The sequence below is a fragment of the Oncorhynchus keta genome, chromosome 3 (assembly GCF_023373465.1).
Source record: "Oncorhynchus keta strain PuntledgeMale-10-30-2019 chromosome 3, Oket_V2, whole genome shotgun sequence".
Taxonomy (NCBI): domain Eukaryota; kingdom Metazoa; phylum Chordata; class Actinopteri; order Salmoniformes; family Salmonidae; genus Oncorhynchus; species Oncorhynchus keta.
The window spans coordinates 25,621,766-25,876,315 of record NC_068423.1 but is presented as its reverse complement, the minus strand read 5'-3'; the positions used below and the strand labels follow the sequence as shown (position 1 = coordinate 25,876,315).

At 43.7% G+C, this 254,550-nt stretch overlaps 10 protein-coding genes and 3 long non-coding RNA genes across 70 annotated transcripts; 8 read left to right on the top strand and 5 right to left on the bottom strand.

Annotated features, from left to right (window-relative positions):
* Positions 1 to 52,898: 52,898 nt before the first annotated feature.
* LOC118363505 (5-hydroxytryptamine receptor 7-like) lies at positions 52,899 to 58,740 on the bottom strand. The gene is made up of 2 exons (XM_052494191.1): positions 57,414 to 58,740; positions 52,899 to 54,618 (listed from the first exon to the last, which is right to left on the bottom strand). Exons 1-2 carry the CDS (start codon positions 57,857 to 57,859, stop codon positions 53,811 to 53,813), a joined length of 1,254 nt encoding a protein of 417 aa, XP_052350151.1. The 5' UTR covers positions 57,860 to 58,740; the 3' UTR covers positions 52,899 to 53,810.
* Positions 58,741 to 72,750: 14,010 nt separating this feature from the next.
* Positions 72,751 to 76,942, top strand: zgc:65997 (uncharacterized protein LOC794398 homolog). 2 transcript variants are annotated; one of them, XM_035753307.2, is made up of 4 exons: positions 72,751 to 72,896; positions 73,444 to 73,805; positions 74,232 to 74,409; positions 76,264 to 76,942. In XM_035753307.2, exons 2-4 carry the CDS (start codon positions 73,482 to 73,484, stop codon positions 76,548 to 76,550), a joined length of 789 nt encoding a protein of 262 aa, XP_035609200.1. In that variant the 5' UTR covers positions 72,751 to 72,896; positions 73,444 to 73,481; the 3' UTR covers positions 76,551 to 76,942. The 2 variants fall into 2 exon arrangements, with proteins under 2 accessions (XP_035609200.1, XP_052350140.1); XM_052494180.1 differs by having other exon boundaries at positions 72,839 to 73,805.
* A 4,661-nt stretch (positions 76,943 to 81,603) lies between these two features.
* Positions 81,604 to 117,147, top strand: LOC118368841 (pantothenate kinase 1-like). The gene is made up of 7 exons (XM_052494167.1): positions 81,604 to 81,837; positions 91,312 to 91,664; positions 92,036 to 92,289; positions 99,221 to 99,397; positions 109,503 to 109,626; positions 112,090 to 112,215; positions 112,412 to 117,147. The coding sequence occupies exons 1-7, from the start codon at positions 81,810 to 81,812 to the stop codon at positions 112,469 to 112,471; spliced, it is 1,122 nt and encodes a 373-aa protein (XP_052350127.1). The 5' UTR covers positions 81,604 to 81,809; the 3' UTR covers positions 112,472 to 117,147.
* Positions 95,558 to 95,980, top strand: LOC127915155 (uncharacterized). The gene is made up of 3 exons (XR_008090386.1): positions 95,558 to 95,689; positions 95,722 to 95,789; positions 95,958 to 95,980. It is a non-coding gene; the product is annotated as an uncharacterized LOC127915155 (long non-coding RNA).
* Positions 95,783 to 99,214, bottom strand: LOC127915154 (uncharacterized). 3 transcript variants are annotated; one of them, XR_008090385.1, is made up of 4 exons: positions 99,028 to 99,213; positions 98,869 to 98,974; positions 98,763 to 98,815; positions 95,783 to 98,709 (listed from the first exon to the last, which is right to left on the bottom strand). It is a non-coding gene; the product is annotated as an uncharacterized LOC127915154 (long non-coding RNA). The 3 variants fall into 3 exon arrangements; XR_008090383.1 differs by having other exon boundaries at positions 98,763 to 98,974; positions 99,028 to 99,214; XR_008090384.1 differs by having other exon boundaries at positions 95,783 to 98,656; positions 98,763 to 98,974.
* A 2,297-nt stretch (positions 117,148 to 119,444) lies between the features above and the next one.
* Positions 119,445 to 126,814, top strand: LOC118368835 (CDGSH iron-sulfur domain-containing protein 1-like). Its single transcript, XM_052494162.1, has 3 exons — positions 119,445 to 119,672; positions 122,159 to 122,358; positions 123,282 to 126,814. Exons 1-3 carry the CDS (start codon positions 119,642 to 119,644, stop codon positions 123,369 to 123,371), a joined length of 321 nt encoding a protein of 106 aa, XP_052350122.1. The 5' UTR covers positions 119,445 to 119,641; the 3' UTR covers positions 123,372 to 126,814.
* A 1,914-nt stretch (positions 126,815 to 128,728) lies between these two features.
* Positions 128,729 to 135,781, bottom strand: LOC118369436 (adenosine kinase-like). Of its 2 annotated transcripts, none has more exons than XM_035753817.2 (2): positions 135,555 to 135,781; positions 128,729 to 131,125 (listed from the first exon to the last, which is right to left on the bottom strand). In XM_035753817.2, the coding sequence occupies exon 2, from the start codon at positions 131,096 to 131,098 to the stop codon at positions 129,866 to 129,868; it is 1,233 nt and encodes a 410-aa protein (XP_035609710.1). In that variant the 5' UTR covers positions 131,099 to 131,125; positions 135,555 to 135,781; the 3' UTR covers positions 128,729 to 129,865. The 2 variants fall into 2 exon arrangements, with proteins under 2 accessions (XP_035609710.1, XP_052350116.1); XM_052494156.1 differs by lacking the exon at positions 135,555 to 135,781 and adding an exon at positions 131,916 to 132,148 and having other exon boundaries at positions 128,729 to 131,753.
* A 9,785-nt stretch (positions 135,782 to 145,566) lies between these two features.
* Positions 145,567 to 155,539, top strand: cnrip1b (cannabinoid receptor interacting protein 1b). Its single transcript, XM_035753808.2, has 3 exons — positions 145,567 to 145,870; positions 147,828 to 147,972; positions 154,000 to 155,539. The coding sequence occupies exons 1-3, from the start codon at positions 145,698 to 145,700 to the stop codon at positions 154,162 to 154,164; spliced, it is 483 nt and encodes a 160-aa protein (XP_035609701.1). The 5' UTR covers positions 145,567 to 145,697; the 3' UTR covers positions 154,165 to 155,539.
* Positions 155,540 to 157,841: 2,302 nt separating this feature from the next.
* Positions 157,842 to 210,547, top strand: ppp3r1a (protein phosphatase 3, regulatory subunit B, alpha a). 50 transcript variants are annotated; one of them, XR_008090331.1, is made up of 9 exons: positions 157,842 to 158,035; positions 178,794 to 178,833; positions 199,010 to 199,186; positions 200,733 to 200,792; positions 201,038 to 201,222; positions 207,569 to 208,292; positions 208,409 to 208,447; positions 208,487 to 208,525; positions 208,565 to 210,547. XR_008090331.1 is itself a non-coding variant. In XM_052494067.1 (6 exons), exons 1-6 carry the CDS (start codon positions 158,033 to 158,035, stop codon positions 207,614 to 207,616), a joined length of 513 nt encoding a protein of 170 aa, XP_052350027.1. In that variant the 5' UTR covers positions 157,842 to 158,032; the 3' UTR covers positions 207,617 to 210,547. The 50 variants fall into 50 exon arrangements, 1 of the variants encoding a protein (XP_052350027.1); XR_008090326.1 differs by having other exon boundaries at positions 207,569 to 208,371; XR_008090369.1 differs by lacking the exon at positions 208,487 to 208,525 and having other exon boundaries at positions 208,799 to 210,547.
* Positions 177,359 to 178,703, bottom strand: LOC127915148 (uncharacterized). Of its 4 annotated transcripts, none has more exons than XR_008090370.1 (4): positions 178,341 to 178,703; positions 177,945 to 178,010; positions 177,652 to 177,717; positions 177,359 to 177,571 (listed from the first exon to the last, which is right to left on the bottom strand). It is a non-coding gene; the product is annotated as an uncharacterized LOC127915148 (long non-coding RNA). The 4 variants fall into 4 exon arrangements; XR_008090372.1 differs by lacking the exon at positions 178,341 to 178,703 and adding an exon at positions 178,057 to 178,102; XR_008090373.1 differs by having other exon boundaries at positions 177,359 to 177,717; positions 177,978 to 178,010.
* A 49-nt stretch (positions 210,548 to 210,596) lies between the features above and the next one.
* Positions 210,597 to 216,826, bottom strand: pno1 (partner of NOB1 homolog). The gene is made up of 7 exons (XM_035753247.2): positions 216,537 to 216,826; positions 216,041 to 216,190; positions 215,870 to 215,953; positions 215,270 to 215,330; positions 214,591 to 214,708; positions 214,398 to 214,468; positions 210,597 to 211,078 (listed from the first exon to the last, which is right to left on the bottom strand). The coding sequence occupies exons 1-7, from the start codon at positions 216,735 to 216,737 to the stop codon at positions 211,011 to 211,013; spliced, it is 753 nt and encodes a 250-aa protein (XP_035609140.1). The 5' UTR covers positions 216,738 to 216,826; the 3' UTR covers positions 210,597 to 211,010.
* dnaaf10 (dynein axonemal assembly factor 10) lies at positions 216,809 to 233,384 on the top strand. Its single transcript, XM_035753236.2, has 8 exons — positions 216,809 to 217,386; positions 217,805 to 217,905; positions 220,678 to 220,808; positions 225,047 to 225,148; positions 225,391 to 225,506; positions 228,251 to 228,385; positions 231,871 to 231,968; positions 232,391 to 233,384. The coding sequence occupies exons 1-8, from the start codon at positions 217,201 to 217,203 to the stop codon at positions 232,596 to 232,598; spliced, it is 1,077 nt and encodes a 358-aa protein (XP_035609129.2). The 5' UTR covers positions 216,809 to 217,200; the 3' UTR covers positions 232,599 to 233,384.
* Positions 233,385 to 241,179: 7,795 nt separating this feature from the next.
* c1d (C1D nuclear receptor corepressor) lies at positions 241,180 to 246,011 on the top strand. 2 transcript variants are annotated; one of them, XM_052494053.1, is made up of 6 exons: positions 241,180 to 241,283; positions 241,966 to 242,108; positions 243,495 to 243,561; positions 243,708 to 243,763; positions 244,913 to 245,168; positions 245,274 to 246,011. In XM_052494053.1, exons 2-6 carry the CDS (start codon positions 241,971 to 241,973, stop codon positions 245,330 to 245,332), a joined length of 576 nt encoding a protein of 191 aa, XP_052350013.1. In that variant the 5' UTR covers positions 241,180 to 241,283; positions 241,966 to 241,970; the 3' UTR covers positions 245,333 to 246,011. The 2 variants fall into 2 exon arrangements, with proteins under 2 accessions (XP_052350013.1, XP_035609118.1); XM_035753225.2 differs by having other exon boundaries at positions 244,913 to 246,011.
* The last annotated feature ends 8,539 nt before the right edge of the window (positions 246,012 to 254,550 follow it).

The following is a 254,550-nucleotide window of genomic DNA, read 5'->3' as shown; positions in this document are numbered from 1 at the left end:
AATTTATGCGTATCTAATATTCAGAAGGCTTTTCAGGACTTACAGTACAGACTTACAGGCTTTTATGTTATTCAAAGGCAGCTTTTCCAATTGAATCTTAATGCAAGGAAAACAAAAATGCATGGTTTTCTCTTCCCTGAAAGTTAACACATTGAGTCAACTATACAATTCCAGCAAATTGATAGGTTCACCTCCTATAAGTATCTTGGGATTTAGTACTTTATTGTGATCATCTCAGATGTTCATGTAAAAACACAGTATAGTACTTTGTAAAAACACAGTGTAGTACTTTATAAAAACACAGTGTAGTACTTTATAAAAACACAGTGTAGTACTTTATAAAAACAGTTTAGTACTTTATAAAAACACAGTGTAGTACTTTATAAAAACACAGTGTAGTACTTTATAAAAACACAGTGTAGTACTTTATGAAAACACAGTGTAGTACTTTATAAAAACACATTATAGTACTATATAAAAACAGTGTCGTACTTTATAAAAACACAGTATAGTACTTTATGAAAACATAGTATAGTACTTTATAAGAGCACAGTGTAGTAGTTTACTGTGATCATCTCAGATGTTCATGTAAAAACACAGTATAGTACTTTGTAAAAACACAGTATGGTACTTTATAAAAACACAGTATAGTACCTTATAAAAACACAGTGTAGTACCTTATAAAAACAGTGTAGTACTTTATAAAAGCACAGTGTAGTACTTTATAAAAGCACAGTGTAGTACTTTATAAAAGCACAGTGTAGTACTTTATAAAAACACAGTGTAGTACTTTATAAAAACACAGTATAGTACTTTATAAAAACACAGTATAGTACTTTATAAAAACACAGTATAGTACTTTATAAAAACACAGTGTAGTACTTTATTTAAAAAACAGTGTAGTACTTTATAAAAACACAGTATAGTACTTTATGAAAACACAGTGTAGTAGTTTACTGTGACCATCTCAGATGTTCATGTAAAAACACAGTGTAGTGCCTTATAAAAACACAGTATAGTGTCTTATAAAAACACAGTATAGTACTTTACTGTGATCATCTCAGATGTTCATGTGAAAAAAAACCCATCTGTATGCTGGCTGATGACACAGTTATTAATTTATGCGTATCTAATATTCAGAAGGCTTTTCAGGACTTACAGTACAGACTTACAGGCTTTTGCTGTTATTCAAAGGCAGCTTTTCCAATTGAAACTTAATGCAAGGAAAACAAAAATGCATGGTTTTCTCTTCCCTGAAAGTTAACACATTGAGTCAACTATACAATTCCAGCAAATTGATAGGTTCACCTCCTATAAGTATCTTGGGATTTAGTACTTTATTGTGATCATCTCAACAATGTTCATGTAAAAAAAAAAAAAAAAACACTAGTTTCTTTTTGTAGAGCAGAATGAATATCTCACTAGGGACAACCACTACCAAGTTCTATTTTTGTTGATAAGGCATGGTGCAACGTAGATATAGGGCCCTATTCAATCAGATCTGCTAATCAGCGTAGTATCTGGGATAAGACGGAACACCATCACAAACTGCTCTTTTTTTTTTTTTTTTTTTTTTTACTAAATTAATCTAAATGTCTTTCCCAGTCTCCTTTTCAATACCACTGCTAACATATACCAAGTTGGTTGAATAAAACACTACGATTCTTTTAATAGTTAAACACTACTATTCCTTTGTAATACTGTACTGCTAACATATACCAAAATGGTTGAATATAAAACACTACTATTCCTTTGTAATACTGTACTGCTAACATATACCAAGATGGTTGAATAAAACACTACTATTCCTTTGTAATACTGTACTGCTAACATATACCCAGGTGGTTTAATAAAACACTATAACCTGGTTGAGCCATCCATTGTTTTAAGTGTTGTGCATACAAACCCTTGCCTACTAAAATCTAACTTTCTAGTTTGCTGAATTATTGCAGTGACTGAGGCTAGCTACAGTAACTAAGTATATACTGAGTGGTGTAAAGTACTTAAGTAAAAAATACTTTAAAGTACTATTTAAGTAGTTATGGGTATCATCACTTTACTATTTATATTTTTTGACAACTTACTTCACTACATTCCTAAATAAATAATGTACTTATTACTCCATACATTTTCCCTGACACCTAAAAGTACTTACTACATTTTGAATGCTTAGCAGGACAGGAAAATTCACGCACTTATCAAGAGAACATCCCTGGTCATCCCTACTGCCTCTGATCTGGAGGACTCACTAAACAGAACATCCCTGGTCATCCCTACTGCCTCTGATCTGGAGGACTCACTAAACAGAACATCCCTGGTCATCTCTACTGCCTCTGATCTGGAGGACTCACTAAACAGAACATCCCTGGTCATCCCTACTGCCTCTGATCTGGAGGACTCACTAAACAGAACATCCCTGGTCATCCCTACTGCCTCTGATCTGGAGGACTCACTAAACAGAACATCCCTGGTCATCCCTACTGCCTCTGATCTGGAGGACTCACTAAACAGAACATCCCTGGTCATCCCTACTGCCTCTGATCTGGAGGACTCACTAAACAGAACATCCCTGGTCATCCCTACTGCCTCTGATCTGGAGGACTCACTAAACAGAACATCCCTGGTCATCCCTACTGCCTCTGATCTGGCGGACTCACTAAACAGAGAACATCCCTGGTTATCCCTACTGCCTCTGATCTGGAGGACTCACTAAACAGAGAACATCCCTGGTCATCCCTACTGCCTCTGATCTGGAGGACTCACTAAACACATGCACTGAGTTTTGCCCCTGGCTCTCCGTAAAGAAAAAGGTTTCCGTCTGGTTTACTTAATATAAGGAATTTGAAATTATTTTTTACTTTTGATACTTAAGTATATTTTAGCTATTGCATTTACTTTTGATACTTAAGTTATTTAAAAAAAAAAACAAATTTTATTGAAGTAGAATTTTACTGGGTGATTTTTACCAGAGTCATTTTCTATGAAAGTACTTTTGCTCATGTATGACAATTGGGTACTTTTTCCTTCACTGTATTGCATCCAAACCACTCCAAGTATTGTGACCATCTGTTTGTGTACTCTGAAATCAGCTCAGCAATCACTGTTTTTGGGACATAATGGATGTTTCTTTAAAAAAAAAAAAATTATTCATAGAATATTTGAATTGCATCCGAATACGCTAAATGATTAAGTGACACATCAAGACAAGGCAGCTGCCTGGGCTGGCAGTATTGAAACGGTTTTGTTCTGGGACGGATGTCACAGTTATGGCCGTTCATCTAGCATGGGGGGGGTTCTTGTGCTTTTTCTTTCTCTGCTAAGCTGTAAATGTGTGGAAGTGATATAATGAGCCTGATTCTCATTCATAGCACAATCGTGTTTTGAAATGAGATAGCTATGAGGAAGATAATCATCTGGCAAGAGTTCTGGGTTTGGCAGTTGATATCAGCTCAGACCCAGAGACGGGCCTTATAGTCAGCTAATTATATATTACAGCACCATCGAAATCCAGCTAAAAGATTTTCAGAGTGCTTAGTGCTTTGTGAACCAGGAGAGAAGGGAAGGAGCCTTCATCCAAAGGCCTCATCGGGAAACTTTTGGTATTTTATTAGGATCCCCCTTAGCGGTTGCAAAAGCTGCAGCTAATCTTCCTGTGGTCCACACAAAACATGAACCATAATACAGAACATGAATAGACAAGAACAGCTCAGACAGAACTACATCAATTGAAATACCTTTTTTTTTTTTAAAGGCACATGTAGCCTACATATCAATACCAATACATACAAACATACTATCTAGGTCACATGGGGAAGAGGCGTTGTGGTGTGAGGTATTGCTTTATTTATTTTTTAAACCAAGTTTGCTGTTTATTTGAGCAATGTGAGATGGAACGGAGTTCCATGCAATAATGGCTCTATATAATACTGTACGCTTCCTTGAATTTGTTCTGGATTTGGAGACTGTGAAAAGACCCCTGATGGCATGTCTGGTGGGATAACTGTGTGTCAGTTGACTATACAAACAATTTGGGATTTAACACATTAATGTTTCTTATAAAAAGAAGTGATGCAGTCAGTCTCTCCTCAACTCTTAACCAACAGAGACTGGCATGAATAGTATTTATATCAGCCCTCTGATTATGGTTCATCTTGCATTTTTACAGAGATTGAGCTTTCAGAAGTTTTAAAGACACTCAAATCTATTGATATTAAGAAAGTGTCTGGTCCGGATGAATTGAACCCTTATTTTCTATGAATTGGCACAGAGATCATTGCTGTCCCTCACTCGTATATCAACCCTTTCATTGGCGAGGAATACCATTCCAGAAGTCTGGAAAGCAGCCTACATAAGGGTGGCGACCATATCTGAACGATCTGCACTGGCAAAAGTTTTGGAAAACCTGGTGAACTCACCAGTTGAAAGACTTTCTTTATAATAACTCAGTTTTATCTCGATTTTAGAACCAAGCATAGTACAATTACTGCAATAAGTAAGGTTATAGGTCATATTCTAGATGCTCAGGACAAGAAAACTCAGTGTTTCACTTTTTATTGACTTATCGAAGGCCTTTGACACGGTTGACCATGCCCCGTGGTTGTATAGACAACAAAAAAAAGTTGGTTTAAGTGTTGATGCATAGGATTGGTTCCAAAACTGCCTTTCTGACAGAACACAGTGTGTAGCTCAGGAGGGTATGGAATCTGAGTTTACAAGGCTTAGAAAAGGAGTTCCCCAGGGCTCAATTTTAGGTCTGATAATTTTTACACTTATGTAAATGATATAGGAAAGACTGACTCTGCAAATCTCCATCTGTATGCTGATGACACATTTATTTATGCGTATCTAATATTGAGAAGGCTTTTCAAGACTTACATTTGGCTTTTGATGTTATTCAAAGGCAGCCTTTCGAATTGAAACTTGTGCTTAAAATGCAAGGAAAACAAAATGTATGGTTTGAAAGAAAAGCGATGGGAGTCACTTACAGATTTGATCAATAAAATGCCAGAAAATGAATAGGGTCACCTCCTATAACTATCTTGGGATTTGGACAAATATGTTTTTTTTTTTTCCAACAACAGGTCAATAATATCAAAGGCTACACTGAAATCTAACAGTACAGCTCCCACAATCTTATTATTATCAATTTCTTTCAACCAATCGTCAGTCATTTGTGTCAGTGCAGTACATGTTGAGTGCCCTTCTCTATAAGCATGCTGAAAATCTGTTGTTCATTTACGACATGGCATAAACATGTGCTTAAAATGCAAGGAAAACAACATGTATGGTTTGAAAGAAACCCGATGGAGTCTCTTACAGATTTTATCTATAAAATGCCAGAAAATTAATAGGTTCACCTCCTATAACTATCTTGGGATTTGGTAAGATGAAAAGATTACTTTTAAACAGCACATTTATAAGTGACATTGCGTTTCTATTTTAGGCACAAATCTTGTTTTTCAATGTTAGTCAGAAAGGATAATGTTCAAGGCACTTTTGTGTACAAAGCATTGATGGGACAACTCCCTTTGTATCTCTGTTCTTTACTGACCAGATCAGTCACTCAATACAGTCTTCGTTCACAGTCGCTGCTGTCCTTGTTTGTTCTTAAGGCTAGAACTGAGATGGAGAAACAAATCATTTTCCCATAATGCCCCTTCATCCAGGAACATGTTTCAAAAGATATTAACGTTTGGTGAGTTGGTGTCCTCGCCTGTTTTTAAGACTCTGATCGAAACAACACTGTTTGTGACAGCTGCGGTTTCGAATCTTCAATTGTATCTTTAACTTGTGACATGTTGTCTTTTGCGTGTATTCTGTGTTTTCTATAATGTTTTATGGACACGCTGCTATTTCCCCGTTTTGCCTTCTTGCCAGGTCGCAATCACAAAAGACTGTTTTAACCTCAATGGGTTTTTACCTGGTTAAATAAAGTTTTTTTTTTTTTTTTTTAAACAATGAAGAGCAAAACTTGCCGCTCTGTTCTGGGCCAGCTGGGGTTTAACTGGGTCTTTCCTTGCAGCACTGGACCATATGACTGGCCAATAATCAAGATAAGACAACTGGAGCCTGCAGGACTTGCTTTTTGGGATGTGGTGTCAAAAAAGCACTAGGTCAAAGCACTAGGTCAAAGCACTAGGTCAAAGCACTAGGTCAAAGCACTAGGTCAAAGCACTAGGTCAAAGCACTAGGTCAAAGCACTAGGTCAAAGCACTAGGTCAAAGCACTAGGTCAAAGCACTAGGTCAAAGCACTAGGTCAAAGCAGGGTATCTCAATCTCTTTATTACTGCCAGACCTCTCCCCATATTTAATCAATTTAATCCAGATTCAGCTGAGCTCTAGAATTTAGGGAATGATTTGTACCAAATCCAATGCTCTTAGTTTTAGAGATGTTCAGGACCAGTTTATTACTGGCCACCCATTCCAAAACAGACTGCAACTCTTTGTTAAGGGTTTCTGTGACTTCATTAGCAGTGGTTGCTGATGCTTATATTGTTGAATCATCAGTATACATGGACACATGCCTTGTTTAATCCAAGTGGCAGGTCATTGGTAAAAATAGAAAAGAGTAGATGGCCTAGAGAGCTACCCTGTGGTACACCACACTTTACATGTTTGACATGAGAGAAGCTTCCATTAAAGAAAAGTTATTTGAGTTCTATTAGATAGATAGTTGTGAATCTATGACATGGCAGAGGTTGAAAAGCCATAACACTTTAACAAAATTCAACAACAGGTTATGGTCAATAATATCAAAGGCTACACTGAAATCTAATAGTACAGCTCCCACAATCTTCTTCTTATCAATTTCTTTCAACCAATCATCAGTCATTTGTGTCAGTGCAGTACATGTTGAGTGCCCTTCTCTATAAGCATGCTGAAAATCTGTTGTTAATTTGTTTACAGCTAAATAGCATTGTATTTGGCCAAACACAATTATTTCCAACAGTTTGCTAAGAGCTGGCAGCTGATTGCTATATATAATATAAATCGAAGTGAGGGCGACGGAAATGCATTTGGCGGTTGATCTACTTCTGTTCTGTAAATGGCACCGTGTGCTCTTTTCGAAGGATGGTTCCCAGTCTTTTCAGGGCTATGGGATAAAGGGGGTCGGGGGTGGTCTGTCGGGCATTGGGATGACAACCCAACTCGGGATGATGAGGGCTTTTAGCGGGTGGAATAGTGGGGACCAATTGGAGGTTTACTTAGTAGCAATGCAAATATCATGGTACAGCTTATATAGACACTCCATCATCATGTTACTTTTTAATGGTACATTTACAAACAGATATTTTGATAAATAGAATTGAAAGTTGTCTCATTATGGTGAATTAAGTATAGCCAGTTACAATTGTAATGGCTTAACAGATAAGAAAAGACGATCAGTATTTACCTGGCGAAAAGAGAAGGAATATAATATCTATTGTTTACAGGAAACTCATTCAACCATTTTAGATTACATTTTGTGGAAAAAGGACTGGGGGGGGCAAAATATACTTCTCCCATGGCAAAGAAATTCAAAAGGGGTGATGGTTTTAATTAACAATAATTTTGATCCAAATGTGCAAATTGTCCAAACAGATCCTCAAGGTAGATGGATGATTTTAAATATGTTATTGGACAATAAACAGATATGACTCATTAACCTGTACGGTCTGAATAATGATGATCCAGGCTTCTTTGAAAATATATATAAGAATCTATCAACTCGACAAGCAACACTAGACTCTATTATTATGGTGGGAGATTTTAATACGGTCTTAAATACCTCTATGGACCGGAAAGGAAATCACACTACAAACTATCACCTTCAGGAAATCATGAATGTCATGGATATATTGGAATTAGTGGATATGTGGAGACTTAAATACCTTGACCTAGTGAGATATACATGGAGGAGGTTTAATACCCTGACCTAGTGAGATATCCATGGAGGAGGTTTAATACCCTGACCTAGTGAGATATACATGGAGGTTTAATACCCTGACCTAGTGAGATATACATGGAGGAGGTTAATACCCTGACCTAGTGAGATATACATGGAGGAGGTTTAATACCCTGACCTAGTGAGATATACATGGAGGAGGTTTAATACCCTGACCTAGTGAGATATACATGGAGGAGGTTTAATATCCTGACCTAGTGAGATATACATGGAGGAGGTTTAATACCCTGACCTAGTGAGATATACATGGAGGTTTAATACCCTGACCTAGTGAGATATCCATGGAGGAGGTTTAATACCCTGACCTAGCGAGATATACATGGAGGAGGTTTAATACCCTGACCTAGTGAGATATACATGGTGGAGGTTTAATACCCTGACCTAGTGAGATATACATGGTGGAGGTTTAATACCCTGACCTAGTGAGATATACATGGAGGAGGTTTAATACCCTGACCTAGCGAGATATACATGGAGGAGGTTTAATACCCTGACCTAGTGAGATATACATGGTGGAGGTTTAATACCCTGACCTAGTGAGATATACATGGTGGAGGTTTAATACCCTGACCTAGTGAGATATACATGGTGGAGGTTTAATATTCTGACCTAGTGAGATATACATGGAGGTTTAATACCCTGACCTAGTGAGATATACATGGAGGAGGTTTAATATCCTGACCTACTAGTGAGTAATACATGGAGGTTTAATATCCTGACCTAGTGAGATATCCATGGAGGAGGTGTAATACCCTGACCTAGTGAGATATACATGGTGGAGGTTTAATACCCTGACCTAGTGAGATATACATGGAGGAGGTTTAATACCCTGACCTAGTGAGATATACATGGAGGTTTAATATCCTGACCTAGTGAGATATACATGGAGGAGGTTTAATACCCTGACCTAGTGAGATATACATGGAGGTTTAATACCCTGACCTAGTGAGATATACATGGAGGAGGTTTAATACCCTGACCTAGTGAGATATACATGGAGGAGGTTTAATACCCTGACCTAGTGAGATATACATGGAGGAGGTTTAATACCCTGACCTAGTGAGATATACATGGAGGTTTAATACCCTGACCTAGTGAGATATACATGGAGGAGGTTTAATACCCTGACCTAGTGAGATATACATGGAGGTTTAATACCCTGACCTAGTGAGATATACATGGAGGAGGTTTAATATCCTGACCTAGTGAGATATACATGGAGGAGGTTTAATACCCTGACCTAGTGAGATATACATGGAGGAGGTTTAATACCCTGACCTAGTGAGATATACATGGAGGTTTAATACCCTGACCTAGTGAGATATACATGGAGGTTTAATATCCTGACCTAGTGAGATATCCATGGAGGAGGTTTAATACCCTGACCTAGTGAGATATACATGGTGGAGGTTTAATACCCTGACCTAGTGAGATATACATGGAGGTTTAATATCCTGACCTAGTGAGATATACATGGAGGAGGTTTAATACCCTGACCTAGTGAGATATACATGGTGGAGGTTTAATACCCTGACCTAGTGAGATATACATGGTGGAGGTTTAATACCCTGACCTAGTGAGATATACATGGAGGTTTAATACCCTGACCTAGTGAGATATACATGGAGGAGGTTTAATACCCTGACCTAGTGAGATATACATGGAGGTTTAATACCCTGACCTAGTGAGATATACATGGAGGAGGTTTAATACCCTGACCTAGTGAGATATACATGGAGGAGGTTTAATACCCTGACCTAGTGAGATATGAATGGAGGTTTAATATCCTGACCTAGTGAAATATGAATGGAGGTTTAATATCCTGACCTAGTGAGATATACATGGTGGAGGTTTAATACCCTGACCTAGTGAGATATACATGGAGGAGATTTAATACCCTGACCTCTTGAGATATACATGGAGGTTTAATACCCTGACCTCGTGAGATATATACATGGTGGAGGTTTAATACCCTGACCTAGTGAGATATACATGGTGGAGGTTTAATATCCTGACCTAGTGAGATATACATGGAGGTTTAATACCCTGACCTAGTGAGATATACATGGTGGAGGTTTAATACCCTGACCTAGTGAGCTATACATGGAGGAGGTTTAATATCCTGACCTAGTGAGTAATACATGGAGGTTTAATATCCTGACCTACTGAGATATCCATGGAGGAGGTTTAATACCCTGACCTAGTGAGATATACATGGTGGAGGTTTAATACCCTGACCTAGTGAGATATACATGGAGGTTTAATACCCTGACCTAGTGAGATATACATGGTGGAGGTTTAATATTCTGACCTAGTGAGATATACACGGAGGTTTAATACCCTGACCTAGTGAGATATCCATGGAGGAGGTTTAATACCCTGACCTAGTGAGATATACATGGAGGTTTAATATCCTGACCTAGTGAGATATACATGGAGGTTTAATATCCTGACCTAGTGAGATATCCATGGAGGAGGTTTAATACCCTGACCTAGTGAGATATACATGGAGGAGGTTTAATACCCTGACCTAGTGAGCTATACATGGAGGAGGTTTAATATCCTGACCTAGTGAGCTATACATGGAGGAGGTTTAATACCCTGACCTAGTGAGATATACATGGAGGTTTAATACCCTGACCTAGTGAGATATACATGGAGGAGGTTTAATACCCTGACCTAGTGAGATATACATGGAGGAGGTTTAATACCCTGACCTAGTGAGATATACATGGAGGAGGTTTAATACCCTGACCTAGTGAGATATACATGGAGGAGGTTTAATACCCTGACCTAGTGAGATATACATGGAGGTTTAATACCCTGACCTAGTGAGATATACATGGAGGAGGTTTAATACCCTGACCTAGTGAGATATACATGGAGGAGGTTTAATACCCTGACCTAGTGAGATATACATGGAGGAGGTTTAATACCCTGACCTAGTGAGATATACATGGAGGAGGTTTAATACCCTGACCTAGTGAGATATACATGGAGGAGGTTTAATACCCTGACCTAGTGAGATATACATGGAGGAGGTTTAATACCCTGACCTAGTGAGATATACATGGAGGAGGTTTAATACCCTGACCTAGTGAGATATACATGGAGGAGGTTTAATACCCTGACCTAGTGAGATATACATGGAGGTTTAATACCCTGACCTAGTGAGATATACATGGAGGAGGTTTAATACCCTGACCTAGTGAGATATACATGGAGGAGGTTTAATACCCTGACCTAGTGAGATATACATGGAGGTTTAATATCCTGACCTAGTGAGTAATACATGGAGGTTTAATATCCTGACCTAGTGAGATATACATGGAGGAGGTTTAATACCCTGACCTCGTGAGATATACATGGTGGAGGTTTAATACCCTGACCTAGTGAGATATACATGGTGGAGGTTTAATACCCTGACCTAGTGAGATATACATGGAGGAGGTTTAATACCCTGACCTAGTGAGATATACATGGAGGTTTAATACCCTGACCTAGTGAGATATACATGGAGGAGGTTTAATACCCTGACCTAGTGAGATATACATGGAGGTTTAATATCCTGACCTAGTGAGATATACATGGAGGTTTAATACCCTGACCTAGTGAGATATACATGGAGGAGGTTTAATACCCTGACCTAGTGAGATATACATGGAGGTTTAATATCCTGACCTAGTGAGATATACATGGAGGTTTAATATCCTGACCTAGTGAGATATACATGGAGGAGGTTTAATACCCTGACCTAGTGAGATATACATTGAGGAGGTTTAATACCCTGACCTAGTGAGATATACATGGAGGTTTAATATCCTGACCTAGTGAGATATACATGGAGGTTTAATATCCTGACCTGGTGAGATATACATGGAGGAGGTTTAATATCCTGACCTAGTGAGATATACATTGAGGAGGTTTAATACCCTGACCTAGTGAGATATACATGGAGGAGGTTTAATATCCTGACCTAGTGAGATATACATGGAGGTTTAATATCCTGACCTGGTGAGAGATACATGGTGGAGGGTTAATACCCTGACCTAGTGAGATATACATGGAGGAGGTTTAATATCCTGACCTAGTGAGATATACATGGAGGTTTAATATCCTGACCTCGTGAGATATACATGGTGGAGGTTTAATACCCTGACCTAGTGAGATATACATGGTGGAGGTTTAATACCCTGACCTAGTGAGATATACATGGTGGAGGTTTAATACCCTGACCTAGTGAGATATACATGGTGGAGGTTTAATACCTGACCTAGTGAGATATACATGGTGGAGGTTTAATACCCTGACCTAGTGAGATATCCATGGAGGTTTAATACCCTGACCTAGTGAGATATACATGGAGGAGGTTTAATATCCTGACCTAGTGAGATATACATGGAGGAGGTTTAATACCCTGACCTCGTGAGATATACATGGAGGAGGTTTAATACCCTGACCTCGTGAGATATACATGGAGGAGGTTTAATACCCTGACCTAGTGAGATATACATGGAGGAGGTTTAATCAAGCTAGTCGTCTTGACTACTTTCTTATACCATCCTCTCTGGCACCAAAAGTTTTTTTTTTTTTTAAGTGTTGATAAGGGACAGAATGTGGTCGGATCATCACATAATTGGCATATATATTACTCTTACAGAATTTCCACGTGGGCGAGGATATTGGAAATTTAATCAAAGCCTACTAGATGATAAATTGTTTAACTAGGACAGAAGAATTTATAACAGACTTTTTCAGACATAACATAGGTACAGCAGATCCCCTTACTGTATGGGACACTTTTAAGTATGTCTTTAGAGGCAATGCAGTTCAGTACTCATCTATAAAACAAAAGCAATTTAAATCAAGAGTCCATATTAACAAAGGAAATTGAAGGACTAACAGTACAGTTAGATAGCAATAAAAACGGTACTATAGAGACACAGAATAAGTTAGAGGAAAAACAAAAAGAAATGGAGGAACTTATTCCAGAAAGATCCAGTGTAATAGATTAGAAAAATAAAGCGAACTGGATGGAATATGGGGGAAAATGCACCAAATTATTTTTCAATCTTCAGCATAGAAATGCTACCAAACAAAATGTATTAAAACTTGTAACAAATGATGGAGTCATTCATGATTCACTGAATTATATTTTGAAATAGGAAGTAAAGTACTTCAAGAATGTGTTTTCATTTCAGTCTCCTCCGTCTCCACTAACTGAAACTAATTGTATGGATTTGTTTCCTAATAATAATGTAAAGTTCACATGAGTCTTCCTGAACAGATGTTAAGGCCAGATTACAGAGGAGGAACTTTGTGATGCAATTAAAGCCTTTAGGGCTGGGAAAACTCCAGGGCTGGATGGCGTAACCAGTGGAGGTATACCAAACTCCAGGGTCTGATGGCATACCAGTGGAGGTATACCAAACTCCAGGGCTGGATGGCGTAACCAGTGGGGGTATACCAAACTCCAGGGCTGGATGGCATACCAGTGGAAGTATACCAAACTCCGGGGCTGGATGGCATACCAGTGGAGGTATACCAAACTCCAGGGCTGGACAGCATACCAGTGGAAGTATACCAAACTCCAGGGCTGGACGGCATACCAGTGGAAGTATACCAAACTCCAGGGCTGGATGGCATACCAGTGGAAGTATACCAAACTCCAGGGCTGGATGGCATACCAGTGGAAGTATACCAAACTCCAGGGCTGGATGGCATACCAGTGGAAGTATGCCAAACTCCAGGACTGGATGGCATACCAGTGGAAGTATACCAAACTCCAGGGCTGGGTGGCATACCAGTGGAGGTATACCAAACTCCAGGACTGGATGGCATACCAGTGGAAGTATACCAAACTCCAGGGTCTGATGGCGTAACCAGTGGTGGTATACCAAACTCCAGGGCCTGATGGCATACCAGTGGAAGTATACCAAACTCCAGGGCTGGATGACATACCAGTGGAAGTATACCAAACTCCAGGGCTGGACGGCATACCAGTGGAAGTATACCAAACTCCAGGGCTGGATGGCATACCAGTGGAAGTATACCAAACTCCAGGGCTGGATGGCATACCAGTGGAAGTATACCAAACTCCAGGGCTGGATGGCATACCAGTGGAAGTATACCAAACTCCAGGACTGGATGGCATACCTGTGGAAGTATACCAAACTCCAGGGTTTGATGGCGTAACCAGTGGTGGTATACCAAACTCCAGGGCTGGATGGCATACCAGTGGAGGTATACCAAACTCCAGGGCCTGATGGCATACCAGTGGAGGTATACCAAACTCCAGGGCCTGATGGCATACCAGTGGTGGTATACCAAACTCCAGGGCCTGATGGCATACCAGTGGAGGTATACCAAACTCCAGGGCCTGATGGCGTAACCAGTGGAGGTATACCAAACTCCAGGGCTGGATGGCGTAACCAGTGGTGGTATACCAAACTCCAGGGCTGGATGGCATACCAGTGGAGGTATACCAAACTCCAGGGCCTGATGGCATACCAGTGGTGGTATACCAAACTCCAGGGCTGGATGGCATACCAGTGGAGGTATACCAAACTCCAGGGCTGGATGGCATACCAGTGGAAGTATACCAAACTTTTTTTGATATACTCCGAGTGTCACGAGTGGCGCTCGGCGGTCGTCGTCACCGGCCTATTAGCTGCCACTGATTGTCTTTCCTCTCCCTCCTTGTAAGTTTAGTGGTAGCACCTGTTTATATATGATTAGTTTGTTTTTATTAGACAGCCGGCCCGCCTGGTTGTTGTGCGGGATTATTTCAGTGTAACCTTCGGCTCTGTTGTAGAGGTACGTGTTAGTGCCTGGTCGTGACTTTTCCGTTGTACATTTTCATTCCCTGTGTTTGGGGCCGTTACTATTGTGAGCACCCTATGGTGCGTTGGTGCTATTAAAGACGCACAGCTTTGCACTCACTGTCTCCTGCGTTTGACTCCACACACCTACGACACCCGAAGCATTACACCGAGGACCATTATTAGCATGTTGTAACCACTCCTATATAAATGGTAGATTATCAGACACTCAACAAGAAGGTCTGATATCATTATTACTGAAACAGGACCCAAGTGGTATATATAAAGATCCAGTCCATTTCAAAAATTGGAGACCTCTTATACTTCAGTGTTGTGATGCAAAAATCCTAGATACAATCTTCCCAGCTCTGCAGATTTGCTGTGAGGAAGCAGGGTCATGAGATCATTTATTTTGGTATTGTCCATATGTAGCTCATTTTTGGTCACAGGTCCAGGAATGGCTGAAGAATTGCAACATTTGCCTCGAACTAACACTGCAGATAGCAATACTGGGTAATTTGAAAAGCCATAGTCACTCAATCAATAATATAATTATTTTTGCAAAAATGTTTATCTTTAATGTACAATCTGTAGAAGCTATGAGAATAGAAAGGTTCAGTACTTTTGTAAAGCATCACAGCACAGTTGGAAAATATATGGCAAATAGAAATCCAAAATGGATGGTGTTGAGAGAGAGATGGGAGAGGTTGAATGGAGCTGAAGGGACTGGATGGTGTTGAGAGAGAGATGGGAGAGGTTGAATGGAGCTGAAGGGACTGGATGGTGTTGAGAGAGAGATGGGAGAGGTTGAATGGAGCTGAAGGGACTGGATGGTGTTGAGAGAGAGATGGGAGAGGTTGAATGGAGCTGAAGGGACTGGATGGTGTTGAGAGAGAGATGGGAGAGTTTGAATGGAGCTGAAGGGACTGGATGGTGTTGAGAGAGAGATGGGAGAGGTTGAATGGAGCTGAAGGGACTGGATGGTGTTGAGAGAGAGATGGGAGAGTTTGAATGGAGCTGAAGGGACTGGATGGTGTTGAGAGAGAGAGATGGGAGAGGTTGAATGGAGCTGAAGGGACTGGATGGTGTTGAGAGAGAGATGGGAGAGGTTGAATGGAGCTGAAGGGACTGGATGGTGTTGAGAGAGAGATGGGAGAGGTTGAAGGGAGCTGAAGGGACTGGATGGTGTTGAGAGAGAGATGGGAGAGGTTGAATGGAGCTGAAGGGACTGGATGGTGTTGAGAGAGAGATGGGAGAGGTTGAATGGAGCTGAAGGCACTGGATGGTGTTGAGAGAGAGATGGGAGCTGAAGGGACTGGATGGTGTTGAGAGAGAGATGGGAGAGGTTGAATGGAGCTGAAGGGACTGGATGGTGTTGAGAGAGAGATGGGAGAGGTTGAATGGAGCTGAAGGGACTGGATGGTGTTGAGAGAGAGATGGGAGAGTTTGAATGGAGCTGAAGGGACTGGATGGTGTTGAGAGAGAGATGGGAGAGGTTGAATGGAGCTGAAGGGACTGGATGGTGTTGAGAGAGAGATGGGAGAGTTTGAATGGAGCTGAAGGGACTGAATGGTGTTGAGAGAGAGATGGGAGAGGTTGAATGGAGCTGAAGGGACTGGATGGTGTTGAGAGAGAGATGGGAGAGGTTGAATGGAGCTGAAGGGACTGGATGGTGTTGAGAGAGAGATGGGAGAGGTTGAATGGAGCTGAAGGGACTGGATGGTGTTGAGAGAGAGATGGGAGAGGTTGAAGGGAGCTGAAGGGACTGGATGGTGTTGAGAGAGAGAGATGGGAGAGGTTGAATGGAGCTGAAGGGACTGGATGGTGTTGAGAGAGAGATGGGAGAGGTTGAATGGAGCTGAAGGGACTGGATGGTGTTGAGAGAGAGATGGGAGCTGAAGGGACTGGATGGTGTTGAGAGAGAGATGGGAGAGGTTGAATGGAGCTGAAGGGACTAGATGGTGTTGAGAGAGAGATGGGAGAGGTTGAATGGAGCTGAAGGGACTGGATGGTGTTGAGAGAGAGAGATGGGAGAGGTTGAATGGAGCTGAAGGGACTGGATGGTGTTGAGAGAGAGATGGGAGAGGTTGAATGGAGCTGAAGGGACTGGATGGTGTTGAGAGAGAGATGGGAGAGGTTGAATGGAGCTGAAGGGACTGGATGGTGTTGAGAGAGAGATGGGAGAGTTTGAATGGAGCTGAAGGGACTGGATGGTGTTGAGAGAGAGATGGGAGAGGTTGAATGGAGCTGAAGGGACTGGATGGTGTTGAGAGAGAGATGGGAGAGGTTGAATGGAGCTGAAGGGACTGGATGGTGTTGAGAGAGAGATGGGAGAGGTTGAAGGGAGCTGAAGGGACTGGATGGTGTTGAGAGAGAGAGATGGGAGAGGTTGAATGGAGCTGAAGGGACTGGATGGTGTTGAGAGAGAGATGGGAGAGGTTGAATGGAGCTGAAGGGACTGGATGGTGTTGAGAGAGAGATGGGAGCTGAAGGGACTGGATGGTGTTGAGAGAGAGATGGGAGAGGTTGAATGGAGCTGAAGGGACTAGATGGTGTTGAGAGAGAGATGGGAGAGGTTGAATGGAGCTGAAGGGACTGGATGGTGTTGAGAGAGAGATGGGAGAGGTTGAATGGAGCTGAAGGGACTGGATGGTGTTGAGAGAGAGAGATGGGAGAGGTTGAATGGAGCTGAAGGGACTGGATGGTGTTGAGAGAGAGATGGGAGAGGTTGAATGGAGCTGAAGGGACTGGATGGTGTTGAGAGAGAGATGGGAGAGGTTGAATGGAGCTGAAGGGACTGGATGGTGTTGAGAGAGAGATGGGAGAGGTTGAATGGAGCTGAAGGGACTGGATGGTGTTGAGAGAGAGATGGGAGAGGTTGAATGGAGCTGAAGGGACTGGATGGTGTTAAGAGAGAGATGGGAGAGGTTGAATGGAGCTGAAGGGTGGGACTAATAACAAGATAAACCATGTAAAACCTACGGGGTCTGTAAAATGTGTACAGGATCAGAACTTTTGTCAAATATAGGAAATGATGCAGACAATTACATTGATGGACACCAATAGAGGAAGGACTACAAACAAACTAAATATAACTATTGTCGTATAGATCGTCTGTTAAATGTGTATAAGATGTATAAAGATTGGAAATGATGCAGACAATTACATTGATGGGAGCAACAATCTTTCCTCAATATTAAGCTGATCCACCCCTTAAAATGTATAAAACATGTCAAATATATTTTTAAAAAGCTTATAGGTCTGCTGTTACAACCAGTAAAGTTCGCTTTACCACTTGAGTAGCATAATGACTTTGTCTTCCCTCCAGGCCTGAGCACAAAGACTTTCCTCTAGGCTCAGATCAAAGATATGACAGATAGGAGTGGCTATAGAGTCAGCTACCATCCTCAGTAGCTTTCCATCTAAGGTGTCAATACCAGGAGGTTTGTTTTTATTGATGATCGTTAACAATAATTTTTCCACCTCTCCCACACTAACTTTACAAAATTCTAATTTGCGATGCTTTTCTTTCATTATTTATGCATGAATACGATGACTCACTGCTCGTTGTTGGCATTTCCCACTCAGGTTTTCATGAAAATAATTGGCAATATCAAATGGTTTTGTGATGAATAAGCCATCTGATTCAATGAAAGATGGAGTTGAATTTGTCTTTCTGCCCATAATTTCCGTTAATGCACTCCAAAGCCCCCCCCCCCATCATTCTTTATATCATTGATCTTGGCTTCATAATACAGTTCAGTCACATAATTTCTTAATTTGCAGTAAGTCAGCCAGTCAGATGTGTTTTTCAATTCCTCATTAATCCATGGAGCTCTAACAGGTGCATGTTTATCAATAATTAGAAGAAGCCATTTCAATGCAGCTTCTGGATTCTCCTTATTATTCACAATCAGAACAACAAATATGTTTAACGTCATCCACATAAGAGTCACAGATAAATATTTTTGTATGACTAACCACATAACGGCACATACAGCACTATAGAACTTAACATAACATACAGGTAGGCTACATCACTGTAGAACTAGAGATAACATACAGGTAGGCTACATCACTGTAGAACTAGAGATAACATACAGGTAGGCTACATCACTGTAGAACTTAACATAATGTAAATGTAAATGTATAACATACAGATAGGCTACATCACTGTAGAACTAGAGATAACATACAGATAGGCTATAGCACTATAGAGCTAGAGATAACATACAGGTAGGCTATAGCACTATAGAGCTAGAGACACAGAGGCTATAGCACTGTAGAACTAGAGATAACATACAGGTAGGCTATAGCACTATAGAACTAGAGATAACATACAGATAGGCTATAGCACTATAGAGCTAGAGATAACATACAGGTAGGCTATAGCACTATAGAGCTAGAGACACAGAGGCTATAGCACTGTAGAACTAGAGATAACATACAGGTAGGCTATAGCACTATAGAACTAGAGATAACATACAGATAGGCTATAGCACTATAGAGCTAGAGATAACATACAGGTAGGCTACAGCACTATAGAACTAGAGATAACATACAGATAGGCTACAGCACTGTAGAACTTAACATAACATACAGGTAGGCTACATCACTGTAGAACTTAACATAACATACAGGTAGGCTACATCACTGTAGAACTTAACATAACATACAGGTAGGCTACATCACTGTAGAACTTAACATAACATACAGGTAGGCTACATCACTGTAGAACTTAACATAACATACAGGTAGGCTACATCACTGTAGAACTTAACATAACATACAGGTAGGCTACATCACTGTAGAACTTAACATAACATACAGATAGGCTATAGCACTATAGGGCTAGAGATAACATACAGGTAGGCTATAGCACTATAGAACTAGAGATAACATACAGATAGGCTATAGCACTATAGAGCTAGAGATAACATACAGGTAGGCTATAGCACTATAGAGCTAGAGATAACATACAGGTAGGCTACAGCACTATAGAGCTAGAGATAACATACAGGTAGGCTATAGCACTATAGAGCTAGAGATAACATACAGATTTATTTTATTTTTTATTTTTATTTCACCTTTATTTAACCAGGTAGGCTAGTTGAGAACAAGTTCTCATTTGCAACTGCGACCTGGCCAAGATAAAGCATAGCAGTGTGAACAGACAACACAGAGTTACACATGAAGTAAACAATTAGCAAGTCAATAACACAGTAGAAAAAAATGGGCAGTCTATATACAATGTGTGCAAAAGGCATGAGGAGGTAGGCGAATAATACAATTTTGCAGATTAACACTGGAGTGATAAATGATCAGATGGGCATGTACAGGTAGAGATATTGGTGTGCAAAAGAGCAGAAAAGTAAATAAATAAAAACAGTATAAAAACAGTATGGGAATGAGGTAGGTGAAAAGGGGTGAGCTATTTACCTATAGACTATGTACAGCTGCAGCGATCGGTTAGCTGCTCGGATAGCTGATGTTTGAAGTTGGTGAGGGAGATAAAAGTCTCCAACTTCAGCGATTTTTGCAATTCGTTCCAGTCACAGGCAGCAGAGTACTGGAACGAAAGGCGGCCAAATGAGGTGTTGGCTTTAGGGATGATCAGTGAGATACACCTGCTGGAGCGCGTGCTACGGATGGGTGTTGCCATCGTGACCAGTGAACTGAGATAAGGCGGAGCTTTACCTAGCATGGACTTGTAGATGACCTGGAGCCAGTGGGTCTGGCGACGAATATGTAGTGAGGGCCAGCCGACTAGAGCATACAAGTCGCAGTGGTGGGTGGTATAAGGTGCTTTAGTGACAAAACGGATGGCACTGTGATAGACTGCATCCAGTTTGCTGAGTAGAGTGTTGGAAGCCATTTTGTAGATGACATCGCCGAAGTCGAGGATCGGTAGGATAGTCAGTTTTACTAGGGTAAGCTTGGCAGCGTGAGTGAAGGAGGCTTTGTTGCGGAATAGAAAGCCGACTCTGGATTTGATTTTTGATTGGAGATGTTTGATGTGAGTCTGGAAGGAGAGTTTGCAGTCTAGCCAGACACCTAGGTACTTATAGATGTCCACATATTCAAGGTTGGAACCATCCAGGGTGGTGATGCTAGTCGGGCATGCGGGTGCAGGCAGCGATCGGTTGAAAAGCATGCATTTGGTTTTACTCGCGTTTAAGAGCAGTTGGAGGCCACGGAAGGAGTGCTGTATGGCATTGAAGCTCGTTTGGAGGTTTGATAGCACAGTGTCCAATGACGGGCCGAAAGTATATAGAATGGTGTCGTCTGCGTAGAGGTGGATCAGGGAATCGCCCGCAGCAAGAGCAACATCATTGATATATACAGAGAAAAGAGTCGGCCCGAGAATTGAACCCTGTGGCACCCCCATAGAGACTGCCAGAGGACCGGACAGCATGCCCTCTGATTTGACACACTGAACTCTGTCTGCAAAGTAATTGGTGAACCAGATAGGCGACAGCACTATAGAGCTAGAGATAACATACAGGTAGGCTACAGCACTATAGAGCTAGAGATAACATACAGGTAGGCTACAGCACTGTAGAACTTAACATAACATACAGGTAGGCTATAGCACTATAGAGCTAGAGATAACATACAGGTAGGCTACAGCACTATAGAGCTAGAGATAACATACAGGTAGGCTACAGCACTGTAGAACTTAACATAACATACAGGTAGGCTATAGCACTATAGAGCTAGAGACACAGAGGCTATAGCACTGTAGAGCTAGAGATAACAGATAGGCTACAGCACTGTAGAGCTAGAGATAACAGATAGGCTACATCACTGTAGAACTAAAGATAACATACAGATAGATAGATGTGTGACTGGAAGGCCACGCTCCTAAATCAATGCTGCTCCATCTTCCCCATATACAGTGCATTCGGAAAGTATTCTGAAAACTTGACTTTTTCCACATTTTGTTACGTTACAGCCTTATTCTACAACGGATAAAATGATGACAAAATAACAGAAACATCTTATTTCCGTAAGTATTCAGACCCTTTGCTATGAGGCTCAGAATAGAGTTCAGGTGCATCACGTTTCCAATGGGATGTTTCTACAACTTGATTGGAGTCCACCTGTGGTAAATTCAATTGATTAGACATGGGGTACCAAAACATTTCTGCAACATTGAAGGGCCCCAAGAACACAGTAGCCTCCATCATTCTTAAATGGAAGACGTTTGGAACCACCAAGACTCTTCCTAGAGCTGGCTGCCTGGCTAAACTGAGCAATCGGGGGAGAAGGGCCTTGGTCAGGGTGGTGAACAAGAACCCGATGGTCGCTCTGACAGAGCTCCAAAGTTCCTCTGTGGAGATGGGAGAATCTTCTAGAAGAACAACCCTCTCTGCAGCACTCCACCAATCAGGCCTTTATTGTAGAGTGGCCAAATAATATATAATATATGCCATTTAGCAGACGCTTTTATCCAAAGCGACTTACAGTCATGTGTGCATACATTCTACGTATGGGTGGTCCTGGGAATCGAACCCACTACCCTGGCGTTACAAGTGCCATGCTCTACCAACTGAGCTACAGAAGGACCACCAAATGGAAGCCAGTCCTCAGTAAAAGGCCCATAACAGCCCACTTGAAATTTGCCTAAAGGCACCTAAAGGACTCTCAGACAATGAGAAACAAGATTCTCTGATCTGATGAAACCAAGATTAGACTCTTTGGCCTGAATGCCAAGCGTCACTTCTGGAGAAAACCTGGCACCATCCCTATGGTGAAGAATGGTGATGGCATCATCCTGTGGGGATGTTTTTCAGCGGCAGGGACTGGGAGACTAGTCAGGATCGAGGGAAAGATGAATGGAGCAAAGTACAGAGAGATCCTTGATGAAAACCTGCTCCAGAGCACTCAGGACTTCACCTTCCAACAGGACAACGACCCTAAGCACACAGCCAAGACAACACAGCAGTGGCTTCGGAACAAGTCTCTGAATGTCCTTGAGTGGCCCTGCCAGAGCCCGGACATGGAACCCGATCATACATCTCTGGAAAGACCTGAAAATAGCTGTGCAGCGACACTCCCCATCTAACCTGACAGAGCTTGAGAGGATCTGCAGAGAAGAATAGGAGAAACTCCCCAAATACAGCTGTGCCAATCTTGTAGTGTCATATCCAAGAAGACTCCAGGCTGTAATCGCTGCAACAAAGTACTGAGTAAATAGTTTGAATATTTATGTAAATGTGATTTCTGTTTTTTTATTTGTAATACATTTTCAAAAATGTCTAAACTTGTTTTTGCTTTGTCATTATGGGTTATTGTGTGTAGATGGTGGGGGGGGGACTATTTAATCAATTTTAGAATAAAGGCTGTAATGAACAAAATGTGGAAGAAGCCAAGGGATCTGAATATTTTCCGAATGCACCGTAGCCTACTCAGAGCCAAGTCAGAGTCTTCCCACACAGCCGCTGTACCTTCTGAATGTCAGCTCCAGCTTCTTGTTCTCCGAAGGACAGAGTGAGAGTGTCTGTGTCACACTAGCATGATTCCAAACGGAGAAGTGAGGATCGAAGGAAGATAAGCCACTTCAGACATGTAATACATGTATCACTAGCCACTTTAAACTATGCCACTTAATATAATGTTTACATACCCTACATTATTCATCTCATATATATATACCATCTACTGCATCCTTATGTAATACATGTATCACTAGCCACTTTCAACTATGCCACTTAATATAATGTTTACATACCCTACATTATTCATCTCATATATATATACCATCTACTGCATCTTTATGTAATACATGTATCACTAGCCACTTTAAACTATGCCACTTAATATAATGTTTACATACCCTACATTATTCATCTCATATATATATACCATCTACTGCATCTTTATGTAATACATGTATCACTAGCCACTTTCAACTATGCCACTTTGTTTACATACTCATCTCATATGTATATACTGTACTCGATACCATCTACTGCATCTTGCCTATGCCGTTCTGTACCATCACTCATTCATATATCTTTATGTACATATTCTTTATCCCTTTACACTTATGTGTATAAGGTAGTAGTTTTGGAATTGTTAGGTTAGATTACTCGTTGGTTATTACTGCATTGTCGGAACTAGAAGCACAAGCATTTCGCTACACTCGCATTAACATCTGCTAACCATGTGTATGTGACAAATACCATTTTATTTGATTTTTTCATTAACTTACTCACAGTGGAGATGCAGCTTCTGCTGTGAGCTCAAAAGAGGACCTGGGAAAGGAGGGGGGATCCATTCTAAAGACCATAGGATCTACTGTTATGTTTGCATGGCAGGCTGTTCTGTGTGGGTTAAAATGGGTTAAAATATTTGGAGTCCCAAACTCCCAGCAGGAGATTGACATTCAAGTGCATTAAAGGAAAAATCCACCCAAAACCACTCATTCCTTTAATTTAGTGTTAAATATCACTGGGTGAGAACAATATGTTTTTGTGAACAAATGTTTCATTTAGGAGTTATAATAAGGTTGATATCAACATGGAAAATCATTGTGGAAACCTGTTGCACCACTAGTCGACTACAAAATCCACAATGCAATGCTCTCTCTATGGGCTTGCTGGCTCCCTAGCTAGGTAGCTAGCTAGCAAACGTAGCTACACACAATAAAACCAAAGACAATATCAGCATGTGTTAGCTGTAAAATTGCCTAAACAAACTGCACTATCAATTTAGGAGTCTATAATCTCCCCATGTTCAACCTGCAGATCGATGTGCCTCACAGAGTGGAGTCTGACATTCACAACAGCAAATAAAATTTGAGGAGATGGGAAATGTTGCCCATGCTAAGGCAATGGGCCGCGCGGTGCATTCTGGGCGACTCTTGGACAAGGAGCGCCTCTCCTTCACGGAGTGAACGGGAGTTTATTGGGCGCAAGCTCAGAACCCTACATTAGCACACATTTTGCCAACAATAATTACAAATCTTTTCTGAGATAATTAACTTGCTATATGGAGTATCGTATAGCTTTGTAATCGTGACATTGTGTATTTTTGAGGAAAATAGGCGCGTTTCTCGGCATACTCTGACTTTGAGAAGGGATTGCGTGAAAATTAGCTTAGCAACCGCGTGACACAGCTGGGTGTGGCGCTATGATAAAGTACACATTTCTTGAGGTAGGAATATCGCAAAAATATGATCAATGGCTCATTCAAGAGAAGACAACCTATCGCGTTATGACATCGGCCAGTATTGTATTCTGACATGTATGATAGATGCTTTAACACCATCTAAAACTCGTATTTGTCACGCCTTGGTCTTAGTATTTTGTGTTTTCTTTAATTATTTGTTCAGGCCAGGGTGTGACATGGGGTTATTGTATTGTCGTAGTGGGGTTTTTGTAGGCATTGGGATTGTGGTTGATTAGGGGTGTGTCTAGTATAGGCTTGGCTGCCTGAGGCGGTTCTCAATCAGAGTCAGGTGATTCTTGTTGTCTCTGATGGGGAACCGTATTTAGGTAGCCGGGGTTTCACTGTGTATTTCGTGGGTGATTGTTCCTGTCTCTGTGTAGTTTCTCCAGATAGGCTGTAATTAGGTTTTCACGTTCCGTTTGTTGTTTTGTATTTGTATTAAGTTATTTCATGTATCGCTCTTCATTCATTAAAGACATGAGTAACCACCACGCTGCATTTCGGTCCGACTCTCTTTCTACAAACGAAGAACGCCGTTACAGTATTCCTATACACTTATAGTGTAGTGAGAGAGACTTTATCACAGTGCTACGTCATACCGGACGGATCTCTGCCTGCTTGAAAGCCAATAACTCAGATACACATGAAAACATGAAATGACCCAGGGAATCGATATAACATCACTCAGATACACATGAAAACATGAAATGACCCAGGGAATCGATATAACATCACTCAGATACACATGAAAACATGAAATGACCCAGGGAATCGATATAACATCACTCAGATACACATGAAAACATGAAATGACCCAGGGAATCGATATAACATCACTCAGAGATGCACAGAAACAACATAACGTTCCAAATTGGGTGAAGCTTTTCTTTAAACATGAAAGAGCGATGTCAGATTCCCTTTTCTCCTTCACTTTGTTTCAGAGTAAGCCACAGCTATCGGTAGCCATCTTTACCCTGGTCCTTTTAATATTCAAGAGTCTTGAGGTGTCTATACTGTTTCACTAAGAACCAATGAGATCCCTGGGATCGCTGTGTGTAGTTCAGTTAGTAGAGCATGGTGCTTGCAATGCTAGAGTAGTGGGTTTGATTCCCGGGACCACTCAAACATAAACAATGTATGTATGCGTTACTGTAAGCCACTTTAGAAAGAAGCGTCTACTAAATGGCATATACGCGGAACTAAAATATAAACGCAACATGTAAAGTGTTGGTCCCATGTTTCATGAGCTGAAATAAAAGATCCTAGACATTTTCAATACGAACTAAAAGCTTATTTCTCCAAAATTTCTCACAAATGTGTTTATATCCCTCTTAGTGAGCATTTATGCCTTGCCAAGATAACCCATTCACCTGGACAGGTGTGGCATATTAAGAAGCTGATTAAACATCAGTGATCATTTCACAGGCCGCTCTAAAATTTTGCAGTTCTGGCACACAACACAATGCCACAACACCAGATACTGACTAGTTTTCGGATTCACGCCCCTACCCTTTTTTTTTTAAAGGTATCAGTGATCAACAGATGTATATCTGTATTCCCAGTCATGTGAAATCCATAGATTTGGGCCTAATTTATTTATTTGAATGGATTGATTTCCTAATTGTGAACTGTAACTCAGTAAACTCTTTGAAATTGGTGCATGTCGCGTTTCTATTTTTTCTTTCCAGTGTATTATTGTTTTCCTCGCTCTGGTGATTAATCCACCGTTGAAAGGCTTGATTTTTCTGTGCATTTTTTCAGAACATGAGATCATTCGCACGACAGTCAAACAGATATGATATTAATCCAATAGGGATTGTTTTTTTTAGCGTGGGGAAAGTGAGGATGGCACCTTCATCCCGAAGAGGCAACATCCTGCTCTGATTGCGTCACATTTCCATGGTAACACACCAACCCAGACATCCATATGGCTGGTTGCCAACAGTGAACGCCTTTTGTAACTAGATAATGTAGATCCGCAGTGTAGCTGTAGGCCTATTGAGTCAGTAGATGGCTGAAAAGACCAGAGAGAGAGACAGAAAACAGTTCTCTGAGATGAACCTTGCGTTGGTCTGCCAGATGGCCACAAATGGGCTCTACTTCTACCACCACAACGATGCGGTTACTGTTTTAAAGATGGATTTAACTAAAAAAATGACAGCAAATCAACAAAAACACATTACCTCTAGCTAAATAAATGTTTTATGGGTTGACGACTCTAATTGTGTTTGCATGACAACTGAACTCAATACTGGTTCTCAGGCCTACTGAGACCCGTTTTATGGTGGGTAATTTTCAATTCAAAATATTTGGGTAAAAAAAACATATACAGTAGGATGTACATTGTATTCCCAGAGGATATTACTGGAAAGTATTCCTTAAAACACTTCATTCCAAAGTAGTCCTCGATCTATGGTTAAAATAAATAAAACATCTAATGATTGAAAGACAAGACAAGATTACAAACAAACACATTATAATTCAAATTGTCGTACCAAAAGAAAGTGCCACTATATATCTGATGAATCTGATTAATGATAGAGACGTCCCATACACATACACAATGCTCTCAGCCTTCTGGGTTTCTGAGTGTGATTTATTGGGGATAACACTATTTACAGGGAGGAAAATCACAATGTGTCTTATCAGTGTCCCCAGGCAGTCTGCAGATCGCCTTACAAACCCCATTCATCACACCTGAATGCTGTAATACCAATAGAGCGACTGGCACTTTGATTAATGTACCTCCCTTTTCCTTTAACACATTTTAGGCAGAAACAGAAGAGGAGATTCAGTAAAACTTTGAGTTATTTGTACAATGGGGAATTTGAACAAAGTGCTCAATTGAATGAAGGCCTATATCAGATAAGTTGCTAATTACGGTATTATTCTCTATAATGTAGATCAGGTGCTAAGGGTAGGTAACAACACATCCGCCACACTGATCCTCACCTAGGGGGCCCCTCAGGGGTGTGTGCTCAGCCCCATCCTGTACTCCCTGTTCACTCATCACTGCACAGCCAGGCACGACTCCAACACAATCATTAAGTTTGCCAATGACACAACAGTGGTAGGCCAGATCACCGACAATGATGAGCCTATAGAGAGGAGGTCAGAGACCTGACCGTGTGGTGCAAAGACAACAACCTCTCCAAATAAAATGTATTTGTCACATACACATGGTTAGCAGATGTTAATGGTCACATACACATGGTTAGCAGATGTTAATGGTCACATACACATGGTTAGCAGATGTTAATGCGAGTGTAGCGAAATGCTTATGCTTCTAGTTCCGACAATGCAGTAATAACCAACGAGTAATCAAACCTAACAATTTCACAACAACTACCTTATACACACAAGTGTAAAGGGATATAGAATATGTACATAAAGAGTTCAACCTTCCCAAGTTCTCTCACGTCACCCCGCTCCTCCGCTCTCTCCACTGGCTTCCAGTTGAAGCTCGCATCCGCTACAAGACCATGGTGCTTGCCTACGGAGCTGTGAGGGGAACGGCACCTCAGTACCTCCAGGCTCTGATCAGGCCCTACACCCAAACAAGGGCACTGCGTTCATCCACCTCTGGCCTGCTCGCCTCCCTACCACTGAGGAAGTACAGTTCCCGCTCAGCCCAGTCAAAACTGTTCGCTGCTCTGGCCCCCCAATGGTGGAACAAACTCCCTCACGACGCCAGGACAGCGGAGTCAATCACCACCTTCCGGAGACACCTGAAACCCCACCTCTTTAAGGAATACCTAGGATAGGATAAGTAATCCTTCTCACCCCCCCCCCTTTAAGATTTAGATGCACTATTGTAAAGTGACTGTTCTACTGGATGTCATAAGGTGAATGCACCAATTTGTAAGTCGCTCTGGATAAGAGCGTCTGCTAAATGACTTAAATGTAATGTAATGTAAATGTAAATATATGAATGAGTGATGGTACAGTACGGCATAGGCAAGATGCAGTAGATAGGTATCGAGTACAGTATATACATATGAGATGAGTAATTTAGGGTATGTAAACAAAGTGGCATAGTTTAAAGTGGCTAGTGATACATGTATTACATAAAGATGCAGTAGATGATATAGAGTACATTATATACATATACATATGAGATGAGTAATGTAGGGTATGTAAACATTATATTAACCAGTTGAAGCTAGGGGGGCGCTATTTCATTATTGGATTAAAAAAAACGTGCCCAATATTTTGTCACAAAAAGATGTTCGACTATGCATATAATTGCCAGCTTTGGAAAGAAAACACTCTGACGTTTCCAAAACTGCAAAGATATTATCTGTGGGTGCCCCAGAACTGATCTTACAGGCGAAATCAAGATGCAACCTCAAACAGGAAATGAGCAGGATTTTTGAGGCTCTGTTTTCCATTGTCTCCTTATATGGCTGTGAAAGCGCCACGAATTAGCCTGCCCTTTCTATCGTTTCTCCAAGTTGTCTGCAGCATTGTGACGTATTTGTAGGCATATCATTGGAAGATTGGCCATAAGAGACTACATTTACCAGGGGTCCGCCCAGTGTGCTTTGTTGAAATTGTTGCGTAATCTCCAAGCTGCTCACATTCATCCATGTGATTGAGACAGAGAGGAGACTTCCAGGAATGATATATCATGAAGAGATATATGAAAAACACCTTGAGGATTGATTCTAAACAACGTTTACCATGTTTCAGACAATATTATGGAGTTAATGTGGAAGAAAGTTTGGCGTTTGGATGAATTAATTTTCGTTTTTTTTTTGGTAGCCAAATATGACGCAGAAAACGGACCGATTTCTCCTGCACAACTAATCTTTCAGGAAAACTGAACATTTTCTATCTAACTGAGAGTCTCCTCATTGAAAACATCCGAAGTTCTTCAAAGGTAAATGATTTATTGAATGTTTTTGCTGGTTTTTGTGAAATGTTGTCTGCTACTGCTAACGCAAAATGCTAATACTAAATGCTAACGCTAAATGCTAACGCTAAACGCTAAATTAATGTTCTTTGCTTCACGGAAACATGGCTCACTGGAGAGACGCTATCGGAGGCGGTGCAGCCAGCGGGTTTCTCCACGCATCGCGCCGACAGAAACAAACATCTTTCTGGTAAGAAGAGGGGCGGGGGCGTATGCCTTATGGCTAACGAGACGTGGTGTGATCAAAGAAACATACAGGAACTCAAATCCTTCTGTTCACCTGATTTAGAATTCCTCACAATCAAATGTCGACCGCATTATCTACCAAGAGAATTCTCTTCGATTATAATCACAGCCGTATATATTCCCCCCCAATCAGACACATCGATGGCTCTGAACGAACTTTATTTGACTCTTTGCAAACTGGAATCCATACATCCTGAGGCTACATTCATTGCAGCTGGGGATTTTAACAAGGCTAATCTGAAAACGAGACACCCTAAATTGTATCAGCATATCGATTGCACAACCAGGGCTGGTAAAACCTTGGATCATTGCTATTTTAACTCCCACAACGCATATAAGGCCCTCCCCGCCCTCCATTCGGAAAAGCTGACCACGACTCCATTTTGTTGCTCCCTGCCTACAGATAGAAACTAAAACAAGAAGCTCCCGTGCTGAGGTCTGTCCAACGTTGGTCCGACCAATCTGATTCCACGCTTCAAGATTGCTTCGATCACATGGATTGGGATATGTTGTTCAACATTGCTTCCAACAACAACATTGACGAATATGCTGATTCGGTGAGCGAGTTCATTAGAAAGTGCATTGACATGTCATTCCCATAGCAATGATTAAAACGTTCCCAACGCAGAAACCGTGGATTGATGGCAGCATTCGTGTGAAACTGAAAGCCAAACCACTGCTTTCAACCAGGGCAAGGTGACCGGAAACATGACCGAATACAAACAGTGTAGCTATTCCCTCCGCAAGGCAATCAAACAAGCTAAGCGTCAGTATATAAATCAAATCAAATTTTATTTGTCACATACACATGGTTAGCAGATGTACAATTTGTACAAAATATAAAACGAATAGCTTGATGAGTTGTTTTTGTTGTTTTTCGGGCACTCAGTTGAGGTTAAGTGTGCAAAGGGATTTTTTGTTATTGCTGAGCCTCCTCTTCATTTGCCATGCTCTGCAGAGCGTGAATGGGGATAACTATTCGATACAGACCAGTAAAAAGCTATTTATGCCCTTATATGGTGTTTTCTTAAGGTCAAACCGTAAAAAGCTCATATGGAATTCCTGATATAAGGGGAAGGGCTTAAGGTGCAGACAGGAAGGGGGAGGTGGGGTTGGACTGCACCATGGCAACAGACATGGGCTCAAAAATGCCCTGTGATATTACAAACTTCAATTAAATTTGGTTCACTTTTAAAGTGTGATGTTTTTTACGACACTATTGTCACCACTCTCTTTGCAAAGGCAATAAAACCTCTTAAACCAACCCTCAAAGCAAGCCTTGGTCAACAATGGCAAGGATATCTCATCTAATGAACGGAATAATATATTTTGTCTAATGAATAGAATAATATAGCTCATCTAATGAATAGAATAGTATTTATCCTCTAATGAATAGAAAGGGGGCCCTTGTCTTTGAGTGCTGACAAGGCTGAGAAGAGAACAGGTCCATGAATGTTAAAGGAGATTTTCAGGTGTTGGCTTTTAAGTCATTAACTTCCAGACAGCCACAGTATTCATCCTGCTGTGAAGACTGGAAATGTAATTCTGCACAAGAATTGATAAAATATAATTTTAATGCTTAATAGTGTCAAATAAATAAGCTCTTTGTAAATTATCTTTGAACATTTTGCTATTGCAGTCACATCCCCCTTCTGACATATTGGAGAAATAGCCTATTATTGTGCATCACTTAGCAAACCCACCAACACTTAGCAAATCCACCATCACTTAGCAAACCTACCATCACTTAGCAAATCCACCAACACTTAGCAAATCCACCAACACTTACCAAATCCAACAACACTTAGCAAACCCACCATCACTTACCAAATCCACCATCACTTACCAAATCCACCATCACTTACCAAATCCACCATCACTTAGCAAACCTACCATCACTTAGCAAATCCACCAACACTTAGCAAACCTACCATCACTTAGCAAATCCACCAACACTTAGCAAATCCACCAACACTTACCAAATCCACCATCACTTAGCAAACCCACCAACACTTACCAAACCCACCAACACTTAGCAAACCCACCAACACTTAGCAAACCCACCAACACTTAGCAAACCCATCATCACTTACCAAATCCACCATCACTTAGCAAACCTACCATCACTTAGCAAACCTACCATCACTTAGCAAACCCACCAACACTTACCAAATCCACCATCACTTAGCAAACCTACCATCACTTAGCAAACCTACCATCACTTAGCAAACCCATCATCACTTAGCAAACCCACCAACACTTAGCAAACCCACCATCACTTACCAAATCCACCATCACTTAGCAAACCTACCATTACTTAGCAAACCTACCATCACTTAGCAAACCCACCAACACTTAGCAAACCCACCATCACTTAGAAAACCCACCAACACTTAGCAAACCCACCATCACTTAGCAAACCCACCATCACTTAGCAAACCCACCATCACTTAGCAAACCCACCAACACTTAGCAAACCCACCAACACTTAGCAAACCCACCAACACTTAGCAAACCCATCATCACTTACCAAATCCAAGCAAACCTACTATCACTTAGCAAACCCACCAACACTTAGCAAACCCACCAACACTTAGCAAACCCACCAACCCTTAGCAAACCCATCATCACTTACCAAATCCAAGCAAACCTACCATCACTTAGCAAACCCACCAACACTTAGCAAACCCACCATCACTTAGCAAACCCACCATCACTTAGCAAACCCACCATCACTTAGCAAACCCACCATCACTTACCAAACCCACCATCACTTACCAAATCCACCATCACTTAGCAAACCTACCATCACTTAGCAAACCTACCATCACTTAGCAAACCCACCAACACTTAGCAAACCATCCATCACTTACCAAATCCACCATCACTTAGCAAACCTACCATCACTTAGCAAACCTACCATCACTTAGCAAACCTACCATCACTTAGCAAACCCACCATCACTTAGCAAACCATCCATCACTTAGCAAACCCACCAACACCTAGCAAACCCACCAACACTTATACTCTTACGTGGATGATGTAAAAAATATTTGTTGGTCTGATGTGATTAATGAGGAGCATCCAGATGCTGCACTTGATGAATTAATGAAATTGCTTCTTCCAATTATTGATAAACATGCACCTGTTAAAAAATGACTGTTAGAACTGTTAAGGCTCCATAGATTGATGAGGAATTTAAAAACTGTATGGTTGACAGAGATGGGGCAAAAGGAGTGTCTGATAAGTCTGGCTGCACATCTGACTGGCTGACTTACTGCAAATGGAGAAATTATGAGACTAAACTCAACAAAAAGAAGAAGAAACTTTATTATGAAGCCAAGATCAATTATATAAAGAATTATGTTAAAAAAACTTTGCAGTACTTTAAATGAAATTATGGGCAGAAAGACAAATTCAACTCCATCTTTCATCGAATCAGATGGCTTATTCATCACAAAACCATTTGATGTTGCCAATTATTTTCATGATTATTTCATTGGCAAAGTGGGCAAACTTAGGCAGGAAATGCCCACGACAGCAGTGAGCCATCGTATTCATGCATAAAAAAACGAATAATGAAAGAAAAGCAATGCAAGTTTGAATTTTGTAAAGTTAGTGTGGGAGAGGTGGAAAATTATTGTCAACGATCAATAATGACAAACCTCCTGGCATTGACAACTTTGATGGAAAGCTACCGAGGATGGTAGCTGACTCTATAGTCACTCCTATCTGTCATATCTTTAATCTGAGCCTAGAGGAAAGTCTTTGTGCTCAGGCCTGGAGGGAAGCCAAAGTAATTCTGCTACTCAAGAGTGGTAACGCAGACTTTACTGGTTCTAACAGCAGACCTATAAGCTTGCTGCCAGCTCTTAGCAAACTATTGGAAAATATTGTGTTTGATCAAACACAATGCTATTTCTCTGTAAACAAATTAACAACAGATTTTCAGCATGCTGATGATTCAACCATATACCCATCAACAACCACAGCTAATGAAGTCACTGAAACCCTTAACAAAGAGTTGCAGTCTGTTTTGGAATGGGTGGCCAGTAATAAACTGGTCCTGAACATCTCTAAAACTAAGAGCATTGGATTTGGTACAAATCATTCCCTCAGTTCTAGACCTCAGCTGAATCTGGTAATGAATGGTGTGGCTGTTGAACAAGTTGAGGAGACTAAATTACTTGGCGTTACTTTAGATTGTAAACTGTCATGGTCAAAACATATAGATTCAATGGTTGCAAAGATGGTCATAGTCAACTTACACACAGCTCCAACACACACACTTATCCCACCAGACATGCCACCAGGGGTCTTTTCACAGTCCCCAAATCCAGAAAAGATTCAAGGAAGCGTACAGTATTATATAGAGCCCTTATTACATGGAACTTCCTTCCATCTCATATTGCTCAAATAAACAGCAAACCTGGTTTCAAAAATCAGATAAAGCAACACCTCACGGCAGATAGTTTGTGTGTATACATCAATATGTAGGCTACTTGTGCCTTTTTTTAAAAATGTATGTAGTTCTGTCCTCGAGCTGTTCTCGTCTATTAATGTTCTGTATTATGAAAAAGTTTCCTGTGGGTATCATGAAGGGTCCACCACCCAAAGGACATCCAGCCAACTTGACACAACTGTGAGAAGCATTGGGGTCAACATGGGCCAGCATCCCTGTGGAACGCCTTTCGACACCTCGTAGAGTCCATGTCCCGACCTATTGAGGCTGTTCTGAGGGCGTAAGGGTGTGCAACTCCATATTGTAAAGGTGCTCCTAATGTTTTGTACACTCAGTGTATAGGCTACATATAAAATATTATTGAAAGAATTTCCTATCATGTTCCCACTAGCAAGAGTTTCCGATATGGTGTTGGGGTGATGTGTGTAGATAAAATATTATAGCTATGAACAGACCTACGCTGTTATTGGTAATGGTGTGAGGTCATCATGTTTTTAAGGGTGTGATATTTGTGCATTTGTCACTTTCTCACTCATCATTATTCACAATTAATTTATGATTATCCATAAGCACGGTAGCATTCAGATTAATGTACAAGTGTTCAGAAAAACAATATATTTACAATAAAAGGGACTCCGAAATGACACAATACATTATTTATCATCCATTTCTATTGGGCACAAAATAATCTGAAACTCAATCAAAACAAAATGCAGATGCATCAAGATCCAACAAGTTTGTAGAGTCACAATGCTTGATGTATTTGGATGTAGTTGCGTGCTTGGAATATGGGACCGAATACTTAACTTCTGACTAAATTAAATACACTATAAGTGTACTATTGACACTTTCATATGGGGAGACTAGATACATAAAGTATCTAAATAAATTCATTTCTAAACGCTAAACAGATATGCATGGAAATATTCTCAAATAAAAGTTGACATTCTGTACTGTGGCCTCATAAAACATTTGATCTCAAATGCAAAATGCAGGAGTATAGAGCCAAATGAAAAGTTTTAGCACTGTCCAAATAAATACGTAGGGGAATATACTGTAATCGCAGCAAAAGGTGGCGCTACAAAGTATTAACTTAAGGGGCCTGAATAATTTTGCACGCCCAATTTTTCAGTTTTTGATTTGTTAAAGAAGTTTGAAATATCCAATAAATATCGTTCCACTTCATGGTTGTGTCCCACTTGTTGTTGATTCTTCACAAAAAAATACAGTTTTATATCTTTATGTTTGAAGCCTGAAATGTGGCAAAAGGTCGCAAAGTTCAAGGGGGCCGAATACTTTCGCAAGGCACTGTATACAGTACCAGTCAAAAGTTTGGACACACCTACTCATTCCAGGGTTTTTGTTTATTTGAACTATTTTCTACATTGTAGAATAATAGTGAAGACATCAAAACTATGAAATAACACATATGGAATCATGTAGGTCATTGTCCTGTTGAAAACCAAATGATAGTCCCACTACGCACAAACCAGATGGGATGGCGTATCGCTGCAGAATGCTGTGGTAGCATTGCTGGTTAAGTGTGCCTTGAATTCTAAATAAATCACTGACAGTGTCACCAGCAAAGCACCCCCACACCATCACACCTTCTCCTCCATGCTTCATGGTGGGAACCACACATGCAGAGGTAATCCAATCACCTTCTCTGTGTCTCACAAAGACACGGCAGTTGGAACCAAAAACTAATTTGGACTCATCAGACCAAAGGACAGATTTCCACTGGTCTAATGTCCATTGCTCATGTTTCTTGGCCCAAGCAAGCCTCTTCTTCTTATTGGTGTCCTTTAGTAGTGGTTTCTTTGCAGCAATTCGAACATGAAGGCCTGATTCACACAGTCTCCTCTGAACAGTTGATATTGAGATGTGTCTGTTACTTGAACTCTGTGAAGCATTTATTTGGGCTGCAATCTGAGGTGAAGTCAATTGCTGATATCTGAGGCTGGAAACTCTAATGAACTTATCCCCTGCAGCAGAGGTAACTCTGGGTCTTCCTTTCCTGTGGCGGTTCTCATGAGAGCCAGTTTCATCATAGCGCTTGATGGTTTTTGCGACTGCACTTGAAGAAACTTTTTCCGGATTGATGACCTTCATGTCTTAAAGTAATGATGGACTGTCTTTTCTCTTTGCTTATTTGAGCTGTTCCTGTCACAATATGCACTTGGTCTTTTACCAAACAGGGCTATCTTCTGTATACCACCCCTACCTTGTCACAACACAACTGATTGGCTCAAACGCATTAAGAAGGAAATAAATTCCACAAATTAACTTTTAACAATGCATTCCAGGTGACTAGCTCATGAAGCTGGTTGAGAGAATGCAAAAAGTGTGCAAAGCTGTTATCAAGGCAAGGGTGGCTACAGTGAAGAATCTGAAATGTAAAACATATTTTGATTTATTTATATGTTTCATTGTTCTGATGTCTACCAAACACCAAGGAAACTAAAACATTTTGGTTTGACATAAATAAAAAACAAATCTGTGTTAGTCATCAACATGGTGCTAATTAAGTTAATAGTTTGCCACACAGCTTGACATAGTGCTGCTTCACTCATTTTTACATGGTCCTACTCTAAACTAATGTCTGTCTGGATATAAAACATTCTGATATTGTTAGCCAGTCCCACAGAATCCAATGTCGCATGGAGTTTGATTCATGGTTTATTTATTATTTATTGTAGCAGTTTACTGTGTGCTAATAGCACCATTAGAAAATTGGAAAACAATTTCATAACTTTTCCAGAAAAAAATTAGATCCACCGTGGTTTTTCAATTAAAATGTTCCATAACCTCTGAATGGATGATTGAATTACATTTAACTGAATAATCACTTTTGATTTGCGTTGGAGAGTTTCCACCTAGTATATGTACAGAAGACTGCCCCAGGTCTTCCCTATACAACACTCTCCCCATCAGACAACCTGAGGAATACATATCTTATTTATTGTCTATGTCTTATTTATTATCTTAGTCTTATTTATGATCTTATTTATTATCTTAGTCTTATTTATTATCTTATTTATTATCTTAGTCTTATTTATTATCTTATTTATTATCTTAGCCTTATTTATTATCTTATTTATTATCTTAGTCTTATTTGTTATCTTACTTATTATCTTAGTCTTATTTATTATCTTAGTCTTATTTATTATCTTAGTCTTGTTTATTGTCTTATTTATTGTCTATGTCTTATTTATTTTCTTAGTCTTATTTATTATCTTATTTATTATCTTAGTCTTGTTTATTATCTTAGTCTTATTTATTATCTTAGTCTTGTTTATTGTCTTATTTATTGTCTATGTCTTATGTATTTTCTTAGTCTTATTTATTATCTTATTTATTATCTTAGTCTTGTTTATTATCTTATTTATTGTCTATGTCTTATTGTCTTATTTATTGTCGTATCCCCGTCAAGTTTTTAAATGTATGTTCTGTTTGTATATGTACTTTTTTAGACTGTCAAATCAAATCCAATCAATCAAAATTTGAGAAAACGACAGACCTGGGTTCAAATACTATTTAAGGTATTTCAAATACTTTGAAAGACATTGACACGTGTGTATGTATACACGGAGTATACCAAACATTAGGAACACCTTTATAATATTGAGTTGCCCCCCCTTCTGCCCTCAGAACAGCCTCAATCCATTGGGACATATACAATGTGTTGATAGCGTTCTACAGGGATGCTGGCCCATCTTGACTCCAATGCTTCCCACAGTTGTGTCAAGTTGGCTGGATGTCCCTTGGGTGGTGGATCATTCTTGATACACACGGGAAGCTGTTGAGCGTGAAAAACCCAGCAGCTTTGTAGTTCTTGACACAAGCCGGTGAGCCTGGCACCTACTACCATACCCCGTTCAAAGGCACTAAGATATGTTTTCTTGCCCATTCACCCTCTGATTGGCACACATACACAATCCATATCTCAATTTTCTCAAAGCTTAAAAATATATATTTTTTAACCCTGTCTCCTCCCCTTCATCTACACTGATTGAAGTGGATTTAACAAGTTACATTAATAAGGGATCATAGCTTTCACCCGGATTCACCTGGTCAGTCTGTCGTGGAAAGAGCAGGTGTTCATAATGTTTTGTCGACTCAGTGTACAATGAAATGTATTTGAACACGCCTGTCAGTATCCCCCAGTCCGGTCCTCTAATGCAGGGAGGATCCTACTTTTGTATCTTGAAATCTGTTGTATTAATTTTATTCTGTCCTAGCAGAAGAGTCCCCTTCTTTAAGCTTAGCAGATAGATAAATCCGGGACAGCTACTGTTGTGATTGAAGAATAATTTATTGCCACCACTTCGTAGGTACAGTACTAGTGACTGAAATGAGTAAAACTGAAATAGAGACAGAAAAGAGCAATGAGTATGACTTATTGTACGCTAGCTGAATACTAGGTTTCATTCTCAATAATAACACAACATGTATTTGTATACACGTTCATAAACACAGAAATATGCAGCATTATCCTTTTAATCGGATGTATATAATTCCCCGATACATGACAAGATAAATGCACGGATCAGATATCCATATGGTTATCAAGAAGATTCATAAATCTCATTACAATTATAATCCGTACAAAATTAGCATCATGTATTGAATGCCAAAATATGTTATGATTCATTTGACTTACAGACAATACTTATAGCAAGAAAATACAAAATTATAGCAAGAAGGATGGAGTTTGATAACGTCTGAAGCTCCACTGTGTATCCACCCCCTCACTGCCATCAGTAGAAGACTTCAAGATGTCCTCCCTGCCCTCAGTAGAAGGGGACTTCAAGACGTCCTCTCCAGAGAGGCTGGCTGGCTTAGTGTCACCATCTAGTGAATGTGACGATTATTCTACAGGATTTAGCACATTAAACGAACAACACACATCAACACAGGACAGTGGCCCCCAAGTGGTCAGTAATGGAATTACAAGACAGCCTAATAGAACTCAAACCCAACTACAGGAGCCAGAACACTCCCCCACCTGGTATCTGTAAGGATGCCACCATTAAGACTATGCAGGTTAGAACTGCAATGTTACTTATCAGTCCCAGGAGAGAGGAGTAAGATTGTCTCTGAGACTGGACGCAGGAAGGTCTTGCGTGACCCCTCTCTTGCTGTCTTGACTTCGTCCTTTCTTACCTTTTCATCTCTGCCGGAAAAGGTATTTGTGACGATGCCCATGATGGGCCAGTCGTTTCTTTTTATTTGTCTGTCTTTCAGCACCACAATGTCTCCTGGATGAAGGTTGAGCTTCTCATTTTGCCACTTTCGACAACTCTACAGGGAAGGAAGGTATGATTTCTTCCAACGGTGTCATAAGGTGTCAGCAAGGCTATGTACGTGCCTCCATTGACGGCTCAAGAGGTATTTTTCGTTGAATTCCCCTAGTGGAGGAGGAACGGCAGCGACCTTTGGGTGAGGAGTGTTGTTGGTGTCAAGATGTGGGGGGAGTCTGGATCCATTGACTCTATGACTTCAATGTGTATGGCCCTAGTGCTCATGCATGTGAACAGCACAGCCCAGCTGTAACCATCCATAGCCCAAACACATCCGACCTGACAAAGGAGAAGGGAGGGTCAGTGCTAAGGCGATCCATGGGCAGGTCAGACATCTTTTAAGATTCCAACTTCACACTTAGTCTTCGGCAAATTACGCATAGGTAGAGTGTGCTGCTGATGCGGCCTTTCCCACCAATGATCAGCTTCTCTCAAAGCACCCTCAGTGAAGTGGCGCCCTTGATGCTGGACCCGCTCGTGATGGTGGCGAATGAGTAGAGTAGAGATATGGCTCTTTCCAGGGAGGATGAGAGGGTTGATTTCGTCTTGGCCAGGTTTGCTTGGGACAGACGTCCTCCAATATTGTAGGGACACAGACTGAAGAGTGGGCTCTGCTTAGGAAGAGCTGTACCTTCTCTGATGCATTCCATTTCCTCTTGAAAGGTGCTGTGTTGCAGACTACGTATTATGATGGTCTTGGTCTGATCCAGCTCCTCGATGGAGTAAGGTTTGTCACAGATGTGCCATCCTTGGCACATCTGGAGTTAGCAACATGCACAACCCAAGCTGTTGCATGTGTCAGTGCTCAATAGCTTGAGGACCTCTCAAAGCGCTTGGGGTTGAACTTCTTACTGGAGACGTTGGTGGCGTGGCAAGCAACTTGGGGGCGAATCTCGACATCAGATCCGGAGTCTGCCAAGTCGAAAGGTGTCTGAGGGGTTTCTGGCTCTGCTGACCTGAGGAAGCTGGTCCTGTCAACCATGTGCTGTGAGTCAGGCTGCCTACTGGGACTGTTCGCAAGACATGATCAGCAGCGTTCTGGTCAGGAGGAACCGCTTCCACTGATCTGGGTTGGTTGATCTCCTGATACGCTGCACCCTGTTGTTTGCATACACATAGAATCATCTGGAGTCGTTGTGAATATAACCCAGGACTACTTTGCTGTCGGAGTAGAATGTGACAGCATCAAGTTGGATATCAATCTCATCGATGATTGCATCTGCTAGAACAGCAGCACACAGCTCGAGTCTTGGAACAGTGATCTCAGGGCGTGGAGCGAGCTTGGCCTTGCCAAAGATGAAGCCGACATCTATGTTCCCACGGGCATCGGTGGTCTTCAGGTAAGCTACTGCTGCGATGGCGTTTGTGGATGCTTCACAGAAGACGCACAACTCTTTCTTGTGTGCTAGGCTGAGGGAGGTGGAGGTGTATGTGCAGCTCAAACTACTTCAATGAGTATTTCCAGAGTTTCCATTCTTTGATCTTCTCTTCTGGGAGAGGAGTGTCCCAATCACAGGGCTCCATAGCAAGCTCTTCCTTGAATGCTTCAAAGCTGGAGCGTAAAATCTAAGTGGATCGAACAGGCTGTTGATCGTTGACAAGACTCCACGTCTCGTGTATGGTTTCTCTGCCGAGGACACCTGAAATGTGAAGACCTCGTCTGCGATTTCCCAGCTCACCCCAAGACTTCTCTGCACGGGAGGGAAGTCGAGGCTCAGAGCCAGGTCCTTCAGCTCCTTAGCTAGGTCTTCTAGACAAAAGGCTCTCATGATCTCTGCCTTGTTTGAGGCGATCTTGTGCAATGTGGAGAAGAGGGATGGCTTTTTTTTCTTGTACGTCTTCGACGTAGAAGTTCCTCTCGACGAAGTGCCTTGCCTCTGCTCCATGATCCCTCTCACCATTTAAGGCAGCTTTCCTGAGCCCATACATGGCCACTGCTGAAGACGTGGACCCGCACCCTGTACTCCCCAACTTCAACATCCAGGTCGTTGTGGCAGTACAAGAGGAATTGCAGGTTGTTCCGATGGTCTTCACAAGCCACAAATCAGTGAAACATCTGCTGTCACAGCCACTGGCTCTTTTCTGAACCGTATTAATAACCCAAGCAGACTGTTGTTCATGTTGGGACCGGTAAGCAGGACAATGTTAAGTGATACCCCAGGGTGCTGGGCACACTGAAGTCAAATACCACTCTTATCTGTCCATTTTTTGGGGGACGATACACCCCGAAGATTGGAAGATACCAGCACTCTTCATCTGCTTGTAAGGGTGGAGCGATTTCAGCATGCTCATTGCGCATAAACTCAATGAAATGGTCCTTCATCTCTGGACATTTCTTGAGTGTGCGTGTGAGTGAAGTGATGCAATTGTTGTCCTGGGCGCAGTTGTTGGGGAGGCGTTGCCGAGGGCTACGGAAAGGGAGTGGAGCAACCCATCGGTTTGATTCATCAAATCAAATCAAATCAAATGTATTTATATAGCCCTTTGTACATCAGCTGATATCTCAAAGTGCTGTACAGAAACCCAGCCTAAAACCCCAAACAGCAAGCAATGCAGGTGTAGAAGCACCTCCATTCATCCTGATGGAACTCTTGCTCCATCATCTTCAGGAATGCGAGATCCTCCATTGAAGGATCTGATTTGTCATCATCCGTTGTGTAGCAGAATACAGACTCACCCATGAGACTTATTGTGTCGGCTGGCATTTCTCTCAGCTTCGAGGACTGGGTGGCAGAAATTTGAGGCTGAGGGGTATGGCTGAAGCTCTCCTTGACATGGAAGATGCTGAGACATGGACTCATGAGGCTGGGGTGTCCATTGTCAAGAATGTTTGTCTTGAAGGCATTGACTGGTGAAGGCTTGTGTGCCCCTCCGAGACAGACATCTCCCACTATCACCCAGCCGAGGGTTATAGCGCTGTTCGAAGGGGGAGTGCAGGGGACCGTTGCTCTGCTCTAGCACCTTGTGGACATGGATGATGTCTCTCCCTAGTAGCGCCAGGATCTCAACCTGAGTGGACCTTGTGGACCTGGTATCTTGGTGTCTAAGAACTTGAGGAGAGGGTGATACCTTGCAGCATCTGGTGTAGGGATTTCTGCCCTATTGTTTGGGAAGCTCATTGCACACGATGAGTGTAGGAAGAGGCAAAAAAGGCCTTTCCATCAGCTGATTCCACAATGAAGCCTCTCGCTCTCTGGTACATGGTCTCAGGCCCCTGCACACATTTTAAGGATGTAAGGTGAGGTGTATCTGGCTAAGTTGAACATCTTGAAGAAAACTGATCTGGCTAAGGACTTATTACTTTGGTTATCCAGAATGACATACATTTTTATCTTCTTCTTAGGCTGACCCTCTGGGTAGACATTAACAAGCCAGATCTTGGAGCAAGATTTTCCCTGAGCATTGTCCCCACAGACCTCAGTGCAGGTGGAAGTGCCAACTGGAGAGGATGGAGACTCGTCTTCCTCCCTGCCATGCTGTGTGGAGGAGCTTCTTTCTGAGACCAAGAGGCAGGACCCACGTGAAGAGCTGCAATGTGTCTGTCGTGTCCACACTCTGAGCATTGGAAGACAGCTTTACAGGTGGTACACCTGGTGTGCGGTTTAGGAGACACACAGAAAGCATACAGAGTTCTCTTTAAGGAAAGTTTTCATCTCTTCAAGGAGTTTTTCCCTTAATCTTCTACACTTTTGCGTGTGACTTTTTGTGTATAGAGCACTGTTTCATCTTTCTGGATGGCAATATCTACTTCCGTCTTGTGCACTGTGATCGGGGCTATTGCCATTCTCATTGGGATGAGAGAGATAAGGAGGATGGCTGGGTGGTTCTGGGATGAGGGAGATAAGGAGAGCTGGGTGAGTTTGGGATGAGAGAGATAAGGAGGATGGCTGGGTGGTTTTGGGATGAGGGAGATAAGGAGAGCTGGGTGGTTCTGGGATGAGAGAGATAAGGAGATCACCATGTGCCAAGCATCGGCTGGAGTGGTGTAAAACTCACTGTCATCGGACTCTGGAGCAGTGGGAGCATACTTTGGCAGTCCGACAGACGAATCTGGGTTTGGCGGATGCCAGGAGAGGCCCCTTAGTTCCAATGAAGGGAAATCTCAATGCTACATCATACAATGACATTCTGGACAATTCTGTGCTTCCAACTTTGTGGCAACAGAAGGACCTTTCCTGTTTCAGTATGACAGTGCACAAAGCAAGGTCTATGTTGAGATCGGTGTGGAAGAACTTGACGTCTAGAGGAAAGCCTTCCCAGAAGAGTGGAGACAGTTATAGCAGCAAAGGGGGGACCAACTCCATATTAATGCCCATGATTTTGGAATGAGATGTTCAACAACCGTTTGTCTATAAACATTTGGTAATGTAGTGTAAATCATAAGGAATAAGGTTTTGGAGATATAAGAAAGCTCAGGAAATATATATATATTTTTAGACACATATTTAACCCTTTATTTTTGTGGGCACAAAACTACTTCCATACCTCATCATTTTTTTTATACCAGTTACCTTCAGACGAGTCCTTTGAATAGCAAAACGGAGAACGCCATTGTGGTCGTGAGAGTCTCATCTTTCCGTGTGAGTTTGTAGGCCAAACAGACGTTTTCATGAACAGAACGAGAATCGGGATGTCCCCTGGTCTGACAAACATCTCTGTTGCTATGTCACTTTCCACCACAGATGAGGAAAGCCGCCGTAGGAGGACGTGGTGTATTGAGACGCAACCCATGCAAAGAACAAACTGTATCGCTTAAACAAAGGGATTTTAATGGGGATTTATTATGTTAAATAGATTGACACAGGTGCGTCAGTCGACTTTTAAAGATTAATTAAGAAGATTGTATTGATAGGCCATGACGCTTGCAAGGCTGTTTAGGCTCAGCAGCCTGTGATTGGTCATTTCCAGTCATCGTCTCTCTGCTGCCATCCATAGCCCTACAGCAGACTGACATAGCTTTGCAACTTGGTCTCAGAGCATTTCATACTATACTGTACGTAAATCCGAGACAATCCATTTAGTATGATATGGTACGTTAGGTATGATTAAATAAGACAGATGGTTACTTAATAACCTCTTGAGACTAGGGGGCAGTATTTTGATGTTTGGATGAAAAACCTACCCAAATGAAACTGCCTATTTCTCAGGCCCAGAATCTAGAATATGCATATAATTGTCAGATTATGATAGATAACACTCTAATGTTTCCAAAACTGTCAAAATATTGTCTGTGAGTATAACAGAACTGATGTTGCAGGCGAAAACCTGAGGAAAATCCAACCAGGAAGTGCTGTTTTTCCTGAAATCTCTCTGTTCCATTGCATGCCTTCCCTCTATTTAAAGGGATATCAACCAGATTCCTTTTCCTATGGCTTCCCCATGGTGTGAACAGTCTTTAGACATAGTTTCAGGCTTTTATTCTGAAAAATGAGCGAGAAAGACCACACCGCGTCATTGTATGGCTGGGTGCCAGCAGCGTTTTGCATGCGCAACAGCTTGGAGCAGACATTTTCTCTCTCTCTCTCCTATTGAAGAAGCTACAGTCCCGGTTGAAATAGTATCGATTATATATTGTAAAAACAACCTGAGGATTGATTTAAAAACGTTTGACATGTTTCTATGAATTTTATGGATACTATTTGGAATTTTCGTCTGCAATGTCGTGACCACTCGAGCCTGTGGATTTCTGAACATAACGCGCCAACCAAATGGAGGTATTTTGGATATAAAAATCATCTTTGTGGAACAAAAGGAACATTTATTGTGTAACTGGGAGTCAAACACCCGAAGATCATCAAAGGTAAGCAATTCATTTTACTGCTTTTCTGACTTTCGTGACCAATCTACTTGGCTGCTAGCTGTTTGTAATGTTTGATCTACTGAGAGAGATGTCCTTACATAAACGCTTGGTATGCTTTCGCCGAAAAGCATTTTTGAAATCTGACACACCAGCTAAGCTGTGTTTTGCTATATTGCACTTGTGATTTCATGAAAATGTAATATTTTTAGTAATTTAATTTGAATTTGGCGCTCTGCAATTCAGCGGATGTTGAGGAAAATGATCCTGCTAACGGGATGGGTGCATCAAGAAGTTTAAGACAAAAACGAAAGGAGGGCATGGTTGGTTGGAGTTGGCATATAATGCGAATGTCCTAGTTACCTTTATACACAGATTGCGAGTCTCGAATCTCTTCTGCAACTTGGCATTTTAGCTAATTCGAAACTTTTCAACATCTTAATACTTTTTAGCTACTTTGCAACAACTTAGCATGTTAGCTAACCTTTCCCTAACCCTAACCTTAACCTAATTCCTAAACTTAACCCCAATCTTAACCCTAAGCCTAATCCCTAACCTAGCTAACCTTAGCGAGCTAGCTAACGTTAGCCACCTGGCTAGAATTCCTAACATTTCATATGTTTTGCAAATTTGTAATATTTTGTAAGTTTAGCAAATTCTTGGGCCTCCTGAGTGGTGCAGAGGTCTAAGGCACTGCATCGCAGTGTGTCACTACAGCCTCGGGTTCGATCCCAGCCTGTGTCACAGCCGGCTGTGACTGGGAGACGTAGGAGGCAGCACACAATTGGCCCAGCGTCGTCCGGATTAGGGGAGGGTTTGGCCAGACGGAATTTCCCTGTCTCATTGTGCTCTAGTGACTCCTTGTGGCACAATTGTCATTCGTAACATATAATAAGAAATGGGTGATGGACATCCACAGATTAATACATACCATACGAAACGTAACATATCCTACTAAGTAGAGTGTCTCGGATTTACGTACAGAATCATGTGAAAATGCTCTGAGACCAGGTTGTGCTGTTAAAGCGGATGCGTTTACATAACCCAGAGCCTTGTGGACCTCTGGTGCTAATAGCTCATTTAGATCTGTCTGGTCGATAATCCAACACTGGATTTGTCACATTCCGTCGCAGTAATTAATTTAAAGGAACGTGTTTTACCGATGGTCACGTGACCTGTCAGGGCAGTACGAAGACACTGGACATCTGGACACTCAACACGTGTGTGTGTGTGTGTGTGTGTGTGTGTGTGTGTGTGTGTGTGTGTGTGTGTGTTGGGAGCTGTGGGGACTGGTCAGGGAGGATGGAGATAGATATGAAATGTATTTAATTCTGATAGAGACTTAAGGAACGCTACAAACAGGAAAGACCCTACTGCTACATTTACAATAAACGTTTGAGACCATTTATAATGTCCGTTTTTATATAGAGCTAACTATGATATCTTGTTTTCCCGTAATGTGTCAATTTCTATTATAACCAATAATCTATATCTTATAGTCTTTCTTATGTATTTTTTTCTCCAACTTTTGCAGAGTGAGTGACTGGTTGGATTTAAATGTTGGATTTAGATCAGGAACAGGAACAGGAAGTCAGTCCCCTTTCCTCCTTCAGCTGTCTTGACTTCGACTCATAATCAGACATGAAGATGCCTTTGGGACATATGATTCAGTGGTGTTAATAAGTGCGTATGACTGCCTACACCCCTACGCTTTCCTGGACTTTTCATGTAACATATGACTGCCTACACCCCTACGCTTTCCTGGACTTTTCATGTAACATATGACTGCCTACACCCCTACGCTTTCCTGGACTTTTCATGTAACATATGACTGCCTACACCCCTACGCTTTCCTGGACTTTTCATGTAACATATGACTGAGAGAATACTGACACTTTAGTCAAGAAAACACAAATTATGACAACTGTAAATATTTAATAAATTATGTAATTAAAAAAAAAAAAAATGTAAGATTCATAATGCTATGTAAATTAAACAATGTTATCGCCGTTCTATAAAAACGATTAATGGTCGACAGATTATATTTACACTTTGAATCTTTATACCATTATAATCAAAACCATGCAAATTATGTCTGTTTAATCGTTTAATCATTTAAAAAAAATAAAACTACATAATGACATGTCAATCACATTTATATGCTGCCATTCAACAAACAGACGTTGAACATCAACAGAGATTGAAAAAAAGGTATCAGGTGTAGGTTGTTTTGTCCATTGGTCATGACCCATCTCCAACACATCACAATTTATTATAATTTTTTATTTATTTATCCGTTATTTTACCAGGTAAGTTGACTGAGAACACGTTCTCGTTTGCAGCAACGACCTGGGGAATAGTTACAGGGGAGAGGAGGGGGATTAATGAGCCAATTGTAAACTGGGGATTATTAGGTGACTGTGATGGTTTGAGGGCCAGATTGGGAATTTAGCCAGGACACCGGGGTTAACACCCCTACTCTTACGATAAGTGCCATGGGATCTTTAATGAGCTCAGAGAGTCAGGACACCAGGGTTAACACCCCTACTCTTACGATAAGGTCAGGACACCGGGGTTAACACCCGTACTCTTATGATAAGTGCCATGGGATCTTTAATGACCCCAGAGAGTCAGGACACCCGTTTAACGTCCCATCCGAAAGACGGAATGAAACATTTGCATTTAGAGTTATTAATTAACTGTAATTAAAAAGACATCTGAAGGTCAAATGCATGAACATGGTACAACATCAACACACCATAGTTTAATTTTTCACCGAGCCACCAAATTCTTGCAGTGACATTCAGAAAATGTTAATTTCCAACTCTTGAAGGGGGAAATTTGCAGTTTTAACATCAACAAAGCTCACCCCGCCACGTTCTAATGAACAGCTGAGGGTTTGGAGAAATGTAACCACTCTCAAATTCGTAGACAGATGCAAGGACTGACCATCCATTATATCAACATTTGTTTTAACTATGTTTTGGGACTAAATAGGGTTTGTTTACATTTACTTTGTTGACAAAAATTGGACCAAAAAAACATTATATTTTGGGTTCTCATGGTGTGTGACAGTTGAACTAAGCTCATGATGGATTTCTAAGTTATATTTTTCAAGAATCAATGTTGTATGTCTGTAATTTAAGTACAACAATGGATGTAGCAACTGCTGATTGCCCTTTTAAGCAACACCTAACCATCATTCATCGTTCTGAGGGGTCATGTTTGGGCAACCATAGCACAACAAGCATAACCATAGAACAAACCTTCAGACGAGCTTCTCTGCCATCCAACTCTCCTTCCGTGGCCTCCATCTGCTCTTAAATGCAAGTCAAACTAAATGCTTTGGACACTGTGTTAACAAACCTCCAGATGAGCTTCAATGCCATACAACTCTCCTTCCATGACCTCCATCTGCTCTTAAATGCAAGTCAAACTAAATGCTTTGGACACTGTGTTAACAAACCTCCAGATGAGCTTCAATGCCATACAACTCTCCTTCCATGACCTCCATCTGCTCTTAAATGCAAGTCAAACTAAATGCATGCTCTTCAACCGATCGCTGCCCACACCTGCCCGCCTGTCCAGCATCACTACTCTGAACGGTTATGACTTAGAATGTGTGGACAACTACAAATACCTAGGTGTCTGGTTAGACTGTAAACTCCAGACTCACATTAAGGATCTCCAATCCAAAATTAAATCTAGAATCGGCTTCCTATTTCGCAACAAAGCATCCTTCACTCATGCTGCCAAACATACCCTTGTAGAACTGACTATCCTACCGATCCTCGACTTCGGCGACGTCATTTACAAAATAGCCTCCAACACTCTACTCAGAAAATTGGATGCAGTCTATCACAGTGCCATCCGTTTTGTCAACAAAGCCTCATATACTACCCACCACTGCGACCTGTATGCTCTCGTTGACTGGCCCTCGCTTCATATTCAAACCCACTGGCTCCAGGTCATCTATAAGTCTTTGCTAAGTAAAGCCCCGCCTTGTCTCAGCTCTCTGGTCACCATAGCAGCACCCACCTGTAGCACGCGCTCCAGCAGGTATATTTCACTGGTCACCAATTCCTCCTTTGGCCGCCTCTCCTTCCAGTTTTCTGCTGCCAATGACTGGAACGAACTGCAAAAATCACTGAAGCTGGAGACTCATATCTCCCTCACTAGCTTTAAGCACAGCTGTCAGAGCAGCTCACAGATCACTGCACCTGTACATAGCCCATCTGTAAGTAGCCCATCCAAGTACCTCATCCCCATACTGTTATTTATTTTGCTCCTTTGCACCCCAGTATCTCTACTTGCACGTTCATCTTCTGCACATCTACCACTCCAGTGTTTAATTGCTAAATTGTAATTATTTCACCGCTATGGTCTATTTATTGCCTTATACCTACCTCCCTTATCCTACCTCATTTGCACATGCTGTATATATACTAATCTACTGTATTATTGATTGTATGTTTGTTTATTCCATGTGTGACTCTGTGTTGTTGTTTGTGACGCACTGCTTTGATTGCCGTAATTGATTGCCGTGAGACATCATCACAAATAGCACAACTGGGAAAAGCCCAGGGGAAGAAACCATAAACATGGACACAAAGCCAGTGACCATGGACTCACATTCAGATGGAAAGATTGCTTCATATTTGTTTCATAATCAGACCTCTCCAATACCGTACCAGGGCTCTCCAACAAATATCCTGGAGAGCTGTAGGTTTTTTAACTCTAACCCTGTTACTGGAGAGATACCCTCCTGTAGGTTTTTTTTAACTCCAACCCCAGTTGTAACAAACCTGATTCAGCTTTTCAACCAGCTAATTATTACAATCAGGTGGCTAGATTACGGTTGGAGCGAAAACCTACAGGAGGGTTACCCTCCAGTAACAGGGTTAGAGTTAAAACCTACAGGAGGTTATCTCTCCAGGAACAGGGTTGGGGTTAAAACCTACAGGAGGGTGTCTCTCCAGGAACAGGGTTGGAGTTAAAACCTCCAGGAGGGTAGCTCTCTAGGAACAGGTTTGGCGTTAAAACCTACAGGAGGGTCTCTCTCCTGGAACAGGGTTGGAGTTAAAACCTACAGGAGGGTCTCTCTCCTGGAACAGGGTTGGAGTTAAAACCTACAGGAGGGTAGCTCTCCAGGAACAGGGTTGGAGTTAAAACCTACAGGAGGGTCTCTCTCCAGGAACAGGGTCGGAGTTAAAACCTACAGGAGGGTGTCTCTCCAGGAACAGGGTTGGAGTTAAAACCTACAGGAGGATCTCTCTCCAGGAACAGGGTCGGAGTTAAAACCTACAGGAGGGTAGCTCTCCAGGAACAGTGTAGAGTTAAAACCTACAGGAGGGTAGCTCTCCAGGAACAGGGTTGGAGAGCCTGTCACGAGGGACTAGGTGTGTGAGGAAGAATCAGGTGCAGAGTGTTCCACAGGAAGAGGTGCACTTTAATACGGCACAAAGAGCAATGCCCACAACACAGGGACCAACCCACAACACAGGGGACCAACCCACAACACAGGGGACCAACCCACAACACAGGGACAAACCCACAACACAGGGACCAGCCCACAACACAGGGTACCAACCCACAACACAGGGTACCAACCCACAACACAGGGACCAACCCACAACACAGGGACCAACCCACAACACAGGGACCAACCCACAACACAGGGACCAACCCACAACACAGGGACCAACCCACAACACAGGGACCAACCCACAACACAGGGTACCAACCCACAACACAGGGACCAACCCACAACACAGGGACCAACCCACAACACAGGGTACCAACCCACAACACAGGGACCAACCCACAACACAGGGACCAACCCACAACACAGGGACCAACCCACAACACAGGGACCAACCCACAACACAGGGTACCAACCCACAACACAGGGTACCAACCCACAACACAGGGTACCAACCCACAACACAGGGTACCAACCCACAACACAGGGTACCAACCCACAACACAGGGACCAACCCACAACACAGGGACCAACCCACAACACAGGGACCAACCCACAACACAGGGTACCAACCCACAACACAGGGTACCAACCCACAACACAGGGTACCAACCCACAACACAGGGACCAACCCACAACACAGGGTACCAACCCACAACACAGGGTACCAACCCACAACACAGGGACCAACCCACAACACAGGGTACCAACCCACAACACAGGGTACCAACCCACAACACAGGGGACCAACCCACAACACAGGGACCAACCCACAACACAGGGACCAACCCACAACACAGGGGACCAACCCACAACACAGGGTACCAACCCACAACACAGGGACCAACCCACAACACAGGGACCAACCCACAACACAGGGGACCAACCCACAACACAGGGGACCAACCCACAACACAGGGTACCAACCCACAACACAGGGGACCAACCCACAACACAGGGACCAACCCACAACACAGGGTACCAACCCACAACACAGGGGACCAACCCACAACACAGGGGACCAACCCACAACACAGGGACCAACCCACAACACAGGGGACCAACCCACAACACAGGGACCAACCCACAACACAGGGTACCAACCCACAACACAGGGTACCAACCCACAACACAGGGACCAACCCACAACACAGGGTACCAACCCACAACACAGGGACCAACCCACAACACAGGGTACCAACCCACAACACAGGGTACCAACCCACAACACAGGGACCAACCCACAACACAGGGGACCAACCCACAACACAGGGGACCAACCCACAACACAGGGGACCAACCCACAACACAGGGGACCAACCCACAACACAGGGATCGACCCACAACACAGGGACCAACCCACAACACAGGGACCAACCCACAACACAGGGTACCAACCCACAACACAGGGACCAACCCACAACACAGGGGACCGACCCACAACACAGGGGACCGACCCACAACACAGGGACCGACCCACAACACAGGGTACCAACCCACAACACAGGGTACCAACCCACAACACAGGGTACCAACCCAAAACACAGGGTACCAACCCACAACACAGGGTACCAACCCAAAACACAGGGTACCAGGTCCAGAACACGAACACACCTAAATAACACAAGAATAATCCCGCACAAAACAAGAGCGGGTATACGCACTTTAAATAAGGAAGCCCATCAAGCAACCACAAATAGACACAGGTGCAACTAATAAGACAAAACAAACAGAAAACGAAAAAAGGGATCGGTGGCGGCTAGTAGGATGGTGACGACGACCGCCGAGCACCGCCCGAACAGGCAGGGGAGCCACCTTCTAGTAGGATGGTGACGACGACCGCCGAGCACCGCCCGAACAGGCAGGGGAGCCACCTTCTAGTAGGATGGTGACGACGACCGCCGAGCACCGCCCGAACAGGCAGGGGAGCCACCTTCTAGTAGGATGGTGACGACGACCGCCGAGCACCGCCCGAACAGGCAGGGGAGCCAACTTCGGCGGAAGTCGTGACAGAGCCCTGTTTTAGACTGTCTGGACATGCAAGATCTTGAGTCGAGGACCAGGCAAGCAGATGCCATTGACCTAAGACTTTCTTAGTGTGGCAACTCCCACAAAACCACAACAATAACACCATTTAGATGGCAACTCCCACAAAACCACAACAATAACACCATTTAGAAGGCAACTCCCACAAAACCACAACAATAACACCATTTAGAAGGCAACTCCCACAAAACCACAACAATAACACCATTTAGATGGCAACTCCCACAAAACCACAACAATAACACCATTTAGAAGGCAACTCCCACAAAACCACAACAATAACACCATTTAGAAGGCAACTCCCACAAAACCACAACAATAACACCATTTAGATGGCAACTCCCACAAAACCACAACAATAACACCATTTAGAAGGCAACTCCCACAAAACCACAACAATAACACCATTTAGATGGCAACTCCCACAAAACCACAACAATAACACCATTTAGAAGGCAACTCCCACAAAACCACAACAATAACACCATTTAGAAGGCAACTCCCACAAAACCACAACAATAACACCATTTAGAAGGCAACTCCCACAAAACCACAACAATAACACCATTTAGATGGCAACTCCCACAATACCACAACAATAACACCATGGTCACATTTAGATAACAGAGTGAGTCTTTTCAACCAGTTTGAGGGCCTGGTGCATCCCGACGGCGGACAGCTTGCGGTTGATGTTGCGATAACGACAGCGCAGCAGGTTGCTGTAGGTGGTCCTCAGGTCCCTGTTGAAGAAGGCGTAGATGAAAGGGTTAAGGAGGGAATTGGCATAGCCCAGCCACAACAGGGTCCTCTCCACCCACAAGGGCACACAGCTAGGGCAGTCCGCCCTGCAGATGAAGGGTCTGGCCGTGGACAGTAAGAAGAAAGGCATCCAGCAGACACTGAAGGCTCCTACCACGATCCCCAGGGTGGCTGCTGCCTTCTGCTCCCGCTTGAAGATGGACATGTTCCTCCGGTTGCTCCTCACGAGCCGGGAGAATCGCGTGCACTCCTCCACCTCCCTGTGGAGCCTCAGAGCGGCCGACACACAGTCCACGCTGTCCTCTTCCTCCTCCTGTTCCTCCATGGCTTCCTCCTCTTCCCCCCGCGCCGCCTCCTCCCCGACCCGCGGGAAGCCCGTGATGGTGTGCTTGGCGGCGCTGAGCTTGGCGGCGCGGTAGATGCGGTAGTACATAATGAGCATGACGGATACAGGGATGTAGAACGCCACTGAGGTGGAGTAGATGGTGTAACCAAAGTCCTGGCTGATCAGACACACCTTGTTGTCGTTTACGTTCTGGGCCCAGCCGAAGAGGGGGGGCAGGGTGATGGAGGCAGCGAGGAGCCACACGAACAGCACCATCTTGGCCATGCAACAGCCATTCTGCCTCATAGGGTAGGTCAGAGGCTTGGTTATGCCCAGGTACCTCACAACAAACAACAAAAAATACATATCATTAATTAGCTGCTCAACATAAACTGTTTACACATACAGAACATACTACTGTAAATACATTACATGAACAGAAAACAAACACTGGGAAGTTATTCACCCCAAATGAACTATAGCGATTATAATAAGATACTGTATAACAATGTTATTATAATGTAGCCTACGACAGCTGGGCTATACTTTTGAGAATGGAATTCTAAACTCCTTACAAGCTTGAGTTACTATTATTACAACAGGATAGGAGCAGAAGGAGGGAGACAGAGTAGAGGGAGCAGCAGGGAGAGAGAGTAGAGGGAGCAGCAGGGAGAGAGAGTAGAGGGAGCAGCAGGGAGAGAGAGTAGAGGGAGCAGCAGAGAGACAGAGTAGAGGGAGCAGCAGAGAGACAGAGTAGAGGGAGCAGCAGAGAGACAGAGTAGAGGGAGCAGCAGGGAGAGAGAGTAGAGGGAGCAGCAGGGAGAGAGAGTAGAGGGAGCAGCAGAGAGACAGAGTAGAGGGAGCAGCAGGGAGAGAGAGTAGAGGGAGCAGCAGGGAGAGAGAGTAGAGGGAGCAGCAGGGAGAGAGAGTAGAGGGAGCAGCAGAGAGACAGAGTAGAGGGAGCAGCAGAGAGAGAGAGTAGAGGGAGCAGCAGGGAGACAGAGTAGAGGGAGCAGCAGAGAGACAGAGTAGAGGGAGCAGCAGAGAGACAGAGTAGAGGGAGCAGCAGAGAGACAGAGTAGAGGGAGCAGCAGAGAGAGAGTAGAGGGAGCAGCAGAGAGAGAGTAGAGGGAGCAGCAGAGACAGAGTAGAGGGAGCAGCAGAGACAGAGTAGAGGGAGCAGCAGGGAGACAGAGTAGAGGGAGCAGCAGGGAGACAGAGTAGAGGGAGCAGCAGGAGAGACAGAGTAGAGGGAGCAGCAGAGAGACAGAGTAGAGGGAGCAGCAGGAGAGACAGAGTAGAGGGAGCAGCAGAGACAGAGTAGAGGGAGCAGCAGGAGAGACAGAGTAGAGGGAGCAGCAGAGACAGAGTAGAGGGAGCAGCAGGGAGACAGAGTAGAGGGAGCAGCAGGGAGACAGAGTAGAGGGAGCAGCAGAGAGACAGAGTAGAGGGAGCAGCAGAGAGACAGAGTAGAGGGAGCAGCAGGGAGACAGAGTAGAGGGAGCAGCAGGAGAGACAGAGTAGAGGGAGCAGCAGAGACAGAGTAGAGGGAGCAGCAGGAGAGACAGAGTAGAGGGAGCAGCAGAGACAGAGTAGAGGGAGCAGCAGAGACAGAGTAGAGGGAGCAGCAGGGAGACAGAGTAGAGGGAGCAGCAGAGACAGAGTAGAGGGAGCAGCAGGGAGACAGAGTAGAGGGAGCAGCAGGGAGACAGAGTAGAGGGAGCAGCAGAGAGACAGAGTAGAGGGAGCAGCAGAGAGACAGAGTAGAGGGAGCAGCAGGGAGACAGAGTAGAGGGAGCAGCAGGAGAGACAGAGTAGAGGGAGCAGCAGAGACAGAGTAGAGGGAGCAGCAGGAGAGACAGAGTAGAGGGAGCAGCAGAGACAGAGTAGAGGGAGCAGCAGAGACAGAGTAGAGGGAGCAGCAGGGAGACAGAGTAGAGGGAGCAGCAGAGACAGAGTAGAGGGAGCAGCAGGGAGACAGAGTAGAGGGAGCAGCAGGGAGACAGAGTAGAGGGAGCAGCAGGGAGACAGAGTAGAGGGAGCAGCAGGGAGACAGAGTAGAGGGAGCAGCAGACACAGAGTAGAGGGAGCAGCAGAGACAGAGTAGAGGGAGCAGCAGAGACATAGAGTAGAGGGAGCAGCAGAGAGACAGAGTAGAGGGAGCAGCAGAGAAATAAAGGGCTTGATCCAGCTGCAGGGGGAAAATATAGTTCTGGAGGGGAAAGTGTTACCCACTCAATTTACTATGTAAATATATATGATAGATTTTTAAAATATATATGTTTAATTTAGTTGACCAATTGGTGCACTACCCGTATGGGAATATTAACACACAATTTCATCAAGTAGCCTATATGTGCACAAAACACAAACCACAATTTTTATTTAACAAATTAAATGCACAATTAACAATTAAATGCATAATTAACAAGCATAACCAAACGGATTTAATAACCTTGTCAAACAACACAAACAATACACTTGTCCTTCTATGTATGTAATAGCAGTGCTTCACCAGAGCTGGAGCTGAGAACCGGCACTTCAAATGTTCTACTGCTTGAGATCCTGTTCCTCTTATAGAATATTATTTTAAAAGTATTGCGGAGCTCCTGCACCTAAATATAAACAGTACTGGCACCAAATGAGTACCGGTGTTGGCCCGAAAATCTTCCCCTGACAGAATCCCCCATTCTTCATTGCTGCTACTTGCTTGCTAGTTGAGATTTCTGCTCTTCACTCCGTTGTCAGTTTAACCTACATTTAACCTACAGTTTTCGGTTTGGCTATTTGTTTCAATACGGCGCCCCCCTTCAGCACCCGCCCGCACCCGGAGGCGTCCAGTGCCATAGTTGTTCTGAAATGTTTATTGCTTGCCAACATTTGACTCCCTCCACTATGTTTAATATAACACACAGGCATTAATTATTCATTTCAGTTGCCCATCCTGACCTGAGGTTTGTTCTATAGAAAGTATTTGACTCGGATGTGTGCCACAAAGTATTTGACTCCAGGCAACAAAATTAAGGAAATTAGAAAGGGGTGGGATTCTGTCATGGGGGAGATTTTCGGCACAACGCCGGCACCTATATTTCAGTCCGTCAATCACTGGGAAATAGGAATTGGAACGGCACTTACCTGTCTATGCTAATTACGCACAGCGTCATTATGGATGCAGTGCAACACATCACGTCCATGGCAATAAAAACGTTACAGAAGACTCGGCCAAAAACCCATTGCCCCCCAATAAGGTCCGTTATACTGACAAACGGCATAACTGCCACCGCGATTGAAAGATCGGCAACCGCCAGGGACACGATCAGATAGTTGGACGGCTGCCGTAACTTTTTCACGAAGCACACCGAAATCACCACCAGCAAGTTCCCGCAGATAGTAAACAGCGTGAGCGTGGTGAGGATCGCTCCAATAAATACTTTCTCCACCTTGTCGTAGTTCCGAATTTGTTCCCCGCACCCGGTGCTGTTCTCCATCAGCAGAGTTGAAGACTGCGAAGTGGGGGACACCGCCTCCGCCGCCTCTTGCACAATCTTCAGCAAGTGTGGAACGAGCGCCTCCGAAATCATGTTAGTTGCGCCAGGCTCTTCCGCTTCTCTCTGTCGCGTAAGATCTCATGTTGCTGTGGTTGAAAGTTCCATTTGTATCCACGACCATGCTGGTTGGTTTTTATCCATGAACAGGCAACCCCGAAAAATGCCTACCCACAGACGTGCATGTGGGCATGTGTGATGTAAATGACTCATCTGCATCGTCCGCCCAGAGCGCACATTCATAGTAACCAAGTCAGAAACACGCTCTATTTTATGGACATTACTCAAAACGCACGGCGGAAAAATTTATAGAAAATATTTCTGCGGACATCTCGCACCTCTGGACGCCACCTAGAAATAACAGCTCCTTGGGGCATGTCAGCGCAATTATATCTGGGTAACAAATGACATCCGAAACACCGGGAATATTGGAGTACTAGCAAATATATTTAAAACCATTTCAAATCTATCAATGATTTATTCAAGACATTAAATAATTATGTCATTGTCTGAATAGTCAACCAATCAAATGCGGCCACGGACAATTACGCATGGAGACACGGGGAACTGTATCCAAATAACTCATTTTATTGGCTGTAATAGAGTTTCAAAGTAGGCCTAATAAATGTGTAGGCTGCAACATGGCCACACGAAATGAATATATAGCCTACTGTAGCAACTTATTGGAGCTGTCGTGGTTAGCAGGTCTGGGTTCTGGGAGACCCTGGATCGAGACACCCGGCGTTACACTGTCGCTGTTCGCATATAATCGCTACGTTGGTGTCAGAAGTAGGATGGAGCCCGTGAGGCCATGGTATGTACACGTCCATTTGAATTCGGATCACTTTTTGACAGCACCCCTTTTCATTTGAACCAAACCTTCCATGCAAATGTGCCCATTGTAAAAGTGGTGACTTGTTTTTATGGCAAAACATTCAACAGATAAATGTGTTCAAAGATGACTTATTTTGAAAACTCCACCTTTAAAAAAAGCATGTACTTATTGTATTCTTTTTTTTTTTACCTTAAAACGTCAATTAGGCCTATCTAAAAAAGGCGCAAACGCAGTTATTTTTTTCATATTCGCAAATGTAGCTTAAACCCTATTTGACACCATCTGATGTATTTCCAATTCAGATCCCTCCAACTTGAGGAGGGCATATGAGGTATGCGGTCAGCTGTAGGGCTGGCTCAGGGAAGAGGACGCCCCTGCCTTGCATAGTCCCGTGGGACATCTTAATTGAGCATGGGACACAAGCTAAGGCTTGATTACCCTTTAGCTGGCCACCTTTGATGAGGGTGTTTAGTGATTAAAGGCCGAAACACCCACTGATTCGAAGGCACACTACTGAGGATGTGTCCCATCTTACCCCAGTCTAAGAAATAAACCTCCCATGCCACTCTGTCAACATCACGGCAAATCTCATGCGAGTGCATTCCATCTATTGGCACAATGGACAGTTTTTAACATCTCGTCCCGTGTTTTATGATTCTGTCGTGCCCGACATCGGTTGAGACATGCAGGGTGGGTGTCATATTCTAACTGATAAATGTACTCAAATGGGAATACATTCATATGTGGCCTTTCAAATGGTACTACAAAGATGGTTGGAGGTTCATGTTTCAGTATGATATGTTGGATAAAGGAATACAGACAGACACCAATGTCAGGTTCAATAGCCTTGTTTGTGCATTGTACAAATCCACTACACATGGAGTCCGGGGAACAGTCCGGCTAGTCGAATACCTATCAACTAGACTCCGTAACAGTTCACACATCAGAGAATGTTGACATGAATGGGAAAACATGTTGTTGTAAATCATTACTGTCAATCCTCTGTTCCCAGGCTGTGAGGTTGGGTACTGGAACAGCAAAATGAATAATATTCGTGTAAAATGTGCAAATATAGTACTGTAATCTGATCGACACCTGGTCACAGCCAAGTATGTCATGGGGTTATGATGTACTGAAGTGTGTTTATCTGACCTGTCCTGTATTATTCATAAGACTAAAGCCGAATCGGCCGATGTTTTACAATACCCAAGATTATACGAAGACGCTTTTTGGTGTCTTGGGGCAGGTATTCCCAAACAGGGATATGCCTAATGCCGTCTGGGGTACGCCAAATGAAAATGTGATTCACATTAAAAATTAAAATCGTAATACATAAAAAAAATTGTAATTTTATTCCTTCTTCGCATTTTCAAACATTCCATTTATAATTTACAACAGGGCTATACATTTGGGTGAGTTTTTTTCTCTCTCGCCTGAGTAGCCTCGTTTCACTGCCAACAATACAATTAAACCATCTAGTGTTCAGCGAAATAATGACACAATGTCAAATGCAGGTAACCTAGTCAAATAATTAACATCCAATCACATTAACCGTTACTCTCTCGCGGGAATTCCACTAAAGGTCCGTATGTAGCCAGACGTAGCTGCTGCTTATGTTGGAATCTGTACTGATGTCGGAGAAGCCATGACAGGGAGACACAGTGGAGGGTGAACGCACGTGCAAGCAGTGACGCCACTTGGCCACTTGGGTACACTGCAGCATCCACTGAGAGGCTCTTGCTGACAAGAGCAGCAAGTTTGACAGTTTGAAAAACGTTTTGGACACTACAGTGAAAATGGTTAACTTTTTTAAAGCAAGACCCCTGAACTCTCGTGTAACCATGTAAAACGTTTACAACATACAGAAGTCCGCTGGTTGTCAAGGGGCAAAGTATTGACACATTATTTTGAATTGAGAGACGAGTTTAAAGTTTTTTTTACTGACCATAATTTTAATTTGCTTATCTGGGTGATGTTTTTCTCATCTGAATTACTTGAATCTAGGATTACAGTTGTAACATGGTTATATTGGTGATTCCCCTTGCCACTTTAGTGTTAGTTTTGTCTTGCCTTCCCCTACTCAAAATGGCATCTTATTGGCTTGTTTGCGTAGCTTGCTTACGAGGGAGGATGTTTCAGTTAGAATCGTCCCAGTGAACAAGCACCAAACCAGCGGTAAGTTGTTGGTTGCAAAGCACTGTACATCAAAAGTGATTTTTATACTCTCAAGTGACGATTTAAATGTACAATTTATATCAAATTGTCTGTAAATGTTATTCGAACATCACACATAAGATGCAGCGTTTTTTGGTGAATATTTGTTGTGCATTTTGTTGTGGAGAATTCCAGCTAATACTAGCTAGCAACTTACTGTGTCTGGTGGGGGGGTCGTATATTTTGTACAGTGCGTGAGTGCAGAGTTGTATGGTGAGCCGTGCATTGCATGACGTGCCATTTTTTTGTGCTGTTTCTATCAGAATAAAGCTCCATGACTGGTGCTACCAGTTGGAGTTCGTGTCGATGACTGATTGTACACAACGCAAGAAGAGTACTGTTACACAGGGACTCTCTGTAACTATATTACATGTGTGGGACAAAATTGAGGCTATGATTAATAAGTTGGAGCTCTTCACTGTCTGCATTAACAAGAACAACACACAGGTCTTTCCATCATTGTATGATTTTTTTGTGTGCAAATTAACTCAAGCTTACAGACAATGTTAAAAGCGAAGCACCTGAGTGAGTTGGGTGTGAATTACGCAGGTACTTTCCCGAAACGGATGACTCAAACAACTGGATTCGTTATCCCTTTCATGCCCTGCCTCCAGTCCACTTACCGATATCTGAACAAGAGAGCCTCATCGAAATTGCAACAAGCGGTTCTGTGAAAATGTTATTTAATCAGAAGCCACTGTCAGATTTCTGGATTGGGCTGCCGCTCAGAGTTTCCTGCCTTGGCAAATCATGCTGTTAAGCCACTGATGCCCTTTGCAACCACGTACCTATGTGAGAGTGGATTCTCGGCCCTCACTAGCATGAAAACTAATTACAGGACCAGACTGTGTGTGGAAAATGATTTAAGACGGAGACTCTCTCCAATACAACCCAACATTGCAATGTGTTATGAGTTATGTGCATCCTTTCAAACACACCCTTCGCATTAACCTGTGGTGAGTTATTCACTATTTTCGATGAACAAATAAGGTTTTATATGTAAGATGGTTAAATAAAGAGGCAAAATTACTGATTATTATAATATTATTATTTGTGCCCTGGTCCTATAAGAGCTCTTTGTTACTTCCCACGAGCCGGGTTGTGACAAAAACACAAATTCTTGTGTTTAATAAATGTATCGTATAGTGTGTGTGTGTGTGTGTGGCAGGCTTAACATGATGGCAAAAAACTACATTTGAGAATGCGCTGACCCTGGAGCTAGATGGGGTACAGCTGACCCTGGAGCTAGATGGGGTACAGCTGACCCTGGAGCTAGATGGGGTACAGCTGACCCTGGAGCTAGATGGGGTACAGCTGACCCTGGAGCTAGATGGGGTACAGCTGACCCTGGAGCTAGATGGGGTACAGCTGACCCTGGTGCTAGATGGGGTACAGCTGACCCTGGTGCTAGAGGGGGTACAGCTGACCCTGGAGCTAGATGGGGTACAGATGACCCTGGTGCTAGAGGGTGTACGCAGCTGGACGTTGAATGTTTGAAGGGGTACGGGACTATAAAAAGTTTGGGAACCACTGATTTAGGAGATTATCACCAGATATAGGCAGTGACCATGGACCATTTTTGGACCACAGTTTTGGTTGAGGACAGTATATTACATAGCGCCATCATGTGGTCTAATTGGATATCAGTATTTGTCCTCGTTGCAAAGCTGTGATCAACTCTAAAAATCTTTAACTTGAGGGTATTTTGAAGACACTAATGAAATCAAACCAACCATCATCTTCGATTTTAATACACTATAATCACTCCTGTGTTGGCTGGGTCTGCAGAGCAGAGCATCTTCCCAAGTAAGAAGCCAAGTGACGCTATATGAATTGTAACATTGTTACGGAGGACCCTTACACAGTGTTACATAGAACCTTGCTATGGTATCAAGTTTCACCAGTTTAAACAGTAGGGCTACACAAGTTTTAAATGGAGAAAAAAAAATCCCCACACAATAATAGGATATACATTTAATGTTATTTTACTGTAAAACATTATAACTTGTTTTACATTTTAAAAAGTATAATTTTCTTTTAATCAAATCAAATTTTATTTGTCACATACACATGGTTAGCAGATGTTAATGCGAGTGTAGCGAAATGCTTGTGCTTCTAGTTCCGACAATGCAGTAATAACCAACAAGTAATCTAGCTAACAATTCCAAAACTACTACCTTATAGACACAAGTGTAAGGGGATAAAGAATATGTACATAAAGATATATGAATGAGTGATGGTACAGAACGGCACAGGCAAGATACAGTAGATGGTATTGAGTGCAGTAGATACATATGAGATGAGTATGTAAACAAAGTGGCATAGTTAAAGTGGCTATTGATACATGTATTACATAAGGATGCAGTAGATGATATAGAGTACAGTATATACATATACATATGAGATGAATAATGTAGGGTATGTCAACATTATATTAGGTAGCATTGTTTAAAGTGGCTAGTGATATATTTTACATAATTTCCCATAAATTCCCATTATTAAAGTGGCTGGAGTTGAGTCAGTGTGTTGGCAGCAGCCACTCAATGTTAGTGGTGGCTGTTTAACAGTCTGATGGCCTTGAGATAGAAGCTGTTTTTCAGTCTCTCGGTCCCAGCTTTGATGCACCTGTACTGACCTCGCCTTCTGGATGATAGCGGGGTGAACAGGCAGTGGCTCGGGTGGTTGTTGTCCTTGATGATCTTTATGGTCTTCCTGTGACATCGGGTGGTGTAGGTGTCCTGGAGGGCAGGTAGTTTGCCCCCGGTGATGCGTTGTGCAGACCTCACTACCCTCTGGAGAGCCTTACAGTTGTGGGCGGAGCAGTTGCCGTACCAGGCGGTGATACAGCCCGACAGGATGCTCTCGATTGTGCATCTGTAGAAGTTTGTGAGTGCTTTTGGTGACAAGCCGAATTTCTTCAGCCTCCTGAGGTTGAAGAGGCGCTGCTGCGCCTTCTTCACGATGCTGTCTGTGTGGGTGGACCAATTCAGTTTGTCTGTGATGTGTACGCCGAGGAACTTAAAACTTACTACCCTCTCCACTACTGTTCCATCGATGTGGATAGGGGGGTGTTCCCTCTGCTGTTTCCTGAAGTCCACAATCATCTCCTTAGTTTTGTTGACGTGGAGTGTGAGGTTATTTTCCTGACACCACACTCCGAGGGCACTCACCTCCTCCCTGTAGGCCATCTCGTCGTTGTTGGTAATCAAGCCTACCACTGTTGTGTCGTCCGCAAACTTGATGATTGAGTTGGAGGCGTGCGTGGCCACACAGTCGTGGGTGAACAGGGAGTACAGGAGAGGGCTCAGAACGCGCCCTTGTGGGGCCCCAGTGTTGAGGATCAGCGGGGTGGAGATGTTGTTGCCTACCCTCACCACCTGGGGGTGGCCCGTCAGGAAGTCCAGTACCCAGTTGCACAGGGTTGGGTCGAGACCCAGGGTCTCGAGCTTGATGACGAGCTTGGAGGGCACTATAGTGTTAAATGCCGAGCTGTAGTCGATTAACAGCATTCTCACATAGGTATTCTTCTTGTCCAGATGGGTTAGGGCAGTGTGCAGTGTGGTTGAGATTGCGTCGTCTGTGGACCTATTTGGGCGGTAAGCAAATTGGAGTGGGTCTAGGGTGTCAGGTAGGGTGGAGGTGATATGGTCCTTGACTAGTCTCTCAAAGCACTTCATGATGACGGAAGTGAGTGCTACGGGGCGGTAGTCGTTTAGCTCAGTTACCTTAGCTTTTTTGGGAACAGGAACAATGGTGGCCCTCTTGAAGCATGTGGGAACAACAGACTGGGATAGGGATTGGTTGAATATGTCCGTAAACACACCAGCCAGCTGGTCTGCGCATGCTCTGAGAGCGCGGCTGGGGATGCCGTCTGGGCCTGCAGCCTTGCGAGGGTTGACACGTTTAAATGTTTTCCTCACGCCGGCTGCAGTGAAGGAGAGTCCGCATGTTTTAGTTGCGGCCGTGTCAGTGGCCCGCAAAACAGTTATTTAGTCTGCCTGGGAGCAAGACATCCTGGTCCGTGACCGGGCTGGTTTTCTTCTTGTAGTCCGTGATTGACTGTAGACCCTGCCACATACCTCTTGTGTCTGAGCCGTTGAATTGAGATTCTACTTTGTCTCTATACTGATGCTTAGCTTGTTTGATTGCCTTGCGGAGGGAATAGTTACACTGTTTGTATTCCGTCATGTTTCCGGTCACCTTGCCCTGATTAAAAGCAGTGGTTCGCGCTTTCAGTTTCACGCGAATGCTGCCATCAATCCACGGTTTCTGGTTTGGGAATGTTTTAATCGTTGCTATGGGAACGACATCTTCAACACACGTTCTAATGAACTCGCTCACCGAATCAGCGTATTCGTCAATGTTGTTGTCTGACGCAATACGAAACATATCCCAGTCCACGTGATGGAAGCAGTCTTGGAGTGTGGAATCAGATTGGTCGGACCAGCGTTGAACAGACCTCAGCGCGGGAGCTTCTTGTTTTAGTTTCTGTCTGTAGGCAGGGATCAACAAAATGGAGTCGTGGTCAGCTTTCCCGAAAGGAGGGCGGGGAGGGCCTTATATGCGTCGCGGAAGTTGGAATAGCAATGATCCAAGGTTTTTCCAGCCCTGGTTGCACAATGATATGCTGATAAAATTTAGGGGGTCTTGTTTTCAGATTAGCCTTGTTAAAATCCCCAGCTACAATGAATGCAGCCTCCGGATATATGGATTCCAGTTTGCAAAGAGTCAAATAAAGTTAGTTCAGAGCCATCGATGTGTCTGCTTGGGGGGGAATATATACGGCTGTGATTATAATTGAAGAGAATTCCCTTGGTAGATAATGCGGTCGACATTTGATTGTGAGGAATTCTAAATCAGGTGAACAGAAGGACTTGAGTTCCTGTATGTTGTTGTGGCCACACCACGTCACGTTAACCATGAAGCATACGCCCCCGCCCCTCTTCTTACCAGAAAGATGTTTCTTTCTGTCAGCGCGATGTGTGGAGAAACCAGCTGGCTGCACCGACTCCGATAGCGTCTCTCCAGTGAGCCATGTTTCCGTGAAGCAAAGAACATTACAGTCTCTGATGTCCCTCTGGAATGCTACCCTTGCTCGGATTTCATCAACCTTGTTGTCAAGAGACTGGACATTGGCGAGGAGAATGCTAGGGTGTGGTGCACGATGTGCCCGTCTCCGGAATCTGACCAGAAGACCGCTTCGTTTTCCCCTTTTTCGAAGTCGTTTTTTGGGGTCGCCGGCTGGGATCCATTCCGTTGTCCTGGGTGAAAGGCAGAACACAGGATCCGCTTCCGGAAAGTCATATTCTTGGTCGTACTGATGGTGAGTTGACGCTGCTCTTATGTTCAGTAATTCTTCTCGACTGTATGTAATGAAACCTAAGATGACCTGGGGTACCAATGTAAGAGATAACACGTAAAAAAACAAAAAACTGCATAGTTTCCTAGGAACGCGAAGCGAGGCGGCCATCTCTGTCGGCGCCGGATGAGAGGCTAATGAACCGTAGTTTAAAGGAAAGGTTCACCCAATTTTAATATTATGTTGGTTTTTGTGCATCTCTGAATGATCTGAGCAGCTCACCGATCGCAGCAGCTGTACATAGTCTATCGGTAAATAGCCCACCCAATTTCACCTACCTCATCCCCATACTGTTTATATTTATTTATTTACTTTTCTGCTCTTTTGCACACCACCTGTACATGACCATCTGATCATTTATCACTCCAGTGTTAATCTGCAAAATTGTAATTATTTGCCTACCTCCTCATGCTTTTTGCACACAATGTATATAGACTCTTTTTTTCTCTACTGTGTTATTGACTTGTTAATTGTTTACTCCATGTGTAACTCTGTGTTGTCTGTTCACGCTGCTATGCTTTATCTTGGCCAGGTCGCATTTGTAAATGAGAACTTGTTCTCAACTAGCCTACCTGGTTAAATAAAGGTGAAATAAAAAATGAATAAAAAATGTTCTATCGATTCCCTGGGTCATTTCATGTTTTCATGTGTATCTGAGTGATGTTATATCGATTCCCTGGGTCATTTCATGTTTTCATGTGTATCTGAGTGATGTTATATCCATTCCCTGGGTCATTTCATGTTTTCATGTGTATCTGAGTGATGTTCTATCGATTCCCTGGGTCATTTCATGTTTTCATGTGTATCTGAGTGATGTTATATCGATTCCCTGGGTCATTTCATGTTTTCATGTGTATCTGAGTGATGTTATATCGATTCCCTGGGTCATTTCATGTTTTCATGTGTATCTGAGTGATGTTATATCGATTCCCTGGGTCATTTCATGTTTTCATGTGTATCTGAGTTACTGGCGTTCAAGCAGGCAGAGATCCGTCCGGTATGACGTAGCACTGTGATAAAGTCTCTCTCACTACATTGGAAGTTAATAAGAATATGCCTTTTAAAATCGTTAAAACTTCTATCATACATGTCAGATTCTAATACTGGCAGATGTCATAACGCAGGAGAATGTCTTCTCTTGAATGAGCCATTGATATATTTTGCGATATTCCTACCTTGAGAAATGTGTCATTTAACGGAGAGTCTAGCACATTTTTCCTATACTCTCCGCGGCAGTAAGAAAGTCATCGTCATCTGCGCCCATTCAACATAATCTAGATTAACGTTTTTATTACTTCTAAACAAAATTCCATTTTGGGGTTCTCAGACACTTACAATGATATTTTGATTATTGCTTGAACAGTTGCTAAGATTATACAATACAGTACCAGTCAAAAGTTTGTACTCACCAACAAAGGTTTTTCTTATTTTTACTATCTTCTACATTGTAGAATAATAGTGAATACATCAGAACTATGAAATAACACATATGGAATCATGTAGTAACCAAAAAAGTGTTAACAAATCAAAATGTGTTTCTATTTTAGATTCTTCATAGTAGCCACCCTTTGCCTTGATGACAGCTTGGTATTATCTCAACCAGCTTCACCTGGAATGCTTTTCCAACAACCTTGAAGGAGTTCCCACATATGCTGTGCACTTGTTGGCTGCTTTTCCTTCACTCTGCGGTCCAACTTATCCCAAACCATCCAAATTGGGTTGAGGTCGGATGATTGTGGAGGCCATGTCATCTGATGCAGCACTCCATCACTCTCCTTCTTGGTCAAATAGTCCTTACACAGCCTGGAGATGTGTTGGGTCATTGTCCTGTTGAAAAACAGATGAAAGTCCCACTAAGCGCAAACCAGATAGGATGGTATATCGCTGTGGTAGCCATGCTGGTTAAGTGTGCCTTGAATTCTAAATAAATCAAAGACAGTGTCACCAGCAAAGCACCCCCACACCATCACACCTCCTCCATGGGAACCACACATGTGGAGATCATCCGTTCACCTACTCTGCATCTCACAAAGACAGAGCGGTTGGAACCAAACATCTCAAATTTGGACTTATCAAACCAAAGGACAGATTTCCAACCTGTAATGTCCATTGCTCGTGTTTCTTGGCCCAAGCAAGTCTCTTCTCATGATTGATGTCCTTTAGTAGTGGTTTCTTTGCAGCAATTCGACCATGAAGGCCTGATTCACACAGTCTCCTCTGAACAGTTGATGTTGAGATGTGTTTGTTACTTGAACTCTGTGAAGCAGTTATTTGGGCTGCAATCTGAGGTGCAGTTAACTCTAATGAACTGCAGCAGAGGTAACTCTGGGTCTTCCTTTCCTGTGGCGGTCTTCATGAGAGCCAGTTTCATCATAGCGTTTGATGGTTGTTGTGACTGCTCTTGAAAAAACATTCAGAGTTTTTGAAATGTTCTGTATTGACTGACCTTCATGTCTTAAAGTAATGATTGACTGTCATTTCTCTTTGCTTATTTGAACTGTTCTTGCCATAATATGGACTTGGTCTTTTATCAAATAGGGCTATCTGCCATATACCACCCCTACTTTGTCACAACACAACTGATTAGCTCAAATGCATTCATTAGAATGAAAGCAATTCCACAAATTAACAAGACACACCTGTTAATTGAAATGCATTCCAGGGGACTACATCATGAGCTGGTTGAGGGAATGCCAAGAGTGTGCAAAGCTGTCATCAAGGCAAAGGGTGGCTACTTTGAATAATCTCAAAAATAAAACACATTTTGATTTGTTTAACACTTTTTTTGGTTACTACATGATTCCATATGTGTTATTTCATAGTTTTGATGTCTTCACTATTCTACAATGTAGAAAATTGTTTTTTTTTTAAACATACAAAAAAACCTGGAATGAATAGGTGTGTCCAAACTTTTGACTGGTACTGTATGTGGCAGGGTCTACAGATACAAAGGGAAACACCTTCTTTGCCCGCTTTAAGGACAACACAGTGCCATTGATATGGTGCTCTCCCAAGGACTGTGGGCCACTCACAAGGCTGCCGGCCCAGACAGAAGAACAACAGATTTGTACCTTGTCAGCTCTGGGATTTGAACTTGGAACCTTATGGTTGCTAATCCAACACTCTAACCACTAGGCTACGCTGCCACCCCTAGTCATGTACTCAGAGCATGCGCAGACCAGCTGGCTGGAGTGTTTACCAACATATTAAATCTCTCCCTAGCCCAGTCTGCTGTCCCCACATGCTTCAAGATGTCCACCATCGTTCCTGTACCCAAGAAAGTAAAGGTAACTGAACTAAATTACCATCGTCCCATAGCACTCACTTCTGTCATCATGAAGTGCTTTGAGAGGCTAGTTAAGGATCATATCACCCCTACCTTACCTGACAAGAATGCCTTACCTATGTAAGAATGATGTTCATTGACTATAGCTCAGTCTTCAACACCATAGTACCCTCCAAGCTCATCATTAAGCTTTGGGCCCTTGGTCCGAACCCCGTCCTGTGAAACTGGGTCCTGGAATTCCTGACGGGCCGCCCCCCCCAGGTGGTGAAGGTAGGAACCATCAACTCCACTTCACTGATCCTCAACACAGGGGCCCCACAAGGGTATGTGCTCAGCCCCCTCCGGTACTCCCTGTTCACCCATGACCGAGTGGCCACACACGCCTCCAACTCAATCATCAAGTTTGCCAACAACACAACAGTAGTAGGCCTGATTACCAACAATGATGAGACGGCCTACAGGGAGGAGGTGAGGGCCCTGGCGGAGTGGTGCCAGGAAAATAACCTCTCCCTCAACGTCAACAATATGAGCTGATCGTGGACTTCAGGAAAAAGCAGGGGGAGCACCCCCCTATCCACATCGACGGGACAGTAGAGGAGAAGGTGGAAAGCTTCAAGTTCCTCGGCGTACACATCACTGACGATCTAAAATGGTCCACCCACACAGACAGTGTGGTTACTCTGGCTCCCCAATGGTGGAACACACTCCCTCACGACGCCAGGACAGCGGAGTCAATCACCACCTTCCGGAGACACCTGAAACCCCACCTCTTTAAGGAATACCTAGGATAGGATAAAGTAATCCTTCTCCCCCCTTAAAAGATTTAGATGCACTATTGTAAAGTGGCTGTTCCACTGGATGTCATAAGGTGAATGCACCAATTTGTAAGTCGCTCTGGATAAGAGCGTCTGCTAAATGACTTAAATGTAATGTAAATGTAATGTTAAGAAGGCGCAACAGTGCCTCTTCAACCTCAGGAGGCTGAAGAAATGTGGCTCGGCCACTAAAACCCTATAACGTTTACAGATGCACCACTGAGAGCATCCTGTCGGGCTGTATCACTGCTTGGTATAGCAACTGGACAGCCCGCGAGCGCAGGGCTTACCAGAGGGTGGTGCGGTCTGCCCAACGCACCAACGTGGGGCATACTGCCTTCCCTCCAGGACACCTACAGCACCCAATGTCACAGGAAGGCCAAATAGATCATCAAGGACATCCACCACCCGAGCCACGGCCTGTTCACCTCGCTTTCATTTTATTTATTTTTATTTCACCTTTATTTAACCAGGTAGGCTAGTTGAGAACACCTTTATTTAACCAGGTAGGCTAGTTGAGAACACCTTTATTTAACCAGGTAGGCTAGTTGAGAACAAGTTCTCATTTGCAACTGCGACCTGGCCAAGATAAAGCACAGCAGTTCGACACATTCAACAACACAGAGTTACACATGGAATAAACAAACATACAATTAATAATACAATAGAAAAAGTCTATATACAGTGAGTGCAAATGAGGTAAGATAAGGGAGGTAAGGCAATAAATAGGGCATGGTGGCGAAGTAATTACAATATAGCAATTAAACACTGGAATGGTAGATGTGCAGAAGATGAATGTGCAAGTAGAGATACTGGGGTGCAAAGGAGCAAGATAAATAAATAAATACTGTATGGGGATGAGGTAGGTAGATAGATGGGCTATGTACAGGTGCAGTGATCTGTGAGCTGCTCTGACAGCTGGTGCTTAAAGCTAGTGAGGGAGATCAGTCTCCAGCTTCAGAGATTTTTGCCTGCTGGAGCGCGTGCTACAAGTGGGTGCTGCTATGGTGACCAGTGAGCTGAGTTAAGTGGGGCTTTACCTAACAAAGACTTATAGATGACCTGGAGCCAGTGGGTTTGGCGACGAGTATGAAGCGAGGGCCAACCAACGAGAGCGTACAGGTCGCAATGGTGGGTAGTGTATGGGGCTTTGGTGACAAAACGGATGGCACTGTGATAGACTGCATCCAGTTTGTTGAGTAGAGTGTTGGAGGCTATTTTATAGATGACATCACCGAAGTCGAGGATCGGTAGGATGGTCAGTTTTACGAGGGTATGTTTGACAGGATGAGTGAAGGATGCTTTGTTGCGATATAGGAAGCCAATTCTAGATTTCATTTTGGATTGGAGATGTTTAATGTGAGTCTGGAAGGAGAGTTTACAGTCTAACCAGTCTAATCATGCAGAAGGCGAGGTCAGTACAGGTGCTTCAAAGCTGGAACCGAGAGAGTGAAAAACAACTTATTTCTCAAGGCCATCAGACTGTTAAATAGCCATCACTAGCCGGTTCCACCTGGTTACTCAACCCTGCACCTTAGAGGCTGCTGCCCTATACACATAGACATGGAATCACTGGTCACTTTAATAATATTTACATACTGTATTATATTCTACTGTATTTTTGTCAATGCCACTCCGACATTGCTCTTTCTAATATTTATATATTTCTTAATTACATTGTTTTACTTTTAGATGTGTGTGTATTGTTGTGAATTGTTAGATATTACTGCACTGTTTGATCTAGTTTCACAAGCATTTCGATACACACATTTAGCAGATGTTATTGCGAGTGTATGTGACCAATAGCATTTAATTTGATTTAGGCCGAAATCTACATTTTGTCGGAAATCTACGTTTAAGATGTTTAAAGTGTATGATGACGAAACATTATATTAAACAGGACATTCATACGCGACTTAAAATCCAATTGTATTACAAAAGTAGTGTTGAATGCACTCATAAGCAACATGTAAATAGAGACTTTTTTTTACTGGCGTTCTATAAGAACTCCACCTTGTTCCTCCACTAATTTGCGCGCATCGCAAACACAGAAAGGAGTATATTTGGCTGCCTCTTTCGTCCAGTGCGCATTGCATGGTGCAGATGCCAGAGATATTATAGAAATGAGATAAGAATCCAATGAATATATTAAATTGTAACGCGCTACCCAGCAGACTGTTGACCAATTGGGTTGACGTTGTCATGTTGCGTCACGCCGTTGCTAAATTAGTCGTCACCCAATCCCTTCTCAAAGTCAGTGTATATGTCGAGAAACGTGCTTAATTCTTCTCGCAAATACGTTTTCTCACGATTTCTAAGCTATACGATACCTCAGTTAGCAAGTTAATTATATTTGTACTTCTTGTTGACGAAATGTGTGCTTATGTTGGGGTTTTTGAGCTAGCGCCCAAAAGACTCCCGTTCACTCCTTCAAGGAGAGTTGTCCCAGGATCGCCCAGAATGCACCGTGCGGCCCATTGACGTAAAATAGACAACGTCTCCTATCTCCTCAAAAGTATTATCTGCCGTTGCGAACGTCAAACTCAATCTGCAGGTTGAACATGGTGAGATTGTATACGCCTAAATGAATAGTGCAGTTTGTTTAGGACAGTTTCAATCTAACGAGCTACGTTACATGCTGATATTGTCTTTGGTATTAATGTGTCTGCGAGCCAGCCCATTGCATTGTGGATGTTGTAGTCGACTTGACCTGTAACAGATTTCCACAATGATTTTCCATGTTGATACCAACCTTATTCTAACACCTAAATGAAACATTTGTTCACAAAAAAAAATATTGTTCTCACATATTATTGTTATTGAACACTGTCAATTAAAAGGGATTTAGTGGTTTTGGGTGGATTTTTTATTTAATGGTTGTGTTAACATTGACTATATGGAATACAGTTTCGTGATATTAGAAGGGTATAGAATGTTAAGGTCACACAGGGCCTAGATCTCATTAATTCACCAATGTTTGCTATTCAAATTAATGGCAGAGAGTGGACATGACAGCGCTAACAGAAAGGCGCTCAGTCTAGCTAGACTGAGTGTTTGTTACAAAACAAAATAACTTTGGGTTGTGTAAGTTGATTTCTCTACGACCCACAGAGGGCGTTGCTGTGGCTTCATCGCATTCACTTCTTGTCATGGCTGCCGTAGCACTGGTACAGGGTGCGAGTAGGGGTCTGGGACTCGAATTTTGCAGAAATATCTTAATAAACAAAGCCCCAGGAGCATTGATCGCGACATGCAGAAATCCGGACAATGCCGCGGAGTTGATGAGCTTAGTTGCGCAACATCCGGGGAAAATGACTGTTCTGAAATTGGACGTAAACAGAGAAGATGACATCCAACGCGCGGCTGAACATGTTAAAAAGGTATTCGGCAAAGTTGACCTGATCATCAACTCATCGGCGATGCTTCATCCCTCTGGCAAAGGTGAGACCAGCCTGAAGGATGTTTCTGCACAGGTAAGCTAACTAAATCGAGTCATACGACGATCAGTGATGGAACTAGTGAAAAGTAAAGCAAACGGCTCGTTGAACAGTTAAAGCTACATCTGTGATTGGTTAACAGCTGGGCTATATTGGTAAATACATTTTTGAGAATTTGAAATCCATGACAGTTATTTTCTTGATGAAAATGTTACAACTTGAATAGCCCCTCAGAACCCGTACTATATTTACTTATTGATTGTAAAACAATGTCATTCAACATTCTTCACAACATGGTTAAAACTATCATGTGGATGTCATGGACTGCCAGTCCTTATATTGAGAATACTGTCTATGGATTTGAGAGGTGATACATGTTTTCCCCTAGCCCCATCCCTCAACTGTATACTAAAACGAGTGGTTTTTCTCAAATGTCAGACTCATTCATTGTTGTGTTTTTAGGGAATAATCTCAACATTGACAACAAACACTGTGGGACCATTGGTGATGGCCAAGTACTTCGCTCCGCTATTGCAGAAGGGTAGTGGTGCATTTGGCCAGCAGCCGCCAGAGAAAGCCAAACAGCATAGTGGGATCATTGTCAACATCACTGCAAAAGTCGGATCCATTGGTGATAATGGTATGCATCAGATGTATCATGTTTGGAAGTCAATCCCATCAATCATAGAATCATCTTAATTGATCGAATTATTATTTGTTAAAATATTAAACGACTACAAATCGAAAATCAAATGTTATTTGTCACATGCTCCGAATACAACAGGTCTACCTGTTGTGACAAACTACATTTGATTTTTGATTTTTTTTGTATTTGATTTGTTTAATATTTTAACAATTCGATCAATTAATAACAACCTTACAGTGAAATGCTTACTTACAAGCCCTTAACTAACAATGCACTTTTAAGAAAATCCCTAAAGAAGTAAGAGATAAGAATAACAAATTAATTAAAGAACAGCAGTAAATGACAATAGTGGGGCTATATACAGGGGGTACCGGTACAGAGTCAATGTGGAGGCTGTATACAGGGGGTACCGGTACAGAGTCAATGTGGAGGCTGTATACGGGGGGTACCGGTACAGAGTCAATGTGGAGGCTGTGGAGGCTGTATACAGGGGTACTGGTACAGAGTCTATGTGGAGGCTATATACAGGGGGAGGCTGTATACAGGGGTACCGGTACAGAGTCTATGTGGAGGCTATATACAGGGGGTACAGAGTACCGGTACAGAGTCAATGTGGGGGGTAGTCTATATACAGGGGGTACAGAGTCTATGTGGAGGCTATATACAGGTACAGAGTCTATGTGGAGGCTGTATACAGGGGTACCGGTACAGAGTCTATGTGGAGGCTATATACAGGGGTACCGGTACAGAGTCTATGTGGAGGCTATATACAGGGGGTACCGGTACAGAGTCAATGTGGAGGCTATATACAGGGTATTACGGTACAGATGTGGAGGCTGTATACAGGGGTACCGGTACAGAGTCAATCTATGTGGAGGCTGTAGACAGGGGTACCGGTACAGAGTCAATGTGGAGGCTATATACAGGGGGTACCGGAACCGAGGCAATGTGTCAATGTGCGGGGGGCACCGGTGTTGAGGTAATTATGTACATATAGGTAGAGTTATTAAAGTGGCTATGCATAGATAATAACAGAGAGTAGCAGCAGCGTAGAAGGGGGGGGCAATGCAAATAGTCTGGGTAGCCATTTGATTTGCTGTTCAGGAGTCTTATGGCTTGGGGGTAGAAGCTGTTTAGAAGCCTCTTGGACCTAGACTTGGTGCTCCGGTACTGCTTGCCATGCGGTAGCAGAGAGAACAGTCTATGTCTAGGGTGGCTGGAGTCTTTGACCATTTTTAGGGCCTTCCTTTGACACCACCTGGTATAGAGGTCCTGGATGGCAGAAAGCTTGGCCCCGGTGATTTACTGGGCCGTACGCACTACGCTCTGTAGTGCCTTGCGGTCTAAGGCCGAGCAGTTGCCATGCCAGGCTGTGATGCAACCCGTCAGGATGCTCTCGATGGTGCAGCTGTAGAACCTTTTGAGGATCTGAGGCCCCATGCCAAATCTTTTCAGTCTCCTGAGGGGGAATAGGTTTTGTCTTGCTCTCTTCATGACTGTCTTTGTGTGCTGTCTTGGAACTTGAAGCTCTCAACCTGCTCCACTACAGCCCCGTCGATGGGAATGGGGGCGTGCTTGGTCCTCCTTTTCCTTATGACTCATCCTTATGAATGATCAAGTGTCTAAGGGCGTCTATTTGACTTTCAAATTTGACTATTTCAAATAGAGTGCATTGATGTAGGCTAATATAATTTGACAGTTTTATTGACTTAAGTTTGTGGTTACACATTCACACATTAAGCAGTCTATACGTTTAAAAGCGAGGGTCATTATGTGACCTGCATATGGGCGTGGCCATTCAAGTTGTAAGTTGAACCATTTCAGCATGAACTCTGTCTGTCCATCTAGGTCTTGGCGGGTGGTACAGCTATAGGATGTCCAAAGCAGCACTCAACATGGCCACGCGGAACCTGTCCATTGAACTGGGGAGGAGCAGGCCCAGAGTGGTGTGCGTGTCCATGCATCCCGGCACAGTGAATACGGATTTGTCTCGTCCCTATCACAAGAATGTGCCCAAGGACAAGCTCTTCAGCACGAGCCACTCCGTGCACTGCCTCATGAGCATTATAGATAGCCTGAATATTGACAAAACGGGGAAAGCCTACAACTGGAATGGTTCAGAACTGCCCTGGTGAAAAATAACAACACTACACATATTCCTCGACAAAGCTTACCAACCTCAGTCAACTCAGGTTTTATCTTATATTCTGACCGACTGTACTAACTGTTAAATAAAGGTTAAATGTAAAAATCTAAATAAACTGTACCAAAAATAATGAGTTTCTGCGTATGGGGCTTTCGATGAATGATGGTGGTATATTGTGTCCTAGAAGCTGGCATGAGAAAATAGATCCTTTAGTGCTCTTGTCTTACTTATATTAAAATGGAATTATCTGTGTGAGATTGTTGGTAAAAGAGTGACAGTTAAAACAGACACCTTCCTTCAAATAGAGCATGAAAAGTTTGGGGCTTCTTTTTTTGTTGTTTTGAAACAAGGAAAGCAATAAAGAGAACTGTTAAAGAGTAACTGTCAAATCTTAATGAAAAGGTGACATTTTGGAATAGCTTCTTTCTTTAGTTCTGTGAGTTTGTTCAGGAGCTGCTGGTTCTGAGGGTAAATTAAACAAAGACAACATATCCTACTTGTTCCAAATATAAAAGAGCAGGTCAGTTGTTCTAAGGTATCTCTACTACTTCATGCTTCTGGCCACTAGATGGTATTAATATTCCAGATTCTCCCAACACACGTCACAATTCAGTTTACCAGGTGAAAGCCTACTCTACACACCAAAGCCTATTTGATACTCCAATCCTCATAGGCTACATGCTTAATGAGTCTCATTCACAAGACATTTGTGATGCAAATACGACAGAAACAGCACATACTGGTGGACATGTACACTACCGTTCAAAAGTTTGGGGTCACTAAGAAATGTCTTTGTTTTTGATAGAAAAAAACTTTTTTTTTGTCCATTACAATAACATCAAATTGATCAGAAATAAAGTGTAGACCTTGTTAATGTTCTAAATGACTATTGTAGCTGTAAGTATGTACGTTTGTAAGTGACCCCAAACTTTTGAACGGTAGTGTAAATCCCTCAAAGATTACGGACATGGACAAGACAAGGATAAAATCTCTCCTACGGTGAACGCGTTTGATTAGAGTAAAAACAAACTTTTTAATTTCAGCAGACACAAATAATATCATTTCAGGCACTTGTTACATAGTGCAGACAGAGAAATCCGATTATCACACACTGGTGTGCATATAGGTCGAGGGTCATTATAGCTTAAAAAAACAAAAGAGTGGACTTAATGTCCACGCCCCCGTGAAAATTAAATTAGCATAATAAAAAATCCTCATTAAAAGAATCAGTCAGTTTAAGCTAGAGATGAGCCCTATCTGCAGTGAAAGACAGAGTTAGAGCAGTGTTTGTCAGACCAGTAGGCATCCCGAAAATCGGTCTTCTCACAAAAAAAGTATATCGTTTAACATTAATATGACCTTGCTATGGAAAGACGAGACTGTCAAGAACACGATGATGTTCTCCGTTTTGATCTACGACCTCCACAAGTGTCAGGAGACTCTTCTGAAGTCACAGATCTGCCAACCTCTGTCTGTAGTGTCCCAACAGTTTGGGCTACACACTAATTTGTCCCCTCTGTGGAAAGGTGAGACTCTAGAATGTCCACAGGCCTCACAAGACTCTCTGAAAGTCCCGCCCCCCACTAGTTGTAAAAATAAACAGGAGTATATAATGGAGACTGTATAAAGGGTTAAATGCATGTAATAAAAATGATTTAAAAATAAATAAATCCTGATCTTTCTTATATCTCTCAGATATTGGACAGACACCAGGACAAACTTCCTTTTGATTATTTTTTTTTTGGGGGGGGGCTATCTGTTGTTCCATACAGTGAATCTGTTATTCAATGTGTTTGTGTGGGCTAAAAGCAGTAAAGTCATTTTTCAGCAAATAATTGTTATGGGTTTTAAAGTCAATGTTCCCACGTTTCAGAGTAAACGCTGTAGTAGCCAAGGCTATATGTCGGCTCAAACGGAAATATCCTTTAAAAACCTCAATGCCCATAATCTGTGGTTGGATTAAAACCTGGCCCTTGTTTGGTTTGGTTATTTCGTTTTAGTAGTCTACACAATTGTCGCTAAAAGCTTCATTTGTAGGCAGTAGGCCTACAAAACATTTATAGTCTGCTAAATAAATAAACAACTGATTGAAATAGTAAATGAACACTACTTTAAAATACATATTTTAACTACACAGTAAATACTCAGTCTCACAAACTACTGAAACTAGGGTATAGAGAGCTTTAGGACTTGGAAGTTTCACTCATGAACCTGAGTAGCCTGTCCTCAGTAGCCTAGTTCTAATCATGACGCAGGTATATGAACAACAGGTTGGTCTGCAAGGCTATTGCGCAACCATTTCCACTCTGAATATTTGACTGTACTGTCTGTTCACAGTAGACCTACGGCAAAATAATATAACTTCTTATAAATAGATATTCTGAAAATCATATCAACCTCACCAGACCAAATGTTAAGTGTGTGCCTAGATAAGAACCACTTCAAAAATAAATGTGAGGAGCAATCCCATCAGTTTGTCCTAGCATAGTTTGTGCCAGATCAAAACAGAAGGTAATGATGGCAACACCCAAAGATACACTCTGACAGTTTCGTCACTATATAGGTTACAAAGTATCAATAACTCACCATTTACCTCTGACCCACAGAGATGCACCGGTGTAAACAAAGCTTCATAATCACATGTGAAAAGCAAGGTTTGGGGAAAAAAACGACATGACATAACGAGAAGTAAACAGCTTCTCCATCTGAGTCAGTTTTGACACATATAGGAAAATGTTCATCACAGCCGGTCATGCTGTGTGTTATAAATCATGTCAACATTACTGTCTAGGCTACTCACAGCACGCATGACCATTGCTTAATGCATACCTATAAATATGGCAGAGCCACGGCTGAACGTTGCCTCCAAAGGGAATCACATTTAATAATCTAACAATAATTAGATGACCCATTGCCTAGGCGACTATTCAACTTTTTAGGCATGTACCCTAAATGCTTGGTTGTATTTTCTGTATAGAAGAGGAGCGCATTGCCTGTGTCCCCTGGAGAGGGTAAACGGGTTCGAAGGAGCCATTGTGTGTGACGTAACTAGCTAGCGAACAACCTGGCAGTTCGACTCCGGCGGCGGACTGTAAAAGTGCGATAATGACCGACAGTGACCTCGACCAAACCGTGTTTTAGCGGATAGGTCTTCACACTTTTTAATCAACAGAATAAAAGTTATCGGTACCAAGAGCGGATAAATATGTTCTACCATTTAAGAGCAATTTCATATGAAACACATTTTTTTTTGTATTGAGCGTGCGCGCAGCGTTGCATTTTATTGCATGAGCTAATGTCAGCTATATTGATAGCAGCTCGTTTCCTTTAGCTTGGTACCATCTTATATCATACGTAGCTAGTTAGCTGCAACAATGGATACAGGCAAATCAATTATCGACAAAAAAGGGTCGGGATCGTGTTATGCCAATGGACTACAAAGAGGGTTTCATTCTCAGGCTAGCAACGGTGGATGCAATGCATTCAATTCAAGCGGAAACTGTAGTGGCGGTACGAGCGACGTTGAACACTTCCATTATCTGCATACCGATGACGTCGAAGCCAATGGGTCCTCCCCTGCGAAAAGATGCAGGTTACGAAGAAGAGTTGAATCACTGAAGAGGAACAGACCACGTAAGTTCCGCCGTCAGTGGGTTTTGCAGGTGTATATTTTGCATTTAGTAATTTATGGGTTTTACTCATCAAATGACACAATTACAATATGTTACATTAGGCTACATCAGGGGTTTTCAAAAAATGTTCCTCGGTGACCCTCCCCTCAAGCTATTCCATTCAATCTATTTGAACTCTTCCACTGATATCACATTCACACCTGATGCAACTTGTCAACTACTCAGCAAGCACTTAAATAGGTGAGCTAGTTCAGGGCTATAACATTGTGGAAACTCCTGGCTATCCCGGGGAGATGTTTGAAAACCACTAGGTTACATGGGGTGGGTATAATTGGTGGGACGTTCCAACAATGTATGGAAAGTAGCCTGATCAATTCACTTAGCTGACGAATAGGCACCAACTCACCACGTAGCTTATTCTTAATGTTTGTCCATAGGACACCAGAGTGAAGGTAGACATTTTTTTCAGAATTAAACGTGTGGAATGAAAAACTGAACCAAATTGCCCACTCCCCGGTATCTTATTCTGCCGCTATACAACCTTGTATGCGTTGCTCGTTGGCAACGTTGATACTTATACAGTTTTTGGAAGAGATTCCTGATGGGACGTTCCGTTCCATAAATTATACCCACCCGGTTACATGCACGCTGCGGGTAGTTGAATGCAGAGAAGTTGCATAAATCAGCTGGCCATAGCTATGCATGGAAGATAGTGACATCTTGCATAATCATATGGGTTTGCAAGGCAGCCACGGTGTATTGTACAGTATATACTGTAGGCCTGCCTATATGTTGTCTATAGCTAGGTAGTTGATGGAATCAAACGGGTTCCATCATCAGCTATAGCCTACATTGCTGGCAGTGTAACCGATGTGAAATGCCTAGCTAGTAAGCGGTCACTCGCTCTGAGACCTTGAAGTAGTTGTTCCCCTTGTTCTGCAAGCGCCGCGGCTTTTGTGGAGCGATGGGTAACGATGTTTCGTGGGTGGCTGGTTCGAGCCCAGGTAGGGGCGAGGAGAGGGACTGTTATAGCAGCGCAAATGAACCAAGTCAAATTCCGGGTAACCCATTGTAAATGTGCTTGGCGAATAAAGGCGATTCTGATTCAAGGGACTGCGACCTAATCATGACTGCTTTTGTCTGTCAGCAAACCATTCTATTAAACTTGTTTCTCATAATCTTAAGGATAATGTCCTGGATATTAGCTATTGTTAGTTCCAGCTACGTTGTTTTAGAAACTATGTGACTTCTTTTGTTTTTGCAATGGGTGCACGGTGATTGGTGTCTTCTCAGTCAGAAGTTGTGCTGAAATCGCTCCTGATAAGAAGGCTTGGCGTACTTCGGCCAATTAGCGACCGCCCTCTGTCTCCGCAAGGCTGGGTTAAAGAGCCAGGACACCGCCCCCAAATGTACAAAATTCCCTTTCCCTGGTTTCTAGGATGCTGTTAAAGAAGTTCGAACTTTTAGTCGAAGTCACAGTGCAAAAAAAAGTTGCGTTTTCTTTGCTGTATTAACTGGGGAATCTTAAATAATTGTGAACACTGATCTTAACTTTCCATGCTTGTATTTCTTTCGGGTGTTAATACGTGTTTTTGAATGCACCTGAGTGCATCACGATGAAGCTGAGAAATGTGAAGAAGCCAGGTAAGTTGTTTGCTATTGTTTACATGACAGTGGAATGTCAAGACTCACGAAACTAGAACATTTGACGGGAATCGGGTTAAAGTGTTAATTTGTCAGCGTAGATTACACTTGTTCTCACAATTAGGGCACTTCTGAACTGCCCTTATTGAAACAACAATCTCTGCGACACTGTGAAACAGTCTCTTCGGTGTTGTTGAGCTGAGTTTCTTTCTAGAAAAGACCTAGGGCAAGTTCAGCGGTCCACTGGCTTAGCATGCCAGTCGGCATTCCTCTGCTCCATCTCTAATTGTGTTAGACCTGAGAGAGAGAATTGTCTTCTGTGCCCGAGTTGTCGCGCCAGCCTGGTCTCATAGACTAGACGTAACATAGTACATTTAAATCCGGCATACTCAAATGAGTATGATATGTTACCTTTACATAAGACAAAAGGTTAATTAAGGAAAAAACGAAAGTAGGGTGGTTGGTCGTGAAGGGTGCAATTGGGGCGTCCAATTCGAGGCATTCCTGCATTTGCAGCAACCCCTCATTATACTTTAATTGATCCATTTTTAAGTTAGGACAGGTGTGAGGCGGGGGTGCTCCAGTAAAGTAGGGGTCATTAATGCACAATCATGTTGGATCAATAAACTCCACAGAAGAATGGGCGGAGGTGACAACGGTACAATTCTCTTAACGGTGATGGCAAGCGTTTAGCAGGCGGGAGCGAATTACACAGTGTGTTAGCTTAGCCAGCTAGTCCAAAGGAGGACACTGGTACACAGCGGGCGGGGGTGACATAGTGTCGCTAACTATCAAGCTAGCTATCACACTGTGTCGCTAACTATGAAGCCAGCTCGCACACTGTGTCGCTAACTATCAAGCTAGCTAGCACACTGTCACCCTTGCCTCCCGTCTGCTGTGGTATTGGGAAGGGGTGGACAATGGGGTGCTCGGGGGGGGGGGGGGGGCATTCATGCAGGAACCAATGGGATGCTCGAAGGGGTGGAGGGGTGTTCTTGAAGGAACCAATGCAGATGCTTGATGCCCACATGCAGGAACGCCCTGAATTGCGGGCTGCAGTTGCACACAATTGGGTTAGTCAGGAGTATAACGTGAACGTCTCGCAACCCAAAGGATGCATGTTTGCGTCTCATCGTGGGGAAATTTAGGCTTTTAGCTGATTAGTAACTTTGCAACTACTTTTGAGCTACTTTGCAAATACTTATCATGTTAGCTAACCCTTCCCCAAACTTTAACACTTTAGCCTAACTCTAACCTTAACCCCTAGCCTAGCTAATGTTAGCCTCCTAGCTAACATCAAATTAGAATTTGTAACATATCATGTATTTTGCAAATTCGTAGCATGTTAAAACATACCATATGAATTGTAACATATCATACTAATTGGAGTATCTCAGATTTACATTTACTATGTTATGTTTACCCCTGAGTCCAGGTTGGTTGCACGTCCCCCCTCAAACTTCCCAAGCCTTCTAGCATTAGAAAACATCCCGCGTCCCATGTCTATTTCTATGGGCACAAGCACTGTTCATGACACAAACTATTACCACCTGTCTTGTTGGCGGAGAGAATTTTTAGCAGGTTTTCAAGCTTATTTTCTGCAATTCTACACATTTTGTCACAAGGTGCAGAGAACATTTAGCAGTTTTAAAGCTAATTTTGTTACAATTCTATACATTTTGCCATGTCTAATGTGTATTATGTGATATTTGAGTGGCTCAAACATTACAACAAAATCTATGGTCTAAAAAACATTAGCTGACATTGGCTAGTTTATTTTTGGTAAGTTATACATAGCTCTCTAAGGTATGCAATAACAGACAAGAGGATTCTACCATTACAACTTTCAAGTGTAAATTGAAAACCAGACTGAGTTCATTATTGGGCGCGCACCACAGTTTGGGAACCACTATTTTAGTGGTACCTCAAAAGTGGATTTCAAGTGGAAGCTCCCATCCACACCAGCAGTTAATGTCTTGGTCTTTTCCAGTGTATTATGGTATCAGTATTCCTAATAGGTTTTTTGGAAAGAGCCTAATGTTCACAACGAAGCCTATATGTTGGTTAATAATTAATCCGGTGTTTCAAATCTCAATGGTTATCTTTGGTGCCATTTGATGGGTCTGACCCTGAGATTTTTCACATGCTGATGTTGCAATGCAATTTTAAATACAAACTGAGGCTATAGATGAGCATATCCGTAACACAAAATGTACCTGAATGGTGTGATCAATATCAGTGTAATTATAGAGATTTCAAATCAGCCCTGATTGATCTGAAGTGGAGTAGCCTATTACACAAGATTAATATTGCACATTCAGCTTGGCAATGCCCTCAACATTCTTGCTGAGCTGTGATTTGGATAACCTCAAGTCTAACATTTACCTTTGATTATTTTAGCTATAGGTTATGTACCCAGGGATATTGCATGAAGTATTGCATCAGTTGGTGAAGGAAAACACTCTTTCAATTTTCCTACATCTCAGCTGGCAATGAATTGAACAATAAGCTACTGAAATATTCTGTAACTTTTTAGTATCAGTGAATCATAACACCACAGTAGGTTATTTGGCAGCCACTGCAGAAAATAAAAAATTCTACTCGTATCGGAAAAAAAGTTTGGCTGTATCCACAGTGTAGGCTAACCAATATAACGCATTTCTATAGAGCATCCAGGGAGTAGTGTGAAGTTGACACTGATCAGTTTAGCATTTTCCACACTAATGGGTAAGGTCCGGATTGGGTTTTGGGGAAGCTGATCCTAGATCTGTACCTAGGGGAAACTTCACCCAGGAGCGTGTATCTGACACAGTCAGTGAAGGAAGTGAGGGGGGAACAGCCTATTTTGAAAGTGTGGTTATCTTTGTTTGCACAGAACGGCTCTCATAAAGCGAGATCCCAGATTAGAGACCAGGTACCATCGGTCAGGTACATTTTCTACCACGAGTTGCACTTCACAGATGATTAACATGCTTTGTGGACACTGACACAGGTTTCACTGCTATCTGTAGGTCAATTTTACTTATATATATATATTTTTTAACCTTTTATTCATCAGGAAAAGCCCATTGAGAGGCACTGTTTTGAGACCTGTCCAAGAAGGCATTAGCAATCAACACAACATTATTACACAATACAATACACAATACAATCAACACAACATTACACAATACAATCTACACAATACAATCAACACAACAATACACAATACAATCAACACAACATTACACAATACAATCAACACAACAATACACAATACAATCAACACAACATTACACAATACAATCAACACAACAATACACAATACAATCAACACAACATTACACAATACAATCAACACAACAATACACAATACAATCAACACAACATTACACAATACAATCAACACAACAATACACAATACAATCAACACAACAATACACAATACAATCAACACAACATTACACAATACAATCAACACAACATTACGATCCATTGAAGGTTGGGTTCTGGTCTCCTTGGTTTATAATGGAAATCAAGAGGAAGGTTGGAGTGTGGTAGACTACACCAGGGTTGAACTCCATACCATTTCAATTCCAGTCAATTAAGAAAGTAAACCAAATTCCAACTCTATTCTCACTCACTCAGTCACTCACACTCACACAAAACTCCTACAGCTGGACAGGGCAGGAGTCTCACTGGTGGGATGACTTTCATGTGCTCCCTGAAAAATAATGATTCTACTACCCCCAACTGCCCCTAGCCCTGCTCCCTCCTAAAGAATTATTCTACTACCCCACCTGCCCCTAGCCCTGCTCCCTCCTAAAGAATGATTCTACTACCCCACCTGCCCCTAGCCCTGCTCTCTCATAAAGAATGATTCTACTGCCCCTAGCCCTGCTCTCTCATAAAGAATGATTCTACTGCCCCTAGCCCTGCTCTCTCATAAAGAATGATTCTACTGCCCCTAGCCCTGCTCCCTCATAAAGAATGATTCTACTACCCCACCTGCCCCTAGCCCTGCTCCCTCATAAAGAATGATTCTACTGCCCCTAGCCCTGCTCCCTCATAAAGAATGATTCCACGACCCCACCTGCCCCTAGCCCTGCTCCCTCATAAAGAATGATTCTACTGCCCCTCGCCCTGCTCCCTCATAAAGAATGATTCTACTACCCCACCTGCCCCTAGCCCTGCTCTCTCATAAAGAATGATTCTACTACCCCACCTGCCCCTAGCCCTGCTCCCTCATAAAGAATGATTCTACTACCCCATCTGCCCCTAGCCCTGCTCCCTCCTAAAGAATTATTCTACTACCCCACCTGCCCCTAGCCCTGCTCCCTCATAAAGAATGATTCTACTACCCCACCTGCCCCTAGCCCTGCTCCCCCATAAAGAATGATTCCACTGCCCCACCTGCCCCTAGCCCTGCTCCCTCCTAAAGAATGATTCTACTACCCCACCTGCCCCTAGCCCTGCTCCCTCATAAAGAATTATTCTACTACCCCACCTGCCCCTAGCCCTGCTCCCTCCTAAAGAATGATTCTACTACCCCACCTGCCCCTAGCCCTGCTCCCTCATAAAGAATGATTCTACTACCCCACCTGCCCCTAGCCCTGCTCCCTCATAAAGAATGATTCTACTGCCCCTAGCCCTGCTCTCTCATAAAGAATGATTCTACTGCCCCTAGCCCTGCTCTCTCATAAAGAATGATTCTACTGCCCCTAGCCCTGCTCTCTCATAAAGAATGATTCTACTGCCCCTAGCCCTGCTCTCTCATAAAGAATGATTCTACTGCCCCTAGCCCTGCTCCCTCATAAAGAATGATTCTACTGCCCCTAGCCCTGCTCTCTCATAAAGAATGATTCTACTGCCCCTAGCCCTGCTCCCTCATAAAGAATGATTCTACTGCCCCTAGCCCTGCTCCCTCATAAAGAATGATTCTACTGCCCCTAGCCCTGCTCCCTCATAAAGAATGATTCTACTGCCCCTAGCCCTGCTCCCTCATAAAGAATGATTCTACTGCCCCTAGCCCTGCTCCCTCATAAAGAATGATTCTACTGCCCCTAGCCCTGCTCCCTCATAAAGAATGATTCTACTGCCCCATCTGCCCCTAGCCCTGCTCTCTCATAAAGAATGATTCTACTACCCCACCTGCCCCTAGCCCTGCTCCCTCATAAAGAATGATTCTACTGCCCCTAGCCCTGCTCCCTCATAAAGAATGATTCTACTGCCCCTAGCCCTGCTCCCTCATAAAGAATGATTCTACTGCCCCACCTGCCCCTAGCCCTGCTCTCTCATAAAGAATGATTCTACTACCCCACCTGCCCCTAGCCCTGCTCTCTCATAAAGAATGATTCTACTGCCCCTAGCCCTGCTCCCTCATAAAGAATGATTCTACTGCCCCTAGCCCTGCTCCCTCATAAAGAATGATTCTACTGCCCCTAGCCCTGCTCCCTCATAAAGAATGATTCTACTGCCCCTAGCCCTGCTCCCTCATAAAGAATGATTCTACTGCCCCTAGCCCTGCTCCCTCATAAAGAATGATTCTACTGCCCCTAGCCCTGCTCCCTCATAAAGAATGATTCTACTGCCCCTAGCCCTGCTCCCTCATAAAGAATGATTCTACTGCCCCTAGCCCTGCTCTCTCATAAAGAATGATTCTACTGCCCCTAGCCCTGCTCCCTCATAAAGAATGATTCTACTGCCCCTAGCCCTGCTCCCTCATAAAGAATGATTCTACTGCCCCTAGCCCTGCTCCCTCATAAAGAATGATTCTACTGCCCCTAGCCCTGCTCCCTCATAAAGAATGATTCTACTGCCCCTAGCCCTGCTCCCTCATAAAGAATGATTCTACTGCCCCTAGCCCTGCTCCCTCATAAAGAATGATTCTACTGCCCCTAGCCCTGCTCCCTCATAAAGAATGATTCTACTGCCCCTAGCCCTGCTCCCTCATAAAGAATGATTCTACTGCCCCTAGCCCTGCTCTCTCATAAAGAATGATTCTACTGCCCCTAGCCCTGCTCCCTCATAAAGATTGATTCTACTGCCCCTAGCCCTGCTCCCTCATAAAGATTGATTCTACTGCCCCTAGCCCTGCTCCCTCATAAAGAATGATTCTACTGCCCCTAGCCCTGCTCCCTCATAAAGAATGATTCTACTGCCCCTAGCCCTGCTCTCTCATAAAGAATGATTCTACTACCCCACCTGCCCCTAGCCCTGCTCTCTCATAAAGAATGATTCTACTACCCCACCTGCCCCTAGCCCTGCTCTCTCATAAATAATGATTCTACTGCCCCTAGCCCTGCTCCCTCATAAAGAATGATTCTACTACCCCACCTGCCCCTAGCCCTGCTCCCTCATAAAGAATGATTCTACTACCCCACCTGCCCCTAGCCCTGCTCTCTCATAAAGAATGATTCTACTGCCCCTAGCCCTGCTCTCTCATAAAGAATGATTCTACTGCCCCTAGCCCTGCTCCCTCATAAAGAATGATTCTACTGCCCCTAGCCCTGCTCTCTCATAAAGAATGATTCTACTGCCCCTAGCCCTGCTCCCTCATAAAGAATGATTCTACTACCCCACCTGCCCCTAGCCCTGCTCCCTCATAAAGAATGATTCTACTGCCCCTAGCCCTGCTCTCTCATAAAGAATGATTCTACTACCCCACCTGCCCCTAGCCCTGCTCCCTCATAAAGAATGATTCTACTACCCCACCTGCCCCTAGCCCTGCTCCCTCATAAAGAATGATTCTACTACCCCACCTGCCCCTAGCCCTGCTCCCTCATAAAGAATGATTCTACTACCCCACCTGCCCCTAGCCCTGCTCCCTCCTAAAGAATTATTCTACTACCCACCTGCCCCTAGCCCTGCTCCCTCATAAAGAATGATTCTACTGCCCCTAGCCCTGCTCTCTCATAAAGAATGATTCTACTACCCCACCTGCCCCTAGCCCTGCTCCCTCCTAAAGAATGATTATACTACCCCACCTGCCCCTAGCCCTGCTCTCTCATAAAGAATGATTCTACTGCCCCTAGCCCTGCTCCCTCATAAAGAATGATTCTACTACCCCACCTGCCCCTAGCCCTGCTCTCTCATAAAGAATGATTCTACTGCCCCTAGCCCTGCTCTCTCATAAAGAATGATTCTACTGCCCCACCTGCCTCTAGCCCTGCTCCCTCATAAAGAATGATTCTACTGCCCCTAGCCCTGCTCCCTCCTAAAGAATGATTCTACTACCCCACCTGCCCCTAGCCCTGCTCCCTCATAAAGAATGATTCTACTACCCCACCTGCCCCTAGCCCTGCTCTCTCATAAAGAATGATTCTACTGCCCCTAGCCCTGCTCCCTCATAAAGAATGATTCTACCCCCACCTGCCCCTAGCCCTGCTCTCTCATAAAGAATGATTCTACTGCCCCTAGCCCTGCTCTCTCATAAAGAATGATTCTACTGCCCCACCTGCCCCTAGCCCTGCTCCCTCCTAAAGAATGATTCTACTGCCCCTAGCCCTGCTCCCTCCTAAAGAATGATTCTACTACCCCTAGCCCTGCTCTCTCATAAAGAATGATTCTACTGCCCCTAGCCCTGCTCCCTCATAAAGAATGATTCTACTGCCCCTAGCCCTGCTCTCTCATAAAGAATGATTCTACTACCCCACCTGCCCCTAGCCCTGCTCCCTCATAAAGAATGATTCTACTACCCCACCTGCCCCTAGCCCTGCTCCCTCATAAAGAATGATTCTACTACCCCACCTGCCCCTAGCCCTGCTCTCTCATAAAGAATGATTCTACTACCCCACCTGCCCCTAGCCCTGCTCTCTCATAAAGAATGATTCTACTACCCCACCTGCCCCTAGCCCTGCTCTCTCATAAAGAATGATTCTACTACCCCACCTGCCCCTAGCCCTGCTCCCTCATAAAGAATGATTCTACTACCCCACCTGCCCCTAGCCCTGCTCCCTCATAAAGAATGATTCTACTACCCCACCTGCCCCTAGCCCTGCTCCCTCATAAAGAATGATTCTACTACCCCACCTGCCCCTAGCCCTGCTCTCTCATAAAGATTGATTCTACTGCCCCTAGCCCTGCTCCCTCATAAAGATTGATTCTACTGCCCCTAGCCCTGCTCCCTCATAAAGAATGATTCTACTGCCCCTAGCCCTGCTCCCTCCTAAAGAATGATTCCTCTACTCGGAAGGCTGGTTTGCCTCTCATCTAGTAATCCTTCAACCTAAGGAAAGCTTGGAACGGTAGGCCCTGGTCTCATTCAGTCAGTTGTTATGGTTAGGTCCTTCAACCTAAGGAAAGCTTGGAACGGTAGGCCCTGGTCTCATTCAGTCAGTTGTTAGGGTTAGGTCCTTCAACCTAAGGAAAGCTTGGAACGGTAGGCCCTGGTCTCATTCAGTCAGTTGTTAGGGTTAGGCCCTTCAAGCTAAGGAAAGGTTGTAGCAATAGACCTTGGTGTCACTATCAGTTGAGGGTTCACTTCCCAGTCTGTTTTCATGGAATCCTATCAGGTATGGTATAACCCGTTCTGGCAGATTGTTATATAATCACTTTATAGAAGTCTTGCACACTAATAAACTCTGGGAGTCATAATCTCAACGTGGACTTTGCTTCTTGTCAGGCAGTGACTCTCCTAAACCTAGATATGACATCTGATCAGCAAAGAGGCCTCATTCTATGATGCATCTCAATGAATGTTAGGCCCTGTAATCCCCCCAAAAAGAAAAACACCACCACTTCAGGCAAAATAGAAAATATTCATCTTGAAATCAGGTTTCCATGGAAACTTGAGGTCTGTAGCTGTGGAACCTACAGTGGCCGGGTAGTCTACAGGTGGAGTAAATGTTCTATTTTATTTACTCCACCTATCTGCCTGGTCTGCATGCGTAAGCGAACAGATGTACAAATAAAAACAACTTAAAATGGCACCACCAGCCACTCAAATATCTCAAATCAGATGATGGGACACAATGTAGAGGCAAACTTAAAAAAAAAAAAAATACTGTCGCTGTCTTGCTTTCCAACTAAGTACATGGAAAATTGGCACAAACCTGGGCCTATCTATACCTTAGGGCCTTTGTCACAGTAAAGCAAATAATATTGATGATAGATCTAAGGCTAACCCAGAAGACCGATATTGGACCCATTCCACCACCATGACTGGCCTTACCAGGAACAAGGAAATCTTCTCTCTCTCTCTCTCTCTCTCTCTCTTACGCAGAACTAGTTCACCTCGGTCACATGGCCGTCTGACCTGTGCAATAGGCCGAGTCACAGCCTCCTGAAATCTCAAGTGTGTTCCTATGACAACAGTTGTCCTATTATTGCGTGGTATTTTAGCTGACATTTAAATGCAGGCCGACGGGTTACTGCCTGAGGACTGGGTTGGTGCTTTGACTCTTGACAACACTTCAGTTTGCTGAAAAGACAGGGAAAACAACGTGGTAATAACACCTTCGATTTGATTATGTATCTCACGCTTTGCGTTGACAGCCTTCCCCTGGTTTGGGATGGACATCGGCGGTACTCTGGTGAAGCTGGTCTACTTCGAGCCTAAGGACATCACGGCGGAGGAGGAACAGGAAGAGGTGGAAAACCTGAAGAGCATCCGCCGCTACCTGACCTCCAACACGGCGTACGGGAAGACGGGCGTCCGAGATGTCCACCTGGAACTGAAGAACCTGACCATGTGCGGTCGGACGGGCAACCTGCATTTCATCCGCTTCCCCACGCAGGCCATGCATCGCTTCATCCAGATGGGCAGCGACAAGAACTTCTCCAGCCTCCACACCACGCTCTGCGCCACTGGTGGAGGGGCCTACAAGTTTGAGAACGACTTCAGAACGGTGAGTGATCGGGAGAATCTCCTTTTGGGCAAAAGACCGTCCTCGAATTCTCTGTTCTCTCTCTCCTCTGTGACCCGGAGACCGGTAAGTGGTCAAGGAGAGCGTCAATACGTTAGTTTAAATAAAAAATTAAAACAGTGGGTTCTGGACTTTTTGAGCCCTGTGCTTTGACTGTACCAGTGTTGCGAAAACATGGTGTGCTGTCATAAACTTCACTGTGCTTCTCTGTGGCCCCACACCTGCTTTCTTATATAACCAGTCATTAACCCTGACTGCTGTTTGCTTTTATGCACATGCTGAGATTTTACTCTGCATGATTTGCCTCACGCCACTTTCTGTCACTCTCCCTACCATACCCCCCCCCTCTACAGATGGCTGATTTAGAGCTGTTGAAGCTGGATGAGCTTGACTGTCTGATTCACGGCCTGCTCTATGTGGACTCCGTGAGCTTCAACGGCCACCCTCAGTGTTACTACTTGGAGAACCCGTCAGACACCCAGAACAGCGTGAAGACCCCGTGCAGTCTGGCCGACCCGTTCCCTATGCTGCTGGTTAACATTGGATCTGGGGTTAGCATCCTGGCTGTGTACTCCAAAGACGACTACAAACGGGTCACCGGTACCAGGTAAAGAACAGAGCAAAAAAACGGATTATATTTGACATTTTTAAACGCCTTGAAGGTCAACATTTTATGGTTGTGTTTAACATCTGAAATGTTTAGGCTATTATAAGGACAGGGCTGTTCACTAGTGCCAATTCAAAATCAGTTTTTTTTTCATCAGCAGTGAACTGGTTTTCCCAGGTGAATGACCCAAATAAACAGTTTCATAGCATTAGCGGGTGTCATTGCACAGAAAGGAACTGTCTTCTTCATAAGAAGAGAGACTCGTCCTACGTTGTCATGTCAACAGAGATTACAGAGGAAAAGCAAGTCATTTACAACTGCTGTTTGTCATTCCCTTTATGCTGTTGTTTTTTTTTTTTTGTAGTTGCATTGTGACTCACAATGAATAATAGTTAGTCCGCTTTACTGTTATTAGCAAGGCAGGTTGAACAACGTCTACGACAGAACAGGAAGTGCTGTATGTGCACCGTGTTCCCTAGACAGTAGGTAGTGTCTGTCTGTCTGCTCGTTGCACAAGGACAGTCTATATTTACACCAGTTCAACCTTGGCACGTCTCTGAATAGAACACAGCACTGGGGTGAAACAGAGCTCCTGCTGGTGTTTACAGTGCCTACAGAAAGTATTCAGACCCCTTGACTTATTCCACATTTTGTTGTGTTACAGCCATACCCATCTACACACAAATACCCCATAATAACAGTGAAAACAAGTTTTTCGATTAAACATTTTTTTTTAGGCAAATTTATTGAAAATGAAATACAGATTATTCCACACCTCTGAGTCAATACTTTGAGGAGTCTTGGTTGTGTCTGCATCAGCTTTGCTCACATCTGGATTTGGGGTTTTGTCCCATTCGTCTTTGCAGATTTGCACAATTTCTGTTAAATTAGATGGGGAGCGAGGGGTGGGGAGTGGTGGTGAACAGCATGGGGAGTGGAGGTGAACAGCATGGGGAGTGGAGGTGAACAGCATGGGGAGTGGAGGTGAACAGCATGGGGAGGGAGGTGGAGGTGGGGAAGGTGGGGACAGCATGGGGAGTGGAGGTGGGGACAGCATGGGGAGTGGAGGTGAACAGCATGGGGAGTGGAGGTGAACAGCATGGGGAGTGGAGGTGAACAGCATGGGGAGTGGAGGTGAACAGCATGGGGGAGTGGAGGTGGTGGTGAACAGCATGGGGAGTGGAGGTGAGTGGGAGGTGAACAGCATGGGGAGTGGAGGTGAACAGCATGGGGAGTGGAGGTGAACAGCATGGGGAGTGGAGGTGGGGAGTGGAGGTGAACAGCATGGGGAGTGGAGGTGAACAGCAGCATGGGGAGTGGAGGTGAACAGCATGGGGAGTGGAGGTGAACAGCATGGGGAGTGGAGGTGGGGGGAGTGGAGTGGGGAGTGGAGGTGAACAGCATGGGGAGTGGAGGTGAACAGCATGGGGAGTGGAGGTGAACAGCATGGGGAGTGGAGGTGAACAGCATGGGGAGTGGAGGTGAACAGCATGGGGAGTGGAGGTGAACAGCATGGGGAGTGGAGGTGAACAGCATGGGGAGTGGAGGTGAACAGCATGGGGAGTGGAGGTGAACAGCATGGGGAGTGGAGGTGAACAGCATGGGGAGTGGAGGTGAACAGCATGGGGAGTGGAGGTGAACAGCATGGGGAGTGGAGGTGAACAGCATGGGGAGTGGAGGTGAACAGCATGGGGAGTGGAGGTGAACAGCATGGGGAGTGGAGGTGAACAGCATGGGGAGTGGAGGTGAACAGCATGGGGAGTGGAGGTGAACAGCATGGGGAGTGGAGGTGAACAGCATGGGGAGTGGAGGTGAACAGCATGGGGAGTGGAGGTGAACAGCATGGGGAGTGGAGGTGAACAGCATGGGGAGTGGAGGTGAACAGCATGGGGAGTGGAGGTGAACAGCATGGGGAGTGGAGGTGAACAGCATGGGGAGTGGAGGTGAACAGCATGGGGAGTGGAGGTGAACAGCATGGGGAGTGGTGGTGAACAGCATGGGGAGTGGAGGTGAACAGCATGGGGAGTGGAGGTGAACAGCATGGGGAGTGGAGGTGAACAGCATGGGGAGTGGAGGTGAACAGCATGGGGAGTGGAGGTGAACAGCAATCTTTAAGTCTTTCCAAATGATTTTTTTTTTTAGCTTTCAATTAAACTGCCTTATGGAATTATTCAGACGCCTGGACTTATTCCACATTTTGTTACAGACATTTTGTATTCAAAATGGATTAAATATATTTTTGTAAATCTCACCCATCTACACACAATACCCCATAATGAGTAAGTGAAAACCTGTTTTAACAATGAAATACAGAAGTATCTCATTTAAATATGTATTATTTTACACTCCCCTGAGTCAATACTTTCTTTCTGGGTAAGTTTCTAAGAGCTTTCCACACCTGGGTTGTACAACATTGGCCCATTTTGTCATTTCAAAATTCTTCAAGCTCTTTCAAATTGGTTGTTGATCATTGCTAGACAACCATTTCCAGGTCTTGCCATAGATCGAAGTAATTGAAGTCAAAACTAACTCGGACGCTCAGGACCATTCACTGTCATCTTGTAGATTTGGCCTTGTGTTTTAGGTTATTTTCTTGCTGAAAGGTGAATTCATCTTCCAGTGTCTGGTGGAAAGCAGACTGAACCAGGTTTTCCTCTAGGATTTAGCCTGTGCTTAGCTCCATTCCGTTCATTTTTTTTTTTTATCTTGAAAAACTCCCCCAGTCCTTAACGATTATAAGCATACCCATAACATGATGCAACCACCACTATGGAGATGTGGTACTCGGTAATATGTTTTTTGGATTTGCCCCAAACATAACACCTTTGTATTCAGGACAAAAAGTTAGTTGCTTTTACACATTTTCTTGCAGTATTACTTTAGTGCCTTGTTGCAAATATGATGCACTTTTTTGAATATTTGTTTTCTGTACAGGTTTCCTTTTCCCTCTGTCATTTAGGTTAATATTGTGGAGTAACTACAATGTTGTTGATCCATCCTCAGTTTTCTCCTATCACAGCCATTAAACTCTAACTTCCTCTTTTTTAAGGCACCACTGGCCTCATGGTGAAATCCCTGAGCGGTTTCCTTCCTCTCCGGCAACTGAGTTAGAAAGGATGCCTGTATCTTTGTCGTGACTGGTGTATTGATTAGGGATGCAACGGTACAGTGGGCACACGGTTCGGTATGTATCATGGTTTGTGGGCCATAGTGCGGTTTCGGTATCTTTATATTTAAGAAAAGTGTGCGCTTGTATGACTCTCATACAGGGGACGAGTTTGCAACACATCGCTCTTCATCTCCCGACCCAGTACGTGAACCGTCACAGTGAGATAGCGTCCAGAACATAGTGAACCGTCAGAGAGATAGCGTCCAGAACATAGTGAACCGTCACAGAGAGGTAGCTCCAGAACATAGTGAACCGTCAGAGAGGTAGCTTCCAGAACATAGTGAACCGTCAGAGAGGTAGCTTCCAGAACATAGTGAACCGTCACAGAGAGGTAGCTTCAGAACATAGTGAACCGTCACAGAGAGGTAGCTCCAGAACATAGTGAACCGTCACAGAGAGGTAGCTCCAGAACATAGTGAACCGTCACAGAGAGGTAGCTCCAGAACATAGTGAACCGTCAGAGAGGTAGCTCCAGAACATAGTGAACCGTCACAGAGAGGTAGCTCCAGAACATAGTGAACCGTCACAGAGAGGTAGCTCCAGAACATAGTGAACCGTCACAGATGTAGCTTTGAGTTGCTCTGGAGGTCCAACTATCAGTGGAGAGAGAGCTAGAAAGGGTGTCTGTGTCAATTGCTTTTCAATGTCTCTCTATGATGTTTCATATAGTTTGGGAATTACTTTGCTGCTGAAATGTGTGCGGGAGGGGACATTGTAACCTGTTTTTTTTTTTTAAATGAATCAGGTGACGAAATCCCGGGTCAGTAACCACCGAACAGGGCTGCAAATCTGCTATGTTTACTGCCACTGCTTTAGATTATTTCTTTATGTTTTTATGAATTTGTCGTAAATTGTTGGACGGCAGCAGGGAGAGATTGTTGTGTTTTTGCTAACGAGTGATCTCGCCTTGCTCCATCTGCAAGGGATACGTCTGGGTGATGGCCACGTAAATGACATGTTAAAAGTGTTTCCACTCGAGTAGCCGACAGTGGCAAAGCAACGCTTGCAGACGGTACTTTGTTTGCTTACGGTCTTCGTACCCCCGTCGTCGTTTTGAACGCCGAACCCAAAATGTTCCCACACAGTGGATTTGAAAGACGCCGGTGACTCTTCAAATGCGCTTCTCTCTGTCTCATTAGCGCTCGCCATTGTCGCGTTGGCGCTGAGAAAATATTTGTTTTTAGTTTATTCATGGGGCCCCTTTAGGGAGGTTTCCTCGTGAGATGTCATTGCAAATCGTCCATTGGTTGTTTAAGGGGGAAAGGGTTGCTGTCACTGTGGTTACCACATTTTGAGACATTGCTGTGGAGTAAAGTTTGTCAGCACTCAGGAGAAACGATCTGGGGCTCCAAGCAGTTGCCTGCCAAGCCTGTTCACAAGCTGCGCGTCTGGTTCTGTGGATCTGAATATACGACGTGCGTGTAGTCTGCAGCGCAATAAACAAGTTTAGGAAATGATAGGAAAATGACAGGCATATCATAATTCCGTGGTTCACGTATGCGTATTGAACCGTAGGGGGCGTACCGACCAGTTCGACAACATACTGTGTACCGTTGCATCTCTAGTCTTGATACACCATCCAAAGTGTAATGAATAACTTCACCATACTCAAATGAATATGCAATGTCTACTTTTTATTTTATTTTTTACTCATTTACCAATAGGTGCCCTTCTTTGCTAGACATTGGAAAACCTCCCTGGTCTTTGTGGTTTAATCTGTTTGAAATTCACTGCTCGACCTTACTGATAATTGTATGTGTGTGGTACAGAGATGAGGTAGTCATTAAAAAATCATGTTAAACACTATTCATGCACACAGTGTGAGTCCATGCAACTAATTATGTGACTTGTTAAGCACATTTGTACTCCTGAACTTAAGGCTTTCTGTGACTTTAGGGGTTGAATACTTATTGATTCAAGACATTTCAGCTTTTCATTTGTAAAGACTTCCACTTGGACATTACGGGGTATTGTTTGTAGGCCAGGGACACAACATTCTCAATTGAATCCATTTTAAATTCCCGGCTGTAACACAACAAAATGTGGAAAATATTTTCTGAATACACTGTAGCTCTTTCAAAGAAGGATAACTTTGCTGTATTGGTAAAAGTGTTTGGGTAACCAAGGAGAGCCTGGTGGTCTTGTGACTGTTCCCCATGGCCCTGTGACTGTTCCCCATGGCCCTGTGACTGTTCCCCATGGCCCTGTGACTGTTCCCCATGGCCCTGTGACTGTTCCCCCATGGCCCTGTGACTGTTCCCCCATGGCCCTGTGACTGTTCCCCATGGCCCTGTGACTGTTCCCCCATGGCCCTGTGACTGTTCCCCCATGGCCCAGTGACTGTTCCCCCATGGCCCTGTGACTGTTCCCCCATGGCCCTGTGACTGTTCCCCCATGGCCCTGTGACTGTTCCCCATGGCCCTGTGACTGTTCCCCCATGGCCCTGTGACTGTTCCCCCATGGCCCTGTGACTGTTTCCCCATGGCCCTGTGACTGTTTCCCCATGGCCCTGTGACTGTTTCCCCATGGCCCTGTGACTGTTTCCCCATGGCCCTGTGACTGTTTCCCCATGGCCCTGTGACTGTTTCCCCATGGCCCTGTGACTGTTTCCCCATGGCCCTGTGACTGTTTCCCCATGGCCCTGTGACTGTTCCCCCATGGCCCTGTGACTGTTCCCCCATGGCCCTGTGACTGTTCTTGGGGTCAGCTTACAGTTCCTATGGGACCTGTTCTACCTACCCCCACTAACTCTCCCCGTCCCAGGCTGAGAAGAGACTCCTTTTTAGGCCTCTGCTGTACATTTAATTTAGGGCCCCTTTCAATGACCCTTCCTCAGCATAAGGGATGAAACCCTAACTTTTAAGCACGCATGGGTGTAACTACAAAATGTCACACATTTCCCATTGATGTCAATGCATTCAAGTATAATGTGCATGTCTCAGGTTAGGTTTCAACCTTGAGTGGAAAAATAAGATACTTCCTGGTCCTTAGGCTTTTGCTGGAGACTCTTTTCCATATACACAAGTGTTCTGATTTCTTATTCTATGGTCCATTCAGTTTCCTTGAAGCTGCCTCTCTCCCTTTAACTCTGTTTCAACAATCCCATTCTCTGTGTCCTCCTCTGTGTCTTGGTGGGGGTACGTTCCTGGGCCTGAACCCATTCTGTGTCCTCCTCTCTGTCTTGGTGGGGGTACGTTCCTGGGCCTGAACCCATTCTGTGTCCTCCTCTCTGTCTTGGTGGGGGTACGTACCTGGGCCTGAACCCATTCTGTGTCCTCCTCTCTGTCTTGGTGGGGGTACGTACCTGGGCCTGAACCCATTCTGTGTCCTCCTCTCTGTCTTGGTGGGGGTACGTTCCTGGGCCTGAACCCATTCTGTGTCCTCCTCTCTGTCTTGGTGGGGGTACGTACCTGGGCCTGAACCCATTCTTTGTCCTCCTCTCTGTCTTGGTGGGGGTACGTTCCTGGGCCTGAACCCATTCTGTGTCCTCCTCTCTGTCTTGGTGGGGGTACGTTCCTGGGCCTGAACCCATTCTGTGTCCTCCTCTCTGTCTTGGTGGGGGTACGTACCTGGGCCTGAACCCATTCTGTGTCCTCCTCTCTGTCTTGGTGGGGGTACGTTCCTGGGCCTGAACCCATTCTGTGTCCTCCTCTCTGTCTTGGTGGGGGTACGTACCTGGGCCTGAACCCATTCTGTGTCCTCCTCTCTGTCTTGGTGGGGGTACGTACCTGGGCCTGATCCCTTCCTCTGTCTTCCTCTCAGTCTTGGTGGGGGTACGTTCCTGGGCCTGTGCTGCTTGCTGACGGGGTGTGAGACGTTTGAAGAGGCGCTGGATATGGCTAGCAGAGGGGACAGCAGCAATGTGGACAAGCTGGTGAAGGATATCTACGGAGGAGACTATGAGCGTTTCAGCCTCCAAGGATCTGCTGTGGCCTCCAGGTGAGCAAAGGACCACTAAGTACTGGGACATCATACTGGATATACCATGATAATATATATACCATTCTATCTACCATGATAATAATACACTGAGTGTGCAAAACATTAAGAACACCTGCTCTTTCCATAAGACCGACTAGGTGAATCCAGGTGAACGCTATGATCCCTTATTGATGTGTACTTGTTAAATCCACTTTAAATCAGTGTAGATTAAGGGGAGGAGACGGGTTGAGGAAGGATTGTTACGTTTTCAGCCCATTGAGACATATATGTGTGCCATTCAGAGGTTAATGGGCAAGTTAAAACATATAGGTGGTGGTATGTGTGGTATGTATGGTAGTAGGTGGTATGTATGGTAGTAGGTGGTATGTATGGTAGTAGGTGGTATGTATGGTAGTGGTATGGTAGTAGGTGGTATGTATGGTAGTGGTATGTATGGTAGTAGGCGGTATGTATGGCAGTAGGTGGTATGTATGGCAGTAGGTGGTATGTATGGTAGTGTATGGTAGTAGGTGGTATGTATGGTAGTGGTATGTACGGTAGTAGGTGGATTGTATGGTAGTGGTATGTACGGTAGTAGGTGGCATGTATGGCAGTAGGTGGTATGTATGGCAGTGGTATGGTAGTAGGTGGTATGTATGGCAGTAGGTGGTATGTATGGTAGTAGGTGGTATGTATGGTAGTAGGCGGTATGTATGGTAGTAGGTGGTATGTATGGTAGTGGTATGTACGGTAGTAGGTGGTATGTATGGCAGTAGGTGGTATGTATGGCAGTGGTATGGTAGTAGGTGGTATGTATGGTAGTAGGCGGTATGTATGTACGGTAGTAGGTGGTATGTATGGTAGTGGTATGTACGGTAGTAGGTGGATTGTATGGTAGTGGTATGTACGGTAGTAGGTGGCATGTATGGCAGTAGGTGGTATGTATGGCAGTAGGTGGTATGTATGGTAGTGGTATGTACGGTAGTAGGTGGATTGTATGGTAGTGGTATGTACGGTAGTAGGTGGCATGTATGGCAGTAGGTGGTATGTATGGCAGTGGTATGGTAGTAGGTGGTATGTATGGTAGTAGGCGGTATGTATGGTAGTAGGCGGTATGTATGGTAGTAGGCGGTATGTATGGTAGTGGTATGTACGGTAGTAGGTGGATTGTATGGTAGTGGTATGTACGGTAGTAGGTGGTATGTATGGCAGTAGGTGGTATGTATGGCAGTGGTATGGTAGTAGGCGGTATGTATGGTAGCAGGCGGTATGTATGGTAGCAGGCGGTATGTGTGGTATGTATGGTAGTAGGCGGTATGTATGGTAGTGGTATGTATGGCAGTAGGTGGTATGTATGGCAGTAGGTGGTATGTATGGCAGTAGGTGGTATGTATGGCAGTGGTATGTACGGTAGTAGGTGGTATGTATGGCAGTGGTATGGTAGTAGGTGGTATGTATGGCAGTAGGTGGTATGTATGGTAGTAGGTGGTATGTATGGTAGTGGTATGTACGGTAGTAGGTGGTATGTATGGTAGTGGTAGGTGGTGGATGTATGGCAGTGGTATGGTAGTAGGTGGTATGTATGGTAGTAGGTGGTATGTATGGTAGTGGCGGTATGTGTGGTATGTATGGTAGTAGGCGGTATGTATGGTAGTAGGCGGTATGTGTGGTATGTATGGTAGTAGGCGGTATGTATGGTAGTAGGCGGTATGTATGGTAGTGGTATGTGTGGTATGTATGGTAGTAGGTGGTATGTATGGCAGTAGGTGGTATGTATGGCAGTAGGTGGTATGTATGGCAGTAGGTGGTATGTATGGCAGTAGGTGGTATGTATGGTGGTGGTATGTATGGCAGTGGTATGGTAGTAGGTGGTATGTATGGTAGTAGGTGGTATGTATGGCAGTGGTATGGTAGTAGGTGGTATGTATGGCAGTAGGTGGTATGTATGGCAGTGGTATGGTAGTAGGTGGTATGTATGGTAGTAGGCGGTATATATGGTAGTGGTACGTACGGTAGTAGGTGGTATGTATGGTAGTGGTATGGTAGTAGGTGGTATGTATGGTATGTATGGTAGTAGGTGGTATGTATGGTAGTAGGTGGTATGTATGGTAGTAGGTGGTATGTATGGTAGTGGTACGTACGGTAGTAGGTGGTATGTATGGTAGTGGTATGGTGGTATGTGTGGTATGTATGGTAGTAGGTGGTATGTATGGTAGTAGGCGGTATGTATGGTAGTGGTACGTACGGTAGTAGGTGGTATGTATGGTAGTGGTATGTATGGTAGTAGGTAGTATGTATGGTTGTGGTATGGTAGTAGGTGGTATGTATGGTAGTAGGTGGTATGTATGGTAGTGGTACGTACGGTAGTAGGTGGTATGTATGGTAGTGGTATGGTAGTAGGCGGTATGTATGGTAGTAGGTGGTATGTATGGTTGTGGTATGTATGGCAGTAGGTGGTATGTATGGCAGTAGGTGGTATGTATGGTAGTAGGTGGTATGTATGGTAGTGTATGGTAGTAGGTGGTATGTATGGTAGTGGTATGTACGGTAGTAGGTGGATTGTATGGTAGTGGTATGTACGGTAGTAGGTGGTATGTATGGCAGTGGTATGGTAGTAGGTGGTATGTATGGTAGTACGTGGTATGTATGGTAGTAGGTGGTATGTATGGTAGTGGTATGGTAGTAGGTGGTATGTGTGGTATGTATGGTAGTGGTACGTATGGTAGTAGGTGGTATGGTAGTAGGTGGTATGTGTGGTATGTATGGTAGTGGTGTGGTATGTGTGGTAGTAGGTGGTATGTATGGTAGTGGTGTGGTATGTGTGGTAGTAGGTGGTATGTGTGGTAGTAGGTGGTATGTATGGTAGTGGTATGTACGGTAGTAGGTGGTATGTATGGCAGTGGTATGGTAGTAGGTGGTATGTATGGTAGTACGTGGTATGTATGGTAGTGGTATGGTAGTAGGTGGTAGTAGGTGGTATGTATGGTAGTGGTATGGTAGTAGGTGGTATGTATGGTAGTAGGTGGTATGTATGGTAGTGGTACGTACGGTAGTAGGTGGTATGTGTGGTAGTAGGTGGTATGTATGGTAGTGGTATGGTAGTAGGTGGTATGTATGGTCGTAGGTGGTATGTATGGTAGTAGGCGGTATGTATGGTAGTAGGTGGTATGTATGGTAGTGGTACGTACGGTAGTAGGTGGTATGTATGGTAGTAGGCGGTATGTATGGTAGTAGGTGGTATGTATGGTAATGGTACGTACAGTAGTAGGTGGTATGTATGGCAGTAGGTGGTATGTATGGCAGTAGGTGGTATGTATGGCAGTAGGTGGTATGTATGGTAGTAGGCGGTATGTATGGTAGTAGGTGGTATGTATGGTAGTGGTACGTACGGTAGTAGGTGGTATGTGTGGTAGTAGGTGGTATGTATGGTAGTGGTATGGTAGTAGGTGGTATGTATGGTAGTAGGCGGTATGTATGGTAGTAGGCGGTATGTATGGTAGTAGGTGGTATGTATGGTAGTGGTACGTACGGTAGTAGGTGGTATGTGTGGTAGTAGGTGGTATGTATGGTAGTGGTATGGTAGTAGGCGGTATGTATGGTAGTAGGTGGTATGTATGGTAATGGTATGTATGGCAGTAGGTGGTATGTATGGCAGTAGGTGGTATGTATGGCAGTAGGTGGTATGTATGGCAGTAGGTGGTATGTATGGCAGTAGGCGGTATGTATGGCAGTAGGCGGTATGTATGGCAGTAGGCGGTATGTATGGCAGTAGGCGGTATGTATGGTAGTAGGCGGTATGTACGGTAGTAGGTGGATTGTATGGTAGTGGTATGTACGGTAGTAGGTGGTATGTATGGTAGTAGGTGGTATGTATGGTAGTAGGCGGTATGTATGGTAGTAGGTGGTATGTACGGTAGTAGGTGGTATGTATGGTAGTGGTATGGTAGTAGGTGGTATATGTGGTATGTATGGTAGTAGGCGGTATGTATGGTAGTGGTACGTACGGTAGTAGGTGGTATGTATGGTAGTGGTACGTACGGTAGTAGGTGGTATGTATGGTAGTGGTACGTACGGTAGTAGGTGGTATGTACGGTAGTAGGTGGTATGTATGGTAGTGGTACGTACGGTAGTAGGTGGTATGTGTGGTATGTATGGTAGTAGGCGGTATGTATGGTAGTAGGCGGTATGTATGGTAGTAGGTGGTATGTATGGTAGTGGTACGTACGGTAGTAGGTGGTATGTATGGTAGTGGTGTGGTAGTAGGTGGTATGTGTGGTAGTAGGTGGTATGTGTGGTAGTGGTGTGGTATGTATGGTAGTAGGTGGTATGTGTGGTATGTATGGTAGTGGTACGTACGGTAGTAGGCGGTACGTACGGTAGTAGGCGGTATGTATGGTAGTAGGCGGTATGTATGGTAGTAGGCGGTATGTATGGTAGTAGGCAGTATGTATGGTAGTAGGTGGTATGTATGGTAGTGGTACGTACGGTAGTAGGTGGTATGTGTGGTATGTATGGTAGTAGGCGGTACGTACGGTAGTAGGTGGTATGTATGGTAGTGGTATGGTAGTAGGTGGTATGTGTGGTAGTAGGTGGTATGTATGGTAGTGGTGTGGTATGTATGGTAGTGGTGTGGTATGTATGGTAGTAGGTGGTATGTGTGGTAGTAGGTGGTACGTACGGTAGTAGGCGGTACGTACGGTAGTAGGCGGTACGTATGGTAGTAGGCGGTATGTATGGTAGTAGGCGGTATGTATGGTAGTAGGCAGTATGTATGGTAGTAGGTGGTATGTGTGGTAGTGGTACGTACGGTAGTAGGTGGTATGTGTAGTAGGTGGTATGTATGGTAGTGGTACGTACGGTAGTAGGTGGTATGTATGGTAGTGGTACGTACGGTAGTAGGTGGTATGTATGGTAGTGGTATGGTAGTAGGTGGTATGTACGGTAGTAGGTGGTATGTATGGTAGTGGTATGGTAGTAGGTGGTATGTATGGTAGTAGGTGGTACGTATGGTAGTAGGAGGTATGTGTGGTATGGTAGTAGGTGTTATGTGTGGTAGTGGTACGTACGGTAGTAGGTGGTATGTATGGTAGTGGTATGGTAGTAGGTGGTATGTATGGTAGTGGTACGTATGGTAGTAGGTGGTATGTATGGTAGTGGTACGTACGGTAGTAGGTGGTATGTATGGTAGTGGTACGTACGGTAGTAGGTGGTATGTATGGTATGTATGGTAGTGGTATGGTAGTAGGTGGTATGTATGGTAGTGGTATGGTAGTAGGTGGTATGTATGGTAGTGGTACGTACGGTAGTAGGTGGTATGTATGGTAGTGGTATGGTAGTAGGTGCCAGTCGCACTGGTTCGTGTCAAGAGCTGTAACACTGCTGGGTTTTTCCATGTTCATCAGTTTCCTGTGTATCAAGAATGGTCCGCCACCCAAAGGACATCCAGCCAACTTGACACAACTGTGGGAAGCATTGGAGTCCACATGGGCCAGAATCCCTGTGGAACGTAGAGTCCAATGCCCTGACAAACTGAGGCTGTTCTGAGGGCAAAAGGGAGAGGTGCAACTCCATATTAGGAAGGTGTTCCTAATGTTTTGTATACTCCGTGTATATATGTGATGGGATGTATACTCCATATTAGGATGGTGTTCCTAATGTTTTGTATACTCCGTGTATATATGTGATGGGATGTATACTCCATATTAGGATGGTGTTCCTAATGTTTTGTATACTCCGTGTATATATGTGATGGGATGTATACTCCATATTAGGATGGTGTTCCTAATGTTTTGTATACTCCGTGTATATATGTGATGGGATGTTCCAATGTTTTCCTAATGTTTTGTATACTCCGTGTATATATGTGATGGGATGTATACTCCATATTAGGATGGTGTTCCTAATGTTTTGTATACTCCGTGTATATATGTGATGGGATGTATACTCCATATTAGGATGGTGTTCCTAATGTTTTGTATACTCCGTGTATATATGTGATGGGATGTATACTCCATATTAGGAAGGTGTTCCTAATGTTTTGTATACTCCATGTATATATGTGATGGGATGTATACTCCATATTAGGAAGGTGTTCCTAATGTTTTGTATACTCCGTGTATATATATGTGATGGGATGTATACTCCATATTAGGAAGGTGTTCCTAATGTTTTGTATACTCCGTGTATATATGTGATGGGATGTATACTCCATATTAGGATGGTGTTCCTAATGTTTTGTATACTCCGTGTATATATGTGATGGGATGTATACTCCATATTAGGATGGTGTTCCTAATGTTTTGTATACTCCGTGTATATATGTGATGGGATGTATACTCCATATTAGGATGGTGTTCCTAATGTTTTGTATACTCCGTGTATATATGTGATGGGATGTATACTCCATATTAGGATGGTGTTCCTAATGTTTTTTACACTCCGTGAATGATGAGCTATATCTACCACTTAATATACACTTGGTGGCCAGTTTATTAGGTACACCCATCTAGTACCGGGTTGTACCCTCCTGTAGCCATGATGTTCAGAAACTCTATGGCATTCAAACGTTGCTCAATTGATATCAAGGGACCTAACTTGTGCCAGGAAAACACTACCATGGACTCGCGCTGCTGGGTCCATGGACTCGCGCTGCTGGGTCCATGGACTGACGCTGCTTACGCCAAATCCTGACTCTGTCATCAGCATGACGCAACAGGAACCGGGATTCAATGGACCAGGCGACTTGTTTTTCCTCTCCTCAGTTGTCCGGTGTTGGTGATCACATGCCCACTGGAGCCTCTTCTTGTTTTAAGCTGATAGGAGTGGAACCCGGTGTGTTCATCTGCTGTAATAGCCAATCAGTGACAAGGACTGACAAGTTGTGCGTTTCTGAAATGCCGTTTTTTTTTCACACACCACTGTTGTACTGCGCCGTTATTTTCCTGTTTGTTTGTGGCCCGCCTGTTAGCTTGCGTGATTCTTGCCATTCTTCTCATCAACGAGCTGTTCTTGCTCACAGGATCACAGGATGGCCACTGACTGGATGTTTTTTGTTTTGTCGCATCATTCTCAGGAAACCCGAGACACGTCGTGCGTGAAAATCCCAGGATGCCGTCCGTTTCTGAGATACTGAAACCGTCACGTGACGATCATACCACGCTCAAAGTTTAGCTTAGGTCGCTCGTTTTCCCCACTCTAACATTCAGAGTAACAGTAACTGAATGCCTCGATGCCTGTCTGCCTGCTTTATATAGCAAGCCACGTGACTCACTGTCTGTAGGAGTGAACCATTTCCATGAACGTGGTGGCAGGCAGACGGGCATGAAGTCATTCGGTTACGTTAGATCCATTGATACCATTTGGGGAATGTTTCTATGCCCTGAAGAATTGTCTGTCCTGGAGGCAAAGGGGGTCTGACCGGGTCTAGCCTCTGAGTGTATATACCATTTTATATCTACTATGATAATATAATATAAATAAAAATTCCAGTAAATTTGGGTAATACACTGAAATTCCACTTCTCTTCAATGTGGTATTTGAATTTGGTTTATTTTCTGAATTGAAGTGGGATTTATGTGTAATTGACCCCTAAACTCTGATTTACCATTATATCATTATGATGAACGTTAGGCCGTATATTTACCATGATAAACCGGGCCGGCCACGCCTTCATATTTATGTCGAATTATTATGTAGGCTTTTATTCGTAAGAGGATGGCACATGAAACACACTTTGTAATATAATTTTCAAGAGCTCATTCTGAAAATATGCCATACTGAGATGTTTTAAATATTTTAAATATATATATATACTTATTTGGGTATTTAAATTCTTGTTTCTTAGAAATGCAGGGGTATTTTCTAATGAAGTACCGAAGAGCTCTGAGGAAGAAAGGTGCTGCTACTCAGTCGCAATAGTACAGTAATTCTGCAACTAATCCTGGATTAATTCTTAATTCTTGGTAATAATTCAGTATGTGACAAATCTCCGTGTAATTAATTACCAATGGTTACCCAGTATTAAGTGGGTTTATTATGGTAGTTAATGAACTGTAAAAGCAGGTACACAGATATAAGGCGCATACAGGTAACTGTCAAAATAATGGACGCACTTGAGTAAATGAGGGATCGGGGAAAGCGGGTGCTTCCACACAGGTGTGATACCTGAGTTAAACCATTTACATCCCATCATGCTTAGGGTCACGTGTAAAAATGCTGGGCTGCCCATTATTTTTGGCTACCATGGTCATGCCCTCATAGGATGACAATCCACAGGGCACGAGTGGTCACTGAATGGTTTGTTGAGCATGAAAAAAACCGATGTAAACCATATGCCACGGCCGTCTCGGTCGCCACATCTCATCCCAATCGAACACTTCTGGAGCGGCGTCTGAGACAGCCATCCACCACCATCAAGAAAACACCAAACTATGGCATTTCTGGTGGAAGAATGGTGTTGCATCCCTCCAATAGAGTTTCAGACACTTGTAGAATCTATGCCAAGGTGCACGGAAGAGGTTCTGTCTTGTGGAGGCCCAACACCCTATTCAGACATTTGTAGAATCTATGCCAAGGTGCATGGAAGAGGTTCTGTCTTGTGGAGGCCCAACACCCTACTCAGACACTTGTAGAATCTATGCCAAGGTGTCTTGCGGAGGCCCAACACCCTACTCAGACACTTGTAGAATCTATGCCAAGGTGCACGGAAGGGGTTCTGTCTTGCGGAGGCCCAACACCCTACTCAGACACTTGTAGAATCTATGCCAAGGTGTCTTGGAAGAGGTTCTGTCTTGCGGAGGCCCAACACCCTACTCAGACACTTGTAGAATCTATGCCAAGGTGTCTTGGAAGAGGTTCTGTCTTGCGGAGGCCCAACACCCTACTCAGACACTTGTAGAATCTATGCCAAGGTGCAGGGAAGAGGTTCTGTCTTGCGGAGGCCCAACACCCTACTCAGACACTTGTAGAATCTATGCCACGGTGCAGGGAAGAGGTTCTGTCTTGCGGAGGCCCAACACCCTACTCAGACACTTGTAGAATCTATGCCACGGTGCAGGGAAGAGGTTCTGTCTTGCGGAGGCCCAACACCCTACTCAGACACTTGTAGAATCTATGCCACGGTGCAGGGAAGAGGTTCTGTCTTGCGGAGGCCCAACACCCTACTCAGACACTTGTAGAATCTATGCCAAGGTGTCTTGCGGAGGCCCAACACCCTACTCAGACACTTGTAGAATCTATGCCAAGGTGTCTTGGAAGAGGTTCTGTCTTGCGGAGGCCCAACACCCTACTCAGACACTTGTAGAATCTATGCCACGGTGCAGGGAAGAGGTTCTGTCTTGCGGAGGCCCAACACCCTACTCAGACACTTGTAGAATCTATGCCACGGTGCAGGGAAGAGGTTCTGTCTTGCGGAGGCCCAACACCCTACTCAGACACTTGTAGAATCTATGCCACGGTGCAGGGAAGAGGTTCTGTCTTGCGGAGGCCCAACACCCTACTCAGACACTTGTAGAATCTATGCCACGGTGCAGGGAAGAGGTTCTGTCTTGCGGAGGCCCAACACCCTACTCAGACACTTGTAGAATCTATGCCAAGGTGTCTTGCGGAGGCCCAACACCCTACTCAGACACTTGTAGAATCTATGCCAAGGTGTCTTGGAAGAGGTTCTGTCTTGCGGAGGCCCAACACCCTACTCAGACACTTTACGTTGGCGGTTCCTTTTATTTAGGCAGTTACCTGTAGGAGCAGTAACACAACAGTGTCCTTGTCCCAGAAGTGATCTTTATCACTCGCCTCGGCCTTATGGTCGATTTGTCTTGTTAAAAATTGAAGAGAATTGAACAATCTTATTTGGTAATTAGGGTTGCAAAATTCCTTGAACTACAAATAAATTCCCTGGTTTTCCATAAATCCTGGTTAGAGGATTCTAGATTTGCTGCTTTATTCCCTCTTGATTATGGGAATCTACCACTTGTGAAACCCTAATTGGTATTGTTTAAATTAAAGAAATATTTGTCGATTTTCATGAAAGCACCTCTTTTTTTACATTTTATTTTTTTTAATAAGATTCTCCTTTTTGATTCTTCTGTTGTTTTTCTGTTCTGGGGTGATCTTTAACATGCAGCTTTGGCCACATGATGAGCAAAGAGAAACGAGACTCCATTAGCAAAGAGGACCTGGCCCGGGCTATGCTGGTTACCATCACCAATAACATAGGCTCCATCGCACGCATGTGTGCCGTCAACGAGGTAACCACGCACACATTCTCCATACAGTTTGCATAATTACATATTAACATTGATTTACACTAAATATACAAAAGTATGTGGACGCCCCTTCAAATTAGTGGATTTGGTTATTTCAGCCACACCTGTTGTTGACAGGTGTATAAAATTGACCACACCGCCATGCAATCTCCATAGACAAACTTTATCAGTAGAATGGCCTTACTGAAGAGCTCAGTGACTTTCAACGTGGCACTGTCATAGGATGCCACCTTTCCAACAAGTCAGTTTGTCAAATTTCTGACCTGCTAGAGCTGCCCTGGTCAACTGTAAGTGTTGTTATTGATTAAGTGGAAATGTCTAAGAGCAACAACGGCTCAGCCCTGAAGTGGTAGGCCACACAAGCTCACAGAACGGGACCGCTGAGTGCTGAAGCATGTGAAAGTTCCAAACTGCCTCTGGAAGCAACGTCAGCACAATAACTGTTCGTCGGGAGCTTCATAAAAGGGGTTTCCATGGCTGGGCATCCACATCCAAGCCTAAGATCACCATGCGCAATACCAAGCGTCGGCTGCTGTGGTGTAAAGCTCGCCACCATCGGTCTCTGGAGCAGTGGAAACAGGTTCTCTGGAGTGATGAATCATGCTTCATCTGGCAGTCAGACGAACAAATCTGGGCTTGGCGGATGCAAGGAGAACGCTACCTGTCCTAAGGCATAGGCCGACTGTAAAGTTTGGAGGAGGAATAATGGTCTGGGGCTGTTTTTCATGGTTCAGGCCCCTTAGTTCCAGTGAAGGGAAATCTTAACGCTCATCATACAATGACATTCTAGATGATTCTGTACTTCCAACTTTGTGGCAACAGTTTTGGGGAAGGCACCTTCCTGTTTCCTGTTTCAGCATGACACTGTCCCCGTGCACAAAGCGAGGTTCCATACAGAAATGGTTTGTCAAGAAACCTTTGGGATGAATTGGGAACGCTGACTGCCTCATCGCCCAACATCACTGCCCGACCTCACTAATGTTCTTGTGGCTGAATAGAAGCAAGTCCCCGCAGCAACGTTCCAACATCTAGTGGAAAGCCTTCCCAGAAGAGTGGAGGCTGTTATAGCAGCAATGTTCCAACATCTAGTGGAAAGCCTTCCCAGAAGAGTGGAGGCTGTTATAGCAGCAAAGTTCCAACATCTAGTGGAAAGCCTTCCCAGGAGAGTGGAGGCTGTTATAGCAGCAACGTTCCAACATCTAGTGGAAAGCCTTCCCAGAAGAGTGGAGGCTGTTATAGCAGCAAAGTTCCAACATCTAGTGGAAAGCCTTCCCAGGAGAGTGGAGGCTGTTATAGCAGCAACGTTCCAACATCTAGTGGAAAGCCTTCCCAGAAGAGTGGAGGCTGTTATAGCAGCAACGTTCCAACATCTAGTGGAAAGCCTTCCCAGAAGACTGGAGGCTGTTATAGCAGCAACGTTCCAACATCTAGTGGAAAGCCTTCCCAGAAGAGTGGAGGCTGTTATAGCAGCAACGTTCCAACATCTAGTGGAAAGCCTTCCCAGAAGACTGGAGGCTGTTATAGCAGCAACGTTCCAACATCTAGTGGAAAGCCTTCCCAGAAGAGTGGAGGCTGTTATAGCAGCAAAGGGGGGGGACCAACTCCATATTAATGCCCATGATTTTGGAATGAGATGTTGGACGAGCAGGTGTCGACATACTTTTGGTCATGTAGTGTATGTTTTCACGAGAAGTAGTTGTCTAAAGGGCTTTTATTTGAATTTCCATGTTTAGTCAATTAGCAGACACTCTTAACCCAGAGCAACTTAAAAGTTAGTGCATTAATCTTAAAGTAGCTAGGTGAGACGACCACATATATTAGTCATTTGGGTGGTTTTCTGTATGCCCTCGGCTTCTTCACAGTGTTGCCTTGTGGCATGGTAATCAAGCAGCATTGTACAGAGCTATCAAAGAGCACAGATCTTCAGCAAACGCCACAAACTGGCCCCGTAGACCTTTCCCCAAAGCATGAACTACATAATAGAATACTTCATTGCCAAACAACAATGGTTGATAGGAACTTGTTTTTAGCGTCACTGACAGGACAATCAGTACATGGCAGCTTAGTTCAACAGGGACACAGCAGTAGATATAATGTATGTAGCATTTCAAGGTCCAACTGACTTCTCAGCTTGAGTACAGGGCCGATGACATACAACAGACTCCTGGTTAGCTCCACCTTGTGGTCGTAATGAGTATTTTCCTTGCCATGTTGCCATGTGTATGTACTTCTCTGTGTGTTTTGTAATATCAGTTTGTCAAAATAACTTGAATCATCTCTAAGAGTACACAGTTAAAATATTGACCGTTCCTGTTATTACCATTCCGAACTGTTAATCTGTGTTTTTTTGCAGGATTATTGGTTTTATTAACGGGCTTCTTAGTGGAAAACAAATTTTAATTGGATACGTGAACTATTTTACTACCATGATCTTTTCGCTTTCAGAAAATCGAGAGAGTTGTGTTTGTTGGGAATTTCTTACGGATCAACACCGTGTCTACTAAGCTGCTGGCATATGCCATGGACTTCTGGTCCAAGGGACAACTGAAGGCCCTGTTCCTAGAACACGAGGTACAACGCTTTGATTTTGAGTTGGACTTAAAGAGATTCTGTCAGACTGGATGTAAACAAAGCTGTCAACTCTACTCCAATAGCGCCCAGATTCCATAATCAATTTCCTTGATTCCATTAATGAGCATTGTAATAGTACTCGTACTGTATTTTGTGTTAGTAATAATACTGTATTTACCACGTTTGTTTTCTGTAGGGCTATTTTGGAGCGGTTGGGGCATTACTGGAGCTGTTAAAGTCGTCTGAGGAGCCATGAAGACATGCCCATGTCGTCTGTATAGAAGCTGCTGAAAGGTTGTCACGGAAACCACCACAAGAAACTGGGAAGAACTGGGAACAGCCATTTAATAATCGAACTGTAAATATCCTTTCACTCCCTTCCCTAAAATCCCCTCAAATAGATGTTTTAATATGACTAATGTCCCATGTCATGAACCCTGGGTGGCAGGTAAATGCTAAGGAGCACAGAAACGGTGTTCGTTTTTGGCACTGTGTGTAAATACCTATGTGTGTAGTAGTTCTAGGGTGCACTAAAGCCAAAACCTGCTGAGATTTGACTTGTGTTGACAGTCCAGTTATGTCTGAGGTAGAGAGGAAAATGTGCTTATGTGCTGTCCAGCAATGTAAAAAAACAAAAACAAATGTCAGACAGGGGGGGTTTAGTTTAATTCGTATCAAATGAAGGGACCAAGATGCTGTTTCATCGTCATGGGCTGGCCCTTTAATTCAGTGTGTCACACCAAGGGTCCACTCTCCGTTCGCCTGTGACACACCCATCATCATAGCTTTATTATCAGAGCATGGTTAACAGCGATGGGGATGTTTAAAAAATATAAAAACAAAACATTGGTTCAGCAACTTCCTCAAACTCTCTTTTTAGTGATGGAGTTCTGTGATCTGCTAGTATGTCAGTCACTTTTGAAAGATATGCCATGATCTTGGTACGTTGGTTGTTTTTCGAAGATGCTGCACTACAGAGATGAATTATGAGTCTGCCTTTCCTCACTAAGAAAGTGCCTCATCCTCTCCTATACCAGGCCCATGACGACACCCACTCTACAGACAGTGTAGAATTGCCTTGTGTTTGATTTGCCTAGTAAGGACTTGTTGGTGTTTTGTATCTGTAGTTGTAAGAAAGGGACATAACTACTGCCAGCAGTTAGTCTATATAGGGATTTAAGAGATTTGTCTTCCTGTGTCTGTGGGAGTTCCTCACCCAGTACAAAGGGTCCATTACCTGCAGTTTGGACAGGAAGTCTCTCATTTGGCCCCCAAAGTAATTCTCATAGCTGCTATTTGTTTTCTTGTTCTAGTCATCAGTTAAAACTATTCAATGTGAATGTGCTTGTAACTAAAAGATTGAATGACCACCACAATACATGTATTATCGGTTGGTCTAGGTATTTCAAACGGCAGCATTAACAGTGTTGTCCGGGGTAGGCCGTCATTGTAAATAAGAATTTGTTCTTAACTGACTTGCCAAGTTAAATAAAGGTAAAATAAAAATTAACCGAGCGCCAAGTATTCAAAAGAAACATATAAATGTATTTCATCCATCAACTTCTTCTAAATTGCTTTGTTAGAATAATACTGTTGCAGCCAATGTCTCAACCTTTGGCATTATGACGTCACACAATGTTCTGTTCTGTCGTTCCTTTTCGTTCCATGTTGGTTAGTGGCTTCATCCTGTCAGGTGCCACTCTGTTGTTAAACCGGGTAGCAGTTCACTTACTGGCTACTCTGTGCCATCCTCTTCTCAACTCAACCCTATGTGTTGCCTTTGTTGTTTTTAGTGGAAATAAACTGAACAAAAATATATAAAACGCAACATCCAGACTGTATCACAATTGGCCCAGCGTTTTCCGGGTTTGGCCCGGTGTAGGCCGTCATTGTATGTAAGAATTTGTCCATAACTGACTTGCCTAGTTAAATAAAGGTTGAATAAAAAATATATATATAATAATTAGTGTTGCGCTAATTTCATTTACTTCATGAGCTGAAATAAAAGATCCTAGAAATTTTCTGTACGCACAAAATGATTATTTCTCTCAAATTTTGTGAACAAATTTGTTTACATCCCTGTTAGTGAACATTTCTCCTTTTGCCAAGGTAATCCATCCACCTGACAGATGTGGCATATCAAGAAGCTGATCAAACTCCATGATCATTACACAGGTGCACCTTGTGCTGGGGACAATAAACCGCCACTCTAAAATGTGCAGTTTTGTCGCAAAACACAATGTCACAGATGTCTCAAGTTTTGAGGGAGCTGGCAATTGGTATGCTGACTGTAAGACTGTCCACCAGAGCTGTTTCCAGATAATTGAATGTTAATTTCTCTACCATAAGCTGCCTCCAACGTCGTTGTAGAGAATTTGGCAGTACGTCCGACTGGCTTCTCCACCACAGACCACGTGTATGACGTTGTGTGGGCAATGAGTTTGCTGATGTGAATGGAGTGCCCCATAGTGGCGGTGGAGTTATGGCATGGGCAGGCATAAGCTACAGACAACGAATACATTTTCATTTTTATCAATTAAAATTTGAATGCACAGAGATACTGTGATGAGATCCTGAAGCCCATTGTCGTGCCATTCATCCGCCACCATCACCTCATGTTTCAGCATAATGCATGTCCCCATGTCACAAGGATCTGTACACAATTCCTGGAAGCTGAAAATGTCCCAGTTCTTCCATGGCCTCCATACTCACCAGACATGTCACCCATTGATCATGTTTGGGATGCCCTGGATCGACGTATGACAGTGTGTTCCAGTTCCCGGCAATATCCAACAACTTTTCACAACATTCGGTGATCACACCAGGTTTTCTGATCCATGCCCCTACTTTTATTTTATTTGAAAGACCCAACAGATTCAAATCTGTATTCCCAGTCGTTGCGAAATCCATAGATTAGGGCCTAATGATTTTATTTCAATTGACTGATTTTCCTTATATGAACTGTAGCTCAGTAAAGTGGTTAAATGTGTTTGCGTTTTCTATCTTTGTTCAGTGTACATGTGTGTGCCATACATTATCTTCATTTTGTTGTTGTTGTTGGTGTTTTCATATAAAGTGCTTACGCATCAGTGTGGCTGTTTGTGAAGGCTCCAGTTAGGCCTATTGTAAAATCAGAGCGCCACTGCAGCCAGCTGCCACATGGCGTTCAGCCAGGTCAGTACATTTCATTCATCAGCATGGGTATTCTGACTTTATTTTTAATTTTTATTTTTCACAAAAAAATCACAACAATCCAATATTTTTTTTTTTTTTTTTTTGTCGATTTTTTTTAAACATTGATTTTTGTGATTGTATGTATTTGTTGTTCTATAGCCAGTCTGCTCTGAGTTATTCCAACTATGCCCTGTTCCCAAACTTTGCATGTGTGTTCTTATGATTGGATTAGACCGCACATTAATTAGCCCCTGGTACTAGTCTGGATCAATGGCTAAACCTTGGATTACCATTTCGTTATTTATTACTCCCAATAACGTTTAAAAATACATTTGAAAAGCATTTCCCAATTGTACATGTGTATCACAACTACTGATAAGATGAAATGATGAAACTCCTCAAGTCTCTAAACCAAGGGTGTCAAACTCATTCCACGGAGGGCCTAGTGTCTTCTGGTTTTTCCTTTTAAACTAAGACCTAGACAACCCAGGTGAGGGGAGTTCATTACTAATCAGTGACCTTAATTCATCAATCAAGTACGAGGGACGAGGGGAAAACCCCGCAGACGCTCGGCCCTCCGTGGAATGAGTTTGACACGTGCTCTAAACAATGTCCTGGAATGATGTCAGTGACTGATGTCCCTGTGCTGTGAGAAGGCAGTATTAGCAAATGACGTTTCTCTTTTTTTCTCAAAGTTCTAATTTCCTGGCCAGTGAAATTGTTGAGTCTAGTTTAAAAATAAAGTATTTTTCCTTTTTCAGTGGTCCATATGCTATATCCAGGTATTAGTCACACCCGAAGACCACCTACAAGTCTAGCATTGAAGCATTGTGACTACGCGACGGCTCTTCAAGTCAGTGTTTTAGTACGTTAAGTCTGGCTCAATTACGAAGCTCCTCTTCTTCAGTGTTTACACACTGTGTTTGCGTATCATGAATTTGAGCCAGCAAAACTGTGTTATGTAAGACCTCCTGTTTGTACAGTATTGTGTACGGAGATATTGCTTGCCACAGCACAAGGACAGCTATTACTTCATGCACCCACTTTAAGCCCATACTAAAGCGCTATTGAGTGATTTGGTATTAAAGCAGAAGTCTTAGTTTTCCCTTACCCTCTCATTACAGTGTTAATGAACAGGAGTCTGATCTCTGATAACAGAGAACATGCTATGCAGGAGCTTCAGTGTTGATCTCTTCGTTATAATGTCCGAGCAATGCTGCAAACTCTGCCAATAACCCAAAATTAGTAAGTGGTTGTTCAAAGCTGTTTTGTATTGTTAAGAATTATGCAACAACATCTGCTCTGAGAATCCGGTTTTTATCTTGAGTGAGATTCTTCTGCTCGAGTCCTGCTGAATTTGACATAAAACAATACTTTTATTCTGGAAGGTTTTAGAGGATGGACCTTCTATCATCGATCTGAATGTACACGGAGACCTATAAATATATCCACCAGCAATCTCTGCTAACGAAATGTCTAACCTGATGGTTATTTGCGGTGTGTAAGGCTGCGTTTATACAGGCAGCCCAATTCTGATCTTTTGCCCAATTATGGGCAAAAGAGCTGATCTGATTGGTCAAAGGACCAATTTAGTGGAAAATGATCAGAATTGGGCTGCCTGTGTAAATGCAGGCTTAGTGCTTAACTCTCTTGCTTAAGAAAAATTACAAGAAAAGGAACACAAAATATTCTGTGTGCAATGTGTGCGTACTGAAATTGACATTTTGTTTCTGAAAGGAATAAAATTGTACAGCTATAGAGATGTGTCAATTGGTGATTCTTGATGCTGTCAGGGAGAGGGGGTTGTTTGTGATTCTTGATGCTGTCAGGGAGAGGGGGTGTTTGTGATTCTTGATGCTGTCAGGGAGAGGGGGGGTTTGTGATTCTTGATGCTGTCAGGGAGAGGTTTTTTTTGTGATTCTTGATGCTGTCAGGGAGAGGGGGGTTTTGTGATTCTTGATGCTGTCAGGGAGAGGGGGGTTTGTGATTATTGATGCTGTCAGGGAGAGGGGGTTTGTGATTATTGATGCTGTCAGGGAGAGGGGGTTTGTGATTGATGCTGTCAGGGAGAGGTTTTTTTTGTGATTATTGATGCTGTCAGGGAGAGGGGGGGTTTGTGATTATTGATGCTGTCAGGGAGAGGGGGGTTGTGATTCCTGATGCTGTCAGGGAGAGGGGGGTTTTGTGATTCTTGATGCTGTCAGGGAGAGGGGGGTTTTGTGATTCCTGATGCTGTCAGGGAGAGGGGGTTTGTTCAGTTGGGAAAACATTTGTGGAGATAATAGGTGTTGGTTGCAACCTATAAGCATCATTTCTCAGAGTATCAAAAAAGATATAGTTTCTTGCTTCAGTATTTCTACATTTTTGTTTTGTAGTGTTCGAGAAGTATGTTTATTTTGGGGAAATCTAGTTTCACGGTTTTGTACAAGTGAATTCAGAAAGAGTGGGACATCACAAACTGGGACAGCTTAATCCTGGTGGGTTAATTTCTGAATAGTTTACGCAGGGCTCTTGGTTCTTGTAGTACTGTTACTAGTGCATTTCTGTCTTCTGAGTGACATCTATCCAACATACTAGCCCAAAACATGATGGCCCAACACATACTAGCCCAACACATGATGGCCCAAAACATGATGGCCCAACACACATACTAGCCCAAAAATGATGGCCCAACACATGATGGCCCAACACACATACTGGCCCAACACACATACTGGCCCAACACACATACTGGCCCAACACATGATGGCCCAACGCACATACCAGCCCAACACACATACTAGCCCAACACATGATGGCCCAACACACATACTAGCCCAACACATGATGGCCCAACACACATACTGGCCCAACACATGATGGCCCAACACACATACTAGCCCAACACATGATGGCCCAACACACATACTAGCCCAACACATGATGGCCCAACACACATACTATCCCAACACATGATGGCCCAACACACATACTAGCCCAACACATGATGGCCCAACACACATACTAGCCCAACACATGATGGCCCAAAACATGATGGCCCAACACATGATGGCCCAAAACATGATGGCCCAAAACATGATGGCCCAACACACATACTGGCCCAACACATGATGCACTTCTGAAATCCTCAGATGTTTCCTAATCTCACAAAAGTGTATTGAATTGCCATTGGAATACAATTAGGACGATAATAATGGTGTCCCAGTTGATGTAAGCTGCTGTCCCAGTTTACCAAATGCAAACTGAAAATATGGATTGTGACTCGGTGTACACCAATAGGTGTGTCGTGAATACGATAACATTATTCTTTTTTTTGTGTGATTATAGGAAACACATAATGAACTACTCGTTTCGAATTCTGCCACAACGTCTGAATTGGGATTAGGTCTGGAGTTTTACAAGGCCATTCCAAAACTTCATGTGTTGCTTTTTAAAAATGTTAATGTAGTCTTGATTGTGTGTTTTGTATCATTGTCTTGCTGCATGACCCAGCTGCACATCAGCTTCAGCTCACAGACAGGTGGCCTGACATTCTCCTGTAGAACTTTGATACAGAGCAGAATTCATGGTTCCTTCTATTCAGGCAAGTTGTCCAGGACCTGAGGCAGCAAAGCATCCCTTAAACCATCACACTACCACCACCATGCTTCACCGTTGGTATGAGGTTCTTACTGTGGAATGCAGTGTTTGGTTTTCGCCAATCATGGGACCCGTGTCGTCCAAAAAGTTATACTTTTGAATCATCTTCCCATAGAGTCTTGATGATCATCCAGGTGCTTGCTCTAGCACTAGATCAATAGGGTTTGTAGAATATATATATTTTCTTTACACTAATTTACTTTAAGCTCCATTTCTCAATGTGCTCCACCTTATAATAGTATCTATTTTTTATAAAGTAGCAATTTAATTTGCTTTAACTTAGACTCTTCCCCTGATGTAGTTATAATTTTGTGACATTATTTTGACATTATGCACTATGCAAAGCTGTAAAAATTATTGATTTCGTCTCATATACACATAGCGTTTTACCACAGACTTTTATTTTGAAGGCAAAATCGGAAATCCGGTTATCTTAATGTTGCTGCTGGGACACTAATGCTGCTGCCATAACGCTAATATAGTTAGCTGCGTGTTCACATTTTCTAATTAATCTAAAATATGTGCCAGTTACTACGCAGGATTTGAGCCATACCGATAGTTTGCTACACCTTCTCCACAAAACTACCTCGGATCAATCGTATAGTTACAAACCATGAGTTCCAACAACGTTTCCCTGTCAAAAGGTAAATATGCCATGCTAACTAGCAAAACAAGTTGAAGCTAGTTTGACAGCTATAGCTAGCTAACTTTACGTACTTAGCTACGAAAACTGTTGTTATTTAGCAATATTTTCCGGGGGAAAAAATGAGCTAGTTTATGACATTGGTTAATGTAGTCTGTAAAAGTTTAGTACGATGGCATAATAGTTTGCATGCCTGTCATTTCGTAAGACTGCGACCTTGACTTGTTGCCTCCTGTTGTTTTTTTTTGCTCATCAAGTCACTAAAGAGTTCACAAAACCCTTTTCCCATTAAATACATTATTATGATGCGTGTCAAGAAATAACTGCGACAAAAACGATCTGGGAAAACTGTTTATTAAGTTGACTTTAGGTGAACTCGCTCGGAAGACGTGGTTTTAACTAAATTATGATTTTATTTCGACTTCGTTTATGGGAAACCGTATCAAACGAGTTATTAAGGGGTTTTGCTCTGTTGTTAATTATCGAGAGCTGCGCGATTGGATATTTGAAGTTATGAAACTCCGTCTTGTGCTTCTATTATGGGGAAAAGTTCACAATGAAGCGGACATTAAATAAGGGCATTGATACATTTGCATCTGGCCATCACATTAATTTCGATGCCATTCTAGGCTACTATAGCCTGCATTTGATCAAATAAATATTTTTGGAATGGCGAAATCACCAGAGTCATTCATTGCAAATCAATTTTTGGCACTTGTGTATCCTACCTGGAGCTGGCAAAGGATTGAATAAATAGCCTATAACTTCAGTTTATTGCTTATTGCTGCTGTAGCCTTCTGTTATTATGCGATTATTAATGCCCACGTTTAGTTAATTCAATTGGAAATGATCAATTGTGATCATGGTCACAGCTCGCCTCTATTGCAATTTCCCGAACAGCTGTTTGAATGGTTGCATTAGATTGACAGAAACAAGTCAAGTTTTTACTTTAGGCTAAAGTAAAAAGCCAAAACCTGGTTGTTGTTGACAAGTTTATTCAGTTCATATTATTCATATTTGATTCATTCAGTGATTGAAATTAAGACCCCATCATCAGTAGCCTATACCAGCATTAATTTATAGGCTATTAGGCAATACAAGCACTTCTTACCTTGAAATCGCCTTGCTGTTCAAGTTGAATTTTTCAGTTTAGTTAACATCTTGCAAATACTATTGAAGGCGATCTCAGATCCTCTGTCCTGAGAGACACAAACTCATCACTAAAACTCTCCTGTCGGATGTATTTATAGTTATGCGCAAAAATGATTACAGTTAAATCGACATCCATTGATGGAAAATGATGTGGCTAATGATCTTTTTCTCCTGCGACATTTAGCATTTTATGTCGCTACAGGTTACGTCGACATTCCTTCTTAATTTCGCTCGATAACGTTATAGAAAAAGGGTTCATATATGAGGCCGAGAAAAGTATTTCTCTGTAAAGCAGGGATTCCCAAGCTAGGGTTCGTGACTTGATTTGAAATTCGGTCGCAAGAGAAAATGTGTGCACGGTTCATAGAACCGAGCTTATGCCGGTATCCTGTAGCTTCTATATGCGGTTGTAATAAACAGAGCGGTTTTCTGTCTTCTTCCAACAAATGTGTCTCTTTTGAATGGTTTATGCTACAAAATATTATGACCCCTTAACTGAAAGGTAAGACTCTCAGGAACACATACGTACACACTCTACTATGCCCACAACCCATTAGAACTGAGTGGACAAGACCAGGCAATAAATCAGACTGGGGGGAAATATATCTTCTACACGGAAGATCTTACCACATCATCTTCTGAACTTCCCAATACCTTTTCAGATGCATTTCAGTCACTTCAAACCATACCCTTTCCAGATTGAAATACACACTGCATCGGGCTTGACCACATGAGGCGGTGTCACTTAGCAGCTGGTCAAGAAGCAGCGCGCTAGGCAGGGCCGTGTTTCCGAGGACGCATGTCTTTTGGATAATCGCCTCACCTGAAAGCCTGTACAAACCATACCTCCTTCAGATTGAAATGCTACTGTCAATAATAAAAGGGCCAGGAGCCTGCCTCCCCTGCATTGTGGCGCAGCGTGTCTAAGACACTGCATCAGTGTAAACGGTGCTTGAGGCATCACCATAAATGTATCAGACCCGGGTTTGATCCCAGCCTGTAGATACTGGATCATCCGGCAAGTCGTTAAGAACAAATTGTTATTTACAATGGGCTGGGATCAAAATAAAAAATGTAGGACAAAACGCACATCACGACAAGAGAGACAACACAACACTACAAAAAGAGAGCCGCTAAGACAAAAACACAGCATGGCAGCAACACATGACAACAACATGGTAGCAACACAACATGGCAGCAGAACAACATGGTAGCAACACAAAATAGGGTACAAAAATGATTGGTCACAGACAACCGCACAAAGGGCATGAAGGTAGAGACACCAAAACATCTCGCAAAGCAGCCTGTCTTAAGTGTCTGTTTTTTGTTTTACAGCTGAATTGGTGGCAGCCATCGGTGTGACTGCAGGAGCTACAGCTGCGGGCATCCTCCTCTTCCAGTACCTCTCCAAGGGGACAGGGGTCAAGCCCAAGGTCAACCTGGACCTGCAGAAAGACGACCCCAAAGTGGTGCATGCTTTTGACATCGAAGATCTCGGGGACAAGGCGGTATACTGCAGGTGTTGGAGGATACCGGTCCATCTGATACTCTGAAGGTAGGCTCGCTGTACGATCTGATACTCTGATCTGATACTCTCACTGTCGATCTGATACTGATACTCTGATCTGATACTCTGCTGTCGATACTGATACTCTGATCTGATACTCTGATACTGTCAATCTGATACCTGATACTCTGATCTGATACTCTGATACTGTCGCTCTGATACTCTGATACTCTGATACTCGCTGTCGATCTGATACTCGCTGTCGATCTGATACTCTGATACTCGCTGTCGATCTGATACTCTGATACTCGCTGTCGATCTGATACTCGCTGTCGATCTGATACTCTGATACTCGCTGTCGCTCTGATACTCTGATACTCGCTGTCGATCTGATACTCTGATACTCGCTGTCGATCTGATACTCTGATACTCGCTGTCGATACTGATCTGATACTCTGATACTGTCGCTCTGATACGATCTGATACTCTGATACTGATACTCTGATACTGTCAATCTGCTGATACTCGATCTGATACTCTGATACTCGCTGTCGATCTGATACTCTCTGTCAATCTGATACTCGCTGTCGATCTGATACTCGCTGTCAATCTGATACTCGCTGTCGATCTGATACTCGCCGTCGATCTGATACTCGCTGTCGATCTGATACTCGCTGTCGATCTGATACTCGCTGTATGTCAATTTACCTGTTTGATCCGATACTCTTTGTATGATTTCCGTTTGATGGAAATGAATCGGAGAGAAGTATTGAGACTTGGCTCCTATACATGGGTCATGTCTCAACCACTAGAAATACATCGACACGGCATGGAAAGATGTGGTTGTGAGGAATCGGCCAACTAAAACAGACTGGAGGCTATTAAAGGCAATGTTATTACTTGGAATTTTAAGATGTATTTACTGTATTCTAACAACTTTTCTGGCCCTAGTTTCCCTACTGCGACGGCGCTCATGCTAAACATAACGAGGAGACTGGGGACAACGTCGGTCCCCTCATCATGAAGAGAAAGGAGGCCTGAACAATCATCCATCCATCCATTTGATTCCCATGACTGCCGCTGCTAACATACGGACGCCAACAAGTGCTCTTCACCACAGAAAGGATGGTAGAGGTTTGACTCGACACGTGTACACTTAGTATTTACTCCAGAATTGAACGGTAAACACTCTGTGTTAATAAGCAAATAATCACTTTTTTGGTTGTAATTTATTGATTGATCGAAGCAACACTTATCACAGGACCAAACAGTTATAAAATATTGTTGAAATGAGTTGTAATAATATCTAGAATGATGTTAGATAATTTCAGTGTGATTATTCGAGGAAACGGGGGCTGTGGAAGGACTGTAAAAATAAAGTGCAGGGCTGGTTGTATTTATTTCATTGAGCTTTGGTCTCTGTACGTTAGGTGATTTTCAGAATGCAAAAGACTTGCTTGTATGTTTGATCAATGTCTGCCTTCCCAATTGTTTTGTTTTTAGTTTTGATACCATAGAGATGTAAAGCCATAATCAACGTTGTATCTGTTCCATTATGGTGTATGTGAACACACGGGCAGCGCCATTGAGGCCATCTCCATTTTGAAGTAGTTAATTCTCTTCTTCTACTACTTCTATGAGTTGGTAAACAAACTGAAAGGGTGTATACTCCCATCTGGAGTGATGGAGTGTTTACTCCTGAGTATAATTCATTGGTTGACTCTTCCTCATGACTTGGATGGAATTATGTGATCCTTCCTTAACCCATAGGAAGTCGACTACTTCAAAATGGTGAAAGTCCTCAATGGCGCTGCCCATGCTAAAACAGGCTTTTGGGATACCAGAGTCCTCTATCATTCTCTATGGTTGATACTCGGGGAGTTTTTCCTGACCACGGGACCTGATCAGGGATATCTCTGGACCTTTTGATTGAAAACCATAACTAGGTACTTTACATAGTTATAGTCCATAAAACCATAACTAGGGCCCAGAGTTTTCCCATGCTCAGGTCATGTGGTTAGGAAAAACGTCTGGTTCTACTGAAGCGTTGTCAAGGAAACGGTGAGGTTTGATTTGATCGTTTTGATTCAACTTGTGAAATCAAGTTGTGTAAATGGTGTCAATTTTCAATGGATTTTTTGGGGAGATAAAGGTTCTGCAGGTTTCTTAGTTGGAGATGAATTCATCGGGAAGGATTGCTTCGTTGCCCTAAGTTTGTTAACGGTGAAGCAACAAGTCTAAACTTGTTCTATACTACATACCAATTGGATTCCTGGGCTGTGTTCAGTAGGCAAGAAACATTTGTGGAATGTAGTGAAACGAGGAGGTAGCCGACTCGAACATGATAAATACTCGGGTTTTTGTTTTTGAAAAAGGTTTTTGCTACGGTTTACCCTATGGATCACAGCCCTGTACTAAACCTGTTTTAGTAGCTGGATCTGAACTTTTCATGCAGCACTTCTGCCATGCAGCTTATTCATTCACACCCAAGGGGTGCACATTTAGTTTTTTTGCCCTAGCATTGCACAGCTGAATTAAATAATGAATTTAACAATCAAGCTTAGATTATTTGAATAAGCTGTGTAGTGCCAGGGTAAAAAAGTAAATGTGCACCCCTGGGGGGGGGGGGCGGCTAAGAATGTGTAGGTAGTGTCTACTGTCTGTGTGACCTCTGATTTCCACAATATGTGATTCCATCCAAATGATTTATCAATAATTTTAAAAAACATATCGATGTTCATCTAGTGCTAGACAGTGTGTTATCTCCAAATGCTGTGAGCCAGTTCACACCCAAAGTAAATGTATTAGATTGAACCTTACAATTAAAAATCAATGAAAGGGATTTAATGGAAGGAATATGAAATGTGAACATGAAGCATATGTCCTCTCCCCGAAAGGTGTGCTCATTCAGAACTTCGTCTCTGGCTGATGTGTAGGCAGGGTAGCCTAGTGGTTAGAGCGTTGGACTAGTAACCGGAAGGTTGCGAGTTCAAACCCCCCAAGCTGACAAGGTACAAATCTGTCTTTCTGCCCCTGAACAGGCAGTTAACCCACTGTTCCCAGGCCGTCATTGTCTAGTTAAATAAAGGTATAATTGTAAATAAGAATTTGTTCTTAACTGACTTGCCTAGTTAAAAATACAAATCCTGCCTAATCTCACAAAAATAAAAAATAAATAGGTGATGCAGTCCTGGATCAAATCCATTCAAATGTGCTACACTTGATTAGGTCGGCCTTGGTAGCCTACAGTCATTACAATGGAAATAGTCTTGCCCTGACAACCACTTTCAAAACCAAGGACAGCAACAATATCTTTTGACTTATGATTTTAAACTTATTGATTCACTTTTAAATGTCTATTTCTGTGTGATTGTGGGCATGGCATGCATGGGTAAATCTCAACACTGTCTTTTTATTTAATTTATTATTATTATTTTTACTGTTGGTGCAAGTTGAAATATAATTAATGGTTAATGATAACTACAGATGGAGTTAATTCAAGGGTTTCTATATCCAGCCCTTAATGGTGCCCCTCTTAGATTAATTTAGATAAGATAACCAAATATTTTAATTTTATTTAACCTTTTATTTAATTAACTAGACAAGTCCAGTTAAGGACAGGATTCTTATTTACAATGACCGCCTACTGGGGAACGGCAGATGTATTTTACCTTGTCAGCTCGGGGATTCGATCGAGCAACCTTTCGGTTACTGGCCCAAAGCTCTAACCATTAGGCTACCTAAGTCGGATCAATGAATTATTCTAGTAATTCATCAGTAGATGATCTTGAATATTAATTAGCCAAAAGTCACAACGTCGTTGCGTTGTCGACAAGGAACCTGCAAGTAAGCATTTCGCTGGACAATGTCTACCATGCATATCCCGTACATATGACTCGTACAACTTGAAACTTGAATTAAAGGGTAACTACACTCAAAAATCTAAATGCCTTATATTTTTTTGCCCAGACCTCAAATGTGGTCTGCTGATGTGGTTTAAGCATTGTTTTTTTCTGTATTTCTATTGACAAAGTGTGACTTTGAGTGTGAAAATCTGATTTTTTTTCAGGGGGGGGGGGATCAGAAACCTATGAATTTCTGACTCAGTTGACAGGGTCATTTATCTATTATTTCAGTAGTAGGTTTACTGTTAGCCTACTGCACAGTACAGCTTGGGTTGGCCTGACTGAAAGACCAACATGGCATTGATCATTTTAGGTCATCGGAGTGTGTGTCTCCACTTCAATAAGCCTCCAGTCATAACCAACCAATCAGTAAAGAAAATGACATCTAAATGATAATGACATCTAAATGATAATGACATCTAAATGATAATGACATCTAAATGATAATGACATTACCCATCTTATTTTTAGACGCAGTCTCCGTAAAGACCCAGTGCAATAAACATGACATTTTTCCTGTGTTTTATATCATATCGTACAGCAGCTGATGAAACTACACAGTAAAAGTATGACAACGTATATTTCTAGTTATAGTTGCTGGTTGACAATGTAATCTACACAGGAACTTCTAAACAACAGGTTTACATGGGGGGGAGTTTCGGCTTTCCATAGTGACATCACCAACGCATGCTGTAAACTGGTTAATAGACCAATAAGAAAGAGAGTTCTAAACCTCTCTGCCAATAACAGCTAGTTTTCAGTTTTCCCCTCTCCACTCGGACCACTCCTAGACAATCTTGGCAACATTTTTGCTTGAGAAATTGTTTTTTGGCCAAAAAGCGTGTTTTTTTTGTTGCACATTTTAATGGAATCGATTACAGTAACCACGTTTCCATCCTCAGTTTTTATGCGAATAAAGTCATACTGTATAAATGAAAATCACGACAGCTGTTTTGGTACAATTTTATAAATGGCGACAGATCATTTTTTCGTTCGACATCATACCATACTGGAGGACGGGTCCTGTCTACTGTTGGGGGTACTGGAGGACGGGTCCTGTCTACTGTTGGGGGTACTGGAGGACTGGTCCTGTTTACTGTTGGGGGTACTGGAGGACGGGTCCTGTCTACTGTTGGGGGTACTGGAGGACTGGTCCTGTCTACTGTTACTGGAGGACTGGTCCTGTCTACTGTTGGGGGTACTGGAGGACGGGTCCTGTTTACTGTTGGGGGTACTGGAGGACTGGTCCTGTTTACTGTTGTTTACTGGGGGTACTGGAGGACTGGGTCCTGTTGGGGGTACTACTGTTCCTGTCTACTGTTGGGGGTACTGGAGGACTGGTCCTGTCTACTGTCCTGTCTACTGGGGGTACTGGAGGACGGGTCCTGTCTACTGTTGGGGGTACTGGAGGACTGGTCCTGTCTACTGTTCCTGTTTACTGTTGGGGGTACTGGAGGACTGGTCCTGTCTACTGTTGGGGGTACTGGAGGACTCCTGGTTGGGGGTACCTGTCCTACTGTTGGGGGTACTGGAGGACTGGTCCTGTCTACTGTTGGGGGTACTGGAGGACTGGTCCTGTCTACTGTTGGGGGTACTGGAGGAGGACTGGTCTGGAGGACGGGTCCTGTCTGTTGGGGGTACTGTTCCTGGGGGTACTGGAGGACGGGTCCTGTTTACTGTTGGGGGTACTGGAGGACTGGTCCTGTCTACTGTTGGGGGTACTGGAGGACTGGTCCTGTCTACTGTTGGGGGTACTGGAGGACTGGTCCTGTCTACTGTTGGGGGTACTGGAGGACTGGTCCTGTCTACTGTTGGGGGTACTGGAGGACTGGTTCTGTCTACTGTTGGGGGTACTGGAGGACTGGTCCTGTCTACTGTTGGGGGTACTGGAGGACTGGTCCTGTGTACTGTTGGGGGTACTGGAGGACTGGTCCTGTCTACTGTTGGGGGTACTGGAGGACTGGTCCTGTCTGTGTCTGGAGGACTGGTCCTGTCTACTGTTGGGGTACTACTGTTGGGGGTACTGGAGGACTGGTTCTGTCTACTGTTGGGGGTTCTGGAGGACTGGTCCTGTCTACTGGAGGACTGGTCCTGTCTACTGGGGGGACTGGTACTGTTGAGGGTACTGGGGGGTACTGGAGGACTGGTCTACTGTTGGGGGTGTACTGTTGGGGTACTGGAGGACTGGTCCTGTCTACTGTTGGGGGTACTGGAGGACTGGTCCTGTCTACTGGGGGTACTGGAGGACTGGTCCTGTCTACTGTTGGGGGTACTGGAGGACTGGTCCTGTTTACTGTTGGGGGTACTGGAGGACTGGTCCTGTCTCTGTTGGGGGTACTGGAGGACTGGTCCTGTGGTCTGTTGTTTACTGGGGTACTGGAGGACTGGTCCTGTCTACTGTTGGGGGTACTGGAGGACCGGTCCTGTGTACTGTTGGGGGTACTGGAGGACTGGGGGTCCTGTTTACTGTTACTGGTCCTGTCTAGGACTGGAGGACCGGTCCTGTGTACTGTTGGGGGTACTCTGGGGGTACTGGAGGACCGGTCTTGTGGTCTGTTGGGGGTACTGGAGGACCGGTCTTGTGGTCTGTTGGGGGTACTGGAGGATCGGTCTTGTGGTCTGTTGGGGGTACTGAAGGACCAGGGTTGGGAAACACTGCACTATGTCATCACGCACTGATTTTGTCCTCAACAAGTAATTCTGGTGAAAACGCACCACTGGTGGGGAAATGCTCATACTGTCTTTATGCTGCGGAATATTCACATGAACATCTGTCACCAATTGGATGGAAACCGAGCTAGTAAGGTACGTATTTGTTACCCAGAAATGATTTGATATTCATATAAAAACAGTTGCATTCGGTCTCTACTATCTATATCGAGCTGCTTCACTAGAAATGATCTCCCACCTTCTCAACAGAAACCTCCTCCGTCAAATGGCAGTATTCCACCCATCCCTAACCAACCTTAACCGTGTCCCTAACCCGTTCCCTAACCTGGCTCACTAACTTGGCTTTAGCTCGGTCCCCATGGAGAAGACTGGACAACAGTCTGTTTCCAACAGCAACCTGCTATGTGTGTAAACATGACACCTAAATGAGAGGCTTTACTACAGTTGAAGAGATTGAACGGGATCTTAAACACTAACAAATTCGTAACGTACCATATGAAGAAAGAAAATGAAAATTCAAGACGTAACATATCACACGAAATGGGTGACGTTGTACACAATTGTGCACAATTTTCAGGGACACGTTTTGAAAACTACAGTCTGAAATTATACAAAGCCTTTATAGCATCTCTAACTGTGAATCAGGAAGTATTAAGTAAGTGCCATCAGGCTGACTGAGTCTACAAAGGGCAGTTGACTTGAGCCGAGTCACTAATGGAGGCAGTAGAACGTCAGTATAATCAGATCGGGTGTGGGTGTGGCCCAAGCCACCTAGTGAAGGACAAGAAGAACAGGCACAGAAGTCTGGTTGCAGAAAGTCAAGTGAAGGAGGGATGAATTGGATGAAAGCATGGATGGATGATTATAAAAAAATAAGGGACGGGGGGGGCCCTGGTTCGGTTAGTTGGGATGGTGAGGGTCAGGGTGGATCGCTTAGGGGTCAGAGGTTAAGGTTAAAGGTCACCAGTGGAAGTCTGGTTTGTGAGGGAAGGTGCATCCTGTTTGTCTGATGGTGACGTTGGCAGCGTAGTGTCCTGCTTTCACACATTGTTCCAATGTCTTATCCTGGACCAACTCTGACAGGAATCCTCCTACAAAGGCATCACCGGCACCATTTGTGTCCACAATGTCCTTCTGCTCAATCTGCAGAACTTTGAACGTCTCCAGCTTGTCACCTCCTTTGGTCGTGATGGTTTCGTCCTTCCCCTGAGTAAAGACAACGATTCTCTGCCTCTTCTTGTTGACTCTGGGCAGAGTCTGGGCCTTCTTAGCAATCTCCTTAATGTCCTCTGTCTCAAAGCCTTGCTCTTTTGAAAACGTGGCTGCCTCCGTCTCATTGCCGAACAGCACGTCTACGTAGGGCATGACCTCCATGAGGGCATCTTTGAAGTACTGGCAGATGAAGGGAGCGGAGAGGTTCAGAGTGAACAGCTTGTTGTTCTCAAATGCGTGTTTGGCCACTTTCAAGATGGACTCCAGAGACACCGTCAGGAAGAAGCCAGCGATATAAAAGACCTTGGCTTTCTCCACCAGTTTCCAGTTCTCCTTCAAGTCCAGATGTTCGTCCTTCTTATAATAGTTAGCGGCTGCTAGATTGGCTACCATAGACCTGTTGTCCCCGGTGATGCACACGGCGCAGGTCCCTGTAGGTTCTTCTGTCTGCTCATAGTAGTGGGCGTCCACGTGGACCTCCATTGCCTTCTGCTTCAGAATCTCCCCAAACTTGTCCTTCCCGATACAGCCGAAGAATGTACACACCTTGTGGGGCTCCTGGATCATCCACTGGGCGACCTTTATAGAGTTCTGAGTAGATCCTCCGGCATGATACTCTACTTTAAACTTGAAAATCTCTTCAAACAATGCTTTGTGCTTGTCCTCCGCCAGAATCTGGTCGTTTGACTTCAAACCGTACTTCTCCAGGAAGTCCTGGTCCACAACGGCTGAGATGTCCAGAAGGGGGTTGCCCATCCCGAATAGAGAATTAGGGCGGAGTTTGGTCAGGGTTTTCCTCTCTGGAATTTTCCTCTTGGGAGTGTTCCTCTTGGGAGTGTTCCTCTTGGGAGTGTTCCACTTGGGAGTGTTCCTCTTGGGAGTGTACCTCTTGGGGGTGTTCCTCTTGGGAGTGTTCCTCTCTGGAGTTTTCCCCTCTGGGGTTTTCTTAATTTTCTTGGCTCTGGGTTCGCCTGACGACATGGTTCTGAAGGAGCACACTGCAACCTCCTTGAGTAAAGATAAGGGATAAAAGGGATATCAAAAGATTTGAACGTTATTATTATTATGTATATGTTGCAGAACATTATCTCGGAGCATATAGAAAGCCACACATGATCTGTGAATAGATTCCACATCTCTTGTAGCCAAATGCTAAATATTACAGGCATGATTTAACAGCAAAAGTTAGCAAAAAAAGGAATTTCATACTTTTTTCAGTGTAAAAGTTCTGTCACACTCTCACCTTTTTGTATTCAACCCAATTTAAATGATTTATCATTTTCCAGCAAAGTAATTTATCACCTTTTTTTAGTTGTTTTGGAGGGGATCAATCTCTGTGTTGTAAATGATCTTCGACTGGACTGCCTTTTGTAATCCTAAAAACACTTTACCGGCACCATCCAATACGGACCAAACACACACAACACAATCAATATCTACATGTGTGAACACTCTGTCCTTATTCTTTTTGATTCCTTTATTTCCATTCTCTCTTGTTTTTCCATGTATATCTTTCTCTCTCCTGGTAAGAGGATTTCTCCGTTGGCCACCTTTTGAAATTATTCTTGCTTGCTCCTTTATATTTTCCAGTGACGGAGTACGAGCCAGAAGCCTGGTTTGGCCTCTGTCTGCTCACCTTCAGTACGAGCCAGAAGCCTGGTTTGGCCTCTGTCCGCTCACCTTCAGTACGAGCCAGAAGCCTGGTTTGGCCTCTGTCCGTACTGGTTTGGCCTCTGTCCGCTCACCTTCAGTACGAGCCAGAAGCCTGGTTTGGCCTCTGTCTGCTCACCTTCAGTACCTTCAGTACGAGCCAGAAGCCTGGTTTGGCCTCTGTCTGCTCACCTTCAGTACGAGCCAGAAGCCTGGTTTGGCCTCTGTCCGCTCACCTTCAGTACGAGCCAGAAGCCTGGTTTGGCCTCTGTCCGCTCACCTTCAGTACGAGCCAGAAGCCTGGTTTGGCCTCTGTCCGCTCACCTTCAGTACGAGCCAGAAGCCTGGTTTGGCCTCTGTCTGCTCACCTTCAGTACGAGCCAGAAGCCTGGTTTGGCCTCTGTCGGCTCACATTGGATGAGCAGATCGATGTCCTCTGCATTGGAGAGTGGGTTGGGCTTCGAAGCGATCTAAATACTTTGCTGATTCCTCAATAAGAGACGGTACTACATCCTACAGATCTTCATACTCCTCTTCTAGATTTGCGATTTAACAGCTTCAACCCCCAAGCCATAAGACTCCTGAACAGCCAATCAAAGGGCTACCCAGACCCCTCTTTTACACTGCTGCTCGTATGCATAGTCACTTCAACTCTACCTACTTGTACATATCGCTATTGTTATTTAACTGCTGCTGTTTAACATTTAACATTTTTCTTAACTTCTTAAAGTATTGTTGGTTAAGGGCTTGTAAGAAAGCATTTCACAGTAAGCATTCCATCTGTTGTATTCATGTGACAAATAAAATGTCATTAGATTTTTTTTTTAAATGACATCTTAGCCTTTGCAGCATTCTGGTACTTTTCTTTCATGTCATCCATTGTCCGATTTTCTCTTATCAATTTTAGAGACCCATTTGTACTTCTGAATCCACTCATATTTCCCTGAACGTACTGTGCATTGTCCTTCGGTCATTGCCTAACAGTCTTTCTTGTCATCATCATTTGGTATGTAACAGGGGTAGTGACTGCAGTCTAGGCAGTTACCGTACAGCATTAATTCCTTTAGAAGTAGACAAGGCTTTAATATCTATCTCTATATATATATATACAGTTGAAATCGGAAGTTTACATACACTTAGGTTGGAGTCATTAAAACTCATTTTCAACCACTACACAAATGTCTTGTTAACAAACTATAGTTTTGGCAAGTCGGTTAGGTCATCTACTTTCTGCATGACACAAGCAATGTTCCCAACAATTGTTTACAGACAGATTATTGCACTTATTAATCACTGTATCACAATTCCAATGGGAAATCAAAAACAAATCAGCCGAGAAAAATAATTGTAGACCTCCACAAGTCTGGTCAGTTCCAAACTGTAATCTTTTTTATGGCGGTTTTGGAGCAGTGTTTTCTTCCTTGCTGAGCGGCTTTTCAGGTTATGTCGATATAGGACTTGTTTTACTGTGGATATAGATACTTTTGTATCTGTTTCCTCCAGCATCTTCACAAGGTCCTTTGCTGTTGTTCTGGGATTGATTTGCACTTTTTGCACCAAAGTACGTTCACCTCTAGGAGACAGAACACGTCTCCTTCCTGAGCAGTATGACGGCTGCGTGGTCCCATGGTGTTTATACTTGCATACTATTGTTTATACAGATGAATGTGGTACCTTCAGGCGTTTGGAAATTGCTCCCAAGGATGAACCAGACTTTTTTTTCTGAGGTCTTGGCTGATTTCTTTTGATTTTCCCATGATGTCAAGCAAAGAGGCACTGAGTTTGAAGGTATACCTTTGAAGTACATCCACAGGTACACCTCCAATTGACTCAAATTATGTAAATTGGCCTATCAGAAGCTTCTAAAGCCATGACATCATTTCTGGAATTTCCCAAGCTGTTTAAAGGCACAGTCAACTTAGTGTATGTAAACTTCTGACCCACTGGAATTGTGATACAGTGAATTATAAGTGAAATAATCTATATATAAACAATTGTTGGGAAAATGACTTGTTTCATGCACAAAGTAGATGACCTAACCGACTTGCCAAAACTATAGTTTGTTAACAAGAAATTTGTGGAGTGGTTGAAAAACGAGTTTTAGTGTATGTAAACTTCCGACTTCAACTGTATACTTGTGAGAAACAGGTTTTGGCGTATTTCATTCCATTTACAAGTTTAGTCAGTTTAGTCATTGTCTTCTGTTTGGAGCGCTCCTGTCAACATTGAGTAAGGACTCGCACCTGATTACACATGGAAGTAGACCTATAGGCTACCTGGCATGTAAATGTGCCCATTTGGAGATCTGATAGTATTTCTGATTGGCTTAATGCACCACCACTAATGAGCTGTGGAGCTTCTCAAAGTACTGTTTTCTTCACTTCAAAGAGCAAGCAAACAAAGTCTGTTTTTACATACATTGAGGAATTACTGTAGTAATTCTAAATGTCTTTGAAAAATCTTTCCAGCTCTCTCCTTTTCAATAACCACTCAGCGTGAAAGGGAACAATGCCATGCTCTGATCCAGTGGAAACGTCATAAAATAGGCCTGTCTGATTTCTTCTTATCCCTTGTGCAAATAGCCTACAGCTGTGTCTGTCCAGAGCTCACTGGCTCAGGAAAATCTGAAGGCCCAGAATATTTTACACAATGTTGCTAGGAGCTTCAGGCAGAGCCAAGTTAATAGTTGACACATTTTTTAAAAGTTTGTTGCAGACAGGACATGCGCTACCAATTGTGTAGCTTAGTTGGTAGAGTATGGCACCAGGGTTGTGGGTTCAATTCCCATGGGGGACCAGTATGAAAAAAGTATACAAATGTATGCCGTCACTACTGTAAATTGCTCTCGACAAGAGTGTCTGGTAAATGTATAGATTATTTATTTTTATCAGGATATTTTCTACCTGCAGGCTGCAATGTTTTTATTTGTTGGCTTTATGGGCTATTTTCACATTGTTGGCAATGGCAATAGAAGTGACTTTTTAGGTTTGTATCATATAATTTAATGATTTTGAGATACAAAGACCTTATTATAAATGAAATGAAACTTTTCCACGAAAAGGTGCATGTGAAAACCATAACTGGCACGAAGATCAGTAGAAATGGTGAGATCAATTGGCAGGCCGACTCGCCCTTTAACCTATTACCTGCAGCTTTAGGAGTGTAATGGCAGAATCTGAGAAAGCCAGTGGAAGTGGGCGGAGATCGCCTAGACAGATTACGTTTTATCTTCTTCTGGTTAACTAATGTGTGTCTTATTTCATCAAACAGTGAGCTTAAAGCATCAGACAAGCTCAATGCATATATAGTTGATTTTCTGAAAAGAAAGGTTGTCTCCAAATATGGAAAAATACACGTTTCGATTGGTCGAAAGAACAGACTACTTTTTAATTTTTTTAGTCTAGGACAACCCTGCTGTTATTTATGCTATGATTGAATTAACTTATTTCAGTAATTTGAGTGTTTTTTTGTATCGTTATCTAATGTTGGTAGGGCATATTTATTGTGTTTTAATGGTATTACTGAATCATAATGATAAATATATAGTATTTTTAACAGAGCTGAGATTTACTTTGAAGTGCAAAGTGTAGGAATTAACACAGGTATGGTGTAGACTGACATAGTAGCATTGCAGGAAGATTGGAATTCCTTCAACCAAGAGGTTGTTAGTTCAAATCCCAGGTGAGGAGGTGAAGTGTGAACAATCTGTACTTAAGAACAAACACCTTCACAAAAGGCACAAATTATATTTATATCATGAACAACGATAAAGTTGATTGGTACTCACCACTAGTTCTGTTCCTGAGCTATAGCGTTAGTAGAATGAATGATGAGTCTACTGAAGGAGGAGAATGTGTGCTCTTGTCTTTTATAACACCTTTCTGAAACAGGGAGACAACCCTCTATGCAACAACTCCGTTGACGTTGGCTCACATGCTTCAAAAGCATAGATGATAACCAGGATGATAACCAGGATGATAGTGGTGAGTGATTACTGAGGCACGTGGTTTCGTTTTTGCAGGGTCAATACTAGTAAATGGGCCGACTTGCTAGTCGTTATGCTTTTCTTGCTATATTACCCAGGTTGAAGGTCGCTGAATCATACACATTACACAAGTTAATTGGGGGCCACTTGGCACACATCTACAGGTAGAAGAAACAAAGGGATGATACATTGGAGCAATATGAAGATTTGACATAGACTATTTATTTCAGCAGGCCACCGACACCACCCAGGGAAATCACCCCACCCAGTTTGAACCACCCAGGCCACATTGACACCACCCACGGTCAATCTAGACTGAAGATTTAACACCACCCACGGTCACAGACACCACCCAGTATTTACCCACTACCACAGACACCACCCAGGGTTCAGACAGCCACCCAGTACCACCGACACCACCCAGGGTCACAGACACCACCCCTACCCAGTACCACAGACACCACCCAGGGTCACAGACACCACCCAGTACCACAGACACCACCCACAGTCACAGACACCACCCAGTACCACAGACACCACCCACGGTCACAGACACCACCCAGTACCACAGACACCACCCACGGTCACAGGTCACCACCACCCAGTACACACCACCCAGTACCACAGACACCACCCACGGTCACAGACACCACCCAGTACCACAGACACCACCCACGGTCACAGACACCACCCAGGGTCATAGACTCCACCCAGTACCACAGACACCACCCAGTACCACAGACACCACCCAGGGTCATAGACACCACCCACTACCACAGACACCACCCAGGGTCATAGACACCACCCACTACCACAGACACCACCCAGGGTCACAGACACCATCCAGTACCACAGACACCACCCAGTACACAGACACCACCCACGGTCACAGACACCACCCAGTACCACAGACACCACCCAGTACCACAGACACCACCCACGGTCACAGACACCACCCACAGTCACAGACACCCCCCAGTACCACAGACACCACCCACAGTCACAGACACCAACCAGTAGCACAGACACCACCCAGTACCACAGACACTTGGTTAGAACAGAAATTTGTTTTTTTTGCCTTCGAAAATGTGTCTTCTATGTTGTGAGCAACAGGGTCAGCCGCTGAATGAAGAGCTATTTTTGGGGTTAAGTGCCTTGCTCAAGAGCACAACGGTAGTGGATGGTGGTAATAACCTAACACCAGCAGCCCTCCAGTAGCCAGTTCAGTCAGGGGTTGGGAAATAGGAATACAGTAGTAGGCTACAACAAAATGTATTTTTAAGAGGGAGTATCACTCTCAACCAGCATGACGACCACATGACAATCTAGTTGCTGCAAGCCTTCCCCTCCCTCAGAAACACACCATGAAAAAAAACAACCCAACAAAAACCCAAGTCTTTCAAGTTGACGACAGTTGGCCTGTTGTTCGAAGAAGGTAGGGCAGGACTTTGGCACAATTTACTCATCAACAATGGTGCAATTAAGTTTTGTTTATTGGAGCTCTCTTTTTTTTTCATAAATCAGACGACTATAGGAGGTGGAGACTCCTTTACCCTGATTAGCTTGTGAATGAACAATAGAATTCTAATCTGCCAAGGCCACTATTGGCCCAATCCCAGACCTCAGATGCTTTTATCCAAAGCGATGTACAGTAAGTAGTACGTGTGCATACATTTTAATATGGGTGGCCCCAGAAAGTAAACCTTACAACCCTGGTGTTGCAAGGTGCCATGCTCTACCAACAAATTTGAATACTACTGAATAGAGATTGAGATTTCCAGGATGTTGTCTGTCTGCCATCAGGCACCTTCAATGGCCAGTCATCCCAACCCTAACCTGAGAACACCTCTCCCTGCATCCCTGCACCATGAAAGCCAGGGCCTCAGGTGGAGGCAGGAGTACTCTCACATACAGTACACCAGGGGAGAAATATTGAACCCATATTTTGAACTGCATTAAAAAAAAGTAGCACCTTTTTATGGTGTTTCAATGGGCGAGCCTTTTGGCAACATTTGGGCTGCAATACCGCCTTGATACATTACATTGGGGCTTCTGTTATTTCGAAATTTCCCCAAACCAGATATACGGAATTGCAAAAAATGTTAAAGATAAATAAATGTATGTATATATATTTTTTTTTTGTTTAAATACACAAAAAATATATATAAATTAGAAAAATAGGATAATAAAAAAAATATAATATAAATGAATAAAATAATAGTCAAAATAACAACAAAAAACTAAATACTAACAAAAAATATATATATTTTTGGGGAATTGCATTCAAAGACACTAGCTGTGAATGTGCACTAGATGGCGCAATTGGTCCTAAAATAAATCCTCAAATTAAATCCTCAAGAATTATAGGAACACATTTTTCCCAGTTACAATTGGTGTCATTGTCAAATAGTTTAAAATCACTTTTATTTTAAATAATATATCCCTCGGAAAAACGATTTCAGTCCCTTTTCTAAAACTATTGTTGTCGATCTTTTACAACAGTAATTCGGCCTACTCACTCACCAGCAGTACAAGACAGTTTGGATGACAGTTGAGAAAAAACAAACCGCTTGCTGCCTGTCTTAAAATATGTCACACATACAACAATGTTGACCACAGTGCAGTCTGAGCTAAAATTAACCAGGGGGTTACATATTATTCTTTGCATTCAAGAGAATTGAGATTCATTTCAAATCAATTCCAATAACGATATACTCTGCAAATAATTAAATATGTCATCTATTGACCACAAAATAAAATAGATGATGGAACATCATCTATAAAATATATAATAGGTCCATTTAAGAGTGAATGATGACGTCACAGCTAGCGCAAACCTGCAAGTGCAGCTGGTCATTGAACCATTATTTAACTAGGCAAGTAGGTTAAAAACTCATTCTTATTTACAATGGCGGCGTACCGGGGAACAGTGTGTTAAATGCCTTGTTCAAAACGACAGATTTGTACCTTGTCAACTCGGGGATTCAATCCCGTAGTGCTCTGACCACTATAGGCTCGCTGCCGCCCCGTGACCGAAATATCAGCTTTTTTTTTTTTTTGCATTATTATTTTCTAACTGTTTATAAATGATTGTCGTCATTGTTTCAGCATGTAGCATGCTTTGTATCTCGTTTCTATGTTAGCTATATTTTCGCCCATAATTGTTAGCTGGCTAGTCTTGTTGTTCCTTAGCTACCTGTATTTTTTCGTTTCAGTCATTTTATTATTATAACAGAGCTGTATCTCGTTTTGTTATTGCTAAATTAAATGTCTTTCATAGTAGTGATGCCATTGTATTCATGTTTAATATTTCCAGACCACGTCGTGTAGTGATAAATGGGTAGTTCATTGGATAATCATAGCTGAGTGCTAACTGCACAGAAGTGTGATAATTTGTTAATCTACAATCAACATTAAAGAACCCCAAATAGAGGAACTGTCTCTCTCACCTTGTATCGTAACAGTACAATATCTCTGCCTACTCCAACCAGAGTAATAATCTCAGAGGCCTTATCCTCTTAAAAAATATTCATTCACAATGCAATAAGAAAATAACATTGGTATTATTTTTAAGGGTCGAGTCAATATAGTTTCCATGCAGTATTGCTGTCTACTATGACCAGACTGGCCACACAGAATGGAGAAGCTTTGGTGTGTCATGTGTGATATAGTACACACACGATAGTGTTCATGAACCCAGATCAACTAATCACTTAGTTAAAAGATCTTCTGAAATCCCAGTGCAGAATACTATAATGAGCTACACACGTAACTCAAACTATTATCAAGGAATACCTAGGATAGGGTAAGTAAGGGTAAGTAATCCTTCTCACCCCCCTTCTCCCCCCAACAAGATTTAGATGCAAGTGGCTGTTCCACTGGTTGTCATAAGGTGTATGCACCAATTTGTAAGTCGCTCTGGATAAGAGCGTCTGCTAAATGACTTAAATGTAAATGTAAATGAAATTGCAGATTTTCATGTCAATGAAAGATCTTTTGCAGAACTAATATTAGGATGACAACATGATGGCCCCTTAATCCCAAATGGGCCCGTTTTCACAAAGACTCTCAGAGTACTGTACAAGTGCTGATCTAGGATCAGTTTTCTCTAATAATTCATAATGATTTTTGTATTTTTATTTTATTTTTATTTAACCTTTTATTTAACAGTGAAGAACAAATTCTGATTTACAATGACGGCCTACCAAAAGGCAAAAGGCCTCCTGCTGGGACGGGGGCGGGGGCGGGGTTTGGGATTAAAAATACTAATAAATGTAATAAAGATTCAGGACAAAATACACATCACGACAAGAGAAACAAAACTACATAAAGAGAGACCTAAGATGACAACACAGCATGGCAGCAACACATGACAACACAGCGTGGTAACAACATGACAAAAACTTGGTAGCAACACAACATGGCAGCAGCACAACATGGTAGCAACATAACATGACAGCAACACATGGTAGCAGCACAACATGGTAGCAGCACATCATGGTAGCAGCACAACATGGTAGCAACATAACATGGCAGCAACACAACATGGTAGCAACATAACATGACAGCATGGTAGCAACACATGGTAGCAGAACAACATGGTAGCAACACATGGTAGCAGCACAACATGGTAGCAACACAACATGGTAGCAGCACAACATGGCAGCAGCACAACTTGGTAACAGCACAAAACAGGGTACAAACATTATGGGTCACAGACAACAGCACAAAGGGCAAGAAGGTAGAGACAACAATACATCACGCAAAGCAGCCACAACTGTCAGTAAGAGTGTCCATGATTGAGTCTTTGAATGAAGAGATAAAACTGTCCAGTTTGAGTGTTTGTTTCAGCTCGTTCCAGTCGATAGCTGCAGTGAACTGAAAAGAGGAGCGACCCAGGGATGTGTGAGCTTTGGGGATCTTTAACAGAATGTGACTGGCAGAACGGGTGTTGAATGTGATTGATGAGGGCTGCAGTAGATATCTGAGACTGGGGGGACTGAGGCCTAAGAGGGTTTCATAAATAAGCATCAACCAGTGGGTCTTGCGACGGGTATACAGAGATGACCAGTTTACAGAGGAGTATAGAGTGCAGTGATGTGTCCTATAAGGAGCATTGGTGGCAAATCTGATGGCCGAATGGTAAAGAACATCTAGCCGCTCGAGAGCACCCTTACCTGCCGATCTATAAATTATGTCTCCGTAATCTAGCATGGGTAGGATGGTCATCTGAATCAGGGTTAGTTTGGCAGCTGGGGTGAAAGAGGAGTGATTACGATAGAGGAAACCAAGTCTAGATATAACTTTAGCCTGCGGCTTTGATATGTGCTGAGAGAAGGACAGTGTACCGTCTAGCCCAACTCCCAAGTACTTGTATGAGGTGACTACCTCAAGCTCTAAACCCTCAGAGGTAGTAATCACACCGGTGGGGAGAGGGGCATTCTTCTTACCAAACCACATGACCTTTGTTTCGGAGGTGTTCAATGTTAAGGGCAGAGAAAGATTGATGGACACTAAGAAAGCTTTGTTATAGAGCGTTTAACAGAAAATCCTGGGAGGGGCCAGCTGAGTATAAGACTGTATCATCTGCATATAAATGGATGAGACTGACTCAGTGAGAAACTTTGTAGCGCGGCAGGGGAAAAAGAGTGAGGAGCGTCGGGGCTAGTCACATTAAAAGGGGTGGGAGATGGGGAAATGTTGGACGGGCAAGGAGACATGGCTGAGTTGAATAGGAATCCGGACTTAATGAAGTGGTGGTCAAAGAGCTCAGCCATGTCCTTCTTGTCAGTAACAACCACATCATCAACATTAAGGGACATGGGCAGCAGTGAGGAGGAGGGTTTATTCTCCAGGTCTTTAACTGTTTCCAGAACTTCTTGGGGTTCGACCCACAGAGAAAGAACTGCTGCTTAAAGTAACTAACTTTGGCCTTCCGGATAGCCTGAGTGCACTTATTTCTCATTTGCCTGAACAATAGCCAGTCAGCCTGAGTATGGATGTGCCGAAACTTTTGTCAAATGCAATTCTTCAGGTGGAGTAACTCTGCAAGATCACAGTCGAACCAGGGGCTGAACCTGTTTTTAATTCTCATTTTCTTTATGGGAGCATGTTTGTTAACAATACCACTGAAAATATCAAAAAGAAGGTCCAAGCGTCTTCGACAGAGGGGATCAAGCTGATTCTATACCATTTTACAGAGGCCAGTTCATGAAGGAAGGTTTGCTCATTCAAGTTTTTTAGCAAGCGTCTATGACAAATCAGGACCGGACGTTTCACTGAGCAGCGATTACGAACACAGGCTGTAAAACAGTGCCCACTAAGGTCATTACAGGAAACAGCAGACGGATACCTATCAGGAATATTTGTGAGAAAGACAGGAGAGGAGAGCAGCATTTCCTTGGTGTTTGGAGTCATACAGTACCTTGTGGGATTGGTCATAATCTGAGAAAAAGATTTAGGGAGTCACATTGCTTTAGGATTTGGTCAGGTGGTTTAAGCATGTCCCAGTTTAGGTCACCTAGCAGGACAGATTCACACTTGGTGTAAGGGGCCAGGAGAGAGCTTAGGGCAGCTAGGGTACAGCTAGGGTACAGGTAGGGTACAGGTAGGGTACAGGTAGGGTACAGGTAGGGTGCAGGTAGGGTGCAGGTAGGGTACAGGTAGGGTACAGGTAGGGTGCAGGTAGGGTACAGGTAGGGTACAAGTAGGGTGCAGGTAGGGTGCAGGTAGGGTGCAGGTAGGGTACAGGCCGGTGCTGATGGAGGACGATACCACCCCACAACAGTCAACAAAGAGTTATTTGAACGTTTAATGCTTAAAACCAGCGAATCAAATTGTTTGGGGACAGACTTGGTGGAGACAACCGAGCACTGAAGGTGATCCTTGGTAAAGATTGCCCCTCCCCCACATTTGGAAGAACTTGACGAAAAAGTTTATAGCCAGAAAGGTTAACATCAGTATTCAAAACACTCTTCCTTAACCACGTCTCAGTAATGATCAACACATCTGGATTGGAGCTGTGAACCCACGCTTTCAATTGATCCATTTTGGGGAATAGGCTTTGTCGTGCCCTCTTCACAACTGTCTTGGTGTGTTTGGACTATTCTAGTTTGTTGATGATGTGGACAACAAGGAATTTGAAGCTCTCAACCTGCTCCACTACAGTCCTGTCGATGAGAATGGGGATGTGCTCGGTGCTCCAATTCCTGTAGCCCACAATCATCTCCTTAGTCTTGGTTACGTTGAGGGATATGTTGTTATTCTGGCACCACGCGGCCAGGTCTCTGACCTCCTCCCTATAGGCTGTCTCGTCGTTGTCGGTGATCAGGCCTACCACTGTTGTGTCGTCAGCAAGCTGAAAATTATGGTGTTGGAGTCGTGAGTGAACAGGGAGTACAGGAGGGGACTGAGCATGCACCCCTGGGGAGCTCCAGTGTTGAGGATCAGCGTGGCAGATGTGTTGCTACCTACCCTCACCACCTGGGGTGCCCGTCAGGATGTCCAGGATCCAGTTGCAGAGAGAGGTGTTTAATCCCAGGTTCCTTAGCATAGTGATGAGCTTTGAGGGAACTAGCGTGGGAGACAGTGTTTAAACCCTTTGCAATGAAGATCTGTGAAGTTATTTGGATTTTTACAAATTATCTTTGAAAGACAGGGTCCTGAAAAAGGGACATTTCTTTTTTTGCTGAGTTTAGGTCACCTAGCCACCCTGAGTTTTCTAAATAAACCAAATTTGATCAAATTCACATTTTCCTCTTTACACAAATAAATAAGCCTATTTTAGACTATAAATACATAGCTTGGACTATAAATACATGATGTTACTGCTTCGTTTCCCCTGGTCAGAGGGGACCAGAGTGCATAGGCTTCTCTAGGCTCTCTGCAGCTGTGGTTGTATTCATTAGGCTACAGTTGATCAGACTGAAGCGCAGATTAATTGTGCACGAGTTGACAAACCATGAAGCGAATCAAAAGTGTTAGGGAAAATGTCAGCTCACCCTTCTGTACCATGGAGATTTATGGAAATAAATCTTCACATAATGCTACAAATGAAGAAACGTATGCTACAAATGAAGAAACGTATGCTACAAATTATAAACGTATGCTACAAATGAAGAAACGTATGTTACAAATGATAAACGTATGCTACAAATGAAGAAACGTATGCTACAAATGAAGAAACGTATGTTACAAATGAAGAAACGTATGCTACAAATGAAGAAACGTATGTTACAAATGATAAACGTATGCTACAAATGAAGAAACGTATGTTACAAATGAAGAAACGTATGTTACAAATGAAGAAACGTATGCTACAAATGAAGAAACGTATGTTACAAATGAAGAAACGTATGTTACAAATGAAGAAACGTATGCTACAAATGAAGAAACGTATGTTACAAATGATAAACGTATGTTACAAATGAAGAAACGTATGCTACAAATGAAGAAACGTATGTTACAAATGATAAACGTATGCTACAAATGAAGAAACATATGCTACAAATGAAGAAACGTATGCTACAAATGAAGAAACGAATGTTACAAATGAAGAAACGACTGTTACAAATGAAGAAACGTATGCTACAGATGATAAATGTAACGTATGCTACAAATAATAAACATATGCTACAAATGATAAACGTAACGTATGCTACAAATGAAGAAACGTATGCCACAAATAAAGAAAATATGCTACAAATGATAAACGTATGCTACAAATGAAGAAACGTATGCTACAAATGATAAACGTATGCTACAAATGAAGAAACGTATGCTACAAATGAAGAAATGTATGCTACAAATGAAGAAACTAAATCTATGGCCAAACACTACTGTACCTCAGAGCATGGAGAAGACTTGGGGGTGGTGGGGGTATTGTATATTACTTGGACACCTATATGTATATCTTATATAATAGATAGGCTGGCCAAGAAAACTCAGCAGAAAAGCTAATACTGATCTAAACCAGATGTTCATTGCCTATATAAACTAGAATGTATTTGTATTTGTGTCTAAGAGAGTCCAATGCTGGCTGCGTACAGAAAAGGTCTCCCCTGCTCAGGTCACTATTGAATAAAGCCTGGGTGGATGTTTAGCAGTTTTATTGACGACAAGAGCAGATTTTTCAACACTGGTCTTTTCTTTTGTCCACTCTGGTCTCCCAGGGCCTGACTGTCCTCTAGTCCACTCTGGTCTCCCAGGGCCTGGCTGTCCTCTAGTCCACTCTGGTCTCCCAGGGCCTGGCTGTCCTCTAGTCCACTCTGGTCTCCCAGGGCCTGGCTGTCCTCTAGTCCACTCTGGTCTCCCAGGGCCTGGCTGTCCTCTAGTCCACTCTGGTCTCCCAGGGCCTGGCTGTCCTCTAGTCCACTCTGGTCTCCCAGGGCCTGGTTGTCCTCTAGTCCACTCTGGTCTCCCAGGGCCTGGCTGTCCTCTAGTCCACTCTGGCCTCCCAGGGCCTGGCTGTCCTCTAGTCCACTCTGGTCTCCCAGGGCCTGGCTGTCCTCTAGTCCACTCTGGTCTCCCAGGGCCTGGCTGTCCTCTAGTCCACTCTGGTCTCCCAGGGCCTGGCTGTCCTCTAGTCCACTCTGGTCTCCCAGGGCCTGGCTGTCCTCTAGTGCACTATAAGAAAATGCAGGTTTGTTTTTTCTCTACAACGCGTTATTATTTAGAACGAATATTTTATCTTTGTCTCGTTAGATTGCATGTATAGGAGGATTATGTGTGTGTACATGGGATTACGCGCTAGGGCAGTGAAAATTACTTTAGGCTCTACCTTCTGCCGTGAGTTTTGACATTGTAAACCCGTGCTTTCACGTCACAACAATATTCTACATCAATCGTTCTGTTGGAATTCAGCGTGCAGCCGCGGTTTCACATCTGCGCCTCTGTCGTTCACCCAGGTGGGATTGGATTTGAGCACAAACGCATACCTCAACAAGAATGGCTATCGCAATCGTCAAGATCGGAATTTCATTGAAAATGCTACCAAATAACAGTGCCGTGTTCTTCAAATCGGACGGTGGGAGATTTGACCAAACCAGGACGATTAAATTGCTAACGGGGTCAAAGTACAAGATTGAAGTGGTTGTCAAACCTGGGGCTGCAGAGGCAACGTAAGTATGGTTGGGGTGAAATGTTTACAGGCGCTCGCGCATCAGGCAATATAATGTCTATCCAATTCAATAGGTTAAATTGTGACAATTTCTCTGTTGAGGAAAACAATATTCTGTCACCGTCCATCGTTTCTGTTTTTGCTCCGTTTTTATTAAACTAACTCAGTTTTTCATAGTGTGAATAATATGATTCGGCACATTGTCTTGGCAAATATCACAACCCGTGGATATTATGTCGCTGCTTTAATCTAATTAAATATATAGGTTAATTAAATTGGTCATTGAGAACATTGATAAGACACACGCCGTAGGAGGTTGTGATTCGATGTTGGAGTTATGTGCGAGAGTGCGCGGTTAGAGTTCCCACTAACGTTAGATGTTCAAACTGCAGTCTAAATTGGCAAGGCCTATATCATAGACTACAAATGTATAGGAACAAGAATATGTTTTTGGAGGTAAGGGTTATGCATAAGGTTAAGCAGTTTGGTTAAGGTTAGGTTTAGGTTTGTGTCCGGAAGGCGCAGGGAGACAGAAGTCGCTGCCAGATTGTGTCAAATCCACTACCGATTCAATTCTAATTTCATTTGTCACATGCCGAATACGTGTAACGTTAAGACTTCACCTCGAAATGCTTTACTTACGAGCCATTTCCCAACAATGCAGAGTTAAAGTAAGACAATTTGGCTAAACTAATTGTATGTAATAGTAACACAATAGCATAACAATAACAAGGCAATATACAATGAGTACCAGTACCGAGTCAATGTGCAGGTGTACGACGTAATTTAGTTAATTGAAGTAATATCTACATGTATGTAGGGGTGAAAGTGACTCGGCCATCAAGATAGATAATAAACAGATTAGCAGCAGTATGTGTGTGTTGGAGTGTCAGTGTAGTATGTGTGGGTATTGATTGAGTCAGTACAACAACAAAAAGTGGGTTATACGCAAATAGTCCAGGTGGCCATTTGATCAACTGTGCAGCAGTCTTATGGCTTGGAGGTAGACGCTGTTTATGAGCCTTTTGGTCAAATACCTGCCATGTGGTACCGCTTGCCTCGCGGTAGCAGAGAACAATCTATGATTTGGGTGGCTTGAGTTTGACAATTTTTTAGGGCGTTCCTTGCTACCCTCTTTAGCGCTTTACGGTCAGATGCCAAGCAGTTGCCATACCAAGCGGTGATACGGCCAGTCAATATGCTTTAAATGGTTCAGCTGTAGTTTTTGAGGATCTAAGGGTCCATGCCATATATTTTCAGCCTCTTGAAGGGGGGGATGGATATGTGTTCTCCTGCCCTCTACACAACTGGGTTGGTGTGTTTGGAGTGGACCATGATACAGTAGGTCCTTGGCGATGTGGACACCTAGGAACTTGAATCTCTCGACCCGCTCCACTACAGCCCCGTCGATGTGAATGGGGGCGTGCTCGGCCATCCGTTTCCGGTAGTCCCGGATCAGCTCCTTTATATTGCTGACGTTGAGGAAGAGGTTGTTGTCCTGGCCTCCTGCATGTGTGACATTAGGCTTCCAGCATGTTTGACAGAGACGAGCATGGTTGAAGGCTACCTAGTTTTTTTGTGCATTTTCTACAGTAGTAGGATAAACATGCACTCAAATTGTGTTTCTGTATTTGGTTATTCATTCCTGTCTTTGTAATTTATCATTCCATTTATTCTGAAATGATAAATGACACTGATCTATCTATCTTTCACCTCTCTATCCACACCCCTTCATCCACCCGTTCCTTTGACTGATTCATCTACAAATAATAATGACTAGTTACTTATGATGCAAGGGGATTTGTAGGTCAGTCATTCGACAGTCTCCTGCGCTGTCGGCTACAATGTCAAACAACCCCAGTATCACCAATCCACCCCCCCACCAACCCCTGCCCCAGTCGAGCGGTCACCAAAGTATTGTCTGTGATGTAACTGTTATGGTCCTGTCCTGTCCTCAGCACTATGAGTGTAGGCGGAGTCATCTTCCCCTTGGAGCAGAAGTCTAGAGACCCCCAGTCTGTAGTCTACACTGGCGTCTACAACACAGAGGGCATGACTCACACCAAGAGTGGAGACAGACAAGCTGTACAGATCAGCTTGCAGGTAATAAAGGCAAATTATGACATGACGACGGGTGTCGTCTTCCTGGGATTACAGACATAAAGGACTTTTACATTTTTTTTTATTTTTATGAACAAGTAGACGAAACAATTGACCCTTCGCTAAGCCCCGCCCCGCCTTGGTTACTGTTGCAACCTCGAACAACATTTTCCCAGAAAGCCCAATTCCTCATTCAACTACTGGCGAAATCCCCTCACAAAGATCTCAAATTGTGTTTCTAATACACAATGAAATGAAACACAGACTACCCCCTTGCTAATAAGAAAACTCTTGGGTGTGTTGTGGTGGACTGTCATTACAATTACTTCACGGGAACCTAGTAAACAATACGTTTATAGTGTAGCTAGCCACTGAATGGCTCTCAATTCACCATGCCTGCATGTAGTCAACGCTATAACCACTTTGGAGATAATTAGTGCTCTCAAATCGTATCCTGATGTCAACAGCAGATGGAAGTTGTATTCATTTTAGCTAGCTAAAATACATTTTGACAAAACAAGTTATATTAAGTGGCTAGCTAGCGTTAGCAACGTTTGATGGTCAATGAGACTGAGAGCTAAGCAGTTTAGCTTGCAAACAATGTAACACAAGTATAATTTAGGATTAGAGAACTTCTCTAACAGGCTCAGGAATCACAGTAGCAACTACTCCTGTTAGCAAGTACAGTAGAAAATAATTGAACAAACTGTTAAATTATTTAGCCATTTAAACATTTACTTTTGGAAGAAAACTCTGTTTTGCTTTAGCCCTCACTGGCTTTCATGCGATTTAATTGTGAGCTTGTTATCCATTGGAGCGCTGTGATTGGTTGCCCAAAATTCTGGGGCGGGGCTTAGCGAAGGGTCAATTAATTAGTAGACAAAACAATTAACATACAGACAAAACTATTAACTAGTAGACAAAACAATTAACTTGTAAACAAAACAAATAACTAGTAGACAAACAATTAACTAGTAGACAAGTTAATTCAGAGCAGTTCACCAGTCCCATTACAAATACCTTAAAACTTCAATGACTAGCTTGGGCATTTATTTGCTTAAATCACTGACCACAAAAGCCGTTTATTAGAGCTAAACCAGATTTTTGCTCATTTGCATAGTTAATTGTTTAATTTCAGCATTCACTTCCTGCATTTTAAAATACATTTTTTAATTTCCTGCACTAATGTGTTATCATTTACACACTGTGTCAAAATGTTTAGTTTGTCTTAGTATGCCTCTATCTATACTGGGAGGCTCATGCACATCCCCGATACTGTATGTTAATATCTGTTCTATGGATGGGTGTGGGTGTAAGTGTGTCTGTGCATATGAATGGGAGGGTGAATATGACTTATGTGTAGGAGGCCGGGAGAGAATGGATGTGTGGATGCATAGGTTATATGTTGTTCTGCATATGAATGGGAGGGTGAATATGACTTATGTGTAGGAGGCCATGGAGAGAATGGATGTGTGGATGCATAGGTTATATGTTGTTCTGCATGTGAATGAAGGAGAATGGACGAGTAGGTCCATCGATGTATGAATTGGGTGTAAATGTGTCTGAGAATAAAGGGAGAAGGAGCTTCAAGCCCTATAAAGGCATAGCACTTCACAGTTCAAAGAAGTATTTGCTTTGTGTTTTTTTTGTGTGTTCTCTGTTAAATGTTTGCTCAGCCTACATGTTCACGTATTTTATATGTGTAATGTACACAATAACCATGTATTCATACTATGACCATTATCCATGGGATGTCCACAGCCCTCATAAGACATAAGCCAAAAATATACACAAACAATACACTATCCAGTGAAATAGCTTTAGAAAAGGGCACGAGACAAGGATGTCATCTATCCCCCCTCCTGTTTGCATTGGCAATTGAACCACTAGCAGAAAGAAATAGACAGAACCCAAACGTGGCATGTATCCCATTTGGTAATGGCATGTCTATTTAAATGGCATGTATCCTTTATAATAAACTAATATTGAAAATGCAATGTCTGCCATTAAAAATATTTCTCCCATACTTAAAATGACATGATATAAAATTTAAAAAGAATGGCATGATCCCAGCATTTTGGCATGGACCCCAAATGGCATGAAATACCATTTAGAATGCATTAATAATGACATGGCAAACAAATTAAAGATGATGGACATGTCTCCCAATTGAAAGGCAGACCCCATTAAATGGAACAATCTCCCATTTAGAATGGCATAAACTCCCATTTAGAATGGCATGTCTCCCATTTAGAATGGCATGTCTCCCATTTAGAATGGCATGTCTCCCATTTAGAATGGCATGTCTCCCATTTAGAATGGCATGTCTCCCATTTAGAATGGCATGTCTCCCATTTAGAATGGCATGTCTCCCATTTAGAATGGCATGTCTCCCATTTAGAATGGCATGGCTCCCATTTAGAATGGCATGGCTCCCATTTAGAATGGCATGGCTCCCATTTAGAATGGCATGGCTCCCATTTAGAATGGCATGGCTCCCATTTAGAATGGCAGGGCTCCCATTTAGAATGGCATGGCTCCCATTTAGAATGGCATGGCTCCCATTTAGAATGGCATGGCTCCCATTTAGAATGGCATGGCTCCCATTTAGAATGGCATGGCTCCCATTTAGAATGGCATGGCTCCCATTTAGAATGGCATGGCTCCCATTTAGAATGGCAGGGCTCCCATTTAGAATGGCAGGGCTCCCATTTAGAATGGCATGGCTCTCATTTAGAATGGCATGGCTCCCATTTAGAATGGCATGGCTCCCATTTAGAATGGCATGGCTCCCATTTAGAATGGCATGGCTCTCATTTAGAATGGCATGGCTCCCATTTAGAATGGCATGGCTCTCATTTAGAATGGCATGGCTCCCATTTAGAATGGCATGGCTCCCATTTATTTTCGGTAATACCAATTACCTCAGTGAAGACATTCTTTAAAAAAGTATATTCGGCCATAACAGACTTCATATGGGCAAATACAATTCATAGAATAAATTGGAAATATGTCCCTAAATCTGAGGGTGGTTTTAACCTTCCAGATTTGGAATTGTATCAACTCGCCACCCAAGGCTTTTACTTGCGATATATTGTTAAATGCACTAAAGAGGAACACTGGGTCATTTAGCTTTTCAGAATCCATCGATAAATTGGCCCACATGGAAAACTAAATGCATAGAAACCGTAATTGACATGGTAATAGGAAATGTAATTATTTCCATGACAAGTTGTCCATTGTTTATGTATGTTTTTGTTTATTGTAAAAATAAAAAAAAAACCTAGATAAAACATTACAAAAAATTTAAAAAAAATATGCCTCTAGTAAAAAAAAAACGTATCCTCTTTGACTGTTATTACATTTGTTACTAGAGGGCGATCGGACGATTTGTTGGGGTCTGTACTCCCGAAGTTGTTGAGTTTTTTTTGCTTGCCAGCATTCTTAGCAGCCAATGGCTAGCAGTTTCTTCCTGGTGATAAAAACAGATGATTGACATCGTTTTTTAGAGTCATTACTGTATGATTTAACGTTACAAATTAAACCTGGCAAAACAATTCATGATAATTAATGCTGACCCCGTAAACAATTCATTTAGACCCTGCGTTAATTTGAAACAGGCGTTGATTTGCTGAAATCTGGGCCGTTGCCTGCCTATTAAAAGGGGCAGGTGGCTATTTGAGACTTCATTTCTGTATATCTACATCATATAGCCTGGTCACAGACCTGTTTAATATCTCTATCATATAGACTGGTCCCAGATCTGTATCATATAGCCTGGTCCCAGATCTGTATCATATAGCCTGGTCCCAGACCTGTTTAATATCTGTATCATATAGCCTGGTCCCAGATCTGTATCATATAGCTGTATCTGGTCCCAGTTCTGTATCATATAGCCTGGTCCCAGATCTGTATCATATAGCCTGGTCCCAGACCTGTATCATATAGCCTGGTCCCAGATCTGTATCATATAGCCTGGTCCCAGATCTGTTTAATATCTGTATCATATAGCCTGGTCCCAGATCTGTATCATATAGCCTGGTCCCAGACCTGTTTAATATCTCTCATATAGCCTGGTCCCAGATCTGTATCATATAGCCTGGTCCCAGTTCTGTATCATATAGCCTGGTCCCAGATCTGTATCATATAGCCTGGTCCCAGACCTGTTTAATATCTCTATCATATAGCCTGGTCCCAGTTCTGTATCATATAGCCTGGTCCCAGATCTGTATCATATAGCCTGGTCCCAGATCTGTTTAATGTCTGTATCATATGGTCCCAGATCTGTATCTGCCTGGTCCCAGATCTGTTTAATGTCTGTATCATATAGCCTGGTCCCAGATCTGTTTGATATCTGTATCATATAGCCTGGTCCCAGTTCTGTATCATATAGCCTGGTCCCAGTTCTGTATCGTATAGCCTGGTCCCAGATCTGTAGCATATAGCCTGGTCCCAGATCTGTTTAATGTCTGTATCATATAGCCTGGTCCCAGATCTGTTTGATATCTGTATCATATAGCCTGGTCCCAGTTCTGTATCATATAGCCTGGTCCCAGTTCTGTATCGTATAGCCTGGTCCCAGTTCTGTATCATATAGCCTGGTCCCAGATCTGTATCATATAGCCTGGTCCCAGATCTGTATCATATAGCCTGGTCCCAGATCTGTATCATATAGCCTGGTCCCAGTTCTGTATCATATAGCCTGGTCCCGGATCTGTATCATCTAGCCTGGTCCCAGATCTGTTTAATGTCTGTATCAGATCCTGGTCCCAGATCTGTATCATATAGCCTGGTCCCAGATCTGTTTGATATCTGTATCATATAGCCTGGTCCCAGACCTGTTTAATATCTGTATCATATAGCCTGGTCCCAGACCTGTTTAATATCTGTATCATATAGCCTGGTCCCAGACCTGTTTAATATCTGTATCATATAGCCTGGTCCCGGATCTGTATCATATAGCCTGGTCCCAGATCTGTTTGATATCTGTATCATATAGCCTGGTCCCAGTTCTGTATCATATAGCCTGGTCCCAGTTCTGTATATCTGTATATAGCCTGGTCCCAGTTCTGTATCATATAGCCTGGTCCCAGTTCTGTATCATATAGCCTGGTCCCAGTTCTGTATCATATAGCCTGGTCCCAGATCTGTTTGATATCTGTATCATATAGCCTGGTCCCAGTTCTGTATCATATAGCCTGGTCCCAGTTCTGTATCGTATAGCCTGGTCCCAGACCTGTTTAATATCTGCATCATATAGCCTGGTCCAAGACCTGTTTAATATCTGTATCATATAGCCTGGTCCCAGATCTGTATCATATAGCCTGGTCCCAGATCTGTTTAATATCTCTATCATGTAGCCTGGTCCCAGATCTGTTTGATATCTGTATCATATAGCCTGGTCCCAGACCTGCTTGTGTGGTATAGCCAACTCCTATGGGCGTCGTCATGCCATGACCATAGGTGTTGGGGCAAGACAGCACAAACAGATCTGGAAACCAGGCTATGCATGATCTATACGAACACATTCACAACAATCCCTATAGCCCATTACGCATGTAGGATATTCATTATCAGGTGTCAACTGTTCATGATACAAATTATGAGGAAAGCTCTGAAGCAGTGTGTCTGTTTATTATTATTATTATTATTATTATTATTATTTGTCTTTTCTTACTAGACATGACTTTGCTTATAGCTCGCTACTTTATTGAGTAGAAATGTACTAACTGTGACAAGTGGTTCTCTCACCTAGTTACCTTAAGATGAATGTACTAAATGACTAACATGTCACTGTAAATGTATAATTTTTTTAGGGCTGTCACACCTCCTCAATGTCAACTTGTTTTGACATCGCATTTTTTTATTTTTTTAGCTGTATAGATGATGTATTTCGGGATATTTTCAGTGTATTTTGAGCTCTTTCAGACAATCGAAAAAAGAAAAAAAAAATGTGTGCACTTAAAATGACAAAACGTTAACTTGAGTTAACTGATTAACTCTGACAGACCTAAATATTTTCCCTCGCAGTTCCCAGAGGTGGGCTCTTTTGAAGTGGTGTGGCAGGTGAAGTACTACAACTACAACAAGAGGGACCACTGCCAGGGAGGCAACAGTTTCAACAGCATCGAGTACGAGTGCAAGCCCAACGAGACACGCAGCCTGATGTGGGTCAACAAGGAGCTGTTCGTCTGATGGACCAACCAACACAGACAGCATCAGGGTTGTGTTCATTAGGCACCAAAACGGAAGTTAACGTAGTGAAACTGGGCGGTACTACCTGAAATTACAAAAGCTGAAGAACATACGCACATCCAGGTGCTTTCCGCAGGTGCTGGAGTTGTAGGCAAAGTCATGGAACACAGAAAGGAAAACGCCTCACCTGAAATTAGCCAATGAAAATACCTGTTACAGTTTTCCTTTGCAAAATGTTTTGCTACGGTGTGCCCTAATGAACACGACCCTGATGCCACTGAAATGAGAGATGGATGACAATCAGCTGCTGTGTGTTTCAGCTGTAGCCAGCCTGTAAACCCCTCAAAGTGGATCATTTGCTGACTACTCGTGAAACTGTTAACCCAAACATCTTTTCCTCCGAGTCTGTTGTGGCATAATGTTCACCCTCAGGTGTATTCTGTTCCATGGAGTGCTTGTGTGTGTGTGTTATCTATTTATATGTATGAAGGGTGTGTGTGTGTGTGTGTGTGTGTGTGTGTGTGTGTGTGTGTGTGTGTGTGTGTGTGCGCGCATCTATGCGTCCATGAAGGCAGTATGTTAATACGTACGCTGTATGTGCAGATGTTGCGTGTGTTATAGTACTGTAATGAGCAGTTAGTGCTTTTAAAAATGTATTTTAAAATTGTTTTAGCTTTTTATGTTCAATTAAAATGTTGTCCCATGTTGTCATTTTCCCATGTGTTGACAGAGGACAAGTAGTATAGGACATCTGTAGAAGTGAGTGTTTACATTTAGAAGATTTTACTAAATATTTCCACAAATTAAATAAAATAATTGAAATGATCTTATTTTTTATTTGGGCTGATTTTGACTAATCAAACAAAAATCGATCCTCAGAATATCATATTTCTGTAACAAGTTGTTAACCAGCACTTGTGTATCTTACTTCTCTCTTTATTTTTGTCAAATTAAAAGTGTTATTATATTAGTTGGGAAAACACTATCAATACTGAACAACAATATATGTAAAGTGTGAGATAGATTTGAGCCAAACTGTAACTCAGTAAAATCTTTGAAATTGTTGCAATGTTGAATTTATTTTGTTGTTCAGTATATATATATATTTTAAACAATATAACTTACTATGAGATATGTAGTAAAAATGCAACAAAATGTTGATTAATTATCAGAGCACTGTGCAATGTTACAACATCTTTATTAGATTGTGGATATGTTGTTAATCTAATTCATGGTAGTTTTAACATTTTGTGGAGGTATTTGTAAATATAGTAAATATATTTGGGAAGACATTTGTGTGCTTTTTTTTTGGTCATTTGAATGCTAGGAAACAACAAGTAAGTCTTAGTTTATTACTATGTAATTACTATTTTCCCATGTAATTTCTTAATACCTGGACATTTCTATACCCTAGAATATAGTAAAGTTCAACCCAGTTAATTGTGGTTTTGGGTCAGTTGCATCTTATTTTTTTATTTAAAAAAAGGTTTATAGTCTAAGAAAACATGAAAGAAGCGTGCTATTTATCCATCCATAGCATTCTGGTATGACGTTGGGGACTTGCCTTGGAAATGAAGTATGAAAACATTCTGCTGTGATGAATCTTGCATGAAAATGCACTCTTTAAGTAGGTTGCGTAATAATGTTGTGGTCCTCTGTGGCTTGCAACACCAGGATTGTGTGTTTGATTCCCGCTGGGACCACCCATACAAAGAATACATGCGGCAGGCAGGTGTTTAGAGTGTAGGGACGGCAGTTAGCCTAGTGGTTAGAGTGTAGGGGCGGCAGGTAACCTAGTGGTTAGAGTGTAGGGATGGCAGGTAGCCTAGTGGTTAGAGTGTAGGGAAGGCAGGTAACCTAGTGGTTAGAGTGTAGGGAAGGCAGGTAACCTAGTGGTTAGAGTGTAGGGATGGCAGGTAACCTAGTGGTTAGAGTGTAGGATGGCAGGTAACCTAGTGGTTAGAGTGTAGGGAAGGCAGGTAACCTAGTGGTTAGAGTGTAGGAACGGCAGGTAGCCTAGTGGTTAGAGTGTAGGGACGGCAGGTAACCTAGTGGTTAGAGTGTAGGGATGGCAGGTAACCTAGTGGTTAGAGTGTAGGGATGGCAGGTAACCTAGTGGTTAGAGTGTAGGGATGGCAGGTAACCTAGTGGTTAGAGTGTAGGGATGGCAGGTAACCTAGTGGTTAGAGTGTAGGGATGGCAGGTAACCTAGTGGTTAGAGTGTAGGGATGGCAGGTAACCTAGTGGTTAGAGTGTAGGATGGCAGGTAACCTAGTGGTTAGAGTGTAGGGACGGCAGGTAACCTAGTGGTTAGAGTGTAGGGACGGCAGGTAGACTAGTGGTTAGAGTGTAGGGACGGCAGGTAGCCTAGTGGTTAGAGTGTAGGGACGGCAGTTAGCCTAGTGGTTAGCGCGTTGGGCCAGTAACCGACAGTTAACCCACTGTTCCCCGGTAGGCCGTCACATTGTAAATAAGAATTTGTTCTTAACTGACTTGCCTGGTTAAATACATTTAAAAACTGTGTGACTGTATGTTTTTTTTGGGTTAAATGGCTGATATTATATATACACAGTGTGTTATGTTCGACACTTTACATCAGCTTTACTGTTGGCTATGTGAGATTAGGCAGGATTTGTATTTTGAACATCTATTTAACTAGGCGAGTCAGTTAAGAACAAATTCTTATTTACAATTTTACTTAACTAGGCAATGACGGCCTGGGAACAGTGGGTTAACTGCCTGTTCAGGGGCAGAACGACAGATTTGTACCTTGTCAGCTCGGGGGTTTGAACTTGCAAACTTCCGGTTACTGGTCCAACCACTAGGCTACCCTGCCACCCCAATACGATGACGGCCTACCGCGGCCAAACCCGGGCGAAGCTGGTCCAATTGTGTGGCCGCCCAATGAGACTCCCAATCACAGCCGGATGTGATACAGCCTGGATTCGAACCAGGGACTGTAGTGACGCCTCTTGCACTGAGATGCAGTGCCTTAGATCGCTGTGCCACTCACAAGGATATGTGAGAACTTTAGGGGTCAATGCTGGATGATAAAGCCCATAAGACCCCCTGTCCATAGCGAAAGGGATGGGGGGGACTGGACACGACATCCACAGGGCCCTTATGTCTCCTGTCAAAACATAGCGGTAGCCCAACAGTAGGTCTGGACAATGGGGATATTCCTGCATGCACTGCACAGTTTCCACCACTGAGTGGTGCACTTGTGCAAACAGACATTGGATGAGAAAAAAATAGACCTGAGTTCCCCGGATGTACTGTAATTCTAGTATTTTACGAGTTTACGAGTTTCCCACGTGTTATGAACGCAACATTAATCCACAACATGGCGTTGAGGATGTGCTGAGATCTTCAAAATAAAAGTGATCTGTTTCACATAGCACTGAAGGGAGAGGAGTGTGCATGCGAGTTGTCCTTCCATTGTGCCCTTGAACATTGGCAGAACCCACTCTTATTTTCTATTTGGGGTAGGCTACATTGGAAGACTGGCAGTGGCTTAGACCCAAAGCATGAATTGCAGTCTTTCCTTGTCCATATACTGCTCTAAAGTAAGGAAACAAATAAGTAATGTTGAACTTTCCCTTTAAAACATATGGACTTTTATTTAGAAATGTAGGCTGCATGCCGGCTCCTCTCATCCCCCTCCACACCTACCTTGTCCCTCCTCCTCGTTACTGACCCGCCCTGCGGGTTTCCCTGTGCCACTGCGGTGAAACCAACGGTAAAAGAGGATCTGGTTTAAAAAGTAAACAACAACCTGAATATCACGAGCGAGACCCCCGGTTTATATAGTTTTTTTTCTTTCCGTTCACATCTCCGGGTCAACCTATTTCATCATCCAACCGGCAAAATGGTAAGCAAACGGCCGCGACACTTATTGTTACCCACCAAACGACAGAGAAACGCCACAGTAAATATGGTCAAATGTCTGCAGGTAGAGGGACTATAGTCTACGTTTTCTTGACAGTTTGTTGTGTTATTACCGTGTTATATGTGTCGCAGAGTGAGACGAAACCATACCGCCCTCCCTCGCAAGGGAAGAGGAAACGCTTTCCGTGCCAATTTCGCCTCTGTTTATTGGGCAGTGCTATGGCCGAGATATGCCCTTCCCAGTCGTAACCCTGTCTACGCTGTAAATCCAGCGATATGTTGTTATCCTAAAGTAGATACAAGTCAACACTCTCTATCATAGCATGTTGGGGGAAAAAACATATTGTGCGACACAAGGAGATTTGACATGTTCTGCTTTCATGTTGTTTCCCCTGACCGTGAGTGAGTGGCTATCTTGACCGATCTGTAGCCTACCCTAATTTGCTGTAATCTGCTTGATAAATAAGATTACATGGTGTGGTACGTTGCATTTAGCAGGCAGGACTAGACATAAACAAATCAAGGAAAAGGGATGAGAAAAGACCGACGCATGTAGCCTTGGTGTTTCAACACTCAATAACCCCCTTTCATTTCGTCTCGCTACAGTGTGACTTAGTTCTGATCAAGATTACAAGGTAGCTACTGTCGCGCTCTCGAGCTCTAGCAACTTTATTTAACCTTTATTTAACTAGGCAAGTCAGTTAAGAAACACATTCTTATTTACAATGACGGCCTACCAAAAGGAAAAAAGGCCTCCTGCGGGGACGGGGGCTGGGATGAAAGGAAAAAAAATATAGGACGAAACACACATCTTGACAAGAGAGACAACACTACAAACGGAGAGACCTAAAACAACAGCATAGCATGGCAGTAACACACGACAACACAGCACGGTAGCAACACAACATGACAACAACATGGCAGCAGCACAACATGGACACCTGTTCATCCAACATCTCATTCCAAAACCATGGGCATTAATGTGGAGTTGGTCCCCCCCATTTGCAGCTATAACAGCCTCCACTCTTCTGGGAAGGCTTTCCACTAGATGTTGGAACATTGCTGAGCATTAGTGAGGTCGGGCACTGATGTTGGGCGATAAGGCCTGGCTCGCAGTCTCTGTTCCAATTCATCCCAAAGTTGTTTGATGGGGTTGAGGTCAGGGCTCTGTGCAGGCCAGTCAAGTTCTTCCACACAGATCTCAACAAACCCTTTCTGTATGGACCTCACTTTGTGCACTGTGACATTGTCATGCTGAAACAGGAAAGGGCTTTCCTCAAACTGTTGCCACAGAGTTGGAAGCACAGAATCATCTAGAATGTCATTGTATGCTGTAACGTTAAGATTTCCCTTCACTGGATCTAAGGGGCCCGAACCATGAAAAACAGCCCCAGACCATTATTCCTCCTCCATAAAACTTTACATTTGCCCTATGCATTAGGACAGGTAGCGTTCTCCTGGCATCCGCCAAACCCAGATTCATCTGTCTGACTGCCAGATGGTGAAGTGTGATTCATCACTCCAGAGAACACGTTTCCACTGATCCAGAGTCCAATGCTGGCGAGCTTTTACTCTACTCCAGCCGACGCTTGGCATTGCGTATGGTGATCTTAGGCTTGTGTGCAGCTGCTCGGCCATGGAAACCCATTTCATGAAGCTCCATACAAACAGTTCTTATGCTGACGTTGCTTCCAGAGGCAGTTTGGAACTCGGTAGTGAGTGTTGCAACCGAGGACAGGTGATTTTTACGCACTACGAGCTTCAGTACTCAGTGGTCCCATTCTGTGAGCATGTGTGGCCTACCACTTCGCGGCTGAGCCGTTGTTGCTCCTAGATGTTTCCACTTCACAATAACAGCCCTTACAGTTGACCGGGGCAGCTCGAGTAGGGCAGAGTTTGATGAACTGACTTGTTGCCACATTGAAAGTCACTGAGCTCTTCAGTAAGCCCATTCTGTGGCCAAAGTTTGTCTATGGAGATTGCATGGCTGTGTGCTCCATTTTATACACCTGTCAGCAACGGGTGTGGCTGAAATAGCCAAATCCACTAATTTGAAAGGGTGTCCTCATACTTTTGTATATATAGTGTCGATCATTTTAGGCCAGCCAACAGGCTACCCCATCGCCGAAGGCTCCACGGCTAGGCTACTCTTGGGTTGTGAGTGACTGAGGTGGGGTGCAAGGAGGACGGCGGCACTTGCTTAAGCATGAATGACCTGATATAGGGACCGTATGCTGCCTAGCAATCGAGCACCACCCACATACATACATATCGACTGAGCGCTAGCCGGGTAGCACTAAACTAAGAGATAAACGACGTGGCTAATTACCAGCACAAGTCATGATTCACCCTGTCTGGTTGCCTGGAGACGCTCCCTGTGTGGTGCCTGTCAGTGCATGTCTGCCCACTCACACAGGATTTATTAGCATAACTGTTGCATTGCTTCTTAGTGCAAGGAGCTAATACAATTGTTAACAGGCCTATATGATCTCATGAGTCCAGGTGAGCTAATGAAACATGCACCCCTGGACAAATATTGGCTCTAGTATGATAACTGTGCATTGAATGGGTTCTAGAACAAGGAGCTAAGGTTGCATTTACACAGGCAGCCTAATTCTGACATTTTGCACCTTAATTGGTCCATCAGATCAGCTCTTCAGTCACTTAATTGATATTTTGACCAAATCGGATCTTTAGCCACTAATTGGGCAAAAGATCAGAATTGAGCTTCCGGGTGTAAACGCAGATCTCTTGAGTCCAGGTAGCCCAATGAAAGGTGTATACATCATCCGTTCTTGGAAATGTGATTTTTTTTTTCTTCCAATGAGCTTTGAAGACCTCCTGCCTATAAGGTATCAAACAGTCCAACGGGCAATCAGTCGAGCAATCCTGCATCTCAGCATTTTCACAGTCTGGCCAAACATAAGCCAGTATATGCCATATAGAGCTAGCTTTTACAGTCACGGTGCCTCGTGTAGGCCTTCTCACCTCTGTGCCGCAGACTTGGACTTTACACTCAGGCAGTTTATTCTTAATACATACCAATTCCCTCTTGACCAGCCACCCACACCCTACCAAATCCACACCATCCACCAACTCTGACAGAAGCATCAGATGGAAGGATGAAAGTCAGCTGGTTTACAACCTTTCTGCAGGAGTATAGTTTGACACCCTGCCCTACACACACTCACACACACACACACACACACACACACACACACACACACACACACACACACACACACACACACACACACACACACACACACACACACACACACACACACATGAGAGGATTAGCTAGTGAGAGTATTTAGCCTGCTGATATTTAGATTATTATTTTCAGATTAGCACGTAATCCGACCACATAGTGTTTCTCTAGCTCTCTTCCATTCATGTGGTTCTAGCTCTCTTCCATTCATGTGGTTCTAGCTCTCTTCCATTCATGTGGTTCTAGCTCTCTTCCATTCATGTGGTTCTAGCTCTCTTCCATTCATGTGGTTCTAGCTCTCTTCCATTCATGTGGTTCTAGCTCTCTTCCATTCATGTGGTTCTAGCTCTCTTCCATTCATGTGGTTCTAGCTCTCTTCCATTCGTGGTTCTAGCTCTCTTCCATTCATGTGGTTCTAGCTCTCTTCCATTCATGTGGTTCTAGCTCTCTTCCATTCATGTGGTTCTAGCTCTCTTCCATTCATGTGGTTCTAGCTCTCTTCCATTCGTGGTTCTAGCTCTCTTCCATTCATGTGGTTCTAGCTCTCTTCCATTCGTGGTTCTAGCTCTCTTCCATTCATGTGGTTCTAGCTCTCTTCCATTCATGTGGTTCTAGCTCTCTTCCATTCATGTGGTTCTAGCTCTCTTCCATTCATGTGGTTCTAGCTCTCTTCCATTCATGTGGTTCTAGCTCTCTTCCATTCGTGTGGTTCTAGCTCTCTTCCATTCGTGTGGTTCTAGCTCTCTTCCATTCGTGTGGTAGCAGCCAGGAATCATGTTCTGACTGGTGCTGCTACAGACAGTTCATTGAGACAAGAGGGCCAAAATAATAACCTCAAAGGTGGCAAACGGTAACTATTCTGTAAAACAAATCAAGCAGGTTAGTTGTAATCAAATGAGTCATTATATTAAAGAAAGAATGGTGCTATTTAGCAGATGCTTTAACCCAAAGAGTCTGCATACGTTTTGATCCAACGGTAGGTAGTCCATGCATACATTTTAGTGTGGCGACCCCTGGCGGGAATCGAACCCACTAACCCACGACCGACAGGCAGCCCAACTCTGATCATCTTCAACTAACTGGTCTTTTTACCAAACAGATCAGAGTTTTTTTTTGTTGTTGACAATATTTGGACATAATATCAGAATTGGGCTGCCTGTGTAATCGCAGACTTAGTTTCAACCTCCAACCCCCCAAAGAAGTGCTTGAAAATCAGTCGAATCAATATACATGCTCTCTGCATTAGTTAGTCTAACATGTCATCTGTGTAAATACATTTCTGTATGTCATGTCGGGTGTCGGGCCAGGTGGGGAGTGTTAATGGTGACAATTATATATGGAAGTTGGCCCTGCATCTACTTACAGTATTATCTTATAATTGGCATGTGTAATATACAATACTATATGAGATGCGGTCAGAACGGGAGATTATTTTGCCGTTCGTTTTGAAGGCCTGATTGTGATTTGGACGACACGACTCCTGCTTGTTTGGACTGGAATAGAAATAACAAGGAGAGTGAGACCAGACACACATCCTCTCCCTATGGGTTCCCTTTATCCAGATAGGTATCTCTTCTAATTAGCTAGGCGTTGTTTGCCGTAGAGATCCATCAGCTGAACCAACAGTGTTGCCAGATTGTTAATCATGAAAAAATGTGTGTTTTGTGCTGTGTGCTAATTGATTCTGAATGAAACATACATTATTGATGAGAAAACACCGTCGGGTGGCTCTCTCTCTTTCTCTGTCTCGATCGTTCTCGCTCGCGCTCTCGCTCTATCAATCCCTCTCTCTCTCTCTCTCTCTCTCTCCAGCTGCCTCTTTCTCTGTCCCCCTCTCCATAACTCTGCCCTCTGAGAGGCTTCATTTACATTTTAAGCAGCATATTAAGATGTGAGATTTAATTAACACAACTTGTTTATTGATGAGAGGAAAAACAAAACAACCAGCCATGTTATTTCTGACACAACCAACCGCGTAGCCTAGTGGTTAGAGTGTTGGACTAGTAACCAAAAGGTTGCTAGATTGAATCCCCGAGCTGACAAGGTAAAAATCTGTCGTTCTGCCCCTGAACAAGGCAGTTAACCCACTGTTCCTAGGCCGTCATTGAAAATAAGAATTTGTTCTTAACTGACTTTCCTAGTTAAATAAAGGTAAAATAAAAAAATAAAAAATTCTGACACAGAAGAGGTGTTACTTCTGACACAACCAGCCTCGTTACTTCTGACACAGAAGAGGTGTTACTTCTGACACAACCAGCCTCGTTATTTCTGACACAACCAGTCTCGTTATTTCTGACACAACCAGCCTCGTTATTTCTGACACAACCAGCCTCGTTATTTCTGACACAACCAGCCTCGTTATTTCTGACACAACCAGTCTCGTTATTTCTGACACAACCAGCCTCGTTATTTCTGACACAACCAGCCTCGTTATTTCTGACACAACCAGCCTCGTTATTTCTGACACAACCAGCCTCGTTACTTCTGACACAGCCAGCCTCGTTACTTCTGACACAACCAGCCTCGTTATTTCTGACACAGCCAGCCTCGTTACTTCTGACACAGCCAGCCTCGTTATTTCTGACACAGCCAGCCTCGTTATTTCTGACACAACCAGCCTCGTTACTTCTGACACAGCCAGCCTCGTTACTTCTGACACAGCCAGCCTCGTTACTTCTGACACAACCAGCCTCGTTACTTCTGACACAGCCAGCCTCGTTATTTCTGACACAACCAGCCTCGTTACTTCTGACACAGAAGAGGTGTTACTTCTGAAGCAACCAAACGGTAAGAGAGTTTACCTGAGGCCTAAACTTAGTAACTCTATAATCCTAAACACTCCCAATCTCCTTTCCTGTAGGCCTAAATCCTTACCTCACTCAACCTGCATTTATTTGACCAGTGTGGGCTACAATACGCCCAGAGCATTTTTATAAACAGACTTTTATTTAGAAAATAGTTACATCATGCGTTGCCACGTCTTGGAATGAGACTGACCTTACCTCCTCTGGCTAAACTAGTATTCCACATAATTCTATACATCCTAAAAAATAGCTCTCTTTTATTAACAGATGTAAACCTTTATTTTGAAAACAGGCCTAGTTGCATGCGTTGCCACGTCTTGGAATGAGACTGACCTTACCTCCTCTGGCTAAACTAGTATTCCACATAATTCTATACATCCTAAAAAATAGCTCTCTTTTATTAACAGATGTAAACCTTTATTTTGAAAACAGGCCTAGTTGCATGCGTTGCCACGTCTTGGAATGAGACTGACCTTACCTCCTCTGGCTAAACTAGTATTCCACATAATTCTATACATCCTAAAAAATAGCTCTCTTTTATTAATAGATGTAAACCTTTATTTTGAAAACATGCCTAGTTGCATGCGTTGCCACGTCTTGGAATGAGACTGACCTTACCTCCTCTGGCTAAACTACCTCCTCTGGCTAAACTAGTATTCCACATAATTCTATACATCCTAAAAAATAGCTCTCTTTTATTAATAGATGTAAACCTTTATTTTGAAAACAGGCCTAGTTGCGTGCGTTGCCACGTCTTTCGAATGGGATTGATGCTGTCCGTATGACAAAGTGTAATGTATGTATGTATGTATGTATGTATTAGAGGTCGGCCAATTAATTAGGGACGATTTCAAGTTTTCATAACAATCGTTAATCAGTATTTTTGGACACCGATTTTCCAATTTTTATTTTACTTTATTTAATTATTATTATTATATTTTTAATTTACACCTTTTATTTAACCTTTATTTAACTAGGCAAGTCAGTTAAGAACACATTCTTATTTTCAATGACGGCCTAGGAACAGTGGGTTAACTGCCTTGTTCAGGGGCAGAACGACAGATTTTTTATCTTGTCAACTCAGGGATTTGTTTTTGCAACCTTCCAGTTACTAGTCCAATGCTCTAACCACCTGCTTTACATTGCACTCCACGAGGAGCCTGCATGGCAGGTTGACTACCTGTTACGCGAGGGCTGCAAGAAGACAAGGTAAGTTGCTAGCTAGCATTTAACTTATCTTATAAAAAACAATCAATCTTAACATAATCACTAGTTAACTACACATGGTTGACGATATTACTAGTTCATCTAGCATGTCCTGCGTTGCATGTAATCGATGCGGTGCCTGTTATTTTCTCATTGAATCACAGCCTACTTCGACAAACGGGCGAGGATTTAACAAGCGCATTTGCGAAAAAAGCACTGTCGTTGCACCAATGTGTACCTAACCATAAACATCAATGCCTTTCTTTAAAATCAATACACACAAGTATATATTTTTAAACCTGCATATTTAGTTAATATTGCCTGCAAACATGAATTTCTTATAATTAGGGAAATTGTCATTTCTCTTGCGTTCCGTGCGAGCAGTCAGGGTATATGCAGCAGTTTGGGCCGCCTGGCTCGTTGTGAACTGTGTGAAGTCCATTTATTCCGAACAAAGGCCGTCATTAATTTCCCAGAATTGTACATAATTATAACATAACATTGAAGGTTGTACAATGTAACAACAATATTTAGACTTATGGATGCCTACAATGTAACAACAATATTTAGACTTATGGATGCCTACAATGTAACAACAATATTTAGACTTATGGATGCCTACAATGTAACAACAATATTTAGACTTATGGATGCCTACAATGTAACAACAATATTTAGACTTATGGATGCCTACAATGTAACAACAATATTTAGACTTATGGATGCCTACAATGTAACAACAATATTTAGACTTATGGATGCCATCCGTTAGATAAAATATATAACGGTTCCTTATTTCACTGAAAGAATAAACGTTTTGTTTTCGAAATGATAGTTTCCGGGTTCGACCATTTTAATGACCAAAGGCTCATATTTCTGTGTGTTATTATGTTATAATTAAGTCTATGATTTGATAGAGCAGTCTGACTGAGCGATGGTAGGCAGCAGCAGGCTCCTAAGCATTCATTCAAACAGCACCTTCGTGCATTTACCAGCAGCTCTTCGCAATGCTTCAAGCATTGCGCTGTTTATGACTTCAAGCCTATCAACTCCCTAGATTAGGCTGGTATAACCAATGTGAAATGGCTAGCTAGTTAGCGGGGTGCGCGCTAATAGCGTTTCAAACGTCACTTGCTCTGAGACTTGGAGTAGTTGTTCCCCTTGCTATGCATGGGTAACGCTGCTTCGAGGGTGGCTGTTGTCGATGTGTTCCTGGTTCGAGTCCAGGTAGGAGGTAGGAGAGGGACGGAAGCTATACTGTTACACTGGCAATACTAAAGTGCCTATAAGAACATCCAATAGTCAAAGGTATATGAAGTACAAATCGTACAGAGAGAAATAGTCCTATAATTCCTATAATAACTACAACCTAAAATGTCTTACCTGGGAATATTGAAGACTCATGTTTAAAGGAACCACCAGCTTTCATATGTTCTCAAGTTCTGAGCAAGGAACTTAAACGTTAGCTTTTTTACATGGCACATATTGCACTTTTACTTTCTTCTCCAACACCTTGTTTTGCATTATTTAAACCAAATTGAACATGTTTCATTATTTATTTGAGACTAAATAGATTTTTATTGATGTATTATATTAAGTTCAAATAAGTATTCATTCAGTATTGTTGTAATTGTCATTATTACAAATAAATACAAAAAATTGTCTGATTAATCTGTATCGTCTTTTTTTGGTCCTCCAATAATCTGTATCGGTGTTGAAAAATCACAATCGGTCGACCTCTAGTATGTATGTAACACCAGGGAAGTAGCCAAGTTAGCGTTGTGTTGTTCTGAGAAAAGGGAAAGTTAAATTCTAATAGTCTAATCCCATGTATCCCCTTGCTCTTCGCTGCTTAAAATACTTTAGCACGTCTGGACTGGAGGGAACACAGTGTGTGTGCGTGTGTGTGTAAAGTGTGTAAAGTGTGTGCGTGCGTGCGTGCGTGCGTGTGTGTATGTGCAGGCAATTTACATACAGTGAAAACATTACACTTCACAACACATTATTACACACTACATCTACAATACATAATCCATAGGTACCTGTGTGTAAAGTGTGTGTGTGTGTCTCCACAATCCATGCTGTTACATAAGGTCTAGTTTTATCTTTTTCTTTAAATCTGATTGTACTGCTTGACTGAGTTACATGATGTGGAATGGAGTTCCATGTTGTCAAAGCCCTATGTAGTACTATGTGTTTCCCGTAGTCTGTTCTGGCCTTGGGGACTGTGAAGAGTCCTCTGGTGACATGTCTTGTGGGTTATTCATGAGTGTCTGAGCTGTGTGCTAGTAGTTTAAACAGACAGCTTTCAACATGTCAATAGTAGTGATGAAGTCAATCTCTCCTCTACTTTGAGCTAGGAGAGATTGACATGCATATTATTAATGTTAGCTCCCTGTGTACATTGAAGGGTAAACTGTGCTGCTCTGTTCTGGGCCAATTGTAATTTGTAACAATCAGCTGTTGGCTGGGCTCCCTGCCTGTGCCATTAAACCCCTACAACTCATCCAGAACGCCGCAGCCCGTCTGGTGTTCAACCTTCCCAAGTTCTCCCACGTCACCCCGCTCCTCCGCTCTCTCCACTGGCTTCCAGTTGAAGCTCGCATCCGCTACAAGACCATGGTGCTTGCCTACGGTGCTGTGAGGGGAACGGCACCTCAGTACCTCCAGGCTCTGATCAGGCCCTACACCCAAACAAGGGCACTGCGTTCATCCACCTCTGGCCTGCTCGCCTCCCTACCACTGAGGAAGTACAGTTCCCGCTCAGCCCAGTCAAAACTGTTCGCTGCTCTGGCCCCCCAATGGTGGAACAAACTCCCTCACGACGCCAGGACAGCGGAGTCAATCACCACCTTCCGGAGACACCTGAAACCCCACCTCTTTAAGGAATACCTAGGATAGGATAAGTATCCTTCTCACCCCCCCCCCCCCTTTTAAGATTTAGATGCACTATTGTAAAGTGACTGTTCCACTGGATGTCATAAGGTGAATGCACCAATTTGTAAGTTGCTCTGGATAAGAGCGTCTGCTAAATGACTTAAATGTAATGTAATGTAAATGTAAATTTGCCTATGTCCCTCTTTGTGGCACTTGACCATATGACTGGACAGTAATCCAGGTGCGACAAAACTAGGGCCTGTAGGGCTTGTTTTGTTGATAGCAGTGTCAAGAAAGCAGAGCAGCACTTTATTACGGCCAGACCTCTCCTCCCTATCTTAGCTACCATTGCATCTGTATGTTTGACCATGACAGTTTACAATCCAGGATTATAATAATAATATAATAATAATATATGCCATTTAGCTGACGCTTTTATCCAAAGCGACTTACAGTCATGTGTGCATACATTCTACGTATGGGTGGTCCCGGGAATCGAACCCACTACCCTGGCGTTACAAGCGCCATGCTCTACCAACTGAGCCACAGAAGGACTCCAAGTAGTTTAGTCTCCTCAACTTGCTCAATTGCCACATCATTCATTACAAGATTTAGTTGAGGTTTAGGGTTTAATTAACAATTTGTCCCAAACACAATGGTTTTAGTTTTTGAAATATTTAGGACTAGCTTATTTCTTGACGCCATTCTGAAACTGACTGCAGCTCTTTGTTAAGCGTTAAGCGTTTGCAGTGATTTCAATTGCTGTGGTAGCTGATGTGTGTAGTGTTGAGGGGGCCTAGATAGCTGCCCTGGGGAATGCCTGACTCTACCTGGATTATATTGGAGAGGCTTCCATTAAAGAACACCCTCTGTGTTCTGTTAAGACAGGTAACTCTCAATCCACAATATAACATGGGCTGTAAAGCCATTACATAAATGTTTTTCCAGCAGCAGATTTTGATTGTTAATGTCAAAAGTTGCACTGAAGTCTAACGAAACAGTACTCTCACAATCTTCTCTCAGCCAATCATCAGAAATGTGTGTAAGCACAGTACATGTTGAATACTCTTCACTATGAGTGTGCTGAAAGTCTGTTTTTTAATTTGTTCATCGTGAAATTGCATTGTATCTGGACAAGCACAATTTTGTCCAAAAGTGTTGGTAACAGGCTGATTGGTTGGCTGTTTGAGCCAGTGCTTTGCTGTTCTTAGGTAGTGGAATGACTTTTGCTTCCCTCCAGGCCTGAGGACACACACTTTCTCTGTAGGCTTAGTTTGAAGAGGTGGCTAATAGGAGTGGTGTCATGCCTACTCCCACTCCGGTGCTCGACGTCGCCGGTCTACTAACCACCGGCCCTGTCAAAGTCATTACGTACACCTGTTCACCATCATTACGCACACATGTTCACCATCATTACGCACACCTGTTCACCATCATTACGCACATCTGTTCACCAGCATTACGCACACCTGTTCACCATCATTACGCACACCTGTTCACCATCATTACGCACACCTGTTCACCATCATTACGCACACCTGTTCACCATCATTACGCACACCTGTTCACCATCATTACGCACACCTGTTCACCATCATTAAGCACACCTGTTCACCATCATTACGCACACCTGGTCACCATCATTACGTACACCAGGACATCATTATTTCCTTGATTACTCCCCCATTATTTAGCCCTCAGTAGCCATTAGTCACTAGGTAGTATTGTTTTGATTCACATTCTGCACACGTCTTACGTTTTGTTTATCTGCCTTTATTCATTCTTAAAATCACCTTCTGCACCTGCTTCCTGACTCCCGGCGTATACGTAACAAGTGGCAATATCGTCCGCTATCATCCTCAGGAATTGTCCACCAAAGTTGTCAGACCGAGGTGGCTGGTCATTGTTGATAGACAGCACAAATTGTTTTTCACCTCGTCCACATGCACTTTATTGAATATACATGACAATGTTTGTCTTGTAGGTTCAGAATTTGTTGTTATCATGTCATGCCTAAGTTAGCTAATCTTGCCAATGAATAAATTAAATAAATTATGGCGACGAGTTCGCCTTTTTACCCAATATTTCATTTAACCAATCAGAGTCTAAGCCCTGTCTAAGCCAGGGGATGGGGGTTCTACTAAGCTATATGGAATTGTTTTAAGAATGTACTAAGCTATTTGGAATAGTTTTAAGAAGGTCATACCAAGGATCATTTAGCTCATTTATTTTATTTTAAGACCCCTGGAAGTAAAAAAAAACAAAACATTTATTTGATTAAAAAACATGTCTTCCTGCTATTAGCCCATTCAAACGCATGGAACAACAGATAGTCCCCCCCAAAAAAATATCAAAAGGATGTTTGTTCTGAAGTGTCTCTCCTATATCTGAGAGATATAAGAACAATTGGGAATTTTTATTTTCTATCTTTTTTAAACCCCCCACATTTTGGCATTAAACTGTCCCCATATATACTGTACTTCCATACATTTTTTCAACTGGTACTGGCAGAGCGTCAGACAAGTTTTGTGAGGCCTGTGAGTATCGTAGAGTAAGAGATGTATAGGAAATGTTCCTGAGTCACCGTTGTGCAGAAGGGGTCATATTAGGGGGTCATATTAGGGGGTCATATTAGAGTCTAGCCCGGACGGTTTGAATGCTTACGGAGACACGAGTTTCCTGACACTTGACGAGGCCATAGAGCAAAACGGAGAACACCATTGTGTTCGTAAGTGTCTCGTCTTTCCATAGAGGGTCCTAATAGGTTGTAGGCGAATACGTTTGTAGACCGTTTGGACGATACGGACCGATTCTCAGGCTGTCACAGGGTCTGACAAACACCTCTCAAGCTCTGTCACCTTTCTCTCCAGATGTGGAAGTGTTACATAGGCTGTGTGGCCGGTCTGATTTGCCATTCCTTTTGTTTGTTCTTGCCGTTAGTTATAATAGAAAGTAGATAGTCATTCAGACTATCTGAGGAATTCTGCCCCACGACCAGCCTGTCGTGTCTTAAATGGGTGGAATTTACACCAGTGAGCAGTTCTGCTGCGTTTGTGACAGATTTCACACCAGAGGCTCTGCACACACACACACACACACACACACACACACACACACACACACACACACACACACACACACACACACACACACACACACACACACACACACACACACACACACACACACACACACACACACACACACACACACATCTCTCTTTCTGCTCTGGCTCATTTGCACAGTCAGGCTTTGGTCTCTGTCGGAAGTCACTAACATTCAGGCTTAGGCCTATGTCACGCTATGTCATAATCAGGCTTAGGCCTATGTCACGCTATGTCATAATCAGGCTTAGGCCTATGTCACGCTATGTCATAATCAGGCTTAGGCCTATGTCACGCTATGTCATAATCAGGCTTAAGCCTATGTCACGCTATGTCATAATCAGGCTTAGGCCCTACGTCACTGTCTTGTTTCAAGCAAGCTAATGCAGAAGTGACCAGACCTGGGTTCATATAAAATTTAGGGTGACTTACAGACAGTACCAGACATGGGTTCAAATACTATTTAGGGTGACTTACAGACAGTACCAGACCTGGGTTCAAATACTATTTAGGGTGACTTACAGACAGTACCAGACATGGGTTCAAATACTATTTAGGGTGACTTACAGACAGTACCAGACCTGGGTTCAAATACTATTTAGGGTGACTTGTATATAGTACCAGACCTGGGTTCAAATACTATTTAGGGTGACTTACAGACAGTACCAGACCTGGGTTCAAATACTATTTAGGGTGACTTACAGACAGTACCAGACCTGGGTTCAAATACTATTTAGGGTGACTTGTATATAGTACCAGACCTGGGTTCAAATACTATTTAGGGTGACTTACAGACAGTACCAGACCTGGGTTCAAATACTATTTAGGGTGACTTACAGACAGTACCAGACCTGGGTTCAAATACTATTTAGGGTGACTTACAGACAGTACCAGACCTGGGTTCAAATACTATTTAGGGTGACTTACAGACAGTACCAGACCTGGGTTCAAATACTATTTAGGGTGACTTACAGACAGTACCAGACCTGGGTTCAAATACTATTTAGGGTGACTTATAGACAGTACCAGACCTGGGTTCAAATACTATTTAGGGTGACTTGTATATAGTACCAGACCTGGGTTCATATACTATTTAGGGTGACTTGTATATAGTACCAGACCTGGGTTCATATACTATTTAGGGTGACTTGTATATAGTACCAGACCTGGGTTCATATACTATTTAGGGTGACTTGTATATAGTACCAGACCTGGGTTCAAATACTATTTAGGGTGACTTAGAGACAGTACCAGACCTGGGTTCAAATACTATTTAGGGTGACTTATAGACAGTACCAGACCTGGGTTCAAATACTATTTAGGGTGACTTAGAGACAGTACCAGACCTGGGTTCAAATACTATTTAGGGTGTTTCAAAGAGATTTGGCATGTATTTAAAAACACTCAAAAACACAGTGTATTTTCCAATACTCCAACATACTTCCATGCGTTTAAAGACATTCTCCGGTACTTTTGTATACTTTCTAGCCAGTAGTTCTGAAAGTAACGGTCACGAGACAAAAGTGGTCCCCGAAAATGGCGTACTACAATCAGTGTAGATGAACGGGAGGAGGAGGCGGATTAAAGAAGGATTATTAAGCCTTGAGACAGTTGACATGGATTGTGTATGTGTGTCATTCAGAGGGTGAATGGACAAGACAAAAGATTTAAGTGCCTTTGAACGAGGGTGTGGTAGTAGGTGCCAGGCGCTCCAGTTTGTGTGAGGAACTGCAACGCTGCTGGGTTTTTCACACTCACAATAGTTTCCCCGTGTGTATCAAGAATGGTCCACCATCCAAAAGACATCTAGTCAAATTGACAACACTGGGAAGTATTGGGAGTCAACATGCATCCCTGTGGAACGCTTTCAACATCTTGTAGAGTGTATGCCATGACGTATTGAGGACAAAAAAGGGGAGGAGTCAACTCAATGTTAGAAAGGTGTTCCTAATGTTTGGAAAACTCAGTGTATATACAGTAAAAAAGTTTGGACACACCCACCCATTCCAGTTTTTTTATTTATTTTGTACTATTTTCTACATTTTAGAATAACAGTGAAGACATCTAAACTATGAAATAACATACATGGAATCATGTAGTAACCAAAAAAGTATTAAATAAATCCAAATATATTTGAGATTCTTCTAAGTAGCCACCCTTTGCCTTGATGACAGCTTTACACACTCTTGGCGTTCTCTCAGCCTGCTTCATGGGCTCCTGAGTGGCGCAGCGGTCTAAGGCACTGCATCTCAGTGCTAGAGGGGTCACTACAGACACTGGTTCAGCGGTCTAAGGCACTGCATCTCAGTGCTAGAGGGGTCACTACAGACCCTGGTTCAGCGGTCTAAGGCACTGCATCTCAGTGGTAGAGGGGTCACTACAGACCCTGGTTCAGCGGTCTAAGGCACTGCATCTCAGTGGTAGAGGCGTCACTACAGACCCTGGTTCAGTGGTCTAAGGCACGGCTTCTCAGTGCTAGAGGTGTCACTACAGACCCTGGTTCAGCGGTCTAAGGCACTGCATCTCAGTGGGAGAGGCGTCACTACAGACCCTGGTTCAGCGGTCTAAGGCACTGCATCTCAGTGCTAGAGGGGTCACTACAGACCCTGGTTCAGCGGTCTAAGGCACTGCATCTCAGTGCTAGAGGGGTCACTAAAGACCCTGGTTCAGCGGTCTAAGACACTGCATCTCAGTGCTAGAGGCATCACTACCGACGCCTTGGTTCGAATCCAGGCTGTATCACATCCGGCCGTGATTGGGAGTTCCATAGGGCGACGCTCAAATTGACCCAGCGTCGTTCGGGTTTGTCCGGTGAAGGCCGTCATTGTAAACAAGAATTTGTTCTTAACTGACTTACCTAGTTAAATAAAGGTTAAAATAAATAAATAAAATAAGGTAGTCACCTGGAATGCATTTCAATTAACAGTGTATACACCCTCTGAATTGTCAAGACAATCCATGTCTCAATTGTCTCAGGTTAAATAAGGGTTATCAAAGCCTTGTCTCCTCCCCTTCATCTACACTGATTGACATGGATTTAGTGACATCTAGTGACAACAATAGGGGATCACAGCTTTCACCTGGATTCACCTGGTCAGTCTATGTCATGAAAAGAGCAGGTGTCATTAATGTTTTGTACACTCAGTGTATATATTTTCTGGGACCAAGTAAAAAAAAAATAAATGTTTTGTACAATTTCAATTCATTTATTCAGTTTATATAACATGTACCCGCGAGCTGCCACTCCAAATAAATCAAAAGTATGAAATACATACAGAGAAATTAGCATTCGGGTCAAAAAGGAAAACAAATGTTATGTAAAAGAAAAATAAACAAAAAGAGGCCTATACAGTTGACATGTCAGAGCATAAACTAAACCAGGAAGTTGAAGGAACTGTCCATACATCCCCGAAGTAGAAGTGTGATGAGGCATATATCTGGGGAAAGGTATAAAACAAGTTCTAGAATGTTGAAAGATTCCAAGAGCACAGTGGTCTCCATCATTGGGAAATGGGAAACATATGGAACTACCTAGACTCTGTCTAGAGCTGGCCATCTTGGCACACTGAGCAACAAGGCAAGGAGGGCCTTGGTAAGGGAGGTGACCAAGAACCCAATGACCACTCTGACAGAACTGCAGAGTTCCTTGGCTTAGATGGGAGAACCTGCCAGAAAGACAAGTCTCTACAACACTTCACCAATCTGGGCTTTTTGGGAGTGGCTAGACGGAAGCCACTCCTGAGAAAAAGTCACATAACAGCATGCCTGGACTTAGCAAAAGTCAATAGTACGCAAGTATAAACACCATGGGACCACGCAGCCATCATACCGCTCAGGAAGGAGACGCATTCTGTCTCTTAGAGATGCACTTCCTTTGGTGTGAAAAGTGCAAATCTTGAAAGGCACCAGGCAAATGTTTCTGTGGCATGATAATTAAAAAAAAACCTCTGGCCAGAATGGAAAGCGCAATGTTTGGAGAAAAGCAGGCACAGCCCATCACCCATCTAACACCATCCCTACTGTGAAGCACGGTGGTGGCAGCATCATGCTCTGGGGATTCTTTTCAGCGGCAGGGACTGGGAGACTGGTAAAGTAAATAAATTGAGCCAAATACAGGCAAATCCTTAAAGGGAATATGCTTCAGAGTGCAAGCAACCTTAGACTGTGGCGCAAAAATGTACGTTCCAACAGGACAATGACCCCCAAGCATACAGCTAAAGCAACGCTGGAATGGCTTCAGAACAAGAATGTAAAAGTCCTTTGGTGGCCCAGCCAAAGCCCAGACTTGTATCCCATTGAACATCTGTGGAAAGACTTGAAGATCATCACTGCTCCCCATCTAACTTAACAGAGCTTGATCAAATCTGAAAGGAAGAATGGGAGAAAATCCCAAAATCCAGATGTGCAAAGCTGATACAGACATACCTAAGCTGACTCAAAGCTGATACAGACATACCTAAGCTGACTCAAAGCTGATACAGACATACCTAAGCTGACTCAAAGCTGATACAGACATACCTAAGCTGACTCAAAGCTGATACAGACATACCTAAGCTGACTCAAAGCTGATACAGACATACCTAAGCTGACTCAAAGCTGATACAGACATACCTAAGCTGACTCAAAGCTGATACAGACATACCTAAGATGACTCAAAGCTGATACAGACATACCTAAGCTGACTCAAAGCTGTTATCTCTCCGCCAAAGGTGCTTCTACAAAGTATTGCTTCGGGGGTGTGAATACTTATGTAAATGAGATTTCTCTATTTCATTTTCAATCCATTTACAAACATATATTTAATCAATGTTGAATTCAGGCTGTAACACAACAAAATGTGGAATAAGTTAAGGGGTCTGAATACTTCCTGAAGTTACTGTACATGTATATTTCTATTCGGGTCTTAAATTATTTTAAAAACTTTTTTGGGGGGGTGGGGATATTACTGCACTGTTGGAGCTAGAAACATAAGCATTTCACTGCACCTACGATAACATCTGCAATACTATGTACGTGACCTATGAACTTCGATTTGATGGCTCAGTTTGTAGAGTATGGCGCTTGCAATGCCAGGATTTTGGGTTTGATTCCGGGGACCACCCCCATATGTAAAATGTATGCACAAATGACTTAAGTCGCTTTGGATAAAAGCAGCTGCTAAATGGCATGTCATTTATTACTAGCTAGCTTGCCTGTTGTCTTTAGCCCCGTGTTGACCTCCTAAACACAACCAGGAGAGGTTATCCATCTGCCCGAGTCATTCCCGTGTTAACGAGACAGGCCATTGTATGATGTGTAAATGTGGGCCACGTCGGGTGTCATTTGGGTTGTCACTGAGTTGTAGCTGTTGCATATTGATGTGCGTGTGAAGTGAGCTTTGTGGAAATGCTAATATAACGAATGATAAGAAATGCTCATTTTTCATTTTGTTGTTGTTGTTGTAAAACTTTTTGCTACCGTGTGCCCTTATGAACACGAACACATGTTGTAGCTCTAGTCCCTGGGAGGGTTGACCTGCAATTACTAGGATGTGTATTAACCTCCATTTTGAGATAGTAGCACTGGAATAAGCTAGCAGTAGATCCTCTGCAGTACAGCCTGAAAGACCTGACAAGAATACATCATAATGAATGTATCCCAATGGTTTCCTATGTTTGACCAGTATTTCTGTTTTCATAATGCAAACGTCTCACCTTTGCCTCCTGTATGTCTCACCTATTGTCTCCTGTATATCTCACCTTTGCCTCCTGTATATCTCACCTTTGCCTCCTGTATATCTCACCTTTGCCTCCTGTATATCTCACCTTTGCCTCCTGTATGTCTCACCTATTGTCTCACCTATTGTCTCCTGTATATCTCACCTTTGCCTCCTGTATATCTCACCTTTGTCTCCTGTATATCTCACCTTTGCCTCCTGTATATCTCACCTTTGCCTCCCGTGTATCTCACCTTTGCCTCCTGCGTATCTCACCTTTGCCTCCTGTATATCTCACCTTTGCCTCCTGTATATCTCACCTGTGCCTCCTGTATATCTCACCTTTGCCTCCTGTATGTCTCACCTTTGCCTCCTGTATATCTCACCTTTGCCTCCTGTATATCTCACCTTTGCCTCCTGTATGTCTCACCTATTGTCTCACCTATTGTCTCCTGTATATCTCACCTATTGTCTCCTGTATATCTCACCTTTGCCTCCTGTATATCTCACCTTTGCCTCCTGTATATCTCACCTTTGCCTCCTGTATGTCTCACCTATTGTCTCCTGTATGTCTCACCTATTGTCTCACCTATTGTCTCCTGTGTCTCACCTATTGTCTCACCTATTGTCTCCTGTATGTCTCACCTTTGCTTCCTGTATATCTCACCTATTGTCTCCTGTATGTCTCACCTATTGTCTCACCTATTGTCTCCTGTGTCTCACCTATTGTCTCACCTATTGTCTCCTGTGTCTCACCTATTGTCTCACCTATTGTCTCCTGTATATCTCACCTATTGTCTCCTGTATGTCTCACCTATTGTCTCCTGTGTCTCACCTATTGTCTCACCTATTGTCTCCTGTGTCTCACCTATTGTCTCACCTATTGTCTCCTTTATGTCTCACCTTTGTCTCCTGTATGTCTCACCTATTGTCTCACCTATTGTCTCACCTATTGTCTCCTGTATATCTCACCTATTGTCTCCTGTATGTCTCACCTATTGTCTCCTGTGTCTCACCTATTGTCTCACCTATTGTCTCCTGTGTCTCACCTATTGTCTCACCTATTGTCTCCTGTATATCTCACCTATTGTCTCCTGTATGTCTCACCTATTGTCTCCTGTGTCTCACCTATTGTCTCACCTATTGTCTCCTGTATATCTCACCTATTGTCTCCTGTATGTCTCACCTATTGTCTCCTGTGTCTCACCTATTGTCTCACCTATTGTCTCCTTTATGTCTCACCTTTGTCTCCTGTATGTCTCACCTATTGTCTCACCTATTGTCTCACCTATTGTCTCCTGTATATCTCACCTATTGTCTCCTGTATGTCTCACCTTTGCTTCCTGTATATCTCACCTATTGTCTCCTGTATGTCTCACCTATTGTCTCACCTATTGTCTCCTGTGTCTCACCTATTGTCTCACCTATTGTCTCCTGTATGTCTCACCTTTGCTTCCTGTATATCTCACCTTTGCCTCCTGTATATCTCACCTTTGCCTCCTGTATGTCTCACCTATTGTCTCACCTATTGTCTCCTGTATATCTCACCTATTGTCTCCTGTATATCTCACCTTTGCCTCCTGTATGTCTCACCTTTGCCTCCTGTATGTCTCACCTATTGTCTCCCGTATGTCTCACCTTTGCCTCCTGTATATCTCACCCTTGCCTCCTGTATATCTCACCTTTGCCTCCTGTATGTCTCACCTATTGTCTCCTGTATATCTCACCTATTGTCTCCTGTATATCTCACCTTTGCCTCCTGTATATCTCACCTTTGCCTCCTGTATATCTCACCTATTGTCTCCCGTATGTCTCACCTATGGTCTCCTGTTTCTCCTCTTCAGGGAAATGAGGCAAGTTACCCCCTGGAAATGTGCTCGCATTGTAAGTATCTTTGATTTACTAACTAACTGCCTTTGTTTGTCCGGCATCAACATCAGAAAATGAAACTATCCTCACTCCCCTCCGCTCTCTGCTTGTCTGAGCTTGTATTGAGTATTCAACATTATGCTCAAATGCAACCCGACAAAAAGGACAGCATATATAATAGACTAACACCACACAGGGGCTTTCTGCTGGAGCCAGGGACACACTCAGAGGAGACTTAGGGACACACTCAGGGGAGACTCAGGGACACACGCAGGGGAGACTCAGGGACACACTCAGGGGAGACTTAGGGACACACTCAGGGACACACTCAGGGGAGACTTAGGGACACACTCAGGGGAGACTTAGGGACACACTCAGGGGAGACTCAGGGACACACTCAGGGACACACTCAGGGGAGACTCAGGGACACACTCAGGGGAGACTCAGGGACACACTCAGGGATACACTCAGGGATACACTCAGGGGAGACTCAGGGACACACTCAGGGGAGACTCAGGGACACACTCAGGGGAGACTCAGGGACAAACTCAGGGACACACTCAGGGGAGACTCGGGGACAAACTCAGGGACACACTCAGGGGAGACTCAGGGACACACTCAGGGACACACTCAGGGGAGACTCAGGGGAGATTCAGGGACACACTCAGGGGAGACTCAGGGACACACTCAGGGGAGACTCAGGGACACACTCAGGGACACACTCAGGGGAGACTCGGGGACAAACTCAGGGACACACTCAGGGACACACTCAGGGGAGACTCAGGGACACACTCAGGGGAGACTCAGGGACACACTCAGGGACACACTCAGGGGAGACTCAGGGACACACTCAGGGGAGATTCAGGGACACACTCAGGGACACACTCAGGGGAGACTCAGGGACACACTCAGGGGAGACTCGGGGACACACTCAGGGGAGACTCAGGGACACACTCAGAGGAGACTCAGGGACACACTCAGAGGAGACTCAGGGACACACTCAGGGGAGACTCAGGGACACACTCAGGGGAGACTCAGGGACACACTCAGGGGAGACTCAGGGACACACTCAGGGACACACTCAGGGGAGACTCAGGGACACACTCAGGGGAGACTCAGGGACACACTCAGGGGAGACTCGGACACACACTCAGGGACACACTCAGGGGAGACTCAGGGACACACTCAGGGGAGACTCAGGGACACACTCAGGGGAGACTCAGGGACACACTCAGGGGAGACTTAGGGGCACACTCAGGGGAGACTCAGGGACACACTCAGGGACACACTCAGGGACACACTCAGGGGAGACTCAGGGACACACTCAGGGGAGACTCAGGGACACACTCAGGGGAGACTCAGGGACACACTCAGGGACACACTCAGGGGAGACTCAGGGACACACTCAGGGGAGACTCAGGGACACACTCAGGGGAGACTCGGACACACTCAGGGACACACTCAGGGGAGACTCAGGGACACACTCAGGGGAGACTCAGGGACACACTCAGGGGAGACTCAGGGACACACTCAGGGGAGACTCAGGGACACACTCAAGGGAGACTTAGGGACACACTCAAGGGAGACTCAGGGACACACTCAGGGGAGACTCAGGGACACACTCAGGGGAGACTTGGGGACACACTCAGGGACACACTCAGGGACACACTCAGGGACACACTCAGGGGAGACTCAGGGACACACTCAGGGGAGACTCAGGGACACACTCAGGGACACACTCAGGGAGATTCAGGGACACACTCAGGGACACACTCAGGGGAGATTCAGGGACACACTCAGGGACACACTCAGGGACACTCAGACACACTAAGGGACAAGCAGGCAGCCCAACAGTAGTTGCCGCGGTAGACCGAGGATAAGAAGGTGTGTGACCCTGACCCGAGCCGAGACCGAGGAAGGACTTCACCATTCCTGGATATTTCCAGCTTCGCAAGGACCCTCCCACTCCCCACAGCCCACAGCCCATGCTCCACCCCCAATGAAACACAAACAAACACACATAGCACTAGCAACAGCCAGTGCCTGTATGCAGCCTCCCAAAATAACCAAGGCCTGCTTGTTGGAGTTCCTTGTTGCTAGGGGTTTCCCAGAGCCGGAGCAACGGTTGTCGAGGAGAGGGGGGTTGGGGGGGGGATCCCATTACAATGGTTTATAAGGAGGACAGGACACCCACTCCCATAGATTTATGAGCCTAAAGCTATTGTATTAGAACTGTTCTACTGAATGATGTAGCCTGCAGTCCAATGAATGTGGAGATATTACTATCAGTCTGAATGCTGAAAACCTTACGTATAGTTTTAATGTAGAGTTTGCTGCACAACAGAATCCATGTAGGGAGCATTACATGCTGCTGTCCTAGCCATTATACATCCACTAGCCTTCATTACATGCTGCTGTCCTAGCCATTATCCATCCACTAGCCTTCATTCCATACTGCTGTCCTAGCCATTATCCATCCACTAGCCTTCATTCCATAATGCTGTCCTAGCCATTATCCATCCACTAGCCTTCATTCCATACTGCTGTCCTAGCCATTATACATCCACTAGCCTTCATTACATGCTGCTGTCCTAGCCATTATCCATCCACTAGCCTTCATTCCATACTGCTGTCCTAGCCATTATACATCCACTAGCCTTCATTCCATAATGCTGTCCTAGCCATTATACATCCACTAGCCTTCATTCCATACTGCTGTCCTAGCCATTATACATCCACTAGCCTTCATTACATGCTGCTGTCCTAGCCATTATCCATCCACTAGCCTTCATTCCATACTGCTGTCCTAGCCATTATCCATCCACTAGCCTTCATTCCATAATGCTGTCCTAGCCATTATACATCCACTAGCCTTCATTCCATAATGCTGTCCTAGCCATTATCCATCCACTAGCCTTCATTCCATAATGCTGTCCTAGCCATTATCCATCCACTAGCCTTCATTCCATAATGCTGTCCTAGCCATTATCCATCCACTAGCCTTCATTCCATAATGCTGTCCTAGCCGTTATCCATCCACTAGCCTTCATTCCATAATGCTGTCCTAGCCATTATCCATCCACTAGCCTTCATTCCATACTGCTGTCCTAGCCATTATCCATCCACTAGCCTTCATTCCATACTGCTGTCCTAGCCATTATCCATCCACTAGCCTTCATTACATGCTGCTGTCCTAGCCATTATCCATCCACTGGCCTTCATTACATACTGCTGTCCTAGCCATTATCCATCCACTAGCCTTCATTCCATACTGCTGTCCTAGCCATTATCCGTCCACTAGCCTTCATTACATGCTGCTGTCCTAGCCATTATCCATCCACTAGCCTTCATTCCATACTGCTGTCCTAGCCATTATCCATCCACTGGCCTTCATTACATGCTGCTGTCCTAGCCATTATCCATCCACTGGCCTTGATTATATGCTGCTGTCCTAGCCATTATCCATCCACTAGCCTTCATTCCATACTGCTGTCCTAGCCATTATCCGTCCACTAGCCTTCATTCCATACTGCTGTCCTAGCCATTATCCATCCACTAGCCTTCATTCCATACTGCTGTCCTAGCCATTATCCATCCACTAGCCTTCATTACATGCTGCTGTCCTAGCCATTATCCATCCACTAGCCTTCATTCTGTCAGTTGCACTAGAATCCAGAATCCATCCCCCTCCAAACCACACACAGCCTCATTGGCTCAATAAAAATCCATTATGCTAAAAGGGTTGGTGTCATGTGTTGGCCTGGCAGCATAAGTACAAGGCTGCTCATTTAAAAGTACACACACACCCCCACAGACACAGGGGTCTATTGGACAAAACGATGATGTAATCTTTCTGTGTGGTGAGATTAATGTACTGCTACAATGCTCATTTGATTGCTCGTTGCGCAACAGTTTTTCTTCTTCTCTGAAAAATGAAAGCCAGGAGCTGTGTGTGTGCCTGTGTACCATGCATACCAGGGTTTTTTCCAGTAATAGCTGGCTTTTGGCCGATACATTTTTTTATATATATATTTTTTGTTGTTGTTGAAAAGCCAATAAATAAAATTGCCTCCCGTCCAGGAGAAGAAGAATGAAAAACCAAAAAAATTTGGGATCTATCATCCCACAGTTTGTTTTGAAATAATTTTCTTGACAAGCTGATGTTTTAGTCATTTAGCAGACCCTCTTATCCAGAGCAATTAGAATTAAGTGCCTTGCTCAAGGGCACATCGACAGATTTTTCTCCTAGTCGTTTCGGGGATTCAAACCAGTGACCTTTTAAGTTACTGGCCCAACACTCTCAACCACTAGGCTAGCTGCTGCCCCTGACTAATAGAATAGATCAACTTGCTCTTCTATGGGGGGACAGTAGATTGACAGGCTAGTGATTTTGATGTTCGTTACTTGTCTTGTTATCTGAGGAAAAGTTCATGTGGACAGTCCTTCAAACATCTTCAAAGTCCTCATCAGAATGAGGTAAGAATTAGAGCACATCGTTGCATCCTAGACTTGCATGTTCTGTTATTATGAATTACCATCATCTAAAAAGGGGATTTCTGTCATTCTGAGCACTGTGGGTGGACGCCCTAATCAGGTTACTGACCCAATGCATGTGGGTCCGGTCCATTTTAAATGCTGTCTGTCAAATGTTCAGCTTATATGTCTATTTATGTCTGTGTTTGTTTGTTTGTGTGTGTGTGGTTTGGGGTGGCTAGCAGCAGGTTCTTGTTGCCTAGTAACACAGTTAAAAGTGAATCCAGTATTGATGAGCAAATGGTCTCTTTCTGCTGTGTGGAGTATCATCATAATGATTTTAGTCACTAAGGAGGACATCCCTCCAAGCAGGACATCATTAGCATATCTCAACGAGACTATTCAAAATGGGGACTGCATTTCAGTAAGGGCTTCCGATTAGAGATCCTACGTCTTGCCTTGTGTATCAGACATCACAGTTTAGTATTGGGATCCCGAGTGGCACAGAGGTCTAAGGCACTGCATTTCAGTGCAAGAGGGGTCACTGCAGTCCCTGGTTCAAATCCAGGCTGTATCACATCCAGCCGTGATTGGGAGTCCCATAGGGCGGCGCACAATTGGCCCAGCGTTGGCCGGGGGAAGGCCGTCATTGTAAATTAGAATTAGTTCTTAACACTTGCCTAGTTAAATGAAGGTTAGATATATGTTCTTTAAGTTTAGCTTCATCCCCTGTCTCTCACTGTGCTCGATCCATAGGTCCTCTCTCTCTCTCCCTCACTAACTAACACACGTGACAATCCTCTTGGCAACGTCTCTTAGGCAATGACACTATTGAAGAGTAATGATTCTGTAGCATGGGTTGGAGACATTTCAAGCTGGGGAGTGAGGTTACCAAGCCAACTAATACAATGTATGCCATTTAACAGACGCTTTTAGCCAATGGGACTTAGTCGTGCGTGCATACATTTTCACGTGAGTGGTCCGAGCGGGAATCGATCCAACTGTCTTAGCGATGTGCCATGCTCTACCAACTGAGCTACAGAGGACAACAACTCTGTTATGTTTGCTCATACTGATGGCCTCAAATGTTGTCATACTTTAACTGACAATCCAGTCTACTACTCCTAGTACAGACTTTAACCGACAGTCAAACAATCAATCACATTTATTTATAAAGCCCTTTTTACATCAGGCGATGTCACAAAGTGCTGTACAGAAACCCAGCCTAAAACCCCAAACAGAAAGCAATGCAGATGTAGAAGCACAGTGGCTAGGAAAAACTCCCTAGAAAAGGCAGGAACCGAGAGGAACCAGGCTATGAGGGGTGGCCAGTCCTCTTCTGGCTGTGCCGGGTGGAGATTATAACAGAACATGGCCAAGATGTTCAAATGTTCATAGATGTCAAGCAGGGTCAGATAATAATAATCACAGTAGTTTGTACAGGGTGCAAACGGTCAGCACCTCAGGGGTAAATGTCAGTTGGCTTTTCATAGACAATCATTCAGAGATAGAGACAGAAGGTGCGGTAGAGAGGTTCCAAAACAGCAGGTCCGGGACAAGGTAGCACGTCCGGTAAACAGATCAGGGTTCCATAGCCGCAGGCAGAACAGTTGAAACTGGAGCAGCAGCACGACCAGGTGGACTGGGGACAGCAAGGAGGAGTCAGGCCAGGTAGTCCTGAGGCATGAGCCTAGGGCTCAGGTCCTCCGAGAGAAGAGAAAGAGAGAGAGAATTAGAGGGAGCATACTTAAATTCACACAGGACACCGGATAAGACAGGAGAAATACTCCAGATATAACAGACTGACCCTAGCCCACCGACACATAAACTACTGCAGCATAAATACTGGAGGCTGAGACAGGAGGGGTCGGGAGACACTGTGGCCCCATGCGATGACACCCCCGGACAGGGCCAAACAGGAAGGATATAACCCCACCCACTTTGCCAAAGCACAGCCCCCACACCACTAGAGGGATATTTTCAACCACCAACCTACTACCCTGAGACAAGGCGAGTATAGCCCACGAAAATCTCCCCCATGGCACAACACAAAGGGGGGGGGGCACCAACCCGGACAGGAAGATCACGTCAATGACTCAACCCACTCAAGTGACACACCCCTCCCAGGGACGGCATGGAAGAGCACCAGTAAGCCAGTGACTCAGCCCCCGTAATAGGGTTAGAGGCAGAGAATACCAGAGGAGAGAGGGGAACCAGCCAGGCAGAGACAGCAAGGGTGGTTCGTCACTCCAGTGCCTTTACGTTCACATTCACACTACTGGGCCAGACTACACACAATCATACGACCCACTGAAGTGATGAGTCTAGAGTAAAGACTTCAAGGTTGAGACCGAGTTGGCGTCTCTCACATGGGTAGGCAGACCATTCCATAAAAATGTAGCTCTATAGGAGAAATCCCTGCCTCCAGCTGTTTGCTTAGAAATTCTAGGGACAATTAGGAGGTCTGCATCTTGTGACCGTAGCGTACGTATGTACAGCAGGACCAAATCAGAAAGATAGGTAGGAACAAGCCCTTGTAATGCTTTGTATGTTAGCAGTAAAACATTGAAATCAGCCCTTGCCTTATGTCTGAAACACAGGCTTCCAGGGAGGGCAATTTTGGGGCTTCACCACATTTCATTGAAAATGTACAGCTGTGTATCATCCGCATAGCAGTGAAAGTTAACATTATGTTTCTGAATTACATCACCAAGCGGTGATGTAAGTCATTGAAACTTGTTTTTCAACCACAAATTTCTTGTTAACAAACTATAGTTCTGGCAAGTCGGTTAGGACATCTACTTTGTGCATGACAAGTAATTTTTCCAACAATTGTTTACAGACAGATTATTTCACTCATACTTCACTGTATCACAATCCCAGTGAGTCAGAAGTTTACATACACTAAGTTGACTGTGAAAATGATGTCAGGGCGTAGAAGCTTCTGATAGGCTAATTGACATAATTTGAGTCAATCGGAGGTGTAAATCAAATCAAATCAAATTTATTTATATAGCCCTTCGTACATCAGCTGATATCTCAAAGTGCTGTACAGAAACCCAGCCTAAAACCCCAAACAGCAAGCAATGCAGGTGTAGAAGCACGGTGGCTAGGAAAAACTCCCTAGAAAGGCCAAAACCTAGGAAGAAACCTAGAGAGGAACCAGGCTATGTGGGGTGGCCAGTCCTCTTCTGGCTGTGCCGGGTGGAGATTATAACAGAACATGGCCAAGATGTTCAAATGTTCATAAATGACCAGCATGGTCGAATAATAATAAGGCAGAACAGTTTAAACTGGAGCAGCAGCACGGCCAGGTGGACTGGGGACAGCAAGGAGGGGTACCTGTGAAGGTATTTCAAGGCCTACCGTCAAACTCAGTGTCTCCTTGCTTGACATCATGGGAACATCAAAAGAAATCATCCAAGACCTCAGAAAAAATTATTGTAGACCTCCGCAAGTCTGGTTCATCCTTGGGAGCAATTTCCAAATGCCTGAAGGTACTACATTAATCTGTACAAACAATCGTACGCAAGTATAAACACCATGGGACCACGCAGCCGTCATACCGCTTAGGAAGGAGGACACATTCTGTCTCCTAGAGATGAATGTACTTTGGTGCAAAAAGTGCAAGTCAATCCCAGAACAACAGCAAAGGACCTTGTGAAGATTCTGGAGGGAACAGGTACAAAAGTATCAATATCCACAGTAAAACGAGTCCAAAACCGCCATAAAAAAGCCAGACTACGGTTTGCAACTGCACATGGGGACAAAGATCATACTTTTGGGAGAAATGTCCTCTGGTCTGATGAAACGAAAATATAACTGTTTGGCCATAATGCCCATCGTTATGTTTGGAGGAAAAAGGGGGAGGCTTGCAAGCCGACGAACACCATCACAACCATGAAGCATGGGGGTGGCAGCATCATGTTGTGGGGGTGCTTTGCTGCAGGAGGGTCTGGTGCACTTCACAACATAGATGGCTTCATGAGGAAGCAAAATTATGTGGATATATTGAAGCAACATCTCAAGACATCAGTCGGGAAGTTAAAGCTTGGTTGCAAATGGGTCTTCCAAATGGACAATGACCCCAAGCATACTTCCAAAGTTGTGGCAAAATGGCTTAAGGACAACAAAGTCAACGTATTGGAGTAGCCATCACAAAGCCCTGACCTCAATCCTATAGAACACTTGTGGGCAGAACTGAAAAAGCATGTGCGAGCAAGTAGTCCTACAAACCTGACTCAGTTACACCAGCTCTGTCAGGAGGAACGGGCCAAAATTCACCCAACTTATTGTGGGAAGCTTGTGGAAGGCGACCTGAAACGTTTGACCCAAGATAAACCATTTAAAAGCAATGCTGTCAAATACTAATTGAGTGTATGTAAACTTATGACCCACTGGGAATGTGATGAAAGAAATAAAAGCTGAAATAAATCATTCTCTACTATTATTCTGACATTTCACATTACTAAAATAAAGTGGTGATCCTAACTGAACTAAGACAGGGAATTCTTAGGATTAAATGTCAGGAATTGTGAACAACTGAGTTTAAATGTATTTGGCTACAGTGTATGTAAACTTCCAACTTCAACTGTACAGTTGAACATGTATATGTACAGTATACAGTATACAGTATATGTACAGTATGTACAGTATATCACAAAAGTGAGTACACCCCTCACATTTTTGTAAATATTTGAGTATATCTTTTCATTAATGACTGTGTGTTGAGTTATTTTGAGGGGACAGCAAATTTACACTGTTATACAAGCTGTACACTCACTACTTTACATTGTAGCAAAGTATAATTTCTTCAGTGTTGTCACACGAAAAGATATACTCAAATATTTACAAAAAGTGTACTCACTTTTGTGATATACTGTATATATATGTATGTATGTATGTATACCTGTATAGTCTACCACTCCTAGTACAGACTTTAACTAACAGTCCAGTGTACAACCGAATAGTGGTGTCAGCCAGACTCAAACACATGATGTCACCTAATAGTGGTGTCAGCCAGACTCAAACACATGATGTCACCTAATAGTGGTGTCAGCCAGACTCAAACACATGATGTCACCTAATAGTGGTGTCAGCCAGACTCAAACACATGATGTCACCTAATAGTGGTGTCAGCCAGACTCAAACACATGATGTCATCTAATAGTGGTGTCAGACAGACTCAAACATATGTCACCTAATAGTGGTGTCAGCCAGACTCAAACATATGATGTCACCTAATAGTGGTGTCAGCCAGACTCAAACATATGATGTCACCTAATAGTGGTGTCAGCCAGACTCAAACACATGATGTCACCTAATAGTGGTGTCAGCCAGACTCAAACACATGATGTCACCTAATAGTGGTGTCAGCCAGACTCAAACACATGATGTCACCTAATAGTGGTGTCAGCCAGACTCAAACATATGATGTCACCTAATAGTAGTGTCAGCCAGACTCAAACACATGATGTCACCTAATAGTGGTGTCAGCCAGACTCAAACACATGATGTCACCTAATAGTGGTGTCAGCCAGACTCAAACACATGATGTCACCTAATAGTGGTGTCAGCCAGACTCAAACACATGATGTCACCGAATAGTGGTGTCAGCCAGACTCAAACACATGATGTCACCTAATAGTGGTGTCAGCCAGACTCAAACACATGATGTCACCTAACAGTGGTGTCAGCCAGACTCAAACACGTCACCTAATAGTGGTGTCAGCCAGACTCAAACACATGATGTCACCTAATAGTGGTGTCAGCCAGACTCAAACACATGATGTCACCTAATAGTGGTGTCAGCCAGACTCAAACACATGATGTCACCTAATAGTGGTGTCAGCCAGACTCAAACACATGATGTCACCTAATAGTGGTGTCAGCCAGACTCAAACACATGATGTCACCTAATAGTGGTGTCAGCCAGACTCAAACACATGATGTCACCTAATAGTGGTGTCAGCCAGACTCAAACACATGATGTCACCTAATAGTGGTGTCAGCCAGACTCAAACACATGATGTCACTGAATAGTGGTGTCAGCCAGACTCAAACACATGATGTCACTGAATAGTGGTGTCAGCCAGACTCAAACACATGATGTCACCTAATAGTGGTGTCAGCCAGACTCAAACACATGATGTCACCTAATAGTGGTGTCAGCCAGACTCAAACACATGATGTCACTGAATAGTGGTGTCAGCCAGACTCAAACACATGATGTCACCTAATAGTGGTGTCAGCCAGACTCAAACACATGATGTCACCTAATAGTGGTGTCAGCCAGACTCAAACACATGATGTCACTGAATAGTGGTGTCAGCCAGACTCAAACACATGATGTCACTGAATAGTGGTGTCAGCCAGACTCAAACACATGATGTCACCTAATAGTGGTGTCAGCCAGACTCAAACACATGATGTCACCTAATAGTGGTGTCAGCCAGACTCAAACACATGATGTCACTGAATAGTGGTGTCAGCCAGACTCAAACACATGATGTCACCTAATAGTGGTGTCAGCCAGACTCAAACACATGATGTCACTGAATAGTGGTGTCAGCCAGACTCAAACACATGTCACCTAATAGTGGTGTCAGCCAGACTCAAACACATGATGTCACCTAATAGTGGTGTCAGCCAGACTCAAACACGTCACCTAATAGTGGTGTCAGCCAGACTCAAACACATGATGTCACCTAATAGTGGTGTCAGCCAGACTCAAACACATGATGTCACCTAATAGTGGTGTCAGCCAGACTCAAACACATGATGTCACCTAATAGTGGTGTCAGCCAGACTCAAATACATGATGTCACCTAATAGTGGTGTCAACCAGACTCAAACACATGATGTCATCTAATAGTGGTGTCAGCCAGACTCAAACACATGATGTCACCTAATAGTGGTGTCAGCCAGACTCAAACACGTCACCTAATAGTGGTGTCAGCCAGACTCAAACACATGTCATTTAATAGTGGTGTCAGACAGACTCAAACATATGATGTCACCTAATAGTGGTGTCAGCCAGACTCAAACATATGATGTCACCTAATAGTGGTGTCAGCCAGACTCAAACACATGATGTCACCTAATAGTGGTGTCAGCCAGACTCAAACACATGATGTCACCTAATAGTGGTGTCAGCCAGACTCAAACACATGATGTCATCTAATAGTGGTGTCAGCCAGACTCAAACACATGTCACCTAATAGTGGTGTCAGCCAGACTCAAACACATGATGTCACCTAATAGTGGTGTCAGCCAGACTCAAACACATGATGTCGCCTAATAGTGGTGTCAGACAGACTCAAACACGTCACCTAATAGTGGTGTCAGCCAGACTCAAACACATGATGTCATTTAATAGTGATGTCAGACAGACTCAAACATATGATGTCACCTAATAGTGGTGTCAGCCAGACTCAAACACATGATGTCACCTAATAGTGGTGTCAGCCAGACTCAAACACATGATGTCACCTAATAGTGGTGTCAGCCAGACTCAAACACATGATGTCACCTAATAGTGGTGTCAGCCAGACTCAAACACATGATGTCACCTAATAGTGGTGTCAGCCAGACTCAAACACATGATGTCACCTAATAGTGGTGTCAGCCAGACTCAAACACATGATGTCACTGAATAGTGGTGTCAGCCAGACTCAAACACATGTCACCTAATAGTGGTGTCGGCCAGACTCAAACACATGATGTCACCTAATAGTAGTGTCAGCCAGACTCAAACACATGATGTCACCTAATAGTGGTGTCAGCCAGACTCAAACACATGATGTCACTGAATAGTGGTGTCAGCCAGACTCAAACACATGATGTCACTGAATAGTGGTGTCAGCCAGACTCAAACACATGATGTCACCTAATAGTGGTCCCAGCCAGACTCAAACACATGATGTCACCTAATAGTGGTGTCAGCCAGACTCAAACACATGATGTCACCTAATAGTGGTGTCAGCCATACTCAAACACATGATGTCACCTAATAGTGGTGTCAGACAGATTCAAATACATGATGTCACCTAATAGTGGTGTCAGCCAGACTCAAACACATGATGTCACCTAATAGTGGTGTCAGCCATACTCAAACACATGATGTCACCTAATAGTGGTGTCAGCCAGACTCAAACACATGATGTAATCTAATAGTGGTGTCAGACAGACTCAAACATATGATGTCACCTAATAGTGGTGTCAGCCAGACTCAAACATATGATGTCACCTAATAGTGGTGTCAGCCAGACTCAAACACATGATGTCACCTAATAGTGGTGTCAGCCAGACTCAAACACATGATGTCACCTAATAGTGGTGTCAGCCAGACTCAAACACATGATGTCACCTAATAGTGGTGTCAGACAGACTCAAACACGTCACCTAATAGTGGTGTCAGCTAGACTCAAACACATGATGTCACCTAATAGTGGTGTCAGCCAGACTCAAACACATGTCACCTAATAGTGGTGTCAGCCAGACTCAAACACATGATGTCGCCTAATAGTGGTGTCAGACAGACTCAAACACGTCACCTAATAGTGGTGTCAGCCAGACTCAAACACATGATGTCATTTAATAGTGGTGTCAGCCAGACTCAAACACATGATGTCACATAATAGTGGTGTCAGCCAGACTCAAACACATGATGTCACCGAATAGTGGTGTCAGCCAGACTCAAATACATGATGTCACCTAATAGTGGTGTCAGCCAGACTCAAACACATGATGTCACCTAACAGTGGTGTCAGCCAGACTCAAACACGTCACCTAATAGTGGTGTCAGCCAGACTCAAACACATGATGTCACCTAATAGTGGTGTCAGCCAGACTCAAACACATGATGTCACCTAATAGTGGTGTCAGCCAGACTCAAACACATGATGTCACCTAATAGTGGTGTCAGCCAGACTCAAACACATGATGTCACCTAATAGTGGTGTCAGCCAGACTCAAACACATGATGTCACCTAATAGTGGTGTCAGCCAGACTCAAACACATGATGTCACCTAATAGTGGTGTCAGCCAGACTCAAACACATGATGTCACCTAATAGTGGTGTCAGCCAGACTCAAACACATGATGTCACTGAATAGTGGTGTCAGCCAGACTCAAACACATGTCACCTAATAGTGGTGTCAGCCAGACTCAAATCCTCATTTTGGAGGGACAGTTTACTGTAAGTGTGAAGTAGCAAGGCATAAATTTAAGGAATATTACAAAAACTATCTTTTGGTATTTGTTTCATTAGTCCATTGTTGATATAGTCCTAAAATGTTTTGCTTTTCAGCAATCAAGTTTAAAAGTTATGTAACTTTTCAAATTTAAGAATCATCCGTGTATGATGTATTTTGCAGCGTCGTGTGATGTAAAACACAGCGTCGTGTGATGTAAAACACAGCGTCGTGTGATGTAAAACACAGCGTCGTGTGATGTAAAACACAGCGTCGTGTGATGTAAAACACAGCGTCGTGTGATGTAAAACACAGCGTCGTGTGATGTAAAACACAGCGTCGTGTGATGTAAAACACAGCGTCGTGTGATGTAAAACACAGCGTCGTGTGATGTAAAACACAGCGTCGTGTGATGTAAGACACAGCGTCGTGTGATGTAAAACACAGCGTCGTGTGATGTAAAACAAAGCGTCGTGTGATGTAAAACACAGCGTCGTGTGATGTAAAACACAGCGTCGTGTGATGTAAAACACAGCGTCGTGTGATGTAAAACACAGCGTCGTGTGATGTAAAACACAGCGTCGTGTGATGTAAAACACAGCGTCGTGTGATGTAAAACACAGCGTCGTGTGATGTAAAACACAGCGTCGTGTGATGTAAAACACAGCGTCGTGTGATGTAAAACAGCGTCGTGTGATGTAAAACACAGCGTCGTGTGATGTAAAACAGCATCGTGTGATGTAAAACACAGCGTCGTGTGATGTAAAACAGCATCGTGTGATGTAAAACAGCATCGTGTGATGTAAAACACAGCGTCGTGTGATGTAAAACACAGCGTCGTGTGATGTAAAACACAGCGTCGTGTGATGTAAAACACAGCGTCGTGTGATGTAAAACACAGCGTCGTGTGATGTAAAACACAGCGTCGTGTGATGTAAAACAGCATCGTGTGATGTAAAACACAGCGTCGTGTGATGTAAAACACAGCGTCGTGTGATGTAAAACACAGCGTCGTGTGATGTAAAACAGCATCGTGTGATGTAAAACACAGCGTCGTGTGATGTAAAACACAGCGTCGTGTGATGTAAAACACAGCGTCGTGTGATGTAAAACACAGCGTCGTGTGATGTAAAACACAGCGTCGTGTGATGTAAAACACAGCGTCGTGTGATGTAAAACACAGCGTCGTGTGATGTAAAACAGCATCGTGTGATGTAAAACAGCATCGTGTGATGTAAAACACAGCGTCGTGTGATGTAAAACAGCGTCGTGTGATGTAAAACACAGCGTCGTGTGATGTAAAACACAGCGTCGTGTGATGTAAAACAGCATCGTGTGATGTAAAACACAGCGTCGTGTGATGTAAAACACAGCGTCGTGTGATGTAAAACACAGCGTCGTGTGATGTAAAACACAGCGTCGTGTGATGTAAAACACAGCGTCGTGTGATGTAAAACACAGCGTCGTGTGATGTAAAACACAGCGTCGTGTGATGTAAAACACAGCGTCGTGTGATGTAAAACACAGCGTCGTGTGATGTAAAACACAGCGTCGTGTGATGTAAAACACAGCGTCGTGTGATGTAAAACACAGCGTCGTGTGATGTAAAACACAGCGTCGTGTGATGTAAAACAGCATCGTGTGATGTAAAACAGCATCGTGTGATGTAAAACACAGCGTCGTGTGATGTAAAACAGCGTCGTGTGATGTAAAACAGCATCGTGTGATGTAAAACACAGCGTCTTGTGATGTAAAACACAGCGTCGTGTGATGTAAAACAGCATCGTGTGATGTAAAACACAGCGTCGTGTGATGTAAAACACAGCGTCGTGTGATGTAAAACACAGCGTCGTGTGCTGTAAAACACAGCGTCGTGTGATGTAAAACACAGCGTCGTGTGATGTAAAACACAGCGTCGTGTGCTGTAAAACACAGCGTCGTGTGATGTAAAACACAGCGTCGTGTGATGTAAAACACAGCGTCATACGGAGATGATATCTGTATTTTGAAAGTTACATAACTTGAAAAACCACTTAATTATCAGGTAGAACAGGAATATGTGAATAGCCCTGCATTAGTGGATAATCTCAGACATTGGGTTCAGTCCCACACACAGAAATATCATAATCTACTGTATCTGTGTACTGCAATCTAGTTAACCACTTTCATTAGGCCTAAACAAATGTCAGTTGGTACATTGTCAATATATCTAAGAAAAAGTAAGAAAAAGTAGTGAGAGACAGATGGCACAACGCAGATTTGTTCCCCAGAGATCTGGTTGTGGAGTGCCTGCAGCAAATGCTGCCTCTATACTCGTATACCACTCACACAGTCATCCCTCTAGCTTCTGTTTAGTCATCAGGCTAATGCATGGTGGCGTCGTCCAACCCAAAATGCACACACACACATCTCCCTCTCCCTTTCTCTCACACTCATTCCATTTCTCTCTGGCTCATAGCTTTCTGCAACAGCTAAGTGTCTCTGTTTTCTCTCCTCTCTCTCTCTACGACCTACCTTCTCAGTTGAACTCCCCCTCCTCTCTCTCTCTCTCTACTACCTACCTTCTCAGTTGAACTCCCCCTCCTCTCTCTCCTACCTACCTTCTCAGTTGAACTCCCCCTCCTCTCTCTCTCTACGACCTACCTTCTCAGTTGAACTCCCCCTCCTCTCTCTCTCTCTCCTACCTACCTTCTCAGTTGAACTCCCCCCTCCTCTCTCTCCTACCTACCTTCTCAGTTGAACTCCCCCTCCTCTCTCTCTCTATGACCTACCTTCTCAGTTGAACTCCCCCTCTCTCTACTACCTACCTTCTCAGTTGAACTCCCCCTCCTCTCTCTCTCTATGACCTACCTTCTCAGTTGAACTCCACCCTCCTCTCTCCTACCTACCTTCTCAGTTAAACTCCCCCCTCCTCTCTCTCTCTCCATTCTGTGAGGTTTGTCTAAAGATGAATAGCTATATCTGACTATAAGGTAGGACAGATTAGAGTAGTATCGTGTGGGGAGGGGGGGGGCAGTAGACCGGTTCACGTGATCATAGCGTGTCTGAATAAGCTTATACTGTAGTTAGTATCTATGTTATTACAAGGCTTACCCCATGCTACTGTGAGAGGGGACAACAGAACCTAGGTGGGATCAGTACTCTCTGTAATGGCAGGAGCTCACAAGGCACAGGGCAACAAGCTCTCCTCGGGGACTGGGACAGCTAGGGCTGTTTGTACTACCCACATCGGCATGGCCAACAACAGATGTAAGTTCACTCAACTGGAAGATTTCAGGCAATATTTGTGTAGTTAACTTGACCCCCCCCCGCCTGTGTTTTGAAGGCACTGTTGCCGTGTCAGGTCTGTTGCCGTGTCAGGTCTGTTGCCGTGTCAGGTCTGTTGCCGTGTCAGGTCTGTTGCCGTGTCAGGTCTGTTGCCGTGTTGGGTCGGTGTAGGTGGGGAGGAGAGTAGTCCTCGCCTACATACTGTCATTAGACCACATTATGTATGTGTGTGGGTACAGGGTTTGCTGGGTGCCTACCTGCATAGATCTACCCGTGTTAATGTGTTGCGTGTCCATATTCCAGGAGATCTAGGTAAGTTGACGGCTACTTTTAACGGCAAAGGTTTTTACTTGCTATGACTGTGATACTGTATGTGGTTGTCTTGCCTACGTTGGTTGAATACACTGACTGGAAGTCGCTCTGGATAAGTGTAAAATAATTACCAAAATGTAACGTCTCTACTCATGTAATTTTGTTCATGATCCCTCTCTCTCTTTTCTCCTGTCTTGTTCTCTCTCTTTTCTCCTGTCTCGCTCTCTCTTTTCTCCTTTCTCGCTCTCCCTTTTCTCCTTTCTCGCTCTCTCCTTTCTCCTTTCTCGCTCTCTCTTTTCTCCTGTCTTGTTCTCTCTCTTTTCTCCTGTCTCGCTCTCTCTTTTCTCCTTTCTCGCTCTCCCTTTTCTCCTTTCTCGCTCTCTCCTTTCTCCTTTCTCGCTCTCTCTTTTCTCCCGTCTGTCTGTCGGTCTCTCTTTTCTCCCGTCTGTCTGTCGGTCTCTCTTTTCTCCCGTCTGTCTGTCGGTCTCTCTTTTCTCCCGTCTGTCTGTCGGTCTCTCTTTTCTCCCGTCTGTCTGTCGGTCTCTCTTTTTTCTCCCGTCTGTCTGTCGGTCTCTCTTTTTTCTCCCGTCTGTCTGTCGGTCTTCTTTTCTCCCGTCTGTCTGTCGGTCTCTCTTTCTCCCGTCTGTCTGTCGGTCTTTTTCTCCCGTCTGTCTGTCGGTCTTTCTTTTCTCCCGTCTGTCTGTCGGTCTCTCTTTTCTCCCGTCTGTCTGTCGGTCTTTCTTTTCTCCCGTCTGTCTGTCGGTCTCTCTTTCTCCCGTCTGTCTGTCGGTCTCTCTTTTCTCCCGTCTGTCTGTCGGTCTTTCTTTTCTCCCGTCTGTCTGTCGGTCTCTCTTTTCTCCCGTCTGTCTGTCGGTCTCTCTTTTCTCCCGTCTGTCTGTCGGTCTCTCTTTCTCCCGTCTGTCTGTCGGTCTCTCTTTTCTCCCGTCTGTCTGTCGGTCTCTCCTTTCTTTTCTCCCTCCCGTCTGTCTGTCGGTCTTTCTTTTCTCCCGTCTGTCTGTCGGTCTCTCTTTTCTCCCGTCTGTCTGTCGGTCTCTCTTTTCTCCCGTCTGTCTGTCGGTCTCTCTTTCTCCCCCGTCTGTCTGTCGGTCTCTCTTTTCTCCCGTCTGTCTGTCGGTCTCTCTTTTCTCCCGTCTGTCTGTCGGTCTCTCTTTTCTCCCGTCTGTCTGTCGGTCTCTCTTTTCTCCCGTCTGTCTGTCGGTCTCTCTTTTCTCCCGTCTGTCTGTCGGTCTCTCTTTTTTCTCCCGTCTGTCTGTCGGTCTCTCTTTTTTCTCCCGTCTGTCTGTCTGTCTCTCTTTTCTCCCGTCTGTCTGTCGGTCTCTCTTTTCTCCCGTCTGTCTGTCGGTCTCTCTTTTCTTTCTCCCGTCTGTCTGTCTCTCTTTTCTCCCGTCTGTCTGTCGGTCTCTCTTTTCTCCCGTCTGTCTGTCGGTCTCTCTTTTCTCCCGTCTGTCTGTCGGTCTCTCTTTTCTCCCGTCTGTCTGTCGGTCTCTCTTTTCTCCCGTCTGTCGGTCTCTCTTTTCTCCCGTCTATCGGTCTCTCTTTTCTCCCGTCTGTCGGTCTCTCTTTTCTCCTGTCTATCGGTCTCTCTTTTCTCCTGTCTATCGGTCTCTCTTTTCTCCCGTCTGTCGGTCTCTCCCGTCTGTCTGTCGGTCTCTCTTTTCTCCCGTCTGTCTGTCGGTCTCTCTTTTCTCCCATCTGTCTGTCGGTCTCTCTTTCTCCCCGTCTGTCTGTCGGTCTCTCTTTTCTCCCGTCTGTCTGTCGGTCTTTCTTTTCTCCCGTCTGTCTGTCGGTCTCTCTTTTCTCCCGTCTGTCTGTCGGTCTCTCTTTTCTCCCGTCTGTCTGTCGGTCTCTCTTTCTCCCGTCTGTCTGTCGGTCTCTCTTTTCTCCCGTCTGTCTGTCGGTCTCTCCTTTCTCCCGTCTGTCTGTCGGTCTCTCTTTTCTCCCGTCTGTCTGTCGGTCTCTCTTTCTCCCGTCTGTCTGTCGGTCTCTCTTTCTCCCGTCTGTCTGTCGGTCTCTCTTTCTCCCGTCTGTCTGTCGGTCTCTCTTTTCTCCCGTCTGTCTGTCGGTCTCTCTTTTCTCCCGTCTGTCTGTCGGTCTCTCTTTTCTCCCGTCTGTCTGTCGGTCTCTCTTTTCTCCCGTCTGTCTGTCGGTCTCTCTTTTCTCCCGTCTGTCTGTCGGTCTCTCTTTTCTCCCGTCTGTCGGTCTCTCCCGTCTGGTCTCTCTTTTCTCCCGTCTGTCTGCCTCTATTTTCTCCCGTCTGTCTCTCTTTTCTCCCGTCTGTCTGCCGGTCTCTCTTTTCTCCCGTCTGTCTGCCGGTCTCTCTTTTCTCCCGTCTGTCTGCCGGTCTCTCTTTTCTCCCGTCTGTCTGCCGGTCTCTCTTTTCTCCCGTCTGTCTGCCGGTCTCTCTTTTCTCCCGTCTGTCTGCCGGTCTCTCTTTTCTCCCGTCTGTCTTTCGGTCTCTCTTTTCTCCCATCTGTCTGTGGGTCTCTCTTTTCTCCCGTCTGTCGGTCTCTCTTTTCTCCCGTCTATCGGTCTCTCTTTTCTCCTATCTATCGGTCTCTCTTTTCTCCTATCTGTCTATCGGTCTCTCTTTTCTCCTATCTGTCTATCGGTCTCTCTTTTCTCCTATCTGTCTATCGGTCTCTCTTTTCTCCTATCTGTCTATCGGTCTCTCTTTTCTCCTATCTGTCTATCGGTCTCTCTTTTCTCCTATCTGTCTATCGGTCTCTCTTTTCTCCTATCTGTCTATCGGTCTCTCTTTTCTCCTATCTGTCTATCGGTCTCTCTTTTCTCCTATCTGTCTATCGGTCTCTCTTTTCTCCTATCTGTATGTCGGTCTCTCTTTTCTCCCATCTGTATGTCGGTCTCTCTTTTCTCATCTCTTTTCTCCCGTCTCTCTTTTCTCGTCTCTCTCTCTCTACTCCAGTCGATGCTGATGAGATTAAGCGTCTGGGAAAGAGGTTTAAGAAACTGGACCTTGATAACTCTGGGTCCCTTAGCGTGGAGGAGTTCATGTCCCTCCCTGAACTCCAGCAGAACCCGCTGGTCCAGAGGGTCATCGACATCTTCGACACAGATGGAAACGGAGAGGTGGACTTCAAGGGTAAGCCAGAGTAGCCTGGTCCCAGATCAGTTGTCTCCTTCTATAGCCTGGTCCCAGATCTGTTGTCTCCTTCTATAGCCTGGTCCCAGATCTGGTGTCTCCTGTAACCTGGTCCCAGATCTGGTGTCTCCTTCTATAGCCTGGTCCCAGATCTGTAGTCTCCTCCTATAGCCTGGTCCCAGATCTGTTGTCTCCTTCTATAGCCTGGTCCCAGATCTGGTGTCTCCTGTAGCCTGGTCCCAGATCTGTTCTCCTTCTATAGCCTGGTCCCAGATCTGTTCTCCTTCTATAGCCTGGTCCCAGATCTGTTTGTGCTTTTGCCTATACCATTGTGTATGACAATTTGTACTAGTGAATAAATGCTTGGGGCCGACAATGTCTTTGAATTTCAGCTCATTTGCTGAAATCAAAGTCAATAATATCAGGGACATCAGTGTTGGTTAACATGTCTATTGTCCTCCTGTCTGAGAATGTCCCAGCAGAGTACATGGTGGCCTACACTAGAGGGGTATAATACAAACCTGGATCAATGAGCGGTCCAGAAAATGTATGGTCTGAAATAACTTTTTATTGTTTAGCAAGAAAAGCTTGATATGGGCATTGTCTCATTGACTCAACAACCAAACACACACATCTAAGTTTAGCTTTCTTAATTAACCAGAATATTATTTCTGTCTGTTCACCTCAGTTAGCTGGCAAACTCATTGATCCTGCTTCCTGATAGTTGTTGGTTAAATATACAATCTCCACAGGACCTTGTAATCAGCAGGTTTCCATATCACCATGCAGTAAATTCATTAATAGACCAATAACAAAGAGAGTTCTGAACCTAGTTCTCAGTTTTCCCCTCCCCACTCAGAACATATCCAGACAGTCCTAGCAAGAAGCTCACTTGAGAAATAGCTATTTTTACCTAATTTAATGGAAATCATTAGACTACGGTACTTTTATAATTTTATATTGATATAAAATGGCTGCAATGGGCCTTTAATCACATTGCATGATTAACAAAAAGGATCTTGATGACCAGGGAGAGAAGTTGGTACTTTGGCCTGGACTGGGTCAGACTTCCAGTGTTTCTCTCTGTCTACTCTGCCGAACAGAACCTGCAGAGGAAGTAGTAACACTTAACACAGGACCGTCAGGACTAGATAGCCCGGATTCCATCCGGATACAGCCCGGATTCCATCCGGATACAGCCCCGATTCCATCCGGATACAGCCCGGATACAGCCCCAATTCCGTCCGGATACAGCCTGGATTTACATTTTAAAGATAATTTCCGATTGAGCTGACATGTCCATCGTTTACCGTGAATGCGGTCTCCGTGAAAACATTGCCTATAGAAGTTGCATAGAGGAAAAGGGGCGTTCTGATTGGATATAGCCCTAAATATGGATTGTAGTAGTTTGCTACTGATATTTTGATTGAACTTATGAATGCATAAGTAGTGTATTTTCTCACTCCGATTTATATAAAATCATTGCGTACAGTATAAGAAGTGAAAATAATGTCTGACTCTAAACCATCTGTGTCCCCCCCATCAGAATTCATTGAGGGAGTCTCACAATTCAGTGTCAAGGGGGACAAGGAGTCAAAACTTCGGTGTAAGTAGACAAATCTACTCCATCTCCACTACATCCTACACCTATACACCTCTCACCACACAAAGTTAAATGATCTGATCTACAAAGACAAAACCCATCCCCTGTCCTCCACTTGCCAAAGTAGAAAAGGAATGCCTGACAGCATCAATGATGAGGCTTTCTCCAAAATATAAAACCAAAAAAGGTCTGTGTTCACGATCCCTGACTTACCTACACATCCTTCCACGTTTCTCTCCCCCCTCTAGTTGCCTTCCGGATCTACGACATGGACAAGGATGGCTACATTTCCAACGGAGAGCTCTTCCAGGTGCTGAAGATGATGGTAGGAAACAACCTGAAGGACACCCAGCTGCAGCAGATCGTGGACAAGACCATCATCAACGCAGACAAGGACGGAGACGGCAGGATATCCTTCGAAGAGTTCTGTTTAGTAAGTCTGGGGTCGTGAGTGGCTGGGGAACTGGGGTGGTGGGTGGCTGGGGAACTGGGATCGTGGGTGGCTGGGGAACTGGGATGGTGGGTGGTTGGGGAACTGGAGTGGTGGGTGGCTGGGGAACTGGGGTCGTGGGTGGCTGGGGAACTGGGGTGGTGGGTGGCTAGGGAACTGGGGTGGTGGGTGGCTAGGGAACTGGGGTGGTGGGTGGCTAGGGAACTGGGGTGGTGGGTGGCTAGGGAACTGGGGTGGTGGGTGGCTAGGGAACTGGGGTGGTGGGTGGCTGGGGAACTGGGATCGTGGGTGGCTGGGGAACTGGGGTGGTGGGTGGCTGGGGAACTGGGATCGTGGGTGGCTGGGGAACTGGGATCGTGGGTGGCTGGGGAACTGGGATTGTGGGTGGCTGGGGAACTGGGGTGGTGGGTGGCTGGGGAACTGGGGTGGTGGGTGGCTGGGGAACTGGGGTGGGGGGTGGCTGGGGAACTGGGGTGGTGGGTGGCTGGGGAACTGGAGTCGTGGGTGGCTAGGGAACTGGGGTCGTGGGTGGCTGGGGAACTGGGGTCGTGGGTGGCTGGGGAACTGGGGTCGTGGGTGGCTGGGGAACTGGGGTCGTGGGTGGCTGGGGAACTGGGGTGGTGGGTGGCTGGGGAAACGGGGTGGTGGGTGGCTGGGGAAATGGGGTGGCTGGGGAACTGGGGTCGTGGGTGGCTGGGGAACTGGGGTGGTGGGTGGCTGGGGAACTGGGGTCGTGGGGGGCTGGGGAACTGGGGTCGTGGGTGGCTGGGGAACTGGGGTGGTGGGTGGCTGGGGAAACGGGGTGGTGGGTGGCTGGGGAAAAGGGGTGGCTGGGGAACTGGGGTCGTGGGTGGCTGGGGTCGTGGGTGGCTGGGGAACTGGGGTCATGGGTGGCTGGGGAACTGGGGTGGTGGGTGGCTGGGGAACTGGGGTGGTGGGTGGCTGGGGTGGTGGGTGGCTGGAGAAATGGGGTGGTGGGTGGCTGGGGAACTGGGGTGGTGGGTTGCTGGGGAACTGGAGTGGTGGGTGGCTGGGGAACTGGAGTGGTGGGTGGCTGGGGAACTGGAGTGGTGGGTGGCTGGGGAACTGGAGTGGTGGGTGGCTGGGGAACTGGAGTGGTGGGTGGCTGGGGAACTGGAGTGGTGGGTGGCTGGGGAACTGGGGTGGTGGGTGGCTGGGGAACTGGGGTGGTGGGTGGCTGGGGAACTGGGGTGGTGGGTGGCTGGGGAACTGGGGTGGTGGGTGGCTGGGGAACTGGAGTGGTGGGTGGCTGGGGAACTGGGGTGGTGGGTGGCTGGGGAACTGGGGTGGTGGGTGGCTGGGGAACTGGAGTCGTGGGTGGCTGGGGAACTGGGGTCGTGGGTGGCTGGGGAACTGGGGTGGTGGGTGGCTGGGGAACTGGGGTGGTGGGTGGCTGGGGAACTGGGGTGGTGGGTGGCTGGGGAACTGGGGTGGTGGGTGGCTGGGGAAATGGGGTGGTGGGTGGCTGGGGAAATGGGGTGGCTGGGGAACTGGGGTCGTGGGTGGCTGGGGAACTGGGGTCGTGGGTGGCTGGGGAACTGGGGTGGTGGGTGGCTGGGGTGGTGGGTGGCTGGGGAAATGGGGTGGTGGTTGGCTGGGGAACTGGGGTGGTGGGTTGCTGGGGAACTGGAGTGGTGGGTTGCTGGGGAACTGGAGTGGTGGGTGGCTGGGGAACTGGAGTGGTGGGTGGCTGGGGAACTGGAGTGGTGGGTGGCTGGGGAACTGGGGTGGTGGGTGGCTGGGGAACTGGAGTGGTGGGTGGCTGGGGAACTGGGATGGTGGGTGGCTGGGGAACTGGAGTGGTGGGTGGCTGGGGAACTGGAGTGGTGGGTGGCTGGGGAACTGGAGTGGTGGGTGGCTGGGGAACTGGAGTGGTGGGTGGCTGGGGAACTGGGGTGGTGGGTGGCTGGGGAACTGGGGTGGTGGGTGGCTGGGGAACTGGGGTGGTGGGTGGCTGGGGAACTGGAGTGGTGGGTGGCTGGGGAACTGGGATCGTGGGTGGCTGGGGTGGTGGGTGGCTGGGGAACTGGGGTGGTGGGTGGCTGGGGAACTGGGGTGGTGGGTGGCTGGGGAACTGGGGTGGTGGGTGGCTAGGGAACTGGGGTCGTGGGTGGCTGGGGAACTGGGGTGGTGGGTGGCTGGGGAACTGGGGTGGTGGGTGGCTGGGGAACTGGGGTGGTGGGTGGCTGGGGAAATGGGGTGGTGGGGGACTGGGGAAATGGGGTGGCTGGGGAACTGGGGTCGTGGGTGGCTGGGGAACTGGGGTGGTGGGTGGCTGGGGAACTGGGGTGGTGGGTGGCTGGGGAACTGGGGTGGTGGGTGGCTGGGGAACTGGAGTGGTGGGTGGCTGGGGAACTGGAGTGGTGGGGGGCTGGGGAACTGGAGTGGTGGGTGGCTGGGGAACTGGAGTGGTGGGTGGCTGGGGAACTGGGGTGGTGGGTGGCTGGGGAACTGGAGTGGTGGGTGGCTGGGGTACTGGAGTGGTGGGTGGCTGGGGAACTGGAGTGGTGGGTGGCTGGGGAACTGGAGTGGTGGGTGGCTGGGGAACTGGAGTGGTGGGTGGCTGGGGAACTGGAGTGGTGGGTGGCTGGGGAACTGGGGTGGTGGGTGGCTGGGGAACTGGGGTGGTGGGTGGCTGGGGAATTGGGGTGGTGGGTGGCTGGGGAACTGGGGTGGTGGGTGGCTGGCTGGGGAACTGGAGTGGTGGGTGGCTGGGGAACTGGGGTGGTGGGTGGCTGGGGAACTGGGGTGGTGGGTGGCTGGGGAACTGGAGTGGTGGGTGGCTGGGGAACTGGAGTGGTGGGTGGCTGGGGAACTGGAGTGGTGGGTGGCTGGGGAACTGGAGTGGTGGGTGGCTGGGGAACTGGAGTGGTGGGTTGCTGGGGAACTGGAGTGGTGGGTGGCTGGGGAACTGGAGTGGTGGGTGGCTGGGGAACTGGAGTGGTGGGTGGCTGGGGAACTGGAGTGGTGGGTGGCTGGGGAACTGGAGTGGTGGGTGGCTGGGGAACTGGAGTGGTGGGTGGCTGGGGAACTGGGGTGGTGGGTGGCTGGGGAACTGGAGTGGTGGGTGGCTGGGGAACTGGAGTGGTGGGTGGCTGGGGAACTGGGGTGGTGGGTGGCTGGGGAACTGGAGTCGTGGGTGGCTGGGGAACTGGGGTGGTGGGTGGCTGGGGAACTGGAGTGGTGGGTGGCTGGGGAACTGGGGTGGTGGGTGGCTGGGGAACTGGGGTGGTGGGTGGCTGGGGAACTGGAGTGGTGGGTGGCTGGGGAACTGGGGTGGTGGGTGGCTGGGGATACTACAGGATGCTACTGTACCTGTAGACTTTAGCCAGTTAGCATTGGCTTGCGAAACTACCTCTAACTTCCTTCATACTGCACGCAGAGGACATTTTCCAGAATTGTGCAACCCTATTGGGGGGTAACTCCAGTTCTGGAGGACTGTTATGGTTGATGGCTTCTCCTACCCAGCTCGAACACACCCGATGGCTCATTCAGTGGAGGGTAATGTTATGTATAGAGCATTATTCCAGCCCCATTTCACTAAGAAAGTTCTGTATTCTGTTTCACGCTTCTGAATAAGCTATATTAGGCACGTATTTTTCTAAGGCAGCGGTTCCTAAACTTTTCCGTTCCGGGGACCACCAAATCACCGTCAAAAACTCTCGAGGACCACCATTGGCAGTAAATTTAGCAGTGAATGTAACAAATTAGTCTTATTATTATTATTATTATAAACTATTGGAATTTTGAAAAGTAATGTCAAATTGCTTATAATACAATTAATTCTCCCAACTGTTATTTTCTTTGGAAGAAAAAAAATAAATTTGTGTTTAATTACATTTATCAAAAATAATTGGCAGAACACAGGTTGGAAAACACTGCTCTAGAGTCTTGAACTGAAACACTGTTCTTGTGGGAGTATTATCTTCAGGACAACTGTTGGACTGTGGTTATAGTTGGTTTGTGCTGGAGTAGACCAAGGTTGTCGTGAATGGACTGTGTGACTTCATTTGAAGAGACTCATTCATTAAAATAGCTGAGTGTAAGACAGTATTACAGAAAATACAGGGGGTGAACGGAATACTGTAGTTATACTAGTGTTAACAGGATACTGTAGTTATACTAGTGTTAACAGGATACTGTAGTTATACTAGTGTTAACAGGATATTGTAGTTATACTAGTGTTAAGGGGTTAACAGGATACTGTAGTTATACTAGTGTTAACAGGATACTGTAGTTATACTAGTGTTAACAGGATACTGTAGTTATACTAGTATTAACAGAATACTGTAGTTATACTAGTGTTAAGGGGTTAACAGGATACTGTAGTTATACTAGTGTTAAGGGGTTAACAGGATACTGTAGTTATACTAGTGTTAACAGGATACTGTAGTTATACTAGGGTTAACAGGATACTGTAGTTATACTAGTGTTAACAGGATACTGTAGTTATACTAGTGTTAACAGAATACTGTAGTTATACTAGTGTTAACAGGATACTGTAGTTATACTAGTGTTAACAGGATACTGTAGTTATACTAGTGTTAAGGGGTTAACAGGATACTGTAGTTATACTAGTGTTAAGGGGTTAACAGGATACTGTAGTTATACTAGTGTTAAGGGGTTAACAGGATACTGTAGTTATACTAGTGTTAACAGGATACTGTAGTTATACTAGTGTTAACAGGATACTGTAGTTATACTAGTGTTAACAGGATACTGTAGTTATACTAGTGTTAACAGGATACTGTAGTTATACTAGTATTAACAGGATACTGTAGTTATACTAGTGTTAAGGGGTTAACAGGATACTGTAGTTATACTAGTGTTAACAGGATACTGTAGTTATACTAGTATTAACAGGATACTGTAGTTATACTAGTGTTAAGGGGTTAACAGGATACTGTAGTTATACTAGTGTTAACAGGATACTGTAGTTATACTAGTATTAACAGAATACTGTAGTTATACTAGTGTTAAGGGGTTAACAGGATACTGTAGTTATACTAGTGTTAACAGGATACTGTAGTTATACTAGTGTTAAGGGGTTAACAGGATACTGTAGTTATACTAGTGTTAAGGGGTTAACAGGATACTGTAGTTATACTAGTGTTAAGGGGTTAACAGGATACTGTAGTTATACTAGTGTTAACAGGATACTGTAGTTATACTAGTGTTAACAGGATACTGTAGTTATACTAGGGTTAACAGGATACTGTAGTTATACTAGTGTTAACAGGATGCTGTAGTTATACTAGTGTTAAGGGGTTAACAGGATACTGTAGTTATACTAGTATTAACAGGATACTGTAGTTATACTAGTGTTAACAGGATACTGTAGTTATACTAGTGTTAAGGGGTTAACAGGATACTGTAGTTATACTAGTGTTAACAGGATACTGTAGTTATACTAGGGTTAACAGGATACTGTAGTTATACTAGTGTTAACAGGATACTGTAGTTATACTAGTGTTAACAGGATACTGTAGTTATACTAGTGTTAACAGGATACTGTAGTTATACTAGTATTAACAGAATACTGTAGTTATACTAGTGTTAAGGGGTTAACAGGATACTGTAGTTATACTAGTGTTAAGGGGTTAACAGGATACTGTAGTTATACTAGTGTTAACAGGATACTGTAGTTATACTAGTGTTAACAGGATACTGTAGTTATACTAGTGTTAAGGGGTTAACAGGATACTGTAGTTATACTAGTATTAACAGAATACTGTAGTTATACTAGTGTTAACAGGATACTGTAGTTATACAACAGGATACTGTAGTTATACTAGTATTAACAGAATACTGTAGTTATACTAGTGTTAAGGGGTTAACAGGATACTGTAGTTATACTAGTGTTAACAGGATACTGTAGTTATACTAGTGTTAAGGGGTTAACAGGATACTGTAGTTATACTAGTGTTAAGGGGTTAACAGGATACTGTAGTTATACTAGTGTTAAGGGGTTAACAGGATACTGTAGTTATACTAGTGTTAACAGGATACTGTAGTTATACTAGTATTAACAGGATACTGTAGTTATACTAGTGTTAACAGGATACTGTAGTTATACTAGTGTTAACAGGATACTGTAGTTATACTAGTGTTAACAGGATACTGTAGTTATAGTGTTAACAGGATACTGTAGTTATACTAGTGTTAAGTTGCCTCTCTTAGTTGGAATCATGTTGCGTGATTTTGAATATCATTAAGAATCAATCTGTTCCTTCCTGCTTTTACTCTAGAATTGGAATTAGAACTACAATAACAACTATTTGGTTCTGTTCCTTCTCTCTTCCCCTAGGTGGTGGGTGGCCTTGACATACACAAAAAGATGGTGGTAGACGTGTGAGCATGTCCCTCCGCTCCTCTCCCTCCCCTCGCTTTCTTCTCCATCGGTCTCTGAAGATCTGCTCAAGACGTCTGGCAAACACTTGGTGTATCAATGGAAGTATTCTCTCTCCCCGTGAAGCCACTTTTTATTCCCTAAACAAGCCACAAAGCTTCGCGAAGCCAATTTAGTTGTGTTATTGAACTCCAATCCTCTCGATAACCTGAAGGACAGCTATTTTTTCTTTGTAAGAGCATCCCAGTTTGAGGGAGGGAGGGGAAAGGTTGGCTTGATTATATTTTGTCAACATTTTTTTTTTGTAATGATATTTTTTTTTTAATATTTATTTTTGTTCTGGTCTCTTTTTTTTAAATAGACAAGTATATCTATAAATGTTTATTTAGTGGGGAAATGTGTCATTATCTGAGGTGTTGCGTTTAAATAATATACTTGATTTGGGTTACAATTCAAAACGTAGGGTATAAAGTGCCAACCAGGACATATGGTATTGTTATCATTAAGTATCCACCATTGCGGTCAGTGATGGACTGGTCTGTGATGAGTCAAACGCTCGCTGCAAGATCACTAATGGTTAGATGCTAATTTCATTTTCTAAAATAAACAGCAGTTTCTTTTGCACTATTTGACTATTGAGCAGGTTGGATTCAATAAATTAAGACATTTGACTCCTGAGCAGGTTGGATTAGATCAATTAAGACATTTTGACTCCTGAGCAGGTTGGATTAGATAAATTAAGACATTTGACTCTTGAGCAGGTTGGATTAGATCAATTAAGACTTGACTCCTGAGCAGGTTGGATTAGATCAATTAAGACATTTGACTCTTGAGCAGGTTGGATTAGATCAATTAAGACATTTGACTCCTGAGCAGGTTGGATTAGATCAATTAAGACATTTGACTCTTGAGCAGGTTGGATTAGATCAATTAAGGCATTTGACTCTTGAGCAGGTTGGATTAGATCAATTAAGACATTTGACTCTTGAGCAGGTTGGATTAGATCAATTAAGACATTTGACTCTTGAGCAGGTTGGATTAGATCAATTAAGACATTTGACTCTTGAGCAGGTTGGATTAGATCAATTAAGACATTTGACTCTTGAGCAGGTTGGATTAGATCAATTAAGACATTTGACTCTTGAGCAGGTTGGATTAGATCAATTAAGACATTTGACTCTTGAGAAGGTTGGATTAGATAAATTAAGCTTCCGACCACATTAAACATACAATACCTGTTGGAAGTTTAGAGTGATGGTTTTATTATGTTTATACTTTAAGATTATTATTCTAAGCGTAGAGATAGACGCCAAGAAAGTGATGTCTTGGCGTACTAATTTGTATTTGACTTACTTTAACGACACGTTTTTGCGTTGACCCATATGACAATCCCCCAATGCAAAGTAAATGGGCGGCAGGTAGCCTAGCAGTCAGAGGCGAGCCAGCAACCGGAGGGTTGCTAGTTTGAATCCCGGGTCGGACGGGAAAAAATCTGAAGGGAAGTGAGCTGGTAACCAGAGGGTTGCTGTTGGTGTCAAATCCTAGATGGCATAACCTGCCGTTGTACCCTTGAGCAAGACCCTTAACCCCCCCCACAGCAACTGCTCCATGGGTGCCGTAGTGTGGCAGCGTCCCCTGCTCTAACCTGTGTGTGTGTGTGTGTCTTGGGATAAAGTCAAATGTTCTGTTGCACCTTGTGTACAATTGAACAAATAAAAGGATCTTATACAGCTTGATCACTCAAATTTAAAAAAAAATAATAATCTCTTTAACATGGACCATCTATGTATTTGTATTTTATTATATCTTAAACTGAGGAATATCCTAAAATATCGAGATGAGAAAGATTTAATGAATGTCAGTGAGTTATTGAGGGAATATAGAATGGTGTGGCATGTTATCGAGACTCAACCGCAGGCAGCATAGTAACTGTATATTAGGTCAATGTTTGCTCATCTTAGTAGAGAGAGAGGCTGCAGCAGCCAATGTCAACCCCCCCCCCATCAATAGTGCATTTACAGTACAGGGTTCTTTCTAATGCAACAACGGAGTTACTCGTAAACGTTTGACATGATCAATGGACATACGGTACATTTGAGAGTACATTAGAAAGTGAAGATTTAAGAACCTATCACGATCGCCTCATCGGTCCTCTCCCTCCGTGGTATTCACAGTAGGGAGACTGACACAAGTTTAAGGTGAAATGGGCATCCAGAGAATATAATTGTAACAAAATGGCGGCGGGTTGTATTTTAATGATTTGATAGTTGGTTTGGAAATCATTGTTTTTAGTGAGACGTGTCAAATGCCTCCCTGCATAGTGTACTACTTTTTAACCAGGGCCCATAGCTCAGGTCAAAATGAGTGCATCATATAGGGCACTGTACAAGTGGCTTTTCTTGGGCCTAAGTTTGCATGATGATTTTCCTTGTGCATGTAGATGATCCATTTAAATAATCCTTGTTAAAAAACGTGAATAGTGAGGTCAGTAATAACGATATTTAATAATCTACTGGGAAACATATTGGATTTTGTCCTAACCTTGTTAAATGTTCACATTATGGAGCAGTAATCCAAACGAACTGAACTAAACTTTGTACCCCCCGGATCAGCGCGATGAGGATTCTATTCCTGTAAAAAGCTGGTCCCAAAGTCAACTGCCACTCACTGTACTCAACACGGTTTTGTATAGAAGCTTTCCATTCCGTTATCTATATAGTTCAGATTTTAGTTCCGCAAGTACTACTTTCTCTATTTTCTTTGAAGGGGACTCGGTGCTCTTTTAGTTGTGTGTGGAAACTGAAACGGTTAAGTTTGACTAATAGTTATTTTCCCCTTTCTCTGCATGGTGCATCTGATGCTGTGGGACTGTTGGATACTTGATATTGTATGAAAATTATAAATAAAAAAATAATAAAATACTTTGAAACATTTTAAGTACGAGTCGTGGGGTTTCTGGATCAATTTGGCACTTCACAGTCTCACATTAGGGTTTCTGCAGTTTTATTTACATTAACTCAAATTTTCACTTTGTGTAACAATTAATTGTTGGCCTCCAAATACTTTTAGGTTCAGATTTTATTTAAATCAAACTGAAATCCAGGGGCAAATCATTTACATGCAAATATCCCCTGTGGGAAGAGATAGGCCAGGCCAGTCCAGATGTCGAAGGCAGGTAGGCACTCCCCAGATCAATATGTCCAGCTTCAACAACAAAAGTCCTGGAAGATGTCAGGCAAGGGCCCACATCCAAAAAGCGTCTCAGGAGTGCTGATCTAGGACCAGGTCCACCCATCCATATTACCGTAGGTTTAAAAAAAGGCAAAACCGGTCTTCGATCAGAATCTTGGTGAATACCTGACTTTCATCAGGAGACGAGAATATAAATCCACGTGTGACTTTAGAATCTCTCTGCTGTCCTGCTGGCCACGACCCTGATGTTACCGTACACCTTAGAAGGGGGACTTCCTGTATGGGGAAATAGACATGTATAATATCAATAACATAGTACCAGTCAAAAGTTTGCACACCTACTCATTCAAGGGTTTTTCTTTATTTTTTACTATTTTCTACACTGCAGAAAAAAATAGTGAAGACATCAAAACTATGTAGTAACGGGGGGAAAAAGTGTTAACTTCTTTGGGAGAGGGGGTAGCATTTTCACTTTTGGATGAATAGAGTGCCCAGAGCAAACTGCCTCCTACTCTGTCCCAGATGCTAATATATGCATATTAGTAGTAGTATTGGATAGAAAACACTGAAGTTTCTAAAACTGTTTGAATGATGTCGGAGTATAACAGAACTCATTCGGCAGGCAAAAACCTGAGAAAAAATCCAAATGGGAAATCTAAGGTTTGTAGTTTTTTAACTCAGCCCCTATCGAATACACAGTGGGATATGGGTTATGTTGCACTTCCTAAGGCTTCCACTAGATGTCAACCGTCTTTAGAACGTTGTTTCAGGCTTCTACTGTGAAGGGGGGCCGAAAAAGAGAGCGATTGAGTCAGAGGTCTGGCAGCAGACTCGTTCTCAGCCACACGCATTTCACATGAGAGGCATCGCTCGTTCCATTGCTTTTCTACAGACAATCGAATACTCCGGTTGGAACATTAGGATGTTTTTATCATAAATGTTCAATAAAGATTGATTCTATAATACTTAGTTTGACAAGTTTGTACGACCTGTAATGTAACTTTTTGAACTTTTCATCCGACGTTCGACTGGACCTGAACACGCGTTTGGATTTGTTTACCAAACGCCCTAACAAGCTATTTGGACATAATTGATGGACTTTATGGAACAAATCAAACATTTGTCGTCAAACTGGGATTCCTGGTTAGTGCATTCTGATGATCATCGAAGGTGAATTAATATTTATAATGCCATTTCTAACTAATGTTGACGGCGCAACATGGCGGATATTTATTTTGGCTGTTTTGGGCTCTGAGCGCCGTACTCAGGTCATGCTTTTTCCCTAAAGTTAAAAAAAAAAATCTGACACAGCGGTGGTTGCATTAAGGAGAGGTTTATCTATATTTCCATGTATAACACATGCATTTTCATCAACATTTATAATGAGTATTTCTGTAAATTCATGTGGCTCTCTGCAATATCACAGCATGTTTTAAAACTACTGAACGTAACGCGCCAATGTAAAATTTGATTTTTGGATATAAATATGAACTTTACCGAACAAAGAACATACATGTATTGTGTAACATGAAGTCCTATGAGTGTCATCCGATGAAGATCATCAAAGGTTAGTGATTAATTTGATCTCCATTTGTGCTTTTTGTGACTCCTCTCTTTGGCTGGAAAAGTGGCTGGGTTTTTCTGTGACTTGGTGGTGAATCGTTTGTGGAGCTTTCGCTGTAAAGCATTTTTGAAATCAGACACTGTGGCTGGATTAACGAGTATTGTATCTTTAAAATGGTGCCTAATACTCCCGGGTGGCGCAGTGGTTAAGGGCGCTGTACTGCAGCGCCAGCTGTGCCACCAGAGACTCTGGGTTCGCGCCCAGGCTGTCGTAACCGGCCGTGGCGCACAATTGGCCTAGCATCGTCCGGGTTAGGGAGGGTATGGCCGGTAGGGAAATCCTTGCCTCACCAGCGACTCCTGTGGCAGGCCGGGTGCAGTGCACGCTAACCAAGGTTGCCGGCTGGCTTCCGGGTTGGTTGGTGCTGTGTTAAGAAGCAGTGCGGCTTGGTTGGGTTGTGTATCGGAGGACGCATGACTTTCAACCTTAGTCTCTCCTGAGCCCGTACGGGAGTTGTAGTGATGACAATGTAGTAGCAATTAAAACAATTGGATACCATGAAATTGGGGCGAAAGGGGTAAAATTCCACAAAAAAAAGAGAAAAAAAAAGGTGCCTAATACTTGTATGTTTGAGAAATTAGATTTATGAGATTTCTGTTGATTTGTATTTGGCGCCATGCAATTTCATTGGCTGTTGGCGAGGTGTTTCCAGACAGGTTAAACCAATCAAAATATATTATATTCTTCAAAGTAGCCACCCTTTGCATTCTCTCAACCAGATTCATGAGGTAGTCACCTGCAATACATTTCAATTAACGGGTGTGCATTGTTCAGTTAATTTGTGGAATTTCTTTCCTGAATGCGTTTGAGCCAATCAGTTGTTGTGAAAAGGTAGGGTTGGTATACAGAAGATGGTCTTTTACCAAATGGTCTTTTACCAAATGGTCTTTTACCATAAGTCCACATTATGGCAAGAATTACCACATGATTCCTTATGTGTTACTTCATAGTTTTGATGTCGTCACTATTATTCTACAATGTAGAAAAAAGAAAAACCATGAAATGAGTAGGTGTCCAAACTTTTGACTGGTACTGTATATAATATGCTAATTAGCAGGTGTTTTTTTTTACCTAAAGCCACACCCACACTATTCGTATGGGTGACCCGGGAATCGAACCCACAATCCTGGTGTTACAAGCGCCATGCTCTAACAACACTGTGTGGCATTTCCTAAAACACTTTCCATTTTAATACATGGGACTTGGGGGCAATGGTGAAACATGATTATATGACGAATTCACATTGCCAATAGAGTGTGTTGTGGAGAAGCGCCGCCGATCCTTCAGTTTAAAACAGGTTAAGGGTACAAGACTGTGTACATATCTGGATGTGTTGGCAAAATCACTACATATCCCATCGAGCCAAGCGGGAGAGGCTGCATGTTGTCAGTTTCAAGACCAGTAAGAAATGTCTAGCTAAGCTGATGCCAATGGATCTCAAAACTGAACTTGTATCTGAGGTAAGTAAGTAGCAATGAAAACCTTCGCCACCGTCATCTTACGACACATATTTCAAACCATTCAACAAAACAAATCATTTAAGTTTCTTTCCAGAGTTTTGCAGTTGAGGATGCGGTATTTATGAAGTTTGGCAATGAGGACGAAAAGTGGCATAGTTTAGCTATCCAGCTAGTTTAGCCAGGGAAAACAAACTCGGGCCTCGTTCGCTTGTGAGCCCAGCTGGGTGCACATGCGCACTTAAGCTAATTCAGGAGACAGTTTGCATGCCCTGATATCAGGAGCTGGCGGCGATAAGTTTGATGAAACAATTCAGAGAAACAAATCAGATGACATATTTAAGGTGATCGAATCGATATTCAATCTCGAAATCAGTTGTAATTGTCAACAGTAAAACAAAGCTTAAGAAGACATATGAGTGAAACCTGAAAATGAATGGCGTCACTTCTGGACACTGTATCCTCCCCTTCCTCACCACCACTCTACCAACTTCTACATCTCTTTCAGTCTTACCTAAGATGAGATTGCATATCGCTGTCCGTGCCATCTTAATATTCTGGAAAGATCCTAATATGTGTACTTTCCTGTAAAATATTAAAGACACCAACAAAAAAGAACATGATGAAACCATAAATAATAGTCTTTGAATGTAGGCCTAGAATTCTAACCATTACATCATAACATGGGGCCATATAGCACTACTCACGAGTCTGCCAGAACAATCCTGGTCTTGGTCACATTTTCAATGGTGAATTTTGTTTTGCCTCCTTTCCCTGCTATCCTCCCAATAGCTCTGGACAAATGGTCTCCTTTCAGTGGTTTTACTGTCAACGAAACAAAACAAAAAATAGTACGGTGAGAAAAAGTTCACACACATTAAATGCACTTAGTATGGGGCAGAGACCGTGCATACTTTATTTAATTGACAGTGACAATGTACATCAATCAAAAGTTATGAAAATGTGCCATATTTAGCCAGCTGGCTAGTTTTCATCTGTTGTCCCGGGGCACAAAATATTAAAAAAGGTAGATAATAAGACTGGTTTTACTGACAATAAAAACAATTAATTGAAAGAAAGAACCAAGACCGTCAGTGAAAAATGTGCACTTAGTAGTGAAAAGAGCTTGCATACTACAAACAGGGATGAAATTAAGATAACACACTAGCCCAAGGCTAGTACTTTTCAGACCGGGCTAGTAGAAAGTGTGCCTAACTAGCTCGGTGACTAGTGAAATGTTGACTTTTCAGATATCGCATGGCACAGAATGTCACCGGGGCAAGTACACATTGTGGTTTACAAGCCTGGCTGGCCAGTGCCCATAATCCATTCCTGACTACAAATATTTTAGGTTGTAAAGGTAGAGCCAGGCAGGCCCTTAGTTACCGTCTGTGACATCAAAGGTTTCCAGGAAAAGTTCATCCAATCTGATGAGAGCAAGGGCATCCTGGGGAGACAGACAAAGTGTTGTTTAGATTCAACACAACATGGGAGTTGTATTGTCAATAGACGTTAGGGTTCATTAATAGCCTATATTTAGACTAAATTTTATAGGCCTCCCAAGGGAAAGAGAGACAAGGTGTCAGATTCCTTTCACATGATAAACAGTGGGGTTGTATTCCTAATAGACATTAGGCTTTAGGCCAGTAGACGACTGCATGCTAGCGGTTCTGGTAGACTTCCAGGCATTGTGCTAATGCTAGTTAGCAATGGCTCACGAAACTGCCTTAAACTCCACGCAGTGACAAATGGTATCCATGAGTTCATCTGACTCTGGGTACGTAGAAAAACATAACAATAACTTCAACAATCTCTCACTATCCCTTTAAACACATTTGACTTGAAAGAAGGGAGATGGCCTGTAATTCTCACTATATCAATATAGAGCAGAGATAGTAGAGTGCTGTTGGATGACTGGATCCTTCTCATTTCATCACCCCAACAAGATAATGCCTTCCTTTCCCAGAAGGTGCTGCTGCTGCTTACCTCAACCTGGAATCCTAGAACGAAGGCTCGTACGAAGTCTGCAGCTCTCGTGAGAGAGCCAATGTCCTGCGTGTCTTTACATGTCTGCAATCAAAGACACGTTCATATTACGGCCTACTTTCTAGACACCAATACAAATAAACATCGCTCAGGTAATCTCATTGCATTTACTTTAATTTCCACATTTCTGGTTTTGAGGTTGAATCTGACTTGGAGCTGTAGGTTCTCGACGATGGGTGTGAATATCTTCAGCCAGTTCTCCTTCAGAGGGGTATACCTGTGGGCCGGGACAGCAACCTTACGCATCTCATCAGAACCACCCTGAAACAAGGAGACAAAAAAAACATGACAGTGGAAATGTTAGAACTGTCATTGCAACTTCTCACAGTGGTATGCGCAGATTTATGACATTGTTGTGTAGCCTACACTAGAAGAAAACCCGCACCGGCTGACTAAAATGTAGTGCAGTGCTACTTAATATTTGTGCAGGCTACAGGCTTCAATTTAGGCAGTGTAAGAATAATCATAGCAATAGCGTGACATTGCGCATGTGCAAGACCCGGGACGGGACGAGAAAAATGTTCCACCCTAACAGGCAAAGTTCAAGCTAAGTGTAATAATTCAGTAGCATATGTACTAATATATAAAAATGTTGGATTTACTTTACCTTAAGTTTGTCGCCTGAAATGGGTGGAAACTGAGGCCGCTTGCATGCTACGGAGTCCTCAGCCTCCATATCGACTCCATCCATCTCGCGTTTTCGCTTCGATGTCTTCTTTGATTTCACCTTGACGAACGCTTCTGTTGTGTCTTCACTGTCTGTAGTAGTAGCAGCTACCTCCGTTGTTGGATTATTATCAGTGTCCATAACGAATTTCGTTTTTAACAGTAAATAAAGCCAAAATGTTAGGAGAGGTACATGAAGTTGGACACGAGGTTGTTCCCGTGTTTTTGAAAGGACCCAAAGTCTGTTCAACATGCGCCTGAGTGCAGTGTTTAATTCTGTATGGATAAAAAAAAACACATGTTTATATGGCATTATATATATATTAATGTCTGCTAGGGAATATAATGTAATGTTTTGGAAAAATATAACGACATTCACAAGTATTCAACAAATATATTGTCTTTGCCATTTTTCATCCGGCTAAAATGTAGGCAGCACTTTATGTGTCCTTCCATGTCGTTCGTTTTGCTACAAAATCGTGTTGACAGAGTTGCCGAACCAAAAAACAAGCTTGCTATTATATTAATGTCAGAAAAATCGATATATCTTTCAGTATTAGCGCTCATAACGTTTTCATCGTCGTTATTGTCATTCCAGGGAAGAAATGTCGACGCCATTTGAGAAGCCACAAATTATAGCTCACGTTCAGAGAAGTTTAAACTACACAGTGTTTGACAGCAAATGGATTCCTTGTAGTGCAAAGTTTGTCTGTCTGGGAAACTATGCAAGGGGCACAGGAGTGATGCAAATATACGAGGTGGAACATGGAGAGGTTAAACTCATAAAAGAGGTAGCTCATGTTGTATTGTTTTGTGCTTTGTTTTCGAGCTAGTTCAAGCTTTTAGCCAGCTAGCTACGTTAGCTTTCTAGTTTGTTCTAGAAATGTCGTTCGGATACCTTTCGTTACCATAGCAACTAGTAACACAAGGACCCCCTGTCCGTCTGTGATACTGCAGCAGCGATCGTAGCTAGATCGGTTTCTACGGTCACTTGACTGTTGTTTAACAGTGCCATGTCAAAAACAAACATACACGAATAGCAACCATGCATGTTCATGTTGTTATCCGTTGCATTCGTTTGGACTCTAGCGATATCTATTTAGACCCTTGTTTCCCAAAGACAAGATAATAACTTTTTTTACTTAATCTAATTAATCTAATGAATTTCAGTTATGGACAAGCATAACAATGTCCTGTTATCTTTCACAGATCGAGAAAGCAAAGCCCATCAAGTGTGGGACATTCGGGGCCAGCTCTCTACAACAAAGACATATAGCAACCGGGGACTTTGACGGAAATCTCAATATATGGTAGCCTATTTATTTACCATCTGAAAAGACACATCACATGTCATATAGATTTACCCTACCACCAGCATGTTCTGCTATACACTATAAAAGCTATCCCTAATAAGGACATTGGTCCAGACGCCTGGTCGCAGGTCTGTTTGTACTAGCCAACTCCTTTGCGACCACATAGATGGTGGCTATACAGCATTAACAGATCTGGGATCAGGCTATGTGTCTGTTAAGTCAAATTAAATGCTGTTTGTCACATGCTTTGTAGACAACATGTATCGACTAATAGGGAAATGCCTACTTACTGGTCCTTTCTAACAATGATGAGATAAAAAAAAAGAGTAACACAAGGAATAAATACACAGTGAATACTGAATACAAATAATATGGCTATGTATGTATGTATGTATGTATGTATGTATGTATGTATGTATGTATGTATGTATGTATGTATGTATGTATGTATGAGTAGACTATAAAATATATATATATATATATATATATATATATATATATATATATATATATATACACACACACACATACTGGACTCCAGTATGTGTCGATGTGTGTATATATATATATATATATATATATATATATATATATATATATATATATATACTGGACACACAGTACTGGACTCCAGTATGTGTCGATGTGTGTATATATATATATATATATATATATATATATATATATATACACACACACACACATACTGGACTCCAGTATGTGTCGATGTGTGTGGGTAGAGTCCAGTATGTGTGTGGGTAGAGTCCAGTATGTGTGAGTGTGTGGGTAGAGTCTAGTATGTGTGAGTGTGTGGGTAGAGTCTAGTATGTGTGAGTGTGTGGGTAGAGTCTAGTATGTGTGAGTGTGTGGGTAGAGTCTAGTATGTGTGAGTGTGTGGGTAGAGTCTAGTATGTGTTGGGGTGTGGGTAGAGTCTAGTATGTGTCGGGGTGTGGGTAGAGTCCAGTATGTGTCTGGGTGTGGGTAGAGTCCAGTATGTGTCTGGGTGTGGGTAGAGTCCAGTATGTGTCTGGGTGTGGGTAGAGTCCAGTATGTGTCTGGGTGTGGGTAGAGTCCAGTATGTGTCTGGGTGTGGGTAGAGTCCAGTATGTGTCTGGGTGTGGGTAGAGTCCAGTATGTGTCTGGGTGTGGGTAGAGTCCAGTATGTGTCGGGGTGTGGGTAGAGTCCAGTATGTGTGAGTGTGTGGGTAGAGTCCAGTATGTGTTGGGGTGTGGGTAGAGTCCAGTATGTGTCTGGGTGTGGGTAGAGTCCAGTATGTGTCTGGGTAGAGTCCAGTATGTGTCTGGGTAGAGTCCAGTATGTGTCTGGGTGTGGGTAGAGTCCAGTATGTGTCTGGGTGTGGGTAGAGTCCAGTATGTGTCTGGGTAGAGTCCAGTATGTGTCTGGGTGTGGGTAGAGTCTAGTATGTGTGTGGGTGTGGGTAGAGTCCAGTATGTGTCTGGGTGTGGGTAGAGTCCAGCATGTGTCTGGGTGTGGGTAGAGTCCAGTATGTGTCTGGGTGTGGGTAGAGTCCAGTATGTGTCTGGGTGTGGGTAGAGTCCAGTATGTGTCTGGGTAGAGTCCAGTATGTGTCGGGGTAGAGTCCAGTATGTGTCTGGGTAGAGTCCAGTATGTGTGAGTGTGTGGGTAGAGTCTAGTATGTGTGAGTGTGTGGGTAGAGTCTAGTATGTGTGAGTGTGTGGGTAGAGTCTAGTATGTGTGAGTGTGTGGGTAGAGTCTAGTATGTGTTGGTAGAGTCTAGTATGTGTCGGGGTGTGGGTAGAGTCCAGTATGTGTCTGGGTGTGGGTAGAGTCCAGTATGTGTCTGGGTGTGGGTAGAGTCCAGTATGTGTCTGGGTGTGGGTAGAGTCCAGTATGTGTCTGGGTGTGGGTAGAGTCGAGTATGTGTCTGGGTGTGGGTAGAGTCCAGTATGTGTCTGGGTAGGGTCCAGTATGTGTCTGGGTGTGGGTAGAGTCCAGTATGTGTCTGGGTGTGGGTAGAGTCCAGTATGTGTCTGGGTAGAGTCCAGTATGTGTCTGGGTAGAGTCCAGTATGTGTCGGGGTAGAGTCCAGTATGTGTCTGGGTAGAGTCCAGTATGTGTGAGTGTGTGGGTAGAGTCTAGTATGTGTTGGGGTGTGGGTAGAGTCCAGTATGTGTTGGTAGAGTCCAGTATGTGTCGGGGTGTGGGTAGAGTCCAGTATGTGTCGGGGTGTGGGTAGAGTCCAGTATGTGTCGGGGTAGAGTCCAGTATGTGTCGGGGTGTGGGTAGAGTCCAGTATGTGTCGGGGTAGAGTCCAGTATGTGTCGGGGTAGAGTCCAGTATGTGTCTGGGTAGAGTCCAGTATGTGTCTGGGTAGAGTCCAGTATGTGTCGGGGTAGAGTCCAGTATGTGTCGGGGTAGAGTCCAGTATGTGTCGGGGTAGAGTCCAGTATGTGTCGGGGTAGAGTCCAGTATGTGTGGGTTGTGGGTAGAGTCCAGTATGTGTCAGTGTGTGGGTTGTGGGTAGAGTCCAGTATGTGTCAGTGTGTGGGTCCAGTAGAGTCCAGTATGTGTGTGGGTAGAGTCCAGTATGTGTCCATAGAGTCAGTATAAGGGAGTTGGTGGAAAAAGGGTCAATGCAGGTAGTCTGGTTCGCCATTTGATTAGCTATTTAGCAGTCTTGTGACTTGGGGGTAGAAGCAGTTCCTGTTGGTTCCAGACTTGGTGCTGTGGTACCGCTTGCCGTGCAGTAGTCATCTGATCCTGATATCCCCTTGTCTGTCTGTAGGAACCTGGAGGTGCCTGATGTGTCTGTGTACTCTGTGAAGGCCCACAAGGAGATCGTGAACAGCATAGATGGTGTCGGGGGCCTGGGGATCGGTGACGGGGCCCCCGAGATCGTAACTGGGAGCAGAGATGGTAATTATTACATATATTTTTTTAAGATGACTTCAATCCTGAGGGTGTGGCTAGGATTCTTAGGCAATCACTCGTAGGATGCTGTAGTAGAAGATAGCATACAGACAGAAGTCATAAATGCAATAACATCAACTGAGTTTTAGTTTCAAGTACAGGATACACATAGTGTACACCGTCCAACTGAATGCTTTCACGCAGGTTCCTTCTAGACAACCCAACAACAATAAGAAATAATAAAAGATAAGAATACCAACATATACCAACAAGTAAATGGCTCAGTAGAATAGAATAAACATTTTAGCATAAATATAATACAGGAAGGCACAATTTATAGTACAATATTTACAGAGCCTTCAGATAGGATTTACTCTCCTTGAATTTTTCCAGATTTTGTTGTAACAAAAAGAGGGATTCAAATGGATTAAATTGTCATTTTTGTTTGGTCAACGATCTACACAAAATATGTTAATGTCAAACTGGAAGAAAAATCCTAACATTTTAATTTAAAAAAAAATGTTTTTAAATATGAAATAATAATAACTCATCTTGATTAGATAAGTATTTAACCCCCAGAGTCAATACGTTTTAGAATCACCTTTGGCAGTGATTACAGCTGTGAGTCTTTCTGGGTAAGTCTCTAAGAGCTTTCCTCATATAATTTGTACAATATTTGCACATTATTCTTTTTAAAAGTCTTCAAGCTCTGTCAAGTTGGTTGTTGATCATTGCTAGACAGCCATTTTCTAGTCTTGCCATAGATTTTCAAGGCGATTTAAGTCAAAACTGTAACTAGGTTACTCAGGAACACTCAACGTTGTCTTGGTAAATAACTCCAGTGTATATTTGGCCTTGTGTTTTAGGTTATTTTCCTGCTGAAAGGTGAATTTGTCTCCCAGTGTCTGCTGGAAAGCAGACTGAACCATGTTTTCCTCTAGGATTTTGCCTGTGCTTAGCTCTATATATTGGAAAACCTCCAAGGTCTTTGTGGTTGAATCTGTGTTACAATTGCCCCCTCTGTCGAGAAGTGAATTTCTATGTGTGGGGTACACATTAGGTAGTTATTGAAAAAGCATGTTAAACACTATTATTGCAGTTTTACTCCTAAACTTATTTAGGCTTTCCATAACAAAGCGGATGAATACTTATTGACTCAAAAAATGTCAGCTTTTAATTTGTAATTAATTTGTAAAAGTTTTCAAAATACACAATTCCACTTTGACATTATGTGGGTATTGTGTGGAGGCCATTGAAAACACATCTCTCTTTAATCTCGCTCATCAACTCATCCCTGACCGCTGGCTACGTCCCTTCCGTCTTCAAGAGAGCGAGAGTTGCACCCCTTCTGAAAAAACCTACACTCGATCCCTCCGATGTCAACAACTACAGACCAGTATCCCTTCTTTCTTTTCTCTCCAAAACTCTTGAACGTGCCGTCCTTGGCCAGCTCTCCCGCTATCTCTCTCAGAATGACCTTCTTGATCCAAATCAGTCAGGTTTCAAGACTAGTCATTCAACTGAGACTGCTCTTCTCTGTATCACGGAGGCGCTCCGCACTGCTAAAGCTAACTCTCTCTCCTCTGCTCTCATCCTTCTAGACCTATCGGCTGCCTTCGATACTGTGAACCATCAGATCCTCCTCTCCACCCTCTCCGAGTTGGGCATCTCTGGCGCGGCCCACGCTTGGATTGCGTCCTACCTGACAGGTCGCTCCTACCAGGTGGCGTGGCGAGAATCTGTCTCCTCACCACGCGCTCTCACCACTGGTGTCCCCCAGGGCTGTGTTCTAGGCCATCTCCTATTCTCGCTATACACCAAGTCACTTGGCTCTGTCATAACCTCACATGGTCTCTCCTATCATTGCTATGCAGATGACACACAATTAATCTTCTCCTTTCCCCCTTCTGATGACCAGGTGGCGAATCGCATCTCTGCATGTCTGGCAGACATATCAGTGTGGATGACGGATCACCACCTCAAGCTGAACCTCGGCAAGACGGAGCTGCTCTTCCTCCCGGGGAAGGACTGCCCGTTCCATGATCTCGCCATCACGGTTGACAACTCCATTGTGTCCTCCTCCCAGAGCGCTAAGAACCTTGGCGTGATCCTGGACAACACCCTGTCGTTCTCAACTAACATCAAGGCGGTGGCCCGTTCCTGTAGGTTCATGCTCTACAACATCCGCAGAGTACGACCCTGCCTCACACAGGAAGCGGCGCAGGTCCTAATCCAGGCACTTGTCATCTCCCGTCTGGATTACTGCAACTCGCTGTTGGCTGGGCTCCCTGCCTGTGCCATTAAACCCCTACAACTCATCCAGAACGCCGCAGCCCGTCTGGTGTTCAACCTTCCCAAGTTCTCTCACGTCACCCCGCTCCTCCGCTCTCTCCACTGGCTTCCAGTTGAAGCTCGCATCCGCTACAAGACCATGGTGCTTGCCTACGGATCTGTGAGGGGAACGGCACCTCAGTACCTCCAGGCTCTGATCAGGCCCTACACCCAAACAAGGGCACTGCGTTCATCCACCTCTGGCCTGCTCGCCTCCCTACCACTGAGGAAGTACAGTTCCCGCTCAGCCCAGTCAAAACTGTTCGCTGCTCTGGCCCCCAATGGTGGAACACACTCCCTCACGACGCCAGGACAGCGGAGTCAATCACCACCTTCCGGAGACACCTGAAACCCCACCTCTTTAAGGAATACCTAGGATAGGATAAGTAATCCTTCTCACCCCCCCTTTAAGATTTAGATGCACTATTGTAAAGTGACTGTTCCACTGGATGTCATAAGGTGAATGCACCAATTTGTAAGTCGCTCTGGATAAGAGCGTCTGCTAAATGACTTAAATGTATGATGTAAATGTAATCTATTTTAAATTCAGGCTGTAACAAAAAAATATGGGGAAAAAGTCGAGAGGTGTGAATATTTTCGGGGGAATGTTTAAATTGCACAGTATTTAAGTTGTGCAGTGTTTAGCAATAATAAATACGAGTCTTGTAGCAGCAGTTGTGTGTGTGTAGTATTACTGTGTATGGATGAGTGGGTGTGTCCATGAGTGAGTGTATGTGCAGAGAGTCAGTCCAGTTCAAGTGCAGTCTGATGGCTTGTAGAGATATAAGCTGTCACTGAACCTGTTGGTATCGGACCTCATGCTCCGAAACCGTCTGACAAAGGCACGGCGGTTGGAACCAAAAATCTTACATTTGGACTCATCAGACCAAAGGACAGATTTCCACCGGTCTAATGTCCATTGTGTTTCTTGGCCCAAGCAAGTCTCTTATTATTGGTGTCCTTTAGTAGTGTTTTCTTTGCAGAAATTCGACCATGAAGGCCTGATTCACACAGTCTCCTCTGAACAGTTGATGTTGAGATGTGTCTGTTACTTCAACTCTGAAGCATTTATTTGGGCTGCAAATTCTGAGGCTGGTAACTCTAATGAACTTATCCTCTGCAGCAGAGGTAACTCTGGGTCTTCCTTTCATGTGGCAGTCCTCATGCGAGCCAGTTTCATTATAGCGCGTGATGGTTTTTGCGACTGTACTTGAAGAAACTTTCTTTACATTTTCCGGATTGACTTACCTTCATGTCTAAAAGTAATGATGGCCTGTCGTTTCTCTTTGCGTATTTGAGCTGTTCTTGCCATAATATGGACTTTGTCTTTTACCAAATAGGGCTATCTTCTGTATACCATACCTACCTTGTCACAACACAATTGATGGGCTGGAATGCATTAAGAAGGAAAGAAATTCCACAAATTAACTTTTAACAATGCACACCTCATAATTGAAATGCATTCCAGGTGACTACCTCATGAAGCTGGTTGAGAGAATGCCAAGAGTGTGCAAAAAGCTGCCGTCAAGGCAAACGGTGGCTACTTTGAAGAATCTCAAATGTAAAATATATATTTGGTTAATACATGATTCCATATGTGTTATTTCATAGTTTTAATGTCTTCACTATTATTCTACAATGTACAAAATAGTTAAAAATAAAGAAAAACCCTGCAATGAGTAGGTCTGTCCAAACCTTTGACTGGTACTGTACCTCGCTTCTACTCAAGTGTTTCCTTTATTCTGTCAGTTGCTTGTGTATTCCTCAATGTTGATGGATGAGTCCTGGATGGATGAATCTTTTAACATGTTCCAATCTGTATTCTCAAAACAGTCCTGCAAAGCCGGCATCTTACGTGAGGCATCATAATAGGTTTTTAATGTTATCCCTGCTGTCTGTTTTCTGTCTTCCAGGGACAGTGAAGGTGTGGGACCCCAGACAGAAGGACTCACCTGTAGCTAACATGGAGCCAGGGGAGGGGGAGGCCAAGAGAGATTGCTGGACTGTAGCTTTTGGTACGTATGAGAGAGAAATGCTAGCATACTGATAACCCATGGTTTCCCAAGCTGCGTCGCTCCTGTCACTTCACTCATCTGCACTCATCTCAAATCTGCATTGGGCCGCAGAATTAATAGATCTCATGTTGTCCTTCGCTTACAGAATTTAGCAAAGCATAGGTCCTAAATGTTCAAGTTACAACATTTTAAAATCCCATCATAGTGATCAGTTAAGGTCCGTTTCACCATTTCCTTCCCAGGCCACGCCTTCAACGACCAGGACCGATGTGTGTGTGCTGGATACGACAATGGAGACATCAAGCTCTTTGACCTCAGGAACATGTCTCTCCGGTGGGAAACCAACATTAGAAATGGGGTGAGACCAACTGAAGATACCAATGGCTGGGGTCCTGCACCCAGATTAAAGGGAAAGTGCAAGCGTTTGGCAATTAAGCCTTTTCTATTTACCCAAAGTCGGATTAACTGATGGGTACCAATTTTATGTCTTAAGAGTGTAGTGTGCTAGCAGTACCTGTATACCTCCAGTCATTGTGCTAACGCTAGTTAGCAACCGCTCACAAAACTACTTACAACCTCCTTCATAGTGGATACAGAGACATAAAAATGTTATCAATTAGTTAATTTGACTCTGGGTAAATAGAAATTAGGGCTGGCTTCCTGGACACAGATTAAGCCTTCTTCTCAACTAAAATCTCACACTGTCCCTTTAAACCCAGTTCTATTCAGAAATGCACTTTAAATAGGGATTTTAGTTGAGAAGAATGATTAGGTTCTGTTCTATCCACATCCAGGAAGTTCAGCTTTACAGCGTGATTGACATTTAAAGGTAATGTTCCCGCTTTAGCGGAGACTGCATTCAGGGTTAAACACTGGATATGTCAACTCAAATCAGAAATGACCTTCACATCACGGAATCTGTAACGTTTCAGCTTTACCGACTGAATAGAGCCTTTAATCTGTGTCCGGGAAACCAGCCCTATATGTCTGTAGAACGATATGGTAGTGGTGGTCTATACCTGCTTTTTGGTCCTATCGATATTGACACAGTAACAACCCAAACCTTCAAATGGTGAACAGCCAACCTTTATATTCATTAAAGGTCCTGTGCAGTCAAAATTCAGTTTTACCTGTGTTTTGTATCATATTGTACAACAGAGGATGAAACTAAAGCTGTAAAAGTGTAAAAGAAATGTCAGTCTTATTTCCTGATAGTGGCTGGTTGAAAATACAGTCTACACTGGACCTTCTAATCAGCCTGTTTGAATTGGCGGGAGTTTTGGCCTGTGTAGTAGACCAATAACAATGAGTTCCAAACCTCTCTGCCAATAACAGCTAGTTAAGTTTTCCCCCTCTCGGATTTTGCAAGAAGCTAACCACATAGCCAGATAAACCAAATGTACAACTGCAGCGCATTTAGGACATTTTAGACAGTTCACTTAATAGTTGGCAAACATTTAAGTGTGAATTCCATACAGTAACTAGGTCACCTGGCGCGTGCTGCACAACAGTGAATGACTCACGTGGCTCCGGTCTCTTGTCATGTGACTGGGGACAACCGGTAAGTTTCAGAATGAAATAATCATCTAACAGGCCAAATGAAGGCAAGCTCATAACCCAGTGTACAAGCTGACTGCGGGTATTGACTTAAAAAGTCGAAATTAACATTTAAAATATGATAAACATTAAGATAAATCAAAATACCCCAGTATAAGCCTAATTTCTACCTCTACATTGGACATTTTTAAATGTTTTTCCTGGATAATTGTTGTATATTGTTGTATATGTAGTGTTTCATGGTCTTATACATCTATCTATATTCTATAAATTCTATTGATTGGACATGATTTGGAAAGGTGCACACCTGTCTATATAGGGTCCCACAGTTGACAGTGCATGTCAGAGCAAAAACCAAGCCACGAGGTCGAAGGAATTGTTCTAGAGCTCCGAGACAGGATCTGGGGAAGGGTACCAAAATATTCCTGCAGCATTGAAGGTCCAAGAACACAGTGGCCTCCATCATTCTTAAATGGAAGAAGTTTGGAACCACCAAGACTCTTTCTAGAGCTGACCAAACTGAGCAATCGGGGGAGAGGTTACCAAGAACCGGCTGGTCACTCTGACAGAGCTCCAGAGTTCCTCTGTGGAGATGGGAGATCCTTTCAGAAGGACAACCATCTCTGCAGCACTCCACCAATCAGGTCGTTATGGTAGTGGCCAAATGGAAGCTACTCCGCACATGACAGCCCACTTGGAGTTTGCCAAAAGCCACCTAAAGGACTCACAGATAATGAGAACCAAGATTCTCTGCTCTGATAAAACCAAGATTGAACTCTTTGGCCTGTATGCCACGAGTCACATCTGGAGGAAACCTGGCACCATCCCTACAGTGAAACGTAGTGGTGGCATCATCCTGTGGGGATGTTTTTCAGTGACAAGGACTGGGAGACTAGTCAGGATCAAGGGAAAGATGAACGGTGCAAAGTACGGAGATCCTTGATGAAAACCTGCTCAGGACCTCCGACTGGAGCGAAGGTTCACCTTCCACAGGACAACAACCCTAAGCACACAGCCAAGACACCACAGGAGTGGCTTCGGGACAAGTCTCTGAATGTCCTTGATTGCCCCAGCCAGGGCCCGGACTTGAACCTGATCAAACATCTCTGGACAGACCTGAAAATAGCTGTGCAGCAACGCTCCCCATCTAACCTGAAAGAGCTTGAGAGTATCTGCAGAGAAGAATGGGAGAAAATCTCCAAATACAGGTGTGCCAAGCTTGTAGTGTCTTGCCCAAGAAGACTCGAGGCTGTAATCACTGCCAGAAGTGGTTCAACAAAGTACTTAGTCTGAATACTTGTATAAATGTGATATTTCTGTTTTTTATTTGATCTTTTAAATACATTTGCAAACAATTCTAAAACCTGTGTCTTTGTAATTGTGGGGTATTGTGTGTAGATTGATGAGTAAAAGGTTCAGAGGTCATTTGTCTCGGTGCCAGGAGCTGAAGTTAGTTCTACTGAGGTCATTTCTCTAGGATGGCTCGGCTGTCCACTCCAGGGACTCAGTGCCTGATTGTTATCTTCTTTTATTACTGTCCTGCAGGTATGCCATGTGGAGTTTGACAGGAAGGATATCAACATGAACAAGCTAGTGGCCACTTCGTTGGAGGGGAAATTCCACGTCTTTGACATGAGGACCCAGCACCCCACCAAGGGCTTCGACTCCGTCTCCGAAAAGGTAATTGGCCGAATTAGAAGGCGGAAAAAAGTGTCAAAGGTTATTTTTCATCCCCTGGTGGCGGTGAGTCAGTTGTGGTTACAGATGGGGAGAGAGAATTATTTTGACTTTTTTTCACAACTGGATCAGTGTGGCGGCCATGTTTTTCTTACACGCTCATGTCCATGAAGCTGCCTGCCAAAGATCACATAAGGCCTGTGGAGAGTGTGGCTTTTTAATCGTTCCTCCATGAAATGAAAACACACTTGACAAACTTGCGTTAAAGCCCTGGGCCCAGATTCACAAAACCTTAAGAAGAAATGTCTTACTGACATTTTTTTTCCTTAACTAAGTTATAGATGTGTGAAGAAAGTAAAGCAAAGTTGATATTCCTCTGGAGCTGTTGTCCAGGGTTGGAGTAGCCAGGAGGAAGGCATGGCCAGCTGTTGAGAAATGGTTATTGAAATGTTCTATTATCATGGATTTATCGATGGTGACAGTGCTTCCTAGCCTCAGTGCAGTGGGCAGCTGGGAGGAGGTGCTCTTGTTCTCCATGGACTTTACAGTTAGGGCTACAGGATGCAAATTTATGCTTGAAAAAAGCTGGCCTTTGCTTTCCTGACTGACTGCTTGTATTGGTTCCTGACTTCCCTGCGCAGTTGCATATCGTGGGGACGATTCGATGCTATGGCAGTCCGCCACAGGATGTTTTTGTGCTGGTCAAGGGCAGTCAGGTCTGGAGTGAACCAAGGGCTATATCTGTTCTTAGTTCTGCATTTTTTTACTCTTTTTTTATTTTATTTATTTATATATATATTTTTTTTCCCAAGCTCTTTTTTTGCTGAAGTTTGTATTGCGCATTCCTTGGTTATCCATTTTTGGTTTTGATATAGCTAGTCTGATGGCTATAATGTATGAAAAATAACATTTTTTTTGTTTTTTTGTGTATAAAGGGTTCATGAGCCACCTAAAAGATATATTCTCGAGACATAAAGCAGATAAATAAATGGAAATATCAACACTGTTAGAGTGGGTCAAATCCTATCATCCCTGTCACATAGGCCTATTCATTGGTTTCAATCACATCACTTATAGCAATGCCACATAAGATATTTACAAAGTTCTTTAAAAATATATATATATATTTACAAACTTCCTAAGAAAACTGAATTCCTAAGACCATTTTGAGGAATTGCACTTACGAACTCTTATGAACTTCTTATTTTATTTTTTTCACAAGAAACTTCTTACGAAGTTATGTTTTGTGAATCCGGCCCATAGTTGTGTCCCAAATGGCACTCTTTCCACTATATAGTGCACTACTTTTGACCAGAGAGAACATTTTGACCTCTGTGGGTAGCCTTGCGGTTTGACCAGAGCTCTGTGGGTAGCCTTGCGGTTTGACCAGAGCTCTGTGGGTAGCGTTGCAGTTTGACCAGAGCTCTGTGGGTAGCCTTGCGGTTTGACCAGAGCTCTATGGGTAGCCTTGCGGTTTGACCAGAGCTCTATGGGTAGCCTTGCGGTTTGACCAGAGCTCTATGGGTAGCGTTGCGGTTTGACCAGAGCTCTATGGGTAGCCTTGCGGTTTGACCAGAGCTCTATGGGTAGCCTTGCGGTTTGACCAGAGCTCTATGGGTAGCGTTGCGGTTTGACCAGAGCTCTATGGGTAGCGTTGCGGTTTGACCAGAGCTCTATGGGTAGCGTTGCGGTTTGAACAGAGCTCTATGGGTAGCCTTGCGGTTTGACCAGAGCTCTATGGGTAGCCTTGCGGTTTGACCAGAGCTCTATGGGTAGCCTTGCGGTTTGACCAGAACTCTGTGGGTAGCCTTGCGGTTTGACCAGAGCTCTGTGGGTAGCCTTGCGGTTTGACCAGAGCTCTGTGGGTAGCCTTGCGGTTTGACCAAGAGCTCTGTGGGTCGCCTTGCAGTTTGACCAGAGCTCTGTGGGTAGCCTTGCGGTTTGACCAGAGCTCTGTGGGTAGCCTTGCGGTTTGACCAGAGCTCTGTGGGTAGCCTTGCGGTTTGACCAGAGCTCTGTGGGTAGCCTTGCGGTTTGACCAGAGCTCTGTGGGTAGCCTTGCGGTTTGACCAGAGCTCTGTGGGCCTGTAACCGAAAGGTTGCTAGTTTGAATCCAGGACCTGACAAGGTGAAAAATCTGTGGATGTGCGTTTGAGCAAGACACTTAACCCCAATTGCTCCAGGGTCAAACCCTGGCCCGGCTCTCCAAGGGTGTCTGTCATAGGGAGAGTTGGGATGTGCAATTTAAATTTTTTTGAATTTGCATATACACATGCATATTAATACACACTAGCACATGTATGAAATGGGACAAATATAATACACCCACCAAAGTATTATTTTAACCGGAACCCTTTGGGCCCTGATCAAAAGTAGTGCTCTTTTAGGGATTAGGGTACTATTTGTGACGCGTCCCTGGCTCCGTTCGTCTGGTGTTTTGGGGAGATCAGAGAGGACTTTGCCTCCATACCTCTTTAAAATATTTGTGTTGTTCATTGAGCGATCAACAGTCTGCACATAAATATATCTAATCTCATATTGGATGGGATTTGAAGGTTGGAAGTGTTTTTCAATCCACTCTGATTTGTTGAGTTGCTGTTTCTAGTTTCATGCCTCTTTCCCTAATCAAAGTTGTTGGGTTGTACATCTGCCACCGACATGGGATATGACTAACCTTTGGCTGAATATATGCTACTAGACCTTTGGCTTGAACTTGCAATCACAGAAATAGAATGACCACCCATTAACTTGACTGCAAATCCCATTCTATGAATTATATTTCTCTGCTTGCAATATCCATTTTAAAAAATGTTTAATTCTTCGGGATTGGTGTCCGTTCCACGGGACAGTTGAGCTAACACAGGCTAATGCGATTAGCATGAGGTTGTAAGTGACGAGAATTTCCCAGGACATAGACATATCTGATATTGGCAGAAAGCTTAAATTCTTGCTAATCTAACTGCACTGTCCATTTTACAGTAGCTATTACAGTGAAAGAATACCATGATATTGTTTCAGGAGAGTGCACAATTTTGAACATAGTTATTAATAAACAAATTAGGCACATTTAGGCAGTCTTGATACAAAAGCTTGAACGCTTGAACAGAAATACAATGGTTCATTGGATCAGTCTAAAACTTTGCACATACACTGAATCTAAATTGCACCTGGGCTGGAATAATAGCCTTTCTGATGGTAAAAAAATATATATATACAAAATGTTTTTTTTCTTTTGTTTTTGTATTATCTTTTACCAGATGTATTGTGTTTATATTCTACTACATTCCTTTCACATTTCCATTAACTTCAAAGTGTTTCCTTTCAAATGGTACCAAGAAAATGCATATCCTTGCTTCAGGGCCTGAGCTACAGGCAGTTAGATTTGGGTATGTCATGTTAGGTGAACATTTTAAGAGGGGGCTAATCCTTAATAAGAGGATTAAGCACATTGGTTTGTATGTAATGGATTCTTTCCATTTCATCCCAAGGCCCATAAATCAACGATCTGGCAAGTGAGACATCTGCCCCAGAACAGAGACATCTTTATGACAGCAGGGGGAGCTGGAAACCTTCATCTATGGAAATAGTAAGTCACTTAATGGATTTCAACCCATAACCTCAGAAACATGTCTCTATAATGGTAAACTAACATCAAACATAGTTAGGTAAGAGTCAAAATCAATGCTCTTCACTCCTGGTTTTGGAGGGACACTGCTGGTACAGTGTGTGGTCTGAATCCTAACTTGAGATTAACATGCATAAACAGGCATCATGTACTGTATGTGAAAGTCTGAGTTATGTGCTTTTATCTCAAGTTACATGTAGGATGTATCCCTGAATGAGTCTAGACTAGTGTGTAGATGCATCCTTGATTCCCGCTGCCTTTGTCCTGCTTCTACACCTGCATTGCTCGCTGTTTGGGGTTTTAGGCTGGGTTTCTGTACAGCACTTTGAGATATCAGCTGATGTACGAAGGGCTATATAAATACATTTGATTTGATTTAACAGTGAATACCCGGCTCAGAGAAGCAAGAAGGACTCAGATGAGGTGGACATGGGCGTGGCCGGCACTGTCACCCTGCTGCAGAACGTCACTCTGTCCACCCAGCCAATCGCCAGCCTGGACTGGAGCCCCGACAAGCAGGGTCTGTGCGTCTGCTCCGCCTTTGACCAGTCCGTCCGCGTCCTCATCGTGACCAAGCTCAACCGTGTGTGAGGTGTACGGTGGAGTACCCCCTAGACTCTGATCTTGGGTCAGTTTTGCATCCCCCCCCCAGGTGGTGAAGGTACATCAGAAGCAGATGTATGATTAGCAAAGTAATGTCAGTAAGGAAGAGGTGAACCTCAGCAGGACTGTGACCCAACTAGCTATCTATCTTCAAGGCCTGCTATTCCAAGTTAAAATGACTAACAGAATACCCAGTTGGCCTCCACGGATGGCAGTGAGAAACGCTCCTCCTTGTAATTCAGTAGAAGCGCTCTCTCACCCTCTCTAGTGTCCCTCTCTCTATCTCTAGTCCCCCTCCCTCTCTCGTCTCATCAAACAGTTTCTATTGAAGTCGGCCCATCTGTGGAACTCTATATCCTTTGTTTCTCTCTCTTCCAGCCATCCTTTCTCCTGTTTAAACCACGTGTAGCCTATGTTTCTAATGGCAGGTTGATACTCTTAACAAAAATGCTTTGCTAACTGAAGTTAGCATATTTTGCTGCTTGAGAAAAAATGCTTGTGGTCATTATCTTTTACGAGGCAGTGTGTCTTTGATTGGCACATGCCTCCCGTTTTGCCTACAAATGTTCTTACTGTGACTTTGTTATTAAAAACCCCCCTACTGGGGAGGACTCGTTCCAGATTAAAATGGCCTTTTTGAGAACTAGTATTGTCTTATTGCTTTGGACTTTTAATACTCAAGTCTGTGACCTAAATTTACATGTATAAAGTTTTGTAAAGGTACCGTGTTTTATGGGCTGAAATAAAAGATTGCAGAGATGTTCCATATGCAAATTTGTTTACATCCCTGTTGGTGATCATTTATCATCGGCCGAGATAATCCATCTACCTGACAGGTGTGGCATAGGAAGAAGCTGATTAAACAGCATGGTCATTACACAGGTGTAACCTGTGCTGGGGATAATAAAAGGGCACTCTAAAATGTACAGTTTTGTCACAACACAATGCCACAGATTAGACTTTGAATGAGTGGACAATTGGCATGCTGACTGCTTGAATGTCCACCAGAGCTGTTGCCAGAGAATTGAATGTTAATTTCTTGACCATAAGCCGCCTCCGACGTCGTTTTAGAGAATTTGGCAGTACGTCCAACCGGCCTCACAAATGCAGACCATGTGTAACCACGCCGACCCAGGACCTTAACATCCAGCTTCTTCACCTGCAAGATCGTCTGAGACCAGCCACCCGGACAGCTGATGAAACAGTATTTCTTTCTTTTATAAAGCTCTGTTGTGGGGAAAAACTAATCCTGATTGGCTGGGCCTATGCCCACCTGTGGCTCCGCCCCTTCCCAATTGTGTGAAATCCATAGATTATGGTTTAATGAATGCATTTAAATTGACTGATTTCCTTATGAACTAACTCAGTAAAATTGTTGAAATTGTTCCATGTTGCATTTATTTATTGCATTTATTTATTTATTTATTTATTTTTGTCTAGAACATATTTTGTTGCTTTCTGGACCAGTCCGTATTGACCTTGTTCTGGGTCCGGACCGTGGTCCGTCTGGTGAGTAGGGGTGTACCACAGTGTGCTGACCTGAGTGAGGGCCGCAGGGCCAGCCCAGTCTGGAGGTGCTGCAATACCTCCCTACGCCTCTGTCGCAGCAGCAGATGCCCCACATGAAGGTTGTAGTCCCAGAAGTCTTGGCTCAGCAACCTGGTACCTCAGCAGAGCCCGTTGGATCCAGGTATCTCAGCAGGGCCCGTTGGATACAGCCCCCCCCCCCCCCTGATGATTCTGTTCCATGTAATGCATGTGAATGGGGTTGTTCCTCATAGAGCCAGGTCCTGTGATCTCAGTGTCAAGTCTAATCTATCTGTCTAGAATGTCAGTCCCACTGACTAGAAATCATCATGCATGTAGTGTCATTACTTTAACAAACTCAGCAAAAAAAAGAAACGTCCTCTCACTGTCAACTGCTTTTATTTTCAGCAAATTTAACATGTGTAAATATTTGTATGAACATAAGATTCAACAACTAAGACAATTTCCACAGACTTGACTAACAGAAATTGAATAATGTGTCCCTGAACAAAGGGGGGTAACAGTCAGTATCTGGTGTGGCCACCAGCTGCATAAAGTACTGTTGTGCATCTCCTTCTCATGGACTGCACCAGATTTGCCAGTTCTTGCTGTGAGAATTTACCTCACTCTTCCACCAAGGCACCTTCAAGTTCCCGGCCTTACAACAGGTCTACAAGCCCTCAGTCCAGCCTCTCTCAGCCTATTGCGGACAGTCTGAGTGCTGATGGAGGGATTGTGCGTTCCTGGTGTAACTGTTGTTGCTATCCTGTACCTGTCCCGCAGGTGTGGTGTTCGGATGTACTGATCCTGTGCAGGTGTTGTTACACGTGTTCTGCCACTGTGAGGACAATCAGCTGTCCGTCCTGTCTCCCTGTAGCGCTGTCTTAGGCGTCTTACAGTACGGACATTGCAGTTTATTGCCCTGGCCACATCTGCAGTCCTCATGCCTCCTTGCAGCCTGCCTAAAGCACATTCACGCCGATGAGCAGGGACACTGGGCATCTTTCTTTTGATGTTTTTCAGAGTCAGTAGAAAGGCCTCTTTTTTTCTGTACAGCACTTTGAGATATCAGCTGATGTACGAAGGGCTATATAAATACATTTGACTTGAAATTTGACTTTTAGTGTCCGAATTTTTCATAACTGTGACCTTAATTGCCTACCATCTGTAAGCTGTTACTGTCTTAACGACCGTTCCACGACAGTTCCACAGGTGCATGTTCATGAATTGTTTATGGTTTATTGAACAAGCATGGGAAACAGTGTTGAAACCCTTTACAATGAATACTTGTGAAGTTATCTGGATTTTTACGAATTATCTTTGAAAAACAGAATCCTGAAAAAGGGATGTTTCTTTTTTGGCTGAGTTTGTCTTTGTATGTATGGTGTCTCTGATCTTGTCTGCATTCTTGGAGAGGAAGATGAACAGGGTCTGGATGAAGTCTGCCTTGCCCAACTGGCCCTGCTCTTTCAGCTAGTGGTACTCTGTGTCCCGGACCTGTAGCTGGTTCTCTATGGTAGGCGTGCCAGGATGACGTGGCGTGGACTTGCCACTGCTCAGGTCCTCACTGTCGCCGTCAGACTGGAAGAGGAAGAAGGATGTCGGGTAGCCTAGCGGGTTAAGAGTTTTGGGCTTGTAACTAAAAGGATTGCCGGTTCAAATCCCCGAACCGACTAGGTGAAAAGTCAGTTGTTATGCCCTTCAGCAAGGTACTTAACCCTAATTGCTCTGGATAAGAGCGTCTGCTAAATGACTCAAATGTAAGAAGAAATGCACTGATTCATATAAATATTCAAATTATGTTCTGGAATAAAGGGAATCGTTCAAAACTGCTTTGGATTGCTTATGTCTACAATGATGTACCTTCCTATCGCAGGACCTGCGGTAGATTAGCATCCTATCCAGGGGGTGTGCTTGGTACATCAACCTGCCTCACGCTACAGAATCAGGAGATGTGCTCCTGCTGTTCTAGCTCCTCCATCCATACTTCTCTGCTGAATAGTGTTGCTTCTCCAGGGCCAACTCCAGGAGGAAGTGAAGTCCTGTGTATTTGGGCTTGAGCTTGATGGCTGAGGTATAGTGGATGGCAGCCTTCTGCAGACCATCCAGAGGAAACTGACCATCTTCACCTGGTAGTGGTTTCTTTGCAGCAATTTGACCATGAAGGCCTGATTCACACAGTCCCCTCTGAACAGTTGATGTTGAGATGTGTCTGTTATTGAACTCTGTGAAGCAGTTATTTGGGCTGCAATCTGAGGTGCAGTTAACACTAATGAACTTATCCTCTGCAGCAGAGGTAACTCTGAGTCCTCCTTTCAAATCACATGCACCGAATACAACAGGTTTAGACCTTACCGTGAAATGCTTACTTACAAGCCCTTAACCAACAATGCAGTTTAAGAAAGATGTACGTTTTTCAAGTGTTCTACTCCGCTAGCCAGCCCCTCGCCTAAATAGGTGTGTTTCTTTCGCCTCTAGATAAAGAAAATATTTACCAAATAAACTAAAGTAAAAGTTACAATAACGAGGCTATATACTGGGGGTATCGAGTCGATGTGTGGGGGTACAGTTAGTCAAGGTAATTGTACATGTAGGTAGGGGTTGTAAAGGGGGTAGAAGCCGTTAAGGAGCCTTTTGGTCCTAGACTTGACGCTCGGGTACCGCTTGCCGTGCTGTATGCACTACCTTCTCTAGCGCCTTACGGTTAGATGCCCAAGCAGTTGCCATACCAGCCAGGATGCTCTCGATGGTGCAGCTGTAAAACTTTTTGAATATCTGGGGACCCATGCCAAATCTTTTCAGTCACCTGAGGAGGAAAAGGTGTTGTCCTGCCCTCTTCACGACTGTCTTGGTGGTGTGTTTGGACCATGATAGTTTGTTGGTGATGTGGACGCCAAGGAACTCTCGACCTGCTCCACTACAGCCCTGTTGATGATAATTGGGGCCTGTTCGGCCCGCTTTTTCCTGTAGTTCACGATTAGTTCCTTTGTTTAGTTCACATTGAGGGAGAGGTTGTTGTCCTGGCACCACACTGCCAGGTCTCTGACCTCCTCCCTATAGGCTGTCTCATTGTTCAGGCCTTCCACTGTTGTGTCATCAGCAAACTTAATGATGGTGTTGGAGTCGTGTTTGGCCACGCAGTCGTAGGTGAAAGAGGAGTACAGGAGGGAACTGAACACGCACCCGAGGGGCCCCAGTGTTGAGAATCAGCGTGGCAGACGTGTTGTTGCCTACCCGTACCTCCTGGGGGCGGCCCATCAGGAAGTCCAGGACCCAGTTGCAGAGGGAGGTGTTTAGTCCCAGAGTCCTTAGCTTAGTGATGAGCTTTGTGGGCACTATAGTGTTGAACGCTGAGCTGAAGTCAATGAACAGCATTCTCACATAAGTGTTCCTTTTGTTCAGGTGGAGAAGGGCAGTGTGGAGTGCGATTAAGATGGCATCATCTGTGGATCTGTTGGGGCGGTATGCGAATTGGAGTGGGTCTAGGGCAGGGCTGCCCAACCCTCTTCCTGGAGATCTACTGTCCTGTAGGTTTTCAGTCCAACCCTAATTTAGCATGTCTGATTCAGCTAGTTAAGGTCCTGTTGAGCAGCTAATAAGAATAATCAGGTGTGTTAAATTAGGGTTGGACTGAAAACCCACAGGACGGTAGATCTCCAGGAAGAGGGTTGGGTAGCTCTGGTCTAGGGTATCCAGGATGATGCTGTACATATGAGCCATGACCGGTCTTTCAAAGCACATCAAGCTACCGACGTGAGTGCTACAGGGCGGTAATCAGGCCTACCACTGTAGGTTACCTTCGCTTCCTTGGGCACTGGGACTATAGTGGTCTGCTTGAAACATCTAGGTATTACAGACTCGGTCAGGGAGAGGTTGAAAATGTCAGTGGAGACACTTACCAGTTGGTCAGCGCATGCTTTGAGTACATGTCCTGGTAATCCGTCTGGCCCCGCGGCTTTGTGAATGTTGACCTGTTTAAAAGTCTTGCTCACATACTATCCACCACTGCGACCTGTACGCTCTCGTTGGCTGGCCCTCGCTACATATCCATTTCCAAACCCACTGGCTCCAGGTCATCTATAAGTCTTTGCTAGGTAAAGCCCGGCTTATCTCAGCTCACTGGTCACCATAGCAACACCCACCCGTAGCACGCACTCTAGCAGGTATATTTCTCTGGTCATCCCCAAAGCCAACACCTCCTTTGGCCGCCTTTCCTTCCAGTTCTCTGCTGCCAATGACTGGAACGAATTGCAAAAGTCACTGAAGCTTGAGACTTACATCTCCCTCACTAACTATAAGCATCAGCTGTCAGAGCAGCTTACTGATTACTGCACCTGTACACAGTCAGTCTGTAAATAACCCACCCAACTACCTCATCCCCACATTATTTTTTTGCTCTTTTGCACCCCAGTATCTCTACTTGCACATCATCATCTGCACATCTATCACTCCAGTGTTAATGCTAAATTGTAATTATTTCGCCACTATGGCCTATTTATTGCCTTTCTACATTTGCACACACTTCATATAGATTTTTCTATTGTGTTATTGACTGTATGTTTGTTTATCCCATGTGTATCTCTGTGCTGTTGTTTTTGTCACACTGCTTTGCTTTATCTTGGCCAGGTCAGTTGTAAATGAGAACTTGTTCTTAACTGGCCTACCTGGTTAAATAAAGGTGAAATAAAAAAATAAAAAATCAGCTACCAAGAGCGTTATCACACAGTCATCCGGAACAGCTGGTATTCTCATGCATGCTTCAGTGTTGCTTGCCTCGAAGCGAGCATTAAAGGCATTTAGCTCGTCTGGTAGGCTCGAGTCACTGGGCAGCTCGCGGCTGGGTTTGTCTTTGTAGTCTGTAATAGTTTTTAAGCCCTGCCACATCCAACGAGCGTCAGAGCCAGGGGAAGTAGGATTCAATCTTAATCCTGTATTGACACTTTGCCTGTTTGATGGTTCGTCTGAGGGCGTAGCAGGATTTCTTAAAAGTGTCCCGCTCCTTGAAAGCGGCAGCTCTAGCCTTTATTGCAGATGTAATCCATGACTTCTGGTTGGGATATGTACGTACGGTCACTGTGAGGACGACGTCATCGATGCACTTATTGATGAAGCCGATGACTGAGGTGGTATAGTCCTCAATGCCATTGGATGAGTCCGGAACATATTCCAGTCTATGCTAGCAAAACATTCCTGTAGCGTAGCATTCACGTCATCTGACCACTTCCATATTGAGCGAGTCACAGGAACTTCCTGGTTTATTTTTTAATATATACTTGGTATTTTGACAAGTAGGGCTATCTTCTGTATACCAACCCTACCTTGTCACAACACAACTGATTGGCTCAAATGCATTAAGAAGGATAGAAATTCCACAAATTAACTTTTAACAACCTCATTAATCTGGTTGAGAAAATGCCGAGTGTGCAAAGCTGTCATCAATGCAAAGGGTGGCTACTTTGAAGAATATCTTGCTAGCTAGCTAGCAAGCAACATTTAACATTAACTTGCTAGCAATTCAATTATATTTAACACATAGCTACATTACATTAACTCAGAGCTTTAATATCTAAAACACCTTGGTCAGTCACACTTACCTTGGTCAGTCACACTGCATGTTGTGGTGGCAAGCTAAAGACCCTGGCTAGCTAACAGCTGTATTAGCGAGCTTGATGAAAGCTCTTGCTTGCAGGCTGAAGAATAAAATTTCTTCAAATCAATGTATTTATTAAATAATCAAATAAAATGCCATTATTAATTTTTTATTTAACTAGGCTAGTCAGTTGACAGCCAACCCCGGCCAAACCCTAACCCGGACGTCGCTGGGCCAATTATGCACCACCCTATGGGACTCCCAATCACGGCCGGTTGTGATACAGCCTGTAATCGAACCAGGGTCTGTAGCGACATCTCTAGCACTGAGAAGCAGTGGATGCCATTATCCATTATCCATCTGAAGAAAATTCTAAATTGCAATGGGCCTCGGCTGTTCTGTCCGTTGACTGTGGGTTGGGGAAACTCCAGGGCAGGATTAGAATACTCCTGTGTTATAGTAACTCTGTAGAGGGCGGTCAGAGTGACAGGACATTCATACTAGATCTGCTCTTTCAGATCCCTAAAAGCCACAGCCATGGGATTCTGCTCGTGTGACCAGCACATATTACATCTGGATGAGGTTTGAAAAGAGACACTCTAATCCATTAGGCCTCCTTCAATAGTTTATATCATTATCTAAAGTACAAAGATTTACCAAAGGTTTCCATACACATTTTGCCGATACTGTAGCAGTCTGTGAAATCATCTTACCTGAGAATTGCTGCCATCTGCTGATAAAACCTTGATACTGACAACAGTTTCACCAACCAACTCAATGTTGGGAATGTTGGGAATCACTTTCTCCATTCACTGAAACATTCATGTTTTTATCAGGAACCTTCGGCATTATAGTCACTGGAGTTACAGTAGAATGAAACTGTGCCTCAAATGAGGTACAAAAAAAACCCAGCACATTACATGTCATAGAATAAGTCTTTAGAATAGTACTTTAATTTCTTAAGGTTATGGCTATCCTCCTCTCATTTGAGTAGGTAATCATAGATGTTTGGGGGAAATGTAGGTTGTAGTTGACCGTGCAATATTTCATGGAGGTGTCATAATCGGCTACCACCTCAATCGCAACCCCATTCAAACCTTAATTTAGTTTGATGGAATTTGAGCTATCACCACACAGCTGAAAAATAAAAATGCATCGATTTGCAAGAGCATGAAAAACAATTATGGCTTATGTCCACAGTGTGTAATATTTTACAGCGTTTCCTCTGACGCTCACTGTATTCGTTGGAAACCATAATTTTGCTCTCTGTGCAGCGCTTTGCTAGCACTCAAATGATGTTAAAACGGTCCTGTTTATTATGCCATTGCCAACTAAATGAATCACATTCTACTAACTTTAATTTTAAAATAGCCAGGATAGCCCCTCACAATATGCACTTTTAGCGATTGAATGTACATTTTGTTTTCTGCAATCCAACACAGTAGAGGGCGCCATTGAGCATCGGTGTCGTGTCGATAGGCGAAACACAAAACATAGAAGAAGAGAATGTTGCCGCTTACGTATTTCCGGTTGGACAACAACGTGTGGAGAAACAGGTAGCTAGCTAGCTTCTCATTATTACATTAACCAGATAATGTAATAGATAATATATTAGACAAACTATTCAACAATGAGTAGTTAACGGAGTGTTGCGAGGGGATGTGTCATTGACAGGAATAAAGTGTTTTCGCTGAGCCGTAGCTTGCTTAAACGCTAGCTAGCTAGCTAGCAATATGCATGGCTATTTCAGCCACATTATCAATGATATTGCTTCGCCTCTTCCTATTAATCTTGGCTACATCAAAGCAGGTGGTGTAGATGGGTTGGTAGTTTAGCAACAAAACAGACGATTTGGTTTAGATTGTTAACGTGTAAAGTATGTTCGTCTCCAATGTTTTTTGAAAACATAAATAAATTACTAATATATATTGTTACATGAATCCTATCAATTTGGATGCAATCAAATTATATTTAAACAAAATAATGTTGCAGGAATGCTAATATTTTGTTTCTAACAACCAAAATGATTTCAGAACAATCTGCGATGGTGAATGTCGAGCCTCTTCTTCTTGTTGAGGTGGAACGACTCATGGTATCATTAGTAGCTAGCGAGCGACCTTGTCTAGTGTCTACAGTACACTCAATACTTTAAGTCCCTCTGGATAAGAGCGTCTGCTAAGTGAATAAAATGTACTGTCTGTCTAGCTAATGTTAATTTGTCTTTCTCAATCTCCCCAGACAACATGGCAGAGGACATCCCTGTGGAAGACTACCCTACTGAGATTGAGGAGCAGCTCACAGGGTTTGAGTCATCAGTCGGTGCTGTCAACAACATGGTGCAGACCATCCTATCCATGCCAAGAAATGAGCTGGTGAAAAAAGTATGTTTTCAGACTGACCGGGTAGAAGGACTTGGTATTGAGTTCCTCTGAAGTCCTGCGGTGTATTCAGCTGATTACCGCTTAAGAACCAAACGGAGCACAAACGAAACGAGGAGAGACCTAGCTGAATTTGTCCAATAGAAACTCTAGTTTTCGATGCAACACATTTTCCGTTTGTAGTTTAACGGTTTCTGTCGCAAAAAGTTTTGCAACAGTATCGGCGTAATGAATACACCCCTGATTATTGGGAATGTCCCTCTGAGTAGGTCACGTATTCAAACGAACAGAACAGCAATATTTAGACCTCTGCTGTTAAACCCTCACCAATTAAGAGGTTTAATTACACTACTGAACTGGGGTGCACATAGCGCCCTGCTCAAATCTACAGCTCCGGGTCATATTGTCAACAAGGCAGGCAGCGTAAGGCATGCTTCAGAAACAGGCTACAACATGTATTTTCTATCAAATATATTTGTTTGAATTCTCAAACTATACCGAACAAAGATATCAACGCAACATGTAAAGTGTTGGTCCCATGTTTCATGAGCTGAAATTAAATGTTCCATGTGCACAAAAAGCTTATTTCTCTCAAATTTTGTGCACAAATTTGTTTACATCCCTATTAGTCAGCATTTCACCTTTGCCAAGATAATCTATCCACCTGACAGGTGTGGCATATCAAGAAATTGATTAAATGGCATCATTACACAGGTCCACCTTGTGCTGGGGACAATAAAAAGCCACACTAAAATGTGCAGTTTTGTCACACAACACAATGCCACAGAAGTCTCAAGTTGAGGGAGCGTGCAGTTGGCATGCTGACTGCAGGAATATCCACCAGAGCTGTTGCCAGAGAATTTAATGTTAATTTCTCAACCATACGCCGCCTCCAACGTCGTTTTATAGAATTTGGCGTTCAACCTGCCTCACAACCGCAGACCACGTGTAACCATGCCAGCCCAGGACCACCACATCCGGCTTCTTCACCTGCGGGATCGTCTGAGACCAGCCACCTGGACATCTGATGAAACCAAGGAGTATTTCTGTCTGTAATTAAAGCCCTTTTGTGTGGAAAAACTCTGATTGCCTGTGCCTGGCTCCCAAGTGGGTGGGCCTATACCATGGTTCCACCTCTGCCCAGTTATGTGAAATCCATAGATTAGGGCCTAAGGAATTCATTTCGACTGACTGATTTCCTTATATGAACTGTAACTCAGTAAAATTGTTAATATGTTGTTTATTCTTGACAATAGGCTGTTCGGTTTTGAGCCAATAAGTGGCTTGAGTGGAGCTCCCAGCTCATGCCCGGGGTGCAGCCCAAAACGAATCTCAATGTGAACTGGGCTAAAACAAACCCTCTCAATGTGTCTCTTGTTTTCTTAATAGCTGGATCCTCTGGAACAAGCCAAGCTGGACCTAATGTCTGCATATAGCCTCAACTCTCTTTTCTGGAGTAAGTACGCTTCGTTTTCCTGCAGATCCAAGTTAATATTATAAAATTATATCCAGTCTGCACGTTTTGGGGGGTGTAAAGATGTTGAAATGATTTGTCACCACAACACTCGCCATGTTAAATTACAGTGTCATTCTTGTTTACAGTGTACTTGGTCACACAAGGAATAAACCCAAAAGAACATGCAATCAAACAGGAGTTGGTAAGATATTACATTTTTACCCTGAAGAGAATTCCACTCCTCCCAATCCTATTTTGTTCAGTCAATTGTCAACTTGCATAACCTGCATTCAAAACCCCACATACACAGTGTACAAAACATTAGGACCACCTGCTCTTTCCACGACAGAGCATGTTTACATACGCACTAATAATTCAATATTAAATTATGGCAGAAGGCCGAGTATGGCGTAACATTAGCCATGTAAACACCTTACTCTGCTTATCTGTCATGGAAACAGCAGGCGTTCCTAATGTTTTGTACACTGTATGTATGGTTATAATGGAAGTAAGCATACACCGATTTAAACACGTTTTTCGGCATTAATCAAATGTCCATGTAAACATGATTGTTAAGGAAATTGTTCTTCTTGCATAGCAGCGTAGCCTAGTGGTTAGAGCGTTGGACTAGTAACCGGAAGGTTGCGAGTTCAAACCCCCGAGCTGACAAGGTACAAATCTGTCGTTCTGCCCCTAAAGGTATAAAGGTAAAAAAAAAAATAAAAAAAAATGTAAACATTTTAAACAAGCTATTATATTAAGCTGACTACCCACAATAATCATATTGTTTGCATGTAACGTTGGTCAGGTGAATCCAGGGGTCAGCTATAATCCCTTATTGATGACACTTGTTGAATCCACTTCAATCACTGTAGATGAAGGGGAGGAGATGGGTCAAAGAAGGATTTTTCAGCCTTGAGACAATTGAGACGTGGGTTGTGTATGTGTCCCATTGAGGGTGAATGGACAAGGCAAAAGATTGCAGTGCCTTTGAACGGGGGTGTGGTAGTAGGTGCCGGGCGCACCGGTTTGTGTCAAGAACTGCAACGCTGCTGGTTTTTCACGCTCAACAGTTTCCGTGTGTATCAAGAATGATCCACCACACAAAGGACATTCAGCCAACTTGACATAATAGTGGGAAGCACAGGAGTCAACATGGGTCAGCATCCCTGTGGAACGCTTTCGACACCTTGTGGAGTCCATGTCCTGACCTATTGAGGGCAAAAGGGGTGTAACTCAATATTAGGAAGGTGCTCCTAATATTTTTTCCACTCGGTGCCTACTGTAGATGGGTGACATAATAATATATTTTTTAATTTCTAAATCCTTTATTTTCTTGTCACCTGACTAGGAGAGGATCAGGACGTATATGAACCGTGTGAAGGAGATCACTGACAGGAGGAAAGCAGCCCGTCTGGACAAAGCAGCGGCGTCTCGCTTCCTCAGGAACGCATTGTGGAACCTAGAGGAAGGGAGGTCAAAGGACACGCCGGGTTGTGACCCTCAGGACACGCCGGGTTGTGACCCTCAGGACACGCCGGGACGTGCCCCCCAGCACACACCAGGTCGCGGCCAGCACAGGCCAGATCGTGGCCAACGCACGCCAGGTCGTGGCCAACGCACGCCAGGTCGCGGCCAGCACCCGCCAGGTCGCGGCCAACGCACGCCAGGTCGCGGCCAACGCACGCCAGGTCGCGGCCAACGCACGCCAGGTCGCGGCCAGCAGAAAAGCTTTGATGGCCATCAGTCAAAAGGACCCAAACTCAGCTGAGAGGAGGTGGAGCAACACCAGGGGCTGGTTCCTCGCTGGCCTCTTCCACGTTTCCTCTGCCCCCTTTTTCTATGTGCACCTGTCTGAAAGTACCTGATAGGTACAAGCAGCGCCTTATCACTTGTTACCATGGACACGTGACTCATGAGCCACTGGTGTTTTTGTAATGCGCGCAGACACACACACACACACTTTTTTTTGTGCAGAAATAGAAGTTCATCAAATTGTTTTAGTTTATTTTCACTCTTCAAACTATTTTTAAAGAAGTCATTGTCATAACATCCAACAAAATGTCTGGATGATCTAGATGTTCTACCAGCCCTATTATCTTAGACGAGAACGATACTTTTTACATGCATCTGTTTAACTTAGACATCAAAACGTTTTTTTAATTTTTTGCTTCCTGTGATTATGGTTTTGGATCCATCTTGTTTCAACTATAAAGTCTTTATTGATGCTGTTCATTGTTCATTCTGGTAACACCCTCCATAGCATCATCCGTCTGTAGGGCCCTACTGTGATTAAAGAATGCCACTCTGGAAACCGTCTCCAACACTCGTGATCATGTCAATTGTAGATCCGACATGTCGCCCGTGTTTAGAAAGTATTCCGGTTGGTAAACACTGTCCTGTGTCTGTATTGGATCTCTCTTGTTTCAACTATAAAGTATTTTATTGAGGCACGGGTACTGTTCGTTCTGGTAACACCTTACATAGCATCCTCCTTCTGTAGGGTCCTCTGGGGCATCTTTATCCGTCTGTGTTCTAAATGTGTGTGTGTAACTTTTTGATCGGAGCCCTATGGGGAAACAGGGTACCATTTTAGACACTACCTCAGTCTTCATTTATTACATTCTGCAACAAAATCAGTTTGTCCCTATAATCAAGCTCAGGAAGTAAGGACGGACGTACTGTACGCTGGTTCCCCAGGAATGAGGGATCTTTCCACATCTTTGCTCTTCTCGTCGTCTTTGGTCCAGGGACATTTGTTTAGTAGAGTTCTGCGTCTCTTTTCCACTGAAGTGTTGATTCTACGCTGTTCAAAGAAGTATCACAGCGGTCTTAAGAGGTGCTAGAGGCGTCACTAAAGACCCTGGCATCCGTTATCCATCTGGCGCAGGGGTCTAAGGCACTACATCTCAGTGCTAGAGGCGTCACTGAAGACCCTGGCATCCGTTATCCATCTGGCACAGGGGTCTAAGAGGTGCTAGAGGCGTCACTAAAGACCCTGGCATCCGTTATCCATCTGGCGCAGGGGTCTAAGGCACTACATCTCAGTGCTAGAGGCGTCACTAAAGACCCTGGCATCCGTTATCCATCTGGTGCAGCGGTCTAAGAGGTGCTAGAGGCTTCACTAAAGACCCTGGCATCCGTTATCCATCTGGTGGCAGTGCTAGGTCACTAAAGAGGTCCGCCATCTGGTGCAGCGGTCTAAGAGGTGCTAGAGGCTTCACTAAAGACCCTGGCATCCGTTATCCATCTGTTATCCATCTGGCGCAGGGGTCTAAGAGGTGCTAGAGGCTTCACTAAAGACCCTGGCATCCGTTATCCATCTGGTGCAGCGGTCTAAGAGGTGCTAGAGGCTTCACTAAAGACCCTGGCATCCGTTATCCATCTGGCGCAGGGGTCTAAGAGGTGCTAGAGGCGTCACTAAAGACCCTGGCATCCGTTATCCATCTGGCGCAGGGGTCTAAGGCACTACATCTCGGTGCTAGAGGTGTCGCTACAGACTGGTTCGATTCAGGCTGTATCACAACCAGCCGTGATTGGGAGTCCCATAGGGCGGCTCACAAATGTGCTCAGCGTCGTCCGGGTTTGGCCGTCATTGTAAATAAGAATTTGTTCGTAACTGACTCTGACTTGCCAGTGACGTGAGAATGGCTGGCTAGAGTCCATACAGTCAGCCATGAGAATGGCTGGCTAGAGTCCATACAGTCAGAGACATGAGAATGGCTGGCTAGAGTCCATACAGTCAGAGACATGGGAATGGCTGGCTAGAGTCCATACAGTCAGAGACATGAGAATGGCTGGCTAGAGTCCATACAGTCAGAGACATGAGAATGGCTGGCTAGAGTCCATATAGTCAGAGACATGAGAATGGCTGGCTAGAGTCCATACAGTCAGAGACATGGGAATGGCTGGCTAGAGTCCATACAGTCAGAGACATGAGAATGGCTGGCTAGAGTCCATACAGTCAGAGACATGAGAATGGCTGGCTAGAGTCCATATAGTCAGAGACATGAGAATGGCTGGCTTGAGTCCATACAGTCAGTCATGAGAATGGCTGGCTAGAGTCCATACAGTCAGTCATGAGAATGGCTGGCTAGAGTCCATACAGTCAGAGACATGGGAATGGCTGGCTCGAGTCCATACAGTCAGAGACATGGGAATGGCTGGCTAGAGTCCATACAGTCAGAGACATGGGAATGGCTGGCTAGAGTCCATACAGTCAGAGACATGGGAATGGCTGGCTAGAGTCCATACAGTCAGAGACAATGGAATGGCTGGGTGGTAGCCTGCTAGTGACAGTCTAAGGTTCAGGGCATTAACCTGCTAGTGACAGGCTAAGGTTCAGGGCATTAACCTGCTAGTGACAGGCTAAGGTTCAGGGCATTAACCTGCTAGTGACAGGCTAAGGTTCAGGGCATTAACCTGCTAGTGACAGGCTAAGGTTCAGGGCATTAACCTGCTAGTGACAGGCTAAGGTTCAGGGCATTAACCTGCTAGTGACAGGCTAAGGTTCAGGGCAGGGTTCTGGGTTGTTGCCTGCTAGTGACAGGCTAAGGTGACAGGCTAACGACATGAATTATTAATATTTTGTTGATTTCACGTTTTTTTTAAAAATCGATACCAATAGCACCTCACTTACTCCGCTCTACTCAGCCGGTCTCCCTCTTCCTGGTCTCTACCTCCACCCTGTATGATCCTGACAAGCCATCTTCTTTCCCCTCCATCAGGATGAAGAACAAAAAGAATATGAGAGGTTCTTTCTTTTCTTGTCTGTGCTTATCACCATTTTTTTGACTTGGCCCCGTTTCCCCAAAATGGTTAGAACCTTCGTAGGAGCATCGTTAAATCTCCGGGCTGTTTACAAAAACCCTCGGTACTAATGTTTCTCTTGAAAATAAGTGGGTATATCAATAAAATGTCAAATGTATTTATAAACCGCAGCAGATGTGAAAGTGCTTTTCAGATACCCAGCTGAAACCCCCAAACAGCAAGCAATGCAGACCCAGGACAAACTCCCTAGAAGGCAGGAACCTAGATGACCCGCAGCGTCAGATAATAACCATGAAGGTTATAGTAGAGGGTCAGATAATAACCATGAAGGTTATAGTAGAGGGTCAGATAATAACCATGAAGGTTATAGTAGAGGGGGTCAGATAATAACCATGAAGGTTATAGTAGAGGGGGTCAGATAATAACCATGAAAGTTATAGTAGAGGGTCAGATAATAACCATGAAGGTTATAGTAGAGGGTCAGATAATAACCATGAAGGTTATAGTAGAGGGTCAGATAATAACCATGAAGGTTATAGTAGAGGGGGTCAGATAATAACCATGAAGGTTATAGTAGAGGGGGTCAGATAATAACCATGAAAGTTATAGTAGAGGGTCAGATAATAACCATGAAGGTTATAGTAGAGGGGGTCAGATAATAACCATGAAGGTTATAGTAGAGGGGGTCAGATAATAACCATGAAGGTTATAGTAGAGGGGGTCAGATAATAACCATGAAAGTTATAATAGAGGGTCAGATAATAACCATGAAGGTTATAGTAGAGGTTCAGATAATAACCATGAAGGTTATAGTAGAGGGTCAGATAATAACCATGAAGGTTATAGTAGAGGGGGTCAGATAATAACCATGAAGGTTATAGTAGAGGGGGTCAGATAATAACCATGAAAGTTATAGTAGAGGGCCATATAATAACCATGAAGGTTATAGTGGAGGGGGTCAGATAATAACCATGAAGGTTATAGTAGAGGGGGTCAGATAATAACCATGAAGGTTATAGTAGAGGGGGTCAGATAATAACCATGAAGGTTATAGTGGAGGGGGTCAGATAATAACCATGAAGGTTATAGTAGAGGGTCAGATAATAACCATGAAGGTTATAGTAGAGGGGGTCAGATAATAACCATGAAGGTTATAGTAGAGGGGGTCAAATAATAACCATGAAGGTTATAGTAGAGGGTCAGATAATAACCATGAAGGTTATAGTAGAGGGGGTCAGATAATAAACATGAAGGTTATAGTAGACAGGGTCAGATAATAACCTTGAAGGTTATAGTAGAGGGGGTCAGATAATAAACATGAAGGTTATAGTAGAGGGTCAGATAATAACCATGAATGTTATAGTAGAGGGGGTCAGATAATAACCATGAAGGTTATAGTAGAGGGTCAGATATCCATGGAGGTTATAGTAGAGGGTCAGATAATAACCATGAAGGTTATAGTAGAGGGGGTCAGATAATAACCACGAAGGTTATAGTAGAGGGGGTCAGATAATAACCATGAAGGTTATAGTAGAGAGGGTCAGATAATAACCATGAAGGTTATAGTAGAGGGTCAGAAAATAACCATGAAGGTTATAGTAGAGGGGGTCAGATAATAACCATGAAGGTTATAGTAGAGGGTGTCAAATAATAACCATGAAGGTTATAGTAGAGGGTCAGATAATAACCATGAAGGTTATAGTAGAGGGTGTCAAATAATAACCATGAAGGTTATAGTAGAGGGTCAGATATCCATGGAGGTTATAGTAGAGGGTCAGATAATAACCATGAAGGTTATAGTAGAGGGTGCAACACTTCTAGATTCTAATGTCAGATGGCTTTTCATGCATATTATGGATGTAGAAACACATTCACTGTAGAGGATGTGCTACAGAGTGGAAAATATATAACACAGTCATTCAGTTGCAGAGCGCAAATTGGAAGTTGCATATATTACATTGGCAAGTCACCACTATAGTAAGTGTTGATTGGGCAATGCAGCTTTGGGGTAGGAAAGTTCTTCAGTTCTTCAGTACCAATCAAAAGTGTGGACACACCTACTCATTAATAGCACATATGGAATCATGCAGTAACCAAAAAAGTGTTAAACAAATCCAACTATATGTTATAGTTGAGATTCTTCAAAGTAGCCACTGTTTGCCTTGATGGCAGCTTTGCACACTCTTGGCATTCTCTCAACCAGCTTCATGAGGTAGTCACCTGGAATGCATTTCAATTAACAGGTGTGCCTTGTTAAAAGTTATTTATGGCAATTTTCTTCCTTCTTAATGCTTTTGAGGCACATCAATAGCATGTGTTATAATCTGATTGCTGGTATACTTTAGTGTGTATGTGAAATGTAGGGTAGGGCTGCCAATTTGGCATTTCCTTCATTTTGGGGCTATTGCCAACACTAACTGTCATGTAAAACGTAGGTTCTGCATTTAATATGTACAACAATGTGCGATTAACATACAGTTAATGGACAGTTCTAGGATGTTAGTGCACTGTCTGGCAATTTACATTTAGTTTCATTTAACCTTTATTTAACTTGGCAAGTCAGTTAATAAGAACCAATTCTAATTCGCAATGAAGGCCTACCCACAGCCAAACCCTAACGATGCTGGGCCAATTTTGCACCGCCCTATGGGACTCCGAATCACGGCCTGTCGTGATACAGCCTGGAATCAAACCAGAGTCTGTAGAGGCACCTCTTACACTGAGATGCAGTGGCCTTAGACCGCTGCGCCACTCGATAGACCAATGTATAGTCCAGAAAAAAATAAGATCAGTCTTTACTGGTATCCTAGAGGGGCAATATTGAAAATATTAAAGGTCATCTGAACCTTGTCTGCTGACCTTTGTGGCCCTGGGTCTAACTAGACGGCAATGTGCTGCATGGAACAGAAGGGGTCCGTCCACCTATCTCTCCACAGACAACGTGGCTCTGTGCTGCGTAGCTTATAGCACCAGATGACAAAGGCTTAGTCAGATAATCCTCGTCGCCATCTGCCCCATGGCCGCCCCACTCAGAACCTCCCAAATTCAAACCTCAAAAACAGGGCACTGGCAACAGATGCTAACATGTGTAACTAGCAGGTGCTTCATTAGGAAAACAGACCGGCGTACACCTGCTGTGGCAGCTGCTCGGGTTGGGTTTTAAACTGTAGCATATACTATTTATCAGGATACGTACAGTATGATACGTACCGATTTAGATCGTATGTCATTTGTAACATATAGAAATGGTAGGCTGGAGATGGTTGGAACAGAACGCAACGCTAGATGAGATGGGAAAGCTTCACATGTCCTGACGATCGCTGTGGATATCTGTTGCCTTTACGCTGTTCTGTTTCAGACAGGCTCACCAGTAGTGGGCGCCAGTGTCTTTTCTTGAATCCAAATCAACACATGGCATTCAATACTGTTCATTTGTATTTTTGAAGCATCAAAAACATTTGCATACAGTAGATTACATTGTTGTTCTTAAACAGAGAATTGACCATCTAGTGGAGATATAACCTTTTCAAGGATCATGTCTACATAGCCTTAGTCAGGATCAGTGGGGTCTCGAGTGTAATGACTGTTAAGCCAATTTTACGTTCCCCAGCCTGAAAATAAATCGTCACTCAAACAGAAAGGGGAACGAACAGAGAATCACTGACAACAACCAAAACTAAACAGGTGTTTTTTTTAGGAGGGGTTCTGAAATACGCTCATGGAGGTGTCCACTGAAAGTTCACCTAGCAACAACAACTGCAACCAAAGACAACCACCGCGAGCGACCACAACATTTCCCCAGGAACAGGGAAACAAAAGAAAAACCCACACCAAAGTAAAAGACAGGAAAAGAACCAAAATAAAAGTAGAGCAAAACTAAACCAGGGAAATCAGATAAAAGGATTGTTTGAGTAGAAATCAAAAATAGGGCTCACCCACTAAAAGGTGTTAACCATCCACCTCTCTCCAGACAACAGGAGGACCGGGCCAGCCACTTTTAAATGTCACCTGGGTCAACACAGGTGAAACACCTTCCCACTAACAAGATGCCAAACCAGCACAGGTGTAACACTTGTTGGGAACATTTAAAGTAACGCATAAAACAAAAATCAAAGGAAAGTTAATACACCACTGAGTTATAATTTCAGTGTTGAAATATAATACTAAATATCTGTATCCCTTTAATTGACGAAGAAAAAGCTCCTGGTAACTGCATATATTTTGGGAAGAACGTTGCAGGTGTCTGACTGGCTGCTTCCTGTACTCTGTGTGATCGTGTCATAGAACATCACATCGTATTTTTAGACGTGTGAAGAGAGGAAAGGCACATGACTGCACGTCTGAGTGAGTCTCTACAGTAAATATATATATATTTATATATATTTATATATATTTATATATATTTATATACAGCGCATTGGAAAAGTATCCAGACCCTTTGACTTTTTCCACAATTTGTGACGTTACAGCTTTATTCTAAAATGGGATTAAATCAATTAAAAATCCTCATTAATCTACATACAATACCCCATAATGACAAAGCGAAAACAAGTTTTCATAATTTTTTTTCAAATGTATTACAAATAAAAAAACCAGAAATGCTTTATTGACATAAGTATTCAGACGCTTTGCTTTGAGACTCGACATTGAGCTCAGGTACATCCTGTTTCCATTAATCATCCTTGAGATGTTTCTACAACTTGAGTCCACCTGTGGTAAATTTCAATTGATTGGACATAAATAAATAAATAAATAATATGCCATTTAGCAGACGCTTTTATCCAAAGCGACTTACAGTCATGTGTGCATACATTCTACATATGACATGATTTAGAAAGGCACACACCTGTCTATATAAGGTCCCACAGTTGACAGTGAATGTCAGAGCAAAAACCAAGCCATGATGACTCTTCAACCATGAGAAACAAGAGTCTCTGAGGTATAACTCTTTGGCGTGAATGCCAAGTGTCACATCTGAAGGCAACCAGGCACCGCTCATCACCTGGCCAATACCATCCCTACGGTGACGCATGGTGGTGGCAGCGTCATGCTGTGGGAATGTTTTTCAGTGGCAGGGGAGACTAGTCAGGATTGAGGGAAAGATGAACTGAGTACAGAGAGATCCTTGATTAAAAACCTGATTCAGGGCGCTCGGGACCTCAGACTGGGGCGAAGGTTCACCTGCCAACAGGACATCGACCCTAAACACACAGCCTAGACAACGCAGGAGTGGCTTCAGGCTTCTACCCCCAAGCCATAAGACTCCTGAACATCTAATCAAATGGCTACCCAGACTACTTGCATTGCCCCCCCTTTCTACGCTGCTACTGTCTATTATCTATGCATAGTCACCTTAATAGCTCTACCTACATATACATATTACCTCGACTAACCGGTGCCCCTGCACATTGACTCTGTACGTGTACCCCCTGTATATAGCCTCCACATTGACTCTGTACCTGTACCCCCTGTATATAGCCTCCACATTGACTCTGTACGTGTACCCCCTGTATATAGCCTCCACATTGACTCTGTACGTGTACCCCCTGTATATAGCCTCCACATTGACTCTGTACCTGTACCCCCTGTATATAGTCTCGCTATTGTTATTTTACTGCTGCTCTTTAATTATTTGTTACTTTTCTTTATTTTTGTGTGTATTTTTCTTAACTGGGTTGTTGATTAAGGGCTCGTATGTAAGTGTTTCACTGTGAAGTCTACATCTGTTGTATTCGGCACATGTGACTAATAACATTTGATTTGACAAGTCTCTTAATGTCCTTGAATGGCCCAGCCAGAGGCCGGATCGAACATCTCTGGAGAGACCTGAAAATAGCTGTGCAGGAACGCTCCCCATCCAGCCTGACAGAGCTTTTATAGGATCTGCAGAGAGGAATGGATTAAACTGCCCAAATACATGTGTGCCAAGCTTGTAGCGTCATACCCAAGAAGACTCGGCTGTAATCGCTGCCAAAGATGCTTCAACAACGTTCTGAGAAAAGGGTGTGTGTAAATGTTATATATATATATATATATATATATATATATATAATATATATATATAATATATATATATATATAATATATATATATATATATATTTATTTTTTGCACAGATTTCTAAACCTATTTTTGCTTTGTCATTATTGGGTGTTGTGTGTAGATTTCTGAAAAACATTACATCTGTTTTAGAATAAGGCTGTAATGTAACAAAATGTG

What these genes read in the sequence shown, in the direction of transcription:
- zgc:65997 (XM_035753307.2), top strand. Translation starts at nt 73,482, where the DNA reads ATGGCTGCCGTAGCACTGGTACAGGGTGCGAGTAGGGGTCTGGGACTC. An exon ending in TGAAGGATGTTTCTGCACAG is followed by an intron (nt 73,806 to 74,231) that starts GTAAGCTAACTA and finishes TTGTGTTTTTAG; the next exon opens with GGAATAATCTCAACATTGAC. An exon ending in CGGATCCATTGGTGATAATG is followed by an intron (nt 74,410 to 76,263) that starts GTATGCATCAGA and finishes CTGTCCATCTAG; the next exon opens with GTCTTGGCGGGTGGTACAGC.
- LOC118369436 (XM_035753817.2), bottom strand. Translation starts at nt 131,098, where the DNA reads ATGTCGTCAGGCGAACCCAGAGCCAAGAAAATTAAGAAAACCCCAGAG.
- ppp3r1a (XM_052494067.1), top strand. An exon ending in CAAGGAGTCAAAACTTCGGT is followed by an intron (nt 200,793 to 201,037) that starts GTAAGTAGACAA and finishes TCCCCCCTCTAG; the next exon opens with TTGCCTTCCGGATCTACGAC. An exon ending in CCTTCGAAGAGTTCTGTTTA is followed by an intron (nt 201,223 to 207,568) that starts GTAAGTCTGGGG and finishes CTCTTCCCCTAG; the next exon opens with GTGGTGGGTGGCCTTGACAT.
- pno1 (XM_035753247.2), bottom strand. Translation starts at nt 216,737, where the DNA reads ATGGACACTGATAATAATCCAACAACGGAGGTAGCTGCTACTACTACA. An exon ending in CCAGAAATGTGGAAATTAAA is followed by an intron (nt 215,954 to 216,040) that starts GTAAATGCAATG and finishes CTTTGATTGCAG; the next exon opens with ACATGTAAAGACACGCAGGA. An exon ending in AGGATTGTTCTGGCAGACTC is followed by an intron (nt 214,469 to 214,590) that starts GTGAGTAGTGCT and finishes AATATTTTACAG; the next exon opens with GAAAGTACACATATTAGGAT.
- dnaaf10 (XM_035753236.2), top strand. Translation starts at nt 217,201, where the DNA reads ATGTCGACGCCATTTGAGAAGCCACAAATTATAGCTCACGTTCAGAGA. An exon ending in TCGACTCCGTCTCCGAAAAG is followed by an intron (nt 228,386 to 231,870) that starts GTAATTGGCCGA and finishes TTTCATCCCAAG; the next exon opens with GCCCATAAATCAACGATCTG. An exon ending in AACCTTCATCTATGGAAATA is followed by an intron (nt 231,969 to 232,390) that starts GTAAGTCACTTA and finishes TTGATTTAACAG; the next exon opens with TGAATACCCGGCTCAGAGAA.
- LOC118363505 (XM_052494191.1), bottom strand. Translation starts at nt 57,859, where the DNA reads ATGATTTCGGAGGCGCTCGTTCCACACTTGCTGAAGATTGTGCAAGAG. An exon ending in TGCGTAATTAGCATAGACAG is followed by an intron (nt 54,619 to 57,413) that starts GTAAGTGCCGTT and finishes GTTTGTTGTGAG; the next exon opens with GTACCTGGGCATAACCAAGC.
- LOC118368835 (XM_052494162.1), top strand. Translation starts at nt 119,642, where the DNA reads ATGAGTTCCAACAACGTTTCCCTGTCAAAAG. An exon ending in CAACGTTTCCCTGTCAAAAG is followed by an intron (nt 119,673 to 122,158) that starts GTAAATATGCCA and finishes TTTGTTTTACAG; the next exon opens with CTGAATTGGTGGCAGCCATC. An exon ending in GCAGGTGTTGGAGGATACCG is followed by an intron (nt 122,359 to 123,281) that starts GTCCATCTGATA and finishes TTCTGGCCCTAG; the next exon opens with TTTCCCTACTGCGACGGCGC.
- LOC118368841 (XM_052494167.1), top strand. Translation starts at nt 81,810, where the DNA reads ATGAAGCTGAGAAATGTGAAGAAGCCAG. An exon ending in GCATGTGTGCCGTCAACGAG is followed by an intron (nt 109,627 to 112,089) that starts GTAACCACGCAC and finishes TTTCGCTTTCAG; the next exon opens with AAAATCGAGAGAGTTGTGTT. An exon ending in CCCTGTTCCTAGAACACGAG is followed by an intron (nt 112,216 to 112,411) that starts GTACAACGCTTT and finishes TGTTTTCTGTAG; the next exon opens with GGCTATTTTGGAGCGGTTGG.
- cnrip1b (XM_035753808.2), top strand. Translation starts at nt 145,698, where the DNA reads ATGGCTATCGCAATCGTCAAGATCGGAATTTCATTGAAAATGCTACCA. An exon ending in CCTGGGGCTGCAGAGGCAAC is followed by an intron (nt 145,871 to 147,827) that starts GTAAGTATGGTT and finishes TCCTGTCCTCAG; the next exon opens with CACTATGAGTGTAGGCGGAG. An exon ending in CTGTACAGATCAGCTTGCAG is followed by an intron (nt 147,973 to 153,999) that starts GTAATAAAGGCA and finishes TTTCCCTCGCAG; the next exon opens with TTCCCAGAGGTGGGCTCTTT.
- c1d (XM_035753225.2), top strand. Translation starts at nt 241,971, where the DNA reads ATGGCAGAGGACATCCCTGTGGAAGACTACCCTACTGAGATTGAGGAG. An exon ending in CCTCAACTCTCTTTTCTGGA is followed by an intron (nt 243,562 to 243,707) that starts GTAAGTACGCTT and finishes TCTTGTTTACAG; the next exon opens with TGTACTTGGTCACACAAGGA. An exon ending in ATGCAATCAAACAGGAGTTG is followed by an intron (nt 243,764 to 244,912) that starts GTAAGATATTAC and finishes TCACCTGACTAG; the next exon opens with GAGAGGATCAGGACGTATAT.